The sequence below is a fragment of the Coregonus lavaretus genome (assembly GCF_964263955.1).
Source record: "Coregonus lavaretus genome assembly, chromosome: 9".
NCBI lineage: Eukaryota > Metazoa > Chordata > Actinopteri > Salmoniformes > Salmonidae > Coregonus > Coregonus lavaretus.
Window position 1 is genome coordinate 32,038,622 of NC_139996.1, and position 280,320 is coordinate 32,318,941.

The following is a 280,320-nucleotide window of genomic DNA, read 5'->3' on the forward strand; positions in this document are numbered from 1 at the left end:
TGAGGCAGACAGTGCTCCCACACCGCCGTAGCACAGGCGAGTGCCCTCCCAGACATCAGCATTATGATGTACGCTATCCTCGAGCGGTCCGAGGGGAACGAAGAAGGCTGCAGCTCGAAAATTAGGTAGCACTGGGAGAGAAAAGCCCGACAGGTTCCGGAATCTCCAGCGTAGCGCTCCGGAGGAGGTACAGTGAGGGAAAAAAGTATTTGATCCCCGGCTGATTTTGTACGTTTGACCACTGACAAAGACATTATCAGTCTATAATTTTAATGGTAGATTTATTTGAACAGTGAGAGACAGAATAACAACAAAAAAATCCAGAAAAACCCATGTCAGAAATGTTATAAATTGATTTGCATTTTAATGAGGGAAATAAGTATTTGACCCCTCTGCAAAACATGACTTAGTTCTTGGTGGCAAAACCCTTGTTGGCAATCACAGAGGTCAGACGTTTCTTGTAATTGGCCACCAGGTTTGCACACATCTCAGGAGGGATTTTGTCCCACTTCTCTTTGCAGATCTTCTCCAAGTCATTAACGTTTCGAGGCTGACGTTTGGCAACTCGAACCTTCAGCTCCTTCCACAGATTTTCTATGGGATTAAGGTCTGGAGACTGGCTAGGCCACTCCAGGACCTTAATGTGCTTCTTCTTGAGCCACTCCTTTGTTGCCTTGGCCGTGTGTTTTGGGTCATTGTCATGCTGGAATACCCATCTACGACCCATTTTCAATGCCCTGGCTGAGGGAAGGAGGTTCTCACCCAAGATTTGACGGTACATGGCCCCGTCCATCGTCCCTTTGATGCAGTGAAATTGTCCTGTACCCTTAGCAGAAAAACACCCCCAAAGCATAATGTTTCCACCTCCATGTTTGACGGTGGGGATGATGTTCTTAGGGTCATAGGCAGCATTCCTCCACCTCCAAACACGGCGAGTTGAGTTGATGCCAAAGAGCTCGATTTTGGTCTCATCTGACCACAACACTTTCACTCAGTTCTCCTCTGAATCATTCAGATGTTCATTGGCAAACTTCAGACGGGCCTGTATATGTGCTTTCTTGAGCAGGGGGACCTTGCGGGCGCTGCAGGATTTCAGTCCTTCACGGCGTAATGTGTTACCAATTGTTTTCTTGGTGACTATGGTCCCAGCTGCCTTGAGATCATTGACAAGATCCTCCCCTGTAGTTCTGGGCTGATTCCTCACCGTTCTCATGATCATTGCAACTCCACGAGGTGAGATCTTGCATAGAGCCCCAGGCCGAGGGAGAATGACAGGTCTTTTGTGTTTCTTCCATTTGCGAATAATCGCACCAACTGTTGTCACCTTCTCACCAAGCTGCTTGCCGATGGTCTTGTAGCCCATTCCAGCCTTGTGTAGGTCTACAATCTTGTCCCTGACATCCTTGGAGAGCTCTTTGGTCTTGGCCATGGTGGAGAGTTTGGAATCTGATTGATTGATTGCTTCTGTGGACAGGTGTCTTTTATACATCCCTTTAAGAGTGTGCTCCTAATCTCAGCTCATTACCTGTATAAAAGACACCTGGGAGCCAGAAATCTTTCTGATTGAGAGGGGGTCAAATACTTATTTCCCTCATTAAAATGCAAATCAATTTATAACATTTTTGACATGGGTTTTTCTGGATTTTTTTGTTGTTATTCTGTCTCTCACTGTTCAAATAAACCTTTAAAATTATAGACTGATCATTTCTTTGTCAGTGGGCAAACATACAAAATCAGCAGGGGATCAAATAAATGTTTCCCTCACTGTAGGTGGGGTTCTTGGGACACTAGGGTAGGCTGGGAGATTACGGGTGTGACCCGCTGCCCAGTAGGGAATCCGCGGAATTGCTCCAGCAAAGTCTTGAACGCATGGTCATGGCGTTCTGCCAGGGTATGGAATCCCTCCATAAGACTCCTCGTGTCATCCAATGGTGGCTTCTTGCAGGGAGACAGCATTGTGGAACTGGTCTGAGTCTGCTGGGTCGGTCGTGGCCAGTTCGTACGACAGTGTCGAAGTAACAAAAGTTTATTAGTAGAACAGAGGGCAGGCAAAATGACAGGTCAAGGGCAGGCAGAGGTCAGTAATCCAGATCAGAGAAAAAAGGTATAGAAACGGCAAGCAGTCTCAGGGTAGGAGGAGGGTTCAATAATCAAAATGGTGGGACAAGGTACAGGACGGCAGGCAGGCTCAGGGTCAGGCAGAATGGTCAAAACCGGGAAAACAGGAACTTTAGAAAAGACAGGAGCAAGGGGGAAAACACTGGTAGGCTTGACGAACAAAACGAACTGGCAACAGCCAAACAGAGAACACAGGTATAAATACACTGGGGATAATGGGGAAGATGGGTGAGACCTGGAGGGGGATGGAGACAATCACAAAGACAGGTGAAACAGATTATGGTGTGACACCTACTCATTCAAGGGTTTTTCTTTATTTTTACACATATGGAATCATGTAGTACCCAAAAAATGTGCGATTCTTCAAATAGCCACCCTTTTCCTTGATGACAGCTTTGCACACTCTTGGCATTCTCTCAACCAGCTTCATGAGGTAGTCACCTGGAATACATTTCAATTAACAGGTGTGCCTTGTTAAAAGTTAATTTGTGGAATTTCTTTCCTTCTTAATGCGTTTGAGCCAATCAGTTGTGTTGTGACAAGGTATACAGAAGATAGCACTATTTGGTAAAATACCATATTATGACAAGAACAGCTCAAATAAGCAAAGAGAAACGACAGTCCATCATTACTTTAAGACATGAAGGTCAGTCAATATGGACAATTTCAAGAACGTTGAAAGTTTCTTCAAGTGCAGTCGCAAAAACCATGAAGCGCTATGATGAAACTGGCTCTCATGAGGACCGCCACAGGAATGGAAGACCCAGAGTTATCTCTGGATAAGTTCATTAGAGTTATCAGCCTCAGAAATTGCAGCCAAAATAAAAATTCACAGAGTTCAAGTAACAGACACATCTCAACATCAACTGTTCAGAGGGGACTGTGTGAATCAAGCCTTCATGGTCGAATTGCTGCAAAGAAACCACTACCAAAGGACACCAATAAGATGACGAGACCTGCTTGGGCCAATAAACACGAGCAATGGACATTAGACAGGTGGAAATGTTTCCTTTGGTCCGGAGTCCAAATTTGAGATTTTTGGTTCCAACCGCCGTGTCTATGTGAGACGCGGTGTGCGTGAACGGATGATCTCCGCATGTGTATATTTCCCACCGTAATGCATGGAGGAGGAGGTGTTATGGTGTGGGGGTGCTTTGCTGGTGACACTGTCTATGATTTATTTAGAATTCAAGGCACACTTAACCAGCATGGCTACCACAGCATTCTGCAGTGATACGCCATCCCATCTGGTTTGGGCTTAGTGGGACTATCATTTGTTTTTCAACAGGACAATGAGCCAACACACGTCCAGGCTGTGTAAGGGCTATTTTACCAAGGAGGAGAGTGATGGAGTGCTGCATCAAATAACCTGGCCTCCACAATCCCCCGACCTCAACCAAATTGAGATGGTTTGGGATGAGTCGGACGGCAGAGTGAAGGAAAAGCAGCCAACAAGTGCTCAGCATATGTTGAGAGACTGCCAAGAGTGTGCAAAGCTGTCGTCAATGCAAAGGGGTGGCTATTTGAAGAATCTCAAATATAACATACAAACCCCCCAAAAATCCATTTTAATTCCAGGTTGTAAGGCAACAAAAGAGGAAAAATGCCAAGGGGGGTGAATACTTTCACAAGCCACTGTTCATAGCCATACAACATGTTATAGCGTCCTCCCTTATACAATCTGAGATCTCTATGTAGTGATTCCACTTATAGTTACAGTATATGTAACAATGTCATTGTATAGTCTTAAAAGGAAAGAATGGTTACAATACTGACAAAAATAGACCCTGAGATTGCAATGGTTACCCAAGGCCTATATCTATTGTACCCAGCAGCCTTCGTTCATCACAACCCAATGGTCCAGTCAGGACATTGGGAGAAGGCGATTGTTCCTGTTCCCAGCTCCAGAACAGTGATGGCAGACATAGACGTGAGGCAGCATAGAAATGTTTTAAAAAAACGAAGACTGTGGAAAACAGGACCGATGAAAGGGAATAAACAAAATGTGTGCAGGAAGGAAGGCTCAGACAATGACAGGAAGCTCATAGAGCTAGCAGGTAACAGCTAGCCCAGACTGTAACAGCATTAGCCTAAAATTCAATATGAAACAGATCCTGGCTTTCACTGTGTATTCAGAATGCAGCCATCACATCTAAATACTACTTGATCAATCACCATAGAATTCCATGATATCGTCAACATTGTAATATCAAAATGTGTTTTCCTGGCAAAGATTTTGATTTCAATTTATGATGCACCATGAGAGTTTAATCACAGCTAATAAACAGTTAATATTTGGATGTAATAGTAGTAGCTCAGGAAGAGGAATAACGATCTGTCAAAATAGAACTCAAGCACACAAAGGCATGCTTTCAGTGTGGAGGGCCAGATACGTGACGTCTATAATTCCATGCACTGTTAAAAATGTATTTCATTCAGTACACCATTGTGGTTTGTTTATCTAAACATCCAGAGCAAACAGTTTTAACGTGTGCCTAAGCAAATATTTGCAGCACTATATCAAATTCCCCCTCAAAATTAAGGATATCAGGGAGGCCAAATGTTAGAGCCGTGTACTGCTCCACACAGAGATGGACCTATCGCAGGAGCAGCTCAAGTGTTTGCCCACAGAGAGCTGTGCCGCCTCCAGGCTCATAGATCACACTGTGCCTTCCTTATTAAGAGCTTTAACAAAATCTGGCTTTCACTAACACCCTCCTTATTCACAGGCAGGTAGGCAGGATGTACATTTTTACACTACTCTGCCTTAATTCCCACTAGTATCCCTAAATAGATTGGAAGAGTACATTTTCTGCGATAGATAAAAGGACAAACATTTGAGGGGAAGAATGGAGACGTCATGGTTCAGCTCAATGAGCTCAGGACAAAAGTGGTCCAAACTGATAACCCTCTCTCTCTGTGTGTGTCTTTGGCCTTGTGCTTTCCATCCCCTCTCCCTGAGTCTCTGTAATAAGAAGAGAGAGATCAGACACGTACTGTACGGAAGAAACACTATTGGTGCAGACTGCTTGGAGAGAGAGAGGGCTGAGATCTCCGCATCCACAAGCACGATAACCCCTCATCTTTAGTGAATGTCATGCTTTTACGTGATTAAATTTGACATAATAAAGCATTTATATTGAGCCGAATACATTCATATTTACTACAAATGCTACTTAGAATTCAGAGTGCAAACCAACGGACAATAATTTTTTCTCACTGAGCCTCAAATTTTCCTTAATGCAGTAGCCATGCAATCAATGACAAGCTCTATTTTGACCACCATGGAGGGAACATAGAGGATATTTTATTCATTCTGCTCACATGACAGTGACTTATTCTACTCAGTGGTGTAGCACAGTTTCAGAGTCTGAGCAAGTAATATCATGCTATTTTACACATTTTGCAATGAGTCTGAAAAAATTAAAAAATTGTAAAGCAAATTTCCTGCTATTCTACACATTTTGCCATGAGGCTAAGAGAAAATGTTGCAGTTTTACAGCTAATTTCCTGTAATTCGAAGCATTCTTGTCATGACTTATGATGTGTTCATATGCTGTCTGTGGAGGAGGGCGACCTCCAGGGGTTGGGGGCCCCCAGACCCCGTGCCCCCCCTCCCCGCCTTGTGGTGCACCAGTGATTCTACTGTGCATTATTAATAATTATTTCATAAAAAACAATTTAGCAGTTAGAGATTACAGATCAAACATGAAATGTTTCAGTTGATGATTAGCAGTTGAACCACTGGCCCACTGATTAATTATCAATGGCTACAGACTAACCCATAGGAAATGGTTGCATTTTTCATATTTCCTGCAGTGAAGTATGTACTGGGTGTAGCCCAATGCCATTACTTCAATCACTAAAATAGAAGTCCCAGTTTTATGACAGCCTGCTGGAAATTCCCCACCATTTCCCATGGTCCTGACCTCCCACCTCCCATTGTATGAACGAGCAGGGGGTTTGAGGCCAGAGGAGCCAGCCCAGTGCCCCAGCCAGGCTGACGGATCGTCCTTCCATGGCCTCTGCTGCTCCACCTGCACTGCGGACCCATTGTTCTGCCCGCTCAGGCTCCACCACAGGACACACCTCACCATTGTGTCTGACAGACCTGCAACCTGATACCATGGCAGCAGGCGCCTGCCTCCCTCCAGCGGACTAGTGATGTGGAGTGTGTGTGTATGTGTGTCTGTATGTGTTGATATGCATGCGCTGTAGAGCAGAGGAGCTGGGTGATTGAACAAGGATATATGAGTTTATGCATCGGGTGGGGGTAGAGCTCGCTATCAGCACTACTAATGTGGAAAGAGGTGACGAGGGGGTGTTAAATACGATGCATGGAAATATTGGTACCATCTGATGGATGTTAATTTATTGTGTGATAGGATCCTCGCTAGATTTGGATAGGGTAGATACACTGGGGTTTACATTCACTCCCTACCAACACACTTTGGGGGATGGATCTGTAGACAAACCATTATCACCAGGGGACCAGACCAGGGGCATCTGGGACCAGCCCTACAGTATACTGTGAGAAGGTGCAAGCCTACACAAGCCCACTGGCCACATCTGGGAACACTGACACTGCTCTCTCTGTTGCAACGGCACCAGGACTGCAGTTCTCTCATACTACCACTGAGATCAACCCAAGATGAGCAGTAGTAAGACACAACACAACAGCCTATGTACAGTACATCAAAGCAAAGCCCTAACTGTGGGTGGCTCCATGTGCGTTTCACAGAGGAATAGTCCTCTTTTTATATAACACACACAGATGATTAAAGAGTTCAACACGGCTAGGGGAATAATTACTCCACTGGGTTGGAGGGGAGCTTAAGAGAGAGGAGTCTAGGAGAAGAGATGGTTCCCTGGAGAGTAGTCACTGAAATAGGGATACACTTTAAAATATACAAATGTATTCATCAAAAAGCAGCGTTCCTGGTTGTGTCTGCAGGTGGCAGAGAGAGAGGAGAGCGATGGGAGGCCTGATGGGAGGACTGATACTCTCAGGAGAAAACAAGGCATCAGAGGGTGACAACACACTGAACAATAAAGAGACACAGAGAAGAAGCACCATGGAAATACTGCACTGTTTGCCCTTACGTTGCCCATACATTGGCCAAACGTTTTACTCCACTCTATTTTTATGATTCATTAATGTCAGCTTTCTAAATATAACATATTTTGAATATGATTCATATAAAGTTTCATTTTTGCAGTGAAACATATTCCACATTTGTAGTCATGGAGGCTGTGGTTTCAGTTTGCACGCCCAGCGATTCCCTCCTCACATAGATAAATGGACAGTGCACTGTCCCATGTGAGAGCCACTAGGTGACAGAATGACAAATGGCTATGTTGTCCCTCGCACAGTGCAGGGAATATTGTCAGTCACTGTAGGGGATGGGATTAATGACCACAACCCAGTGGCAAAGGGTAATCACAGTAGATTAAGAAGAAGAAATCCCCCAGACTCGGAAGACAGTAACGGTGTCTCTATTGCCAGGTCTGTAAGGACTAAATATTACCCATGAGAGGGGAGGACTGAAGCTTCCAGGTAATATAACCACAGTGATACACCGAGATGGTGGTTCGAATAGCAAATTGTATTCATTGAAATGGTTGTTCTCATACAGATAATATTTTTTGAAATAGTTGAATAGATCTTTAGAGCTCTGCTGCCCCCTTTTCTATTAAGATGATAGTCAAATGCGGTACAAATCCTCTTAAGCTGTAGGCTACACTGTGGGCTACACAATAAACCTTGTTTCAAAGGGATGTTTTTATTCCTGGTTATACCATTTACATGGTATTGTACGTACAAATCCACTAAAATGATTTCCCCTGTGAGCCAAACCCAAAGGGGATGACAATGTAAACAATGGTGCAGATTCTTGTTCGAACCAGCGGCACGATGTTCACAAGTTGGGATTTGGTTGAGGAGCTCAGAACAAAGTAACACTTAAAGTGATCATCATAAAGACACATGATTAGCCTAGGTGGATAACTCATTGTTCCACTAACTCCGCCACTGTTGCAGTCAGCAAAAACCTGAGCGGCAGATTTCTACCAACTGAGACATTGATCCAAGTGTCATAAGTGTACCCTCACACCAGGTAGCTGGGCTGCTATGTGGTGCAACCAAATATGCTGTTCAAAGCACCAAACACAAAATACACAGCATTATAGGGATGACTGATAGATGGTGAGACTATGCAGAATCGCTGAAGATTTTCAGTGATAATGGGGTCAAAGGAAAACAAGTCATGGGGAAGGAAAGGAAAGAGAGGAGAGGGGAAGAAACAGAAGAGGAGACGAGAGAGTGAAAGCCCCTCTGACTGGAGGGGCAGAAGGCATGCAGCGCTTAGCAGGAGTTCTGCTCCCAACAGCAGCTGTGGCCCCAGCTTATATCTTAAGGTGGTGCCTATTCCACCCAACACCCTATCTCATGCTCTCTCATGTTTTCATTCAGGGGGACCATAAATTATTGTCAGCAGTAATCACAGCTGTCCACTGGGGCACCGCTGAGGGGTCCTAGCTTGTCTGGGTGCATCCATTCACACTTTCCTGGCACCACTGACACGGGCATCGAGCCAACAGCACCCAGCTCCAAAGAGATGCTGCCTCTCCTCTCGCAGGACTAAGAGCTCATGAAACTGATTAACCTATCTGCTCAGCAAAGGATGACAAAACCAGGGCCTATTACATCAGCACTGGGAACGGGTCAGCATGTGAAATATTTTAGACTGACGGAGATCCATGTGATTAAAGCTCCTTGCACCCAAAAGGGAATATGCTGTTTTGTTGAACTCTAACCTTTAATGGCATGGGTACGTATTTGGGCCTCTAAGAGTGTCACGTAACACCGATACAGTTCTCCTTCCCAGAGTAATAAGACAGACAGAGTGGGGTTTTCCCATTTCTCTCTCTCCACAAAACTCATCTGGCTCCTTTGGCTGACTGCCTGGGTAATCGTAGCACGTTCTGTGATTTTTGTTATTTCACTGCGAAAACTCCCAGCATGGGGTGGCACACCAACCTCTGGCAAGAGACTGCTGTCAGAGCAGATCATCGGAGAGCAGCCTTCCCCTTCAATTAGCCCTCATCTGTCTGAGAGGAGGGCCAGGAGCATCGGAGCACAGGCAGGCAGGCACCCAGCCCAGCCAAGGAACAGAACAGCAAGGAGAGCAGGTGGGAGGAGAGATGAGGAGAGATAGAGAAATAATCCCCAAAACTCCAGACAGGGACTCAAATACCCTCCACTGCTGCACGCTAAGTCCCTCTGTACCAAAGAGGCCCCGCCGTAGCACGTCATAGTAAACACAGCCCAGCGCCATGGAAACGCAGACGTTTGGCACTAAAACATGTGATGAGATATGGCACCAATGAGCCATTTAATTCCCTGAATAACTGGAACTCCTCATGCGCTCCTAGTGACTGAGAGGGAGGAAAGACCGAGACCATGAAGCAGGGCTGCAGCACTGTGAGGTGTTCCAATGAAAACACCCATCTCACATGTTACCAATGGAGTGAGACCAGAAACCACAACATATATGGCACTAATCATCAGGGGACAAATCAGGGGGCTGTTCAGTGAGCTTCTAAGAGATGTATGTGGGGAAGGGAAGGGGCTTCAGGGGGAACACAGGGAGTGAGATGGTGGAGGGTGGCAGCCATACAGCAATGCCCGTAGGTTGTTTATTACAAATACCACATCCAGGTGGGATTACCACTGCTGCACCCCAGCCAGCTCTCTCTCTCTCTCTCTCTCTCTCTCTCTCTCTCTCTCTCTCTCTCTCTCTCTCTCTCTCTCTCTCTCTCTCTCTCTCTCTCTCTCTCTCTCTCTCTCTCTTTCTCTCTCTCTCTCTCTCTCTCTCTCTCTCTGTGTGTGTGTGTGTGTGTGTGTGTATGCCTGAGGTGGATGGTGGTAAACATGGGCAGCTGCAACAGTGGCAAAACTGTCCCACCAGGCACTACTGGGGACCTTGAGCAGGGACATGAACAGGGAGACATTCAGCAACAATTTCCCCCTGTATGTTTACATTAACATTTGATCACAGTACATGAAGGAGAATAAAGAAACGTATTGCAGAATGAAAGACATCTTCTGCCCACATACTAATAATCATATCTCTTTGGAAATAATTTCCACAATATGCAAAGCCTCAAAACCCAAGGCATGTCTAATTCAAACAACTTCATGGTTACCTGCAGATAGTTTGAGGCGAATGTCTGGCTGTGCCTCCACTGCTGTGGTTTTGGGGGAACGTGAGGAGAAAAGCCAGGCTCCCATACCTCTCCCAGACTGTAAGGAGAACATGGGGCTTACTTGGAAGCTCAGCGTAATTTAATGCAGAACTCTTGTCTCAGTCTCAACATCAACAGTCCATTCTTCCTGCTCCATTCCAGACTGTGTTTGGCTCGCTGTGGCCAAATGGGTCGAACTAAACCAGAATATATTTTTAAAATCACAGGGATGCTTAGGTATGCTGATCCAATTCATTTTCCAAGCGGGTTCGTCTTTCTCCAGCAGAAAGCAGAGGCAGAGATGTTCCAGTGTAATGAGCCCTGTGTGCTTGGAGCCTCTACAGAGGACCATTATACCAGCTTTCAATCCAACAGGCTAGCACCTGGAGAACACTACTTGTATGGCGCTATATTCAGTCCAGAACTCAGAGACTGGACTGAGGTTTTAGACTTTTGAGACATTCTTCTGTTGATTTTAAAGTATTCTCTGAGGCTTTTGCATTTACAAGTAATATTATTTGCAGATATGTGGGCCACAGGCAATGTGAGATAATTTGACCATATTTGGGGACAGGGAAACCAAAAGGGCAAAGAACAACACAGAGGCCCCCGTTATTACAAGTCTGCCCTCCAGTGGCACAACTCCTTGTCCATTACATCACTCCATTGTTGTTGTGGATTAGAGACATAGATTCCCAGAACACTTTCCTAGCATGCCGGACTTGGCCAAAATCCAACTCCAACTAGTCTCAGTGGGTCCATGTGCATCCTGTTGAATCCATATGTCACAGGGGACATCTCTCTTTATAATTCTCTATTTGTTCCTCTGCCATTCAGAAAACAGCCATATAGGATTCAAGTTCAATTGACAAAACATTTCATCACCGCATGATGAAATGGCTACCCGTTAATTTCTGGACCCTAATGAAAGGACGTTGTATAATATAGCTTCATGGGGTAGAATATATTATATGAGATTTATTCATCTATGCTGTACAGATTCCTCATTATGTCAGATTATGATCGTATTTATCTAAGTATAGGAAACTATCCTAACATACCTTTGTAACAAACCTCATCACAGACCCAACCATTTCGTTACACACACAACTCACGTATTTCCATATCTGTACGTACCTTAGATCCCTCAGAGTTGGACTGATTGCTTTGCCATTTTTGAGAGGGGGAAGAGCAGAGGAAAGGAAAGAAGAAACCGAGAGAGCAGGAGAATAGGACAGGATAGGACAGGACAGGAGTGCACATCCTCTTTCCCCACCAGAGCTGTTGTGTTGGATGGGATGCGGGCCCCTTTGGTGAGTGCTAGCTGTTGTCAGCGGAGACAAACTGCAGCTCCTGGGAGTGCCCCAGATCTGACAAGACTCTCCCCCTCCATCAGTCACGTCATCTGGCTCAGTGAAGGAGTCTGTGCCCTGCTGGAGGTCACCCTAACCAGGAGACACACAAGCTGTTCTCTCTCCTCCAGGTGTTCATTAATGCACTTGTCCTTGATGCCTCCCTCCATGGTACACAACACAAATACACAAAAATAATACCTCCCATCCTGCACTGCTCTAATTAAACAGAGGAGGATATGCATCATGCAAAACACTAAAAGAATTGTAAATGTCAAACACAGCATATCCATAACACAGGCAGACGTAGTTTGTTGTTGTGTTTGTTCGGGCGTCCCGTCCCACTCAAGGACCGACATGGCTGTGTATAGCCGGGAGTGTAAATCCCATGCAGATGTAAGGATGGAGGAGCCCTTTGAAGATGAGGACATTGGGGACAGCTGATGGGAATGCCAGCCCATCACTGGGAGAATGGAGAGCTGGGAGAATTCAGCAAAACTCCTCCACTATTAGCATATGGGGCTCATTATCATATGGAACTAATCCCCCATAAAAGCTCTCTCTCTGCCTGCCATTCTACTCCCTAACATTGTATCACTCTCCCCACTCAGTCAGGCCAGAGCAGAGAGTGGGACGACCCCAGTCCATCTCACAGCACCACTCTAAAGAGTCCTGCCTGAGTAACTATACCGCACCTCACCAATTCCTGTTTCCATTAAGTTGTTAAGCTACACAGTTAATTATCCAGGACCATGGAGGCAGGGGCTCTGTGTAGGCTGTGATGACGATATGCTTTGCTGGGCAGGGAATGGAGAGGGCCAGCCGGGGGAGCCGTGTTCAAGCCAGGCAATCTTTCAAAATAAAGGGGCAGGCAATTAGATGCAGCGGTGCAACCAGAGATGACTAGTGTTATTGAAGATACTGGGTCGCTGCTCTAATGGGGGTATTTAGGGCTATTATGATAAAGATGTCAGGCCGACCTCCCTGCTGCTGCTGCTCTTACATGTGCTACCTCTGTGTGCAGGGTCAGAGAGTACAAATACTGTAAGTGTGATGCTTTCAAGCGACCCATGGTCACCCACAAATGGAGCTCTGACAGGTCTGTAATCAAAATGTCTTCTTCAACATATTTGTTCAAATAAACTTTTCATACACAAACAGGGAGGATAATTAGTCAATGTGTTTTCCTTTAAAAGGAAAAAGCATGGTCATATAATAATAGCAAGGCATTATTATTTATTATTTACTTAAATGCTTGGAAAGTGTTTCATTTATGGTGAGTATGAGTATGATGGTTCATGAATGGCTGACTTCGATTTAAGGCTCTTTAAACAAGTGACAGGCCATTGCAGGATGGCAGACTGGAGAGGATTGTGGTTAGGAAAAGAAACCTAGTTTTGATATCAGCCAGAGAGTGACCATGATTCACCACATCTGGCCTGGAGGAGGATTTACTGTTATTCTTTAATGGCTGAGAGAAGGTGTCCATCTACAAAGCCTCTTTTCATGTGGCTACTGTCAACAACACTGCTTGCTTCTGAATTGTTTCCATCCCCCCCCCCACCACCACCACTACCACCACCCTCAGATCAAAGCCCTAGTGTGGGGAAATGACCAGGAGCTACTAGTCCCCTCATAGAAACGTCCACTCAGCTTCTTTACATCATAATGTTAGCATTTGCCAGGGATGGGCAACTGGCGGCCCCCCTTTTGAAGGCCCTCGGATGAATGGATAATCCCCCCACCCCCCTCCCCCCACAAAAAATATAATAATTATTATTATTACTCAGTCGGGGTCTCAAGTTACTGTTGTGAGTTAGAATAATAGAATACACAAGGTGAAATTTCGAAATATGGTTGTGCATCAGCAGTTTTTCTCTTATGTCAGACACTGATAGTCAGTCAATTAGCCCATGTCAGCAAAAAAAATACAAAATTGCTAAGCTAGTTTAACTGCCAGCTATCTTAACTTGTTATCATGGTCGAATTACCGGCCAGGGGGCCCCCATTGATTTTGTTAGTTAGTCTCACTCAGATATCATATAAAAAATTGTTAACATTTATCTCCACCTTATGGCAAAATGTGTAGAATTGCAACTAACTTGCTTTAAAACTGCAATCTCCTCTCTACACCCCATGCCAAAATGTGTAGAATTGCAAGAAAGGTGTTGTAAAATTGCCAAATATTCTCTCCACCCCATGGCAAAATGTGTAGAATTGCACGGAATTAACTCAGACCCACGCGTAACTGCGCCCCTCATGATGAGTTCAGATTGTTTGCCCATCCCTGGCAAAATACATCCACATGGCTGGCATGGATCAAAACTCACACTGTAGTCGGCAGTCTGCACTGGCTATTGTTTGAAGCAGGTTCAAAGGAACACAGTGTGGAGACAGAGTACAACTCATTAATAGGTCTCCTTCTTTAAAACTGTCCAGCCAACAACCCTGTCCCCTCTGAAAAATATATTACAATAAATGCATTAGTATTAGGAAATCCTATATTTTCCTCAGTGCATTGATGTGATTAATGTGTAATGTAAAAGCGGGTCACCTGCTTTGTTTTCAATCTATCAATAACCCTCCTGATGGATGTAGGACAGTCATTTTGGAAACAGCAAATCCCACTTAACTAAATGAAGAAAAGCCATGGTGATTCCAACAGTGAAGCAGTGTTTCTGTGTGCGGCTGAGGCTGAACTGGCACACTGCAGCCCACTCTAAAAAAACAGCCATACACTAATCAGGAGAGATTTGTGAGATCAGATCAAATTTGAACTACTATAAAATCCCCAAACCACTACGACTTTCAGATTTTTATCATATAACCACTATTCCAGGGTGAATAATTTTCTAGGACCTTTACGAATAATTATTCTACAGGAATAAAATGTAAGGTGGGGGAGAAATGTCAGCAAGGAAAAACCTTTCGATATAAATGTATGGGGTCCTGGATACATTTTAATACACTTTGTAATAGTACACCTCCATAAAGCAGGTAGAAAGCAATCCCAGGAGAGCATTCAGCGGAGAGACATGGGGTAAATACATATATAGTAAAGACCCACTGGGCACACACTGGTTGAATCAACATTGTTTCCACGTCAATTCAATGAAATGACATTAAAACAATGCGGAATAGATGTTGAATTGACGTCTGTGCCCAGTGGGGAGAGCTATTTTAGTGTTCTAAGTCATCGACAGTCAGTAGTCTGTAAATTATATGAAGTCGGATTCTCAACATGACCTGCAAGTGCATATGAGAGGGTTAGTGTGTACCTATGAATGTGCATTGGTCACGCTGAAATATCAGGTGGTGTTTTTTTAAACTTCATAATGCAGAGCATATTGTATGATAAGATCATTTTAGGTTAGAGCCCTTTGGTGTGAGCTTGCATGTGACTCCCTGTATCGTATTAACTAAGGGGTGGCTATGGAGGATTTAACAAAGAAAAGAAGGATACCTATTTTATGCCCCTGATCCTTTTCAATGAGAAGTGAAAGGAGAGTGTTAAAATGGCAGCATTCAGATTATACCAATTTTGTCTAAATCATATAAATACCAACATTAGGGGATTATTCTGATCCCTTCCTCTTAGTCCGATTCTTCCTCTTTTGTGAGGGGGTGTTTGTTCTCTCGTCAGCGGACTCATCAACTTTGGAAAAGTCTCTCACTCCAGAAGGGAAGCATGGGCAAATGGGCCGGGGGCCCCTGTGAAACACTAGCCAATCAATCAGCTCGGTTTGCCCTTCTGGAGCAACAAGCTCACATCACATCCAGTCATCAGTCATGTCCTACCTCTGGTTGTCCTCTCGCCTGTTTTCACACCATTTCTCTCATTCCACACAGCTAACATGATGAGTTATTATGTTTTCCACCAACTTGATTCCCCACATTGTTTGCACACACACTCCCTTCTCACTTCTCTGTCTGAGAGTTACGATCCCCTTCCCCGATTTTCCATCTCGATAGCTGGAGAATTAGCTCCAAATGTCTGGCACGGTGTCAGTCACCAAGCTGGGAAAACCTGGGGTAAGAATTACTAGCTTTGAGGGGTAATTCTCCTTCAGTAGAACTCCGGCAATAATATTCATCTTGACAAAAAAACACATCTTTCCCCTTAAAACACATGAGAAGGGAGAGGAGTGAGCTACATGCACAGAGCCTGTTCTGATTTTAACAGGGCCAGGGGGGGCGTAAAATCTTTATACCTTCTCTGTAGAGAGACATACAGTACTTTAATTCCTTTTCCCACTGTGAAACTCTGACACCTGGTCAGTATGTGAGGCTGGCCAGTGGCCACTACTCAAGCTTCTCATCCCTGTTCGTGTTCCAAGATAACCATTGTCTGTTCCTCTGCTCCTTCAATCATACCAATGCACCTAGAAACAACACATCATGTCATCAGTCAGTAACAGAATATTCCATTACAAGTGTAGGATCATAATTTTATCACTCATTAGTTGCTGAGAATTTTCTTGCACCGCAGAAAATGCAAATGAACCTCATGATTGACATAAATTCACTGAAACCCACACTAACACACAGTTATATTAACAGTATTACACTTTTCATGTAGCCTCCTTTTAGCCAGCTAATAGCCTTACCACGATCAAGCAACATTATGGACTAAACGTTCAAATCATGTTGCTGCAGCATGATTTTGCTGTGGTTCAAATTAAGATCCTACAACTGTATGTCCCTAATGCATAAGTAATAATGCACTAGGTCCAATCCCTCAGCCACAGTCAGTGTTTTACTGTTTATCACCTCATACATCAGCAAAGCCCAGGTGCTTACTGTAGAGTAGTCCCCCACTCTGATCCACAACCCATCTATGATTGGGATGACCGGCGTACAGTAAAGACTGCACAGACAGTTAGGCAGAAAACACAACAGACTTCAGCCAGCAACCTGGGGAGAAATAGCAAAACACTGATAGTGAATATTCAGATGTGAGATGTCAAATCCTTTCGTGCTCAAGCCTCCTATTGATATATGCATCCAAGACAGCAGCAGGGTAAAGGAGATTCCCCTGACCTCACAGATAAACAAGCCCTGTGTCAACTGAGTCTGAATAATCTTCACAATATTTATGTAAATGTTCACCATTCTCAACGGAATATGAAGATGAACAACAGTATAAATCTAAAAATGTTAATCAAGAAAACCTTTGAGTCAGGTCAATTGGGAGGTAAAAAGATTCCATACTACATACAAGAACAGCAACACAAGGACACCACTGCATGAAAGACAAATAACCACTTGCACTAATCAAATGTATGATGGGGGTATTGGAGGGACATTGTCTTCCTGAATGTAATGCCTCATCCTGTGTAACATAAATAAGACAAGTCACAGCTTTTCCCAAAAGGGTGATACATACAGTGAGGGGAAAAAGTATTTGATCCCCTGCTGATTTTGTACGTTTGCCCACTGACAAAGAAATGATCAGTCTATAATTTTAATGGTAGGTTTATTTGAACAGTGAGAGACAGAATAACAACAACAAAATCCAGAAAAATGCATGTCAAAAATGTTACAAATTGATTTGTATTTTAATGAGGGAAATAAGTATTTGACCCCCTCTCAATCAGAAAGATTTCTGGCTCCCAGGTGTCTTTTATATAGGTAACGAGCTGAGATTAAGAGCACACTCTTAAAGGGAGTGCTCCTAATCTCAGCTTGTTACCTGTATAAAAGACACCTGTCCACAGAAGCAATCAATCAATCAGATTCCAAACTCTCCACCATGGCCAAGACCAAAGAGCTCTCCAAGGATGTCAGGGACAAGATTGTAGACCTACACAAGGCTGGAATGGGCTACAAGACCATCGGCAAGCAGCTTGATGAGAAGGTGACAACAGTTGGTGCGATTATTCGCAAATGGAAGAAACACAAAATAACTGTCAATCTCCCTCGGCCTGGTGCTCCATGCAAGATCTCACCTCGTGGAGTTGCAATGATCATGAGAACGGTGAGGAATCAGCCCAGAACTACACGGGAGGATCTTGTCAATGATATCAAGGCAGCTGGGACCATAGTCACCAAGAAAACAATTGGTAACAAACTACGCCGTGAGGGACTGAAATCCTGCAGTGCCCGCAAGGTCCCCCTGGTCAAGAAAGCACATATACATGCCCGTCTGAAGTTTGCCTATGAACATCTGAATGATTCAGAGGAGAACTGGGTGAAAGTGTTGTGGTCAGATGAGACCAAAATCGAGCTCTTTGGCATCAACTCAACTCGCCGTGTTTGGAGGAGGAGGAATGCTGCCTATGACCCCAAGAACACCATCCCCACCGTCAAACATGGAGGTGGAAACATTATGCTTTGGGGGTGTTTTTCTGCTAAGGGGACAGGACAACTTCCCTGCATCAAAGGGACGATGGACGGGGCCATGTACCGTCAAATCTTGGGTGAGAACCTCCTTCCCTCAGCCAGGGCATTGAAAATGGGTCGTGGATGGGTATTCCAGCATGACAATGACCCAAAACACACGGCCAAGGCAACAAAGGAGTGGCTCAAGAAGAAGCACGTTAAGGTCCTGGAGTGGCCTAGCCAGTCTCCAGACCTTAATCCCATAGAAAATCTGTGGAGGGAGCTGAAGGTTCGAGTTGCCAAACGTCAGCCTCGAAACCTTAATGACTTGGAGAAGATCTGCAAAGAGGAGAGGGACAAAATCCCTCCTAGATGTGTGCAAACCTGGTGGCCAACTACAAGAAACGTCTGACCTCTGTGATTGCCAACAAGGGTTTTGCACACTAAATTATGTTTTGCAGAGGGGGTCAAATATTTATTTCCCTCATTAAAATGCAAATCAATTTATAACATTTTTGACATGCGTTTTTCTGGATTTTTTTGTTGTTATTCTGTCTCTTACTGTTCAAATAAACCTACCATTAAAATTATAGACTGATAATTTCTTTGTCAGTGGGCAAACATACAAAATCAGCAGGGGATCAAATACTTTTTTCCCTCACTCTATGCCTGTGAAAAGCCCATTGTTCACCCTGTTGAGTCTCAAAATGTCACCTTTAAGGTTGCTGTGCTCCAGCCTCTGCCATAACATACTGTACATACTAAGCGGTGTATTCAACAGTTCTGAGTTGACTACTCTAAATGCCTCAATATGATACAACTGTCTGTCGATGTGTCAATTAGCCTCTGTTTTAGCTTCCATACAAATCAAGACCTACATCATTGTTAGCACTCTGACTTTTATAGATTGTTGAGGAATATAGAACAACAAGATGTTTCTACGTGTTTCTAACATTGTTGTGTGGGCTTGTATTACAGGACGTCTTCAATATCACTGAACAACACATTGTTTATTATATATACAGTGGGGAGAACAAGTATTTGATACACTGCCGATTTTGCAGGTTTTCCTACTTACAAAGCATGTAGAGGTCTGTAATTTTTATCATAGGTACACTTCAACTGTGAGAGACGGAATCTAAAACAAAAATCCAGAAAATCACATTGTATGATTTTTAAGTAATTCATTTGCATTTTATTGCATGACATAAGTATTTGATACATCAGAAAAGCAGAACTTAATATTTGGTACAGAAACCTTTGTTTGCAATTACAGAGATCATATGTTTCCTGTAGGTCTTGACCAGTTTTGCACACACTGCAGCAGGGATTTTGGCCCACTCCTCCATACAGACCTTCTCCAGATCCTTCAGGTTTCGGGGCTGTCGCTGAGCAATACGGACTTTCAGCTCCCCCCAAAGATTTTCTATTGGGTTCAGGTCTGGAGACTGGCTAGGCCACTCCAGGACCTTGAGATGCTTCTTACGGAGCCACTCCTTAGTTGCCCTGGCTGTGTGTTTCGGGTTGTTGTCATGCTGGAAGACCCAGCCACGACCCATCTGCAATGCTCTTACTGAGGGAAGGAGGTTGTTGGCCAAGATCTCGCGATACATGGCCCCATCCATCCTCCCCTCAATACGGTGCAGTCGTCCTGTCCCCTTTGCAGAAAAGCATCCCCAAAGAATGATGTTTCCACCTCCATGCTTCACGGTTGGGATGGTGTTCTTGGGGTTGTACTCATCCTTCTTCTTCCTCCAAACACGGCGAGTGGAGTTTAGACCAAAAAGCTATATTTTTGTCTCATCAGACCACATGACCTTCTCCCATTCCTCCTCATTGGCAAACTTAGGACGGGCCAGGACATGCGCCGGCTTGAGCAAGGGGACCTTGCGTGCGCTGCAGGATTTTAATCCATGACGGCGTAGTGTGTTACTAATGGTTTTCTTTGAGACTGTGGTCCCAGCTCTCTTCAGGTCATTAACCAGGTCCTGCCGTGTAGTTCTGGGCTGATCCCTCACCTTCCTCATGATCCTTGATGCCCCACGAGGTGAGATCTTGCATGGAGCCCCAGACTGAGGGTGATTGACCGTCATCTTGAACTTTTTCCATTTTCTAATAATTGCGCCAACAGTTGTTGCCTTCTCACCAAGCTGCTTGCCTATTGTCCTGTAGCCCATCCCAGCCTTGTGCAGGTCTACAATTTTATCCCTGATGTCCTTACACAGCTCTCTGGTGTTGGCCATTGTGGAGAGGTTGGAGTCTGTTTGATTGAGTGTGTGGACAGATGTCTTTTATACAGGTAACGAGTTCAAACAGGTGCAGTTAATACAGGTAATGAGTGGAGAACAGGAGGGCTTCTTAAAGAAAAACTAACAGGTCTGTGAGAGCCGGAATTCTTACTGGTGGGTAGGTGATCAAATACTTATGTCATGCAATAAAATGCAAATGAATTACTTAAAAATCATACAATGTGATTTTCTGGATTTTTGTTTTAGATTCCGTCTCTCACAGTTGAAGTGTACCTATGATAAAAATTACAGACCTCTACATGCTTTGTAAGTAGGAAAACCTGCAAAATCGGCAGTGTTTCAAATACTTGTTCTCCCCACTGTATATACAGTTGAAGTTGGAAGTTTACAAACACCTTAGCCAAATACATTTAAACTCAGTTTTTCACAATTCCTGACATTTAATCCTAGTAAGAATTCACTGTTTTAGGTCAGTTAGGATCACCACTTTATTTTAAGAATGTGAAATGTCAGAATAATAGTAGAGATAATTATTTATTTCATCACATTCCCAGTGGGTCAGAAGTTTACATACACTCAATTAGTATTTGGTAGCATTGCCTTTAAATTGTTTAACTTGGGTCAAATGTTTCGGGTAGCCTTCCACAAGCTTCCCACAATAAGTTGGGTGAATTTTGGCCCATTCCTCCTGACAGAGCTGGTGTAACTGAGTCAGGTTTGTAGGCCTCCTTGCTCGCACACGCTTTTTCAGTTCTGCCCACAAATGTTCTATTGGATTGAGGTCAGGGCTTTGTGATGGCCACTCCAATACCTTGACTTTGTTGTCCTTAAGCCATTTAGCTACAACTCTGGAAGTATGCTTGGGGTCATTGTCCATTTGGAAGACCCATTTGCGACCAAGCTTTAACTTCCTGACTGATATCTTGAGATGTTGCTTCAATATATTCACATAAGTTTCCTTCCTCATGATGCCATCTATTTTGTGAAGTGCACCAGTCCCTCCGGCAGCAAAGCACCCCCACAGCATGATGCTGCCACCCCCGTGCTTCACGGTTGGGATGGTGTTCTTCAGCTTGCAAGCAACCCCCTTTTTCCTCCAAACATAACGATGGTCATTATGGCCAAACAGTTATATTTTTGTTTCATCAGACCAGAGGACATTTCTCCAAAAAGTACGATCTTTGTCCCCATGTGCAGTTGCAAACCATAGTCTGGCTTTTTTATGGCGGTTTTGGAGCAGTAGCTTCTGCCTTGCTGAGCGGCCTTTCAGGTTATGTCGATATAGGACTTGTTTTACTGTGGATATAGATACTTTTGTACCTGTTTCCTCCAGCATCTTCACAAGGTCCTTTGCTGTTGTTCTGGGATTGATTTTCACTTTTCGCACCAAAGTACGTTAATCTCTAGGAGACAGAACGCATCTCCTTCCTGAGCGGTATGACGGCTGCGTGGTCCCATGGTGTTTATACTTGCGTACTATTGTTTGTACAGATGAACGTGGTACCTTCAGGTGTTTGGAAATTGCTCCCAAGGATGAAAAATTTTTCTTGGATGATTTCTTTTGATTTTCCCATGATGTCAAGCAAAGAGGGAGTGAGTTTGAAGGTAGGCCTTGAAATACATCCACAGGTACACCTCCAATTTACTTAATGATGTCAATTAGCCTGTCAGAAGCTTCTAAAGCCATGATTTTCCAAGCTGTTTAAAGGCACAGTCAACTTAGTGTATGTAAACTTCTGACCCACTGGAATTGTGATACAGTGAATTATAAGTGAAATAATCTGTCTGTAAACAATTGTTGGAAAAATTACTTGTGTCATGTACAAAGTAGATGTCCTAACCGACTTGCCAAAACAATAGTTTGTTAACAAGAAATGTGTGGAGTGGTTGAAAAACGAGTTTTAATGACTCCAACCTAAGTTTATGTAAACTTCCGACTTCAACTGTATAACAACAATACAACACAATACAATACCAAGACAATACGAATGGCTGCTCCCATCAGTGGGTGCTCTGGTCAGTGGGTGCGCTCGCACCCACCCACCCAGAGACGGCGGCAGGGCGAAGCCCCCTCCCCCGGCCCAAAGGGATCTTCCAATGGCGGGAAGGACCAAGCCCCACCCGACGCCCGAGCGGGCATGGAAGCGATCGCACCCATGACCAGCACCACACCACTCACAGCGTGAAACATAAACAGAAAACATAAATGACTCAACACAAAACATACAATAATAATTTCCCCACCCTCACCCCTGATTGGAGCACCTCAAACCTTTGTACTGTGCATGTGTGTATGTATTTATTCCAACACTCATTAATTCCACCTTCAGACAGCCACAGATCAACCCATTCTTCCTTGGTGTCTCACTAGGGACTTGAACCTCCTCAACTGCAAAATGTATGCTGAAATTGTCCCAAAAATATACATATTCATTATATAAATATATCCATTTAACTTTATCTGGTTTGCCATTCCAAATAAAATGAAATGTTTTTTACTCACATGATTTGAAAAAGAATCATCCTGGAGTCGGTAGAGAAATGAATAGATATGTAAACTGCGATATCACTAAATAATTAATCAGGGTAATTTTATCATAGATGGACAGGTGTTTCCCTTTCCATGGTTTCAAGATCCTATCTATTTTTCTAAGTTTTCTTTCAAAATTGATAGTTGCAAGATCATTCAACTTTTCCGGGATACCAAGCACATCAACTGCACCATCTGCCCAATTAATAGGGAGACCACATAGCAATTTAAAGTTTGTGTCTTAGAGACCCAATCCGTAATATAGTACAATTATTATAGTTGGGTTTTAATCCAGATAAACTGGAGAAATTATCCAGGTCCTCAATGAGACCCTTCAGGGTTAAAGAAGAGAAAACTTGAATTATCGGCATACATTGATACCTTTGTTTCTAACACATTCATTTCTAACCACTTAATTTTATCATTGGATCAGATTTTTATAGATAACAATTCAATGGCCATAACAAACAAGTGTGGTGATACATAGCAACCTTGTTTTACACCTCTTGACAATTCAGCATTCTCAGAGAAATAACCATTAATTATAATTTTACATAAAGGAGTGTTATACATGACTTTAATCCATTTTATGAGAGATTCTCCAAAGTTGAAATAATCCAGGCACTTATAAATAAATTCTAGCCGTACTTTATCGAAGGCTTTCAAAAAATCTGCTATAAATATTATGCCTACTTTCCCTGCATTCTCACAGTTTTCAATTATTTCTAATAATTGTCTAATGTTATCTCCAATATATTTTCCTTTTAAAAATCCTGTCTGATCGGGATGAATAATATCCAGTCAGACCTTTTTAATTCTATGAGGAAAACATTTTGCCAATACTTTTGCATCACAACTTTGAAGGGTGAGGGGCCTTCAATTTTTGGGAGATTGGATCTTTATACTGTCCCCCAGGCTCCTGCTTCAGTAGGAGAGAAATCAGCGCCTCTTTTTGAGTGTCAGACAGTTTACCATATTATACAGTATATGAATAATTAAAACATGCTAGCAGTGGATCTTTTAGTAATTCATAAATATTTTAAGAAACACTATATATACAAAAGTATGTAGACACACCTTCAATTTAGTGGATTCGGCTATTTCAGCCACACCCGTTGCTGACCGGTGTATAAAATCGAGCACACAGCCATGCAATCTCCATAGACAAACATTTGAAGTAGAATGGCCTAACTGAAGAGCTCAGTGACTTTCAACATGGCACCGTCATAGAATGCCACCTTTCCAACAAGTCAGTTTGTCAGATTTCTGCCCTGCTAGAGCTGCCCCAGTCAACTGTAAGTGCTGTTATTGTGAAGTGGAAACGTCTAGGAGCAACAACGGCTCAGCTGCGAAGTGGTAGGCCACATAAGCTCACAGAACGGGACTGCCGAGTGCTGAAGTGCGTAGCACGTAAAAATCGTCTGTCCTCGGTTGCAACACTCACTAATTTTTCCAAATTGCCTCTAGAAGCAACGTCAGCACAATAACTGTTCGTCGGGAGCTTCATGAAATGGATTTCCATGGCCAAGCAGCCGCATCCAAGCCTAAGATTACCATGCGCAATGCCAAGCATTGGCAGGAGTGGTGTAAAGCTCACCGCCATTTGACTCCGGAACAGTGTAAATGCGTTCTTTGGAGTGATGAATCACGCTTCACCATCTTGCAGTCCGAAGGACGAATCTGGGTTTGGCGGAGGCCAGGAGGACGCTACTAGCCCCAATGCAGTGCCAACTGTAATGTTTGGTGAAGTTGGAATAATGGCCTGGGGCTGTTTTTCATGGTTCAGACTAGGCCCCTTAGTTCCAGTGAAGATACATTTTAACGCTACAGCATACAATGGCCAGGGGTTTTCTTCATCAGTGAAGAGCACATGCCAGTGGCCTTTGAAGGTGAGCATTTACCCACCGAAGTCTGTTACGACGCCGAACTGCAGTCAGGTCAAGACCCTAGTGAGGATGACGAGCACGCAGATGAGCTTCCCTGAGACGGTTTCTGACAGTTTGTGCAGAAATTCTTGGTTGTGCAAACGCACAGTTTCATCAGCTGTCCGACAATCCTGCAGGTGAAGAAGCCTTATGTGGAGGTCCTGGGCTGGTGTGGTTACACGTGGTTTGCGGTTGTGAGGCCAGTTGGACGTACTGCCAAATTCTGTAAAACAACGTTGGAGGTGACTTATGGTAGAGAAATTAACATTCAATTATCTGGCAACAGCTCTGTTGAACATTCCTGCAGTCAGCATGCCAATTGCACGCTCCCTAAAAACATATTGTGTGACAAAACTGCACATTTTAGAGTGGCATTTATTGTCCCCAGCAGGTGCACCTGTCTAATGATCATGCTGTTTGATCAGTTTCTTGATATGCCACACATGTCAGGTGGATGGATTATCTTGGCAAATGATAAATGCTCACTAACAGGGATGTAAACAAATTTGTGCACAAAATTTGAGAGAAATAAGCTTTTGTGCGTATGGAAAATGTCTGGGATCTTTTATTTCAGCTCATGAAACATGGGACCAACACTTTACATGCTGCGTTTATATTTTTGTTCAGTGTACATCCCCCCTCCCTCACCCCTCCTCAGATCATGAGCATATTCCGCATAGCCTCTGTCCCGGTCTGCTCTACTGGCAGGCCCAACCTGGTCTCAGAGCATTTCGTATTATTCTATATGTAAATCCATGACACTCCATTTAATATGGTATGTTACGTTTCGTATTGGTATTAATTTGTGGATGTCCACTACCCATTTCGTATAATATGTTACGATTACAATTCGTACTTTATGTTACAAATTTGCAAAACATATGATATGTTATGAATTCTAGCTAGGTGACTAGGTAGCTAACGTTAGCTAGCTGGCTAAGGTTAGCTAGGCTAGGGGTTAGGGTTAGGGGTTAGGGTTAAGGTTAGGGTTATGTTTAGGAGTTAGGTTAAAGGGTTAAGGTTAGGGGAAGGGTTAGCTAAAATGGTAAAGGTTAGGGGAAGGGTTAGCTAAAATGCTAAGTAGTTTCAAAGTAGCAAAAAATTAGTAATTCGTTGAAAAGTTGCTAATTAGCTAAAATGCTAAAGTTGTCCTTGATGAGATTTGAACTTACAACCTTTGGGTTGCTAGACATCTGCGTTATACGCCCATCCATACACCCTAATTTATTTTTTTGCCTTAAGTAACGATCTCTCTTATGTAACGATGGTTGGGTAGCTTACTTTCTAAATGTAATATGTTACAGTTACTAGTTACCTGTCCAAAATTGTAATCAGTAACATCATTTTTTGTTTACCCAAACTCAGTAACGTAATCTGATTACATTAAGTTACTTTTAGATTACTTTCCCCTTAAGAGGCATTAGAAGAAGACAAAAATGTATGTTACCAATTGAATGACATCTATTGCAGGATAAATCAATGTTAAAGTTTACATAGCTGGCCATATATGGATGTTACATTTTACTTTATGGGTTGGTTATGTAGGCTTCTTCTAACCCATCGCTTTCTACTATATATAATAATACGATGAAATTATATCTTTACATTAAAAACCAAAGTCCATCAGATTTCCAGTCAATAAATGTTATACCCATTGATCTTCAAGAATAGGACTTGGAAATATGGAAGCAGAGATTAGCGAAATTGTTTTGCCTGAGCATAACCCCAAAACTGATTTATTAGCTAGCCCTACTCTGTTGTTTATGATTTTGTTGTCGTGGAGGACTGATTGGGCTCATTGATTCGAGTTGAAAAGTAAATGCTGCGCTCATGAAATGGCATGCCATATGCTGCATTTGCTATTGGCCTATTGTTTCCCTTTTTGTTGGTGACACTTTGATATCTTGATAATATGCAGCGGTTTAAAGGGCTAATCCACAGACGAAAAAATAACAAAATGGATGCCCTGCCTCTGTTTTGGTTAAAAGCTGAGGGATGGGCCTTGAGAAATGTAACCACTCTCAGATTAATAGACAGAGCTATGGATGCAAGGACTGAACATCCATGATATCAAAAGTATTGTTTTAACCATGTTATGAGGCTATACAGTATTTGTTTACATTTACAATGTTTGCAAACATTGGAGAAAAACAAGCTTATATTTTGGGTTCTCATGGAGTGTGACAGCTGAACTAAGCTCATTAGGCATTTATTAGTTATATTCTTCATGAATCAAAGGATATAAATATAATTTATATACAGTACCAATCAAAAGTTTGGACACACCTACTCATTCAAGGGTTTTTCTATATTTTTACTATTTTCTAATTGTAGAATAATAGTGAAGACATCAAAACTATGAAATAACACCTATGGAATCATGTAGTAACCAAAAAAGTGTTAAACAAATCCAAATATATTTTATATTTGAGATTCTTCAAAGTAGCCACCCTTTGCCTTGATGACAGCTTTGCACACTCTTGAACTTCTCTCAACCAGCTTCATGAAGTAGTCATCTGGAATGCATTTCAATTAACAGGTGTGCCGTCTTAAAAGTTAATTTGTGGAATTTATTTCCTTCTTAATGCATTTGAGCCAATCAGTTGTGTTGTGACAAGGTAGGGGTGGTATACAGAAGATATCCCTATTTGGACCAAGTCCATATTATGGCAAGCTCAAATAAGCACAAAGAAATGAAAGTCCATCATTTCTTTAAGACATGAAGTTCAGTCAATACGGTACATTTCAAGAACTTTCTTGAAATTCTTCAAGTGCAATCGCAAAAACCATCAAGCGGTATGATGAAACTGGCTCTCATGAGGTCCGAAACACAGGAAAGGAAGACCCAGAGTTACCTCTGCTGCAGAGGATACATTTATTAGAGTTAACTGCACCTCAGATTGCAGCCCAAATAAATGCTTCACAGAGTTCAAGTAACAGACACATCTCAACATCAACTGTTCAGAGGAGACTGAGTGAATCAGGCCTTCATGGTCGATTGCTGCAAAGAAACCACTACTAAAGGACACCAATAAGAAGAAGAGACTTGCTTGAGCCAAGAAACACGAGCAACGGACATTAGACCGGTGGAAATCTGTCCTTCGGTCTGATGAGTCCAAATTTGAGATTTTGGGTTCCAACCGCCGTGTCTTTGTGAGACGCAGAGTAGTTGAACGGATGATCTCTGCATGTGTGGTTCCCACCGTGAAGCATGGAGGAGGAGGTGTGATGGTGTGGGGGTGCTTTGATGGTGACACTGTCTGTGATTTATTTAGAATTCAAGGCACACTTAACCATCATGGCTACCACAGCATTCTGCAGCGATTCACACAGTCCCCTCTGAACAGTTGATGTTGAGATGTGTCTGTTACTTGAACTCTGTGAAGCATTTATTTGGGCTGCACTTTCTGAGGCTGGTAACTCTAATGAACTTATCCTCTGCAGCAGAGGTAACTCTGGGTTTTCCATTCCTGTGGCGGTCCTCATGAGATCCAGTTTCATCATAGCGCTTGATGGTTTTTGCGACTGCGCTTGAAGAAACTTTCAAAGTTCTTGAAATGTACCGTATTGACTGAACTTCATGTCTTAAAGTAATAATTGACTGTTGTTTCTCTTAGCTTATTTGAGCTTTTCTTTTGTATACCCCCCCTACCTTGTCACAACACAACTGATTAGCTCAAACGCATTAAGAAGGAAAGAAATTCCATAAATTAACTTTTAACAAGGCACTCCTGTTAATTGAGCATTACAGGTGACTACCTCATAAAGCTGGTTGAGAGAATACCAAGAGTGTGCAAAGCTGTCATCAAGGCAAAGGGTGGCTATTAGAAGAATCTCAAATATAACATATATTTTGATTTGTTGAACACTTTTTTGGTTACTACATGATTCCATATGTGTTATCATAGTTTTGATGTCTTCACTATTATTCTACAATTAGAAAATAGTAAAAATAAAGAAAAACCCTTGAATGAGTAGGTGTGTCCAAACTTTTGACTGGTACTGTATATACAGTGGGAGAAAAAAGTATTTAGTCAGCCACCAATTGTGCAAGTTCTCCCACTTAAAAAGATGAGAGAGGCCTGTAATTTTCATCATAGGTACACGTCAACTATGACAGACAAAATGAGATTTTTTTTCTCCAGAAAATCACATTGTAGGAATTTTAATGAATTTATTTGCAAATTATGGTGGAAAATAAGTATTTGGTCAATAACAAAAGTTTCTCAATGCTTTGTTATATACCCTTTGTTGGCAATGACACAGGTCAAACGTTTTCTGTAAGTCTTCACAAGGTTTTCACACACTGTCGTGGTCCTCTGTAGCTCAGCTGGTAGAGCACGGCGCTTGTAACGCCAAGGTAGTGGGTTCGATCCCCGGGACCACCCATACACAAAAAAATAAAAAAATAAAAAATGATGTATGCACGCATGACTGTAAGTCGCTTTGGATAAAAGCGTCTGCTAAATGGCATATTATATTATATATTTTGGCCCATTCCTCCATGCAGATCTCCTCTAGAGCAGTGAAGTTTTGGGGCTGTCGCTGGGCAACACGGACTTTCAACTCCCTCCAAAGATTTTCTATGGGGTTGAGATCTGGAGACTGGCTAGGCCACTCCAGGACCTTGAAATGCTTCTTACGAAGCCACTCCTTCGTTGTGTTTGGGATCATTGTCATGCTGAAAGACCCAGCCACGTTTCATCTTCAATGCCCTTGCTGATGGAGGTTTTCACTCAAAATCTCACGATACATGGCCCCATTCATTCTTTCCTTTACACGGATAAGTCGTCCTGGTCCCTTTGCAGAAAAACAGCCCCAAAGCATGATGTTTCCACCCCCATGCTTTACAGTAGGTATGGTGTTCTTTGGATGCAACTCAGCATTCTTTGTCCTCCAAACACGACGAGTTGAGTTTTTACCAAAAAGTTATATTTTGGTTTCATCTAACCATATGACATTCTCCCAATTCTCTTCTATGGATTTTTTTTTATCAGCATGAATTAGATTGAGCAATAAAAGCCCCACTTTTATTCCATAGCCTGGGATCCGCACGATGCAGCTGTTGGAAGAGTGCATTTTTCACTGGCTGTGCACTAGTTTCAAAAACAATGATTGATAGGCAGCTTAAACTTCTTGAATTCAACCATTATTGGGTTCAAATACACATTTAGATTCGTGAACAGCCATCCACAACAACCACAATCTGTAAGTCGCAAATAGCTAAATGAGAGAGCAGCAGTGTGATTCACATCAAAGCGCTATGTAGATATCAATAATAAGTGATATCCGTATCGCCGTAGACTACACCACTACTGTCATCCTTACCTCCAAGCATTTATTCAAGTTGGATAATCTTTGGTCTTTGGATGCCGACAGCAGTCACACCATTGGAAGAGATAGCTTGGACTTTAGCCTACAAAAGCCTATTCCTGAACTTTTCCTGCGATCCATCAAACACATTTGGTGTGTCATCATAGTGGTCTCTGACTTTTGGTCAGACTCGCTCAGGTGGAACAAACTTAAACTTGCGCCTTTTTTCAATGCTGATTTGAATGTCATTGAGAAAACAGAGAAGTGTCAAAGATGTTTTTTCGCAAACATCCTTTCTGAATTTAAAAGTAATCCTCTAAGTAATCTCCTAGTTTTTCAAAAATATCTGTAATCAGATTACAATATTTTTGCTGGTAACGTAATGGAATACAGTTACATTTTTTTATAATCCCTTACATGTAACGGATTACATGTAATCCATTACTCCCCAACCCTGTATGTAACCATACTAATTTAAGTGTCCTGGATTTACAATTACTATGTTACGTCTAGTCTATGAGACCAGGCAGGCAGGCCCGGCAGGCTACATTGGCAAAACCGGGCAGGGTAATTCATATACCATCTGTTATGTTTATGTGGAAACATAACTGGGGGGCACAAATTCTATCTGGGGGGTCCATGCTTGGCTTTGCCACCCTGTAGAGCCAGCCATGCGCAGATAGTTTAACCTGATTTTTAAGGAAAATAATATCACAACACTCTTCGTCAAGTGAAGTTGGAGGAACATGAAAGGAAAACATTAAAAAATATATATATTTTGCTTCTTCATTTAAAATATCCTTTGGTGATACAATGATTTCTCCATCATTTGTACAGTTGAAGACGGAGATTTCATACACCTTAGCCAAATACATTTAAACTCAGGTTTTCACAATTCCAGACATTTAATCCTTGTAAAAATTCCCTGTTTTAGGTCAGTTAGGATCACTACTTTATTTTAAGAATGTGAAATGTCAGAATAATAGTAGAGAGAATGATTTATTTAAGCTTATATTTATTTCATCACATTCCCAGTGGGTCAGAAGTTTACATACACTGAATTAGTATTTGGTAGTATTGCCTTTAAATTGTTTAACTTGGGTCAAACGGTTTGGGTAGCCTTCCACAAGCTTCCCACAATAAGTTGGGTGAATTTTGGCCCATTCCTCCTGACAGAGCTGGTGTAACTGAGTCAGGTTTGTAGGCCTCCTTGCTTGCTCACGCTTTTTCAGTTCTGCTCACACATTTTCTATAGGATTGAGGTCAGGGCTTTGTGATGGCCACTCCAATACCTTGACTTTGTTGTCCTTAAGCCATTTTGCTACAACTCTGGAAGTATGCTTGGGGTCATTGTACATTTGGAAGACCCATTTGCGACCAAGCTTTAACTTCCTGACTGATGTCTTGAGATGTTGCTTCAATATATCCACATAATTTTCCTTCCTCATGATGCCATCTATTTTGTGAAGTGCACCAGTCCCTCCTGCAGCAAAGTACCCCCACAGCATGATGCTGCCACCCCCGTGCTTCACGGTTGGGATGGTGTTCTTCGGCTTGCAAGCATTCCCCTTTTTCCTCCAAACATAACGATGGTCATTATGACCAAACAGTTCTATTTTTGTTTCATCAGACCAGAGGACATTTCTCCAAAAAGTACGATCTTTGTCCCCATGTGCAGTTGCAAACCGTAGTCTGGCTTTTTTATGGCGGTTTTGGAGCAGTGGCTTCTTCCTTGCCGAGCGGCCTTTCAGGTTATGTCGATATAGGACTCATTTTACTGTGGATATAGATACTTTTGTACCTGTTTCCTCCAGCATCTTCACAAGATCCTTTGCTGTTGTTCTGGGATTGATTTGCACTTTTCGCACCAAAGTACGTTCATCTCTAGGAAGTTACAATCTATCTGAAATATTAAAGCTGATCTACCCCCTAAAAAAAAAGAAAAAAAAGAAAGAAATGTACGTTCATCTCTAGGAGACAGAACGCGTCTCCTTCCTGATCGGTATGATGGCTGCGTGGTCCCATGGTGTTTATACTTGCGTACTATTGTTTGTACAGATGAACGTGGTACCTTCAGGCGTTTGGAAATTGCTCCTAAGGATGACAATTTCTTCTAAAGCCATGACATCATTTTCTGGAATTTTCCAAGCTGTTTAAAGGCACAGTCCACTTAGTGTATGTAAACTTCTGACCCACTGGAATTGTGATACAGTGAATTATAAGTGAATCTGTTTGTAAACAATTGTTGGAAAAATTACTTGTGTCATGCACAAAGTAGATGTCCTATCCGACTTGCCAAAACTATAGTTTGTTAAAAAGAAATGTGTGGAGTGGTTGAAAAACGAGTTTTAATGACTCCAACTTAAGTGTATGTAAACTTCCGACTTCAACTGTAACTATTTTCTGCAGAATACTTTTCTACAGAATGGAGCATATCTCACTAGGGGGAAATATTATTTCCAGCATGGGAGAGGTGTTTCTCTTACGAGTGCTGATCAAGACTAGTAACACACATGGCTTGGACAGCAGATAAACAAGGCCTGCTGTGTGAACATAAACTACAGGAGGAGTGATGGATGGTCTGTGTGTCAGACTGTTGCTGTGTGATTCAGGTGAGGAGATTTCAAATCTATCCCATCACACACTCATCTCCATTGTCAAACTCGGACACAGATGGTCAGACATATGTGTAATGGAGCATTGTGGCTCAGATATTGATGTACAATACAATATTGACAGAATTCAGCTTCAATTCTGGTGCAGTTCCGAGTGTGGTTGCATGTGCCGTACAGTTCGTACAGTAGATGTAAATGTAAAGTCTCAAGTCTCCTCAAGTCTCCCTGGAGACTGGTCGACTTTTGGGAGTTGCAAAGACAGCCAGTCTGCCACACAGCCCTCTACCATCCACTACACTCCAGACTCCCACTAATGTGTCACGTGTCCATTGACGACAGAAGGGAAACAAAAGAGAGATCGAATGAGGTAACAAGCATCTTTCCAGGAAGGCCCTATCGGGTTTGGAGCCCTGAAAAACAAGGCTAATTTGAAGGTCGTTTAAAGAGCATCAGGCTGTGTTACTCAGGAGGGGGGCTGTGAGCGAGTGCAGGGGGAGAGTCTGGGGCCGCACGGCGCTACGGTGGGCGGTCAGGAGCTGTGAGCGAGCACAAGGGGAGAGGCTGGGGTAGCTCGGAGCTGAGGTGGCGTTCAGAAGCTCTCCCCGGTGCTCTTCATCAATCTCCCCTGTCCGCCGAGAGCCTCTTCTGACCCACATAGAAGCCAATGGCACAGGGGGTGCCTTTATTCCATTATTGATACCACTGCATCACACAACCCCCACTTTCCTCAACCAACACAGGAGCCACAAAGGTCAGAGGACCATAGGCAAACATTTAGCCTCTCACTCACAGTCACAAAGTAGGTGACAAAACTCCCTCTGAGATCACTAGTACTGTTTATGGTTTCAATGCACAGCAGGCCATATACGATTCTGAGGGAAACTTAATGGCATGAAAAAAATAATTAAAGATATTACACAACTAATGATGGTTGAAAAGAGTAGTGTACGTAGTTAACTCAAGGTCAGAACAACAGGAACTGTAAAAAGTACAGTTGCTTTTTGTATCCAGTAACTTCATCAAAGTGCATTGTTTATTGATGTACAAGAACACTTGTGAGTTTTCTCAAAAGAGCCTCTATCTAAGCACTGGGGAAAGTCTTATTTCCTTGGCAACAGTGCCTGTAGCCATGCAGCTTGTGAGACATTGGAGATCTAACATCTCAGATGCTGTTAAATAAACTGAGTGAGGAGAAAAACCCTCTAAGCTGCAAAAAGCTAGAGGAAATGACGTACATTTAGAAGAAAAGATTGTTCGTTTTCACCTGGATACCCATTTGCACAACTCTGGTTAAACAAATAGGTGAAACGTGGCCGCCCAATGGTGTGTTGACGCTGAACCTCTCAGTGGCATTGGCACAATAAACTGTGAATTCCTGCTCCCTGAGTGAGCGAACGAGCATCTCTCACATTTTCCAATGGTTAACACCAGGATGACAGAGGGCAGTGGTTGGAGTAGGAGCAGGAGAGTGTTCCAGGGACACAGGGGGCTACTAGACCCCCTCTCTACCTGGAGCACTGCCCTCTGCTACACAGTTCAGGGGAAGCCTCACCAAGCAGACAAACTCCTGAGCACAGTCCTGGAGCAGCCTTCTGTGCATTTACTAAACAGACTGTGTCTGAGCAAAGCTAAGCCTGGATACACTACGTAGCCATCACTCGCTGACAAAACTCTCAAATACATGTATCTCCCTGTCACAGCGCTGCTAAAACTGCAATTACAAAGGAATTGACACACTGTCAGCGAACAAAACATGGTTATTGGTTTACTGTGCCATTGTCTAAAACAAAGGCAGACAATATCACCTCCAAAGCATTCCATAATCGTAGATTTTGACACCGAATTGGAGTGTGAGTGGAGGCTTTAGCTCTGAAACAATGGGATATTTGTTCTCGGCATACGCCTAAAATTTAGGCCAAGGTTTGAGAGGATAAACAGCAGTCTAAGCCATTCTAAGACTTTCCATAGTATAGAACAATTCAAATGTGAATGTGAAGCTATTTTAAAACCCAAATGCAGGCATGGAACGAACTTCTGCTGGATGGAAACACAGCTTATCTTATCATAACTGTATCATGCTACTGCAATGGACAGTCTCGCTCCGATTCAAAGCTAGGGGCGCCTGGCTTAAGTGTTTGGCTTTGTTTCTTCTTCATAACTGCTGCATTACTTGCACAAATGATTTGATTAAAGTACTGAGACACATTACTCACTCTGCGTGTGAAAAGCAGTCTTTATCTGAACTGCAGCAGCTGTGAAGCTATTAGCGTACGTGCTGTGAGTCAGAATAAGACACCTTTGTTGAAGTGTTAAACCACTTATGCAATTTTACAGCCAAGAATGTGCTCCAGCTTTTTCCCCAAATTTGGTTTCAGTTCATTATAAATAATCATAAGATGGAGATAAATTCTGAGAAAGTTGGAAATCTTTCCTCTTCTCTGGCAGACAGCACTGTGTTGTTTAACTTCAACATTGTTGAACCTCAAGTTTAGGAAAAGATGTGGCTCCTCAGATGAGTTTTTTAACCTGGTAGTGAACTGCATTTCAAAGCCTTGGCTATCCAAGCAAAATGACGGTACAGTATCATGTAACAATATAAACACATAGCACTCAACACATACAACTTTAGATCATATATTAAATTATACACTGCTCAAAAAAATAAAGGGAACACTTAAACAAAACAATGTAACTCCAAGTCAATCACACTTCTGTGAAATCAAACTGTCCACTTAGGAAGCAACACTGATTGACAATACATTTCACATGCTGTTGTGCAAATGGAATAGACAACAGGTGGAAATTATAGGCAATTAGCAAGACACCCCCAATAAAGAAGTGGTTCTGCAGGTGGTGACCACAGACCACTTCTCAATTCCTATGCTTCCTGGCAGATGTTTTGGTCACTTTTGAAAGCTGGCGGTGCTTTCACTCTAGTGGTAGCATGAGACGGAGTCTACAACCCACACAAGTGGCTCAGGTAGTGCAGCTCATCCAGGATGGCACATCAATGCGAGCTGTGGCAAGAAGGTTTGCTGTGTCTGTCAGCGTAGTGTCCAGAGCATGGAGGTGCTACCAGGAGACAGGCCAGTACATCAGGAGACGTGGAGGAGGCCGTAGGAGGGCAACAACCCAGCAGCAGGACCGCTACCTCCGCCTTTGTGCAAGGAGGAGCAGGAGGAGCACTGCCAGAGCCCTGCAAAATGACCTCCAGCAGGCCACAAATGTGCATGTGTCTGCTCAAATGGTCAGAAACAGACTCCATGAGGGTGGTATGAGGGCCCGACGTCCACAGGTGGGGGTTGTGCTTACAGCCCAACACCGTGCAGGACGTTTGGCATTTGCCAGAGAACACCAAGATTGGCAAATTCGCCACTGGCGCTCTGTGCTCTTCACAGATGAAAGCAGGTTCACACTGAGCACATGTGACAGACGTGACAAAGTCTGGAGACGCTGTGGAGAACGTTCTGCTGCCTGTAACATCCTCCAGCATGACCGGTATGGCGGTGGGTCAGTCATGGTGTGGGGTGGCATTTCCTCCATGTGCTCGCCAGAGGTAGCCTGACTGCCATTAGGTACCAAGATGAGATCCTCAGACCCCTTGTGAGACCATATGCTGGTGCGGTTGGCCCTGGGTTCCTCCTAATGCAAGACAATGCTAGACCTCATGTGGCTGGAGTGTGTCAGCAGTTCCTGCAAGAGGAAGGCATTGATGCTATGGACTGGCCCGCCCGTTCCCCAGACCTGAATCCAATTGAGCACATCTGGGACATCATGTCTCGATCCATCCACCAACGCCACGTTGCACCACAGACTGTCCAGGAGTTGGCGGATGCTTTAGTCCAGGTCTGGGAGGAGATCCCTCAGGAGACCATCCGCCACCTCATCAGGAGCATGCCCAGGCGTTGTAGGGAGGTCATACAGGCACGTGGAGGCCACACACACTACTGAGCCTCATTTTGACTTGTTTTAAGGACATTACATCAAAGTTGGATCAGCCTGTAGTGTGGTTTTCCACTTTTTAATTTTGAGGGTGACTCCAAATCCAGACCTCCATGGGTTGATAAATTTGATTTCCATTAATAATTTTTGTGTGATTTTGTTGTCAGCACATTCAACTATGTAAAGAAAAATGTATTTAATAAGATTATTTCATTCATTCAGATCTAGGATGTGTTGTTTAAGTGTTCCCTTTATTTTTTTGAGCAGTGTATGTTAAACTATCCCTTTTTTGGAAGGGAGTCTTTAATGTTTACACAGTACTCCATGTTCTGTATCATATTCGAAGAGCACAACTGAAGTTTTGTGATTGGAGACACCTTAGAGAACGTGGGTTGAGCCATGCAGGGGATCATATGGCTGAGGGGTGAATGTTTGTTGGTAAACTAAGACAGGCAGTGGGGACATCTCTATGACTGAAAGTGAGGTGTTAGTTTGTGGCTCAGACAAATAACTGTGACTTCCCTAGAAAACATGAGTATGATATCGAAAACGATTAGACAAATTCCTAAAATATGTCAATTAGTCCAATTGTAAGATCTTTCTGTGATGCTCCTTTCCAATCCATATGTTTTTTGCTCATAAACATAAGACCTGTTTATAAACGGTTATGCTTGTGCTTGCAACATTTCAAAAAGAAAAAAATGTACAACCTGAATGCCATGCTGGAATCCTGAAACAATTACACAGAGATATCTGAGGGTAAATCAAAAACAAATTACCATCCTTGATGAGATATAAATGGGATCAAAGCTGTAAATGATGCATGGCAATTAGATTAATTAGAAAATAAAACTCTTGATTGTGTGTAAATAAGTTATTTTCATCTTTGATTCAGACCAATAAAGATAATGTTATTGTGAAACCTGTCTCCGTTACGTGACTCAAGTAAGGTCCTGTGGCTTGTCAGCTTGGTGTCTGTGTGGCAGAGAGTTCAGTGCACCACAACAGGTGGGGGGTGGAAAAGTGGGTTCTGAGAAGCAAACAGAGTGGTTTGTCAACATGAAAACAGCTCATGATCACAAACACAGAGGTTCTGCCTTGTACCTACAGTGCAGCCCAGGGGAAATCACCAGTCGTCCATGTTCACCTCTCTATTCTCCACAGAGGTATAGCACAGGTTGGTCTATGACACTAATAATCTCTTATTGAGTCACTCATTTAGCTATGTTTCCAAGTACTGAATGCTAAACTATAAAAATGCTACATAGTAAAATAGTGTCTGTCTGTGCGCTATTGCCACCTTTAACCACAGGCTAGGTTTTTTTTGTTTTCAGTTGTAGCTGGGGGACATGCAAGTGAAGTCAACAAGGTTGACATGCGCCCCTTGAACTGTGAACAGGATGGGGAGATTGCCATGACAATGTCTAAAGGTGATGACGTAATTACAAGCAGAAAAAAACTAGGGAGGTTGGAGAACTTTTCATATAAGCCTAATTGATCATTGACATATATGAAAATATGACAATTTTCAAATAATAATCAAACAGCAGCTCCCCTTTAGAATGCCCTATGATGCCCAGGAAAGACCCAGAGAGGCTGGGGGTCACAGACAGTCCAGCATCTTCACACAATACATTGTTATGAATATAGCCAGGAGCCCAAACTCACTGCAGACTCACTATAACAGCACTCACTGTGGAGGTTTCTTATGTAAACTACTAACAGTGGGATTTAAAGGTAAAGGGGAGAGAGTGTTTGGCTGGGGGAAGAAATTCAGAGCACACACAGATGTAGGAGAAGTCTGTGCCGTGGCTTCACTCCTCTGTCACTGGGTGCCTGCTGTGAAAACAACGCCCCCCTTTACTCCCCCTCGCTCTCTCCCCTGGACGCCAGCCTGACATACCAGACCTTGTTCGTTAGCGCATATTTTTACCCGCCGTTACTAAATTAGGAAGCCAGAGAGAGCAAACGGAGGGTTTCTGCCAAGGCAGAAGAAGAAGGGTCTGCTCAGGCCTGGGTTTGCTGAGGGCCCGTGCCAGCCCTGCCAGGTTCATTAAAAGCCACTTGGGTTTCAGAAATAGAAGCCCAACAGGGACCCAAGCCAAACAGGACCCAGGACACCCCGGCCAAAAACTCACGGGACAAACAAACAAATAAACTGCTTTCTTATGCACTGCCAGAGTCAACCGGCAGAAGCCACCCTGAGGAGCTATTATAAGTTATCTTGGGCAGTCCTGCAAACAAGGTGAGCACTGCCGCAGGTTTAAAACTGGTGACAGCACACACGCACAGCCAACCTGATAGAGAATAAATTAACCTACAAACTCTCTCTAGAGACCAATTTCTTAAAGCAGCCACAGAGACATCAATTCTTGTTAGTTTAGCATGGTTTTAAGACAGCGAGGTTTAGATGGATATTTATAAAAGTACATACATTCTTGTTAGTTTGGCATGGTTTTAAGACATGGATGTTTAGATGGATATTTATAAAAGTACATTTACATTTCCTCACCTCTCATGCAGTTGGCATAATGTCTGCTCTTTAAGTACTGATTAGGACATGGATTTCTATTTAGAAACATATTTCTAAAATGCCACCCTAGAGATCATAATGCTGAAGCAGTATATCAACAGGAGGGTTCTCCAGTCGTTTGCTGACCTATCTAACCTGCAGGACATTCTCAGACAGAACTTGATACAGTTTACATTTGAGGGGCTTGTCCAGTACAGAAATGTCATGAACATCCAGGCATATTTGTGAAATCTGTCTTGTCTTCTTTAGTATCTTTAATAATATTTTTATAACTTCTAGAAATAAAAAGTATACTTAAAGTATTGACTCAACCCCCAAGGTAAAATAAACGTTTCAATCAATACAGTCAGTATATGACCAGCAGCACAAATGTCTCCCTTCAAAATATTGTCAATGTATCACCAACACACACCATATTCAAGAAGGCCACAGAGCGTGAAAGTGATGTCTGGTACTTTACTGACATCTATTGGATCATTAGAAAACTTCACTTCTCCAGCTGTGCAATACAGTCTATGGTCCAGCAGCCCCATCATCAGGGAAGGAATAATGCAGGATTATAGCATGCTGCATGTGTACATTATTACAGGCATGGCCATTGAGAAAAAGAGCATGGTCACATCTAGCTTGAGGCTGTTGTGACAGCATGCACTAAAACACATGATATCAGAATGAAACTTTATAGCACTTATCTGAAGTGCACTTATCAGGAGTCTCTTGAATTGCAGAGCTGGAAATCCCAGCTCTAGTGGTGTTAAAACCTAATTAATAGGCCTACTCAAAATACTGATATTTTGGCACTATTTTGTGTGTATTATTCACTACTAGCAACCCTAATAAAGTGAATATGTTATTTAATTCAGTCAAGTATATTCCCTTATTGACATCTTCAGAAAAATAAGGGATTTGGCATAGCACATTGAAAAGGGACAAATACACAGACCCAAAGACACTAGGTAATGATGATGGATAGGGATTCCTCTAACTGGATTTCCACTTGGCTGGAGCAAGCTTTTATTAAACGTCTCCATTGGAAAATGATTATACCATCCCATGTAGGACCGCACCAAGGTGGTCTGTATATCCTCACACACCAGGACAGTTGACTATAAACCAATAAACCCATAAAGATCACCCATATTAGAAACTAATGGAGTAGTAAGAGGAGAAATGTCCTCCTTCCCTAGTGCCCTTTAAAGATCCTCGCCAAATAAGGAATTTTATGAGCTGTTGAATTAAACAATAAGAAAGCATATTATTTATTGCTGCAATTATGACAATATGCCTATTGTAAAGTTGGTTCTCAAAACAGAGGGGAGGTAACATAAGGAAACTAGGAATGCTACAGTTTAATTGAAGGATTTAACCACAGGAGGCTGGTGGGAGGAGCTATAGGAGGACAGGCTCATTGTAATGGCTGGAATGGAACAGAGTCAAACACGTTGTTTCCATGTGTTTGATGTGTTTGGTACCATTCCATTGATTCCATTCCAGCCATTACAACGAGCCTGTCCTCCGATAGCTACTCCCAATAAGTAGACATATCCTATATAGCCATATTTCATCACCTTTTGTATCATGAGGTGAGGTCCTCAGAGCTAGCACCAAAAAGCACATGTTCTTTACATTAAGGAGTGGAGCATGGGAATGATGCAACAACATAGCACATCAAACAGTCATATTTTTCTTCAGCTCCAGGTACTTAGTTTTTGCATTGCGTACTTACGTTGGGTATAACTTAAGCGTTAAAGGACTGTGTGTTGCAGTAAGAGTGGTTTTGACAAACTGATGGCAATGTTTTCCATTCTGGAAATTTGTTTTGGATCACTCTTAGTCTGGAACCTCCCCCTCTTGGGATCTTTGGGACTCACAAGGTCCTCTACCACGACAAGGTGGCAACCCACAGAGAAGATATATATTTTATTTTTTTGTCATTGAATGGACTGTGCCTGCCTCGGATTGCACCGTAGATCAAAGGTGGGGTCTTACCACTCATTGGCTGACCAGCATTCATGTCTGTACTTTGGTAGATTTGTAGGTTAACACCATATCTTCCGAGTCCTGAGGCCTGAAACCCATACCATTGGTCTTTCTGAAACCCAATATTTTATGGTTGTTTGGGGTATTTTGTCCCTCTGTCAGACAATTGGCATAGGCTACGGATCACATTTCCTAATTGGCACACAGGCCATATTTCACATTCGGTACATGGGCCACATATCATAATCGACACAGGGCCACATTTCACAATCGGCACACTGGCCACATTTGGAAGCTCTAACAAGCGCCCAAACAATAATATAAATAACTAGAAAATGCAATTTCCTTTTTATGTGTTTTTATGTTTTAGTTTGAATTCTGAAAGTTCTGTGGCATTTCAGTTTAGAATGTTGAAGCCTGCATTCCACCATTGAAATGAATGGGGATACAACAAGTTTTACGGTTTATTGTATAAATGGTAGCAAAACTTCAAAAAGTATATACTATAAAAAAGTATACTTTGAAGCAAACTATGTTGGATCAGTCAAGGCCTACAGGTGAACATTATGAACGCACCCCGGCACAAAATAAAAAACCCACCCTGGCACATTATCCTAAAGCTTACTGTATGCTTCCCAGTCTAAACAGTTCGCACATACAGTATATTCTGACAACATTTTGTCACGTTTTTGTCTTTAGCAGGGTTTTGGTCGGCTGTTCTTGCACACAATATTTTTTTTTTTTGTCAAGTCGAAGCTAGGTAGCCGAAGTCTTTGCCCCTTCGTCGGTGATTGGTCAACAGTACTACTACTAGTAGGAGTGGGAACAGGAAGTGTTTGTTGCCATTCAACTGAGAGACAACTAGCTTTCATGCAAAAAAAAATGTACTTGATAAATACTGCACCAAACATCTTAGCTAGATGTAAAATGCACTACTCGGCAAAAACGTCAAAATTCATGACAGATTTCTTGATTTATCTTAGATTAATAATGACCCTTTTGAGGAAGTGTTTCTGGCCATGTTGTTGCTAAGGCTCAAGAGGGGCAAACAACAGTAATTTTGCCTCTTTTATCAAATTTTTCAAGTAAAGGTCATTTTTCAAGTGAAGGAGTATGAGAGCACAGATGGTCGTTTCGCCTAGCTGAGTTATGCTAGGAGCAAACCGAACCTACTGTACAGTTGAAGTCGGAAGTTTACATTCACTTAGGTTGGAGTCATTAAAACTTGTTTTTCAACCACTCCACAAATTTCTTGGTAACAAACTATAGTTTTGGAAAGTCGGTTAGGACATCTACTTTGTGCATGACACAAGTCATTTTTCCAACAATTGTTTACAGACAGATTATTTCACTTATAATTCACTGTACCACAATTCCAGTGGATCAGAAGTTTACATACACTAAGTTGACTGTGCCTTTAAACAGCTTGGAAAATTCCAGAAAATGATGTCATGGCTTTAGAAGCTTCTGATAGGCTAATTGGCCAGTATGAAAAATGTATGCACTCACTAACTGTAAGTCGCTCTGGATAAGAGCGTCTGCTAAATGACTAAAATGTAAAATGTAATTGGAGGTGTACCTGTGGATGTACAGTTGAAGTCGGAAGTTTACATACACCTTAGCCAAATACATTTAAACTCAGTTTTTCACAATTCCTGACATTTAATCCTCGTAAAAATTCCCTGTCTTAGGTCAGTTAGGATCACCACTTTATTTTAAGAATGTGAAATGTCAGAATAATAGTAGAGAGAATGATTTATTTCAGCTTTTATTTCTTTCATCACATTCCCAGTAGGTCAGAAGTTCAATTAGTATTTAGCAGCATTGCCTTTAAATTGTTTAACTTGGGTCAAATGTTTCGGGTAGCCTTAATAAGTTGGGTGGATTTTGGCCCATTCCTCCTGAAAGAGCTGTTGTAACTGAGTCAGGTATGTAGGCCTCCTTGCTCGCACATGCTTTTTCAGTTCTGCCCACAAATGTTCTATAGGATTGAGGTCAGGGCTTTGTGATGGCCACTCCAATACCTTGACTTTGTTGTCCTTAAGCCATTTTGCCACAACTTTGGAAGTATGCTTGGGGTCATTGTCCATTTGGAAGACGCATTTGCGACCAAGCTTTAACTTCCTGTCTGATGTCTTGAGATGTTGCTTCAATATATCCACATAATTTTCCTTCCTCATGATGCCATCTATTTTGTGGAGTGCACCAGTCCCTCCTGCAGCAAAGCACCCCCACAGCATGATGCTGGCACACCCGTGCTTCACGGTTGGGATGGTGTTCTTCGGCTTGCAAGCAACCCCCTTTTTCCTCCAAACATAACGATGGTCATTATTGCCAAAAAGTAAAAATTTTATTTCATCAGATCAGAGGATATTTCTCAAAAAAGTACGATCCCGTGTAGTTGCAAACCATAGTCTGGCTTTTTTATGGCGGTTTTGGAGCAGTGGCTTCTTCCTTGCTGAGCGGCCTTTCAGGTTATGTCGATATAGGACTCGTTTTACTGTGGATAAGATACTTTTGTACCTGTTTCCTCCAGCATCTTCACAAGGTCCTTTGCTGTTGTTCTGGGATTGATTTGCACTTTTCGCACCAAAGTACGTTCATCTCTAGGAGACAGAACGCGTCTCCTTCATGAGCGGTATGATGGCTGTGTGATCCCATGGTGTTTATACTTGCATACTATTGTTTGTACAGATGAACGTGGTACCTTCAGGCGTTTGGAAATTGCTCCCAAGGATGAACCAGACTTGTGGAGGTCTACAATTTTTTTTCTGAGGTCTTGGCTGATTTCTTTTGATTTTCCCATGATGTCAAGCAAAGAGGCACTGAGTTTGGAAAAATGGCTTAAGGACAACAAAGTCAAGGTATTGGAGTGGCCATCACAAAGCCCTGACCTCAATCCTATAGAAAATGTGTGGGCAGAACTGAAAAAGCGTGTGCGAGCAAGGAGGCCTACAAACCTGACTCAGTTACACCAGCTCTGTCCGGAGGAATGGGCCAAAATTCACCCAACTTATTGTGGGAAGCTTGTGGAAGGCTACCCAAAACGTTTGACCCAAGTTAAACAATGCTACCAAATACGAATTGAGTGTATGTAAACTTCTGACCCACTGGGAATGTGATGAAAGAAATAAAAGCTGAAATAAATCATTATTCTGATATATACTAGACGGTGTCAGAGGAAGGCCCAAAAAATTGTCATAGACTCCAGTCACCCAAGTCATAGACAGTTTTCTCTGCTACCGCACAGCAAGCGGTACTGGAGCGCCAAATCTAGGTCCAAAAGGCTCCATAACAGCTTCTACCCCCAAGCCATAAGATTGCTGAACATTGACATCCCCCCCTACTCGCTGTTTATTATCTATACATAGTCACTTTACCACTACATGTATGTACAAATTACCTCGACTAACCTGTAGCCCCTCACATTGAGTCGGTACCAGTACCCCCTGTATATAGCCTCATTATTGTTATTTTATTGAGTTACTTTTTATTGTATTTTTTACTTTAGTTTATTTAGTAAATATTTTTTAAACTCTATTTCTTGAACTGCATTGTTGGTTAAGGGCTTGTAAGTAAGCATTTCACGGCAACGTTTACACCTGTTGTATTCGGCGCATGTGACAAACACAATTTGATTTGGTCCTGGAGGGCCGTAGGCACTTCATATTTTTTATTTAACTCCTGCACTCCAGGAACAGGGTACCCCTCCTGAGTCATCCAATTACAGAACCCAGACAAATGGCACACCGGCGGAATCGCCACTATGCAAATTCCACGCTTGAACGTTCCATGCCCTCTTCTCATCAGGGAGCCGTTTCTGGTGTTATGATACTGATGGTATGTTGGGACAGATTGTTGTGGCTAGATGGGGTACAGCTCCATCTAGTCGTCACGTCGGGGACAACAGTTGTTGACAACTGTAGCGTTTTAGTTAAACCCTAACCGTTACCTAATTCTCCTAACCTAATTCTCCTAACCTGTTGCGTTTGTTCTCCTCACCTGCTATGTAAAGTCACTTCTGTCCTTAGCTGTAGGCCTACTTAATTTAACCATAATACCATAGAAACCATCAGTCCCGACAAACCATCACTATCACCACCGGTAGCAAAATACACAAAATAAGGGTAGGCTAATTATTTAGTCAAAATGCAGCAATAGCCTAAAAAGCTAGACTACATGCATGTTCCCCATAAATTGTTATTTTTAGCTACAGCCTGCCACCTTATCAGCTGTTGTCAGACACACCTGGGTCTGAGAAGTAGGCGTTATATCATTATATATATAATTTTTTTTTTCTTCATAATTCTAGCTAAAAACTAAGCATGATTTGACATAAAACAATAATATGTCTACACAAATATTTGCACCTGCATAGAGTTGTTAGGGTGCTGTGGAACATTGTCGGTCTTGAATGCACTCCTGTTCTGCTCGCTCTCCGGAGGTCACGTGACATTTGATCAGGCAGTTACATTTAGCTCTTTTGGATTTTTAAGTTTTATATTAGTGGATGCTTGCTTGTATAATCAAACCGAGCTAACTGTTTGTGGTTGTATGATGAATACAACCAACAAAATAAAAAATCAAATGTCGCGCATCGATTTATGATGAACCTTTGCTCATCACTCTCACTGCCGTATCCACGACAACGGATGTAAAAAAGAAACAAACATGGCATGAAATTATTCTGCAAAAGGTTTCTCTTTTTACATTAAAATGAATTATAATTATCCAATGACAAACACACGCTCCAAACCAGGACTTGGATTAGTTGAAGGTGAAGAATCGTAAGTTATAAATTGTGGTTGTGCATGCATTGCTGTAAAACTGATGTTGGAAAAAAATACTTTCCTTTCGAAGAGATCAATTCTGCGCCTTAGAGTCAATGTGAATTGTGCATGTCTATTATTAGAATGATGCTGCTGGTGCTGCTGCTGATGATGATGATGATTGTGATACCCATGCAGATCATTTGAAAGCACCAGAAGCATTAGTGGCAACTCAGGGGAATCTCCTCATAGTGATAAAGGATTGGCAAGTGTCTCTCAGAGAGGAATGGATGACATGGGAGAGTCTATGATGATGACTCCTGAGGAAAAACTTACACAGTATGACAGCAGGGCCCAAGCCTTTGCAGACACTCAACAGGTAGGCCTATAAAGGTTTTTCAGTTGCTTTCCATACTGACACCTGCATGCAATGGGGTGAGGTGGATAGTACTATAACCAGAGATACCTGCAAAGTGTGTGAACGTGGTCTTAACCTTCTGTAGATGTCATAGTCACTGTCAAGTTCAGGAATTGTATCATTCTCGTATCAAAGGTATAATGCATGTACAGTACCACTCAGCATAAAGGCTTTTTTCAGTACTGCACCTTGTTGGTCCTGTACGTCAACAATAATGAAATGTTTGTCCGGACAGTTTGATGCTTGTATCCAGGACGTTGTCCGCTGTGTGGCTCTTACAAGACTGGTGTACGGAGATGGGCACCTGAAACTAGCCCAAGCCCATGTCAGACTGGCTAAAGCATACCTACAGTTTAAAGGTGAATTATGTTGTCATTAGCCTTGACAATGAGGTACCATTTATAAAGAGTTTATAACGGTTAATATTGTATATATTAATACCTTACCAAATCTTGGAATGACCGGTGTGTTGTCTCTGATTCCCCCAGGCTGGGCAGTGCAGGCCCAGGAGCACTCAGCCAGAGCCAGTGACCTGCTCCCCTTCTGCACCCCCAGCTCCACCAGCCGGGAAGACAGGGTCCACATCCTCACCTGTCTCCTCAACATATACCTAACACAGGGACGCGCCTCTCTGCTGCTGGCTAAATATCCTTTACCCACGTTGTTCCTGTGATAAATCTAATTTTATTGGTCACATGCGCCGAATACAACAGGTATATACTTTTTTTTCTTCCAACATCAGTTTTCCAGCAATGCATGCACAACCACAATTTATAACTTACGATACTTTACCATTAAATGACTACTTACGAGCCCATTCCCAGCAATGCAGAGTTAAAAAGTATAAAAAATATTTGCTAAATAAAAAAGGAAATAGTAACACAATAACAATAACGAGGCTATATACAAGGAGTACCAGTACAGAGTCAATGTGCAGGGGTACGAGGTAGTTGAGGTAATTGAGAAAATACAGTATGTACATGTGGGTGAGGGTAAAAGTGACTAGGCAATTAGGATATATAATAAACAGAGTAGCAGCAGTGTATGTGAAGAGTGTGAAAGTTTGTGTGTGTGTGTGTGTGTGTGTGGCGTCAATATGCATGTGTGTGTGTGTTTTGTGTGTGTGAGCGTATTTAGTATGTGTGTGTGTGTGTGTTAGAGTGTCAGTGTAGTATGTGTGAGTATGTGGGTAGAGCCAGTGCAAGAGAGTCAGTGCAGAAAAATAAAGATACAAAAATAAATAATAAAGGGGGTTAATGTAAATTGTCCGGATAGACATTCGATTAACTGTTCAGCAGTCCTATGGCTTGGGGGTAGAGGCTGTTCAGGAGCCTTTTGGTCCCAGACTTGGCGCTCCGGTACTGCTTGCCATGCGGTACCAGAGAGAACAGTCTATGACTTGGGTGGCTGGAGTCTTTGACAGTTTTTAGGGCCTTCCTCTGACACCGCCTGGTATAGTGGTCCTGGATGGCAGGGAGTTCGGCCCCAGTGATGTACTGGGACATACGCACTACCCTCTGTAGCGCCTTGTGGTTGGATGCCGAGCAGTTGCCATACCAAGATGTAATGCAGCCAGTCAAGATGTTCTCAATGGTAAAGCTGTAGAACTTTTTGAGGATCTGAGGGCCCATGCCAAATCTTTTCAGCCTCCTGAGGGGGAAGAGCTGTTGTCGTGCCCTCTTCACGATTGTGTTAGTGTGTTTGGACCATAATAGGTCCTTAGTGATGTGGACACCAAAGAACTTGAAGCTCTCGACCCGCTCCACTACCGCCTCGTCAATGTGAATGGGGGCGTGTTCGGACCTCCGTTTCCAGTAGTCCACGATAAGCTCCTTTGTCTTGCCCACGTTGAGGGAGAGGTTTTTGTCCTGGCACCAAACTGCCAGGTCTCTGACCTCCTCCCTATAGGCTGTCTCATCATTGTCGGTGATCAGGCCTACCGCTGTACCGCTAATGATGGTGTTGGACTCGTGCGCGGCCACGCAGTTGTGGGTGAACAGGGAGTACAGGAGGGGACTGAGCACGCATCCCTGAGGGGCCCCAGTGTTGACGGTCAGCGTTGCGGATGTGTTGTTAACTACCCTCACCACCTGGGGGTGGCCCGTCAGGAAGTCCAGGATCCAGTTGCAGAGGGATGTGTTCAGTCCCAGGGTCCTTAGCTTAGTAATGAACATGGAGGGCACTATGGTGTTGAACGCTGAGCTGTAGTCAATGAATAGCATTCTCACGTAGGTGTTCCTCTTGTCCAGGTGGGAAAGGGCAGTGTGGAGTGCAATAGAGATTGCATCATCTGTGGATCTGTTGGTCCGGTATGCGAATTGAAGTGGGCCAGAGTTTCTGTGATGATGGTGTTGATGTGAGCCATAATCAGCCTTTCAAAGCATTTCATGGCTATAGATGTGAGTGCTACGGGGCGGTAGTCATTTAGACAGGTTACCTTGGCGTTCTTGGGCACGGGGACTATGGTGGTCTGCTTTTAACATGTTGGTATTACAGACTGGGTCAGTGAGAGGTTGAAAATGTCAGTGAAGACACTTGCCAGCTGGTCAGTGCATGCTCGGGTAATCTGTCTGGATAAAGCTCTGGCTCAAGGAAATAGGCCTGAGCATTAGGATAAACATTAGGAGAATGATTAGATATTTGTAATGAAAGCCCCAAAAACATTAGGAGAATGATTGTCTAAATGTGAATTCAAACAACTGAACGGTTAAATGTCCAAGGTTAAATTAGTGTAGTACTGCTTTAATGTTGACTATGCAATACTCTTTAACCATCCCAACTCTTGAGGAAGCAGAGTCTAATCATCGAAAAGCAGAGAGGATTGTGGTAGAACTTCATCAGCTAGAAGGCATCAGCCAGGAGGAGAAAATGGAGACTGAGTTTGAGATATCCACATCTCTGTCCAGGTATTATAGAGCGAAAACAAAACTGATCTGCATAAATATTTTGTGTCAAATCACTTTCAAAAGTAAATTATTTGGAGCATTGTGTCTATCTGACCAATCTGGCCTTTACTACAATGTTCCGCTGTGACAGCAGAGAGCACTTTTATATTTACTGGACTCCTCTTTAGGTATCACATGCTATGCTACTCTATTTATTTCCCCAGACTCCTCCTGCAGTATCATATTCAGGTTGAAGTCTGAATACCTTGGCACATTTACATTTTACATTTTAGTCATTTAGCAGACGCTCTTATCCAGAGCGACTTACAGTTAGTGAGTGCATATATATTTTTTTTTTATTAATTTTTATTCATACACATCTCAAGCAAAACCAAGTTAATGTTCAAGTGAAGTGTCATTGTAGATTCAGATAAGACTGTTGTATCAAATATACCTATATGTTCAGATGTCAACATACAACCTGTTACCTTGAAGTCACAATAACAGACTACTATTAATACTGTTGATCTGAGTATATCCACTGAGAAGACAACATTAGGTTTTGGCCACAAGATGGAGACAATGTCTAACATGTTCACTGAGCAAATCCATCTATTGAGATACGTTTTAATGGTTCATTTTGCTCAAACAATGTGGTATTTTCTGCTCTAGTTTAGGCCAGTAGTGTCATGGAAAGTTTCTGAATTGTCTTAAAACCTGGTCCTCACAGTAGAAGTGCCTAAAGTACCTTCAAAGTTGCTTTTTTAGATGTAAACATCAAGCTGTTCTCCCAGGCCTGTTGTCAAGCCCATGGGGTGTGAGTGTGCGCAGCTGCAGACCAGCTGTTACTGGGGTTACTGCACTTCCCACTCGTTCAGTGTCTGCTGGAGCTGTGGAGTAGGGGCAGGGAGGACAACATATCCCCAGCCCTGCATGAATATTTCATGATTCCCTTCACTGCTCTGGCTGTAAGAGCTAATCATTGTGTACTGAGGAGGCTTTTTACACAAAACGGCATTGATCATTTTGTTCAGTTGTAGGGTAACACTGTTTTTGCTACAGTATATTGATACCTTCCTACCCTTCCACACTTAAGTAGATGTGTTGTTACAACCAGCATGGTATTGATAGGGTTTGGGAGATCTCACAGGAGACATTGGCTCAGGGAAATATAAAAGGGTTGAGGGATCAGTTTGGATACATTCAGCACAAACACAACAACTGCATGAACATCTGATAGCCCTGTCTGGGAGATGTATTAACTTCACTGTTATGGATTTGTCCAAACATCATTTGAGTAATTAATGAATACACAATATTTGCTGTACAAGTCAATATTGATTACAAGACATGGCTGTGGCAAATGTGGTACCGATATACCCAGGTATTCAGTTTGGAATATTAGTAGCATTAGAGTTGTGTTTCAACTTGAAGGGAGCTGAGGTAAAAAGTATTTGGGGGTGAGGTCATCCTTTAAAGTTTTTATGACTGACGGTTTGTTTACGCAATTTGTGAAATTGGAAAAATGTGCGGACGCTCGCTGATGTGTAAGCTTGCTAAAGCTCTTTTGTTGGAGGATGACTGAGCTTGGCCGGCTTCTATAGCACCCTAGTCAACATGACTGTAATGTTGTGACCAGTGTGAATGTCCCCACAAAAGCCTGGAACAATGAAATAAGCTTTCACACAGTTTCAGGTCTAGTTGGAGATTTTCCAGTTAACTCATTGTAGAGGTACAGTATATGCAAGGTGCAAGTGTTGATGGGCACAATATGAATTACCGATCATTGTCACTGTATTATAGAGTTTCTTTTGCCACCTTTACTAAGTTATTGTTGACGTTAGCAAAGGTCATCGAAATTGTTGAAATGTTTTGAAAACAATTCTAATAAATGCAACAGTCGGACAATGAATGAAAATACTCAAATAAATTAACATAAAGGGGTGGAACAGGGCTGCAACCACCAAACACTTGCTCTGTCTACCCTACCTGCGCTCACCTGCGCTGTCTAGACTGCCTCATTAATAACTGTTGTTGTCGCGCTGTCTTGCATAATTCAACAAGTGTGTCAATAGCAGGATACCCTCAGATTATAAATCAACACGCTTGGCTCTATATTACACCTATCTAAACATACTTTACATTGTTAGCGAGATCAGACATAATCTCACTTTAATCCGAGTGTTCATTTTCGCAAGTTGCTTTCATTTCAGTGCATCTAATTTGTAAACATTTAAATTGTATTAAATTATAACTTTTTTTAATTCCACAAAAAATGTACACCCATCAAGTGTCGAGAGGGTGTGTTAAATCCCTGACGAATCGTATAGATTAAACGGTAGGACAATGTACTGTATTCCATTGAGCCCATTTCAGCCATTACCGGGGTGTGTATTCATTTTGCTGTATATTTCCACCTCAATAGGCTTTGTGAACACTGTATAATTTTCCCTGTGTAAAGAGCAAACCTTCGAGGCCCCCACTTACGTCAGTATTGGTCTGGTAAGCATTACTAAACGGAGGGCCGCGTGGGCTGCTTGGCAGTTCATGTAAAAATCACTAATTACATTATTGCTCCGCTCTGTGGACAGTGAATTAGATTTCAGCTGCAGATGACATACTGCCTCCTGTGCCAGGAACAGGAAGCTTTGGAGGGTGGCATCAGCTGGTGAATGAGGGGATACAGTGGCATTGTCCACAGGTCTGTCTATGTGGGCAGGAAGGCAGTACGCTGGCCTGGGCAATGGGCACACAGAGCTGCTGCTGCTGCAGCCAGCCATCCCAGCTGCCCTAAAAGGCTGTGCTGTTCTCTGGAATTTCTGATACACGAAGGTTGAAGCAGTCCCATTCCCATGCAGGCCAGCCCCCATCAAGCCTTGTTTTGATAATCAGGGATTGATGGGAAATCTCAGAGATATGAATTTAGTGTTACCCTCCACCACAACCATTTCACTGCACTAACTGTACACACTGATGTTTGATTTGTAGTAATTTATACTATACTAGTATTTATGGGGTAAATAATAGAAAATTACTGTCAGCACAAATCATCTGCTTTACTGTGCAATGTTCATGTAGAGGGATTTATTAACGATGGGGTGTTTTCCTGCTGCAGTAGTAGTCCTGTACCGTGGTATTGATGCAAGCAGGATTCCCTCTGAGGAAGGCCACCTACGGACAGCTCTATTAGAGTGTCTGAATCCTGTGGGGAGTTGAGGCTGTTAGCAGGCCCTGTGTAGCTCAGTTGGTAGAGCATGGCGATTGCAACACCAGGGTTGTGGGTTTGATTCTCATGGGGGGCCAGTATGAAAAAATGTATGCACTTACTAACTGTAAGTCATTCTGGATAAGAGCATCTGCTAAATGACTAAAGTCTAAAATGTAAATGTAAATGTAGATGGATTGAGTCTGACTAGTGTCCTTGCTGAGGATGATGCAAGTCTCTGCTGTGCTGTAGCCCCTCACCCACCACCCTATGTGGTGACTGAGGGTGTTAGACCACAGACTAAAGGCCTATTGTACAGAGATCCAGAGTTGGTATTGTGTCCTTGGAGGGGCACATTATTAACTACCTACGTGCTGCCTCATATCAACAGCAAATATACATGTTTTTACAACAGTGTCTTAGAACAGGGTTGATTTGACAATTTTAGTGCTGTCTCATCAGATATCTGTTCACATTCACAGCCTATGTAAGGGACTGGCTGCATTTTTTACTGGTGCAGATGGAGCTCCACTGTATTGTGACTACCAGGACAAACCTAATTTAGACATCCTGGTGTGGAGCTCTTGTGTGGTTGCTCAGCGAAGTGCTGGACTTGTTAGGCAGTGTCAGTAAGTCTTTATTTATAATGTGGCTCTGAGAGCAACACACTCCTCAGTCTTCCCAGAGGAGAGACCATTAGAGACCTTCTGAAAGGACACAGCTAGAGATGGAGTAAACAGTTCTTTGTGTAGGAATCTCCTATTATAGTCTGCAATCACTGCCCCTGACATCAGAGGCAGCCAGGCCTAGCTTGATGTTCCTCCTCAGGCCCCACGCTTGGAACAGCACCAGGTAGCAGCTCTGACCAACACTCTGGGCCAAGCTTTCAACACTGCAACATGCCTACAGAAAGAGCCAGACCGCTAATGCTTTGCTTTACTCTCTTTATCTTTCTCTCGCTCTCTCTCTCTTTCTCTCTCTCTCTCTCTCTCTCTCTCTCTCTCTCTCTCTCTCTCTCTCTTTTTTTTTTCTCTCTCTCTCTCTCTCTCTCTCTCTCTCTTTTTTTTTTTTCTCTCTCTCTCTCTCTCTCTCTCTCTCTCTCTCTCTCTCTCTCTCTCTCTCTCTCTCTCTCTCTCTCTCTCTCTCTCTCTCTCTCTCTCTCGCTCTCTCTCTCTCTCTCTCTCTCTCTCTCTCTCTCAATTTAAGGGCTTTATTGGCATGGGAAACATATGTTTACATTGCCAAAGCAAGTAAAATAGATAATAACCAAAAGTGAAATGAACAATAAAAAAACGAACAGTAAACATTACACTTACAAAAGTTCCAAAAGAATAAAGACATTTCAAATGTCATAATATGTGCAAATAGTTAAAGTACAAAAGGGAAAATAAAGAAACATAAATATGGGTTGGATTTACAATGGTGTTTGTTCTTCACTGGTTGCCCTTTTCTTGTGGCAACAGGTCACAAATCTGGCTGCTGTGATGGCGCACTGTGGTATTTCACCCAATAGATATGGGAGTTTATCAAAATTGGGTTTATTTTCTAATTCTTTGTGGGTCTGTGTAATCTGAGGGAAATATGTGTCTCTAATATGGTCATACATTTGGCAGGAGGTTAGGAAGTGCAGCTCAGTTTCCACCACATTTTGTGGGCAGTGTACACAAAGACTGTCTTCTCTTGAGAGCCAGGTCTGCCTTTCTCAATAGCAAGGCTATGCTCACTGAGTCTGTACATAGTCAAAGCTTTCCTTAAGTTTGGTTCAGTCACAGTGGTCAGGTATTCTGCCACTGTGTACTCTCTGTTTAGGGCCAAATAGCATTCTAGTTTGCTCAATTGTTTTGTAAATTACTTCCAATGTGTCAAGTAATTATCTTTTTGTTTTCTCATGATTTGGTTGGGTCTAATTGTGTTGCTGTCCTGGGTCTCTGTGGGGTCTGTTTGTGTTTGTGAACAGAGCCCCAGGACCAGCTTGCTTAGGGGACTCTTCTCCAGGTTAATCTCTCTGTAGGTGATGGCTTTGTTATGGAAGGTTTGGGAATCGCTTCCTTTTAGGTCGCTGTAGAATTTAATAGCTCTTTTCTGGATTTTGATAATTAGCGGGTATCGGCCTAATTTTGCTCTGCATGCATTATTTGGTGTTTTACGTTGTACATGGAGGATGTTTTTGCAAAAGTATGCATGCAGAGTCTCAATTTGGTGTTTGTCCCATTTTGTGAATTCTTGGTTGGTGAGCAGACCCCAGACCTCACAACCATAAAGGGCAATGGGTTCTATAACTGATTCAAGTATTTTTTGCCAGATCCTAATTGGTATGTCGAATTCTATGTTCCTTTTGATGGCATAGAAGGCCCTTCTTGCCTTGTCTCTCAGATCGTTTACAGCTTTGTAGAAGTTACCTGTGGCGCTGATGTTTAGGCCGTTTTGTGTGCTCTAGGGCAACTGTGTCTAGATGGAATTTGTATTTGTGGTCCTGGAAACTGGACCTTTTTTGGAAAACCATTATTTTTGTCTTACTGAGATTTACTGTTAGGGCCCAAGTCTGACAGAATCTGTGCAGAAGATCTAGGTAGTTCTGTAGGCCCTCCTTGGTTGGGGACAGAAGCACCAGATCATCAGCAAGCAGTAGACATTTGACTTCAGATTCTAGTAGGGTGATGCCGGGTGCTGCAGACTGTTCTAGTGCCCTCGCCAATTCGTTGATATACAGTTGAAGTCGGAAGTTTACATACACTTAGGTCGGAGTCATTAAAACTCATTTTTCAACCACTCCACAAATGTCTTGTTAACAAACTATAGTTTTGGCAAGTCGGTTAGGACATCTACTTTGGGCATGACACAAGTACTTTTTCCAACAATTGTTTACAGACAGATTATTTCACTTATAATTCACTGTATCACAATTCCAGTGTGTCAGAAGTTTACATACACTAAGTTGACTGTGCCTTTAAACAGCTTGGAAAATTCCAGAAAACTCAGTGCCTCTTTGCTTGACATCATGGGAAAATCAAAAGAAATCAGCCAAGACCTCAGAAAAGATTGTAGACCTCCACAAGTCTGGTTCATCCTTGGGAGTAATTTCCAAACGCCTGAAGGTACCATGTTCATCTGTACAAACAATAGTACACAAGTATAAACACCATGGGACCACGCAGCCGTCATACCGCTCAGGAAGGAGACACGTTCTGTCTCCTAGAGATGAACGTACTTTGGTGCGAAAAGTGCAAATCAATCCCAGAACAACAGCAAAGGACCTTGTGAAGATGCTGGAGGAAACAGGTACAAAATAAACATTTGACCCAAGTTAAACAATTTAAAGGCAATGCTACCAAATACTAATTGAGTGTATGTAAACTTCTGACCCACTGGGAATGTGATAAAAGAAATAAAAGCTGAAATAAATCATTCTCTCTAATATTATTCTGACATTTCACATTCTTAAAATAAAGTGGTGATCCTAAATAACCTAAGTCAGCGGATTTTTACTAGGATTAAATGTCAGGAATTGTGAAAAACTGAGTTTAAATTTAGCTAAGGTGTATGTAAACTTCAGACTTCAACTGTATATGTTGAAGAGGGTGGGGCTTAAGCTGCATCCCTGTCTCACTCCACGGCCCTGTGGAAAGAAGTGTGTGTGTTGTTTGCCAATTTTAACCGCACACTTGTTTGTGTATATAGATTTTATAATGTTGTATGTCTTTCCCCCAACACCACTTTCCATCAATTTGTATTGCAGACCCTCATGCCAAATTGAGTCAAAAGCTTTTTTGAAATCAACAAAGCATGAGAAGACTTTGCCTTTGTTTTGGTTTGTTTCTTTGTCAATTAGGGTGTGCAGGGTGAATACGTGGTCTGTCGTACGGTAATTTGGTAAAAAGCCAATTGACATTTGCTCAGTACATTGTTTTCACTGAGGAAATGTACGAGTCTGCTATTAATGATAATGCAGAGGATCTTCCCAAGGTTGCTGTTGACGCATATCCCACGGTAGTTATTGGGGTCAAATTTGTCTCCACTTTTGTGGATTGGGGTGATCAGTCCTTGGTTCCAAATATTGGGGAAGATGCCAGAGCTAAGGATTATGTTAAAGAGTTTAAGTATAGCCAATTGGAATTTGTGGTCTGTATATTTTATAATTTCATTGAGGATACCATCAACACCACAGGCCTTTTTGGGTTTGTATTTTGTCCTGTAGTTCATTCAATGTAATTGGAGAATGCAGTGGGTTCTGGTAGCCTTTAATAGTTGATTCTAAGATTTGTACTTGATCATGTATATGTTTTTGCTGTTTGTTCTTTGTTATAGGGCCAAAAAGATTGGAGAAGTGGTTTATCCATACATCTCAGTTTTGGATGGATAACTCTTCGTGTTGTTGTTTGTTTAGTGTTTTCCAATTTTCCCAGAAGTGGTTAGAGTCTATGGATTCTTCAGTTACATTGAGCTGATTTCTGACGTGCTGTTCCTTCTTTTTCCGTAAGTGTATTTCTGTATTGTTTTGGTGATTCACCATAGTGAAGCGTAGGCTCAGGTTTTCTGGGTCTCTATGTTTTTGTTGGATAGATTTCTCAATTTCTTTCTTAGGTTTTTGCATTCTTCATCAAACCATTTGTCATTGTTGTTAATTTTCTTAGGTTTTCTGTTTTACATTTTTAGATTTGATAGGGAAGCTGAGAGGCCAAATATACTGTTTAGGTTTTCTACTGCCAAGTTTACACATTCACTATTACAGTGAAATGTTTTGTCCAGGAAGTTGTCTAAAAGGGATTGAATTTGTTGTTGCCTAATTGTTTGTTGGTAGGCTTCCACACTACTTTCCTCCCATCTATAGCATTTCTTAATATTATTCAGTTCCTTTGGCTTTGATGCCTCATGATTGAGTATTGCTCTGTTCAAGTAGACAGTGATTTTGCTTTGATCTGATAGGGGTGTCAGTGGGCTGACTGTGAACACTGAGAGACTCTGGGGTGAGGTCAGTGATAAAGTAGACAACAGTACTACTGCCAAGAGATGAGCTATAGGTGTACCTACCATAGGAGTCCCCTCGAAGCCTACCATTGACTATGTATATACCCAGCATGCGACAGAGCTGCATTTTTGTTGGTTATGTTGTCGTAGTTGTGCCTAGGGGGGCATATGGGGGAGGGAATGCTGTCACCTACAGGTAGGTGTTTGACCCCTGTGTGCTGAGGGTCTTAGGTTCTTGTCCAGTTCTGGCATTTAGGTCGCCACAGACTAGTACAGGTCCCTGGTCCTGGAAATGATTGATTTCCCCCTCCAGGATGGAGAAGCTGTCTTCATTAAAGTATGGGGATTCTAGTGGGGGGATATAGGTAGCACACTGGAGGACATTTTTCTCTGTTGAGATAATTTTCTTTTGAATTTCTAGCCAAATTAAAAATGTTCCTGTTTTGATTAATTGAATAGAGTGAGTTAGGTCTGCTCTATACCAAATTAGCACACCCCCTGAGTCCCTTCCCTGTTTCACACCTGGTAGTTAGGTGGATGGGACTACCAGCTCTCTGTAACCTAGAGGGCAACCAGTGGGTCCATCTCCTCTATACCATGTTTCTTGTAGGATGACAATGTCTGTATATCTGATTTCTTTGGTGAAGTCCAGGTTCCTGCTCTTTCGGCCAAAGGCAGATCACCTCAGGCCTTGGATATTCCAGGATGAGATAGTGAAGGCTTTGTGTCTTGCTGGTCTGGGTGGGGTGTCTGTTGATCTGTTGCTCCTGTGTGAGGTGTTGAGCTGCGGTTGAGGGCGATGTCGTTTAGCGTCCTGGCGAAGGTGGGCACTGCTGCCTTGTATACAGTGAGGGAAAAAAGTATTTGATCCCCTGCTGATTTTGTACGTTTGCCCACTGACAAAGAAATGATCAGTCTATAATTTTAATGGTAGGTTTATTTAAACAGTGAGAGACAGAATAACAACAAAAAAATCAGAAAAACGCATGTCAAAAATGTTATAAATTGATTTGCATTTTAATGAAGGAAATAAGTATTTGACCCCTCTGCAAAACATGACTTAGTACTTGGTGGCAAAACCTTTGTTGGCAATCACAGAGGTCAGACGTTTCTTGTAGTTGGCCACCAGGTTTGCACACATCTCAGGAGGGATTTTGTCCCACTCCTCTTTGCAGATCTTCTCCAAGTCATTAAGGTTTCGAGGCTGACGTTTGGCAACTCGAACCTTCAGCTCCCTCCACAGATTTTCTATGGGATTAAGGTCTGGAGACTGGCTAAGCCACTCCAGGACCTTAATGTGCTTCTTCTTGAGCCACTCCTTTGTTGCCTTGGCCGTGTGTTTTGGGTCATTGTCATGCTGGAATACCCATCCACGACCCATTTTCAATGCCCTGGCTGAGGGAAGGAGGTTCTCACCCAAGATTTGACGGTACATGGCCCCGTCCATCGTCCCTTTGATGCGGTGAAGTTGTCCTGTACCCTTAGCAGAAAAACACCCCCAAAGGAAAATGTTTCCACCTCCATGTTTGACGGTGGGGATGGTGTTCTTGGGGTCATAGGCAGCATTCCTCCTCCTCCAAACACGGCGAGTTGAGTTGATGCCAAAGAGCTCGATTTTGGTCTCATCTGACAACAACACTTTCACCCAGTTCTCCTCTGAATCATTCAGATGTTCATTGGCAAACTTCAGACGGGCATGTATATGTGCTTTCTTGAGCAGGGGGACCTTGCGGGCGCTGCAGGATTTCAGTCCTTCACGGCGTAGTGTGTTACTAATTGTTTTCTTGGTGACTATGGTCCCAGCTGCCTTGAGATCATTGACAAGATCCTCCCGTGTAGTTCTGGGCTGATTCCTCACCGTTCTCATGATCATTGCAACTCCACGAGGTGAGATCTTGCATGGAGCCCCAGGCCGAGGGAGATTGACAGGTCTTTTGTGGGATCCAGACTTGTATAGGTTGACATTGGCTGACTCAGAGTCCTCGTTGTACAGGTTGACTCAGAGTACTCTCTCTCTCTATATGCCCCATCCATCTCTCCCTCCTTCCCTACCTCTCTCCTGCAGGGTGTACCAGCGGCAGGGCAGGTCAGAGGAGGCCCTGGGTCAGTGTGAGAGTAGTCTGCAGCTGCTGGAGGACTGGGCGAGGCCAGGTCAGGCCTGCTCCGTCTACAAGGACATGGCTGCCATCGAACAGGCCCAAGGCCGCCTCGACAGAGCCATAGAGCACCTCTCTAAGGTAAGGGACACATGAGACCTGGATACAGGCACAAAACAGCAACACACAACATGACTATATGAATGACTGTATTAACATTACACACATACTAACTATATGAATGACTGTATTAACATTATACACAAACTGACTATATTACTCAGACTATATGACTATCTTAAGATGAGCTGAGGGCAGTTAGAATGCCTCTGAGACCTGTCATTAGGTAATGTTCTCCTCAGGCCTTAGTGTGATATGTGATCTGTCTTATTTCATGTGGGTTTCTGATAGGCTCATGCCATAGCTCTGAGTCAGAGCCCTGGGGGTCTGGATGGGGCTCACATCGCTCACAGCCTGGCCTTGGCCTACTCTACTGTAGCAGAGCCCCACCACAATGGTGAGTCTATTCATACAACACAGGCCTGCTGCAGTGCACTATGGGTGAACTCTGCTATATAGGGGGTTGTTGTTGGAGACATGAATCATTTTCTGTCTCTCTCTCTATGTCAAGCTCTTTGAGTTCATATATTTGAAGGCAGGCTTATTATAGTTTTGTAGAAATAGCATGTCGTGTGAGTTCACCCCCATATCAATGTTTACCCCCATCTGAACTTTATGGATGGAACTTCACAGTATAGTTACATTATATGAGCAACAATATATGAGCAACCACTACCAGGAATTATCAGCTGTGAAGGAATGGACAAACAAAATAAAAAGCAATGCAGGCAGCACCAATAAGCAAACAAATAACATATATGTTGAAGATCATAAGTGATTATGTGATATTCCATCTGTGACTAGACTCAGCAGCACACTACTATGAGGAGAGTCTGAGTACATACAGGAGCTCCCTGGGCCCACAGGCTACTGTCACCCTCAACCTTCAGGATGACTACTGTCGCTTCCTCCTCCTCACTGGGCAGCAAGAGGTCAGTCCTGCATACACACACACTCACACACACACACACTACAATAGATCACCAACACCAGTGGTCTAATCGCACTAACAGCATATCTTCCAGGTGTTTACAGCATCACAGACATTTCTGTTCTGTTGCTCTGAGAGGTTTGACATTCTCAAGGGGACTTCCCTCTCTCACATGGCATTGTGCGAATCCACCTTGCAGTTAGTAATGTCCTGTCATGTTTACAGGGATAGTTTTATCTGCTACTAAGGATCAGGCTAGCTGAGGGTAACTGAGAGGGTGACAGGTGTTTTTGAGACAGGAGAGTCTGTTAAATGAATAGCCTCCATAGTGAGCTCCAATTGCCTAAAGCTCCATAAGACTGGCCATATGGAATCAGTGGAGATGTAAAGGGGAAGACACAAATGAAATGCACTAAGCAGTCACTAAGCAGTCATTAACCAACGTTGTTGTGTATGTACTATGTCAGAGGTGTGTAGAGATCCAGAGGGAGTCCCTGGCCCTGAAGAGAGAGACGTTTGGTGACCTGAGTCCTGAGGTGGCTGACACCCTGCAGCTGATTGGAGGGGTGGAGATGACCCAGGGCCAGGTGGAGCATGCCCACAGGACCATGAGCAAGGTAAACACTGGCATTATACCCACCATTCACTTTTGTTGCCCAACACTGATGAGGTTGGAATAATACTAATAAAATTATGATAATGCCCTTTTAGTATAAGACCTGTTTGAAATGTCTGCCTGTTTTGGTGGGATGGAGTTTTGGCCTGCCTGGTGATATCACCAGGCGGTACATTAGTTAATAGACCAATAAGAAAGAGGGTTCCAAACATCTCTGCCAAAAACATCTAGTTTTCAGTTTTCCCCTCCCCACTCAGACCACTCCCAGACATTCCTAGCAAAATTCTTGCTTGAGAAATTGCTCTTAAGAAGCTTCTTTAAGGTACTTAATTGTTCCCCAGAAATGATTTGATATTGAGATATAAATGACTGCATTGGACATTTAAGGCAGTTTGAGGATCTCTGGGCAATATTATGTTAAAACCAGTCGAATGATATGGCAAAATGTAGATTTCCGCCTAAATAGATTTTTTCAAGAATTGGCCATAAACAATAACTAGTAATGCTGCATAGTTCTAGAAAGATCTGGAACTCCCTTTCCTGGAGAATTTGTATTTGTTATGTATTGATGAGGTGTACTCACTTTTGAGGACATACAGTGCCTTCGGAAAGTATTCAGACCCCTTGACTTTTTCCACATTTTGTTACGTTACAGCCTTATTCTAAAATTGATTAAATAAATACAAATCCTCAGCAATCTACACACAATACCCCACAATGACAAAGCGAAAACAGGTTTTTAGACATTTTTGCAAATGTATTAAAAATAAAAAAAACAGAAAAACCTTATTTACATAAGTATTCAGACCCTTTGCTATGAGACTTGAAATGTTTCAACAACTTAATTGGAGTCCACCTGTGGTAAATTCAATTGATTGGACATGATTTGGAAAGGCACACACCTGTCTATATAAGGTCCCACAGTTGACAGTGCATGTCAGAGCAAAAACCAAGCCATGAGGTCGAAGTAATTGTCCATAGAGCTCTGAGACAGGATTGTGTTGAGGCACAGATCTGGGGAAGGGTACCAAAACATTTCTGCAGCATTGAAGGTCCTCAAGAACACAGTCACCTCCATAATTCTTAAATGGAAGAAGTTTGGAATCACCAAGACTCTTCCTAGAGGGAGGTGACCAAGAACCTGATGGTCACTCTGACAGAGCTCTAGAGTTCCTCTGTGGAGATGGGAGAACCTTCCAGAAGGACAACCATCTCTGCAGCACTCCACCAATCAGGCCTTTATGGTAGAGTGGCCAGACGGAAGCCACTCCTCAGTAAAAGGCACATGACAGCCCGCTTGGAGTTTGCCAAAAGGCACCTAAAGACTCTCAGACCATGAGAAACATGATTCTCTGGTCTGATGAAACCAAGATTTGGCCTGAATGCCAAGCGTCACGTCTGGAGGAAACCTGGCACCATCCCGATGGTGAAGCATGGTGGTGGCAGCATCATGCTGTGGGGATGTTTTTCAGCGGCAGGGACTGGGAGACTAGTCAGGATCGAGGCAATGATGAACGGAGCAAAGTACAGAGCGATCCTTGATGCTCCAGAGTGCACAGGACCTCAGACTTGGGCAAAGGTTCACCTTCCAACAGGACAATGACCCTAAGCACACAGCCAAGATAACGCAGGAGTGGCTTCGGGACAAGTTTCTGAATGTCCTTGAGTGGCCCAGCCAGAGCCCGGACTTGAACCCAATCGAACATCTCTGGAGAGACCTGAAAATAGCTGTGCAGCAACGCTCCCCATCCAACCTGACAGAGCTTGAGAGGATCTGCAGAGAAAAATGGGAGATACTCCCCAAATACAGGTGTGCCAAGCTTGTAGCGTCATACCCAAGAAGACTCAAGGTTGTAATCGCTGCCAAAGGTGCTTCACAAAGTACTGAGTAAAGAGTCTGAATACTTATGTAAATGTGATATTTCTGTCTTTTATTTTTAATACATTTGCAAAAATATCAAATAAACAGTTTTTGCTTTGGTGAAGGGGAAAAAACTATTTAATCAATTTTAGAATAAGGCTAATACTTTCCGAATGCACTGTAGTACAAATATTCTGAAAATCACATATGATTTTTTTCCAATTATACAAAAGTGGCCTTGAAATGTCTAAAATGCTTTCTAAATTAAGTAAAAATAAAATTAGAAACGATTTACTATAAGATTTCACCTTTCTTATAACTGTAAAATAAATATGATCATATTTAGTGACACTACAAATTTGGCACCATTTCATATAACTGACGACAGAGCTTTTTCTGCCAAGCCTCCTCTGAGCGATGCAGAGACACCATTACAACTTTAGCTTCGTACAAAGATATTTTGTGTGACTAAGTGATTGTGTTTCAATTCTATGAAATTATTTTATATTTTTTCATGTTGAGATCTCTAAATCCGACTGAGAATATCACAGTGAGATGAAACTATAACTGCTGGATTTGCTTGACTGTCCCCTTTAATATGCTGTCTCCCAGGCTGGGCTCCATCACTCAGAGGGAGAGCAAATTGATTCTTTGTCTGGAAAAGCCAGAAATTGGCACTCCCTATGCAAATGCGGGGTGTGAAACCTGACACTTCATGTCAGCTCTGTTGACAGATTGGTAGCGGAGAGCAGGCAGATGGGGCTTTCTGGCACTATAAGGCACTGGACCCTACGACATTCACAGAGAGCTTTGTACACCAAAATGTCTCCATATAGGGGACTTAACATCTATTAGAAAAATACATAGTTCAAAGCACAGTTATATTACATTACCATCTCTTCTCTATTACTGCTCAGTTGGATAAAACAGGGCTTAATAACTAAAGGTAACTGCCAAAATAAAGGAAACACCAAACATAAAGTGTCTTAATAGGACATTGGGCCACTACGAGCCAGAACAGCTTCAATGCGCCTTGGCATAGATTCTACAAGTGTCTGGAAATCTATTGGAGGGATGCGACCCCATCCATACACAAAAAAAAAATGTATGCACGCATGACTGTAAGTCGCTTTGGATAAAAGCGTCTGCTAAATGGCATATTATATTATTATATTATATTCTTCCACAAGAAATTCAATCATTTGGTGTTTTGTTGATGGTGATGAAAAACACTGTCTCAGGCACCGCTCCAGAATCTCCCATAAACTGGGCCTGCCCAGCATTTTTATACATGATCCTAAGCATGATGGGATGTTAATTGCTTAGGAATTGCTCAGAAACTACACCTGTGTGGAAGCACCTGATTTCAATATACTTTGTATCCCTCATTTACTCAAGTGTTTCCTTTATTTTGGCAGTTACATGTACTTTTTAAGCGTAGGGAAATATGAGTATGTTGTTTTTACGTGGGGTTACTGTTCTCTCTCTGACCCACATACACCCACGTACAGAGTATCGACCTTTCTTATTGCCAAGCTATTTGAGAGGGCTCTGCTAAAGTCCAGGAGTCACAGGGCGTGGCACCCTAACATTAATACACCACTGAGAGTATGTTTATGAAGCTCACTCATATATACACGCAGAGTCCCTGTCATTGTGAGAGCAGCTATTTCTACCATGGTCTCTAAGGCTCAATGCCTTGAGAATAACATGCTAATCTAGGCTCTGTGCAGTGTGCACAGCCACTGTGTAAAATGTCACAGAATTAAATTGTGCTGCTTTCTCTTTTTGGACACAGCCAGACAGACATATAGGTCTGGGGAGTGTGGACAGAGAATGGAACTTTGCTCACCACTGTTAAATTTAAAGGGGACACTGACCCCAATTAGACTGGCAGGCCATTACGGCCATTGAAATTCCTAAATCTGTCCCTGTATACGGATGGAATGGGAGACTTATATGACGACATTCACTCAGTAAACAGGTGACAAAAAGTTGCCTAACAAGTTCCTTGTCAACACCACTGTTAATATATGCCAATTATGTTTGATTTATAAAGACTCAGTTAATGCTTATAGCAAATACCTGTCATCAATAGCTATATACTAAGTATGACACACATATACATTGACACACTTTCTCCATCCTTGCCTTCTGAGCTCATTCTCTCCATCCCCAGAAACACACTGAAAGAGACCAGTTCAGGGGGATTTCAGAGCACTAGTAATAACATGCCTGTAAGTTAAGGAGCCTTGTTGCTATGTTGCTTTGTTATTGTATCTAAGTGCAAAGTGGGTCCAAGTATCCCAGAGTGAATCAGAGCTCCCACACTCTGCTTCTTATCCGGACCGAGATGGGTAACCTTTCTGAAATACCCCTGACAGATAACGTGCAGTGATATGTTCTTTCCCCCGTTATCATGACAACAGCTGCTCTCTGGAGCCATGATGTTCGATTTAGAAATCTGGACAGAATCCAAGAGGATTTCTCAGAGGAAAAAATACATGAAAGCTGACAGTGAGAGAGTTGTACTTATCCTAAACTTTTTCCTCTATGGGGACTGTAAAGGAAGCCTGACTCTGACATGACACCCAGAGTTGATGAAAGGGGAAAACAATGGCTCACACACACATGTGTAGTTTTTCTCCATCTTCTTGTTGAAATAGAAGTCCTTCCATTACATAGTACAGCAGGGAGAACTGACGAAAACATTCATCAAGGCCAAATGGCTATCTGCCAAAGTTTCCCCGAGCCCTTTACTCTCCCGATTCCATCACCAGGCAGGAAACATTGAGCGCTCACTTTCCTTGGTTTCTCAAAGTTCTGTTGACATCCTGTGATTTATGTTGATTGTGGAAATGTTTGATAATCTTTCTCGTTGTTTTATCAAACGCACGTGTGCGCGTGTGTGTGATAACATTACTGTATTCTATGGTTACAGTACATTCAGCAAATATGCTCTGTCTTCATAGATAAACAAATAGAAGTGGTCATGCCCCACTCTTTTCCATTGATTAAAGAAAGTAATTATTGATCATCACTGCTACTTGAGTTTACCTTATAAACCAATTCAAACCAGATCAGATGCCAGGGTTGTTATTGTTTGGTCCTAGAAATACCCTGAGATGAGCCGGTCTGTGCTGGTCAGTGTCTACTCCCTGGTGTTATCTGAACCCTAGTTACTAGAGGGGTTATTTCTGGATGAGAAGAGCTCTCTACAGAACTGGACAGGAAGTGTTTTGATACCCCTCAGCTGTCTAAGTGTAGCTCTACATTTTCATATTGTTTGTAGACAAGAACAATCCATCGGCCTCCCTACTTTTTGTCATACGTTCACACAAAAGCACTGTATTCAGTGAGTGCTTTGAACTTTAACTTTAATTTCAGATTTTGTGCTAAATGATTCAGAAATACAGTTCATTCGGAAAGTATTCAGACCCCTTTACTTTTTCCACATTTTGTTACGTTAAAGCCTTATTCTAAAATTGATTAAATTGTTTTTTTCCCTCAATCTACACACAATACCCCATAATGACAAAGCGAAATCAGGTTTTTAGTTGCTAAAATAAAAAACGGAAATATCACATTTACATAAGTATTCAGACCCTTTACTCTGCACATTGTTGAAGCACATTTGGCAGCGATTACAGCCTTGAGTCTTCTTGGGGATGACGCTAAAAGCTTGGCACACCTGTATTTGGAGAGTTTCTCCCATTCCTCTCTGCAGATCCTCTCAAGCTCTGTCAGGTTGGATGGGGAGCGTTGCTGCACAGTTATTTTCAGGTCTCTCCAGACATGTTCGATCGGGTTCAAGTCCGGGCTCTGGCTGGGCCACTCAAGGACATTTAGAGACTTGTCCCGAAGCCACTCCTGCGTTGTCTTGGCTGTGTGCTTAGGGTCGTTGTCCTGTTGGAAGGTGAACATTCGCCCCAGTCTGAGGTCCTGAGCGCTCTGGAGCAGGTTTTCATCAAGGATCTCTCTGTACTTTGCTCCGTTCATCTTTCCCTCGATCCTGACTAGTCTCCCAGTCCCTGCCGCTGAAAAACATCCCCACAGCATGATGCTGCCACCACCATGCTTCACCGTAGGGATGGTGCCAGGTTTCCTCCAGACGTGACGCTTGGCATTCAGGCCAAAGAGTTCAATCTTGGTTTCATCAGACCAGAGAATCTTGTTTCTCATGGTCTGGGAGTCTTTAGGTGCCTTTTGGCAAACTCCAAGCGGGCTGTCATGTGCCTGAGGAGCGGCTTCCGTCTGGCCTCTCTACCAAAAAGGCCTGATTGGTGGAATGCTGCAGAGATGGTTGTCCTTCTGGAAGGTTCTCCCATTTCCACAGAGGAACTTTTCTGTCAGAGTGACAATCGGGTTCTTGGTCACCTACCTGACCAAGGCACCTCTCCCCCGATTGCTCAGTTTGTCCGGGTGGCCAGCTCTAGGAAGAGTCTTGGTGGTTCCAAACTTCTTCTATTTAAGAATGATGTAGGCCACTATGTTATTGGGGACCTTCAATGCTGCAGAAATGTTTTGGTACCCTTCCTCAGATCTGTGTCTCAGAACTCTATGGACAATTCCTTCAACCTCATGGCTTGGTTTTTGCTCTGACATGCAATATCAACTGTGGGACCTTATATAGACAGGTGTTTGCCTTTCCAAATAATGTCCAATCTATTGAATTTACCACAGGTGGACTCCAATCAAGTTGTAGAAACATCTCAAGGATGATCAACGGAAACAGGATGCACCTGAGCTCAATTTCGAGTCTCATAGCAAAGGGTCTGAATACTTATGTAAATAAGTTTTTTTTTTTTTATACATTTGCAAACATTTCTAAAAACCTGTTTTCGCTTTGTCATTATGGGGTATAGTGTGCTGACGATTATATATATTTTTTAATCCATTTTAGAATAAACCTGTAACGTAACAACATTTGGAAAAAGTCAAGGGGTCTGAATACTTTCCGAATGCACTGTATGTCTTGTCCTTTCCTATTTAAAATCATGTCTTACCCCACAGTGAACCTAGCCCATCCTTGTTTCTGTTTCAGTGTCTGGACATTCAGAGTGTCCTGTATGGCCCTCAGCATAAGAAGACAAGAGCCACGCAGAAGACAGTGGACATGCTGGCCCAGTAAGTCTGCAACCTCAGTAATGACCATTGATACCTACACATTATACTGTACATCCAATGCATTTATCAGTAGGAACAATGTATGTTGTGAGAGAAATTAAAATAGTGACTTTAACGTGTTCGCAAAATGATAAAGGGCATTCCCTACAGTCTGTCTGCTAAATGGCATATTATTATTATTATTATTATTATTATTATTATTAAATGCATTAAACCCACATTGTCATTTACAGTAGTGTATGTTTTTCCAGGGCACCCGAGGTTGCTGGGAGACAGAGGAGGGAGGGCAGCCTGAAAACAAGGCCTCCTTTCTGTGCAGTCCTACCTTCCTATAGCAAGGCAGGAGGAAATGCCAACATGTCGGACTCCTAACATGCCATCAGAGCTGAGCTGGATGAATGGGCCTTGGCCCACTAAGAAAATAAAGCCTCTCCCTTTGTCGCAAGGAGAAATGAGATGAATTGGAAATGGATCAAGTAAGACCCCTGGCAACCCTTTCTGTTTTCATTGTGCATTCTCTGAGAAATTAGTGTCAGGCTGTTGGCAAGACTATGCAGACAGAACTCCTCAGAATGAAGGGAGGGGTCTACAGCTCAGAGAAGAGCTGCAGCATAGGACTCTCTGTCCCTTCCATTTCTCTCTGTGTACACAACGAAGAGATTCCATGTTATGTTTATGTTGTACTAAACTGTACCATTGTTGTTGATTTTGACAAATAAATGACCCAAGGCTTATTAATAAAGACTCAAACTCAGGAAACACACTCAAGTAGTAATTTAATTGTTTTTGCAATATGAACCGGTGTCCAAACAACGGTTGAAAACTGATTCTGACTAAATTCCCCCATCTTTGTTAAAAGAAGAATAAAGTAGGTTAATGCATGAAGCACTTCCTTTCAATATGTGAATTACACCAATGAGTCATGAGGGTAGCACATCCCTTTTTAAACATTCAACATTGAGGAATAAAACGCTCTTTTGCACTGCAACGTGTACAGCACCAGTTTTGTGTTTAAACACGGCACATTGGATAGTTTGGAGATTTAATTTCACCTACAATGTTGCGTATCAAAAAGGACTGCCTTTTTGACAATGTTCTTAAACACAAAATTAACCTACAGTATATGTGTTTTGACCAAATTGAGTGTTTTATAAAAGTATTTCATGCTATATTCACACAATAAAGAGACGTTTAAGGACTTGTACTGTGAAAGGCAAAACCTTTTTTCTAATGTATCTGGGCACTTAAGTACAAGTGCAACAACAAACCATTGTTATAGCTAACATCTTTTAACTCTAAAGTGCTCTACTTTAGGTCATGTGCATTCAGCTTTGTCACAATACAATTTGTAAAGCAATTATATTGTATTTCCACACTCTTTATGCTCTTTTATAATAAGACAGTGCCAAGTAAGCATAATGTGAAAGATCTGTGTTCGGTGTTTCTGAACTGTTGCATAGGAGAACTCTAAAGCAGCTTATTGAGGAAGATGACAGGGGTTGTGGGGTGAAGCCATATTGGAGGTACTTTAGTTTTTCCACACGCACACACACGCGCACACACACACACACACACACACACACACACACACACACACACACACACACACACACACACACACAGGCAGGCAGGCAGGCAGTGCTACTAAGCTGGTGCTCTGGTCCTAAAATAGCCACGGTGGTACACACATTAACTCACCTCTGAGCCAAGGTGAATCCTGACACTGGTCACCAACACAACATGGCTCAAGCCGAGGCAATGCATATGTACTGTGGTTTACTGAAATTAGATATACAGGTGTCATCTCAGACACTAACCATCTGCTTATCTCCTCATTCTCTCTAGCTCTCTGTGTCTCTCCTCATTCCTCAAGTTCACTCCGCCTAGTTTAAAGCCTCTGTCTGTCTTGCTACCACTGCCTCTACAAGCAGAGAAAAACACCTCTCTTTGGAAATCAAGATGGCCGGATTACTTCTCGCCCCTCTAAAGCCATTTACAGATTAAAAGATCATGGTGAGGGAACCGGAAGGATAAACTATAAAACACTTTAGAGGGACAATTATTTTAAACGTATTAGTAATGTCAAACATGTAGGAAAATACTGCATTAATGCCATGTTTGATTGGTTTTGCAAAGTGGTGATCAGAATCACTCGATAACACCCCATTTGATTTTACAAATTGCAGTTTATATTTTTCTTTGCATTTCCAATTCAAATGATTCATAGAGAGTAGATTTATTTTGACAAGACATGATACACTTACTTTTATGCCCCATCATAAACACATTCTAATATATCCATCATAAGCATTGTATTGGAGGGTTCCACTTCTTAACCACAGGAAGTCCCTCAGGAACAAACCACTAGCTTTAAATGTGGTTACAAATAACATGGCATTACAGGAAACAATAGGTGTAGCTTTTGTTTTCTTCTAGCTACGTTTTAAGACAGCAACCTTAACCATAACAATGAAGGATATACATGTATATTAGCATCATTCCATATTTGGTTAAAGTATCTCAGGCAAAAAGAGAGGCCTAAGCTGTGTAGTATAAGTTAGTACACAAATATATACACTCCCTACATATTTATTTGGACAGTGAAGCTGACATTTTTTATTTGGCTCTATACTTCAGCATTTTGGATTTGAGATCAAATGTTTTATATGAGGCAACAGTACAGAATGTCACCTTTGTGGATATTGTCATACATATCTGTTTTACCATTTAGAAATTAATGCACTTTATGTATCTAGTTCCCCCATTTGAAGGTGTGATCATTATTTGGAATATTTCACTGTATTAAATTTAGTCAAAAGTTTAGTATTTGGTCCCATCAAGCTTGTGACTCTACAAACTTGTTGAATGCATTTTAAGTTTGGATTATGTTATGCCCAATAGAATTCAATGGTGCATAATGTATTGAGTCATTTTGGAGTCACCTTTACGGTAAATAAGAATAGAATATGTTTCTGAACACTTCTACATTAATGTGGATGCTACCATGATTATGGATAATCATGAATGAATAATGATGAGTGAGAAAGTTAGAGGCATAAACATCATACCCCCCAAGAAATGCTAACCCGGTAGCATCCACATTAATGTAGAAGTGTTCAGAAACATTATATTCTTATTTACAATAAAAGTGACAAAACATTATTTACCATCGATTTCTATTGGGCACAACATATAATCCGAAACACAACCAAAACAAACTGTAAATGCATCCAGTAAGTTTGTTGAGTCACAAGCTTGATGAGGTCATTGCATGCTAGGAATATGGGACCAAATACTAAACGTTTGACTACATTTAATACACTATAAGTGCATTTGTCCAAATACTTATGACACCTTCAAATGGGGGGACTAGATACATGAAGTGCATTAATTTCTAAACGGTAAAACAGATATGTATGAAAATACCCTAAATTAATGGTGATATTCTGTACTGTCGCCTCACATAAAACATTTGATCTTAAATCCAAAATGCTGGAGAATAGAGCCAAATTAAAAGTTCTAGCTTCACTGTCCAAATAAATACGTAGGGGAGTGTATCTAGCAGGAAATTAATATAACATATTCTCATGTGAAAATGCGTAATCAATGCTATTAAAACGTTTTGATATACAGGCAGGGGCTATAATTTGTACCATGATTGTAGGCATAGCAATTTATGAATCACAACTAATGATGTCACCTTACAGTTAGTTGCAACTGATTGACTGGTGGGTGGCTTAATATGGGGAGTAATGTAATAAAATGATCTAATTTGAATCAGATCTCATCTTCATTAGATTCAAGATAGACTGTGGCAACTCTTTTCTCATGAGTGACCTTCAGTGGGGGATCCTGTCCTTGGCCGTTATTCACATCCATCTGGAAGGAGAAGGACTTCTCTGATGGCCCCAGCTTGATGTACTTCTCAGTGACTTCAGTCGTGGACTCTCCTCCCTGTCCCTCACTGCTAGTCACCCAGCACATCTCATTTGTGTCCAAGGAGTATCCTCCCTCTGCACCAAGGCCGGGGTTGGAGGAGCGTAGAGCTGCCATGATCTGCTCCTCAGATACATCACCCCCCTGCTCCTCCAGCAGCCCAGAGTCCTCCAGAGTTGTTGAGCTCTTGAGCTCTGCCACGATAGTCGTGGTTCCGTTGTCAGAGGACTGGTGTACTTTCTTGATATCCACAGATATGTTCTGAGGACTATCACTGCCGCTTCTTGTGAGGAGCACCAACTCTTCTTTCAGGCTCCCTGTCCCTTGGAGCTGCTCTAGGGCTCCCCTCAGCTGCTCTTTGGGGTCCAGAGTTTCCTCTCTCAGGTATCCAAGCATCGACTCCTGTACTGTGGGGGAGACATGGATGGTCTCCTCTTCAATTATGCACTCTGGGAAACTCTCTCGGGCCAAGGAGTGGTCACCCTTCATGTACAGGCTGTCTGACGCAGGTCTGTAACTATCGCTTTCCTCGACAAACATTCTGTTCTTTGAGAGTCCCCCCTCCTGGTAGTACCTTTCATCTGAAAGGTCGTCCACCACTCCGTAATGTCCATATGACGCAATGCCACCACCCTCCTCAGGCTCTGACAGATTGGCATCAGGTGTGGAGACAAAATACTCTTGAGACTCTTGGTCGTGGCTGTAGTATGGAGATTCACTATCTCTGGAGTCTTCCTGGACCTTCACAGATCCACCATTCCTTCCATAGTTTGCAGCTGTCATGGAGGTTTTCATTACTTCAGCACCACTCTCATGGTATTTGGTGCCGTGGGGGTCATTCTCTAGTTCTTCAATCTGGAAGAACATTGAAGAGGACTCGGAGAACTTGGGCGTGGATTTCTCCTCAAACTCGTACTCCTCATCACTGTAACCCTCCACTGGTTCCTCAATGATCTCCACATTGACAGACTTGTTTCCCATGTCCTCTCCTCCATACAGCCCAAGGCTGAGCAGGTTCTGAATCATGTTTCCTGTTTCAGTGCCCTTGATATCCTCCAGTGACACGTGTTTCACTCCCTTGCTGAGCAGTTCCTCCAGTGCAGAGTCCTCTGACATATCCAGCTCCTCCTGGACCTTGGACTCTAGGATAATCTGTGTCTTTGTTGACCCGTCCTCCTGCTCCGTTTTCTCTACATGGTAAGTGATCTTGGAGTCTGGAGATGAGGTGCAGACCATTCGATCCAATCCAGCAGGTTTCATGACCTTATCAATGAGTTCCTCCATAGACACAGAATCTAGGACCATCTTATCGCTGGTTGTGGTGCCTGTAGCGCTGCCCTCTTTGGCATGCATCTTGACATTCTGAAGATGAAATGCATCTCCTCTCACCTCTCTTTCAACTTGCCTCTCTGCTTTCTTTTTGCTGTCCTCCTCCGTGTTTCTGCTCAGACTCATCATTGGGGGTGACACTATTCTCACTGATTTGGGGACAACAGTGGGTGAGGCAATGGGACTGGACTTGTTTGCTGTGCCTCGAGAATGGTCGAGAGAATCCTTAGTTGAGTGTTGTGACACCTCTTTGATTCTCACACACCTCTCCTCCACAACTTTTTTCTGAGCATCTACATTCTTCTTGTCGGTACTCTGGTCCACAGGTTTGATAGTAGTGGAGGAGGAGTTGGAGGATGCAGACTGGGATTTAGTGAACGAGACCATGTCCCTTCTGGCTGCAGGACTCTGATTCCTTTTGTAGCTGCTGCCTGTGACTGAGATAGGGATGACCCTGGAAGGACTGGTGCGACCATACTGAGTTGGAACAGGTGATCTTCTCAAGCTTGAAGTTGGTTCCATGTATCGCACATCCAGATGCTTCCTTACATCTTGTCTGGCTGAGGTGGAAACTCTTGATTTGTAGTGTTGTGGAGGCATCATCTTAATATCTGAGGTAGAGAGTTAAGCACCAAATTAATGTTATTATTTTTTACATTTTAGTCATTTAGCAGACACTCTTATCCAGAGCGACTTACAGTTAGTGAGTGCATACATTTTACATAAATCCTTTACATTAAAAAAATCACTGCATATATACACGGAGTATACAAAACATTAACAAAACCTGCTCTTTCCATGACATATACTGATCAGGTGAATCCAGGTGAAACTATGATCTCTTATTGATGTCACCTGTTAAATCCACTTCAATCAGCGTAGATCAAGGGGAGGAGACAAGTTAAAGAAGGATTTTTAAGCCTTGAGACAATTGAGACATGGATTGTGTATGAGTGCCATTCAGAGGGTGACTGGGCAAGACAAAATATTTAAGTGCCTTTGAATGGGGTATGGTAGTAGGTGCCAGGCACACCGGTTTGTGTCAAGAACTGCAACGCTGATGTTTTTTTCACGCTCAACAGTTTCCTGTGTGTATCAAGAATGGTCCAGCACCCAAAGGACATCCAGTCAACTTGGCACAACTGTGGGATGCATTGTAGTCAACATGGGCCAGCATCCCTCTGGAGTCCACCTTGTAGAGGTCAGCAACGGGTGTGGCTGAAAAAGCTGAATCCATTCATTTGAAGGGGCGTCCACATACTTTTGTAAATATATATATATATTTTGATTTATTTAACACTTTTTTGGTTACTACATAATTCCATATGTGTATATATATATATATATATATATATATATATATATATATATATATATATATATATATATATATATATATATATACACACACATACATATATATATATATATACATACATATATACATATACACATATATATATTTACACATATATATATTTACACATATATATATACACATTTTAATGGAAAGGTTTATTTGAACAGTGAGAGACAGAATAAAAACAAAAAAATCCAGAAAAACGCATGTCAAAAATGTTATAAATTGATTTGCATTTTAATGAGGGAAATAAGTATTTGACCCCCTCTCAATCAGAAAGATTTCTGGCTCCCAGGTGTCTTTTATACAGATAACGAGCTGAGATTAAGAGCACACTCTTAAAGGGAGTGCTCCTAATCTTAGCTTGTTACCTGTATAAAAGACACCTGTCCACAGAAGCAATCAATCAATCAGATTCAAAACTCTCCACCATGGCCAAGACCAAAGAGCTCTCCAAGGATGTCAGGGACAAGATTGTAGACCTACACAAGGCTGGAATGGGCTACAAGACCATCGGCAAGCAGCTTGGTGAGAAGGTGACAACAGTTGGTGCGATTATTCGCAAATGGAAGAAACACAAAAGACCTGTCAATCTCCCTCGGCCTGGGGCTCCATGCAAGATCTCACCTCGTGGAGTTGCAATGATCATGAGAACGGTGAGGAATCAGCCCAGAACTACACAGGAGGATCTTGTCAATGATCTCAAGGCAGCTGGGACCATAGTCACCAAGAAAACAATTGGTAACACACTACGCCGTGAAGGACTGAAATCCTGCAGCGCCCGCAAGGTCCCCCTGCTCAAGAAAGCACATATACATGCCCGTCTGAAGTTTGCCAATGAACATCTGAATGATTCAGAGGAGAACTGGGTGAAAGTGTTGTGGTCAGATGAGACCAAAATCGAGCTCTTTGGCATCAACTCAACTCGCCGTGTTTGGAGGAGGAGGAATGCTGCCTATGACCCCAAGAACACCATCCCCACCGTCAAACATGGAGGTGGAAACATTATGCTTTGGGGGTGTTTTTCTGCTAAGGGGACATGGCAACTTCACTGCATCAAAGGGACGATGGACGGGGCCATGTACCGTCAAATATTGGGTGAGAACCTCCGTCCCTCAGCCAGGGCATTGAAAATGAGTCATGGATGGGTATTCCAGCATGACCATGACCCAAAAGACACGGCCAAGACAACAAAGGAGTGGCTCAAGAAGAAGCACATTAAGGTCCTGGAGTGGCCTAGCCAGTCTCCAGACCTTAATCCCATAGAAAATCTGTGGAGGGAGCTGAAGGTTCGAGTTGACAAACGTCAGCCTCGAAACCTTAATGACTTGGAGAAGATCTGCAAAGAGGAGTGGGACAAAATCCCTCCTGAGATGTGTGCAAACCTGGTGGCCAATTACAAGAAACGTCTGACCTCTGTGATTGCCAACAAGGGTTTTGCCACCAAGTACTAAGTCATGTTTTGCAGAGGGGTCAAATACTTATTTCCCTCATTAAAATGCAAATCAATTTATAACATTTCTGACATGGGTTTTTCTGGATTTTTTTGTTGTTATTCTGTCTCTCACTGTTCAAATAAACCTACCATTAAAATTATAGACTGATCATGTCTTTGTCAGTGGTCAAACGTACAAAATCAGCAGGGGATCAAATACTTTTTTCCCTCACTGTATATATATATATATATACACTGCTCAAAAAAATAAAGGGAACACTTAAACAACACATCCTAGATCTGAATGAATTAAATAATCTTATTAAATACTTTTTTCTTTACATAGTTGAATGTGCTGACAACAAAATCACACAAAAATTATCAATGGAAATCAAATGTATCAACCCATGGAGGTCTGCATTTGGAGTCACCCTCAAAATTAAAGTGGAAAACCACACTACAGGCTGATCCAACTTTGATGTAATGTCCTTAAAACAAGTCAAAATGAGGCTAAGTAGTGTGTGTGGCCTCCACGTGCCTGTATGACCTCCCTACAATGCCTGGGCATGCTCCTGATGAGGTGGCGGATGGTCTCCTGAGGGATCTCCTCCCAGACCTGGACTAAAGCATCCGCCAACTCCTGGACAGTCTGTGGTGCAACGTGGCGTTGGTGGATGGAGCGAGACATGATGTCCCAGATGTGCTCAATTGGATTCAGGTCTGGGGAACTGGCGGTCCATAGCATCAATGCCTTCCTCTTGCAGGAACTGCTGACACACTCCAGCCACATGAGGTCTAGCATTGTCTTGCATTAGGAGGAACCCAGGGCCAACCGCACCAGCATATGGTCTCACAAGGGGTCTGAGGATCTCATCTCGGTACCTAATGGCAGTCAGGCTACCTCTGGCGAGCACATGGAGGGCTGTGCGGCCCCCCAAAGAAATGCCACCCCACACCATGACTGACCCACCGCCAAACCGGTCATGCTGGAGGATGTTGCAGGCAGCAGAACGTTCTCCACGGCGTCTCCAGACTCTGTCACGTCTGTCACATGTGCTCAGTGTGAACCTGCTTTCATCAAGAGCACAGGGCGCCAGTGGCGAATTTGCCAATCTTGGTGTTCTCTGGAAAATGCCAAACGTCCTGCACGGTGTTGGGCTGTAAGCACAACCCCCACCTGTGGACGTCGGGCCCTCATACCACCCTCATGGAGTCTGTTTCTGACCGTTTGAGCAGACACATGCACATTTGTGGCCTGCTGGAGGTCATTTTGCAGGGCTCTGGCAGTGCTCCTCCTGCTCCTCCTTGCACAAAGGCGGAGGTAGCGGTCCTGCTGCTGGGTTGTTGCCCTCCTACGGCCTCCTCCACGTCTCCTGATGTACTGGCCTGTCTCCTGGTAGCGCCTCCATGCTCTGGACACTACGCTGACAGACACAGCAAACCTTCTTGCCACAGCTCGCATTGATGTGCCATCCTGGATGAGCTGCACTACCTGAGCCACTTGTGTGGGTTGTAGACTCCGTCTCATGCTACCACTAGAGTGAAAGCACCGCCAGCATTCAAAAGTGACCAAAACATCAGCCAGGAAGCATAGGAACTGAGAAGTGGTCTGTGGTCACCACCTGCAGAACCACTTCTTTATTGGGGGTGTCTTGCTAATTGCCTATAATTTCCACCTGTTGTCTATTCCATTTGCACAACAGCATGTGACATTTATTGTCAATCAGTGTTGCTTCCTAAGTGGACAGTTTGATTTCACAGAAGTGTGATTGACTTGGAGTTACATTGTGTTGTTTAAGTGTTCCCTTTATTTTTTTGAGCAGTGTATATATATATATATATATATATATATATATATATATATATATATATATATATATATATATATATACACACAAAAGTATGTGGATGCCCCTTCAATTTAATGGATTCAGCTTTTTCAGCCACACCCGTTGCTGACCATATATATATTACACTACCGGTCAAAAGATTTAGAACACCTACTCATTCAAGGGTTTTTCTTAATTTTTACATTGTAGAATAATAGTGAAGACATCAAAACTATGAAATAACACATATGGAATCATGTAGTAACCAAAAAAGTGTTAAACAAATCAAAATATATTTTAGAGATTCTTCAAATAGCCACCCTTTTCCTTGATGACAGCTTTGCACACTCTTGGCATTCTCTCAACCAGCTTCATGAGGTAGTCACCTGGAATGCATTTCAATTAACAGGTGTGCCTTCTTAATTTGTGTAATTTCTTTCCTTCTTAAATGTGTTTGAGCCAATCAGTTGTGTTGTGACAAGGTAGGGGGTGTATACAGAAGATAGCCCTATTTGGTAAAAGACCAAGTCCATATTATGGCAAGAACAGCTCAAATAAGTAAAGAGAAACGACAGTCCATCATTACTTTAAGACATGAAGGTCAGTCAATACGGAACATTTCGAGAACTTTTAAAGTTTCTTCAAGTGCAATCACAAAAACCATCAAGCGCTATGATGAAACTGGCTCTCATGAGGACCACCACAGGAATGGAAGACCCAGAGTTACCTCTGCTGCAAAGGATAAGTTCATTAGAGTTACCAGCCTCAGAAATTGCAGCCCAAGTAAATGCTTCAGAGTTCAAGTAACAGACACATCTCAACATCAACTGTTCAGAGGGGACTGTGTGAATCAGGCCTTCATGGTCGAATTGCTGCAAAGAAACCACTACTAAAGGACACCAATAAGAAGAAGAGACCTGCTTGGGCCAAGAAACACGAGCAATGGACATTAGACCGGTGGAAATGTGTCCTTTGGTCTGTAGTTCAAATTTGAGATTATTGGTTCCAACCGGCGTGTCTTCGTGAGACGTGGTGTGGGTGAACAGATGATCTCCGCATGTGTATTTCCCACCGTAAAGCATAGAGGAGGAGGTGTTATGGTGCTTTGCTGGTGACACTGTCTGATTTATTTAGAATTCAAGGCACACTTAACCAGCATGGCTACCACAGCATTCTACAGCGATACGCCATCCCATCTGGTTTGGGCTTAGTGGGACAATAATTTGTTTTTCAACAGGACAATGACCCAACACACCTCCAGGCTGTGTAAGGGCTAGTTTACCAAGAAGGAGAGTGATGGAGTGCTGCATCAGATGAACTGGCCTCCACAATCCCCCGACCTCAACCCAATTGAGATGGTTTGGGAAGAGTCGGACCGCAGAGTGAAGGAAAAGCAGCCAACAAGTGCTCAGCATATGTGGGAACTCCTTCAAGACTGTTGGAAAAGCATTCCAGGTGAAGCTGGTTGAGAGAATGCCAAGAGTGTGCAAAGCTGTCATCAAGGCAAAGGGTGGCTATTTGAAGAATCTCAAACATAAAATATATTTTGATTTGTTTAACAACTTTTTGTTTACTACATGATTCCATATGTCTTATTTAATAGTTTTGATGTCTTCATTATTATTCTACAATGTAAAAGAATAGTAAAAATAAAGAAAAACCCTTGAATGAGTAGGTGTGTCCAAACTTTTGATTGGTAGTGTATATACAGTGCATTCGGAAAGTATTCAGACCCATTAAGTTTTTCTACAATTTGTTACGTTACAGCCTTATTTTCCCTCATCTATCTACACACAATACCCCATAATGACAAAGCAAATTCATAAAAAATAAAAAAACGGAAATATCACATTTACATAAGTATTCAGACCCTTTACTCAGTACTTTGTTGAAGCACCTTTGGCAGCGATTACAGCCTTGAGTCTTCTTGGGTATGACGCTACAAGCTTGGCACACCTGTATTTGGGGAGTTTCTCCCATTCTTCTCTGCAGATCCTCTCAAGCTCTGTCAGGTTGGATGAGGAGTGTCACTGCACAGCTATTTTCAGGTCTCTCCAGAGATTATTAGATTGGGTTCAAGTCCGGGCTCTGGCTAGGCCACTCAAGGACATTCAGAGACTTGTCTCAAAGCCACTCCTGCGTTGTCATGGCTGTGTGCTTAGGGTCGTTGTCCTGTTGGAAGGTGAATCTTCGCCCCCAGTCAGAGGTCCTGAGCGCTCTGGAGCATGTTTTCATCAAGGATCTCTCTGTACTTTGCTCTGTTCATCTTTCCCTCGATCCTGACTAGTCTCCCAGTCCCTGCCGCTGAAAAACATCCCCACAGCATGATGCTGCCACCACCATGCTTCACCATCGGGATGGTGCCAGGTTTCCTCCAGACGTGACGCTTGGCATTCAGGCCAAAAGAGTTCAATCTTGGTCATGTGCCTTTTACTGAGGACTGGCTTCCGTCTGGCCACTCTACCATAAAGGCCTGATTGGTGGAGTGCTGCAGAGATGGTTGTCCTTCTTGAAGGTTCTCCCATCTCCACAGAGGAACTCTGGAGCTCTTTCAGAGTGACCATCGGGTTCTTGGTCACCTACTTGACCAAGGCCCTTCTCCCCCGATTGCTCAGTTTGGCTGAGCGGCCAGCTCTAGAAAGTGTCTTGGTGGTTCCAAACTTCTTCCATTTAAGAATGATGGAGGCCACTGTGTTCTTGGGGACCTTCAATGCTGCAGAACTGTTTTGGTACCCTTCCCCAGATCTGTGCCTCGACACAATCCTGTCTCGGAGCTCTAAGGACAATTCCTTCGACCTCCTGGCTTGATTTTTGCTCTGCTGTACTGTCAACTGTGGGACCTTATATAGACAGGTGTGTGCCTTTCCAAATCATGTACAATCAATTTAATTTACCACAGGTGGACACCAATCAAGTTATAGAAACATCAAGGATGATCAATGGAAAAAGGATGCACCTGAGCTGAATTTCGAGTCTCATAACAAAGGGGCTGAATACTTATGTAAATAAGGTATTTCTGTTTATATTTTTAATAAATTTACATTTTTACATTTTAGTCATTTAGCAGACGCTCTTATCCAGAGCGACTTACAGTTAGTGAGTGCATACATAAAAAAATAATAATAATTATACTGGCCCCCCGTGGGAATCGAACCCACAACCCTGGCGTTGCAAGCGCCATGCTCTACCAACTGAGATACACGGGCCCATAACATTTGCAAACATTTCTAAAAACCTGTTTTTGCTTTGTCATTATGGGTATATTGTGTGTAGATTGATGAGGATCTTTTTTTATTGAATCCATTTTAGAATAACACTGTAACGTAACAACATGTGGAAAAGTTGAAGGGGTATGAATACTTTCCAAATGCACTGTATATATAGTTTGTGTAATTGAGTAAAACAAATTAATGCTACCAATAGGATGTCACCAATTGAAACATTTCATAAATACATTTACACTCAAGAGTATAGTAACACAAATTTCCCAGCCAAAAGCATGACTTATTTGAAAATAATGTACAATACCTAGGACTCTTTCTCTTGACTGCAGATGTTGCTGATGCTCTCCTTCAATAAGTGCCCTATAGAGAAACAAAAACAAAATGGCATTAAAACCAAGAATAAATACATGGCAATGATATGATTGGATTTGCATTCTTAGAGCAATATTACTTCTTCATAATTAAGCACTGGTTTGTTTTCATTTCATTACAATCACCTCAGAGGAGAATGCTGATCATCCTGCCCTGCCATCTCAAACCTTAAATCAAACACAGAGGAGAATGCTGATCATCCTGCCCTGCCATCTCAAACCTCAAATCAAACACAGAGGAGAATGCTGATCATCCTACCCTGCCATTTCAAACCTCAAATCAAACACAGAGGAGAATGCTGATCATCCTGCCCTGCCATCTCAAACCTCAAATCAAACACAGAGGAGAATGCTGATCATCCTGCCCTGCCATCTCAAACCTCAAATCAAACACAGAGGAGAATGCTGATCATCCTGCCCTGCTATCTCAAACCTCAAATCAAACACATAGGAGGATGCTGATCATCCTGCCCTGCCATCTCAAACCTCAAATCAAACACAGAGGAGGATGCTGATCATCCTGCCCTGCCATCTCAAACCTCAAATCAAACACAGAGGAGAATGCTGATCATCCTGCCCTGTCATCTCAAACCTCAAATCAAACACAGAGGAGAATGCTGATCATCCTGCCCTGCCATCTCAAACCTCAAATCAAACACAGAGGAGAATGCTGATCATCCTGCCCTGCCATCTCAAACCTCAAATCAAACACAGAGGAGAATGCTGATCATCCTGCCCTGCCATCTCAAACCTCAAATCAAACACAGAGGTAGGCTAGCAGACGATGAACACAACCTATGGACCTGGCCATTTACAGAAAAGAGCAGAGGTCAACAACAACACTTTACCACAAAGATATTGTACCAGTAAAGTTGACCAGCTCACATACCTCGGCAAAGCATAGGCTCCACAAAAGAAGCATTGGAAAACAAAATCTACCGTAGGATACTTTTCTGAAGCTATTACCCCTCTGAAAGTCCCTGGTGTGCCTCCCAAAAGGCTAACCTAAAAATAACAGCTACAATGCACCGCTGTCTACTCTCTACTATAGATCCTAATGTGTTAACCGGCACGTACACTAACAGACATACCAGCTTTCCCACTACCTCTCCAAGGAAGACATTTCATTTATTGCAAATATTGTAAACAAAGTGCAGATGTGTCACCCTAAGTAGGCCTACCACAAGAGAGCTCCATTCAGAGTCTCGGGAGACCAGGGAATTGTCTGTAAAAAATAGCCTTGAAATAGGCCCCAGACTAGAAGAAACAAAAAGAGACTCCGGAACAGACCGAAAAGAGACCAGTGTTTGTTTTACATTTCTGAAACAACTCTGGATAATGGGTGAAAACAATGTCATTCAATGTCATTGCTTGATATAAATAGCCATGTGCATGGATCATAGTAATGCTGTGGGACTAGAGTAGTCTCTGTTATGATAATATTGAAGTGTTCTTGAAGTGATCCAATGTGACCAATGTGAATTGTAGTGACATAGTAATACTCTGGCATTGTCATATCAGGGCTCAACAGGTTGACATCTCACAAGTCATAACCACTTTAATCGTTTTTTTTCTAACAGAGCTATGAAAAGCATATATTTCCTGTTCACCTAAAACCAAACTATTTTGGTCTTGGCTGTTTACAAATGAGCAAAAATATCCCTACAGATATCACAATGTGGATAACATCAGGAGTTAATATAAGTAAAGTCTGTGTGGAGGAATGCTAAGTGCCCCTGCCAAATGGGAGGGCAGCAGAGCATTTGCTTTGCAGCTACAGTGAAGGGTGAAATCACTATAAATACATTCAAAGACCAACAACACTGTAGCATTGAAGAGTCTGTGTTGGGCATAACATGACAGAACAAGCATCAACAGGCAAAACAATTGTATTATTATACATAAGGCTGCTTTGTAATTCCATGGTACTATTAAATTGCAATATTAAACATATTGTTTTTACACAAGCACTGACATCTCACAGTTGATTAAAAACAAAATGTTGTATTCCTCAGAATCAGCATTTTCAGCCAGCTCCTCTGAGTTCCAAAGATAGTAAAAAGGAGCTCTCCACAGGCCCTAACCCATGAGGCAGAATAAATGTCACAGTAAATATTTAACCATGCTTGGGTCACATGCGAAGTAAGGCTACTATGGGTTGCATAACAGTCATTTCTACAAAAAGTCTCCATAGTGAACTCAGAAAGGCCTAGCCAGAGCATAAGAAGACCTACCTGTAGTAAGCCACCTCCATGCCCAGATCCATCTTGACCTGCAGGAGCTCCTGGTGGTCTCTGACCTTTTCTGCCATGGCGTTGGCCAACATTTCCCGCTCCCTCTCCAACTCATCAATAATCACCTGCAAAGAGACAATGGAATGGAATTGTGAACCTGTACATTCCCTTCTATCCTGTTCTACATTTTCCTCCCATACTTTTATGAGACTATAATTATAGGGTTGGTCTACATTTATTTTGTTCATTGCAAAATCAGGTATAGGGAATTCAGATGAGAGATGGTGTCCTAAGTATGAATATAAACATCTTTCAGGACACAATTTACTGTCCAGATTTGTCCCTCTACAGTACCCATATGATCATGCATTGTACTACTTGTCAGTTTCAATAGTATTTTGGTTCACCATCTGACCCTCCTTGTTTATCCCCAAGTAGGTAACCGATTCAATTGTATTGAGTGTGTAAGGGTGAACTTTAGCAGTGCTGTTTGTGTTGTGTCAAGGCCCTTGAGACACCTTCCCTAGAAAGAGCAATAGTAATGGCGTCTTTTTGTATGCACTAACGGAGGCTAACTTCGCCATGGCTCGTTGGCCAAAGCCTATGGGGAAATGAATGGATTTTTTGTAGGGTTTTTGGATAAAGGCCGAAAATAAGGTCTGTGGTAAACACAGGCTTAGGAGATCTAAAACACATCGCACCAAATATGGATCTAGCGTTTGTTCAGCATGCTGTGTTTTAGGGACCACCCGCTGTAGACATCTGACTGCCGCCATTTTTCACGCAATTCAACATGTAAAATTGGTGTGCACTCAGTTCGCAAATTACGTTCAGGGGTGCTAAGTACTCTAGTGGTGTGTCTGAGCCTGTGTTGTTCTATTAGATCTTCTTCATCAGCTAATGTCACTTTTTGTGAATTTTGAAGCTTTTATGTAATCAAAAACAAGCACATAAAGCACATAAAGGCTTGATAATTCCTGAAGGTCATGTTAACTGACTGATATTATCTCATAGAACAAAACGTATAAAATCTCCTTATTTTCGGCGTTTATCCCAAAACCCCATTATTTCCCCCTTCATTTCCCCCATAGGAATCGCTGAACAAACCAGATGGAACTCATTTCCGTGTTTTAGGACTACAAGCTGGTGAGCTTTTTTTATTTTTTATTTTTTATTTATTTAACCTTTATTTAACCAGGTCGGCCAGTTGAGACAAGTTCTCATTTACAACTGCGACCTGGCCAAGATAAAGCAAAGCAGTGCGATAAAAACAACAACAACACAGAGTTACACATGGGATAAACAAAACATACAGTCAATAACACAATAGAAAAATAGAAAATCTATATAGTGTGTGCAAATGTAGTAAGTTATGGAGGTAAGGCAATAAATAGGCCATAGTGCAAAATAATTACAATTTAGTATTAACACTGGAGTGATAGATGTGCAGAAGATGATGTGCAAATAGAGATACTGGGGTGCAAATGAGCAAAATAAATAACAATATGGGGATGAGGTAGTTGGGTGGGCTAATTACAGATGGGCTGTGTACAGGTGCAGTGATCGGTAAGGTGCTCTGACAACTGATGCTTAAAGTTAGTGAGGGAGATAAGAGTCTCCAGCTTCAGAGATTTTTGCAGTTCGTTCCAGTCATTGGCAGCAGAGAACTGGAAGGAATGGCGGACAAAGGAGGTGTTGGCTTTGGGGATGACCAGTGAGATATACCTGCTGGAGCGCATACTACGGGTGGGTGTTGCTATGGTGACCAATGAGCTAAGATAAGGCGAGGATTTGCCTAGCAGTGATTTATAGATGACCTGGAGCCAGTGGGTTTGGCGACGAAAATGTAGTGAGGGCCATCCAACGAGAGCATACAGGTCACAATGGTGGGTAGTATATGGGGCTTTGGTTACAAAATGGATGGCACTGTGATAGACTACATCCAATTTGCTGAGTAGAGTGTTGGAGGCTATTTTGTAAATGACATCGCCGAAGTCAAGGATCGGTAGGATAGTCAGTTATACGAGGGCATGTTTGGCAGCATGAGTGAAGGAGGCTTTGTTGCTAAATAAGAAGCCGGAGATGCTTCATGTGAGTCTGGAAGGAGAGTTTACAGTCTAACCAGACACCTAGGTATTTGTAGTTGTCCACATATTCTAAGTCAGACCCGCCGAGAGTAGTGATTCTAGTCGGGCGGGCGGGTGTAAGCAGCGTTCGATTGAAGAGCAAGCATTTAGTTTTACTAGCGTTTAAGAGCAAATGGAGGCTACAGAAGGAGTGTTATATGGCATTGAAGCTCATTTGGAGGTTTGTTAACACAGTGTCCAATGAAGGGCCAGATGTATACAAAATGGTGTCATCTGCGTAGAGGTGGATCTGAGAGTCAAAAGCAGCAAGAGCAACATCATTGATATACACAGAGAATAGAGTCGGCCCGAGAACTGAACCCTGTGGCACCCCCATAGAGACTGCCAGGGGTCCAGACAGGCCCTCCGATTTGACACATTGAACTATATCTGAGAAGTAGTTGGTGAACCAGGCGAGGCAGTCATTTGAGAAACCAAGGCTATTTAGTCTGCCAATAAGAATGCGGTGTTTGACAGAGTCGAAAGCCTTGGCCAGGTCGATGAAGACGGCTGCACAGTACTGTCTTTTATCGAACGCAGTTATAATATAGTTTAGGACCTTGAGCGTGGCTGAGGTACACGCATGACCAGCTCGGAAACCAGATTGCATAGCGGAGAAGGTACGGTGGGATTCAAAATGGTCGGTGATCTGTTAACTTGGCTTTCAAATACTTTCGAAGGGCAGGATGGATATACAGTGGGGAGAACAAGTATTTGATACGCTGCCGATTTTGCAGGTTTTCCTACTTACAAAGCATGTAGAGGTCTGTAATTTTTATCATAGGTACACTTCAACTGTGAGAGACGGAATCTAAAACAAAAATCCAGAAAATCACAATGTATGATTTTTAAGTAATTCATTTGCATTTTATTGCATGACATAAGTATTTGATCACCTACCAACCTGTAAGAATTCCGACTCTCACAGACCTGTTTCTTCTTTTTTAAGAAGCCCTCCTGTTCTCCACTCATTACCTGTATTAACTGCACCTGTTTGAACTTGTTATCTGTATAAAAGACACCTGTCCACACACTCAATCAAACAGACTCCAACCTCTCCACAATGGCCAAGACCAGAGAGCTGTGTAAGGACTTCAGGGATAAAATTGTAGACCTGCACAAGGCTGGGATGGGCTACAGGACCATAGGCAAGCAGCTTGGTGAGAAGGCAACAACTGTTGGCGCAATTATTAGAAAATGGAAGAAGTTCAAGATGACGGTCAATCACCCTTGGTCTGGGGCTCCATGCAAGATCTCACCTCGTGGGGCATCAATGATCATGAGGAAGATGACGGATCAGCCCAGAACTACACGGCAGGACCTGGTCAATGACCTGAAGAGAGCTGGGACCACAGTCTCAAAGAAAACCATTAGTAACACACTACGCCGTCATGGATTAAAATCCTGCAGCGCACGCAAGGTCCCCCTGCTCAAGCCAGCGCATGTCCAGGCCCGTCTGAAGTTTGCCAATGGCCATTTGGATGATCCAGAGGAGGAATGGGAGAAGGTCATGTGGTCTGATGAGACAAAAATAGAGGTTTTTGGTCTAAACTCCACTCGCCGTGTTTGGAGGAAGAAGAAGGATGAGTACAACCCCAAGAACACCATCCCAACCATGAAGCATGGAGGTTGAAACATCATTCTTTGGGGATGCTTTTCTGCAAAGGGGACAGGACGACTGCACCGTATTGAGGGGAGGATGGATGGGGCCATGTATCGCGAGATCTTGGCCAACAACCTCCTTCCCTCAGTAAGAGCATTGAAGATTGGTCGTGGCTGGATCTTCCAGCATGACAACGACCCGAAACACACAGCCAGGGCAACTAAGGAGTGGCTCCGTAAGAAGCATCTCAAGGTCCTGGAGTGGCCTAGCCAGTCTCCAGACCTGAACCCAATAGAAAATCTTTGGAGGGAGCTGAAAGTCCGTATTGCCCAGCGACAGCCCCGAAACCTGAAGGATCTGGAGAAGGTCTGTATGGAGGAGTGGGCCAAAATCCCTGCTGCAGTGTGTGCAAACCTGGTCAAGACCTACAGGAAACGTATGATCTCTGTAATTGCAAACAAAGGTTTCTGTACCAAATATTAAGTTCTGCTTTTCTGATGTATCAAATACTTATGTCATGCAATAAAATGCAAATTAATTACTTAAAAATCATACAATGTGATTTTCTGGATTTTTGTTTTAGATTCCGTCTCTCACAGTTGAAGTGTACCTATGATAAAAATTACAGACCTCTACATGCTTTGTAAGTAGGAAAACCTGCAAAATCGGCAGTGTATCAAATACTTGTTCTCCCCACTGTAGGTCTGTAACAGATTGGATCTAGAGTGTCACCCCCTTATGAAGAGGGGGATGACCGCAGCAGCTTTCCAATCTCTGGGGATCTCAGACGATACGAAAGAGAGTTTGAACAGGCTAGTAATATGGGTTGCTACAATTTCGGCGGCTAATTTTAGAAAGAAAGGGTCCAGATTGACTAGCCCAGCTGATTTGTAGGGGTCCAGATTATGCAGGTCTTTCAGAACATCAGCTATTTGAATTTGGGTGAAGGGGGGGGGGGCATGGGCAAGTTGCAGCGGAGGGTGCAGAGCTGGTGGCCGGGGTAGGGGTAGCCAGGTGGAAAGCATGGCCAGCCGTAGCAAAATGCTTGTTGAAATTCTCGATTATTGTAGATTTATCGGTGGTGACAGTGTTTCCTAGCCTCAGTGCAGTGGGCAGCTGGTAGGAGGTGCTCTTATTCTCCATGGACTCCAAAACGTTTTGGAGTTAGTGCTACAAGATGCAAATTTCTGTTTGAAAAAGCTAGCCTTTGCTTTCCTAACTGATTGTGTATATTGGTTACTGACTTCCCTGAAAAGTTGCATATCGTGGGGGCTGTTCGATGCTAATGCAGTACGCCACAGGATGTTTTTGTGCTGGTCAAGGGCAGTCAAGTCTGGGGTGAACCAGGGGCTATATCTGTTCTTAGTTCTGAATTTTTTGAATGGGGCATGCTTATTTAAGATGGAGAGGAAAGCACTTTTAAAGAACAACCAGGCATCCTCTACTGACGGAATGAGGTCAATATCCATCCAGGATACCCGGGCCAGGTCAATTAGAAAGGCCTGCTCGCTGAAGTGTTTTACGGAGCGTTTGACAGTGATGAGGGGTGGTCGTTTGACCATGGACCCATTACGGACGCAGGCAATGAGGCAGTGATCACTGAGATCCTGGTTGAAGACAGCGGAGGTGTATTTAGAGGGTAAATTAGTCAGGATGATATCTATGAGGGTGCCCATGTTTACGGATTCAGGGTTGTACCTGGTAGGTTCCTTGATCATTTGTGTGAGATTGAGGGCATCTAGTTTAGATTGTAGGACGGCCGGGGTGTTAAGCATATCCCAGTTTAGGTCACCAAGCAGTACGAACTCTGAGGATAGATGGGGGGCAATCAATTCACATATGGTGTCCAGGGCACAGCTGGGGGCTGAGGGGGGTCTGTAGCAAGCGGCAACAGTGAGAGACTTATTTCTGGAAAGGTGGATTTTTAGAAGTAGAAGCTCAAACTGTTTGGGCACAGACCTGGATAGTATGATAGAGCTCTGCAGGCTAACTCTGCCCCCTTTGGCAGTTCTATCTAGACGGAAAATGTTGTAGTTGGGGATGGACATTTCTGAATTTTTGGTGGCCTTCCTAAGCCAGGATTCAGACACTGCTAGAACATCAGGGTTGGCAGAGTGTGCTAACGCAGTGAATAACTCACACTTAGGGAGTAGGCTTCTGATGTTAACATGCAAGAAACCAAGGCTTTTACGGTTACAGAAGCTCTAGTTCACTGTCACCTCTCATTTAAAGGAGAAGGATGATGGACTGGCTGAATCATGGGTGATCCCTCTAACAGATCAGACTAATTAGCCAGCTCAACAACTGTCCCTTTAAGTCTAGTCTGATGCTCACTGTCCTAGAGTGACATATGGCATCCCACTGGATGAGTGTCACGGTCAATTTCCAATTCATTTCTTGGGATTGCAACATATTTTTTTACAATTGGACATGACTTGAGAGTCTTACGACAACATCATGCATGACGTACCTTTAAATTCAATGCAGGCACTTGCAAATGTGCATGGGAGTAAAATGATTGACCTGCTTGGTATAGCTCTATCATTAGTAGGCCACTAAGGATTAGTCTCTGCGACAGCTAATTGGTTTAAGTGGCTGATGCAATCCTTTAAGTCTGGCCTGAAACACTGCACTGGTGCAGAATGCATTTTTCTCTGTAGTTATGAGGGGAGTTTTGGGCCAGCCACTACCCTGGGGTGGTCATTTTAATGGCATGTGCTATAAATCAAAGCTCCTGAGAATATTTTCTAGACTTATTTGCTTCAAAACCAGTGACTGTGTGTTGATATCATCTACAAAAGTGTGATCCCAGTGGATGGATGAAGGCAGTGGGTGTGATACAACAGAATGTCACTCCCCAATGTGGTGCAAACAGGCCTGTCAGGGAACAGGTACTGGATGACAGTTTATATGCAGTAGTTGTGCACATTTAGAATCGCAGAGTAGTACCATGACCCTTCAAGTTGGATAGTGATACTTCTGAACCACAAGGAGGTGTGGCTCATGTATCAATTCCACAGTTCCTTAGCCCCTCTTTTTAGCTTAGCCCCTCTTTTTAATTCCTGTAGGCCAATATGATTGGTGATTGAGGTGCATGAGCACCTGAGCAAGAGTGGCCTATGCTGTTTCACTAAATTAATCAAGTATGCATATTTTGTGTGGTTTAACATAACTTTGAAAGCATACAGCATACTGTGAACATTATCAGTGAAGACATTGCTGATCAATTAGTTCAGTCATATTCATTTTTAGTGACATTTCCAAACACTATAATTTACTATAAAGACCCATCTCAGTCATCATAATAATTATGCATAATGATTTAAAATATGATCATGAGCTATAAAAAACACATTGTTGATGTTGGAGTAACAATAATGATCTTTCTCGTCAGATTGTGGGTGTGGCACTTAGAGGAGGAGGTGGTCAGATCTTATTGAAAGGCTGGGCAATCTGTGCGCAGCACCTATCACGTTGAAGAAATACATGCATTTTATGAACAGATCCAAAAATAACACACGTTTGCATTTTTAGAACTCTTCTCAAAAGACAGCATGAACCACAGAGAGTGGTGCCTAAAGTAACATGGGTTGCAAACCCAATTTTCTCACCTGATACTTGGTGATGTCCCCATGGAAGTTATCCTGCATGTCTATGAGCTGTTCCTCCAGGTGTAGTTGAATCTGACCTTGCTTGTCAGCCTCTTTGCGTAATTTGTCAAACTCTGCGGCATAACCTATCTTTTCCCTTTGGAGATCATCCAGCCTCATCTGGTCCGCTTTGATCGAGTCCTCCATTTCTTCGACCTTCATTCGATACATCTCGAATGTGTCCATCCATCCCTCGGACAGACTGAGGGCGTACTGTTGCATATCTTCCATCGAGACTGCCGGAGGGCCATGATACGTTTGGGTAACATTAGGTCGTGACTGGACCTGGCTCTGGAGTTTGGTAATTTCTTGTCTGTGTGCATTCTCAATAAATCTGTACTCGTTCTCAAGCTGGAACAGACGTTCCTCAAGTGCCCCATTAGTCTGTTGAGCTTTTTGAAGCTGCTTCTCGCAACCTTTCATCTCTCCATCTATGTCTTTGCATACCACCTGCTCCTCACAACACATAGACTGTAACATCTTAAACTCTTGCCATTGCTTCTCTCGTTCCATCTCGGCTCGGGACTTCTCGAAGGATAGTTGCCCCAACATTCTCCTCAGGTCCCGCATTTCGGCCATACATGTGTTGTCCCATTCCATCGTCTTCTCTTGTCTTCTCTTGTTTATTTCAGTTATCAGGATTGCATTTTCATTCTCCAACTGCTTCGTTCTTGACAGGTACTGGCCCAGTCTGTTGTTGAGCTCCTGTAATTGATGTTTTTCGGCTTCAAAGCTCCTGAATTGTAACATTTTGTCATTTACAAATTGTACACCTTTGCTTCTTTATATTTCGATAAAGGGAAAATGTTGTACTGCTCTTATTTGCGAGTGCGTCTGTGAGCAGAGCTGTGATGCAACTGTGTGATGAGGGCTTGACTTGTCAAGTGCAGAAGGTGGGCGGGGGCTTAATTATGGGTTCTAGCGTCGGGTTATCCTGGCAGATGTTAGTGGGTTAAAAATGTCCTTACATTTTACTATGGTGGGCTACAGCTCTCCCAAGTGGAGAGACATTGACAATGCAATGGGGCGTGGTTCCAACATAGATAGTAGCCTAGATCACGCAAATCATTTTTTAAAATGAGGCTTTCAACAAACTATTATTGATTACTCTCTTTATAGACATGAATGTAATCCATAGGTAGGGATTCTAATTCCTGAATGTACAGAATGTGCGTGGGTAAAATGGAGGGGGTCAGTTGTATTTCGAAGGTACATAAGGCCAGTGGCGACCCGTCATTCTGGGCAGGTGGTGCTCGCACCACATTTTTAGCAAAATAAATCATGTAAAAAATAATACAATTTTTGGGGGGGCTTGCCTGTTTTGCATGTTATTTTGCATTAATAAGTGTCACATAACAGTTTGTAAACAATGTAAAAAAATAAATACAATTAATTGAGTTAATAAAGCCGTATTCAAACATAGTCTCTTTTTTGCATTCTTGAGTAATGCAGCTCCAAAATGCAGATGTTTCAGCCTAGCTCAGTGCTTTCTGTGGTGGTGGGGCAGCCAGCAGAAAATACGGAGCGTAGGTGTTGGTAATGTTCTCTAGTTGTGCCGTAATTGGCTCAGTGTTCTGTCACTCATGGACACATCACTTCACCACCAAGTCTAAGGGTAGAGCTAGAAAATTCAAGCCCCTTGGGTGCTGCCATAGAGTTACATTAGAAGTGCCCATCCAAGAAGGCTCAAGGTCATTGGCCACAGATACAATTATGTCAAATCACATTATATCTACAGTAGCTTCGATTGGACTGATCATGTCAACATCATACTTTCAAAATCTTAGCTCTCTCCCGAGTGGCGCAGTGGTCTAAGGCACTGCATCGCAGTGCTAGCTGTGGCACTAGAGATCCTGGTTCGAATCCAGACTCTGTCGTAGCCGGCCGCGACCGGGAGACCCGTGGGGCGGCGCACAATTGGCCCAGCGTCGTCCAGGGTAGGGGAGGGAATGGCCAGCAGGGATGTAGCTCAGTTGGTAGAGCATGGCATTTGCAACGCCAGGGTTGTGGGTTCGATTCCAGTATAAAAAATAAAAATGTATGCACTCACTAACTGTAAGTCGCTCTGGATAAGAGCGTCTGCTAAATGACGTAAATGTAAATGTTAGCTAGCAGTCATCATCATGAATCAAGTCGACATTCTACTGGCAAATCCTTTTTAATCCTTGTCATATGAAGAGAAATAAGGAAGAAAATTATAGATAAAACGTATCGGTGCTCATCGGCCATTGGACATAAACATTACACAACAAGTTGGAAATCGCAAATTCAACAACGAGTGGTTTGGAAGGAATCAGTGACAGTGGCTAACTGCAAGCATTGCAAAGCATTCACTAGCCTACTCAGTGGAATGGCTGTGTTGTCCCAAATCTGGGATTAAGGGTCTCTTTTCCAAGTTTAAAATGATAAACATTCAACATTGGCCATGCTGTCAATTAAGCATAATTTGTGCCGCGATCAAAACAACTGTTAACTCGGAACTGCAAAAACTTGACTTCAGTGAGTTCAAGACAACTGGAAATTCGGGGAAAAAACTAGCTCCGACTTGGAAAATATGTTTTGAACGGTCATCAAACTCGGAATTGTAAATCCGGAACTCGGGCCTCTTTCTAGAGCTACGACCTGAAGATCACTGACCTCATCATGATTCAACCTTGTTTTTTTCAGAGTTCCAAGTTGTCTTAAAAGCACCATAAATCCAGAGAACGCCAGACTTTGATGACAACATTTGCCCACGAAGGACCGCTGCACCACCTTCCTGTTCAAGTGAGCACAGCACAACAAGGTGAGTCCAGAAATGTCTTGAATGCTGCTGCATAAATGATGTAATATGCCAGGGAGATCTGTATACTGTAGCTAAGAAAGTAATACTAAGTGTATGTTGTGTAGTAAGCTGTTAGTAGCCCATGTGCCTCACCCTAATAATTTGGTCTATTTTCCCCTCTTAATTTCACCTACTGTTCTGACTTGGTGGTGCACATGTAGCCTATAACCTGTTTTAGAGAAATGTAATCATCGAATATTGTAAGAGCTTTCATTATCTGCTTATATGCCCCCTTTACTTATTCTACGGTTCTGACTTGGTGTACAGGGAGAACACTGTAAGAACAGCCCATGTTCTGAATTATGTCGCTGTACATTTCAAAAGTGCTAAACAATTAGTTATATTGACTACGTCCGTCCTAGCTTGCTCATTAATGTCTTAATCAAAATTACGGATTGCCTCTTATCCGCTTGTCAACCCCTTATGACATAGTTTGTACATCTCAATTGTCATTAGAAACCACATTTGTTCAAGCAAGTCAGCCATATCAGCTATGTTTTTTTAAAAGGCAGTAAATTAGGCTGAATGAACTGTTTCGCTGCCAGACAAAGCTCTGCTGATAGCCAGGTGTATCAGTGGTAAGGTGGGGGTTTTTTGCAAAAAATGTGGGGCTCAAAACAGGCGGGGCTCTGCCATTCATTTCGGCCATACATTTGTTGTCCCATTCCACCAAGATCTTCTCTTGTCTTATCTTGTTTATTTCAGTTATCAGGATTGCATTTTCATTCTCCAACTGCTTAGTTCTTGACAGGTACTGGCCCATTCTGTTGTTGAGCTCCTGTAATTGTTGTTTTTCGGCTTCAAAGCTCCTGAGTTGTAAAATGTTGTCATTTACAAATTGTACACCTTTGCTTCTTTATATTTCGATAAAGGGAACATGTTGTACTGGTCTGATTCGCAAGTGCGTCTGTGAGCAGAGCTGTGATGCAACTGTGTGATGAGGGCTTGACTTGTCAAGTGCAGAAGGTGGGCGGGGGCTTAATTATGGGTTCTAGCGTCGGGTTATCCTGGCAGATGTTAGTGGGTTAAAAATGTCCTTACATTTTACTATGGTGGGCTACAGCTCTCCCAAGTGGAGAGACATTGACAATGCAATGGGGCGTGGTTCCAACATAGATAGTAGCCTACATCACGCAAATTATTTTTTTAAATGAGGCTTTCAACAAACTATTATTGATTACTCTCTTTATAGACATGCATGTAATCCATAGGTAGGGATTCTAATTCCTGAATGTACAGAATGTGCGTGGGTAAAATGGAGGGGGTCAGTTGTGCATAATGGAAGAAGTCGCTGTGGTAATAACTGGTTGGTGTATTGGTTACTTTTACAAGTTTTATTTCGAAGGTACATAAGGCCAGTGGCGAACCGTCATTCAGGGCAGGTGGGGCAGAGCCCACATTCTTAGCCAAAAAAATAATGTAAAAAATAATACACTTTTTTGGGGGGGGCTTGCCTGTTTTGCATGTTATTTTGGCATTAATACGTGTCACATATCAGTTTGCAAACAATGTAAAAAAAAGAACAAATTAATTGAGTTAATAAAGCCATATTCAAACATAGTCTATTTTTTGCTTTCTTGAGTAATGCAGCTCCAAAATGCAGGTGTTTCAGCCTAGCTCAGTGCTTTCTGTGGTGGTGGTGGGGCAGCCAGCAGAAAATACGGAGCGTAGGTGTTGGTAATGTTCTCTAGTTGTACCGTGATTGGCTCAGTGTTCTGTCACTCATGGACACACTACGTCACCGCCAAGTCTAAGGGTAGAGCCCGAAAATTCAAGCCCTTTGTGTGCTGCTATAGAGTTACATTAGAAGTGCCCATCCAAGAAGGCTCATGGTCATTGGCCACAGATAAAATGATGTCAAATCTTAAATCTTAAAAATTATATCTACAGTAGCTTTGATTGGACTGATCATGTCAACATCATACTTTCAAAATCTTTGTTAGCATTCATCATCATGAATCAAGTCGACAATCTACTGGCAAATCCTTTTTAATCCTTGTCCTATGAAGAGAAATAAGGAAGAGAAATTATAGATAAAACGTATCGGTGCTTATCGGCCATTGGACATAAACATTACACAACAAGTTGGAAATCGCAAATTCAACAACGAGTGGTTTGGAAGGAATCAGTGACAGTGGCTAACTGCAAGCATTGCAAAGCATTCACTAGCCTACTCAGTGGAATGGCTGTGTTGTCCCAAATCTGGGATTAAGGGTCTCTTTTCCAAGTTTAAAATGATAAACATTCAACATTGGCCATGCTATCAATGAAGCATGATTTGTGCTGCGTTCAAAACAACTGTTAACTCGGAACTGCGAAAACTTGACTTCAGTGAGTTCAAGACAACTGGGAAGTCGGGAAAAAACTAGCTCCGACTGGGAAAATACGTTTTGAACGGTCATCAAACTCAGAATTGTAAATCCGGAACTCGGGCCTCTTTCTAGAGCTATGACCTGAAGATCACTGACGTCATCATGATTCGGCCCTGAATGACGGGTCGCCACTGGAGCTGCCTACCCATGACTGTGTTTGTTAGTGACAGAGACATGGTTGTTGCATTAATAAATGTTCAGTCCTGTAGACTTCACCAAAAAGTAAACCTTTCATTATCATACATTATATAAGGCATTTCATTGTGGCCTAGTTTTCCCCCAACATTGTGGTCTGAAAATTCTGGCTCACATCAGACCTGCGAGTCACAATATGCTGGATGTGAAGTAATTTGTCATTCCTATTGGAATCCAGCCATATGGAGGATATTCAACAATTGGAACTTTTCATCACCCACAATCTACATTCAGAATGCTATGATGAAGAACTTGCAAAAGAAGACTACCTAAACCATTTAAATTGGAACAACCATCTCAGTAACAGGTGCAATAAGTCCAACCACTTACAGATTGGATTAGTTTAGAAAAATGTAAGTTATTTATCTTAAATCAATGAATCAATCAATGTGCATGCAGAACCATAGATATTAAAACATACTATTATAAAAATCAACCTGCTACAAAGCATGCTGGGAAATATGATGAGGCCCCTCCCACATATAAATTAACTCAACATAGTCAAGTGACAACACCACGCGATGTTGATTCCACTGTGATTCAAATATCACTTCATTTATTCACTGCAGGTGGCGTCAATTTCAATCCCACTGGTGTTAACCCCACTAGACTCAACACTCAGAAATAACACTCACAACACTTGTAACCTCAACACAGAGATTTTAATACCCACAAATTTGCTGTGTAGGTAATATAACATGTCGGGTATCTCAATTGAATGTGTAATTTACAATTATTGTATATACGTCATATACCCTGCATTCCCCCAGAGTTTGAAGGTTGGACTGGGAAAGGACATACATGTCTACATTAAAGAGGTACCAGTGAGCTACACCAAAGCCCAGCAGGTCATAGCTGGCATGTGGGAAACTGTTCACCCAAAGGAGGTAAATATGCTTACCATTGGGAGGGGTTGGGACAAGAGTGCAAACCTGAACAATCATATAACTTTTCAAAAATGTTTTGCTTGCTTCCAGGTTTGCCATACATCTTGGTATAGCCCTGGGTTCCAGGGGCATCTCTCTTGCGCAGACAGGGAAGAACAATGGTTACAGCGATAGAGATGTGTGTGGGCTTCTGTTCTGTCAACCATTGCTACATTGAAGGAGGACTAGATAGACTGGACTCCATCATAGACATGAAGTCCCTCTCCAAGGATGGGTCTGGATGTCATCTACTCAAGGGATGCAGGGAGGTAGAGATCTATATATCTCAGATATATTGTATATTAATAGAAAAGACATGCCAACTGTCTTCAAGACTCCCGAAGACCCAGTCATGGCGAGCACAGGAGATGACCTGGGAACTGTGTGGTAGATTATGCCCCCCTTTTTGTTACTATTCATACTGTTCCATGTGTTGTAAACAGAATGTAATTCTTCTAAATATACAATTATGGTATACAGTCAGGTATGTTGAGATGTGGATAATTTATCATTCATAAGCAATCAGTCATCACAACAAGTCATCTTTCTCATTCACTTTTTTATTCAAAATTTAAGAAAAAAAGAAAATACAAGAAATTCTCAGAGATACACATTAAGAGAATGGCATGTCAAAAATACACCAGCTCAACTATACGCGTGAAAAAAACAGGAGGCCTCAGATACAGAACTTGCAAGAAGACAGTCTAGCCAAGCTGTTTAACCAAATATATTTGCCAATCATTGAAATGATTTTGTGAAAGTAAAGAAAACACAAGCTAAGTAAAATCTTCTCAGTAGATCAAGGTCCATTTTGATGTTGTCGGAATGCCAAGCAGAACAACAGTGCCTGAAAAATTATACTCATAAACCTCAAGCTCATTATTGCGATTTGATTGCACTGATGCATCTCCTATAAACCTGAGGTTTACATATAAAACATTCAGAAGAAAATACATTTAAATTAATATGAATGAGAATTGAAATGCAACCTTTTCAGTCAATTTGATCTCCATTTATCTCCATGCAAACTGGCAATGCAAAAAGCAACTATTTATCTACTGTAAACAACTCTTCTTAAAACTCTAGTTATGTTATTTACTCTCTGCCATGACTACCCGTAATCTACTGGACATGCCTGTACTATTTATGTCCATGTGTTTGGTTGAGTTGTGGGTATAATAGGTCTGTAACCTTCTGATAACTAAGCAACCCTGGCAACATTCCATGAAAACAGATATTCACTTCACAACAGGACAACCCTTTAGCCCATTTTGATAACTGAAAAAAATAAGAAATAAATGTCACAGATCTCTATCTTTTATCATTACAGACATCAACACTTGAAACACTAAATCTAATTATGAAACACTCCCATCCATTATACTGTACTCAACAACAGAAGCACAAGGCCCTTGTTAAAGCTAGAATCCTTAGTTGCTACATACAATTTTGGACTTATGAATTATTTATATATACCCATTGATTCTTGAAGAATATAACTTATAAATACCTCATGAGCTTAATTCCACTGTCGTACCCCATCAGAACCTTTTTTTGCTCCAATGTTTGTAAACAACTTAAATGTAAACAAACACTGTATAGCCTCAAAATATGGTTAAAACATCCATTTTGATATCATGGATGGTCAGTCCTTGCATCCATAGCTCTGTCTATATATTTGAGAGTGGTAACATTTCTCCAGGCCCATCCCTCAGCTTTTTACCAAAAAAGAGTCGGGGTATCTGCTTTATTGTTTCAACTAACGATTCTGGCATTAAAAGGGTGACCTGGATTCTTTCTTTAAAATCTGGTAGCATATATACAGTATAAAGCCATTTGTTTCTGGCAATGTGCCATTCATCCAACCAAGTCTCTTTTGCTGCACTCATTTCCCCCCAATGGATTTCTTCCTCAAAAATAATAACTTCAGAATAAACTGTAGAACACTTTAGCCTTCCGGGTTTTGTTGAACTGTGAAGCAAAAACCTTTCTCCATCCCGCTACCAAAAAAAAAGTATTGTTCCGTAACTAATATAAACTCAGAATCTTGCTAATGTGCCCTCAGCTCCACTTGTTTTTTGCTCTACAAAATCGGAGCTTCCCCTTTCAATGACCCTTAATCTATTGAAAAAGGCCTTTAATGAGAATTTGAGGTCTAAATCCAACCCTGCCATCTCAACCAAACTTCCATTGATATTGGCACAGTCTTTAGACCCACAGATTGAGACAGACTTTGAAGCAGTGTTATTATCAGCAGCAGTAGAATAGAGAAAGAAGAGGGTGCAGTCTTATGAATAATCACAATGAGGATGATGATGATGATTAATAAGTTTATGATGAAGGGACAGTAGCAAAATCTGATAAGTCTATTCCAAGCCAATTGGAATGGTTTAAAAAATCTTAACAGGATACAAAAAAGACAACTACAATATTTGAATGAGGGAGCTTTGTAGGTGTTATTTAGAAAAGCTAGTTGTTAGGGGCAGGTGGATAGGATGGAGAGATTAGATGATGAAGGAGTACAGAGGAAACAACAGTGTCCTGTCTGACATATGCATGAGGAGGTGGAGCAGCAGTAGACGGCTGTAGATGTTTTTTATACAGTTGGTCTGCTTTGAGACATCCCTCCCAGGACAGAGTATGTGGTGTCCTAACCATTTGCCTTCATGTAACAGAATTACTCCATATTGACCTAGTGTCTCTCTAATGCTGGTGATTCTACACTCAACTGCTCCCAGCAACATAAGCGACAAAGCTCTATTTGTAGTTGTAACACTAACTTTGAGAACATGTGGAGCTGTTGAGTCTAGGAGTATGTGAGTATGCTGTCTTCACTAGGAGTATTTCAAAGAAATAAGTGCCGTCATTTATACTTCAGGGGAAATCCTTACTTTACATCCCCGTACATAGGATATTATCAATGACCATTTTTACATGAAGAAACATTTAAGCTGAAACCAGAAGCCAGTGTTGGCAAACATTCTATAGGAGTTGTTTCAATGTCAGTAGTGGTTTAGTTGTCCAGAATTCAGGCTAAAGCCAAACATCCTCTGATCTACCTGGTTTCCCAATATACATTACATTGCAAAATGTCTTAAATGGTCAAAAATGATAAATGCAATGTTCCCATGTTTCTTTATCTCCATGTTGCTTAACTGCAATGTATTGATTTGCTTTAAATTTACCTAAATACATGATACAATAGAAAATAAAGAAGATACCATTCAGCTTCACCCTTCTTACCAGCTGTATGATCGGATGATTTCTAGTTGTGAAATAATTTGCAGAGGAGTGGAGATGGGATGTCTGAGGTGGCTGTGTCCTGCTCTCTACCAATGCATACTGTACTGTGACCTCTTGTAGCCTACTGCAAACGCTTCCCATCACAATAGTCATTTGATGTTGTTCTAAGTTAGCATCATTAGGTAACCAGGTTAGCATGTTAGTGCTCGAACCAAGAGGGTGGGAATAGAGCCATTTCCTGTGCAATACATGCCAGACAACCTCTTTTATTAACTCAAACCCATAACATAGCCTGTACCACATACATTACATTCCTCATACTTTTAACTACAAACATACTTTGTTTTCCATTTAAAATCTTTGGACCAACAGAAAATGTAGTTGATACAGAACTCTTTAAGCATGGGACCAGATAGAATTACAACCACCCTTGAGCTATTCCCTTCTCCACTCCAACCAGGGTTTGTGTGTTGTGTGTATTGATAGTAATGTTATAACCTTATACAGGCTAATGAGAAAAGGAGAGATGTACTTTTCTTTTCATACACATATTTAAAAAGAGTGAGGTAGATATATACTTGAAGGGAAAAAATGAAAAAAGTCCCCCAGCCATGACACCAAAGAAAATACATATAAAAAAATCCAACTTTATACTTAATCAAGGGGCATTTATACAGTGATTTAAACTGATATCACAAAATGAAAATAAAAAAATAAATAACAATCCTACAGAGAATAACTTCAAAGAAGGAAACTTTTTCAAAAGATGAGGAGAAATCCTTCAAAAACACTTTTCATACTGACACCCCCAGTAAGACCTATTCCATTCATGACATTGAAATGTGACCACTTCCCTGGACTTTAACCCATCCTTATTTGGTTTACAGATGCCATGTTTAAGGAGACAAACAATAGAAACTGTTTTCACTTTGATCATAAGAGAATGAGTATGACAACACAAATGCTAAGACACAAAAAGAGAACTTAGATTATGAATGAGCTTTCTTTGAGAGGATGGCGAGTGGTTGGGATAATTAAGGCAAACGAGACAACCCAATGAGCCCTATAAATTGAGAGGCAGGAAAATGGATGGGTTAAAACACCAGATCCAGTAGAAAAAATAAGATCCTGTTTAACTAATCCTGACTTCAAAAGGAGGCACTGGGGGAGGCAGGTATACTGCACATTTCAGTGTGGGGCCGGAGGGGAGGGGAGAGGGCACTATTGGACTCAACAGAGAGGTGAAACAAGCAGAGGACAGTAATGAGAATGTATGGAGAAAGCAAAACTTTTACTTCGACCTGAGATTAAGTTGCACCTAGGGGGCAATAACTAGGCACAGTACTAGACAACTGGTACAAGAAGGGTGCCAAACGTACACACTCGCACACGGAGCTGTGTCCATTCGAACTAATAATAATAATAATAATAATAATGATAATTATATAGAAATCTACAAAAAAGAATGCAAAGGAAAACATGTTCATAAAAAATAAAAGGCAATGGACAATATGTTATGATACAGACAACCTGTTCTGGGGTAAAGAAGAGAGAAAGGTCATTTTTTTAAATATTTTTTGCTAGAAGAAGTATGAAGCATAAGAAATGGACTGTAGTGGAGATCATAAAATATTAAACCTGAAGGATTTCTTTATATATATAACATCCAAAAAAGAAAAAGAATAAAATAGCAGCTTTATTATGTACAGACATAGAGGAGAACATCTGAACCGTATAAAAGTTATAAAAGTGACAAACCAATGATGTGTGTGAAAATGATCCTAAGGTCTAACATACAACTGTAAGACCTTTATATAAATGTTTGAATTGTACAGAGAGACTAATGACTAGTCTAAAAAATACCTGCTGTGTACAATGCCTTTAGCAGACGTATGTATGCTCACAACGTGGAGTTCTGTTAAGTCCTTTAGTTCTCCTTGTATCAGAACTGATCCAATACCTTCCACTTCAGGTTTGTCTCTGTATGTGTTGCATTTTTGGCGCCAAGTCCTTTTACTTCAATGTCTCTGTTGGTGATGTTGGTGTTTTCATCTCTCAGATGACACATACAATAGAAGAGGACTCCAAATAAGGGCTCTGATGTGAACCAAAAACCCACAGAAAATAAAACAGGCAAATTCATTTTACAATTTGATTGTAATTGTGAAGAAAAGAAAACAAACAGCAATGTGGGAGTTTTAGGATGCTTGATTGTGTTTCTCTCCATGTCGAATCAAAGAGAGAAATGAAGAGGAAGAGGGAGAAAATTGCTAACTTTGATTTGGCAAAACATATGGCAGATTCACAATAGCCCCTCCTCTATCCTATCTACCCACTCCTGAAACCATTCCCTCCTACCCCGGAATATTGACAGGAAAACCAATGAGCCTAGTCCAGAACACATCAATGTCTGAAAATGGGAGGAGAAGTATATTGATGGAAAGAAGTGTGGAAGAGGAGCTATATCTTTCTGTCAAGAGAATCATGTGTTTGTATAGAAATACACAGTCTGATATATTCACAACCTTCTCTCTGAAATCATCAAAAAGTGCTCTTCTGTTGGATCTGCTGGCAGATATGCTTAAAATAAGTTACTGTTTGTCACTTACAATACCTGTCAGTCAGGGAATATTAATAAGTCTGTATTTTTGTCTTTCTTTAAGGATTTTTAAAAAGTAACAAATACTCTACAAGAAGGAAACACCAGAGCTCCCCAGTGTTGTAGTTCGGTCTGAGCCACCATGCTCCAAACGCTTTAACAGGTTTCTGTACTGTTTCTCCGTTTCGGTATTCAATCATAAATCCTGCTAATATAACTTTTTTTTAATTAAAAGACTCCTACTGTAGTAGAGTAGTATAATGTCTGTCAGTTATTCATTCATCCATCCCTCCCATTAGAACTAAAGCGGAGGAGAAGTTAATGTTACCCTGTCTGAGAAGAGGAGGCGGAGAGGGGTGATCTGGCCAAGGGGGGAGGAGGGGGGCTCGGATCAGCAGGCTGAAGACTGGGGCAGTGGCAGCGCCCGCTCGTTCTTGCGCCCCCCGTTCATGTGAGCGTAGTTCTGCGTGTCCTCAAAGTTGGGCCGCAGCACCACCACTGGCCCGTTGGCCGATACCTGTGCTGAGTGCTTGTCCAAGGCCAGGCCTGGGGAGGCCGAGGCAGAGGCAACAGGGGCTGAGGTGGAGGGGGAGCCAGGTCCCACCAGGGTACTAGATGGGCCTTGCATTGGAGATAACTGCTGGGGAGGAGGGGGCGCTGAGCACCGTGTGGCCCCCATGGGTCCCTGGGAGGGCTGAGGGACAGCAGTGGGGGGTCTGCTGGGTGCAGGGTCCAGTGGCACGTTCTCCATGTTCTCCACCTCCATGTCCAGCTCCTCAGTGTCCGGGGGCTTGTTCTCCTCGCTGAAGAAGAAGCTCATCTCACTGAACGGAGGCTCCAGCTCCTCCTTGAGGCTGTTGATGATCTCCAGGAAGGAGGGACGCATCTTGGGGTTGTACTGCCAGCACATCCGCATCAGCTCAAACCTAAGGGTAACACACAGACAATCTCAATTATACATACACTACCCTTCAAAAGTTTGGGGTCACTTATAAATGTCCTTGTTTTCGAAAGAAAATTACTTTTTTTTGTCCATTAAAATAACATCAAATTGATCAGAAATACAGTGTAGACATTGTTAATGTTGTAAATGGGTATTGTAGCTGGAAACGGCAGATTTTGTTATGGAATATCTACATAGCCGTACAGAGGCCCTTTATCAGAAACCATCAGTCCTCTGTTCCAATGGCATGTTGTGTTTGCTAATCCAAGTTTATCATTTTAAAAGACTAATTGATCATTAGAAAACCATTTTGCAATTATGTTAGCACAGCTGAAAACTGTTGTGCTGATTAAAGAAGCAATAAAACTGGCCTTCTTGAGACTAGTTGAGTATCTGGAGCATCAGCAATTGTGGGTTCGATTACAGGCTCAAAATGGCCAGAAACAAATAACGTTCTTCTGAAACTCGTCAGTCTATTCTTGTTCTGAGAAATGAAGGCTATTCCATGCGAGAAATTGCCAAGAACTGAAGATCTCATACAACGCTGTGTACTACTCCCTTCACAGAACAGCGCAAACTGGCTCTAACCAGAATAGAAAGAGGAGTGGGAGGCCCTCCGGGATGCTGACCTTCTAGGCAGAGTTGCAAAGAAAAAGCCATATCTCAGACTGCCCATCTTAATCTTTTCTTTTTATTGGCCAGTCTGAGATATGGGTTTTTCTTTGCAACTCTGCCTAGAAGGTCAGCATCCCGGAGTCGCCTCTTCACTGTTGACGTTGAGACTGGTGTTTTGTGGGTACTATTTAATGAAGCTGCCAGTTGAGGACCTGTGAGGCGTCTGTTTCTCAAACTGTCCTCTTGCTCAGTTGTGCACCGGGGCCTCCCACTCCTCTTTCTATTCTGGTTAGAGCCAGTTTGCGCTGTTCTGTGAAGGGAGTAGTACACAGCGTTGTATGAGATCTTCAGTTTCTTGGCAATTTCTCGCATGAAATAGCCTTCATTTCTCAGAACAAGAACAGACTGACGAGTTTCAGAAGAAAGTTATTTGTTTCTGGCCATTTTGAGCCTGTAATCGAACCCACAATTGATGATGCTCCAGATACTCAACTAGTCTCAAGAAGGCCAGTTGTATTGCTTCTTTAATCAGCACAACAGTTTTCCGCTGTGCTAACATAATTGCGAAAGGGTTTTCTAATGATCAAGTAGCCTTTTAAAATGATAAACCTGGATTAGCAAACACAACGTGCCATTGGAACACGGGACTGATGGTTGCTGATAATGGGCCTCTGTACGCCTATATAGATATTACATAAAAAATCAGCCGTTTAAAGCTACAATAGCCATTTACAACATTAACAATGTCTACACTGTATTTCTGATCAATTTGATGTTATTTTAATGGACAAAAAAATTGCTTTTCTTTCGAAACAAGGACAATTCTAAGTGACCCCAAACTTTTGAATTATAGTGTATATCATAACATCTTTTCACCAGAAGGTGGCAGAGTACACAAATATTATAAACCCATGAAAATGTTTCTGATACTCACTGAACCAAAGAACTTCCAGAGCTTTCTATACAAACAACCACTGCAAACTATACATAGTATCCCAGTTTGAATGTACCATCATACCATACTGTAGAATGTGTACAACTTCACTACATGTACAAAAGTATGTGGACACCTGCATCCCAAAGGTATTCGATGGGGTTGAGGTCAGGGCTCTGTGCATGCCAGTCAAGTCTTTCCACACCGATCTCGACAAACCATTTCTGTATGGACCTCGCTTTGTGCATGGGGGCATTGTCATGCTGAAACAGGAAAGGACCTTCCCCAAACTGTTGCCACAAAGTTGGAAGCACAGAATCGTCTAGAATGTCATTGTATGCTGTAGCGTTAAGATTTCCCTTCACTGGAACTAAGGGGCCTAGCCCGAACCATGAAAAACAGCCCCACAGCATTATTCCTCCTCTACCAAACTTTACAGTTGGCACTATGCATTCGGGCAGGTAACATTCTCCTGGCATCTGCCAAACCCAGATTCGTCCGTCAGACTGCCAGATGGTGAAGAGTGATTCATCACTCCAGAGAACGCGTTTCCACTGCTCCAGAGTCCAATGGCGGCAAGCTTTACACCACTCCAGCAGACGCTTGGCATTGCGAATGGTGATCTTAGGCTTGTGTGCGGCTGCTAGGCCATGGAAACCCATTTCATGAAGCTCCCGACGAACAGTTCTTGTGCTGAAGTTACTTCCAGAGGCAGTTTGGAACTTGGTAGTGAGTGTTGCTACTGTGGCCTACCACTTCGCAGCTGAGCCGTTGTTGCTCCTAGACGCTTCCACTTCACAATAACAGCACTTACAGTTGAGCGGGGCAGCTCTAGCAGGGCAGAAATTTGACAAACTGACTTGTTGGAAAGGTGGCATCCTATGACGGTGCCAAGATGAAAGTCACTGAGCTCTTCAGTAACTCCATTCTACTGCCAATGTTTGTCGATGGAGATTGCATGGCTGTGTGCTCGATTTTATATACCGGTCAGCAACGGGTGTGGCTGAAATAGCCAAATCCACTAATTTGAAGGGGTGTCCACATACTTTTGTATATGTAGTGTAGACAGTAAATCATAAATGAACATACCGTGGCAGGCCAGCGACAGAACACAGAAAATGTCAAAACAACATAATAAAAGGAGAATCATTACAGTTGGGTGCTCCACCACACACCACATCTTAAATTATACACAAACAAGCTAAGAATACCTTCATAAACACCTCAGTCATCTCCCTCTATCTCACAGCAGCCACCTCTCTCTGTCTGATCGCACAACAGCCTGTACAGCTGGGTATCCTAGCCTCTCTGCACCAAATCATTCTGGGTAGTTAAGCAGACGCTTAACTTCAAACTACGTTTTAACCAGCCATGGGTTGTTTTTCAGCCTCTCAGTTAGTGAGTCTCTTAAAGTTGTCTTTCAGATGGCTAAACTAAACCCCGGCTCCAAGACCTCCCATGAAAATGGCTGTAATGCTTGGAGCTGGGCCCACGCACCAGAGTAACCTGTCTGCTTGGCGTTGGCCTGCTGCAAATTCTTCCTGGGCCATCTGTCGCTGTGTGTAACGCTCGTTGATGTGAATACGCTGCAGTAAATCCTCTCTGCTTGTCAGCACTCAGCTCCTCATCACACACAAACACATTCCAGCACCTTCTAGCAGATTTCACTCACATCATGATATGTAAACGTTGCATCGTTCACAACATTATAAATAACCATACCAATGCTAGCCAGAGTAGAGATAGAGATAGCTATAAGAGAGAGCAACCTATGCTATGAAAGACCATTAACGTAAACAGGAATCTTCAGCTGCAGGCCTGACCATTAACATGTTCCCCAATATCACCACTCAGAAAACCATCTCTTTTCATGCAGCTCCCTAACATTGGACCAAATGTGTAGTCATCCTTTACCATAGAACAGAAGTTCAGATATTTCAAAAGATGTCTATAAGCTTGCTGCCAGCCCTTAGCAAACTGTTGGAAAAAAATGTGTTTGATGAAATACAATGCAATTTCTCTGTAAACAAATTAACAACAGACTTTCAGCATGCCTATAGAGAAGGGCACTCAACATGTACTGCACTGACACAAATTACTGATGATTGGTTGAAAGAAATTGATAATAAGAAGATTGTGGGAGCTGTACTGTTAGATTTCAGTGCAGCCTTTGATATTATTGAACATAACCTGTTGTTGAAAAAACATACACTACCAGTCAAAAGTTTGGACACACCTACTCATTCAAGGGTTTTTCTTTATTTTTTTACATTGTAGAATAATAGTGAAGACATCAAAACTATGAAATAACACATATGGAATCATGTAGTAACCAAAAAAGTGTTAAACAAATCAAAATATATTTTATATTTCAGATTCTTTGCTTATTGTCACAACACAACTGATTGGCTCAAACACATTCCACAAATTAACTTTTAAGACTGCACACCTGGTAATTTAAATGCATTCCAGGTGACTACTTCATCAAGCTGGTTGAGAGAATGCCAAGAGTGTGCAAAGCTGTCATCAAGGCAAATGGTGGCTATTTGAAGAATCTCAAATATAAAATATATTTTGATTTGTTTAACACTTTTTTGGTTACTACATGATTCCATTTGTGTTATTTCATAGTTTTGATGTCTTCACTATTAGTCTACAATGTAAAAAAATTTAAAAATAAAGAAAAACCCTTGAATGAGTAGGTGTCCAAACTTTTGACTGGTACTGTATGTGTTATGGCTTTTCAACATCTGCCATATCGTGGATTCAGAGCTATCTATCTAATAGAACTCAAAGGGTTTTCTTTAATGGAAGCTTCTCTAATGTCAAACATGTAAAGTGTGGTGTACCGCAGGGCAGCTCTCTAGACCCTCTACTATTTTCTATACATTTACATTTACATTTTAGTCATTTAGCAGACGCTCTTATCCAGAGCGACTTACAGTTAGATCTTTTCCAATGACCTGCCACTGGCATTAAACAAAGCATGTGTGTCCATGTACAGTGGGGGGAAAAAAATATTTAGTCAGCCACCAATTGTGCAAGTTCTCCCACTTAAAAAGATGAGAGAGGCCTGTAATTTTCATCATAGGTACACGTCAACTATGACAGACAAAATGAGGAAAAAAATTCCAGAAAATCACATTGTAGGATTTTTAATGAATTTATTTGCAAATTATGGTGGAAAATAAGTATTTGGTCAATAACAAAAGTTTCTCAATACTTTGTTATATACCCTTTGTTGGCAATGACACAGGTCAAACGTTTTCTGTAAGTCTTCACAAGGTTTTCACACACTGTTGCTGGTATTTTGGCCCATTCCTCCATGCAGATCTCCTCTAGAGCAGTGATGTTTTGGGGCTGTTGCTGGGCAACACGGACTTTCAACTCCCTCCAAAGATTTTCTATGGGGTTGAGATCTGGAGACTGGCTAGGCCACTCCAGGACCTTGAACTGCTTCTTACGAAGCCACTCCTTCGTTGCCCGGGCGGTGTGTTTGGGATCATTGTCATGCTGAAAGACCCAGCCACGTTTCATCTTCAATGCCCTTGCTGATGGAAGGAGGTTTTCACTCAAAATCTCACGATACATGGCCCCATTCATTCTTTCCTTTACACGGATCAGTCGTCCTGGTCCCTTTGCAGAAAAACAGCCCCAAAGCATGATGTTTCCACCCCCATGCTTCACAGTAGGTATGGTGTTCTTTGGATGCAACTCAGCATTCTTTGTCCTCCAAACACGACGAGTTGAGTTTTTACCAAAAAGTTATATTTTGGTTTCATCTGACCATATGACATTCTCCCAATCCTCTTCTGGATCATCCAAATGCACTCTAGCAAACTTCAGACGGGCCTGGAGATGTATTGGCTTAAGCAGGGGGACACGTCTGGCACTGCAGGATTTGAGTCCCTGGCGGCGTAGTGTGTTACTGATGGTAGGCTTTGTTACTTTGGTCCCAGCTCTCTGCAGGTCATTCACTAGGTCCCCCCGTGTGGTTCTGGGATTTTGCTTACCGTTCTTGTGATGATTTTGACCCCACGGGGTGAGATCTTGCGTGGAGCCCCAGATCGAGGGAGATTATCAGTGGTCTTGTATGTCTTCCATTTCCTAATAATTGCTCCCACAGTTGATTTCTTTAAACCAAGCTGCTTACCTATTGCAGATTCAGTCTTCCCAGCCTGGTGCAGGTCTACAATTTTGTTTCTGGTGTCCTTTGACAGCTCTTTGGTCTTGGCCATAGTGGAGTTTGGAGTGTGACTGTTTGAGGTTGTGGACAGGTGTCTTTTATACTGATAACAAGTTCAAACAGGTGCCATTAATACAAGTAACGAGTGGAGGACAGAGGAGCCTCTTAAAGAAGAAGTTACAGGTCTGTGAGAGCCAGAAATCTTGCTTTTTTGTAGGTGACCAAATACTTATTTTCCACCATAATTTGCAAATAAATTCATTAAAAATCCTACAATGTGATTTTCTGGATTTTTTTCCCTCAATTTGTCTGTCATAGTTGACGTGTACCTATGATGAAAATTACAGGCCTCTCTCATCTTTTTAAGTGGGAGAACTTGCACAATTGGTGGCTGACTAAATACTTTTTTTCCCCACTGTATACTGTATTCTATTCTACTGTATTTTAGTCTATGCCACTCCGACATTGCTCATCCTAATATTTATATATTTCTTAATTCCATTCTTGTACTTTTAGATTTGTGTGTACTGTTGTAAATTGTTAGATATTACTGAACTGTTGGCGCTCCTGCAATCAGGACACCACTGTGAGGCTGCCATAGAAACCTGAGGTTTGTGTCTGCATAACACTCGCCCCTCTCTGTAAGGTGAGGTTAGCCATGGAGAGTGGAGGAAAAAGGGAAGGCCTTCACATTGAGATCAGAGGCAGAGAGGAGAAACGCATGTACGCAGAAGAGCCACCTCTCTCTCTCTCTCTCTCTCTCTCTCTCTCTCTGATGAGCAGACACTGATCTGTTGCCTCGTACCCTCACTAATGGGGAATGAGGGAAATATTTCACACACGGGCCGTGGCATCCCTTCTATGGGCCTCGGCTTACTGCTGAGGAGGGAGCTCCCGTCTCGCCAGCTGAGCATGGGGGCCATGATGTCACTGAGCTCCATTTAAACCGTGACGTAAATGTCACCAGTCAGGCCTTCACTTAGCTCCCCACTGGCATACGGATCTCATGATATAGTATGCACATTTGGCCCCTCAACTCTAAATAGAAACAGCAGGGGCAATATTCGCAAGAGGTAAATCTTTAGATTTAGCTAGGAAACCATGACAGTGAGCTGGTATTAAAGGACAATAACATCTGAAAATGCACCTAAAGAATAAACATAACAGTGGAACAGGTAATAGGAAAAACATAGCATATTGAAGGAGTGGCTAATACTGTCATTTAGAAATTATCCTACCCCCGACCCAGTCCAAGAGTGACATTGACATTGAGAGAAAGAGCAGGGGACTCACAGCATGTCAGGGCAGTTGTCAGGCTTGTCCAGGAGTCCTCCCTCCATGACGAAACGCAGCACCTGCTCATTGGACATGCCCTGGTACGGCTGCTCAGACAAGGTGGCAATCTCCCACAACACCACCCCAAACGACCTGCAGGGGGAGACAGAGAGGATACAGGCCTGTTTGACGACACACATCAGCTGCTGCATAACTGTAGTAGGACCATGCAGGGTAATCCAGGCTAAAACATCCATCCACAGGGCCCAGCAGGGCATGTAACTAGTCTCTGGCAGCTCTTTACAATGATGGCCCTGCATAGTACAAGGTTGAGTAAAGATTGCTCTCTCACAGTGTAAAGCAGATGGTGCAAAGAACATATTAAAAGTTTATTCATAAATTGATGTTCCATATATTAATCAAAAAAGGACATAGACTGCAATATGTCTGCCATATGTAAATGTTTGTGTCATCTTGCCTTATCCATGTGTTGTTCATTAATAACATGAGATTGTATACTACCCAGAGACCACTAAGGAACTGCAACAGAAAACCAAAACCTAAGCTTGACACAAGAAAACAAAGAGCGCATCATTGCCAATGATTATTTGTTAGCTCTCCAAGGCCATATTTCCCCCGCTGGCTAGGGATCTAAGACGGCTTTCAACACTCTTTAAAAAGGCCTATTACAACACTGACTTGTATCTAATTGGCTGAAACAGGAGAGTGTTGAAAGACAAAACCACATTAAGAGACTTTTTTAGATAAAGACACCTACTGGTAAATCTCATAAGAGCCCAGAATGGGTTCCCACAATGCTCCTTTTCATCTGCGTGACTTCAAAGAGGAAGATAGGGAGCGGGATGTGGAGGTGGGTTTCTGTTGGCACTCTAACCCATCATTTGAAAACATCTGGAGGAGTTTAAGTGTGCTTGTAGGGACAGACCCGTGGGACACTTTCGGTTGGGAAACAAAAACTAAGGAGCTAGTAAACAGCTATATTTCTCTAATGCAGCCCATTCCAGAGAGAGAACTGAGCGGAGCCTTGATCTGCTGTTCTAAACTCACTCTATGTTCCTGAGAGCACAAAGGTACATGACTAAACAGGAAAAAAAATTCACTGCCAAGACTTACTGTATCTACTAACTATAATGGCATCCAGCATGCAATACATACAGAGTACACTTGTTGATCTGCGCAGGCCTCCTAACTCTGCATGTGCATGTGCATGTGTATGAGTCAGGGAGGACGGCAGGGAGCTCGTACCAGACATCAGAGTTTGTGGTGAACACGCCATCTTTCAGCGACTCTGGGGACATCCAGCGGACCGGCAGAAGGCCCTTCCCTCCTTTCCGATAGTAATCCGTCTCGTAGATGTCTCGCGTCATGCCAAAGTCTGAGAAGAGGAGAAGAGAGGTTTGAATGGCCACTAAATATCCCACTAATGTGAGAAGAGGCCTTATCTATCCCCTCACCTCTCCTTCTCTTCTGTCCATTTAGATTTACGAGCTATTCCTCCCACTCAAGCACTCAGTGATCTCAAAATACTTACTTTGGAGTATGGCAGAGGGAATTTAGCATTAAACTTACAGCGGGGAGTATGAGTACTACTGTATTTTGAGGCACTCACCTCCGATCTTGACGGTGAAGTCCTCCGCCACCATGCAGTTCCTGGCTGCCAGGTCTCTGTGGACAAACTTGTTGGCGTTGAGGTATGCCATGCCGTCCGCAATCTCTCCTGCCATCTGGATCATCTTCTTCAGCGGGGGCAGAACCTGGCTGGACGTGTTCTGTGGCAGAGAGGCAGAGACCTGAGCACAAGCAGGCCATTCAGTCTCTCCCTCCAACCTCCCTCTCCCTGTCTGCAGCACTGAACCATGGCCTGGCCTGGAGTCCAGGGCACACCACACAATGGGAGAGACCCAACTGAAGGAGGTGTGGACATATCTCCCCCTCCATGTCTTTCGTGTGTGTGTGTGTGTGTGTGTGTGTGTGTGTGTGTGTGTGTGTGTGTGTGTGTGTGTGTGTGTGTGTGTGTGCGTGCGTGATATTAATACATGATTTATTCACTAACACAATGGCCATGTCCAAAAACCCGTACTTACGTTGTAAATTGTAGGCATTTTGGGAATGCGAAAATATGTTTTATAGTATGTGAAATTTCGAAAATTAAGTATGCTTTAAATGCCAGGATGTCATACTCATTTTGGCTTTTCATCTAGTGGAATTCGCTGCACACTATACAGGAAGAAAGTCGTATTTTCAGATCCATGTGTGTTTGACAGCAGCTGATAATCAGCTGATAGTGACATAAGGTGAGACGCTCTACCAAAATGGACGAATGGCGGGAAACAACGCAATTGCGCATCAGATAATGCATTCTCAGTGAGTCTAGTATTCTGATATTTGTTGCTTACTGCATACATTTTTACTAAACAGTATGTTCTAAATAGTATGTAGTATGATTACTACACACAGTAAGCAGTTTTAGTAAGTAGTAGGCAAGACAGATTCCGGACAAGGCCATAGACTTGAGTTCTGTGAGAGACTATGTGAGAAAGAGCAGGAGGGGTAATGTACATACCTCTTTCCGGAGTGATCGCAGGTGGCTCTTCAGGTCTCCACGGGTCATCAGCTCCATTATCACCAAGGTGGGCTGGCCCTGAGAGACCACGCCCAGCAGACGCACCTACACCAATTAGAACACAGCACAGAGATGGCATCAGTGGAGATGAGTACAAACAATTCTCATTGGTGTAGTATTCCTTCTGAAGCTTTTGGGAAATAAACATTATTTCTAAGTGCTATTATTGGGCAATAAACATGATTTCTAAGTGTTATTAATCGAACTGACTGAAGTGATGTGGAATGTTCTTGCTTTTGAAACTACTCTGGCTTCTCTTAACTAAAGCTACTGAGGAGCTTTGAGGAAAGCAAGTAAAAAAAACTATTCTTTGCTAAATGTAGCTTAATAATTAAGTGTTTGACTTTTAAACATCCAGACATGCTAAAAGGTTGTAACAGAGTCTTTCCAAGGGGGAATCCTTAACACTTCCGTTTAGCTGAATTAATGAGGATTTGGCTGTGATATAGCTCAGAGGTCTCAGATCACACAGTTACAGCTGGCCTCAGGTTATACTGGAGTTATACTGCAGCTCCCTGGGTAGTGTGCCCTGGCTTTGATCTCTGACCTCAACAGCCAGCTAGGTGTCTCTGACCCTATGCATCAGGAGGGGTGACTTATAACTCCCAAGAGTGTCTAGCTGATGGATCTCTTTCCTTTGTTTCTAATTTTGAACCTCTGTGAAATTGAGGCAATACCTTATCATTTAAAAGCTAGTGTTTCTGAGCCAATGTCCCTGATGTTAACTGGTGTTTTGGACTCTGTCTCTCTCACCACGTGGTGACAGTTGAACTCCTTCATGACGGAGGCCTCGTTGAGGAACTCTATCCTCTCCCTCATGCTGGCTGACTCGTTGACCGTCTTGATGGCCACGCGGGTCTCAGGCTCGTCCTTAACCACGCCCTTAGCCAGGCCCTCATACACCATGCCGAAGGAACCCTGGCCCAACTCCTTGTGCATGGTGATTTTCTCCCTGGCCACCTCCCACTCGTCTGGAACATACACTGAACACAGGAGGAGAGGACAGTCAGAGACAGCCATCATCTAAGGAGACGTTGACACCATCTCATCATTCAAATGACAGTAGGTGTTCAGAGGGTTCTTACTCTCAGCAGCACTGAAGTACTCTGGGTTGACAGAAGCATAGAGGACACCATTCCCCAGCCTGTCACTGTTCCTGTGGACACAAACACATCTGTGTGAGCCAGTGGAGGCAGATTTGGCAACAGATAAATGGGATCGTTCATTCAGCAGAAAAGCCTACGATCTTATGAACTGCCTAAGGCAGGAAAATGATCACAATAGCACTATTATATCATTCAACTGATTAATATTGCATTAGTCAAATGTTTTGTTACAGAGTTACAGTTATTCGTTCTAGTGATCATTCAGCTCCTCTTACCTCTTTTTGTTGACAAAGAAGAGTGCAGTGATGAGGCTGGCGATAAGAATTATCACAATGATGGGGATGATGATGACCAGATAGAACGCGTTGTCATAGTACCCTGCAACAAGATGAAAACAACAGAACAACTATTAAAATCTGACCAGTGAGAAAAGGAAGATTTCACACCAATAGAATTCTGGGCATGAAAATCAGCAATATAAAAGGCCTTTGAAGAGGGTTATTTATGTGGAAATGCATGTGTTCTCCATACGTTTGGGTGGGGGCACATAGAAGGACACTGGCTCAGTCCAGGACCCGTTTCCTGCCAGGGAGGTGGCACGCACGCGGGCAGAGTAGTTCCCATAGCCCAGGTTGGTCAGACGAGCTCCTTTGTGAACACGGTAATGCTGGCGTGACACACACTCGTGTTTCTCAGGCTGGAAGAAAACACACACACAGACAGTGTCAACCTGAGGGTTGAGGCCCTGCAGAGCTCCCAGGGGCCTCAGGGGTCCTGATCCATGCAGACTCACCTCGGTGCCCTGGCGGAACTTGATCTCATACATCAGGATGAGGCCATTGGGGTTGACAGGCTCCGGCCACTTCAGCAGCACTGAACCCTCTACCTTCTCATCCCTCTCCTGGATCACCCTGCCTGGCATGTCATCCGCTTTGTCTGATGGACAGAGACACAGACATTGATATCAGATGGCTTCCTACACCTTAGCTATGTCCAAAAAGGTATAGTGAGTCTAGAACAATAATCTATGCAGATGGCTGCTGTTGTTGAAGCCTTTATCTAGCGACTGTGTGTGTGTGTGTGTGTGTGTGTGTGTGTGTGTGTGTGTGTGTGTGTGTGTGTGTGTGTGTGTGTGTGACTGCCTCACCTGCAGGTTTCGTCCTGGAGAAGACGAAGGCTCCAGCGCTGCAGCGACGGACCTCCTGGTTGCATGCATGGATGTCTATGCGGTACACCGTGAAGGGCTGCAGGTTAGGGATCTCGATAAACTCTGTCTTGCTCCGGTCCTCCATGAAGGGGAACTCCCTCTCAGGGGGCTCTCCTTCTGTCCTATTACCCTCCAGGCCTGTCATGTTGCCACCCCGTGCCAGGGTGCTGTTAGCCACCCCAAATAGATCCCTACGTCGCCGGTCTGGGGGTCTGAGGGACAAAGAGGGTCCAAAAAAATGTGAGAGAGACCCACTGACTGACTGCAGCACAAAAGGCACAAACGTGGCAAAGAAAGACAAAGGATAAGAGACAGAGGTTGAGGAGGAGGAGGAGGAGGGGAGCAGATGTGTGGGCTTTCAGCTTCTCTGGAAGGGAGCAGAGGCACAGTTAAAGAGGAGAGAGGGGAATACGAAGTCAGCCAGCCATACAGTAATATACTCTGGAACACCGGTTACAGACAGCACACTAGGGCTGGGAATTGCCAGGGACCTCACGATATGATATTATCACGATACTTAGGTGCCGATACGATATGTATTGCGATTCACACAATTCCCATGATTCTATACAGTGAGGGAAAAAAGTATTTGATCCCCTGCTGATTTTGTTCGTTTGCCCACTGACAAAGAAATTATCAGTCTATAATTTTAATGGTAGGTTTATTTGAACAGTGAGAGACAGAATAACAACAAGAAAATCCAGAAATGCATGTTAAAAATGTTATAAATTGACTTGCATTTTAATGAGGGAAATAAGTATTTGACCCCCTCTCAATCAGAAAGATTTCTGGCTCCCAGGTGTCTTTTATACAGGTAACGAGCTGAGATTAGGAGCACACTCTTAAAGGGAGTGCTCCTAATCTCAGTTTATTACCTGTATAAAAGACACCTGTCCACAGAAGCAATCAATCAATCAGATTCCAAACTCTCCACCATGGCCAAGACCAAAGAGCTCTCCAAGGATGTCAGGGACAATATTGTAGACCTACACAAGGCTGGAATGGGCTACAAGACCATCGCCAAGCAGCTTGGTGAGAAGGTGACAACAGTTGGTGCGATTATTCACAAATGGAAGAAACACAAAAGAACTGTCAATCTCCCTCGGCCTGGGGCTCCATGCAAGATCTCACCTCGTTGAGTTGCAATGATCATGAGAACGGTGAGGAATCAGCCCAGAACTACACGGGAGGATCTTATCAATGATCTCAAGGCAGCTAGGACCATAGTCACCAAGAAAACAATTGGTAACACACTATGCCATGAAGGACTGAAATCCTACAGCGCCCGCAAGGTCCCCCTGCTCAAGAAAGCACATATACATGCCCGTCTGAAGTTTGCCAATGAACATCTGAATGATTCAGAGGAGAACTGGGTGAAAGTGTTATGGTCAGATGAGACCAAAATGGAGCTCTTTGGCATCAGCTCAACTCGCCGTGTTTAGAGGAGGAGGAATGCTGCCTATGACCCCAAGAACACCATCCCCACCGTCAAACATGGAGGTGGAAACATTATGCTTTGGGGGTGTTTTTCTGCTAAGGGGACAGGACAACTTCACTGCATCAAAGGGACGATGGACGGGGCCATGTACCGTCAAATCTTGGGTGAGAACCTCCTTCCCTCAGCCAGGGCATTGAAAATGGGTCGTGGATGGGTATTCCAGCATGACAATGACCCAAAACACACGGCCAAGGCAACAAAGGAGTGGCTCAAGAAGAAGCACATTAAGGTCCTGGAGTGGCCTAGCCAGTCTCCAGACCTTAATCCCATAGAAAATCTGTGGAGGGAGCTGAAGGTTCGAGTTGCCAAACGTCAGCCTCGAAACCTTAATGACTTGGAGAAGATCTGCAAAGAGGAGTGGGACAAAATCCCTCCTGAGATGTGTGCAAACCTGGTGGCCAACTACAAGAAACGTCTGACCTCTGTGATTGCCAACAAGGGTTTTGCCAGTACTAAGTCATGTTTTGCAGAGGGGTCAAATACTTATTTCCCTCATTAAAATGCATATCAATTCATAAAAAAATTTACATGCGTTTTTCTGGATTTTTTTGTTCTTATTCTGTCTCTCACTATTCAAATAAACCTACCATTAAAATTATAGACTGATCATTTCTTTGTCAGTGGGCAAACGTACAAAATCAGCAGGGGATCAAATACTTTTTTCCCCTCACTGTATGTATTGCGATTGGATACTGTGATTATATTGCGATTGGATGTTCCAAACGTATTGCTCACCATGTCTGTTGCAGAGGGACAAGAAAGAGCCATGAGAAAACAAGTGTTAATCAGTCATGGAAATAAAAGTGCTGAAAATATGTTGGCTCACCATTTATATACTGAACAAAAATATAAATGCAAGATGTAAAGTGTTGGTCCCATATTTCATGAGCTGAAATAAAAGATCCCAGAAATGTTCCATACGCACAAAAACCTTATTTCTCTCAAATCTTGGGCAGAATTTTTTGTGCATCCCTGTTAGTGAGCATTTCCCCTTTGCCAAGATAATATATCTAACTGGCAGGTGTGGCATATCAAGAAGCCTCCACATTACACAGGTGCACCTTGTGCTGGGGACAGTAAAAGACCACGCCAGTCCAGGACCTCCACATCCGGCTTCTTCACCTGCGGGATCGTCTGAGACCAGCCACCCGGACAGTTGATGAAACTGAGGAGTATTTCTGTCTGTAATAAAGCCCTTTTGTGGGGAAAAACGTATTGTGATTGGCTGGGCCTGGCTTCCCAATGGGTGGGCCTGGCTCCCAAGTGGGTGGGCCTATGCCCTCCCAGGTCAACCCATGGCTGTGCCCCTACCCAGTCGTGAAATACATAGATTAGGGCCTAATTTATTTATTTCAATTGAGTGATTTCCTTATATGAACTGTAACTCAGTAAATTGTTGTTTAAATTGTTGCATGTTGCAACAATCGATACTATGAGTCATAGAATCAATATAATATCGTCAAGAATAATAGTGCGATACTCTACTGTATCGATTTTTCCCCCATCACTACAGCACACAATATTGTACATACAGTATACTGTAGCCTACATACACCGCCCACATGACGTCATCGACACCGAGTCACACTGAGCAAAAACATCCCCTTCAACTTCACTGGACAGGGTGGGGTCCTCTACAAGAATACAGAATGGGAATAAGAAGTAGTCATAAGTACGTATCATGTAGTAAAATGACTGTTTCCAGTGGGATACAACTCAACTGAGAGTAGAGTACTGTATGTTGAAGTGGCCTGGTGTTATTTGTTGTTGCAGTGTGTCTGTCCAGCTGCAGTGGTCTGCTCCCTGTGGAGCTGTGTGGTGTGATGAGGTCAGAGGGGTGGGAGAGAGGTGCAAAGAGAGCACACATCCACACACTGTCAGCAGCCTGCCTGTCCATACAGATCCCTACTGACTCTGTTATCCTACATGTCCTCATCCACAGGACAAATTCACTGCTCAGGGAAAATGGGAGAATAATAACCAGCTGTCTGATGCATAGAGGTAGTTTTCATATGATAAAGAATAAGGCAAATAAAGCAATAAACACGAAATCATATGGTACATTTCACCCAAAAGAGCAAACACGAGAGCCTGCAACAGGACTGCAGCCCTCTTACACGGAGCCATGGAGATGGATGTAAACACAATCATGAGGATGATGAGGAGGATGATGGTGTGATGATGGAGAGCCGGCCGGCTGGAGCCACTGACAACATGCAGGCAGCGGCAGCAGCAGCAGCTCACCAGACGCTACGAGGCGAGGCCACTGGGACTCCACAACACACGGGGGATGCTGTGCCGGTACCGAGAGGAGCAGACCTTACCTAGAGTCACCTTTAGGAGATGTGTAACGACTGGCTCTCTCTGAGTCTCTGAAAGAATTCAACAGTCATCCCACAGAGCAGTTAACTGGGCTGAAGAGAATACAGGACTGTCTGACAGTAGTGGGATGTGCTGTATATGTTGACCCGAATGACAGTGAATCCAGAACACATTTAGATTCATGCGGTATTTACAGTACACATGGAAAAGATAAAGTCAATATGTAATGTTGGTTAATCTTTACTTAGTTGAGTCTTTAAGGAGAGGTAAAATAGCGAATGACTGATGAGTTTATCTGAAATGACTGTGATCTCCTGAGTATCCCTCTCTAACTCCACCTAACATTACTGGCCAGCAGGGTTTACTCAGGAATTCAAGAGAATGTTGTTTCTGCTTTATTTTACATTCCAGCATCTAGACCTTCAGAAACTGTAGAAAGCCAATGTCAATGTCCTCTCAGAACTATTCCTTGCGAGTATGACAATATTATGAGCGGGTGACAAAAGACCTTGAGACTGACCGGGCACCCACGGGAAAATAGTATTTACTGTGAGTGGAAAAACACAGCTGACAGACAGATCTGTGGGAAGAAAACAGTAGCCATCGCACACTACTGTCAACATTCCATTCTGACCATTTTAACTGCTCCAGCAAAGGCCATGGTCCAGCTCTCTCCAAAAGTATTAGTTACTATTAACAATACACACAACAGCACTGAGGACTGGCAAAGCTTTAATGAACATATTGTATAAAAGACAAGTGCATGGAAGACAGCACAACACAGCCTGCCATTGAAGACTGGGTCGCCCCGAGATGAATGAGGGGGGTGATGGGAGAGGGGACAGACAGCAGCGATGCCAGAGAGCTGCCAGGGCCAGGCAGAGCAGAGCAAGGCAGATCTGTCCTCAGATGAACTCTAGACAGAGGACTGAAGCTGAAGCGTGACCATCTAACCAGGTGCTGACTGCAGCTGGTGTCCTCCCTCCCCAGCTCCACTCCTAAAAAAATACCTCCTACTTTCTCACCTTTTCTGCTGTGCGAGGGATCCTGAGCGAGGGATCCTGAGTGGGACATGACTGCACCCTCTGTCTGGAGCCAGAACAGCGTGATTTAACGCTACTCTTTTACCACAGCAGCTGAACACAGCAGTCTCTCATGCCAGTGAAAAGTGAGGCCAGAGAAAGGAGACCCGATACTTTTTTACTTCATGCTCATATACAGTATCAAAGCTAGTGGTGTCTGAAGGACACACAGAGAGATAACCAGAGGCTAAGGGCAGTGCCAACTGCCAACAACAGGACAAAACACACAGAAACCTTCCCTGTACTTCAAGTGTCATTCTGTATGAGGTCATAGTTGCAACAGCCCAATCAGCTGATGTCCGGTCAGTGAATCTAATTGGTCATCACCCATCCCTGTCCCCTGACTATTCTCCTCTACTACTCGAGCCAGTCAGTCTATTCCACTGAATGGTGTTCACTGGTCTGGCCAGCTCTAAGGGGATCTTCCCTTCTCTCCTCTCATTTATTTGAATTCCAGATGGCTTCGCTGTACATTTCCTGGCAGCCGGTCACTCCGAACCGCGCCGCGGACAAAGAGAGCGTGTGAGGGGAGGAGGAGGGAGAGCAGCGAGGAGGGCGACAGAATGGAAAACATTTCCTCTTCTCTCTGTTTCTGTTTCCCCCTTCCTTCGCTCCCTCGCCCCTTCTCTGTAAATCTTGAACGTTTAAAAAAACTCACACTAATTCAGAGGCACTTCCCTTGAGTGTTTTGTGATAATGCTGGCTCTGTTGTGGTGGAGGGCCTGTGCATACACAATAATAGCCTTTAGCGGCAGGCAGGCAGGCCAGAGACCTGGCACTCCTTGGTTTCCTAGACAGCTATACTATAACAAATCAACACAGTCAAATGCCGGGAAGAGAGTGAATGAAAACAATTGGTAACAATAGTGGTCTTGTTTTATTGTTTATTTTCTGAGTTGGACATATTGTTTTAATACTGTGAAAGACAGCATCACCGAGGAGAAGGAAGGTTGACCCAGCAGGTGATCAGCAGCATACTGTACCAAGCAGGCTGGAGTCAGGACAAGGTATAAGCACTGGGATTGATCACGCACCACTGGCTTCACTCTGGAGGTTAACTAGGGGACTAGAATTTGTTTTCCATTCCATTTTATTTGAGATGAACTGGTACTAATTCAGTGAACACTCAAAATTGTACCCTGAATACACAAACACAGTACTGCTCATGCACTCATTCACCTCAGACACACACACAGTCTGATCTGCCATCTGGTATGGGGAAACAAGTGGCCTGAGTTTACCCTGAAAAAGGCTCAATTTCAAAACGCAATCAGTCTCTCAGTGTGAGTGAGTACATCTGTGTGTGTGTCTGTGTGTGTATGACAAAGAGTGTGTGTGTGGGGGAATGGGTTGGAGTCTTTAAACTGTAAAGCATCCGTAGCCACGAGCAAGGTAAAATGATAACACAACACAGATGTCAGTCCCCATTCTGGCAAACAAAAGGCTAACGGGCTTATAGTGTGCAGCCAGCCCAGCGAGCAGAGCGCAAGCCCTTCAGACTCATTAATCAGATCCCTCTCCCTGGGTTTGTTTGTGCTGCCTAAATTACAGCCTGCTAGGCCTTAATATCCTGCTGCCGCTGTCGTCATGGCGATGGAATCCACAAGTGCCATAAGCAGGCCTTTGATCCCTGCACCCGTGTCTCTCTCTCTCTGTCAGGGTCCTCTGACACAGCTCCAGCCCTACTCCCTCCCTCCCTCCCTCCTCCCCTCTCCTCCCTCCCTCCTCCCCTCCCTCCCTACCTCCAAACCCTGATGATGTTTAGATCCTGTCAGTCCCAGTCCCAGGGCTGGGTAATTACAACACCACCGTGTCCTGACTCTGGATCTCTCTCTGGGCTATTAAAGCAAACAGGACCCAGATTGTGAGCTCAGCTCTTTGATAATCATCTACAAAGCCTCAGAGAAGGGTTAGGTCTAAAAGCTGTTAACAATGGGGAAGGTTTTAGGTAGAGCTTTACGATCATACAGTTGTGTGATCTCTCCCCATAGAGGGAGGCTGCCTGCTGTCTGGCACCTACCTGGGGGTGAAGATGGAATTGTGCAGGAAGTTCTCAAAGACTTTGCGGTAGGAGGCGTCGTCTATCTCTGCCTTCAGGTCCTCCTTGGTCTTGGGGCAGGGGCAGCAGGGGCCCTTGTCCCCCCCAGACAGGTCAGACTTGGTGGGCTTGGTGTCCTCCTCCATGTCTGCCAATCCCGTGGCTGAGATCCTGATGGGGATCTTCAGCTCTGTTGTACAGTGGGAGGGGAATAGGACACGTTAGCAAATAACATTCACCAAAGAAAGCACAAACAGAAGGGGAATAAGGTGGTGTCTACAGGGGATTTGAATACAAGGTGAGAACAGATACAGTACTTGTTTTGGAGAAATAGTGAAAAAATCTATTATAAGGACTCCATAATGCACACAGATAGAAATACAGAACGGGGTGGATAAGAAGAGGGGTTGGAATGCTGACCTTTGGAGCAGTAGTTGTGTTGGTACAGTTCCCTGTCTTCAGCTTGCTGCTGCCAGCGGACCAAGTAAAAGGTGAGATTGCCGTTAGGGTTGAGGGGAGGTGACCATTTCACCACCAGCTTTGAGGACGAGTTGGCATATGCACGGGCATCCATTGGCATAGACGGCTCTGTCACAAAAACACACAAATGTGTTTACTATACAGTTTAAAATGTGTCATTTTCATGAAGCGTTAAATAAGAGTGATACATTTGATCAAGTTCTGATAAGAAGTCTTTCAGTTTATCTTAGTTGGGTGAAAACATGTCCATGGCTGAGGCGACCTGGTGCTGTTTACATAAGCTGTACTGTAGCCTAGTACTGTCTTACCCGAGGGGCTGGTACGTATATAGATCACATCACTCTTGGCTCCCGGGATGTGTTTGTCCTCCACCACAAGGGTGATGGCCTTGACAAAGATGGCGTACTGGGTCCAGGGCTTCAGTGGGGACAGCAGCACGCCAGGGTCTATCTCTTTGTCCTGAGGCAGGTCCACGTCAACCATGTTCCAACTGTTGGAGCCACACCCGTCCTGGCCATCAAACTCTGTGATGTTCTGGTGCGGTCTGGAATGCATGAAAAACACAACCTTCTGTAACTTTGACTACACAAACATATTACATTATATCCTTTGTACAAGTATAAAGGCTCTATAGTAAAACAGTGTAATATCTGTGTGTGTTTTATGAGAGTACTCACGCCTCCTTGTAGTAGACAATGAAGCTGATGAGGTCTCTGTAGTCTGGTGGTCTGTAGCGCTCCCAGGTCAGCTTGATCCGGTTACTCATCGTGCTGTTGGACTTGAACTTCAGGATGTGGCTCTCACCTACAAACACAAACCACATCTTAGATATCCCCCTTACAGGAAACTCAATAGTGATATAATAAAGTACTACATTGTATTAATTCAAGTACTGAATGAGCATAGAAAGTTAAAGTAATCCCACTCCATATGTCCAGTGGTGTACTCACAGCTGGCTCTGTCCCCATTGTTGCGGAAATCGTCCTCCTCAAACTTCTCGGTGATGCCCGTCTTCTCCCACATCTTGTGTATTTCAGACATGCACAGTTTGGGGTTGAAGCGGAAGGACAGCCTCCCAGCCTTGATGGTCAGGTTGTGTTGGGTCCAGTCCCACAGGTACTGCAGGCGCTGGTTGTCGATGGCAGAAAAAGCATACATCCTGACGGGGAGACAACAGACAGGTTAACTTCCTCAGACACCTAGTAGCTGTGCTGTGGGCATAAATAAGGCCAAACCACTTTCAATCCATTTATTTACTTTAAACACACAATGGAGCACTGAGGATAAAGTCGTCAAAATGTTGTGGAGTGGTTGGCTTAGTTTTCCATCTTGTGGATGTATAAAGTGTGAAGAGAAGTGGATCGGGTGTCAGTGTGTGGTTGTGTCTGTCTAACACTGAGCCGTGCACACAGAGAGGGCCAGAGATGAAACAGGGCGACGCAGAGCCTCTCAGCTCCATGGAACACCTCGGGAATGAGCAGAATGCCAGCGCTGCTCTAGAGCACTCCTCCTGCTGTAACTCTAGCCTGGGAGGGATGACAACACGAGGCCTGAGAGGCTTTCCCAAGACCCTCCTGGTCATCTCCAGAAACACTCTCCCTATCTCTGACAGGGGATAGGCCCCTGGTAATGTCATGCTACAGCCAGAATAGGCTGGGAGACCTGAGAGTTTCCATTCAAATAGATAGCTCATCCACCTTTTCATTACATCACAAGGAGAGGTGCCATGTTGTCTTATGGTGATTTTGTGTGAATTCCTGACTGAAAATGTTATGGCTGGAACCTTACTTACTCTAGCCACATATAAAAATCATTCACAAGGCGTTCAAAACCGTCAGGGATACATCTACCATGAGATAACACATGACAAAAGAAACATAATGAATATGTATAAGTGCAGGAGTTTGGTTCCAAAAATGAATTTAAATCACCCACATATAATTTCCCCTGGTCGCATATAGAGTGGGGCAAAAAAGTATTTAGTCAGCCACCAATTGTGCAAGCTATCCCACTTAAAAAGATGAGAGAGGCCTGTAATTTTCATCATAGGTACACGTCAACTATGACAGACAAAATGAGGAAAAAAAATCCAGAAAATCACATTGTAGGATTTTTTATGAATTTATTTGCAAATTATGGTGGAAAATAAGTATTTGGTCAATAACAAAAGTTTCTCAATACTTTGTTATATACCCTTTGTTGGCAATGACACAGGTCAAACATTTTCTGTAAGTCTTCACAAGGTTTTCACACACTGTTGCTGGTATTTTGGCCCATTCCTCCATGCAGATCTCCTCTAGAGCAGGTTTTCACTTAAAATCTCACGATACATGGCCCCATTCATTCTTTCCTTTACACGGATCAGTCGTCCTGGTCCCTTTGCAGAAAAACAGCCCCAAAGCATGATGTTTCCACCCCCATGCTTCACAGTAGGTATGGTGTTCTTTGGATGCAACTCAGCATTCTTTGTCCTCCAAACACGACGAGTTGAGTTTTTACCAAAAAGTTATATTTTGGTTTCATCTGACCATATGACATTCTCCCAATCCTCTTCTGGATCATCCAAATGCACTCTAGCAAACTTCAGACGGGCCTGGACATGTACTGGCTTAAGCAGGGGGACATGTCTGGCACTGCAGGATTTGAGTCCCTGGCGGCGTAGTGTGTTACTGATGGTAGGCTTTGGTACTTTGGTCCCAGCTCTCTGCAGGTCATTCACTAGGTCCCCCTGTGTGGTTCTGGGATTTTTGCTCACCGTTCTTGTGATCATTTTGACCCCACAGGGTGAGATCTTGCGTGGAGCCCCAGATCGAGGGATATTATCAGTGGTCTTGTATGTCTTCCATTTCCTAATAATTGCTCCCACAGTTGATTTCTTCAAACCAAGCTGCTTACCTATTGCAGATTCAGTCTTCCCAGCCTGGTGCAGGTCTACAATTTTGTTTCTGGTGTCCTTTGACAGCTCTTTGGTCTTGGCCATAGTGGAGTTTGGAGTGTGACTGTTTGAGGTTGTGGACAGGTGTCTTTTATACTGATAACAAGTTCAAACAGGTGCCATTAATACAGGTAACGAGTGGAGGACAGAGGAGCCTCTTAAAGAAGAAGTTACAGGTCTGTGAGAGCCAGAAATCTTGCTTGTTTGTAGGTGACCAAATACTTATTTTCCACCATAATTTGCAAATAAATTCATAAAAAATCCTACAATGTGATTTGACGTGTACCTATGATGAAAATTACAGGCCTCTCTCATCTTTTTACGTAGGAGAACTTGCACAATTGGTGGCTGACTAAATACTTTTTTTCCCCACTGTATGGCTGAACCTCGCTGATATTAAAGTGACAACATCCTTCCTGTCTAGGCTGTGGTTCAAGGCTGACACGTCCTCTAATCCCCAAACACAGCTCGGACTCAGAGAGCAGCCTGCCGTACCCTTCCGTGAGCTCCTCCCCGTTGATGTAGCGCAGGCTCTTGAGGAAGGAGAGCGAGCCTAGCGTGTGGGAGTGGCGGATCCTCACATAGCCTGTCACTGTCTGGATCAGCCCCATGAAGCTCTCCAGCTCTGAGGCGATGTTATCTGGAGAGAGGAGAGTGGAGAGTTAGCAAACACATACTCAGACACAACAGTCAGCGTGTGAGAACCCCAGCTCTGAACACATCAAATCCCACAGGCAACTGTACTACTACTACGTCTATGCTCAATGCTCTAGAGGAGAATTACCCCGGCCCCGGCAAATCCAGAGTTGTACAAACATTTTCATATCTAAAGATAAGCTGTAAGTCACCCTGTAAACTGAGCAAATAAATAGCATAATAGCATAATGTGATAATTGGTTTGGGGCACAGAGCAGGCAGCTGATGTAATATTGACTCTGCGGCCCACACTAGCTCTCCCAGCGGCTCCGAGCCCCCCTCCCGGTCACTGGGAGACAGACAGACTGAGTGGTCCTGGTTACTGGTACTGGTACTGGTACTCACTGCCACGGCGGATGTTGATGTGCAGGTTGCCTTTGATGACTGTGCAGCCCATTAGAGACTGAGCAGCATCCACTGAGTCGATGGTCTTGGAGTCACAGATCTTATCACACAGGCCATCACAGGCACTGCAGAACATACTGTGATTGAGGAAGAGAGAGAAGGGGGAGAGAAGAGGGAAAACAGTCAAGGAATGTCCTTAACCAAATAAAACTTTACAAAACTACAATTTCCAAGAAACAAGATTACGATGCCTCACCCTAACTACCCAAAAATTTTAAAAATGTGTCTAATTTTTGCTTTGAAATACAAGGTCACTTTCTTTGTGAACTGTGTAATCTTTTATGAGTCCTTAATTGAACCCTTGGTTTAGTGAGAGAGTGACTCACTAAATGGCCCCAAAGACAACAAAAAAAGACTGATATGGCCACAAATATATGGCAACAACGACTCAACATGGAATGTTTGGAGAATGAAAATCAAAATATGGAGACAAGTTACCCTGAGTCACAAACAAAGACATTCTCTTATTCAAACAGGGGAAATGTCAAATGGGGTAAATGTCCCGAGTTACAGCGTTGCTATGATGAATCCCTCCTGAACGCCTTCAAGCAACGTTCCAAAAGTATTTTTTGTATCTTACGGAAATTCACCAATGGATGAGTCTTGTATACCGGGCACTGAGGTCAGCATCTTCCTCTGATTCTGAATGACATGGAAAGTCCCCAGGCTTCAATCATTCATGACCTAGCATGACTTTCTGCCTGAAGCATTTTTAGCTCTGAAGCTTCTCTTTAAGAATTGACTCTCTGAGAGGACCAGGTGGGGAAGGCGTTCAAATAGAGGTGAATTATTCAGAAGACCTCTGCATGCAAATTCATAACGCAAAAAAACACCCACAGGGCCAGAAAGACACCCCACAACCAATATGTCAGAGGACTGTATACAATCACAATGACTGGAGGGAAATCAAAATAATGCTGTATATAATAGTATAGATGACTCATAACCAGGACCATGCTTGATCCTGGAGATCCCTTTAGAGCCCTTGAGGTGAAGTGTGATCTCTGCTCTCTTACCTATTGCTCTCATTTCGTGTAAAGCCTGATGGACACTCAGGCATGCATTCTCCTTCGTGGATGACAAAGTCAAAGTCGCTGGGCAGGTGCACGCGGGCACACAGGTCCATGGTGATGCAGCGCCAGCCCTCAAACTTGTAGGTGTCTGGGGGGCAGTCCTGTACGCAGCGGCCCTCGTGGTAGTAGTGCAGGCAGGCTGCGCAGGCCATGTCGTTGTCCGGCTCCGTACAGCTTCCCAGGCACTGGGCATGGCAACACTCTCCACCGTCCGTACATGCCATCCGCTCACACTTCTTCTCTGGGCACACTGGAAGAAACACAGACAGAGAGAAACAGGTTAGTGAGATGACATGACTGGGTCAGAGTAAACAGTCACCATATTACTATAGGTCTGGATGACAGGGTCAGAGAGGGAACACACTAATGCAGCTAACAGATAAAGCACAGCTCACTGTTTAAGCTCATATACAGTCTCAAAATACAATAAATTAAAAGGCTTTTAGACCGGAATACATTTATGAGCTTCTTTCCCTGGAGAGGAAAAACAGTTAAATGGGTGAACTATTATTAGATCTATATCAAGTGTTCTGAGGACAGGAGTGAGGATAGGTGACATGATGAGACTCGGATTAAGTGTATGTGTGTGTGTGTGTGTGTGTGTGTGCATGTGTGTGTGCATGTGTGTGTGTGTGCGTTTACACACTATGTGTGCGTGCCTAGCCTGTTCTGTGATCGTTGGAGGTCGAGGAGAGGCAGGCATTAGGATTAGTGGGCTGTAAAATGGTAATCGCTGAGCAGAGCTGGGGAGCTGGAGAGCGCTGTCAGAGAGGAAGCGGTGTGCCGTCAGGGCGTCGAATGTTTGCGCAGGGCCCCACGCTGCTCTATGCCAGCCTTGTTAGTAAACTGCAGAGCTGGCCCCACTACAGATACATATTATTGCTGTTTGGGACTATTAAAGGGAATTTGAGGGAAGGGAAAGAGAGAGGAGAGAGAAATAATGCGGTTGTCTCGCCAGTAGATGGATTGCCGTTGACTCCAGGAGCAGGGGAGGGCTCCAGGATGAGGTCCCACTGAGAAGAACCTACGGGCGCACAGTACAGTGCGCCCCTACCAGATTACAGTGCATCCCTTTATTCAAGTATGTTTGTTATTAAGGGACCTACCACCCAAGACAAGAGAAAAAACCCTCATCAGACAGCTAGACAGAGACAGAGCTGTCTGATTTTCAGTCAATTGCTTGAGAAACAACATTGATGTATTTCATTGGTTTACCAATATTATTCCTTAACTAGGGACAAAAATGACGCCACTTACAGAGCTCAGAACTCCTATCCAAACTACCAGAGCAGCTTCCAAGACAGATGAACTTCCTTCAGGACCGTGAGAAAATCAACAGTAAAATTATTATGTGGAGAACACTGGCATGTTTCAAATTAAGCTTTTAGCGACATGAATAACAGAATAGTCAGTGTTTACTGAGGATAGCAAAGGGACTGAACCGCACAACAATGTGGTATCAATAACAAAGCATTCCCTCTGGTTGAGACAGACACTGACTTTGGTTACAATTGTAGGAAAGACAGGCTCGAAACAGTCCATTGGATTTGCTGCCCTATCAACTCTCCAACTACAAGACTATACTTTAAATCCGCCTGTAATCAGCTCTGAATATCCGCCCAGGTATTAGGCCTGTGCTGTAAGATGTTTAGACCTAAGTGGTATTAACCCATAGTTAGTACTGCTTATTATAATCCTTACGTGCTATTTGGTGATGTCTCCAGCAGGAGAAGAGGAGGAAAGGAGACTCACTAGTTCTAATGTGTTAAAGGTCACCTGAGTTTAGTCAGGAAAGGGAAAATTACTTTTTCAGGAGCCCAGGGATGCATGAGGGAAAGTGAGGCAGCATATCCCCATGGTAACTCATCCACAATGACAGGCGCTCTAATCTGGAGGCCAAGGGAAGTTTACTACACAGAGACAGGCCCGGGTGTGGACCCAAGTGAATTGATTTGGAGGAGCTCTTGGTGACCCAGTGCTTTTTGCAAATGATTGTCCCGTCTGAAGAGGATCTAGCTAGTAAAATACCAACTCCAACTGAGAAGGCCAACGGCGAGCGACACGACGACACTCCTGGTTGCTTAGCAACGGCCTCCTGGCGCCAAGCGCTGCAGGCTGGACGGGCACAGCCAAACACACATACACATGTGTATAGGCCTGTCTGTTCAGGCCTATACACGCCTCAGCACTATTGTGTTTATTTGGGTAATGAATCTGCATACTGACATATAGAATGAGCCTCGATTAGGTGTATACTGGGTGTGATGCAGAGAGAGAAAGAGTATGAGAAAAAGAAAGAAAGAGAGAGAGTGAGTATAGTAGGGGTGTTTTTTCGAGAGACAAGATTGTTTGCTTGTATAAGATGTGTCTGGTGTCAGAAGATCAGCGGTGCTTTGTGAATCAGGGGAGAGAGGGAGTGGGGCTAAACTAATCTCAACATGAATATTTCATGCTGTTTCACCAAACATCAGTGTAAGTTAAGAAGAACGTGACAATGCACTACAGCAATGCTGCAGAGCAAACACATTATACTCCCACAGTAGAAACTAGCATAGCACTTATCCTCCTCACAAGGGAGGACACTCTTTCATCATTCCCACTCTTAACCATTTCTCAAATAGTTGAGATTCTTTCTCACATTTGGTCAAATCACAAGCTGAACATACAAGAGGTTATGCAAACATTCCATCAGAGTTTTGTAATCAACAGAAAAACAGAACAAAAAATACTAACATTTTCAGCTGTTTGGTTAAAACAACACAGCCATGATCCTTTTTAATTCTTCTGATACCTTTAGCCAAAACTTAGGCTAATCACTTCATTTATTGCCATCCAGTATGAGATAATTTGTTTTTTACTGATCAGCCCCTCACCTTTAGCACACATGAGTGAATGAGATGATGGAAAACCTTTCATAAACCCTACCACAGCATAGATACAGTGGAATGAGTATGGGTGGTAAATGAGAACTACACTTCCTTAAATAGCCAAATGGCCCTTTTATGAGCTATATATAGATGCACTGTTCCTCGTTCCAATTCCAACTCTCTAACCAGGCTCTGGCTCAATGCTCCATAAATACCCAGCCATTCTGGACCTAGTCCATGAAGACAAATGCTTTTCCTTTAACTAGCCTATCCAATGCCAACACATATTAGTCATTGATCTCGGAGTTGATTCCCGTATTTTCATGATAGAGGTGAGCAGAGAGAGAGAAAAAAGCAGGGAGAGAGAAAAAAACAAACAGGAAGCCATTAATTTCTTGGAACTCTACCAAAAGGGGGCAGCCCAGGCAAGCTCAAAGGGGCCTCGTTGGGAGAGGATCCGCATCATTTGAACAGATTCCTCAATGAAGAGAAATTCCAAACATGCATACCTTCCGCTGGGAGGAAGAGGGGGGAGCTGCTGCCTCACAATCCATATAAGTCAAGACCATTTCCCTGTGTGAACAAACAACCCGTGGTATCAAGGATACAATCCTTTATTTATAGATGTGCAGCCAGCCTATTTCCACGCTACTCTACTCTACACACAGCTATGCATGACATTGTGGGTTTCCACTGCTTCAGAGGAAAGGGAAGAGACCACCAGACTGCCTAACAAGGAAGGGGCTCCACGCAGGACTGGTCAGAGAGCATGTCTCATCATTTTAGGAGTTAGTTAGGCCCAATAGTCCTTATCAGGAAGTAATGCTCTATATTGCACAGTATTGGATCTATTGGAGATTAATCACAATTTACATGTATATCACTGAATTGAGGCTAAAATGTAAATAGATACAGTATAAAAAGTGCACTTTCAGTTATCCTTCATTAATAATTCAAGAGTTCATTATGATACTGGAATAATACATGCCAAACACTGGGCTTAGCTTTCTTAATGGGCTGGACAATATTATCTAAGTTAGCTGTAAATTGTTGTCGTGCCCAGTCATGTGTGACCATCAGTAGAGGAGAGAGCTGACAACACACTCCTGCTGCAGAGGGTTGGGGAGTGGGTGTAGGGGTTTTGTACCATACTCTTATCCCTGCACAATCTCTCTCTCCCTCCTCTCTCCCAGTGAAAACCGTCAGGTCAGACGCCATAGACACTGCAGCTGCCCAGCCTGCCCCCGCTGCAAAATCACTGCAACGTGAGGAGCAGCACGGTCCATCTCCTCTGTAGTAAACAACACAATGAACACACACACACACAGAGAGAGACAGAGAGAGAGAGACAGAGACAGAGAGAGAGACAGTGAGAGTGAGAGTGAGAGAGAGAGAGAGAGAGAGAGAGAGAGAGAGAGAGAGAGAGAGAGAGAGAGAGAGAGAGAGAGAGAGAGAGAGAGAGAGAGAGAGAGAGAGAGAGCTCACCACAGAGACATCCACACATTCCAGTACCCTCCACGTAATAAATTGAGAATGAACGAAGAGCTACAGTAAAATCAGTGCTGTAACAGACTGGAAAACATACATGCTGTATAAAAGCCCAATGACCCACTTGGATGTTTTTCCTGTAATATGTTGCTGCCTGTGGTCTGGAGGAGCCTATGTAAAGAATCCCCAGAGTGTTCTGGGCAGCTCAGTAATCAAGGAGTAGAATGTTAACCCCTTTGTCCTCTGCACCAACACAATAACAAACTTCAAGAAACTAGTCTCAAATATAGGCTATAATAAACCCTGAATATCCTCTAGCACTGTAGTAGAGGGATGAGAATGTTCATCTTGCTGCAGGAATGCAACTGCAGGGCCAGGATGCAGATAAGTGGTCTGAGACAAACATAGGTTTGGCTGACAAGCAGCATCTGCATCAGAGAGAGAGGGTTAGATCCTTGCATCGAGAGGGCTCACAATCATGGGGAGCTGTTGGGTTTTGTAGCCTTTGGGAACATGATGTGACCCACCGTCCTGCCGACGGCCCCCTCCCCTCTCTTTCTCGCTCTCTGTCTGTCACAAAATGCTCTGCTCCACTCTGATAAGGAGACGCGAGGTTTCAATTGACGCATGTTTTTCTCCCACAGGACGAATCATTTTTGGGAAAAATAACATTTCACCGTTTGATGTTCATATTCTTAATATTTTATAACAGGATTTCATATTTTTTTTTTTTACAACACTTATCCTCGAAAAGAGCATTGTGCACCAATCATCCTCTGGGTTATTTGAATGCATGACATGTGATGTCGCTCGAACCAGGGTACTTGCATAGACTAGTACTACAGTGTTTACATCTGGGGAGACTAGTGACATGTTTGCAGCCCGCACGCAACGATGCTGCACAACCATAGAATAGTAGCCTATTCTATGTGCATGCATCTGTATTTGCTCTATCACAAAGTAAATTGTAAAATAATAGTAAAATAGTAAAATAATCTAACTGGATACAGATTTGATGGAATTTAATTTAAAGCCATATATCATTTATATATATTTATTTACAGTTGAAGTCGGAAGTTTACATACACCTTAGCCAAATACATTTAAACTCAGTCTTTCACAATTCCTGACATTTAATCCTAGTAAAAATTCCCTGTCTTAGAGGTCAGTTAGGATCACCACTTTATTTTAAGAATGTGAAATGTCAGAATAATAGTAGAGAGAATGATTTATTTATTTTCTTTCTTTCTTTCATCACATTCCCAGTGGGTCAGAAGTTTACATACACTCAATTAGTATTTGGTAGCATTGCCTTTAAATTGTTTAACTTGTCTATCAGAAGCTTTTAAAGCCATGATATCATTTTCTGGAATTTTCCAAGCTGTTTAAAGTCACAGTCACCTTAGTGTATGTAAACTTCTGCTCCACTGGAATTGTGATACAGTGAATTATAAGTGAAATAATCTGTCTGTAAACAATTGTTGGAAAAATTACTTGTGTCATGCAAAGTAGATGTCCTAACTGACTTGCCAAAATGATAGTTTGTTAACAAGAAATTTGTGGAGTGGTTGAAAAACCAGTTTTAATGACTCCAACCTAAGTGTACAGTGGGGAAAAAAAGTATTTAGTCAGCCACCAATTGTGCAAGTTCTCCCACTTAAAAAGATGAGAGAGGCCTGTAATTTTCATCATATGTACACGTCAACTATGAAAGACAAATTGAGAAAAAAAAAATCCAGAAAATCACATTGTAGGATTTTTAATGAATTTATTTGCAAATTATGGTGGAAAATAAGTATTTAGTCACCTACAAAATAGCAAGATTTCTGGCTCTCACAGACCTGTAACTTCTTCTTCAAGAGGCTCCTCTGTCCTCCACTCGTTACCTGTATTAATGGCACCTGTTTGAACTTGTTATCAGTATAAAAGACACCTGTCCACAACCTCAAACAGTCACACTCCAAACTCCACTATGGCCAAGACCAAAGAGCTGTCAAAGGACACCAGAAACAAAATTGTAGACCTGCACCAGGCTGGGAAGACTGAATCTGCAATAGGTAAGCAGCTTGGTTTGAAGAAATCAACTGTGGGAGCAATTATTAGGAAATGGAAGACATACAAGACCACTGATAATCTCCCTCGATCTGGGGCTCCACGCAAGATCTCACCCCGTGGGGTCACAATGATCACAAGAACGGTGAGCAAAAATCCCAGAACCACACGGGGGGACCTAGTGAATGACCTGCAGAGAGCTGGGACCAAAGTAACAAAGCCTACCATCAGTAACACACTACGCCGCCAGGGACTCAAATCCTGCAGTGCCAGACGTGTCCCCCTGCTTAAGCCAGTACATGTCCAGGCCCGTCTGAAGTTTGCTAGAGTGCATTTGGATGATTCAGAAGAGGATTGGGAGAATGTCATATGGTCAGATGAAACCAAAATATAACTTTTTGGTAAAAACTCAACTCGTCGTGTTTGGAGGACAAAGAATGCTGAGTTGCATCCAAAGAACACCATACCTACTGTGAAGCATGTGGGTGGAAACATCATGCTTTGGGGCTGTTTTTCTGCAAAGGGACCAGGACGACTGATCCGTGTAAAGGAAAGAATGAATGGGGCCATGTATCGTGAGATTTTGAGTGAAAACCTACTTCCATCAGCAAGGGCATTGAAGATTAAACGTGGCTGGGTCTTTCAGCATGACAATGATCCCAAACACACCGCCCGGGCAACGAAGGAGTGGCTTCGTAAGAAGCATTTCAAGGTCCTGGAGTGGCCTAGCCAGTCTCCAGATCTCAACCCCATAGAAAATCTTTGGAGGGAGTTGAAAGTCTGTGTTGCCCAGCGACAGCCCCAATACATCACTGCTCTAGAGGAGATCTGCATGGAGGAATGGGCCAAAATACCAGCAACAGTGTGTGAAAACCTTGTGAAGACTTACAGAAAACGTTTGACCTGTGTCATTGCCAACAAAGGGTATATAACAAAGTATTGAGAAACTTTTGTTATTGACCAAATACTTATTTTCCACCATAATTTGCAAATAAATTCATTAAAAATCCTACAATGTGATTTTCTGGATTTTCCTCATTTTGTCTGTCATAGTTGACGTGTACCTATGATGAAAATTACAGGCCTCTCTCATCTTTTTAAGTGGGAGAACTTGACAATTGGTGGCTGACTAAATACTTTTTTTCCCCACTGTATGTAAACTTCAGACTTCAACTGTATTTATATTCCGGACTCTGACATTGCTCATTCTGATATTTATAAATGTTTTCTTTTAACTTTTTGGATTATGTATGTATTGTATTGTATTGCTAGGTATTACTGCACTGTTGGAACTAGAAACATAAGCATTTCACTGCACCTGCGATAACATCTGAAAGTCTGTGTACATGACCAATACACTTTGATTTAGTTTCCGATTTTGTAATATCTATGCTTTCCAAGGCCAGAAATAAAAACAATAAATATAATACTATAGTAATAACAAAAATAACAGTTATTAAATAAAAATAACACATTATTATACACATTGGATTATTATTATTATTATTAAATAAATTCTTATAATCATGGATATCCAATTTGCCAGTGTCATGAATAGGATGTGCGACGTGTGCAACAGACAGTTGGGAAAAGATTCATGATTTACGGGGGAGGAGTTTGAGGGGGTGTAACTGGGAGAGATTTCTTGTGGACTAATAACAGACTTGCAGGGGCGGTTCTGGATGATTGGCATGTTATTGAGTCTGGAGTAGAGATGGTAAACAATTCTTCTCTGGTGAGGGGAGTGGGAGGGGGAGCTGTAACCATGGTGATTAAACATGCCCTTTTCAGCATACAGTGACTGTACTTTCAGGAAAAACCTGAAAATATGTTGTTTGATACAATACAATACAATATCACTCTTCTAAACTCAAAAGACCAGTCCCTTTGTTGTAGAGGATGTTATTTTGCCTTTGCTGGAACAAAACCTGCATGTTTTAGGGGCCAAAAACGCTGAGAGAAGAGTATCAAAGGAGTATACTCATTATCTAATCACAACCATGATCTTTGAATGGTAATGAAATGTGAGCTCGTGTGTCATCTGACCTGGAAACAAGCCTACATCTGTGGCAAATCAAATGTACCATATGTTCGATTAGATTGGTTATCTCCTTCCTTGCTCTATTAACATGGATCCATTAACAGTTCACATAATCTGCATGCATCCATTTATTGTATTTTCCATACACCAAGACCATCTATACAGTAGCCACTCATTTTGTAAACAGTGTCAAAGCTCTCCGTCTCAAGATTACCAGCAGAGCCAAGAGCAGTAGCAGCAGTCTGCAGCCGTCTGGCCCAGCCGCCCCCACCAGGCCTGTGTAGCTCCTGCAGCCTGCAGTCTGAGTCCTCCCCGACCCCCAGCTCCCTGGGCTCCATCAGGCCACATCCTCATCCAGCAACCCGATCCTCCCCTGGAGCCCCCCAGCGGATCACTCTAGACACTTGTTTAAAGCACATCAGCACAGCGAGCCAGATCTAGAGAGGATGCTTCCTTCCTACACTCAGCCTAGAACAGCCAAAGGCAAACAGCACCAACAAATCCAACACTACCGTTGCTATTACAGCAAAGCGTTTTCAAGGACTAGCTCAAATGGGCCGATTTAATCAGATGTTTTGCACATTTACAGACACAACATCCGCCTGTTGGTTTATGGAGTTACTGTAGGCCTACATGTTTTGCTTTAAACAGTCTTTTTTTATGGTCAAACTCTGTAGCGTCTACAATCATGCCAGATCTAGTTTTCTCATGCAGACAGCTGGCTCAGGAAAGCTTGAAAAACGTATATTCAGTGTTTTGCAGGTGTACGTGAACTCATTCCTCCCAGCCCAGCGTTTTTGAGTCTCTTCCACTCCCATGCCCACTAAAGACCAGCACTGTGTTTTTCACTGAGGTATGTGCTGGTCTGTGTGTTCAGGCATGCATGGCATTTCACATCACCCACGTTCAGTCACAACAACACACACCCCTTCCTTCCACCCTCAGGCCTCAGCCCACAGGAGCTGCTGCTGCTAATGTTGCTGTCTTACACATATGCACTACATTACTATAAAGACATTTGTTTTCCTACCGTAGATGCATGTGAAAGACCATTTAGTGGAGAGCATTTTGAGTATAGGCCTACTCTTATGCAGCTATAGTGCCACAAACAACGTCTTCTGTCATAAACATTTGTAAATATTGTTGTTATACTTTTTTCAAAAAGGCTGAAATATCAAACATGCTTTTAGGAGTCAGGGAGTGGAAACATATTTAACCTTTATCAGCTATCAGCAGTGAGTCTTACACAATTATATACAGGAAGGGATTCTGGTCATAGAGAGATAGGGAAAGTTTGGAGCCTCCTATATTTGACGGGGACCCTTCCTGGATCCTAAATGTGTTGTCTAATCATGGTGGTTGTGTGAGGTCATGGGCTTCACAGATGAGGCAGCCCAGTCTCTCATCTCAGTCTCCCAGCCCAGTCTCTCAGCTCATGCCCAGACACAGACAGACAGACAGAGGATGCCTCTGGATCTTATTTTTAGTCCAAACAGTGGCCTCAGCAGTCTCCCTTATTAATTCTGGAAAATCTCCAAGTTCATCTGAGGACTCTTCACGGCGACTGAGTTCAAGTTGTCATGAATGAAAAACTGTTTGGAACGGAACTCTCTCTCCTCTCACTCTTGTTTTCTCGTCTTGTCATCTCCCGGTGTGACTAACCTGCCTACTAAGACATTGCTCAAATTAACGACAGCTCGTCATTTGATCTCCACACTCCTCCAATGTAGAGTGCTTTCAAATCAAGGAGTTATTGAGATGCCTGTTTTGTGACAGACAACAAAATGTATCATGAAATAAACTGTGGGAATATAGTGCATACTGCATTTTTCTGGCAAACCCATTCACATAAGAATGTATAGCCATGTTAAAGACCGTCAGCAAGAGCAAATCAAATTACTGGCAGTTTTGTTCTGGTCAGGCATGATGATGATGACATTCATGGTAGAACACAAACATGGGAAGCATGCATTCCGGCACACAAGGTTCTATCTGGGAGGGCCAAAGCAGCCATGCCTTCTCACTGGCTTAAACACACATTAGCATGGGAAAAGCCAAACTCAGCGAGAAACCAGGCTTTTTTTCACTGATTCAGAGGTGTTTCCTCTCACTGTAAGTGGCTTCTAAAAATACCTGAGTTACCAGATCTGCTTCAGTAGATGCACTGTGTTTCCTGGCAGCCCTGAGTTGGCTGGCTGGCTGGCTGTCTGGCTGACTGGCTGGCTGGCTAGTTGGCTGGCTGGCTAGTCCGTCCCTCACACCCCCACCCAAAACATTACCATATAGTCCCTCCTCCCAGCACTACAGCCACATACACCATTACTAGTACTATTTCCCTATATCCAAAGCAACCAAAACAACTTAGCACATGATTTCTTGCCACGTGTCTGCATGTTCACCTAAGATATGCCCCATACTCCCACTTAACACATTCCATAGCATATCCCATTTTTTATTAAGTTGTGCAAGACTCCAATCACAACAATATAACTACACATGGCCTTTGTCCCCTACTCCATGACTTGTTCTGACTGAAGGAGGCGTGAGTGACGCACTTCAGTGTGGCTCTGCACCTCCCTGTCCCTAGACTGCAGGAGTCAGAGACTAGGAGCATTATAGGGGAACATTACACCACAACACAAGCTAATACTAAAACTGGCCAACACCTTGGCTACAAACCGGTCCTTTTTCATTAACTGGATTATTACTCTGCCTGTAAGTACGCTGTCTGCACAGAACAGAGACTGAGAGTCCACAAGCACAGAGCCAATCAGAGCCTCTGGATTGTGGCGGTTTTGATGCTGCCAAGCCCTATTTTTGTGGATAGCCATCTGCAGCTTTGCGGCAGGCTTCAGTACGATTGGCACACAGCACACACACTTCATCCTGGCACTGCGGCTTGCACACACTGCTGGCACAACATCTGGATTTAAAATGACATCTGTATTTTACATTTACTTCAAGGAAGCCCTAATCCTGATTAAGCAGACAAACATTTACCCTCACTTAAAAAGCGGATGAAGCTGTGTTCATATTCACTCTAGGCCTCCTCATTTGGATAAAATGGGAGTGCTTTACAAAAACTGATAATGTCATTAGTGAATTGCTAATCTGACAGCTGGTGGATAGAAAATCCAAAAAGTATACTTAAATGCTTAGTTGCAGTGTGTGTGTGTGTGTGTTTGTGCGTGTTCTAACCCAGACGACGGTACTGTTGTCTTGAGCCACTCTTTAACAGAGGTTGTCGGGGCGATATGTCTGACTCTGCAGTCTCTTCTCTTATCTTTCCTCTCCCTCCCTCTCCCTCCTTCTCCCTCCCTCCCTCCCTCTCCCTCCCTCCCTCCTTCTCCCTCCCTCCCTCCCTCCCTCTCCCTCCTTCCCTCTCCCTCCTTCTCCCTCCTTCTCCCTCCTTCTCCCTCTCTCTCTGGTACGACCATGGCCAGGCAGCTGGCACACCCAGACCAGCCTTTGGCAAGATACATTTTGTTTTGCTGCCTATTTCACTGTCTTTCTCTGTCTCGTTCTGTTATGGGGATAGCAGCAAGCGTCTTCCACTTCTCCGGCTGGCATTCCGATCTTCAAGAAAATGTTGGTGGCCACTTAAGTTCTGACATCTGGCAGGGAGCCCCGTTTTCCCAGTGTAATTTAATTTTTATATTGTGTTTCTCAAGGCTTCATATGGGTGGTGTGTGGATGTTTTTCTTCTTTAAAAAGGACCAGCCAAGGGGTCAACAAGTGCAGTTGTGCCTGGTCTTGACATCTGTTCAGATAGGGCACAAAAATAGTCTGCCCAACTTCACTAAGGGCTTTGTTTGGATTTTAGGCCTTTCAAGTGTAATGGTCTGATAACGTTCTCCTCAGCCTGACTGTATCAATAGGTAGGCCATGATAACATAGACCAAGTACCCAACACAAAGTACCATAAGCTTCATTTAACATGAAAGAGACGTAGCCTAGGGTCTTTCACATCACATGGATATCAAGGGTTCAATGCTTGTTTTGCTGATTTCCTATCTGCCTATCTATTGTAAAGCCCAGAGCTCTCTGGCCGTTCATGGACACTCGATACAGATGAGAAGAAAGGCTACTCATACTGAATTACTGCCATGTTTACACACTGATACCATTATAGAGGTGTAGTCATATTAGAGGATACACTCCTTTTGTATAGTTTACACAAGAAAGATTTAAGAGTGTTATACCCTCCTCTGTTTCCAATTTCATCCCGTTTTATCAAAAGGCCACGTCAGAATGCAAACAGTAGAGACAAGATATTAGCACTCTTCTTTATGCTCCTTTGTTAGAGGACAATAAAAACAGCCGGTATGTGTTATGGTGAGGATTAAACGGCTTTGATTACACTAAGACGCTATTATATTGCCGTAAACAATGAACTCATAATAGCTTGTCCTCATTAAGCATTGGGTAACAACAGCACCAAATAAGGTACTGCAGTTACACATCCAGTGGTATAAAAAACGTCACTGTTTACGGTCTTTTAACAAATTAGGAGTTACGTCACCTAAGTTTCTCCCTCAGAATGAGTGAACGCAGTTCGAGCTTTGCAGTATAACTGAAGTTAATCTGGGGTATTATACCACACTTTTTACACTACTGACTTCCGATATGAAGTTTGACAGAACAATATTAAGAGCTTAAAAGTAAAAAGGGATAGCAGCAGAGGCTACACACAGCCTATCTAATCTCTGGTACACAACCAAAAGTACTTAATGGAGAGGGTTGCTTGGAAAACCTCAAGTGTTGTTGTTGGTTAGTGAGAGGGGCAAACTGTGAGGTCGCCTGGCTGACGCAGGGATCACGGGATTGAGGATAGGGGCCAGAGGCCAGGGGCCAGAGCTGAGAGCAAGCCTGGCCTGGTTAGCCCTGGTCAGCGCTCCAACAGTACACACTTCCTATTGGCTGCCGGTGACATCATTTTATTCCCCCTTTTCACCTTCTCTTTTCAGTGGGAGGAGAGTTTTGCCCTTCCTCTCGCTCTCTCCCCACCACTATTTTTTTAGTCTCTCTTCCCCCTTTTAGGGACCCCGTGCAGCTCATATGGCCACCCTAGAGCGAGAGGAGAAGAAACAGAGGGAAAGAATGAGAGAGAAAAAGGAGAAGGACAGAAGTTTTAGTCACTGGTACAGCCATTATGAGCTTCAGAACTATATAAGCCCATAATGCAGATAGGCTTAACTAAGCTGTTCTCGCTCCGTGCTTCCCCTCGTTTTGATACTGTGTCTCTTGTTGGAGCTGGCTGGAGATTGGGCTGTGCGAGGCTAGTGTTCGTGCGCTGGTTTGGAAAATGCACGCTGTGTCTGTGACATTCACAGGACGTGGCATGTGCGCAGGGCTGCAGAGCCCACCCCCAGTGAAGCCCCTCTGACACATCACACTCAGTTACCATTAATGTCCACTGTCAGTGTGGGCTCCCATGGGCCAGTGTGAGGTCCGCTGAGACAGGGCAGGAGTGCATAAACACACACACACACACACACACACACACACACACACAAACACAGCTGCACACAAGTGATCCTCGATCTAACAATTGGACAGTACTCCCTGGCTAAAACCATGTGTTATGCTGTGTTATTGTGAATAGAGCTTAAGTTGTACTGTTGCAAAACTTCCTTCATCACCAGCTGAACTTCACAAACATATTGGAAACCCAAGAATGAGGGAGACAGATAAAAAGAGATACAGAGACAGAGGCAGGGACAGACAGAGACAGGGACAGACAGGGACAGGGACAGAGACAGACAGAGACAGGGACAGACAGAGACAGAGCCAGGGACAGAGACAGAGACAGTCAGAGACAGAGACAGAGACAGAGACAGGGACAGACAGACAGTCAGACAGAGACAGACAGAGACAGGGACAGGGACAGACAAAGACAGGGACAGACAGAGACAGGGACAGGGACAGAAACAGACACAGGGACAGACAGAGACCCAGACAGGGACAGACAGAGACCCAGACAGGGACAGACAGGGACAGGCAGGGACAGTGACAGACAGACAGACACAGACAGGGACAGACAGAGACAGTGACAGAGACCCGGACAGGGACAGAGACAGAGCCAGGGACAGAGACAGTCAGAGACAGAGCCAGGGACAGACAGACAGTCAGACAGAGACAGACAGGGACAGGGACAGAGACAGACAAAGACAGGGACAGGGACATACAGAGACATGGACAGGGACAGACAGACACCCAGACAGGGACAGGGACAGACAGGGACAGGGACAGACAGAGACCCAGACAGGGACAGACAGGGACAGGGACAGACAGAGACAGTGACAGACAGACAGACAGGGACAGACAGAGACAGTGACAGAGACCCGGACAGGGACAGGGACAGACAGAGACAGACAGGGACAGGGACAGACAGGGACAGGGACAGACAGACAGACAGGGACAGACAGAGACAGTGACAGAGACCCGGACAGGGACAGACAGGGACAGGGACAGACAGAGACAGACAGGGACAGGGACAGACAGAGAAAAATAGATACAGAGACAAACAGAGAAATAACAGGGTAACTTAGGTGGCTCTGAATCACAAGGATTGATCTCTGTACCAGACAGGTGTCACTTATCTGGCGTGGCAGGGAGGGAGAGACAGAGATGGAGAGATGGAGGGATGGAGAGATGGAGAGGGGGAAGGGGAAGAGTGAGTCAGCCAGTCTGCCAGGCAGCTCTGTTCTGTTCTGATCTGAGGCCTGGCCCAACAATTCACATCCCCCCAGTGACAGATTAGCCCTTAGTTGGATTAAGGAGGAGTCAGCGCTAGCTCCACGTAGGAGAGGTGAAATGTCGTCAGAGCACTGCAGGAGGAATCAAGGGGGCTGCGCTGCAGTGGAGAGCGCAACACAAGACAGCGGGGGGCCCAGGGAGCAGGACGCTGGGCCAGGGGCAGATGGCCAAGGCTCTGCTCCACTCCACAGGCACAACACGCCACGGCACGACACAGGCAACAGTCAGTTAGTCAGTCAGTCGCTAAAAACCTCCACTCAGGCATTACCCCCCCCCCCCAACCCCATCCACAGCCCCGCGCTGCTCTAAGCATAATCCAACATTCTGCAGCGCCTTTAAGGCACAAATCACAACAGAGCCATGGCTGAAATGGTGCCTGTGCATGTTTGTGAGCGTGTGCATGTGAATTGAGAGACCTCACGTGAACAGCAGTGGGCAGGACTGCTGAGAAGGAGGAGGAAGAGGAGGAAGAAAGAGACCCTGCTGTAATCCTCACAGGAGGAGGAGTGTAGCAACATAAAGAGGAGCTACCCACTGAATTGACAGACGTCAATTCAACGTACAGTGCCTTCAGAAAGTATTCACACCCCTTGACTTATTCCACATTTTGTTGTGTTACAGCCTGAATTCAAAATGGATTACATGTTGTTGTTTTTTTATCAACCATCTACACAAATTACCCCAAAATGACAAAGTGAAAACATGTTTTTTTTTTATTTTAGCAAATATATAGACAATTAAATACTGAAATATCTCATTTACATAAGTATTCACACCCCTGAGTCAATACATGTTAGAATCACCTTTGGCAGCGATTACAGCTGTGAGTCTTTCTGGATAAGTCTCTAAGAGTTTTGCACACCTGGATTGTACAATATTTGCACATTATTCTTTGTAAAATTCTTCAAGCTCTCTCAAGTTGGTTGTGGATCATTGCTAGACAGCCATTTTCAAGTCTTGCCATACATTTTCAAGACGATTTAAGTCAAAACTGTAACTAGGCCACTCAGGAACATTCAATGTCGTCTTCGTAAGCAACTCCAATGTATATTTGGCCTTGTGTTTTAGGTTATTGTCCTGCTGAAAGAAGCAGGGAGCGAGAACAAGAGTCCGAGCCACAGGAAGTGCTAAACCCCCACAACGTCAAACATAAGACTTCCAGAAATGATTGAAACGGAATACCCAAGTTCTCTCCCCCAAACAAACAATGAAGCCCATTGTGGAATGTTGTGGCACACTCACAGCCAGGGGAGACATAAAGACACAGTTTGAAAAAGCCTCTTCCCCCCCTCTCCAAACCCCCTCCCTCTCAGATGGGCCATTGACGAGGCCAGGCAATGCCACAGCCCACCTCGCGGCCCCTGTTCTGAAAAATATGCCCTTTGTCTTCTTGTCGCCAGAGACCTCACAGAGCTAAACAGCCATGCAGACCCAGGTTCAGAAGCACTACCGCTGCCAGCCAGCAGGGGGCTGGACTACACCAGACTAGACTAGAGGAGAAAAACAGGCTGCTGCTGCCACTTTGTACTGTTTTACGACTGGGGAACAAGGTGCAGAGTAATGTTACCCACAATTACACAGAGAACCAAAACAATAACGTAGGAAGCAACTGTTTCCTAATCATGGGGAACATTACCAATACCAGACCCATGTTCCACCCCCAATACTGTATGGCCTCACTATAATAAAGATTCATTATGTTTTTAGTTACAGCATATTTGTATATGGTCCCTAGAGTATTTAATCTTAATATGTTTATGAAAACAAAAATGTTTTTCAGACATGATCCCAAAGTGAAAAATACTAAGTTCTCCAGTCACACACAAGCACTCAGTGAGAAACTACCAGCCAATCACGTTACATGATCAGACACAATAACAAACAACCGATTCCTCATTGAGTCTACTCAATTGGCTTGTATGAAACTGATCAATTGTTGGCCACTTCAGGCATTCAAGCAGTACAGTCTATGTCTTAGCTCATTCTGCCTGGGGGCTTTCCCCTAACAAACTACTATAATTCTATTTTCCCTTCATTCAAAATTAGGATATTTTGTTCCACTCACATGCCAGTGTAAACCTGAGGAGGCTCCTGCACCTGACCTTCCCACTTAACACAGCTAACCTGCCCATTCAGCAAAACTCCCAGACCATATCCTACTACAAACAACCAACGAACAGACCAACCAGCTCCAACACACCAACAAACCATCCTGTCTGTGGTAGAAGGAAGAGAGATAGTAAAAGTTTGAGTTTAGTTTAACATAGAACATCTGTGCATTAAATGAACCAGATGGAATGGCATGTTCTCCACTACATACGTCCCTTTATCACCCCAAGTGTAGTATGTCTCCTGATTTGACATATACTTTTTTTACATTGTGCATTATTGCTGATGTTTGATGTAATAATTTGTTTAAGGTTTTTCATGAATGTTCAGTTAACTGTCACTGGTATGGAAGATGCCAAATTACGCAGACCTAGGGAAATATTTACTGTTACACAGTGGTGAAGTACAGCTCTGGAATCGGTTCAAAAACATGACTATGGCTGAAGCTAGTAAAACAAGAAAATAAGGAGTTTATCTAGGAACTAAAAGTAAGGGCATGTTGATTAATCAAAAGTTATTTTCTCCCACACTAATATCTGTTGAGCCAGAATGCTCTACAAAATGATATTTCCTCAATGTGTTAAGCATTGCCCTGGTTTTGCATTGCTGCTAGTCACATATCATTACTGTGTAACAATGGTATCACAGTGTAGAGACGGGGTGAGAAAAGGAATCCCACTTGCTAGATCAATGAGTTAGTTCCTCTAACTAACATGTCTCCTCCTAACCTGTGTGTGTTGTTGACTTACCGAACTGCAGACAGGGAGCAGATAGCTGCCTGGCTCAGCGAGGAAGTGGGAGCACGCTGCTCAATCAGTGACCCATCAATCACACAGAGAGAGGGAGAGGAGAGAGGGAGCAAAAACTGGAAACTGGAGACCATATCCTTTAACTAGCACTCAAAATAAATTAATCAAAGAGCTGTCTAGGACTTTCCAAGCATTGGTTTCACTTGTGGTGATTTGATTAGAACCACTGGTGCTGTGACCCGTCTGAGAGTTCCCTATGTCCTGCAGCCTGGTGTGGTACCTGCTACTAGGCTATATCCAGCTACTGCCCAGCCCACCACTACAAGGCCTTAGGCCTCACAACACTGTACTGGGCTTTGAGACAAGTAGGGGTTTGCAGCACTTTGTTTTCAGGAAAGTATGGGTTTGGGGAAAGGTTGGTAAAGGGAGGGGTGGGATTGGGATTGATCGTCTGTGTATTTTCCACAGTGTGGGAGAGAGAGAAGGAACAGGAACACAACCCAGCTGGAGGTTGGGTTAGCACCAGACAGCCTGCAGATCAAAGGCACATTCCAACCCTCCTCCCCAGTCCCAGCCCAGCCCTTTTCTGCCTGCAGGAGGACATTCTTACTGACTAAATGCAATACAAGGCACACCTGAAGCATTTTATTACCAGCCCGCCTGCCTTCTCTGGAGGGAACATAGACAGGCCAAATAAAACCTTACAACCTGTGAGCTCACACAGCTCAGTGGTTGGTGTTTTGATCAATGTGGCTTTAACTTTGAATAAGAAAATCTCTAGAACAGTGAACAGAGTGCAGTAACGGCGCCAGAGCCTTTTGTTTGCCTCCATGGCCTCAGAGTAAGGTCAGACTAGAGAAGGGAAGGGCAGCCTCAGTTGAGTAAGTGCAGACGGTGAGTAGAAAACAACGCTGGGGCCATCCTCCTCGTGTCTTGGGCCGGCTGACAACATGTGTGGGGGGGATCACCATGACAACACACAGGCCCTGGAAAACCACAACCTGAGTTACCAGCTTTCTTGGAAATCTGGCCAATTCTCAGGTACCTCTAATGAGGAGAATGAGGAGCCTCTGCTGAGGCTCTCATACTGTATATCCTCCAGTTAATCCACAGTGTCTCAAGCATTAGCCTACCTTTCCATGTTTACACAATGCCTTCTCATTTCTCAACGAGTTAGCTAGTTGCCTTTTTATGGGCTGCCATTTAACATAAGAAAAAAACGAATGCTAAAAAGTTCAGAGATGGAACAAAGGGGAGATAAATCTAAATCAGCGTCAGGAGGGGACAGGCTAAATGAAAAAGACTCCCCCAAGCCCAGTAGTTGTCTCTTTGCCTGAACAAAATTGCCTTCTGCCTCCATAAACGCCCCTGTATGCTTATTCAACAGCAGGCCTGAGTTATCTGGGCTCTTTCACAGAGCTTTGGAAAATAAAAATGGAGGGAGGGCTGGTGGGGGTGGTGAACGTTCGACCCATTTCCCCTGACGTGGGCCCCTGGTCCCATCATGCATCAAATGGAGCTCAGGGATGGAGGGGCAGCCATGCCAGCATTGTTGGCGGTTTAAGGATGGATGCTAGCAATGAGAACATGGATCAATAAGTCTTGGCGGTCTGAACACCACATGTCAGGGACATCCATGTAATATATTGCCTCCACAAAGAGGAACAGAGGTTTCAACTCGCTGTGACCTCACACTGACAATGTATAAGAAAAATGTGACAAACAATGTTCCCTCAGGTCGGGACAAAGAGAGCACTTCCAGTGTTCACAGTTTTCATCGCTCCCTCTACGCCTTCGGGAGACACACTGATATTGATGTGTTTAATTCTACTGGGAAAGAAGCAGAGAAGAAGCAGACACCAATCAATTGTAATAATACATGAAGATTTCTACTCTACCTGTGGGAGAACTGAAGATCCTGAAGATGCATATGCGAAAAGAGAAATGTATCTTTAGATGCCGATGTATGGGGGACATGATAGGAGACAGTCAACACCTCACACACGAACATATACAGATACATAAAACCATTCCTGCAAGTCATTGAGGTGTTCACAATGTGAATTAGAGAATGGAAAACAGAGAGCGCTAGAGTGGGGCATTCTTCCTTCAACACCCCAGACGGAGGCTGATCTGGTCAGGCTGCAGAGTGAGCAGTTTGGGGCGGAAAGGAAGCTCAGCCCAAACGAGGTCTTTCTTTCCACACTACTCTTTGCGTCGGAGAAGGCAGGAACAAAACACAAACACACAAAGCCTGCGGAAAGGAGAGGAGAGGCAGAGTGTGTGGGCCCACCCCAAGCTCCTCCTTATCCAGCTAACATATACACACACACACACTCCACCACGATCGCCTCGCTGAGCTGCGTCACGCACACACCACATGACCAACTCCCCCTCCCGCTACCTCTCTCTCTCCCTCCCTCCTTTCCGCCCTCATTCATAAAATGGCCGCTTCACAACTCCAGCTGCTGGCATGGGATTTATAAATGAAGAGTCACAGGCAGTGGCGGGTTTAGAGAGGGAGGAGGGGGTGTTTGTGTTTTTCTATTTTTCTTCGCTCTTTCTCTCTATCTGTCTGTGTATCTGATTCCACACCCGCTTTTTTCATTACGCACAATATAAGGATTTCTCCTTGTCCTCTCTGCGTATGCCAGCCTTAGCCCCTTTCCCTTGCTCTCCAGGGTTGTGCTCAGTTCAGAATTGAATTGTGAATGCCTCAAATTCCAACTCAATAATTGAATTTGAATTGAAGTAGTAAACAGGATACAGAATTGCAATTTGAATTTGAATTAAAGGAAATTAATTGAATTCAGTGAAATTCTATTAAATTAAAATGCCTCTTCTATTCTATATTAGGTGTAGTCTATACAAATATAATGTACATCTTGTACATAAAACATAAACGCATATAAAATATGGATGAAACAACTGATTTTCAGGACAAACTTAAAATGAATGATCAAGGAAAATAATTAATAGCTTACATTTTGTTCAATATGGGAAAATATTATGTTTCCCAGAATGCATTACTTTAACCCTGAAGTTGATCCTTCAAAAAGAAGCCAAACAAATGAATTAGTTGGTGGAAATATAATAGGCTATTCTAAGCACTAAAGTTAAAAGAGTATATGAACATTGTTTCCAAAGAAAAGTGATATTTCTTTAGTATCTGGAAGTTGACCTGTCAGATTCAATTAAACTCTCATGTTCTATGACTGAGTGGAATTTCTTTGAATTGCACTGAATAAAATATTACTTCCTGTCACTTTAAATTCTACATCCTGTGGGGTGTGGCCAATTCATTCGAATTTCAACTCATGAGTTGAATGGGAGTCAATTCCAAAATTCTGAATTGAACACAACCCTTCTGCCCCCCCCCCCCCCCCCAAAAAAAAACAAACCTGATACCCCCATGGCCTGGGAGGGAAACCGAAGCTCTGTCTCAAGCAGGGAGAGAGCGGGCAGAAGCGGGAGTGGGTGACTCCTCCTCAGAGGCCAGCGAGAGGGAGCAGGGACATTCTCACGTTCCAGTCCAGGAACACAACTTCCATGTGTCTGCCATTTTACCACATCACACACTGAGCCTTGAGGCAAGGCAACATAGAACCTACTGTTACCGCATGATGCCCTGCTGTTTCTCTTTACAAAAACACTTTGTTTTTGTCTTTTTCTTTTATAGGATGCTGTAAAATAATCTAGATCCTGTGAGAGATTGCATTTGAAAAGAGCAAACAGACAAGGCAAGGAGTACCAATGGACTGTGTTCCTGAGCAGCTCATTCCAGACTGCCACAGCCGTATAAATGATCAATCAGAGGGAGAGGGACAGCACCAGGGTTGAGTTCCAGGGGAGACGACTGAGACAGCAGCGTCAAAACCGTTCAGACAAAGCCACAGGGCGCAGGCAGGCATCCTGCATCAGCCAGTGTGTATGTGTATGCGCATGCCTGCCTGCGTGCACGTGGATCTGAGGTGAATGAGTGCATGAGCGGTACTGCGTCTGATTCTCCTTTCCGCCACACTGCAGCGTCTTCTGCTGTGAGCAGACAAATTAAAACTCACTCAAGCAAGAGGCTTGGCTATACCCCTCTCCGCTATCCCCTCCCACTCCTGGGCTGGGGGGCACAGCCAAGCCAAGCAGACCCACCTCTTGCCTAAGTGCATTTTAATTTGGGAGGGGTGGGGCAGGGCCTCTGTGGCAGGGCAGGACACGCACGTGTGCCACACAAAGGGGCATGTGTTTACAGAACATGTGGGGACACACACAGAGTGACTGACAGGGGCCAGTCTCAAGATACATGAGGACAAAAACAAACCCTGCTGCCTCCTCTCATATCATCACTACTCTCTAATGAACCAATATGGATACCAACCCCTGTATGACCCATTATTTCATAATGAAATTGAGTCTCCTTTTGAACAGGATAAATATATGCATCTACAAAGAATGTAGTTGTGCACATATCTACTGTACTGTGCTACACTGTACATCTTTTAAAGTCAGTATTTTTAGTTGTTGAGTTGTTGAGCTATTACCAGGATATTACATTTCCCTTCCTCAGCCCACTACCCACGCAGGCTACCTCCAGCCCACCCACCCACTGCCTGCCTGCCTGCCTGTCTCTCAGCCCTGGCCCAGTTCCACTCAAACTTTCCACAGATGGGCACGGGCTTTGTGGCGGTCGGTGTGTTTTGCATGCAGCCTGCGTCAACCACACCACAGCCTGGGGACCAGAGGCTGCCACCACAGGGGCGGAGCCAAGGGACAACAGCCTGACGGGGGCAGAGCTAAGGCATTGGCATGGCGACGTCACTCACCATATCTGAGGGGCCGACACAGGAGAAAGGCTGGTCTAACACACAGGCCCTGCTGCATAGTGTGGTTTATGCAGCCAGGCTATTTATATGTGTCCCTCCTTCAGCGGAAGAAGCTGGACCTATTGAATCCAGATGTGAGAGGACAGACAGACAGCACAAGACAGAACCAGAGCTGGAAGAGACAGGGCCAGAGTGGCAGCCTACTGTGTCTGAACAGAGAACACTGTCACACAAACACAGGTAGGAGATGATAGGCCTCTGATCAATGTCACTCAACATGGGTTCACAATGAGGAGAGGGTCATTACATCCATACTGTATATGGGACAAGTACAGATGAAAACAAAGTTAACACGCACATACATTCCTGTAACACTACAGACATGTAGAGACAAAGAGAGACTGCACAGTACTGTGTGATGTGCAGGGCGGTACAGTGCACATACCAACAGCCCTTGCAAATTTGTACCAAAACAAATCACCCATCGTCAGTCACACAGACACACAAATACAAAGAGAGAAGCGCAGTGAATGTAGGTCATCTAAAAGGGCCATGGTGTATGAATCCATTTCCAGATCTTTCCATGTACTTTAATATTTCATCAGCCCTGGTCAAGCTGCATTGGTGATTTTATGAAATAGTCAGGATAAAGTAAGTGCTATTCTGAAGAGCCTATAGCCTATAGCTTAGCCCAGCGCAGCACTCCCCGTCCCTGTAGGTCCATAGCACTTGAATGACAATGAGGGCTTGTGGGACAGGGCTAAATGTGTTGTGACCCCTGACGATGAATTGCCAGAGGCCAGCCTTCCTGTGGGCCTGGAGCCCATTGATCAGCTGCAGATCCCAATGACACATCATCAATCCCTAGTCAACAGCTCACAGGGGGGTTGGAGGGGCTACAAAGGCCAGGAGGTCTTCACTCTGACACTCACTCCTCCTGCAGTGCTCTATGATAAGACAGGAACCATACTAGAGACTCCCCCTCACTTTCTCTCTCTCTCTCTCTGGACCTCCACAGTCATAGACTTACAGGACAAGTGATGTCCAGTCAAGAGAGTGGATTTCAGACCGTAGACAATGGAGAATCTGGTTAACCACTAATCCAGTCACCTCTGGCTCTATAACCATAGTACAGTCGTGGTCAAAAGTTTTGAGAATGACACAAATAATTATTTTCACAAAGTCTGCTGCCTCAGTTTTGATGATGGCAATTTGCATATACTCCAGAATGTCATGAAGAGTGATCAGATGAATTGCAATTAATTGCAAAGTCCCTCTTTGCCATGAAAATGAACTTAATCCCCCAAAAACATTTCAGCCCCGCCACAAAAGGACCAGCTGCTATCATGTCAGTGATTCTCTCGTTAACACAGGTGATAGTGTTGACGAGGACAAGGCTGGAGATCACTCTGTCATGATGATTGAGTTAGAATAACAGACTGGAAGCTTTAAAAGGAGGGTGGTGCTTGAAATCATTGTTCTTCCTCTGTTAACCATGGTTACCTGCAAGGAAACAAGTGCCGTCATCATTGCTTTGCACAAAAAGGACTTCACAGGCAAGGATATTGCTGCTAGTAAGATTGCACCTAAATCAACCATTTATCGGATCATCAAGAACTTCAAGGAGAGGTTCAATTGTTGTGAAGAAGGCGTCAGGGCGCCCAAGAAAGTCCAGCAAGCGCCAGGACCATCTCCTAAAGTTGATTCAGCTGCGGGATCGGGGCACCACCAGCGCAGAGCTTGCTCAGGAATGGCAGCAGGCAGGTGTGAGTGCATCTGCACGTACAGTGAGGCAAATACTTTTGGAGGATGGCCTGGTGTCAAGAAGGGCAGCAAAGAAGCCACTTCTCTCCAGGAAAAACATCAGGGACAGACTGATATTCTGCAAAAGGGTTGGACTGCTGAGGACTGGGGTAAAGTCATTTTCTCTGATGAATCCCCTTTCCGATTGTTTGGGGCATCCGGAAAACACCTTGTCCGGAGAAAACAAGGTGAGCGCTACCATCAGTCCTGTGTCATGCCAACAGTAAAGCATCCTGAGACCATTCATGTGTGGGGTTGCTTCTCAGACAAGGGAGTGGGGTTACTCACAATTTTGCCTAAGAACACAGCCATGAATAAAGAATGGTACCAACACATCCTCCGAGAGCAACTTCTCCCAACCATCCAAGAACAGTTTGGTGACGACCAATGCCTTTTCCAGCATGATGGAGCACCTTGCCATAAGGCAAAAGTGATAACTAAGTGGCTCGGGGAACAAAACATAGACATTTTGGGTCCATGGCCAGGAAATTCCCCAGACCTTAATCCCATTGAGAGCTTGTGGTCGATCCTCAAGAGGCAGGTGGACAAACAAAAACCCACAAATTCTGACAAACTCCAAGCATTGATTATGCAAGAATGGGCTGCCATCAGTCAGGATGTGGCCCAGAAGTTAATTGACAGCATGCCAGGGCGGATTGCAGAGGTCTTGAAAAAGAAGTGTCAACACTGAAAATATTGACACTTTGCATAAACTTAATGTAATTGTCAATAAAAGCCTTTGACACTTATGGAATGCTTGTAATTATACTTCAGTATACCATAGTAACATCTGACAAAAATATCTCATAACACTTAAGCAGCGAACTTTGTGAAGACCAATAATTGTGTCATTCTCGAAACTTTTGACCACGACTGTACAGTATGCCCATGCATTTTCAGACGTGGATGGTTAAGTATTCTGTCTAAGTATACTCAGATTAGTATTCTCAGAAATAACATACTGAACTTTTGATCCAGTTTTTGCATCTGATTTGCACCAGCCTCCATTGTGAAAGCAGACACACACACACGCACACACAAACGAGTGGTTGTGGGACATCAGTCAGTATGAGGTCTGAACAGGAGCCATTGTGGATTGAGATCCCAGCCACACTGCAGCCCACTCTCTCCTCTAATATACCCAGAGATGAACAACGACGTCAGCCCGCAAGCAGCCTGCATGACGTCAACAGATGTGAGCTTTGACCAGGAGCCTGAACTGTCTGGACGTCATGTTGAAATTGTGGCCCACCATAACAGAGAGTGAGATCAGCTTTGAACAGAGGAGCAAAATAAAACAGCAGTATTTCAGTGCAAGCATCACTGTCAGTGCAATGGTATAATTATGTGTCTGCTCTCCTCTCTAATAACGCTGAGGTATTCCTGGTGCCCACAGCACATCCAGTGTTCATAGAAACACTCACGTCTTGTTGACCTGTGGGTGCTGACTTATATTTACAGAGAAGTGATAGGGATGGTAGAGTGTATACTAATAAAACACATATTTTAACCAAGGGGAGATAGATTAACGTCAAATTGGATTTCAGGTCTCTCCAAATGAGTCAGCATTTCTCTATGCCTCATGCCTTCCTTATTAACACAGCAGCCGTGTGCTCTAGCTCTGTCCAGTGAGGGGTAACACAGAAAGACAGCGTTGCTATTGTATTACGTTAGCTAAAAAATGACATAATGTTGCTGCTCAACTAACTAACTGAGTTGTGTAGATATGACTGGGTGAAAGGAACCAAATGGGAGTAGCTCTGGGTTCGGTGAAGAGGGTTGGAAAAAAAGAGCACACACACATAAACATACACCTCGGAGTGCATTCCATCTCTTCCTCCATGTGCTGCACTCTGAGGCTCCTCCCCCAGGGCCATCCGCCACGAGGTGGGAGCAGGATCTGACATTCCACAGGGCTACGTGTGACGCCACACAACAGCTTAGGCACAGGGGCAGGAACAGGGGCAGGGGGCCTACCCTGCCAGTCCCAACACAGCCAATCACACTCAATCACATAAGGATGCATAGCCTCAATACAACAACCTTCTCACCAACCATGTCATGTCACATAATACTTGATTTTTAAAGGCCCTAAATGTTTTGATTTGTGATATTTGTTATGTTCCTGTGCTGGTCAAGGTTACAGACCTCCCCGCCCATCATCCAGACCACATTACCATCAAAACACGGGAGCAGCGTTTGAACTGAGCCCAGTGACCAATGGGGAGCAGAGGAGGGCTAATGGGCTTAAATGAGTGTCCAGACTGCGCACTGCTCTCCTAAGCCTGTTTGACCAGCTGTCTGTCTGTCTAAAGACGGCTAGAGAGTGCCTCACTCACGCACTAACTTAAGGGAGTGCTCGGAGAGGCTAAACACACTCCTGCATAGCGGCTGCCCCTCTCATCTGTTCCACCAACCGCCAGCCTCTCCTCCAACAAAACAAAAGGCAATATTGACTAGATGCAGAAAGCAACAAGGGGGGAATCCAAAAAGGAAAAGCTACAACTTTTAACTCCCTCAAAAACATCCCAAAAACATCTTACAAAACAAAAAAGTCATCCTAATTCAAATTCAGATCCGGGGACCTGAGAGGACAGAAATGCTTCAGCCAGTATTCCGTACAGCTCCTCGCCTGTGACATCCTTCAATCCCAAGAAGCGATCAGCTGCAGATATTATGATATCAATCTTTCTAGAATTCTTATCCACTCCGGCAGTGCAGTTTATCACCATAGCAATAAATGCCAAAAGGTCCACAGCATTAGACTGCAGCACTAGACTGTGGTGCCTCCACCACGGCGACCGTCACACTCCCACTTTCTTTCACTCTTTTCGCTGCTTCGGCATAAGAGACACGCTGGACAGCTGTTAGCCTGGCGATCTCTGCCTCCTTCACCCTAAGAGGGCACTCAGGGGACTCATGTGCATGTTCTCCACTACAATTCCAACATTCATTGTCCTCTTCTATCGGAAAATGATCACTCATACCCAGTTTCCTACAAACACTTGACACATGTCCAAGCGCTTTGCCGTTTGTACATTGCAATAACCTGGGAACAAATGCTCTCACAAAATAATTCACATAACCCATCTTGACGTGTATAGGGAGAGACTCCTCTTCAAAAAAGAGTAGCACTGACACCCTGTTCTCTTTTCTTCCATTGACCTTACGAGACAACCGACAAACACCAACTACTCCAGGAATTTTCCGACAAACCGACAAACATCAACTTCCCGAGAGACCCCAGAAATCACTCTTGGTGCCCTGCTCCGAAAATGTAAGCAAGTCAACTCTTTCGCCTTCATTCTGGTGAGGCCCAACATGCGCAAATTTGACCTCCGCTTCCGCCATTTTCCTCGCCACCATCTTCTTCTCCTTCGTTGGGGTTTATGTCGGTGTGCATACCAATATTAGGTGCATTACCGCCACCTACCGGGCTGGAGCGTGATGGAGACTATGGAGGTGTTCTAGATTCTACACTCTAGTCTACATTAATGGAGGAGGGACATTATTGCTGAGTGAATTAGTTTGTTCTGAACAGGTTTTGAGTAAATTGGGGAGGGTAAAGCTTATTCCCAGGGATGAGATCGCTCTTCTGAGCGTTTACCTTTGATGTTCATAGGTTTGACAATGAAGGAGGACGTGATCTGTAGTTTCTGCTACTGGACATTTGGGACATGAACCTGTGTTAGCCGCCATCTTTACCGGCCACAGCCCCCTATGGAGGGTGGGCGTGGAGCAGACGGTGAGTGACAGACAGATCCAAGTACCCCTCTTCACAGCACACAGAAGGGGGCAGGGTCCGTTGTGGGCGGAGTTGATCAAGGCTGGCACCGCCCACCACACGTTTTCATTGGTTGAGGCAGTATTGCCAATTTAGCGCCAGTCAAATGTCCATTGCTTGTGTTTCTTGGCCCAAGCAGGTCTCTTCTTCTTATTGGTGTCCTTTAGTAGTGGTTTCTTTGCAGCAATTCGACCATGAAGGCTTGATTCACACAGTCCCCTCTGAACAGTTGATGTTGAGATGTGTCTGTGACTTGAACTCTGTGAAGCATTTATTTGGGCTGCAATTTCTGAGGCTGGTAACTCTAATGAACTTATCCTCTGTAGAAGAGGTAAATCTGGGTTTTCCATTCCTGTGGCGGTCCTCATGAGAGCCCGTTTCATCATTGCGCTTGATGGTTTTTGCGACTGCACTTGAAGAAACTTTCAAAGTTCTTGAAATGTTCCATATTGACTGACCTTCATGTCTTAAAGTAATGATGGACTGTTGTTTCGCTTTGCTTATTTGAGCTGTTCTTGCCATAATACGGACTTGGTCTTTTACCAAATAGGGCTATCTTCTGTATACCCCCCTACCTTGTCACAACACAACTGATTGGCTGAAACGCATTAAGAAGGAAAGACATTTCACAAATGAACTTTTAAGAAGGCACACCTGTTAATTTAAATGCATTCCAGGTGACTATCTCATGAAGCTGGTTGAGAGAATGCCAAGAGTGTGCAAAGCTGTCATCAAGGCGAAGGGTGGCTATTTGAAGAATCTCAAATATAAAATATATTTTGATTTGTTTAATAATTTTTTGGTTACTACATGATTCCATATGTGTTATTTTCATAGTTTTGATGTCTTCACTATTATTCTACAATGAAGAAAACAGTTTAAAAAAAAAGAAAACCCCTTGAATGAGTAGGTAAGTCCAAACTTTTGACTTGTAGTGTAAGTCACAGAGAAGCACAACGGGAGGGGGGTGTGCGGCAGGAGAGGTGGCGAAAATGCTACGTTGGGGACCGCAGCTGTGCCGCAGCCATGAAAATTGGTGCTGTAATGTCGTCATGGCAACAGAAAAATTTAATCTAGCGACTTCTAGTGACAAATCAAGGAGCCAGTAGCGGTTCTCACTGAAATATTGTTGGCACCACTGGGTTGAGATGCATTCACATTCTACCATGCTCGACACAACGTAGCATGCGTGGTGATACGTCAGCACATACATGTAGCTAACAGATCAGCTAGCTTGCCACTCTAGCTAGCTAGTTAGCTGGCTAACGTTATAGGTTTACAGAGTCACATCTAACAATACAAATCTTTGTTTTCTAATCTATTTTTAGGTAAGCTAATCATTTCTGTTGACTGTAAATACTTTTTATGCATGCTTATGGTGTTATAACGATGAACTTTTCACATGTTTACTCCTTTTCTATGGTCACCGGCGGCTTTCGTCTGCTTACTTAAAGAGTGCCACTTCCTCCCGATTCGGCCCATACCTTACGAACTCGGAACCTCTCACAAGCACATGTGAACGCCCTCCTCAAGCATCTTAGCCGATCACGCCACCTCAAAACCTTGCTAACGAGGCAATGTAAGCAGGTCACTTAAGGCTGAGGAGTAAGTTTCACACATCCCCATGTGCTACGTGTGTGTTTGTGTGTGTGGAATATGCGGTTCGCTTTCAAAATAAAAGTTCCCTATTAAAAGTGATGCAAACGGATAGTGTATTCATGCCATATTAGGACTAGATAATGCTAAACAAGGTTGTAATGTTATTACATAAATAAAAATACAATTAAATAAACTGTATTAGACTGCATAATTGCATTGGGGGCATACTTATATGCACTGTACAATAGAGCTAAGATGCTAATACTTGTGTAAACTCTACATAGTTGTGTTCTACGGGTACTGAGTAGGCAGATGCCCCATTTCATGGGTGCACAATCCATTGGTAAGGCTGTACATTGCAATATGAATGCCCAATACACACAATAGACTGACTGGAAAGGTGATTTCCCACAGTCAAAGTCCTGCAATAATAGTGAAGACGCTAATATTTGTGTAAACTTGAGAATTGTTTTTTGTGGGTGTCATTGAGTAGGCTGATACCCCGTTTAATGGGTGCACAATCCATAGGTTAGGCTGTACAGTGCATATGCTGTAAGTATACCCCCAATGCAATTATGCAGTCTAACACATCCACAGTAAAAAAAATTAAAATAAAAATATTGTCAGAATAATTAATTATTGTATTTCATTTTAAATTATGTAACAATGTTCCAACCTTGTTTAGCATTACCTAGTCCAAATATTGCATATCCACTATTTGTATCCGTTTGCATCACTGTCAATGAGGGACTTATATTTTGAAGGTGAACCGCAAATTCCACTATTGTTCAGCAGGACAAACACAACGTTGGCCAACGTTGAGATAGAAATGTATTATGTATAACAACATGCCTCTCTGATTATAAGGAATCATGTAAGTTCTATTCACAGCCTTTCTATCTGCAACGTTCCAAATGTTTTTGTACTGAACCCACTGAGCTACAGTATACGAGCTCTGCTCTGCCCATCGCTTGTCTGTCTGGAAAGCCTCCGCAAATGAAAATGTGTGGTGGGCCCACAGCCGACTCCACCCCGTTCCGTGGCGAGGGGCTTCTCTACAGATCAGGCTGCAGCTACACACACGTCTGTCTCTCTCTCTCTCTCTCTCTCTCTCTCTGTGTATTACACAAACATGTACTCTGCTGCTCCGCAGTAGCCGTGTCTCTAGTCTGCTGCTGTTCAAATGGCCATTCATGCCAGTGCTGTGGTGTAAGAGGCAGAATCCATCAGAGGAAAGTGAGTGTGTCACCCAGTGTGTGCCTCAGCAGCCATTTCCCTCCACACTCATCTCATTACAGCTACAGTAGTGGAGAGGAGAGCAGGTCCAATCAAAGTGGAGGAGAAGAGGAAAACAACTACCACAGTACAGTGTGATGGAGTCTGTCTGTCAGCTCTCTCTCATCCCTGTGCAGTACAGTACTCTCTCTCTCTCTCTCTGCCCTCCCTGTCCTACATTCCCTCTGCTGTTAACCAGGTATCAGCCTGAGATGAATGACTACATTAATTGCTTGGGATAGCTAGGGGATCTGTGTGTGTGTCAAACCGTTCAGTTACAACTAGTACTGATGGGAAAACGTCCCTGTGCTCCCTCTGCCTCCTCTTCTAAATGCAACTCATAATAGAACAGCGGGGCACTTAACCCCACTTTGTAAGAGGTACACATGGCACTCTCTCTTTCTCCGTCTCATTCTCTGTCCCTCCTCAGCTCAGAGCTGTTCCTGTAAGGTGCGTCCCTACACCCCTAAACCGACTGACTCCTGGTGTTCTCAGATTGCTGCAGCTGTCAGGTGAGGCCCAGAGGAGTGAGTGTCTTGTTTACCAAGCTCACTGAGGGGACAGAGCAGAGGGCTTCCCTCATCTGCCAGCCTGCCTGCCAGGCTGCCTCCACAGCGGGCAGGTTAAGGAGTGGCTATGAGAGGAACTGAACTGGTGTTGTTACGACCAACCTGTTTGCTTGGCTGGCCCTCTAGACAGGTGTCCAGCAGTACTACATGGCCTCAAACCCATACATCTGCCAATAGGTATGTGTCATATTCTCTAATATGTGATTAATAGCCATGTTAGAGCTGAGAATGGGGCAGTTGAGGGAATACCTCCGTGTTCTGTTATACTGTATCATTATGGCACCTTTCTCCAGAGGGTACCACCTGAGCCAATGGGAGAGTGAGGAGTAGTAGGCCAACCAGCTCTTCTTTCTCCAGAGTTAGAACAGCACACAGGTGAGCAGGCTGAGAGTAAGAGCAGGTCATTTCCATGTAAAAGGACCAATGAGCACTAACATGTGAAGTACATAGGAGCATGTCAAATGAAAGCTAAGAGTCTATATTTCTGAGAAATTAAGACATAAGTAAACTTTTCAACCATTTTCCATCCTATAAATGTGGAATAAGCAAAGGCTTTGATTTCTGGTCAAACAGATGCAAAAGGGGTCTTAGAAAACATATATCAGAAAAAGTCTTAAAAAGGTATTTAGAAATACATAAAAGCACCATAATGTTGAAGTAAAGACCCCTACCAACTAATATCAACACATGTTCTGTAAGTTTAAGAAACATTGCTTTGTGCTTTAAAATTCCGTTACCAAAAACCCACATATCTTTAAGATATTTTCTAATTTCTCTCCCTCATGAGGAGGGAGGATAATGAAAGTTCCCAGAAGTAACAAGTAAAGGTAGACCTATCAATTAGTTATAGTGTTTATACTGATATCAATTTTGTTTATGAATTATTAAATTATTAAAACTAAACATTTCAGAAAAATGTGTAACAGAATTTCAGCATTTGAATTGGCTACAATGGGAAATCATAGTAGTCACAAACAGCAGCACAGTATAGTACAGCACAGTACAGAGTAGATCACACTAGAGTCGAGTGCACTATAATGTACTGTACTACACTGAACTCTACTGTACTCTACTGTACTGAACTCTACCGTAATGTCCTGAACTCTACTCTACTATACTGTTCTGTGCTATGCTGTTCTGTACTGTGCTGTGCAGAAAAATGTGTAACAGAATTTCAGCATTTGAATTGGCTACAATGGGAAATCATAGTAGTCACAAACAGCAGCACAGTATAGTACAGCACAGTACAGAGTAGATCACACTAGAGTCGAGTGCACTATAATGTACTGTACTACACTGAACTCTACTGTACTCTACTGTACTGAACTCTACCGTAATGTCCTGAACTCTACTCTACTATACTGTTCTGTGCTATGCTGTTCTGTACTGTGCTGTGCTATACTGTACTGTACTTTGATGTCCAAACTTGTGAACCATAGACGTCTATGATTAGTTCAGATTTGATCCGGTCCAGACCAACCAAATTCGGTCTTGTTTGGGGCAGAGCTCAATAAAATAATATCCAGTGAGTAGAATAATACTCAAATATGCCAAGGAGCATATTGTACATTTAAACCTTTGTGTACTTATTTAGGATTAATCCCCATGAAGAGAATGACTTCCATATGCATAATTATGCATTTCTGTGTAGTACAGATCAGGGACCGCAATTCTGTTACCGGGTGTAAATCCACTTCACTTACTGTAGTTCAATAACCAAAATAGTGTCATGTCATAGATGACATCCCATTATTTTCTGTGTAAATTGTTAAAAGTAGTCCCTGTGCATAGAGTTGTATTGGTTGTTAAACTTTGAAATCAATGGTTTTTGTTTGGCATACATTATAAGTGAAGAATCAGCGCAATTCCATAACCGTGGAATTGCCCCGCACCAACACACCAACGCCACCTCCACATCAGACCAGCCACCTCAAAACTGCATAAACTTGCTAACTCATGGCACCACCTGCATGACAGCCTAACATAGCCCTTAAAGGCCAACTCCATCACTTTTTTTACCAAATTTTCATTATCTCAGCACAATACCAGTGTCTACATATGTGAAAATGGCACATTTCTACATTTGTAGAAAAAAATATAAAGTTAAAATGTTATACCTGATGACATCATCATAAACTAAAACATTTTAAAAACAGTGATTTTCAAACACTATGAGATTCGAGGTGACTTGGGGAGTAAGAAAGTACCCTCCCTCTGGCTAGAACTTGTTCCAGGTTTAGAAATCACAGTTTTTGTAATTTAATCCTACACTGTGATGTCACAGAGAAGCATTTTTTAGGACCTTTCTTCTTATCTTTTTAACCACAGATCATAGAAACTTGCTGTTTTCACATATGTGGTATGGTGCTGGAGATGATGTATATGAGGTTGAAAAGTGGCAGAATTGCCCTTTAACTCTTCACCCTGATTCCCCATTCCCCCAATGCATGGAGAGAAACAATGGAAATCCCAAATACCATTCGGTATCCGCTAATCGTGATTAACAGTTTTAAAAAGCATATAAATACCCTGATTTGTTGAGGTCTAAGAGGCTAAATGCGGCATGCTGGAGTAGCTGTGCTCTGACGCCCTGGGGTGGGCTGAATAGGGAGTGACGTTTTGGGAGACTAATTTCCCGTCATACATTCTTTATTTGAGCTGTGTTCCTGTGACTGTTTAAACTCTAATGCATGTCATGCTACGGAGCACAAAGGGTTATTACACGTAGAGCAGGCATTGTCATCGTGACAGGACAGAACTAGAACTAGGCCCTCTGGTTCTTCAACAACACACTGCTAGCCAATGAGGAACTCCAGATCCCCAATGCGCTCTTTAATTTAGCGACAATTGAAGATGATACCCTCTCAGAGCTCCTCCATATTTTCCACTTGCTTGCTCTGGACAAAATAACACAAGGAAAAACAATGAGTCATCGCTTAAATGTGCCGGCCTACATTGTTTAATTGTACTGATCCACTGAAAGGAGGGTAGGAAACGATGAGCAGAGGAGTGCCAGCTGTGACTGTCTGGACTGAGGCTGAATTGAGGAATGGGGTCTTGGAGGACAGAGGTTGTGTCCTATTTTTGCCTATGTAATTACATAAAGCACCACACACACACTGTGCCCTCTGTAACAATAGAAAAGTAACAGCAACTGCATCAGCCATGACATGAGAGAGAAAAAGTAGCCTTTATGTAATCCTGTCCAGATCAAGGCTTTATATCCTGGGTAAGCAGGCCAGCAGTGCCCACCGGGTAAGGAGAGGTCTCCCGGCTCTGCTCTGCTCAGCAGCTGTTCTACTAAAGATGAGCAGGCCAGGGAGAGCAGGAGGAAGAGGAGTAGGAGGGGGATGGGAAGAGTAGATAAATAATAAATAGAGGAGGACAAAGAGGAGATGAAGAGGAGGAGAGGTGGAGTAGGTGAAGAGAGAGGCTATCAGCTTTTGGCCCAGATAGAGCTGACCCAGAGGTCATCAGACAAGACAAGTAATGAGAAAACAATAGACATTCCGTGAATTCTTCTCTCTGCGAGGGCAAGCCAATGAAATGAGCACCCCTAGCAGTGGCCTACAAAAGCAATAACAGTGAGGAGCTAGCGGTCTCTGTCCTCCTATTGTGCTGTTATGTAAGCTGTAACTTAAAATAACGAGACAAACTCTCATAAGCTAGACATGACATCACCGGCGATGAATAATAACAAAGCCATGCCAATCAAGTAGGGGCACTCTGAGAGCCTGAGTCCATACCAGCCAACACCACACACTTACCTTAACTAAGAATCTAACTGTTGTTTGACTTTGGTTTGAAGAGCCTCATCTCTCATCGCTGTGTCTCTCTTCGGCCCAGAGGCCACTGTCTGTCTCCTCTCCTTATCTCCAGCCCAGCACGAGGAATCCCCACAATGCAGCAGGAATGCCCACCAGGGAGGCCAGCCATGGGTCAACTAACTCCTGAGGTATGTCTCTCTGAGGGGATCAAGGCTCCACCAACGGGGTGCTGGGTTAGGTAAGAATGCCCCACCTGAGCTCATATCACATTATCCATGCCAGTATTCGTTCCAAGAAACTTAGACCGTTTGGTTTCACAGTAACCTTTATGAGTAGCTGTTTGATTTTCAGGCACCATACAGTGCTTTCGGAAAGTATTCAGTAATTGACTTTTTCCAAATGGTGTTACCTTACAGCCTTATTCTAAATGTATTTAATAGTTTTTTCCCCTCATCAATCTACACACAATACCCCATAATGACAAAGCAAAAACAGGTTAAGAAATTTGAAAAATGTATGCACTCACTTAACTGTAAGTCGCTCTGGATAAGAGCGTCTGCTAAATTACTAAAATGTAAAATGTAAATGTATTAAAAATAAAAATCTGAAATATCACATTTACATAAGTATTCAGACCCTTTACTCAGTACTTTGTTGAAGTACCTTTAGCAGCAATTACAGCCTTGAGTCTTCTTGGGTATGACGCCACAAGCTTGGCACACCTGTATTTGGGGAGTTTCTCCCATTCTTCTCTGCAGATCCTCTCAAGCTCTGTCAGGTTGGATGGGGAACGTCACTGCACATCTATTTTCAGGTCTCTCCAGAGATGTTCGATCGGGTTCAAGTCCGGGCTCTGGCTGGGCCACTCAAGGACATTCAGAGACTTGTCCCGAAGACACTCCTGCGTTGTCTTGGCTGTGTGCTTAGGATTGTTGTCCTGATGGAAGGTGAACCTTCGCCCCAGTCTTAGCTCTGGAGCAGGTTTTCATCAAGGATCTCTCTGTACTTTGCTCCGTTCATCATTCCCTCGATCCTGACTAGTCTCCCAGTCCCTGCCGCTGAAAAACATCACCACAGCATGATGCTGCCACCACCATGCTTCACCGTAGGGATGGTGCCAGGTTTCCTTCAGACGTGACGCTTGACATTCAGGCCAAAGAGTTCAATCTTGGTTTCATCAGACCAGAGAATCTTGTTTCTCATGGTCTGAGAGTCCTTTAGGTGCCTTTTGGCAAACTCCAAGCAGACTGTCAAGTGCATTTTACTGAGGAGTGGCTTCCGTCTGGCCACTCTACCATAAAGGCCTGATTGGTGGAGTGCTGCAGAGATGGTTGTCCTTCTGGAAGGTTCTCCCATCTCCACAGAGGAACTCTAGAGCTCTGTCAGAGTGACCATCGGGTTATTGGTCACCTCCCTGACCAAGGCCCTTCTCCCCTGATTGCTCAGTTTGGCCGGGCGGCCAGCTCTAGGAAGGGTCTTGGTGGTTCCAAACTTCTTCCACTTAAGAATGATAGAGGCTACTGTGTTCTTGGGGACATTCAATGCTGCAGAAATGTGTTGGTACCCTTCCCCAGATCTGTGCCTTGACACAATCCTGTCTCGGAGCTCGACGGATTCTTTTGACCTCATGGCTTGGTTTTTGCTCTGACATGTACCATGGGACCTTATATAGACAGGTGTGTGCCTTTCCAAATCATCAATCCAATCAATTGAACTTACCACAGGTCGACTTCAATCAAGTTGTAGAAACATCTCAAGGATGATCAATGGAAACAGGATGCACCTGAGCTCAATTTCGAGTCTCATAACCAAGGGTCTGAATAGGTTTTAGAACACCTACTCATTCAAGTAGGTTTTTCTTTATTTTTACTATTTTCTACATTGTAGAATAATAGTGAAGACATAAAAACTGTGAAATAACACTATTGGAATCATGTAGTAACCAAAAAAGTGTTAAACAAATCAAAATATATTTTATATTTGAGATTCTTCAAATAGCCACCCTTTGCCTTGATGACAGCTTTGCACACTCTTGGCATTCTCTCAACCAGCTTCATGAGGTATTCATCTGGAATGCATTTCAATGAACAGGTGTGTCTTGTTAAAAGTTAATTTGTGGAATGTCTTTCCTTCTTAATGCGTCTGAGCCAATCAGTTGTGTTGTGACAAGGTAGGGGGGTATCGGGAATATAGCCCTATTTGGTAAAAGACCAAGTCCATATTATGGCAAGAACAGCTCAAATAAGCAAAGAGAAACGACAGTCCATCATTACTTTAAGACATGAACGTCAGTCAATACGGAACATTTCAAGATCTTTGAAAGTTTCTTCAAGTGCAGTCGCAAAAAACATCAAGCGCTATGATGAAACAGGCTCTCATGAGGACCGCCACAGGAATGGAAGACCCAGAGTTACCTCTGCTGCAGAGGATAAGTTCATTAGAGTTACCAACCTCAGAAATTGCAGCCCAAATAAATGTTTCACAGAGTTCAAGACACATCTCAACATCAACTGTTCAGAGGAGACTGTGTGAATCAAGCCTTCATGGTTGAATTGCTGCAAAGAAACCACTACTAAAGGACACCAATAATAAGAAGAGACTTGCTTGGGCCAAGAAACACGAGCAACGGACATTAGACCAGTGGAAATGTGTCCTTTCGTCTGGAGTCCAATTGGAGATTTATGGTTCCAACCGCCCTGTCTTTGTGAGACGCGGTGTGGGTGAACGGATGATCTTCGCATGTGTATTTCCCACCGTAAAGCATGGAGGAGGAGGTGTTATGGTGTGGGGGTGCTTTGCTGGTGACACTGTCTGTGATTTATTTAGAATTCAAGGCACACTTGACCAGCATGGCTACCACAGCATTCTTCAGCGATATGCCATCCCATCTGGTTTGGGCTTAGTGGGACTTTCATTTGTTTTTCAACAGAACAATGACCCAACACACCTCCCGGCTGTGTAAGGGCTATTTTACCAAGAAGGAGAGTGATGGAGTGCTGCATCAGATGACCTGGCCTCCAAAATCCCCCGACCTCAACCAAATTGAGATGGTTTGGGATGAGTCGGACCGCAGAGTGAAGGAAAGCAGCCAACAAGTGCTCAGCATATGTGGGAACTCCTTCAAGATTGTTGGAAAAGCATTCCAGGTGAAGCTGGTTGAGAGAATGCCAAGAGTGTGCAAAGCTGTCATCAAGGCAAAGGGTGGCCATTTGAAGAATCTCAAATATAAAATATATTTTGATTTGTTTAACACTTCTTTGGTTACTACATGATTCCATATGTGTTATTTCATAGTTTTGATGTCTTCACTATTATTCTACAATGTAGAAAATAGTAAAAATAAAGAAAAACCCTTGAATGAGTAGGTGTTCTAAAAACGTTTGACCGGTAGTGTATGTAAATAAGGTATTTCTGTTGTTTATTTTTAATACATTTGCAAAAATTTCTAAAAACCTGTTTTGGCTTTGTCATCATGGGGTGTGTAGATTGATGAGGAATCAATTTTAGAATAAGGCTGTAAGGTAACAAAATGTGGAAAAAGGGAAGGGGTCTGAATACTTTCTGAATGCACTGTACATGTCATACCAGTACCTCACGGTGTAGATGACAGGGCGTTATTACCCAGCGTCCTTACAAGGCACTGTGTACTTCCCTCCCCAAGGACAAAATGCCAGGAGAGCCAGGGCAAAATGAAATCCCGGGAGAGCTTTTGTTTTCAATAATGTCTGTGTGCTCGCTTGTTTATTACTGGTTGAGACATTTGCTTCCATGGGTTTAACAGAGCGGCACACTCTCGAAAACTCAATTAGCAGATTTATAGCCCTTCAGCCTCAAGCCACACACGGGCTGGGAGAGAAAGAGGAGAGGAAGAGCAGAGAGCAACCGGGCTGCTCAGATGAACATGGACTAGCCTTGGATTATACAACAATAGGCTCATTTACATCTTGGAACCAATTCAACAATGATAGAAGCAGTGAAATTCAATATTCAGATTGAATAAAAAGGCAATGGTGCTACTTGCCAACCAACGTAACAACAAGAATACAATAGAATGACTTCTCTATTCCATTGTCCATTTTAAGAAACCAATGTGAGGTCCTCTGTTGCCTTGTGTCTCTTCTCCTCCAATGGGAGAACCAAGTGTCAAACTGCGAGGAGCAGAATAAGTCCAGAATAAGTGCATTCTCCCAGTGTTGATGATTCTTAGACAGACTCCAAACTAAGTCTGCTGAGTAACATAGCCTAGCTTACAACACTCAAAGTTAGGCTGAGGCATTTGATGAGTCATGGAGACTGATGCCAAACTGGACACATGGCAAACTAAAGGAGAGAAAGAAAGGCTCAAGCAGATGGGATTGAAGTGAGGATTTGTCTTCCCTCTGATGGGATAGTCCAGTCATCCATCCATCCATCCCTCCTTCCTCCTGCTCATAGCAGTGAGGTGACACCACCATTCTCAGGAACATAATCCGAATGAGAATGCCGTTGCTCTCAAAGGATGCCGGCAGCCCAAGAGGGAAATGGATGCCAAGCAATTAAATGGAAACTCACTGGTTCAACAGTCACGGTCTGGAACCGTTTTAATAAGCTGGAAACTATTTCCAAAATGGTTGACGGTTCTGATGGCGACCAGAGACAAAGGACCTCATTGTAAAGGGAGAGCGTGTATTTTTCTTCGCTGATCAAGTTCACTGCCAAGAGGCAAGGAACAGGCGACAGACCCGAGAGCTGTCATCTGTTGTTTTTTCATACCCCCTGCCCCCACCACCACAAAAGGAGACAGACGAGACCTCCTCCATTGAGTGCTGCTAGAGAATGCCACACTATAACCATCCCCACCGTGGCCTATTGCCAATATCTGAATCAATCTATGATAACCCTAATCTTCCCCCAGTCAAAGGGGATGTAATTACTTGGGGAAGTTAAACTCAGTAAAACCACAAAACATTTCTGGAATGGGTGTGTCAGTTCACACACACAAAAAAAAACAAAGAGAGAAAATGTCATAGACAGATGCGCTTCTTCTCAGCACAATGCCATCGTTACAATTACAGACAGCAAACAGTGAGGAGACAGAGATGCTTTTCTTTTACTCTTCTCTCCCATAGCTTCTAGGCTATGGCTCACAGCTATAATCCACAAAAATACCCAATGGGCTGAGGTAGTGTCACTCACCCTTACTACAGACATTACATGTGAAGAATTTCATTCCAAAACGCTACATATCAATTTTCAGAAATGTTGGTAAATTTACTTTTATTCTTTAAAGAAACTATGAAAGAGATTGGTGTGGTTTTTCACTATCTAATCATGGCATAGCGTTGTTCAATGGCCGACATTTATATGTCTCAAATCTATATCTATCAATTGATGATCTCATTTCAGAGACAAATAAGCATGTTTTCTTTCAAAATGCTGTATATCCGCCTCACTCTCAGAGAAATACGTACTACTGCTAGGATTTACACAGTCAAATGCAACAAATAAATAAATAAAAATGTAAGAACTGAACAGATGATATATTTGTGAAATCAATATATATAAAATATATACACTACCGGTCAAATGTTTTAGAACACCTACTTATTCAAGGGTTTTTCTTTATTTTTACTATTTTCTACATTGTAGAATAATAGTGAAGACATCAAAACTATGAAATAACACATATGGAATCATGTAGTAACCAAAAAAGGGTTAAACAAATCAAAATATATTTTATATTTGAGATTCTTCAAATAGCCACCCTTTGCCTTGATGACAGCTTTGCACACTCTTGGCATTCTCTCATCCAGCTTCACCTGGAATGCTTTTCCAACAGTCTTGTAGGAGTTCCCACATATGCTGAGCACTTGTTGGTTGCTTTTCCTTCACTCTGCCGTCCGACTCATCCCAAACCATCTCAATTGGGTTGAGGTCGGGGGATTGTGGAGACCAGGTCATCTGATGCAGCACTCCATCACTCTCCTTCTTGGTAAAATAGCCTGGAGGTGTGTTGGGTCATTGTCCTTTTGAAAAACAAATGATAGTCTCACTAAGCCCAAACCAGATGGGATGGCGTATCGCTGCAGAATGCTGTGGTAGCCATGCTGGTTAAGTCTGCCTTGAAATCTAAATAAATCGTAGACAGTGTCACCAGCAAAGCACCCCCACACCATAACACCTCCTCCTCCATGCTTTACGGTGGGAAATACAGAGGCGGAGATCATCCGTTCACCCACATCGCGTCTCACAAAGACACGGCGGTTGGAACCAAAAATCTCAAATTTGGACTCCAGACCAAAGGACACATTTCCACTGGTCTAATGTCCATTGCTCGTGTTTCTTGGCCCAAGCAAGTCTCTTCTTATTATTGGTGTCCTTTAGTAGTGGTATCTTTGCAGCAATTCGACCATGAAGGCCTGATTCACACAGTCTCCTCTGAACAGTTGATGTTGAGAGGTGTCTGTTACTTGAACTCTGTGGGCTGCAATTTCTGAGGCTGGTAACTCTAATTAACTTATCCTCTGCAGCAGAGGTAACTCTGGGTCTTCCATTCCTGTGGTGGTCCTCATGAGAGCTAGTTTCATCATAGCGCTTGATGGTTTTTGCGACTGCACTTGAAGAAATGTTCAAAGTTCTTGATATTTTCCAGATTGACTGACCTTCATGTCTTAAAGTAATGATGGACTGTCATTTCTCTTTCCTTATTTGAGCTGTTCTTGCCATAATATGGACTTGGTCTTTTACCAAATAAGGCTATCTTCTGTATACCCCCCTACCTTGTCACAACACAACTGATTGGCTCAAACGCATTAAGAAGGAAATAAATTCCACAAATTAACTTTTAAGAAGACACACCTGTTAATTGAAATGCATTCCAGATGACTACCTCATGAAGCTGGTTGAGAGAATGCCAAGAGTGTGCAAAGCTGTCATCAAGGCAAAGGGTGGCTATTTGAAGAATCTCAAATATAAAATATATTTTGATTTGATTAACACTTTTTTGGTTACTACATGATTCCATGTGTTTATTTAATAGTTTTGATGTAGTTACAATGTAGAAAATAGTAAAAATAAAGAAAAACCCTTGAATGAGTAAGTGTTCTAAAACTTTTGACCGGTAGTGTATATATACAGCAAATTAATTACTTAAAAATCATACAATGTTGAAGTGTACCTATGATAAAAATTACAGACCTCTACATGCTTTGTAAGTAGGAAAACCTGCAAAATCGGCAGTGTATCAAATACTTGTTCTCCCCACTGTATATATTTATATATATAACTCAATACAGTAATATGAGATCTGTATGTAAACATTTAAATTGTACATTGTAGTCATTTAGCAAATGCTCTTATCCAGCGCGACTTCCGTAAATGCATTCATCGTAGCCCATTCCTGCAGTCAAATGACCTTGTGGCCTCATGGGTGGAATGTTGTTAATATTATTTTATTAATTTATATTCATAAACATACATTTTTTGTGTGTGCCAACAATCTGGTGTTTCTGTGTCAAACAGTTTTGTTATAATTCAGTCTTCTGTGATGTATATAAAGTGTAATATTGGGATGCAAACGTATAATTGAATACATTTAAACTCTATATCTGACATGGTACAGTTGTCTTTTTTTAAAGCCCATAACCATGTGTGTGAGGTGTATACTTTTGTTTCAAAGTAACACTGTGTGACCCTGATTTAGCCTATTGCAGTAATTTAGATAGCTAGATGAGACAACCACATATCATAGTCAATTATACAGCGGGTGGGTCTAATCCTGAATGCTGATTGGTTAATACCGCATTCCAGCCAGTGTCTATTCCACAAGTTACCACCGGCTAAATCTATTACGTTAAAATGCCTATTTACTCTGTTCCATCTGACTGCGCAATCCACTGTCTCATCAACCCAGCCAGGCAACTTATAAACTTGACCTCCACTATAAAAAGCATCTAGACATTATCTCACATTTCTTTTAGACTAACATTTGTTTTCAACAGTGGAGTTTGTATAAACCTTGCTGTCTGTCTCTCCGACATTTGCAACATTGTTTCAATATTCAAATTCGATCTCCTGCTGTCCAATAGTAATGAACGTGTCGGGAGTTGGGACGAGACAGGCATGCAGATTTTCTCAGCCAGTCGAAATCATGAATCAGCTGGCATCATTTTTATGGATATACACAAAAAAATGTCAATTGAAAAAAGGTAGAACGAAACACAGCTAATTTGCAGTCTTTCCAGCTTCAGTTTTAAGTGATTGTGATTCTGTAGCTGTGTTGTTGGCTAGCTCCTCTGAACAACAGTGTCCTGACGAGTGAGCACATTTACTATGCCAGGCGAAATCGCGCCTCATTAGCTCATTGTTATGGATGTATCCAAATAAATGTCACTAGAAAACAGCTTAAACAAATGCAAATGCAGCTACTTTGCTATTATTCTGGCTGCACTTTTTGACATGACTGTAAGTTAGCCGTAGTTGGCTAGCTAGCAAGCAAGGGATAAGAACGTTGCCAGCCAGTATGGCAATGGAACATTTAGAACAAAAAGACTGAACGACTGGGTTGCGTCCATAGATACAGAACAAAAACTATATCTTATGGAAGGATGAAATAGTATGAATAATTTTATCAAAATAACGTTTTTAATGAAAATATGTAAACCGTTACTGAAATATGTTGGTAACCCATTGTATAAAAGTGATAATGCCCTCAAAGCCAGTGTTTGGAGGATATACAGTGGGGGAAAAAAGTATTTAGTCAGCCACCAATTGTGCAAGTTCTCCCACTTAAAAAGATGAGAGAGGCCTGTAATTTTCATCATAGGTACACGTCAACTATGACAGACAAAATGAGATTTTTTTTTCCAGAAAATCACATTGTAGGATTTTTAATGAATTTACTTGCAAATTATGGTGGAAAATAAGTATTTGGTCAATAACAAAAGTTTCTCAATACTTTGTTATATACCCTTTGTTGGCAATGACACAGGTCAAACGTTTTCTGTAAGTCTTCACAAGGTTTTCACACACTGTTGCTGGTTCGAATTCAGGCTCTGTCGTAGCCGGCCGCGACCGGGAGACCCATGGGGCGGCGCACAATTGGCCCAGCGTTGTCCAGGGTAGGGGAGGGAATGGCCGGCAGGGATGTAGCTCAGTTGGTAGAGCATGGTGTTTGCAACGCCAGGGTTGTGGGTTCGATTCCAGTATAATTTTTTTTTTTTTTTTATGTATGCACTAACTGTAAGTCGCTCTGGATAAGAGTGTCTGCTAAATGACTAAAGTAAAGTAAAGTAAGTATTTTGGCCCATTCCTCCATGCAGATCTCCTCTAGAGCAGTGATGTTTTGGGGCTGTCGCTGGGCAACACAGACTTTCAACTCCCTCCAAAGATTTTCTATGGGGTTGAGATCTGGAGACTGGCTAGGCCACTCCAGGACCTTGAAATGCTTCTTACGAAGCCACTCCTTCGTTGCCCGGGCGGTGTGTTTGGGATCATTGTCATGCTGAAAGACCCAGCCACGTTTCATCTTCAATGCCCTTGCTGATGGAAGGAGGTTTTCACTCAAAATCTCATGATACATGGCCCCATTCATTCTTTCCTTTACACGGATCAGTCGTCCTGGTCCCTTTGCAGAAAAACAGCCCCAAAGCATGATGTTTCCACCCCAATGCTTCACAGTAGGTATGGTGTTCTTTGGATGCAACTCAGCATTCTTTGTCCTCCAAACACGACGAGTTGAGTTTTTACCAAAAAGTTATATTTTGGTTTCATCTGACCATATGACATTCTCCCAATCCTCTTCTGGATCATCCAAATGCACTCTAGCAAACTTCAGACGGGCCTGGACATGTACTGGCTTAAGCAGGGGGACACGTCTGGCACTGCAGGATTTGAGTCCCTGGCGGCGTAGTGTGTTACTGATGGTAGGCTTTGTTACTTTGGTCCCAGCTCTCTGCAGGTCATTCACTAGGTCCCCCCGTGTGGTTCTGGGATTTTTGCTCACCGTTCTTGTGATCATTTTGACCCCATGGGGTGAGATCTTGCGTGGAGCCCCAGATCGAGGGAGATTATCAGTGGTCTTGTATGTCTTCCATTTCTTAATAATAGCTCCCACAGTTGATTTCTTCAAACCAAGCTGCTTACCTATTGCAGATTCAGTCTTCCCAGCCTGGTGCAGGTCTACAATTTTGTTTCTGGTGTCCTTTGACAGCTCTTTGGTCTTGGCCATAGTGGAGTTTGGAGTGTGACTGTTTGAGGTTGTGGACAGGTGTCTTTTATACTGATAACAAGTTCAAACAGGTGCCATTAATACAGGTAATGAGTGGAGGACAGAGGAGCCTCTTAAAGAAGAAGTTACAGGTCTGTGAGAGCCAGAAATCTTGCTTGTTTGTAGGTGACCAAATACTTATTTTCCACCATAATTTGCAAATAAATTCATTAAAAATCCTACAATGTGATTTTCTGGAGAAAAAAAATCTAATTTTGTCTGTCATAGTTGACGTGTACCTATGATGAAAATTACAGGCCTCTCTCATCTTTTTAAGTGGGAGAACTTGCACAATTGGTGGCTGACTAAATACTTTTTTTCCCCACTGTATTGGCACGGTTTGCCGGCCCTCGACTTCCTCTCAGGCCTAACAACACCTGTGCCAATATATCCTCCAAACACCGGCTTCTCGGGCATTATCACTTAAATATACACTATACAAACACTCCATTCCAGCTAAACAATGGATATACAGGGTACAGTGGCTTGCGAAAGTATTCACCCCCCTTGGCATTTTTCCTATTTTGTTGCCTTACAACCTGGAATTAAAATTGATTTTTTGGGGGGGGTTTGTATCATTTGATTTACACACCATGCCTACCACTTTGAAGATGCAAAAATGTTTTGCTTGTGAAACAAGAAAACTATTCACCCCCACAAAGTCAATACTTTGTAGAACCACTTTTTTCAGCAATTACAGCTGCAAGTCCATTCCAAGACATTTAAATGTTTCCCCTTAAACCACTCAAGTGTTGCTTTAGCAGTATGCTTAGGGTCATTGTCCTGCTGGAAGGTGAACCTCCATCCCAGTCTCAAATCTCTGGAAGACTGAAACAGGTTTCCCTCAAGAATTTCCCTGTATTTAGCACCATCCATCATTCCCTCAATTCTGACCAGTTTCCCAGTCCCTGCCGATGAAAAACATCCCCACAGCATGATGCTGCCACCACCATGCTTCACTGTGGGGATGGTGTTCTCGGGGTGATGAGAGGTGTTGGGTTTGCGCCAGACGTAGCATTTTCCTTGATGGCCAAAAAGCTAAATTTTAGTCTCATCTGACCAGAGTACCTTCTTCCATATGTTTGGGGAGTCTCCCACATGGCTTTTGGCGAACACCAAACGTGTTTGCTTATTTTTTTCTTTAAGCAATGGCTTTTTTCTGGCCACTCTTCTGTAAAGCCCAGCTCTATGGAGTGTACGGCTTAAAGTGGTCCTATGGACAGATACTCCAATCTCCGCTGTGGAGCTTTGCAGCTCCTTCAGGGTTATCTTTGGTCTCTTTGTTGCCTCTCTGATTAATGCCCTCCTTGCCTGGTCCGTGACTGTTGTTGTGGTGCCATATTCTTTCAATTTTTTAATAATGGATTTAATGGTGCTCCGTGGGATGTTCAAAGTTTCGAATATATTTTTTTATAACCCAACCCTGATCTGTACTTCTCCACAACTTTGTCCCTGACCTGTTTGGAGAGCTCCTTGGTCTTCATGGTGCCGCTTGCTTGGTGGTGCCCCTTGCTTAGTGGTGTTGCAGACTCTGGGGCCTTTCAGAACAGGTGTATATATACTGAGATCATGTGACAGATCATGTGACACTTAAATAAAGTCCACCTGTGTGCAATCAAACTAATTATGTGACTTCTGAAGGTAATTGGTTGCACCAGATCTTATTTAGGGGTTTCATAGCAAAGGGGGTGAATACATATGCACGCACCACTTTTCCGGTATTTATTTTTTAGAATTTTTTAAAATAAATATTTTTTTTCCAATTCAACAATTTGGACTATTTTGTGTATGTCCATTACATGAAATTAATACTTTTGCAAGGCACTGTATAGCGTTTTCATACACATCTAAAATCTATGAATACAAAATCTGAGAACAGTAATATTTTACACACACATGAAGGTACCCATATGCCATCATTTCTGATGAAAAAACTAAAATTACAAAAATTGGTGGATATAGCGTTTTGGAAATAAACTCTTGATGTACTTTTAAAGAAAGTTATTTTATCAATCAGAAAAGTGTTTTGTGCTTTCTGATGTTCATTTCTATCTCCTGTGAGTTTCTCAGCAGCCTTTGTTGGTGATTAGTAAGAGGAAAGCTTACTTTGCCATTTCAACTGCCCATATATCAATCCTGAGAATCAGCAGTGGGACTAGGGGGCGACAGGCTTGTTTGATCTAGACCTCGCCTTACAGAGATGTCAGTGTTGTGTGTGATCCAGCCCAGAGACCTATGAGCCCAGTGGGGAGATGGACTTCCTCCTTCTCACTCTCTTCTCTCTCTCACTCTCTCCATCTCTCTCTGTATCACTCTCCCTCTCTATCACCCCCCTCTCCCTCTTTCTCTCCCTTCCTCCTTCCCTCCCTCTATTCAGAGTTTACCGTCCATCCACCTCCCCAGTAGCCAAGCTCTCCGGCAGGACGTGACCCGCCCAGCTCACACTCACTCCATAAATCACAGGCCGCATCTCCGCCGTCCACTTGAAAAGAGGCCGCAGCGCTGCCTTTCTTTGGTGTACTCCAAGAGGCCGCTTCCTCCCACTGCGCTGGCCTGTTTTGAGCCAAGAGTTTAAACATATGCTTGTGTGCAGCACTTTCTGACACCCGCAGGCACAGTGCACAGAGGTGTCTGTCTCCATGGCAGCATGGAGAGTGCGTTCTCCAGAGCACGTACTTACAGGCTAAGAAATGGCAACCCCCTTTGATATTTATATACACTTCAATGCAAAATCACAATGGGATAGTGTGCTGTTGCACTGCTTGAAGAGAAACAAGGAAGTGGAGATCACTTAAAACACTTTTAATGTATCAAGCTTGGTAAAGAGCGAAGACAGAGAGAGGTTGTGCTCCCTGCAGCATAGGATTCAGAGCAGTTCACTCTGTATGGAGCATGACTCTTTCCACTATCAATAAAAATCTACTCCAAAACAAAGAAAATACCCTAATACAAATCTTAAAACTACCACACATTTAAGGGGAAAACATTAAATGACAATTGCCTAGCTTGAAGTAAAACCAACTAGGAAATACTGAATTCTAAGAGAGCTCAAAATCAAGTCTTATACTCCTTTCACAAAGGATTCTTGGTGTGTTGCCTGTAAAAACAATTGGGCAATGTTTATATGATCCCCTTTAAAACAGCCCAAATTTGACCTCTTTCTTGCCAGCATTCACCTTTTATATAGCCATTGCTTTATCTGGCAAGGAGCAAGAGACTTTAAACTTTGACCCTGTTGTTGCACCATTGTCATGGTAACCTGATGTGACAGCAGCATGTTCTAAATTCCTCTGTTTTAATTCAGACTTTCCACCAGGGGTGAACAACTCCAGGATTTTGGGAGTCGACACCGACTCCTGTGGTTGGAGTCGATAGAAGTCAACTCTTGCTCGACTCCTAAAACGGCTGCGCATACACATACAGTTGAAGTCGGAAGTTTACATACACTTAGGTTGGAGTTATTAAAACTTGTTTTTCAACCACTCCACAAATGTCTTGTTAACAAACTATCGTCGGTTAGGACATCTACTTTGTGCATGACACAAGTAACTTTTCCAACAATTGATTACAGACAGATTATTTCACTTATAATTCACTGTATCACAATTCCAGTGGGTCAAAAGTTTACATACACTAAGTTGACTGTGCCTTTAAACAGCTTGGAAAATTCCAGAAAATGATGTCATGGCTTTAGAAGCTTCTGATTGACTAATTGACATAATTTGAGTCAATTGGAGTGTACCTGTGGATGTATTTCAAGGCCTACCTTCAAACTCAGTGAAAATCAAAAGAAATCAGCCAAGACCTCAGAAAAAAAATATATTGTAGACCTCCACAAGTCTGGTTCATCCTTTGGAGCAATTTGCAAACGCCTGAAGGTACCACGTTCATCTGTACAAACAATAGTATGCAAGTATAAACACCATGGGACCACGCAGCCGTCATACCGCTCAGGAAGGAGACGCGTTCTGTCTCCTTGAGATCAACGTACTTTGGTGCGTAAAGTGCAAATCAATCCCAGAACAACAGCAAAGGACCTTGTGAAGATGCTAGAGGAAACAGGTACAAAAGTATCTATATCCACAGTAAAACAAGTACTATATTGACATAACCTGAAAGGCCGCTCAGCAAGGAAGAAGCCACTGCTCCAAAACCGCCATAAAAAAGCCAGACTACGGTTTGCAACTGCACATGAGGACAAAGATCGTACTGTTTGGCCATAATGACCATCGTTATATTTGGAGGAAAAAGGGGGATGCTTGCAAGCCGAAGAACACCATCCCAACCGTGAAGCACAGGGGTGGCAGCATCATGCTGTCGGGGTGCTTTGCTGCAGTAGGGACTGGTGCACTTCACAAAATAGATGGCATCATGAGAAAGGAAAATGAGGTGGATATATTGAAGCAACATCTCAAGACATCAGTCAGGAAGTTAAAGCTTGGTCGCAAATGGGTCTTCCAAATGGACAATGACCCCAAGCATACTTCCAAAGTTGTGGCAAAATGGCTTAAGGACAGCAAAGTCAAGGTATTGGAGTGGCCATCACAAAGCCCTGACCTCAATCCTATAGAAAATGTGTGGGCAGAACTGAAAAAGCGTGTGCGAGCAAGGAGGCCTACAAACCTGACTCAGTTACACCAGCTCTGTCAGGAGGAATGGGCCAAAATTCATCCAACTTATTGTGGGAAGCTTGTGGAAGGCTACCCGAAACGTTTGACCCAAGTTAAACAATTTAAAGGCAATGCTGCCAAATACTAATTGAGTGTATGTAAACTTCTGACCCACTGGGAATGTGATGAAAGAAATAAAAGCTTAAATAAATCATTCTCTCTACTATTATTCTGACATTTCACATTCTTAAAATAAAGTGGTGATCCTAACTGATCTAAAACAGGGAATTTTTACTAGGATTAAATGTCAGGAATTGTGAAAAACGGATTTGAAATTTATTTGGCTAAGGTGTATGTAAACTTCCGACTTCAACTAGTCCTACTAGGTGGGGATTGGCATGAGCATAATGCTGCCCATTTGCCTATCAACTTATAAAATGCGTATTTTGTTTGAATATAGAAAATGATGTGTAGGAAGTAGATTATGTCAGTGATATTTCTGTTGTGCGCAGCCTTGACAGATCCCATGGGATGATATGGAGCACTCTCAACGCCGATAAGCCTATTCTTTGCCGTGTTATATACCACTATTCGGACAGGACTAGTATTTCTAGAGATGTTGGTTATGTGATTATTATCCAAGCATGTGCGTTAGTCCAGAGGACGATTCACAGAGGATTCGTTTTTCCAAACTGCCTCCTGTAATTATTTTTGACTCTTATGACTGAAGCCTGGAGTGGAGGTTTATATTCTAGTGGTGAAGAAATTTCAACGTCATTTCTAGACGATAATATGCTACACTGATAACTTGTGCTTGGCTGCCAAATGTATAGGTCTCCCCATAATATTTACATTGAGGAAATGTGATCATAATCATTATTTTAGCAATCCATGGTAGACTTCCCTCCTAATAAAAATGCCCTGCATCCTGCTGATTTGAGCTGCTGAACAGTATTTGCACTTGAGATGCGTTTAACGGTTTATGGGTGAGAAAGTGAACTTGCCATTTCCAAAAGGTTTAGACCAGTGGGGAATTGGGAATGCCATGCTTTGTGATCTATTGCCTAGGACATCAACAGCCAGGGTTTCATTAAATCAGCTATAGGCAATATATACAAGATAAAGCCTATGCGCACGGTTCTGACTGTCTGTCTGTCTGCCTGCCCCTCCTCTCTCTGCCTCGCCTGCTCTTTCTCTTTGCTATGAAAGATGCAAGTGAGAGTGTGTTCAGTCTTCGGTCTGTTGCGTGTAGAATAGCTTACGGTAGCCTTCTCATTGATAGCCCATACTTCAGTGAACTTTCGAGACATTGCAAGCCAAAAAATTGCGAGATATATACAGCATTGCAAGATGCTGTGCCCATCCCCTCTGTCCCTCGCTAGCTCGCTCTTTCTTTGCTGTAAAAGATGTGAGAGTATGTTTTCTCAGAAGTAGCCTACAGCAATTACTCAATCTCCTCCGTTGCAAAAATACTGAATCTTAAGAGTCGAGGAGTCGATTCCTAGTGGAATCTAAGCTTGACAGCCAGAAATGGCGACATCAGGAGTCGACGGGCAAGGAGTTGAGGAATCCATTATTTTGGAGTCGACTCTCCACCACTACTTTCCAGTGATTTTATTTTTTCACATTCACAAGAGTAAGTTAGCAGCTTGACATACTTGTTAAGCATTTGTAAATAATTACCTTGTAATGTGTTAATTTTCCCGTTATGGTGAATAAAAAGTTTGCTACAGTTAAACATAAAACGTTGTCAGATATTTTCTGGTAATATTTGAGCTGGATAGCCAGCTAGATAGCTAACAAGCTAGCAATGAACCAAAACATTGTCTAGAAAGTTGCTTTTAGTTGCCTGGCTTGTTAGATTGACGTATCCTAAATACATTTTTAAACGGATGGGTTTTGTGTAGATTTATTTGTTGTTGCATGTAACGTTGCTATTTGGACGAGGCTGCTGCGATGCCATCCCATTTATGTGTTTATACTTTTTCATAATGACAAAGACAAGTTTGATGTCGGACAACAACAATATAATGTTCATGATTTAATGATTGGCAAAGCATACACCATCACAAAGAATCCATTATTAAATATGTTTATGCAGGTCCTAAGACACAAAAGAATAGAATAGCATATTTTAAGTTAAATTATGCTACTGGTCTGTGCAGTCTAAAAGCTACATGATGCGCCATTCAAATGAAATCAATAATATTTTTTTTGTTCATTAAACAGACAAGACACATCTACAGTGGGGAAAAAAAGTATTTAGTCAGCCACCAATTGTGCAAGTTCTCCCACTTAAAAAGATGAGAGAGGCCTGTAATTTTCATCATAGGTACACGTCAACTATGACAGACAAAATGAGGAAAAAAAATCCAGAAAATCACATTGTAGGATTTTTAATGAATTTATTTGCAAATTATGGTGGAACATAAGTATTTGGTCAATAACAAAAGTTTCTCAATACTTTTCTATATACCCTTTGTTGGCAATGACACAGGTCAAATGTTTTCTGTAAGTCTTCACAAGGTTTTCACACACTGTTTCTGGTATTTTGGCCCATTCCTCCATGCAGATCTCCTCTAGAGCAGTGATGTTTTGGGGCTGTCGCTGGGCAACACGGACTTTCAACTCCCTCCAAAGATTTTCTATGGGATTGAGATCTGGAGACTGGCTAGGCCACTCCAGGACCTTGAAATGCTTCTTACGAAGCCACTCCTTCGTTGCCCGGGCGGTGTGTTTGGGATCATTGTCATGCTGAAAGACCCAGCCACGTTTCATCTACAATGCCCTTGCTGATGGAAGGAGGTTTTCACTCAAAATCTCACGATACATGGCCCCATTCATTCTTTCCTTTACACGGATCAGTCGTCCTGGTCCCTTTGCAGAAAAACAGCCCCAAAGCATGATGTTTCCACCCCCATGCTTCACAGTAGGTATGGTGTTCTTTGGATGCAACTCAGCATTCTTTGTCCTCCAAACACGACGAGCTGAGTTTTTACCAAAAAGTTATATTTTGGTTTCATCTGACCATATGACATTCTCCCAATCCTCTTCTGGATCATCCAAATGCACTCTAGCAAACTTCAGACGGGCCTGGCTTTTGCAGGGGGACACGTCTGGCACTGCAGGATTTGAGTCCCTGGCGGTGTAGTGTGTTACTGATGGTAGGCTTTGTTACTTTGGTCCCAGCTCTCTGCAGGTCATTCACTAGGTCCCCCCGTGTGGTTCTGGGATTTTTGCTCACCGTTCTTGTGATCATTTTGACCCCACGGGGTGAGATCTTGCGTGGAGCCCCAGATCGAGGGATTATCAGTGTATTTCCTAATAATTGCTCCCACAGTTGATTTCTTCAAACCAAGCTGCTTACCCATTGCAGATTCAGTCTTCCCAGCCTGGTGCAGGTCTACAATTTTGTTTCTGGTGTCCTTTGACAGCTCTTTGGTCTTGGCCATAGTGGAGTTTGGAGTGTGACTGTTTGAGGTTGTGGACAGGTGTCTTTTATACTGATAACACGTTCAAACAGGTGCCATTAATACAGGTAACGAGTGGAGGACAGAGGAGCCTCTTAAAGAAGAAGTTACAGGTCTGTGAGAGCCAGAAATCTTGCTTGTTTGTAGGTGACCAAATACTTATTTTCCACCATAATTTGCAAATAAATTCATTAAAAATCCTACAGTGTGATTTTCTGGGGAAAAAAATCTCAATTTGTCTGTCATAGTTGACGTGTACCTATGATGAAAATTACAGGCCTCTCTCATCTTTTTAAGTGGGAGAACTTGCACAATTGGTGGCTGACTAAATACTTTTTTTCCCCACTGTACATTCCTTTGCCCTGATCACAGTCAACACACATATACAGTGGGGGAAAAAAGTATTTAGTCAGCCACCAACTGTGCAAGTTCTCCCACTTAAAAAGATGAAAGAGGTCAAACAGTCACACTCCAAACTCCACTATGGCCAAGACCAAAGAGCTGTCAAAGGACACCAGAAACAAAATTGTAGACCTGCACCAGGCTGGGAAGACTGAATATGCAATAGGTAAGCAGCTTGGTTTGAAGAAATCAACTGTGGGAGCAATTATTAGGAAATGGAAGACATACAAGACCACTGATAATCTCCCTCGATCTGGGGCTCCACGCAAGATCTCACCCCGTGGGGTCAAAATTATCACAAGAACGGTGAGCAAAAATCCCAGAACCACACGGGGGGACCTAGTGAATGACCTGCAGAGAACTGGGACCAAAGTAACAAAGCCTACCATCAGTAACACACTACGCCGCCAGGGACTCAAATCCTGCAGTGCAAGACGTGTCCCCCTGCTTAAGCCAGTACATGTCCAGGCCCATCTGAAGTTTGCTAGAGTGCATTTGGATGATCCAGAAGAGGATTGGGAGAATGTCATATGGTCAGATGAAACCAAAATATAACTTTTTGGTAAAAACTCAACTCGTCGTGTTTGGAGGACAAAGAATGCTGAGTTGCATCCAAAGAACACCATACCTACTGTGAAGCATGGGGGTGGAAACATCATGCTTTGGGGCTGTTTTTCTGCAAAGGGACCAGGACGACTGATCCATGTAAAGGAAAGAATGAATGGGGCCATGTATCGTGAGATTTTGAGTGAAAACCTCCTTCCATCAGCAAGGGCATTGAAGATGAAACGTGGCTGGGTCTTTCAGCATGACAATGATCCCAAACACACCGCCCGGGCAACGAAGAAGTGGCTTCGTAAGAAGCATTTCAAGGTCCTGGAGTGGCCTAGCCAGTCTCCAGATCTCAACCCCATAGAAAATCTTTGGAGGGAGTTGAAAGTCTGTGTTGCCCAGCGACAGCCCCAAAACATCACTGCTCTAGAGGAGATCTGCATGGAGGAATGGGCCAAAATACCAGCAACAGTGTGTGAAAACCTTGTGAAGACTTACAGAAAACGTTTGACCTGTGTCATTGCCAACAAAGGGTATATAACAAAGTATTGAGAAACGTTTGTTATTGACCAAATACTTATTTTCCACCATAATTTGCAAATAAATTAATTAAAAATCCTACAATGTGATTTTCTGGATTTTCTTTTCTCATTTTGTCTGTCATAGTTGACGTGGACCTATGATGAAAATTACAGGCCTCTCTCATCTTTTTAAGTGGGAGAACTTGCACAATTGGTGGCTGACTAAATACTTTTTTCCCCCACTGTATTTTCTAGTAAGAATTTATATCATGGAATAACAGAATATAAAACTGTTTTACTATAGAAACATTAGAATCTGCTTTTCACATCGCGTGCTTTCTCTCCTTTCAAACTCCCCACCAGTTATTTTGGCTGAAGACAGATAAACTACAAATTGCTAGGAGGGTAAGTTAGAAACATCATTTATCTGCTAAATATAAAAAAGTTGGAATGGCAGTGTGCGTTCCCCCAGGCTAAATGCCAAAGCATTTCTGTGACAATAGACAATAACTACTCAAGGACAGAAGTACATACATTTCAATGGAGAGAATAAATGCATTAAAATATTTCTGTGAAGCTTTGCGATTGACAAGGACAGGTTTGATGTCATGATTTAATGCTTGCCAAAGACGGTAAGATGAAAAGCGACGTTTATACTGAGGAGTTGGCGGGACATTACCGCAGTCATGAATTGGTCGGTTGGCAAAATAAAAGTACAGGCTTTATTACCGGCAATACTTTTCAGATATAAAGAAAAGGCAGCAAAAAGTTGGTAGGCAAAAGTATCACAGGTGGTCTGAAATATTTCCTTTACTTAGCCCTGCATACTTACACAATTACACCAACACTTAATGCTTTCAGTTAATTAAAATATGTCCAGTGTATCCCACGGTGTAAAAACTTCAAGAGCATTCCATGTCACTCCGATACCATAACCAGTCAGTTAAGCAAGGGGGCGGCTCAGTCTTTTTATGATCATGAGGTCTCCTGAGGGATAGCGGGCTAAAATAATACCAATGGCAACACTGACTAACTCAGGGAGCGGGACAGAGTCCAGCATGTCTGACTATGTACCAGACAGTCATGCCAACATAGTGCCTCACCATCTGACTCATCCTGGCTGACTGAACCTTCTCCTTCCTACAGTAGCCTACCTCACATCTGACACACTAGGAATCCAACATGGATTACAATGTCCAACTAGAATGTTTCTACAATCCAAGATAGTCCAAGAAAAGGGTAAAAAATTGATGTCTTAGTGCAGTATCTTTCCATCTTAGCTGTGCTCTCTTGTGTAGATGAACTCTCACACACAGACAAAGACACTCAGACACTCACACATCACTGATTGGGTTCATGCCTGAACTCTCCATGCTACTCTGTACTGAGGATAACCAACACCAACTCAGCCAGCTGAGCACAACGTCAAAAACACACACAAAAATCCCTCCGGACTCACTCCTAGCTTCTCTGTTGGTCAGAGGAGGGGGAGGAGAGAGACCGGAAGTGAGATGCAGCAAGCATTACATCAGCATCTATAGGGCCTCAGCCCAGGATGGGAAACCTGTGAACATTAGCACCTGTTGCACCTGCCTCTCCTCCGCCCGCTCAGCCAGTGCTGTGCTGAGGAACCCTGTGACACTGCGCTAAGGTCACCACTGTCTCCCACTGCGACAGCAGAGTGGAGGGAAAATGTCAGGCAGGGAGACGTTGTCGCTCCTCTGTTCAGCCCCTAGCGAGGCTCCAGCCAGCCCCTGTCTGCCTGGCTGTCACAAGATCACGTCACATCAACATTCACTGTGCTGCACACCAGATGAAGTCAAGGACCACCAGGATCTACAGGACACAATGCTATACAAGGTCAGCAATACAGATACTACTGATGGTGGAAAAAAATCGATACAGTTACATATTATTTTTTGATGATATTATATCGATACTTTGACTCCAAGTATCGATAAAACAAAACTTTTTTTTTTAGGTAGCGTTAGCTAGCGCTAGTGGTGAGAATCGCAATTGTGATGATATCATATCGTGAGGTCCCTGGCAGTTCCCAGCACAAGAAGATACGTCACATAACCCTCTCACTGCCAGCCAATGAAACTCACTGTCCTCTCATATCAGTTTTATTTGATCAAGCGCCTTCTCAGCCAGTGGTTAGCAAACAAAAGCAAGTAAACTGACAGCCTGGTTTATGGTTTATTTCAGATCAACTTGAGTGTGTGGCCCATCTATACTGCATGGTCTCTTTATTTCACACAGCCCAGTGATGATCACAGTCCCTGTGGGACAGACCACAGTTAAGGACATATTGGATTACATTTTCTGCCCATGTATTAAACACTGAGCAGAGCAATGGTGGCACAGAGTGAATTAATCCGCAGTTAACGAGAACAGATGAAAACACATGGGAGGGGGGGGTCAACTAAGTGCTTAATCTAATAATCAACATCGACTACAATTGGCCATTTGTGTGGCAAAATGCAGACGCTCTTCGGTGCTGGGGGCACTAATCACATTCCCTTGATGACTCTGATGTAAACAAAATTAGCCAGTCGTTTGAAAAATGCCATGGAGCGAAAGAGAAAATAAACTCCACACGCATAAATATGACCCAAAGGAAACGGCATTCTACAGTGCAGATGAATGACTTGCGTATGCAGAGTGAAAAACATCAGAGAAACAATGTTGCAATCCCCTTGAACCAATGGCACTTTGTGTTGCACACACACAACACACACACTTCCTATCATGCCACGCCTCCCAACCCCAGCTAGCTCTATGTCTAGAGGACACACATCTGGAGTTGGGCTTTGACATTTAAGGGCATTTGTCTGAACACACGCATCTAGCATGTAGGCCTAAAGTTAATCACAGACAGCCACTCTCAAGCTGGTAACAGACAATCTTTGTGAGCTCTTAACTGCACCAGGCAAGAGAGAACACAATGTTGTTCCGGACAAAAACATTGTATAAAGCAACCTTACGTAACACATCTTTTCCCCATTTTTGGAAATTCTTCAAAAACATTTAAACTACCCTCAGTGCCAGTGTCAACAGCAGATAGTCCCGTGTAGCTCAGTTGGTAGAGCATGGCGTTTGCAACGCCAGGGTTGTGGGTTCGTTTCCCACGGGGGGCCAGTATGAAAAAAACAAAAAAACATGTATGCACTCACTAACTGTAAGTCGCTCTGGATAAGAGCGTCTGCTAAATGACTACAATTTAAAATGTATACATGGATAGATAGAGCAGTAGTTTGGGAGGCAGATAGCCTAGCGTTTAAGAACATTGAGCAAGTAACTTAAAGGTTGCTGGTTCAAATCCCCGAGCAGACTAGGTGAAAAATCTGTCAATGTGCCCTTGAGCAAGGCACTTGTAAATCACTCTGGATAAGAGTGTCTGCTAAATTACCAAAATGTAGTTTGGTTGGGTAGACAGACAGGTCAGTTAGACAACTGTACCACCTAAAACCACCAGCCTGTGATTCCAGGGGCTTTCCTCAACAGGAACATCAGTATCATTACCACATGCAGGTGGAGGACAAAACTAAGCAAAACAGCAAGATAAACCATATATCACCCAGTTAAGGGGGTGGAATGTAAAAAAAAAAGAAGCTTTTTAACAAGTTAGTACATGCCTGGCCAAGGAACAGTGCATACTGCAGTACATGAGAACAACTCCTGACTGCGGTGCAGAGGTGGGAGATGGACCACACAGCAGAGATCTGATGCCTCATATCATGACGGAAAATACCATTCTACAGATGTAGGATCTTAATTTGATCACTCCTTTGTTGCTAAGAATCGCAGGAAATGCAGATGAGATTCATGATTTACATAAATTCACTGAAAACCCACACTAACACACAGTTATCTTAACAGTATTGCACTTTTCATGTAGCATAATATTGGCCAGCTAATAGCCTAGCCACTGATCAAGCAACATTATAGACTAAACGTTCAAATCCTGTTGCTGCAGGATTATTTTGCTGCGACAATACAGGTAAAATTAAGACCCTACATCTGTACCTCATGTATCAAGAATAATTCATATGTTTGACCACTTAATGTTACAATTATATCCTAAATAAAACCTAAAAAAAGTATAATTAAAAAGAAATTGTTTAGCAACAAGAGGCAGCCTTGAGTAAATGAGTGTAACTAATGTGGACTAATAAAACATGAATGAGAATCAGAAGTGTTTACATGAACGCTGTGGGCTAGCGCCTGTCATGTTTATCAGAAGTGTTTACATGAACGCTGTGGGCTAGCGCCTGTCATGTTTATCAGAAGTGTTTACATGAACGCTGTGGGCTAGCGCCTGTCATGTTTATCAGAAGTGTTTACATGAACGCTGTGGGCTAGCGCCTGTCATGTTTATCAGAAGACCAGAAAGAGGTGGACCCTAAAGCACACTCAAGTGCAAATAAGCCTGGCTCGGCTGGTCATGTCTCAGTAATTGATGCACTAATGGGAGAGGGTGGGGGGGTTGGGGAGAGAGTAATGGAGGCTGGGACACCAAAGGTCTGCTAGACGCTTATCAACAAACGTGCAGATGAAAGGTGGACTAATGCACCTCACCCCACCGCTCCACTCTACTCTGCTCTATCAACACTGGGCCTGGTTATGGGAGCCAGACGACCACACCAGAGGAGTAGAGGGGAGGAAAGGGGCAGGACGGAGGAGTGGGACATGGAATCAGCCAGAACCCAAACATATGAGATAGGGAGACAGGCCAGACACTGTTTGGGTGGTTCAGTAAGACATCCGGACAGATGCCCAATAAGCAACTTCCTCTTGGATTGGGGAAAAGATGGCCACACGTGGCATGAACAGTGTCTGTCTCCATAATGTCACTTAAGGGCTGTTTTCCAACAGTTTACTTGTAATGATGCCAGGGGTTACCTTGGGATAATTTTGAGGATATAGAAAATGTAATAGGGAAAAGAGACAATAGTCTGCCGTCAACCTATATTAACCCTTGGCCCGTCTTTAACCCTAAACTCCAACTATATAATTACAGTAAGGAACACTAAATGAGTGTCCTGTGAGTCCTGAGCCAGATTAGCCGGCTGGATGAATGAGGATAGTGAGGTCTCCCAGGTGACGTGGCCTCTCCCACCCCTCCCCTCCTAACAGACTGAGATAGAGCTGCTGTTGGTGCTGCTCTGGAGACAGTTTATATTTAACACCGTAGCGTCGCGGCTCGATGTCCATCCGGTGATGAAACAAGAGCACAGCTGTGCTGAACCTCCTCAGCCCCCAGACCTTACTATAGTACTGCAGACAGGAATTAAGACAAAACAGGGATGAGGACTGGACCGGGATGAGGACAGGACAGGGATGAGGACAGGGCAGGGATGAGGACAGGGCAGGGATTAGGACAGGGCAGGGATGAGGGCATGGCACCTAAATCCACCCCTGATATGAAGATATATCAAATAACATAAGATCCTCCAAGAGTGAATAGCATTTATCACACAAGATCAGACTGAAATGATATTGAAACAGACTGCATCATTGTCTAACTCCTCTTTAGTCAATGTGAGGACTTCAACACCTACAGAGTTCTCTGAAAAGGAGCAACTGAGCACATTGATGGTGCTTTTCCATCTAGACTTACCCCCACACCAGTGTCACCAGTGTTTTATGTTAATGTTAGCTCTAGTGTTATTATGTTTCCACAGGAGAGTGACACGAAATACTTGTTGCGAGCAGAATCAACAACCTTTGCATCATTCAAGACTGTTGCTTTGTGAGAAGGTTTTAAAGTTCACAGTTAGCCATTGTTATGTAAATGCAAGCTGAAAAGTACCCAGGGCTTGCCTTGGCTCCAAGTTGGAACAGGTCCGCCGGAGCAATGGCCCAGTGAGACGTGGGTGCCAGCCCGCATAGATGCAAAGAGAAAAGTCTGAGCCTTTTGGGTAAAACACTGGGGTAAATCCTGAGTGGAAATGAGCCATAAGACCCCATATTTCATCCTTGGCCACCCTGATGCTAACAGAGAGCCAACTGGTGAAAGGCCAGTTGGTGTGTTGGAGTAGCCCAGTGGGGCGTCTGGCCAAGCATCAGCAGTCCTGCCAGGAGCAGGAGAGATGGAAAGGCTGAGAGGAGAGGAGAAGGTCAGCAGCAACAGCAGACCAGAGGAGCCCCATACACCTGTGCACATTACCCAGGGTCCTGACAACTGCTCTGGGGCTTGGGTATTATACCCAAGCAGGCCGGGGGACAGCATAAGGGGAAGCATCCTCCTTGTCCTCCCAGATGGGGTCAAGTTCATCCATCACAGACAAATGCAGACATGACTTACAATGCTAGGATAGACAGCAGCTAGACCTCACAGGTCTATATCAACAAGGCACTCCGTTCTCTCTTCACATTGACTGAAGAAGCTCAGTGAAGAGTTAAAGGGGAAACGTGGTTGTCAGAGGCATTTCAATTTGCTGAGTAAGTCCATAAGATTTCCTTTGTAATTTTATGACACCCTTTTATCTCCTCAGCACATTCAAGCTAGCATAAGAACAGACTGGCACGTTGCAGCCTGTTCACACACACACACAAACACTCCTACATGTGGCTTTTCTTTAGCTCTTAAGAAGTAACACAAAGCGTGTTGTTATGCTAACCTCTGTTATTTCAAAGAAGTTCCTACCCACTTCATTCCGAAAGAGAACAGTCATAAAACTAAGTATTATTTTCTTTAGACAAAGACCGACTAAAGCTATAAAGAGCATTAGCCTTGAAATCTGATTTCCATTGTTCCACACTCCTAACATGTATCAAATCAAATCAAATTCTATTGGTCACATACACGTGTTTAGCAGATGGTATTGCGGGTGTAGCGAAATGCTTGTCTTTCTAGCTCCGACAGTGCAGTATATCTAACAAGTAATATCTAACAATTTCACAAAAGCTTCAGTCATTCAAAAGTTATACTTAAATCCGAACTGGTTCTCTAGCAAATTAGTAAGATTGTCTCACCCAATGTTCAAGAATAGCCTTTTTCCCTTTATTCAGATTACAACCTCTCACTTCCAGTTATTTGAAAAGGAAATAATCTCCCAAATATCACTATTTCTAAAACAAGCCATAGAAAGTTGCTTGCAATTTCAATTTAATCCTCCAGAAACGACAGAACAAATAATGCTACAAATATTGTGGTTAAACTCAAATATACTAATTGATAAAAAACCTTTTTTTTTTACACAATGTTTAAAAAAGGTATAATCTTCGTAAATGATATTATCGGTAGGATATATATGGAAATGTCTGCTCTACCCAAAATTACAACCAAATAATTGCAGCATTACCGCAAAAATGGAAAAGGAAAGTGGAAGGGGGAAAAAGTAAGGAACTTGTCTGTCGGCCTTGCATTTAAGAATATAATTGGTTAAAGGGAATTGTGATAAATAAAAAAGTATACCAGTTTAATTTAAGGACCAAAGGATTGACAGCCGTCCCAAAATAGTTGGGAAGAGATATTTGACGTACCGATTCCATGGCATAGTGTTTATGAATTGATACGCAAAACGACGGCGGATTCAAAACTTATAATTTTTCAATTTAAATTATTATATAAAATTCTTGCTACCAATAGAATGTTATTTATATGGGGGATACAATCTTCCCAGTTCTGCAGATCTTGCTGCGAAGAGACAGAATCATTAGATCATTTGTTTTGGTACTGTCCATTTGTAGCTTGTTTTTGGACACAGGTCCAAGAATGGCTAAATGATTGCAATATTTACCTGGAGCTAATCCTGCAGATAGCATTACTGGGTGATCTGAAAAGTCATAGTCAATTGATCAATAATATAATAATACTTTTAGCAAAAATGTTTATTTTCAATTTACGATCTGTAGAAACAATGAGAATAGAAAGGTTCAGAACTTTTGTAAAACATCACAGTACAGTTGAAAAATATATGGCAAATAGAAATCCAATATGGATGGTGTTAAGAGATAGATGGGTGGTGTTGAATGGAGCTGAAGGATGGGACTAATAACAACATAACTAATATAAAGCATACTGTGTCCATAATAAGTATATAGGTTATAGGTTGAGAGCTTTTGTGAAAGAGCACAGTTAGAAAAATATGGCATATAGAAGCAAACCAAATGGACATCATGAAAATGACCAGAGGAAGTTCAGGAGTAAAAAAAACAAAATATAATTTGACTGTGTATAATATGTATGGGATGGAAGTAGAGGCCTAAGTGTTGTTGTTCACTAGTTTACTCCAATTGGGGAAGGGGTGGTGGGGTTGGAAAGTAATGAAGGGAAATATAATTTAAAAAAGGATATGTGTGTGTGTATGGATGTATGTATATGTGTATATGTGTATATATATATATATATATATATATATATATATATATATATATATATATATATATATATATATATATATGTATATACAGTGGAGGAAAAAAGTATTTAGTCAGCCACCAATTGTGCAAGTTCTCCCACTTAAAAAGATGAGAGAGGCCTGTAATTGTCATCATAGGTACACGTCAACTATGACAGACAAATGGAGAAAGAAAATCCAGAAAATCACATTGTAGGATTTTTAATGAATTTATTTGCAAATTATGGTGGAAAATAAGTATTTGGTCACCTACAAACAAGCAAGATTTCTGGCTCTCACAGACCTGTAACTTCTTCTTTAAGAGGCTCCTCTGTCCTCCACTCGTTACCTGTATTAATGGCACCTGTTTGAACTTGTTATCAGTATAAAAGACACCTGTCCACAACCTCAAACAGTCACACTCCAAACTCCACTATGGCCAAGACCAAAGAGCTGTCAAAGGACACCAGAAACAAAATTGTAGACCTGCACCAGGCTGGGAAGACTGAATCTGCAATAGGTAAGCAGCTTGGTTTGAATAAATCAACTGTGGGAGCAATTATTAGGAAATGGAAGACATACAAGACCACTGATAATCTCCCTCGATCTGGGGCTCCACGCAAGATCTCACCCCGTGGGGTCAAAATGATCACAAGAACGGTGAGCAAAAATCCCAGAACCACACAGGGGGACCTAGTGAATGACCTGCAGAGAGCTGGGACCAAAGTAACAAAGCCTACCATCAGTAACACACTACGCCGCCAGGGACTCAAATCCTGCAGTGCCAGACGTGTCCCCCTGCAAAAGCCAGTACATGTCCAGGCCCGTCTGAAGTTTGCTAGAGTGCATTTGGATGATCCAGAAGAGGATTGGGAGAATGTCATATGGTCAGATGAAACCAAAATAGAACTTTTTGGTAAAAACTCAACTTGTCGTGTTTGGAGGACAAAGAATGCTGAGTTGCATCCAAAGAACACCATACCTACTGTGAAGCATGGGGGTGGAAACATTATGCTTTGGGGCTGTTTTTCTGCAAAGGGACCAGGACGACTGATCCGTGTAAAGGAAAGAATGAATGGGGCCATGTATCGTGAGATTTTGAGTGAAAACCTCCTTCCATCAGCAAGGGCATTGAAGATGAAACGTGGCTGGGTCTTTCAGCATGACAATGATCCCAAACACACCGCCCGGGCAACGAAGGAGTGGCTTCGTAAGAAGCATTTCGAGGTCCTGGAGTGGCCTAGCCAGTCTCCAGATCTCAACCCCATAGAAAATCTTTGGAGGGAGTTGTAAGTCCGTGTTGCCCAGCGACAGCCCCAAAACATCACTGCTCTAGAGGAGATCTGCATGGAGGAATGGGCCAAAATACCAGCAACAGTGTGTGAAAACCTTGTGAATACTTACAGAAAACGTTTGACCTGTGTCATTGCCAACAAAGGGTATATAACAAAGTATTGAGAAACTTTTGTTATTGACCAAATACTTATTTTCCACCATAATTTGCAAATAAATTCATTAAAAATCCTACAATGTGATTTTCTGGATTTTTTTTCTCATTTTGTCTGTCATAGTTGACGTGTACCTATGATGAAATTTACAGGCCTCTCATCTTTTTAAGTGGGAGAACTTGCACAAGTGGTGGCTGACTAAATACTTTTTTCCCCCACTGTATATATATGTGAGAATGCAGTGATGCAGACAATTACATTGACAGAAGTTACAATCTATGTGAAATATTAAAGCTGATCTACCCCGTGTAAAAAAAAAGAATATGAAAAATAAAACAAACATTCACAACATATACCCAATACACACATATCTAAGTAAAGCAATGGAATTAAGAATATATAAATAAATATATGGACGAGCAATGTCAGAGCGGCATAGACTAAGATACAGTAGAATAGTCTAGAATACAGTATATACATATGAGATGAGTAATGCAAGATATGCAAACATTCCATAAATTTTGTTTTAAAAAATTTGTTAAATTTTTAGTCATTTAGCAGACGGTCTTATCCAGAGCGACTTACAGTTAGTGAGTGCATACATTTTCATACTGGCCCCCCGTGGGAATCGAACCCACAACCCTGGCTTTGAAAATGCCATGCTCTACCAACTGAGCTAAACGGGACTATTAAAGCCTTTATTAAAGTGGCCAGTGATTTCTAATCTACGTATATAGGCAGCAGCCTCTAATGTGCTAGTGAAGGCTGTTTAACAGTCTGATGGTCTTGAGATAGAAGCTGTTTTTCAGTCTCTCGGTCCCAGCTTTGATGCATCTGTACTGACCTCGCCTTCTGGATGATAGCGGGTTGAACAGGCAGTGGCTTGGGTGGTTGTTGTCCTTGATGATTGTTTTGGCCTTCCTGTGGCATCGGGTGCTGTAGGTGTCCTGGAGGGCTAGTAGTTTGCCCCCGGTGATGCGTTGGGCAGACCGCACCACCCTCTGGAGAGCCCTGCGTTTGCGGGCGGTGCAGTTGCCATACCAGGCGGTGATACAGCCCGACAGGATACTCTTAATTGTGCATCTGTAAATGTTTGTGAGGGTTTTAAGTGCCAAGCCACATTTCTTCAGCCTCCTGAGGTTGAAGAGGTGCTGTTGCACCTTATTCACCACACTGTCTGTGTGGGTGGACCATTTCAGTTTGTCAGTGATGTGTACGCCGAGGAACTTGAAGCTTTCCACCTTCTCCACTGTGGTCCCGTCGATGTGGATAGGGGGGTGCTCCCTCTGCTGTTTCCTGAAGTCCACGATCATCTCCTTTGTTTTGTTGACATTGAGTGAGAGGTTATTTTCCTGGCACCACACTCCCAGAGCCCTCACCTCCTCCCTGTATGCTGTCTCGTCATTGTTGGCAATCAAGCCTACTACTGTTGTGTCATCTGCAAACTTGATGAATGAGTTGGAGGCGTGCTTGGCCACGCAGTCATGGGTGAACATGGAGTACAGGAGGGGGCTGAGCATGCCCCTTGTGGGGCCCCAGTGTTGAGGATCAGCGAAGTGGAGATGTTGTTTCCTACCTTCACCACCTGGGGGCGGCCCGTCAGAAAGTCCAGGACCCAGTTGCACAGGGTGGGGTTCAGACCCAGGGCCTCAAGCTTAATGATGAGCTTGGAGGGTACTATGGTGTTGAATGCTGAGCTATAGTCAATGAACAGCATTCTTACATAGGTATTCCTCTTGTCCAGATGGGATAGGGCAGTGTGCAGTGTGATTGTGATTGCATCGTCTGTGGATCTATTGGGGCGGTAAGCAAATTGAAGTGGATCTAGGGTGGCAGGTAAGGTAGAGGTGATATGATCCTTGACTAGTCTCTCAAAGGACCTCATGATGACAGAAGTGAGTGCTACGGGGCGATAGTCATTTAGTTCAGTTACCTTTGCTTTCTTGGGTACAGGGACAATGGTGGCCATCTTGAAGCATGTGGGGACAGCAGACTGGGATAGGGAGATTGAATATGTCCATAAACACACCAGCCAGCTGGTCTGCGCATGCTCTGAGGACGCGACTAGGGATGCCATCTGGGCCGGCAGCCTTGCGAGGGTTAACACGCTTACATTTCTTACTCACATTGGCCACGGAGAAGGAGAGCCCACAGTCCTTGGTAGCGGGCCGCGTCAGTAGCACTGTATTATCCTCAAAGCGGGCGAAGGTGTTTAGCATGTCTGGTTTTCCTTTTGTAGTCCGTGATTGTCTGTAGACCCTGCCACATACGTCTCGTGGCTGAGCCGTTGAATTGCGACTCCACTTTGTCCCTATACTAACGTTTTGCCTGTTTGATTGCCTTGCGGAGGGAATAACTACACTGTTTTTATTCTGCCATATTCCCAGTCACCTTGCCATGGTTAAATGCGGTGGTTTTGCGCGAATGCTGCCTTCTATCCACGGTTTCTGGTTCGGGTAGGTTTTAATAGTCACAGTGGGTACAACATCTGATTGTGAGATATTCTAGGTCGGGTGAACAAAAGGACTTGAGTTCTTGTATGTTATCACAATTACACCATTAGTCGTTAATCATAAAACATATACCTCCGCCCTTCTGCTTCCCGGAGAGATATTTATTCCTGTCTGCGCGATGAACTGAGAACCCAACTGCCTGGACCAATTTGGACAGTATATCCCGAGAGAGCCATTTTTCCGTGAAACAGAGTATGTTACAATCCCCGATGTTTCTCTGGAAAGAAACCCTCGCCCTGAGCTTGTCAACTTTATTATCCAGAGACTGAACATTAGCGAGTAATATACTCGGAAGCGGTAGGTGGTGTGCATGCCTCCTAAGTTGGACTAGATGACCGCTCCGAGTACCTCTCCTCCGGCGTTGTTTTGGGTCGGCCTCTGGATTCAGTTAAATTGCCCTGGAGGGTGCGAACAAAGGATCCGCTTTGGGAAAATCGTATTCCTGGTCGTAATGCTGGTAGTGCTGGTGAGTTACCGCCGCTCTGATATCCAATAGTTCTTCCCAGCTGTATGTAATAACACAAACCATTTTTTGGGCTAATAACGTAAGAAATAATACATAAAAAAACAAAATACTGCAAAGTTTCCTTAGAGCTTGATGCAAGGCAGCCCTCTCTGTCGGCGCCATTTTTCTATACATCATGTTTACACTGCTTAGCAAATTCCCTTTACCATATTGCCTCATGATAGGAACTCAAGATGACATTGGCCACACTTTGTTATCAGCAGCAATGATTTGTATTACCCTTTCATATCACATATCAGCTGTAAAGTGTAACGAAAACACTAGCTAAAATAATAAGCAAAATTAGAAAATACATTAGAAAGGACAGACAGTGATCAAACGTTCTGGAACGGACACATCTCTGGGGTCATCCTTCTTCTACCGGCCAGCTGACTCTCTTCACTACCCAAGGGGACTGGGTCATGGCCCAGTCCCTTTGAGATGCTCCACTGGGCATCTCAAGACCCACCCTCCTCATCTCAGTCATCACACGTGCCACATCCACACACTTTCCCCTCAGTGCGTATGTCATAAGCTTCTGCCTTCAGTGGTACACATTTATTCAATGTGAGGGGGCATCACACATGAACAGAAAATATACACATAAACACACACACACCATACAAGGAGCAGGGGAAGACGCCAGCAGAGAAGCGTATCTGATCCCGTTGCCCCTGAAACTAGCTATTCATCCATAGCAGAATAATATTCTTCCTCTGCGGTATGTCAAATATATCCACCAATACCGCACACACCCTCACTTCTGCAGGAAAGATTTGTCGGCAGGAGATTTTTTTCCCCCGTTGTGGAATTAACTTGTGCTCTGAGAGCTTACTTGCGGGCATGGCGCATTATCCCCCTGGCAATGCCAAGCCTGCCCAGTAGTGAGCAGTGGCTGCAGCGGGCAGAGAACTCAGGCAGGCAGCCCAAGCAGCGTGGAGCAGAGCAGAGCGGAGCGGCATGGCACGGCTACTCCTCTCACCTCAGTGGGGAGCAGCTAGCGAGTAGCAGTGCTAACAGGCGGAGAGGAGATAGGCCTCATCCTTCCTGCCATTTCACTGGGACTGAGTGGAATCTATCACGGAGCGGGGGCCCCACGGCGCTGAGAGAGGAAGTTATAGTATTCGCACAGATTTATGAATGACTGTTAAGAGTGCCGGATGAGTCACAGCTTCCGCACAGAGTGGCCAGAAGGCAGCAAGCAGCCCATCAGCACAGGCACTGAGTGGCTCGCACACACAGGCACCAGTCACCACGTGCATGCATACGCACACACACAAACATGCACACACACACACACACACAAACATACACACACAAACACATGCACACACACAATAGGCACACTGGGCACAGACACAGGTAAATGTGAGGGCATGGAATGTGGAGTGGCAGCATAAGCTATTATAGAAGGACAGTATTTTGATAATGGTTATTCAAATTTTACATATACACAACAGATAACCAAAACATATATACTATTTGAAAGACATTACTGTTTTAAATGCTTTGCACAATAGTATACGTGTTGTTGACACAAGCAGGCATGTAAGTGGCTTGCCATGCATTGCCCTACAAACTAGCAATGCACTGAAACAGATATAATATTTAAAAACATTTGCTTTAGGGAAAAACTCAAAACAAACAGTGAGGGAAAATAATTCCTGTCTGACCAATCATACTGTCCAAAGGAAACCTATAAAACCATTTGAACAGAAAAACTATTTGTAACCAAACCGATTTTCCCCTTGCTTCCTGAGGGCTCAGGTTATTGGGGCCGACTGAAGAGCATCTCTGTAACAGCTAAACATACTAAGATCTCCTGCTCACATTTCTCAAGAATAACATTTATGAATGTGACCTTAATGGGAGAAAATGTGGCAGAGGCCAGGAGAGGGGAGAGAGGGGGAGAGGGAGAGAGGGGGAGAGGAGCTGCATGGAATGTACTCACATACACACACAAAAAAAAACTATAGGATAACAATGATTTGTTCTTGTACCTGCACAGGCTTAATAAGCATTATTAAAAATGTCTGTTCATAGAGATAAAACTCAGTAGTGACGGAGTAGTGAGGGAGAGAGGAGAGCCTCTGTCCACCGATAAAGCAGCTCTCTATACTCCCATATAACACTATTTATGACCTGTTGTCAGTTTGCTTGCCCCCGGCCACTCTTTAAAAATACATACTGTATCAGTCTGAGAACACAAAAGAGAGGGATGGGGTTGCACACAGTCCTGCCATGAAGGGGCTTGTCAACCTTCTCTAATGTCTTTTATTTCAATGGCACCATAGAGTAGCAACACAAGGAATCAATATTCCCTAGTCCTATGAGCAAATAATAACAAAGGAAATAATAAATCAACACTGTGGTTATGCTAGCTACCTAGCTAGCGTGTTGTGCAAGTTCAGTTTCCCATGGCTTTTTTCCTCTTTCACAAGGAGCTGTAGTGACCCATTGAAAGCGCTGCAGGGCTGAGGGGAGTAGAGGAGAAGATGAAGGATCTGATTATGCCGTCTTTACTGTGGGGAAGTAGCGAGAGGGAGGCAGGGCACGATATGAGTGGCATGGCTCTGTCTTCACAGTGGAACACTGCCTGGGCAGAGCTGGGCAGGCAGGCCTGGCACAGGGAGATGGATCCAGGAAGTGAGTCACCAGCAGCACTACCGTACCCCCAGGAAAGCACAGGGCACTTGGAGACAAGGCCAGGCTGCTGGAACTGGAGCCCTTCCTGCTTTCTGTCCCTCACCACGGCCCTTTGATAAGCCTCAGAGAAGCCTTTAAAAATGTAAAGCCTTCCCTGCATGTCGAGGCAAGGGTCTGGGATTACGTTGGTTAAACAAAAACAAGACAACCGATCGTATGACATAGCTCACCTAACGCCTCGCGCACACTCACACACATACACATTCCCAGCGCCTGTCTCTACCACCCACATCATCATCTTCCATTCAGTGATCTCTTGGTTTTTCACAAACAATCTTTCTCCACCATACCAAATCAAATCAAATCAAATGTTATTTGTCACATACACGTGTTTAGCAGATGTTATAGCGGGTGTAGCGAAATGCTTGTGCTTCTAGCTCCAACAGTGCAGTAATATCTAACAATTTTACAACATACAGTGGGGGAAAAAAGTATTTAGTCAGCCACCAATTGTGCAAGTTCTCCCACTTAAAAAGATAAGAGAGGCCTGTAATTTTCATCATAGGTACACATCAACTATGACAGACAAATTGAGGAAAAAAATCCATAAAATCACATTGTAGGATTTTTTATGAATTTATTTGCAAATTATGGTGGAAAATAAGTATTTGGTCACCTACAAACAAGCAAGACCTGTAACTTATTCTTTAAGAGGCTCCTCTGTCCTCCACTCGTTACCTGTATTAATGACACCTGTTTGAACTTGTTATCAGTTTAAAAGACACCTGTCCACAACCTCAAACAGTCACACTCCAAACTCCACTATGGCCAAGACCAAAGAGCTGTCAAAGGACACCAGAAACAAAATTGTAGACCTGCAGCAGGCTGGGAAGACTGAATCTGCAATAGGTAAGCAGCTTGGTTTGAAGAAATCAACTGTGGGAGCAATTATTAGGAAATGGAAGACATACAAGACCACTGATAATCTCCCTCGATCTGGGGCTCCACGCAAGATCTCACCCCGTGGGGTCAAAATGATCACAAGAACGGTGAGCAGAAATCCCAGAACCACACGGGGGGACCTAGTGAATGACCTGCAGAGAGCTGGGACCAAAGTAACAAAGCCTACCATCAGTAACACACTACGCCACCAGGGACTAAAATCCTGCAGTGCCAGACGTGTCCCCCTGCTTAAGCCAGTACATGTCCAGGCCCGTCTAAAGTTTGCTAGAGTGCATTTGGATTATCCAGAAGAGGATTGGGAGAATGTCATATGGTCAGATGAAATCAAAATATAACTTTTTGGTAAAAACTCAACTCGTCGTGTTTGGAGGACAAAGAATGCTGAGTTGCATCCAAAGAACACCATACCTACTGTGAAGCATGGGGGTGGAAACATCATGCTTTGGGGTTGTTTTTCTGCAAAGGGACCAGGACGACTGATCCATGTAAAGGAAAGAATGAATGGGGCCATGTATCGTGAGATTTTGAGTGAAAACCTCCTTCCATCAGCAAGGGCATTGAAGATGAAACGTGGATTTGTCTTTCAGCATGACAATGATCCCAAACACACCGCCCGGGCAACGAAGGAGTGGCTTCGTAAGACACATTTCAAGGTCCTGGAGTGGCCTAGCCAGTCTCCAGATCTCAACCCCATAGAAAATCTTTGGAGGGAGTTGAAAGTCTGTGTTGCCCAGCAACAGCCCCAAAACATCACTGCTCTAGAGGAGATCTGCATGGAGGAATGGGCCAAAATACCAGCAACAGTGTGTGAAAACTTTGTGAAGACTTACAGAAAACGTTTGACCTGTGTCATTGCCAATGAAGGGTATATAACAAAGTATTGAGAAACTTTTGTTATTGACCAAATACTTATTTTCCACCATCATTTGCAAATAAATTCATTAAAAATCCTACAATGTGATTTTCTGGATTTTTTTCCCTCATTTTGTCTGTCATAGTTGACGTGTACCTATGATGAAAATTACAGGCCTCTCTCATCTTTTTAAGTGGGAGAACTTGCACAATTGGTAGCTGACTAAATACTTTTTTCCCCCACTGTATACCCAATACACACAAAAAAGTAAGGAATGGGATTTAAGAATATATACATATATGGACAAGCAATGACATAGCGGCATGGACTAAGATACAGAAGAATATTATAGAATAGAATGCAGTATATACATATGAGATGAGTAATACAAGATATGTAAACATGTGGACCGTGGGAATTATTTGCTAGGATAATAATTGCTTGTCAATTAATTAAATGTAATACAATGGCAATCCGGGTTATATGTTAGAATCCTACGCGTGAACTGCCGACATTATTACGCATATTAATTGATAATGATGGAAAATAGGATATGCATAATTTAAAGAAAATAGTTATATAGATATTTATATAGAGGTGAAAGCATTGGAAATGCTTTTGGCGGTTAATCTGCTTCTGTTTTGTGGGTGGCACTGTGTGCTGTTTTCGATGGATGGGTCCTGGCCTCTCGGGGCTTTAGGGATACGGAGGGACGTGGGTGGGATGCTGATCACTGGGATGACGGCTCAACTTGGGATGGGGAGGGGCTTTAGCGGGGGAATTAGTGGAGAACAATTGAAGGGTTACTCCGTAGCAATGCAAATATCACGGTACAGCTATATGGACACTCAATCATTACGCTATTTTTTATTGGTAAATTTACAAACATATATAATGATAAATAGACTTGAAACTTGTATCTCATTAAGATGTATGGTGAAATAAGTATAGCCAGTTATAATTGTAATGGCTTAGCTGATAATAACAAAAGAAGAACAATATTTGCATGGCTCAAAGAGAAGGAATATAATATCTATTGTATACAGGAAACTCATTCAACAATTCGAGATGAAGTAGCCTGGAAAAAAGAATGGGGGGGGGGGGGGAATATACTTCTCCCATGGGCAAAGAAATTCAAAAGGGGTGATGATATTAATTAATAGTAATTTCGATCCGAATGTGCAAATTATCCAAATAGATACGCAAGGTAGATGGATTATTTTAAATATGTTATTGGACCATAAACAGATATGGCTCATTAACCTTTACGGACCAAATAATGATGATCCACAATTCTTTGACAATATATATAATAAATTATCAAGCCTGCAAGCAACTCAAGACAATATTATTATGGTGGGGGATTATAATACTGTTTTAAATAGCTCAATGGATCGTAAAGGAAATCACACCACAAACAATCACCCACATGCTCTTAAGGAAATTGTGAATGTCATGGATACATTAGAACTAGTAGATATATGGAGGCTTAAATATACTGATCTAGTGAGATATACATGGCGGAGACTGAATCAAGCTAGTCGTCTTGACTTCTTTCTTATCTCATTCTCGTCGGCACCAAAAGTAAAAAAAGTGTTGATAGGGGACAGAATGCGGTCGAACCATCATACAGTGGGGGAAAAAAGTATTTAGTCAGCTACCAATTGTGCAAGTTCTCCCACTTAAAAAGATGAGAGAGGCCTGTAATTTTCATCATAGGTACACGTCAACTATGACAGACAAAATGAGGGAAAAAAATCCAGAAAATCACATTGTAGGATTTTTAATGAATTTATTTGCAAATGATGGTAGAAAATAAGTATTTGGTCAATAACAAAAGTTTCTCAATACTTTGTTATATACCCTTCATTGGCAATGACACAGGTCAAACGTTTTCTGTAAGTCTTCACAAAGTTTTCACACACTGTTGCTGGTATTTTGGCCCATTCCTCCATGCAGATCTCCTCTAGAGCAGTGATGTTTTGGGGCTGTCGCTGGGCAACACAGACTTTCAACTCCCTCCAAAGATTTTCTATGGGGTTGAGATCTGGAGACTGGCTAGGCCACTCCAGGACCTTGAAATGTGTCTTACGAAGCCACTCCTTCGTTGCCCGGGCGGTGTGTTTGGGATCATTGTCATGCTGAAAGACAAATCCACGTTTCATCTTCAATGCCCTTGCTGATGGAAGGAGGTTTTCACTCAAAATCTCACGATACATGGCCCCATTCATTCTTTCCTTTACATGGATCAGTCGTCCTGGTCCCTTTGCAGAAAAACAGCCCCAAAGCATGATGTTTCCACCCCCATGCTTCACAGTAGGTATGGTGTTCTTTGGATGCAACTCAGCATTCTTTGTCCTCCAAACACGACGAGTTGAGTTTTTACCAAAAAGTTATATTTTGATTTCATCTGACCATATGACATTCTCCCAATCCTCTTCTGGATAATCCAAATGCACTCTAGCAAACTTTAGACGGGCCTGGACATGTACTGGCTTAAGCAGGGGGACACGTCTGGCACTGCAGGATTTTAGTCCCTGGTGGCGTAGTGTGTTACTGATGGTAGGCTTTCTTACTTTGGTCCCAGCTCTCTGCAGGTCATTCACTAGGTCCCCCCGTGTGGTTCTGGGATTTCTGCTCACCGTTCTTGTGATCATTTTGACCCCACGGGGTGAGATCTTGCGTGGAGCCCCAGATCGAGGGAGATTATCAGTGGTCTTGTATGTCTTCCATTTCCTAATAATTGCTCCCACAGTTGATTTCTTCAAACCAAGCTGCTTACCTATTGCAGATTCAGTCTTCCCAGCCTGCTGCAGGTCTACAATTTTGTTTCTGGTGTCCTTTGACAGCTCTTTGGTCTTGGCCATAGTGGAGTTTGGAGTGTGACTGTTTGAGGTTGTGGACAGGTGTCTTTTAAACTGATAACAAGTTCAAACAGGTGTCATTAATACAGGTAACGAGTGGAGGACAGAGGAGCCTCTTAAAGAATAAGTTACAGGTCTGTGAGAGCCAGAAATCTTGCTTGTTTGTAGGTGACCAAATACTTATTTTCCACCATAATTTGCAAATAAATTCATAAAAAATCCTACAATGTGATTTTCTGGATTTTTTTTCCTCAATTTGTCTGTCATAGTTGATGTGTACCTATGATGAAAATTACAGGCCTCTCTTATCTTTTTAAGTGGGAGAACTTGCACAATTGGTGGCTGACTAAATACTTTTTTTCCTCACTGTATAATAGGCATATATATTACTCTTACTGAATTTCCACCTGGGCGAGGATATTGGAAATTTAATCAAAGCCTATTGGATGATAATGTATTTATAATTAGAACAAAGGAATTTATAACTGACTTTTTCCAACATAACATAGGTACAGCGAATCCCCTTATTGTATGGGACACCTTTAAATGTGCCTTTAGAGGCCATGCAATTCAGTACTCATCTCGAAAACAAAAGCAATTTAGGTCAAAAGAGTTTATACTAAGAAAGGAAATAGAAAGTCTAACAGAACAGATAGATGGCAATAAAAACAATAACATAGAGGCTCAGAATAAATTAGAGGAAAAACAAAAAGAAATGGAGAAACTTATTCAAGAAAGATCAAGTGTAATATATTATAAAAATAAAGCAAACTGGATGGAATATGGGGAAAAATTCACAAAATTATTTTTTAATCTTCAACATAGGAATGCTACCAAAAAGAACTTAATGAAACTGGTTACAATTGACGGAGTCACCCATAATTCACTAAATGATATTTTGAAGGAAGAAACAAAGTACTTTAAGCATATGTTTTCTTTTCAGTCGCCTCCATCTCCTCTAACTGAAGCTAATTGTAGAGATTTTTTTTCTATTGATAATGTCAATTTAACAGCCACACAGAAATACTCATGTGAAGGTGAAATTACAGAGGAGGAACTTCTGGATGCAATTAAAGACTTTAAGTCCGGGAAAACTCCAGGGTTGGATGGCATACCAGTCGAGGTATACCAAACCTTTTTTGATATACTAAGAGGACCGTTATTAGCATGTTTTAACCACTCCTATGTAAATGGTAGATTATCTGACACTCAAGAAGAAGGTCTGATCTCATTATTACTGAAACAGGATACAAGTGGAAAATATAAAGATCCAGTCCATTTACAAAATTGGAGGCCCCTTACACTTCAGTGTTGTGATGCAAAAATCCTAGCAAAATGTATAGCGCATAAAATTAAAAAGGTATTGTCGGATATTATTCATTCTAATCAGACAGTCTTTTTACATGGAAGATACATTGGAGATAATATAAGGCAAGTATTGGAAACAATAGAACACTATGGAAAATATGGGAAACCAGGCCTGCTATTCATAGCAGACTTCGAAAATGCATTTGATAAAGTTCGACTGGGGTTTATATATAAATGCCTGGAGCATTTCAATTTTGGAGAATCTCTTATAAAATGGGTCAAAATCATGTATAGTAACCCTGGGTGTAAAATAGTAAATAATGGCTATTTCTCAGAAAGTTTTAAACTGTCAAGAGGAGTGAAACAAGGTTGTCCACTATCGGCATATCTATTTATTGTGGCCATCGAGATGTTAGCTATTAAAATCAGATCCAATAATAATATCAGAGGATTAGAAATACAGGGCTTAAAAACAAAGGTGTCATTGTACGCTGATGATTCATGTTTTCTTTTAAATCCACAACTAGAATCCCTCCACAGCCTCATAGAGGATTTAGATACATTTTCTAACCTCTCTGGATTACAACCAAATTATGACAAATGTACTATATTACGTATTGGATCACTAAAAAATACAATTTTTACATTACCATGTAGTTTACCAATAAAATGGTCTGATGGTGATGTGGATATACTCGGAATACATATCCCAAAGGAAATAAATGATCTCACTTCAATAAATGTTAATAGAAAGTTAGCAAAACTAGATAGGATCTTACTACCATGGAAAGGAAAATACCTGTCAATTTGTGGAAATATCACCCTGATTAACTCTTTAGTATTATCCCAGTTTACCTATTTGCTTATGGTCTTGCCTACGCCTAGCGAACAGTTTTTTAAATTATATGAGAAAAAAAGATTCAATTTTATTTGGAACGGCAAGCCAGACAAAATTAAAAGGGCATATTTATATAATAAATATGAATTCGGAGGACAGAAAGTATTAAATATTAAAGCATTAGACCTATCACTAAAAGCTTCAGTCATACAAAAGTTATACTTAAATCCGAACTGGTTCTCAAGCAAATTAGTAAGATTGTCTCACCCAATGTTCAAGAAAGGCCTTTTTCCCTTTATTCAGATTACAACCTCTCACTTTCAGTTATTTGAAAAGGAAATAATCTCCCAAATATCACTATTTCTAAAACAAGCCATAGAAAGTTGGTTGCAATTTCAATTTAATCCTCCAGAAATGACAGAACAAATAATGCAACAAATATTGTGGTTAAATTCAAATATACTAATTGACAAAAAACCTTTATTTTTTGACAGAATGTTTAAAAAAGGTATAATCTTCATAAATGATATCATCGGTAGGACTGGTGGAGTTATGTCGCACATGCAGCTAACAAAAACATATGGAAATGTCTGCTCTACCCAAAACTACAACCAAATAATTGCAGCCTTACCGCAAAAGTGGAAGAGGAAAGTGGAAGGGGGAGAAAGTAAGGAACTTGTCTGTCGGCCTTGCATTAAAGAACATAATTGGTTAAGGAAAACTGTGATAAATAAAAAAGTATATCAGTTTCACTTAAGGACCAAAGCATTGACAGCCGTCCCATATAGATTGCAAAATAGTTGGGAAGAGATCTTTGACGTACCGATCCCATGGCATAGTGTTTATGAACTGACACGCAAAACGACACCGGATTCAAAAATTAGAATCTTTCAATTTAAATTATTATATACAATTCTTGCTACCAATAGAATGTTATTTATATGGGGGATACAATCTTCCCAGCTCTGCAGATTTTGCTGTGAAGAGACAGAATCATTAGATCATTTGTTTTGGTTCTGTCCATTTGTAGCTTGTTTTTGGACACAGGTCCAGGAATGGCTAAAGGATTGCAATATTTACCTGGAGCTAACCTTGCAGATAGCATTACTGAGTGATCTGAAAAGTCATAGTCAATCAATCAATAATATAATAATACTTTTAGCAAAAATGTTTATTTTTAATTCACAATCTGTAGAAGCAATGAGAATAGAAAGGTTCTGAACTTTTGTAAAACATCACAGTACGGTTGAAATATATATGGCAAATAGAAATCCTATATGGATGGTGTTAAGAGATAGATGGGAGGTATTGAATAGAGTTGAAGGATGGGACTAATAACAAATAACAACAAATAATAACAAAGATAGCTAATAATGTAAGCATACTGTGTCCATAATAAGTATATAGGTTGTATGTTGGGAGCTTTTGGGAAAGAGCACAGTTAGAAAGATATGGCATATAGAAACAAACCGGATGGACATCATGAAAATGATCGGAGAGGTTGAGAGTAGAAGTAGTTCAGGAGAAAAAATATATATATATATATATATAAAACATGGGGGATTGGAAGTGATGCAGACAATTACATTGATAGAAGATACAATCTATCTGCAATATTAAGCTGATCCATCCCCCCCCCCCCAAAAAAAATTAAAAATTAAAAAATTAAAAATTAAAATAAATACATTTTTTTAAATGACAGACAAAAAAAAAAGATATGTAAACATTATTAAAGTGACTAGTGTTCCATTTCTTAAAGTGTCCAGTGATTTCAATGTGCTAGTGATGGCTATTTAACAGTCTGATGGCCTTGAGATAGAAGCTGTTTTTCATTCTCTTGGTCCCAGCTTTGATGCACCTGTACTGACCTCGCCTTCTGGATGATAGCGGGGTGAACAGGCAGTGGCTCGGGTGGTTGATGTCCTTGATGATCTTTTTGGCCTTCCTGTGACATCAGGTGCTGTATGTGTCTTGGAGGGCGGGTAGTTTGCTCCCAGTGATGCGTTCGGCAAAACGCACCACCCTCTGGAGAGCCCTGCGGTTGTGGGCAGTGCAGTTGCTGTACCAGGCGGTGATACAGCCCGACATGATGCTCTCAATTGTGCATCTGTAAAGGTTTGTGAAGGTTTTAGGTGATAAGCCACATTTATGCAGCCTCCTGAGGTTGAAGAGGCTCTGTTTTTCCTTCTTCACCACACTGCCTGCGTGGGTGGACCATTTCAGTTTGTCGGTGATGTGTACGCCAAGGAACTTGAAGCTTTCCACCTTCTCCAACCACGGTCCCGTGGATAGGGGGGTGCACCCTCTGCTGTTTCCTGAAGTCCACTATCATCTCCTTTGTTTTGTTGATGTTGAGTGAGAGGTTATTTTCCTGGCACCACACTCCCAGAGCCCTCACCTCCTCCCTGTAGGCGGTCTCGTCATTGTTGGTAATCAAGGCCTACTACTGTTGTGTCTTGGCCCGCACCCTTGTGGGGCCCCAGTGTTGAGGATCAGCGCTTAAATGTCTTAATCACGTCGGCCATGGAGAAGGAGAGGCCACAGTCCTTGGTAGTGGGCCTCGTCAGTGGCACTGTGTTATCCTCAAAGCGGGCGAAGAAGGTGTTTAGCTTGTCTAGAAGCGAGACGTCAGTGTCGGCGACGTGGCTGGTTTTCTTTTTGTAGTCCGTGATTGTCTGTAGACCCTGCCACATACGTCTCGTGTCTGAGCCGTTGAATTGCGACTCCACTTTGTCTCTATACTGATGTTTTGCCAGTTGAATTGCCTTGCAGAGTGAGTAGCTACACTGTTTGTATTCTGCCCTATTCCCAGTCACCTTGCCATGGTTGAATGCGGTGGTTCGCGCTTTCAGATTTGCGCGAATGCTGCCGTCTATCCACGGTTTCTGGTTAGGGTAGGTTTTAATAGTCACAGTGGGCACAACATCACCTATACACTTCCTGATAAACTCAGTCACTGTTTCAGTGTATATGTCTAAATTATTTTCGGAAGCTACCCAGAACATATCCCAGTCCACGTGATCAAAACAATCTTGAAGCGTGGATTCTGATTGGTCAGACCAGTGTTGAATAGTCCTTTGCATGGGTACTTCCTGTTTGAGTTTCTGCCTATAGGAAGGGAGAAGCAAAATTGAGTCGTGGTCAGATTTGCCGAAAGGAGGGTGGGGGAGGGCCTTATAATCATCCCGGAAGTTTGAATAGCAATGGTCGAAGATTTTAGCAGCGCGAGTACAACAATCGATATGTTGATAGAACTTCGGCAGAACTCCGACAGAATATCCCAAGAGAGCCATGTTTCCGTGAAACAGAGTATGTTACAGGCCTTGATGTCTCTCTGGAAATAAATCCTTGCCCGTAGTTCGTCGACTTTGTTAACCAAAGATTGAACATTAGCGAGTAGAATACTTGGAAGCGGTGGGTGGTGTGCGCGCCTCCTAAGTCGGACCAGCAGGCCGCTCCGAGTGCCTCTCCTCTGCCGTCGATGTTGTGGGTCAGCCGCTGGAATCAGTTCAGTTGCCCCGGGGAGAGCAAACAAAGGATCTGCTTCGGGAAAGTCGTATTCCTGGTCGTGAGTTACCGCCGCTCTGATATCCAATAGCTTTTCCCGGCTTTATGTAATGATGCAAAACACTTTGAGCTAATAATGTAAAATAAAATACATTAAAACAAAAAAAATACTGCAAAGTTTCCTAAGAGCTAGTCGCGAGGCCGCCATCTTCGTCGGCGCCAGGAGGTTTAAGCCTCCATGGCCTCTGTACATACAGGCTGTTCTGTGTTTTTCCCTTTATCCTCTCAGAGCTGCAATGACTAAGCAGAAATGTCTACCTTGTATACTCACTTAAAGAGACTGTCACAAGCCCCTTTCCCCATTCCTGTCCAGTACACACTCTAGCTCTGCTGTAGATTTAATGTATCAAATCTCACAAACTAAACATTTAATTTAAAAGCCTTCATCACAATGACCTCCTCTAAAACTGCTCCCACTGCTCTATACCATAGGCCTAGTTTAGGTCAGAGCCCTCTGAGCAGGTTGATATCAAGTAGTACATTTGGAGCAAAGTAAAAGATACAAGCCAACTGGGTGTTATCAGGTGAATGTAACTAAAGGGCAGCGTGGTTAAGAAACTAGACACCAGAGTTTCATTCAAGCTGAGCGTATTGTAAGTAAATATTTAAACACATTAATGGGAAATGTTAGCTATGTGAGGTCAGACGAGCTGTGTGGTGGTGGGATCTGCTCTAACAGAACAAGGTTGGTCGGGACAGCCTGTGTGCTGCCTATCAACCAGCCTCTCTCTCTCCCGTAGGCTGGCTCTGCTCACTTCTCCTCTGGAGGAGGAAGACATGCCTGTCTGGAACAGAGTGACCAGAGGGCCACATTCGAAGCAGGCCAGAGACCAGGTCACAAGACCCAAAAACACACACCAACAACACGCAATGTCACAGGGGCCACGTCCAGCCAAACAACTCAACTGGCGGCCGGAGTGTTGAGAGAATGAGCACAGTGTGTAAACAGTCAGGAGATATCTCACAGCTAAAGCTGTTAACAGTCTCTGATAAAGCTGGCAGAAGAAAGAGGGGGAAATACTAGTCAAACTATCAAGAAGGGCAACTTGAGGGAGGGAAGAAGGGAGGGAAAGCGGTAACAGAGGAGGAGGGGGGAGCTGGGCGTGTTATGTCCCCTCCGGGGTGTTAGTGAGAGCCTGCCGTTGTGCTTGTACACTTGACATTTCTGTGACATTTTCCCCTCAGCCCCCCTTCTCACATAAGCCATCCGTTAGCGCCTCTCCACATGCCGTGGCCCGCTACTAAAGAGAACACACTACCCCCTTAAATCTCCACGGCCCTGCCTCTTTCCAGAAGAGCCTAATACCAGCCAGGTAACCCTATCCTACCCTACCCACGCCCAGCCAGACAGGAACATAGAGCCAGGAATTAACCTCGAAAGTCATGTGTTGCTATTTTCATGCCCATTTCTGAGGCAATCTGTTCCTTTCTAATTAAACATTTAGCAGGTTGAGTTCATACAAGCAGGCAAGGCAAGTATAGAGTAATGCCTTTCTGACCTGACAAACAATAGCGCTCCAAAAAAACTTCCCCAGAGGCTAAAGTAGTCCTACCAGCAAACAGCATCTTCTAGTCATGTACTGTAATTAAAGAGATGCATTCAGAGTAGAGGATTGGTCCGGATTGACTAAGAAACCACTGCACTGCATGCCCTTGAAGAAACATCTGTACTAGAGAAAAACAAGGCAATTATGCAGAGGGGTGGAGACAAGTGGAGTATCTGCCCTTCAGTGAGAGCCAGAGAAAGTCTCATCTCTACTAGACTCAGAACCTTGAATATTGTATGGGTGAGAATTTAGACTACAAGCTGTAGCTGTACTACCACTAAACCACAATCACACACCCTCTAAATGAGACGTTCTATCCTGATATCACAATGCAGTCTATCTCTGTTAGTCTTTATTTGCAGAGTTGAGACCGCAAGGCTCAGAGTATTTACCCTGACCTCTGCTTGGCTTTAAGGTAGGAGAACGGATCTGCGGGTGCAAATCAAAAATGCCCTTTGTCTGCTTTCCATAACAAATCTTAGGAAAACCAAAAATTGGTTCCAACCAACATCAGATAATTACAAGCAAATCTTTGTACATCAGGGAAGTTCATTCCACACAGGTCACTTTAGCATGTCTGTCACGGCCAGTCCAGACTGTCTATACTGCAACAAACAGTTAGATACACCAGAGACCCTTACAACAAATACTATAAACATCCTCATTAATTTAATGCTGCATCCAAAGAACAATTATCGCAACAATAAAGACCATTCCTTGAAACATAAATGGTCACTAAGGAAGTCACTATTTAGAGGTTGATTTCCTCTATTTGTTTTCTGTGTCTGAAGGGTAGGGGGATGTTTAGAACTACCAGTTATCCATGGGAGCTGTACACAGGTCTTCAAAAGGCCATGGCTGGGAGGACATTTCCCATTATTATTTCATGTTGAGAGGAAAAGGGAGCAGACAGGCAAGTAGGAGGCTAGGAGACGTGTTTTCCCCCCAAGCTCCTTGGAGTCAAGGTCGACCTACAGTAATCTCCTTCACAGGCTAAACATGCATCTGAATACCTTTGATTTGGACCAGTGAGATTCTGAAGAAACTGTCCACACAGAGAGACACTTGAGGATTTAAACAGGCGCCCAGACTAACTCAAGCTCTGCAGTGTGTAATCGTCTAGACAAAACAAACAAATACACTACGGTGGGAGCCTGGTTGGCCAATACCGTGGCACTGATGTCACCCTCTCAGCCACACATCCACAACAACAACAACACCAACCACAATGCCTAAGGAATACAACAAAACAACAAGACCAAAACAACTTTTCCCACTTCCAGTCCTAAATAAGTAAATTGTTGGCTGTTAAATTCTTACAACCAGACATTAATTTTATTTATTAACTTAAAGGGGCAATCTGAGGTTACTTCATCAATTTTTTGACTTTTGAATTAATTTGTCACGACTTCCGCCGAGGCTGCCTCCCCTCCTTGTTCGGGCAGGCTTCGGTGTTTGTCGTCACAGGCTTACTAACCACTGCCGCCCCAATTATCATCACATTTGTCTTTTCAATCACACACACCTGGTTCTAATCCCCTCATTAGTCTGTGTATAAGTGTTGCCTCTGCCCCCTTGTCCTTGTGGGTGATTGTTTGTATGTGAGAGTAGTGTAGCTCGGTGGAGCTACTCGTACCATTTTGTTGCCAGGGTAGATATTTCCCCTGTACCTGTTTCGTTTGTCGCTATTCCAGCGTATTTTGTGTAACGAAGGAATAAACTCTGTATTCTGTGATTACCCTCCTGGCCTGACTCCTTCCATCACACTCATCACATAATTAAATGTACCCATTGATTCTTGAAGAATATAACTTATAAATGCCTCATGAGCTTAGTTCAACTGTCGTACCCCATATGAACCCAAAATATAAGCTTGTTTCACTCCAATGTTTGTAAATATGGTTTAATATATAATTTTGATATTAGCTCTGTCTATGAATTTCAGAATGGTTACATTTCTCCAGCCCTATCCCTCAGCTTTTTAACGAAATAGGGGTGGGGAGCCACTTTGTTATTGTCTCAACTGCTGATTGACGATTTATTCTCATTGTATATCGGTGAGTAATAGACAGGTATAAACTTAAAGGCCCAGTGTAGTCAAAAACATGATTTTCCTGTGTTTTATATATATATATAAAGTGGGGAAAAAAAGTATTTAGTCAGCCACTAATTGTGCAAGTTCTCCCACTTAAAAAGATGAGAGAGTCCTGTAATTTTCAACTATGACAGACAAAATGAGGAAAAAAAATCAAGAAAATCACATTGTAGGATTTTTAATTAATTAATTTGCAAATTATGGTGGAAAATAAGTATTTGGTCAATAACAAAAGTTTCTCAATACTTTGTTATATACGCTTTGTTGGCAATGACACAGGTCAAACGTTTTCTGTAAGTCTTCACAAGGTTTTCACACACTGTTGCTGGTATTTTGGCCCATTCCTCCATGCAGATCTCCTCTAGAGCAGTGATGTTTTGGGGCTGTCGCTGGGCAACACAGACTTTCAACTCCCTCCAAAGATTTTCTATGGTGTTGAGATCTGGAGACTGGCTAGGCCACTCCAGGACCTTGAAATGCTTCTTACGAAGCCATTCCTTCGTTGCCCCGGCGGTGTGTTTGGGATCATTGTCATGCTGAAAGACCCAGCCACGTTTCATCTTCAATGCCCTTGCTGATGGAAGGAGGTTTTCACTCAAAATCTCACGATACATGGCCCCATTCATTCTTTCCTTTACACGGATCAGTCGTCGTGGTCCCTTTGCAGAAAAACAGCCCCAAAGCATGATGTTTCCACCCCCATGCTTCACAGTAGGTATGGTGTTCTTTGGATGCAACTCAGCATTCTTTGTCCTCCAAACACGACGAGTTGAGTTTTTACCAAAAAGTTATATTTTGGTTTCATCTGACCATATGACATTCTCCCAATCCTCTTCTGGATCATCCAAATGCACTCTAGCAAACTTCAGACGGGCCTGGACATGTACTGGCTTAAGCAGGGGGACACGTCTTGCACTGCAGGATTTGAGTCCCTGGCGGCGTAGTGTGTTACTGATGGTAGGCTTTGTTACTTTGGTCCCAGCTCTCTGCAGGTCATTCACTAGGTCCCCCCGTGTGGTTCTGGGATTTTTGCTCACCGTTCTTGTGATCATTTTGACCCCACAGGGTGAGATCTTGCGTGGAGCCCCAGATCGAGGGAGATTATCAGTGGTCTTGTATGTCTTCCATTTCCTAATAATTGCTCCCACAGTTGATTTCTTCAAACCAAGCTGCTTACCTATTGCAGATTCAGTCTTCCCAGCCTGGTGCAGGTCTACACTTTTGTTTCTGGTGTCCTTTGACAGCTCTTTGGTCTTGGCCATAGTGGAGTTTGGAGTGTGACTGTTTAAGGTTGTGGACAGGTGTCTTTTATACTGATAACAAGTTAAAACAGGTGCCATTAATACAGGTAACGAGTGGAGGACAGAGGAGCCTCTTAAAGAAGAAGTTACAGGTCTGTGAGAGCCAGAAATCTTGCTTGTTTGTAGGTGACCGAATACTTATTTTCCACCATAATTTGCAAATAAATTCATAAAAAATCCTACAATGTGATTTTCTGGATTTTTTTTCTCAATTTGTCTGTCATAGTTGACGTGTACCTATGATGAAAATTACAGGCCTCGCTCATCTTTTTAAGTGGGAGAACTTGCACAATTGGTGGCTGACTAAATACTTTTTTTCCCCACTGTATATATATTTCCATACTATGAGGTTGGAATAATACTGTGAAATTGTGAAAATGATGATAATGCCCATTATAGTGTAAGAGCTGTATGAAAATACCTTTGAAATTTCACCCAGGTTTGGTGGGATGGAGTATGTCACCAGGCAGTAAATTACTTAATAGACCAATAAGAAAGAGAGTTCCAAGCCAATAAAAGCTAGTTCTCCGTTTTTCCCTCCCCACTCAGACCACTCCCAGATAGTCCTAGCAAAATTATTACATAAGAAATGTATCTTGCGAATAATATATTTGTTTCTTTTTTTACCATTTTGATTGAAAACAATCACAGTAAGGTATTTCATTGTTACCCAGAAATGACTTGATATTGAGATAAAAATGTCTGCATTGGGCCTTTAAAAATAGAACTATAAAGAGGCTACCTGAACCGTATCCTTCCTTTTTCCTGGATTTTAAATACTTACAGTATGCTGTAGTGGTCCTCTGTAGCTCAGCTGGTAGAGCACGGCGCTTGTAACGCCAAGGTAGTGGGTTCGATCCCCGGGACCACCCATACACAAAAAATGTATGCACGCATGACTGTAAGTCGCTTTGGATAAAAGCGTCTGCTAAATGGCATATTATTATTATTATTATTATATTATTATTATTATATTATTATATTATTACTGTAGCATAGTGTGTCATAACTCATTAATCACACCAGATAAGATTTAGTAAATATTCACCTGATATGGTCCAGACAGGAAGACTCACTGCCTCGCTTTTTGGCAGAGCAACAGTAACCTCAACTGAGAATGTATTTAATACCAGGAGCTGTATTATGCACCCATCCTTAGTTCTGTCAGCAAATAGGTTGATCTAATGAAAAGGCCTCCATAATAAACAGAGAGGAAATGTTTTTACTGGACGGGGGACAATCCTGCTCCCTGACAGATATGAAAGAAAAACTGCATAGATTCATGGGATTTGTTCACTAGGGAAAAAATTCACAATTTGAGAATGTTTGCGAGACTAGAACCCACCTAGCTACCTAGATCAAAGACACCTCTGCAAACGGTTGCATCACAAGTGGGATAGACAAACACTACCAAATACCCCAGTTATTGGAGAAATAATCTACCTTAAAACAAGCGGTGTGGACTCAGGTTTGTAAAGTTTTTTCACTCATCTGTGGATTACTCTCCACGCAGCCAGAGACAGTAGCCGCAGCATCGCACTTGTAAAATAAACAGATTGGCTAGTGAAAAGCACACTCTGCCCTCTGATTGGACCAGCAAACTGTCAAACAACACAGGTCGGGTGCGCTAGCGAACAGATTATTGATTTGCTGTACAGCTAGCTATAGGATTGGGTGCAGCGCAAAACTCTAATTGTAGGAAAGTGGATTGCCATAAATAAATATGCAGCTCCAAAAATTGGTTGTTAATAACTGTTTACTTTGCAAGCTCACCAGCAATGGGGCATCATGCAACAATTACAAGCATAGGCCTACTGGTCTTTTGGTATGTCAAAATTGCTTTAAATTGATGATTTACTTATGAAGCTTGCATTTGGAATTTGTTGTTAAAATGAATTATTACATAATCAAAATGTGTTGTGGACAAAATAATGAAAAGGGCTGTCTGGTTCCTCAATAAATAGACAAAGATTTGTCATTGCATGCTGATTGTTTTCCTTGGGACTCGACTTGAGACTTGGACCTTGCGACTTGCTTGTGACTTGAATGATAGTGACCTCTGCTTAAAATCTTTTAAAAAACAACACAAACAAATACAGATTTCTGCAGGAGTAAACAACTTTTAAAAAACTACCAGCAATAAACAGGAGCTCTGTAGACAGGCCGTCCTATGTGCTGATGTGACTGGGTCTCTGCTGCCCACACTGTGAAGAGAAAAGTTCAGAGGTCCTTACCTTTCTGGCAGTGGTTGGATGTCCAGCAGCGAGAGTTAAAGTTGCCATTAAAGCTGGTCTTGATGCACTGAGCATTGTCCTCCATGATGCCTGGACACACGTCACCACACTCCTTGGACTGCTTGTTCCCCGCAATGAAGTTGTTGAACTCTGCGTCCATGATGAGAGACCAATCCACAGAGTCCAGGTAGCAGAGCTCTGGGTTCTTCTCGATCCGGATGGCCCCTCGCGTGATGTTCCTCAGGTTGTACAGGCCGATGTCCTTTAGACTGGTCATCTCGAAGATCACCAGGGCGTAGTTGTAGAAGAGGTTGCGTCCGCGGATGACGTTGAGGTTGGGGAAGAGCGTGCTGAGGCTGTCCAGGCCGGACACGCGGAACAAGAGCAGGTAGTCGGTGATGACGGTCAGCTTGGGGAAGCTGAGGGAGCGGAAGAGCTCCTGGTTGAGGTTGTTGGTCTTGTCTCCGATGAGGAGGATCTGCAGGTAGCCCTCCACCACCGTGCAGTTCTCCAGACGCTTGAACTCACTGATGTCATTACGGATGTCGATACTTAGACCACAGACTGGAGGAGAGAGAAAGGGAAAGAAAAATCTCACATTGTTACACATCATAGTTTATCATTTTAAAACACAGTATTTTTGTCCCTTATTCAATGAACCCAAATAAAATGTAACCTTTAATTAGATTATATTATGTATTTGCTTATTTGTCTGCATACCTATTCATTGTATTCATCTGTTTACAATGTCTACCATGTAAGTCAATGTTTCTTTTCAGGGGGTGACCTGGTTTAAAGGTGTACTGTCAGCCAGTCCCAGACATTGTAAGAAACAAATGAGAGCACCAAAATAACAAGCACAACAGCCATTAAAAGGGCTGAATCTAATCTTCTTGAGATCATCTCTGAATATATCTGGACTTGATAGCAGCTTACAACAGGCCTTCTTGTGTTATGTTATACAATTTAGGCCATGTTTTGTTCTCTTCGTGTACAAAAGCTTATTGTTGCTTTTGTTTCATGGTTGTAACTATTGGTCTGTAACGATGGTCCAAAGAGACAACAAGGTCTGTGGCAGGCATTCTTACTGACACAAAAGAGAGACAAAACAGACAGGGTCATCTGAGGTAAGTGTGCTCTTCATACTGAGCAGGCTTAGGAAGTTCTCTCTCAAAGACAAGGGTCAATATTTTGAGACACTCTCTTGACATATATTTTATTAAGATCTGGGATCCTAGGTTCCTCTCCTTCACCGAGATAACACCTGTGTTTAAAAACATACCATCCATCTCAGCTCAACACAGAAAACAACACACAAAGCCACAGTGCCCAAAGCCTCCTCTCTCTCTCTCTCTCTCTCTCTCTCTCTCTCTCTCTCACACACACACACAAACACACACCATCTATTATCAATCATCTCTGTTTCAATTGTGTCTGTCAATTACTCCAAGTGGGAATGGATACAAGCATAGCTAATGGGATGTCATCACTGAAAGACTGCTACAATAACAGACCATATAAAACCCAGCCGCTGTTTATATAAGTGTTTCATGTAGGACACTAAATATACTGTCAGAATGTAAACAAAACAATACGTCACACCTGTAATGGCTGTCGCCTGTCACCCTATAAACCCAAGATAATCCTTTCACTGTAACACTTGGAGCAAACCATCTCCTCTGGGTCTCTTGATATATAATGACCACAATAATGATTTCTTCTAACAGTCCATTTACACCAGGGGAGCAGAGCTACAATTGTAGCCATGACAAAACATTGAATGTGTTGAGATTCTCAGGACTGTAGTTGTCTTTATTATTATAAAGACAAACCCAAACAAACAGTATCAACATACGCAATCTCACAGTGGGTGGGAGACCTGCTATGCTCATTGCCAACTCCCTGTCTATATGTCAAGGCAGGTACTGGTCAAGACAGTACCGTGTGATATAGACGTAACAAACATAGAGAAAACACCACACAAAAAGAACATAGAAAACCAGACAGGTCGGCAAGAGGTTTAAATTGCTACTTGGAAGGTGAAACGATCAGTGGAAGAAATGTCTTGACATATGAGCTCCTTTGGCTAAACCTGTTATGTTCTTACAAAGGCTTAGGACACCGTCTCAGTGAGCGTCACAGGGCCTGTGCAATGAGACAAACAGTCCTGCTTTAAATTGCCCGGCCCTGATCCATGTCAACACACAATTTACCTGATGCTATGTTTTCTCCTAATTTCCACAAAGCTGTATCTACCCTCACACCAATGACCATAACAAAAGCTTCGTAGTTATCATTTTTATCTACTGATACTTAGATTTGAATTGAATGGAAGACAACATATGCAATCTCTACATTCATATGAATGACATCCATAGAACACATAGTGCACCATAGGCCAAACATTCACTCCAAAAAATAATTATTCAATCTATCCTGCCAAGAATAGTGAGCACAGTGTTTATCAGGATAAATGGCCTTTATTTGCTCCTGTCAGTGTGATGCACTTTTCCAAATGTAGAACGCAAATGATTACTTGGGTAGAAAATAGTATTTGCTTTCTCCTATCGACACGAATGCCCTGGGGCTCCATTTGTGAGCCATCAAGCTGCATGTCCTCTTTGTTTCATTGAGAATTTTGTTCCTGCTCCTTGAACAGCCAGAGGGAGGGGGAGGGGTGGAGCAACTCAAACACAAAGACTAATTTGTTTGTTAGTCAAGAGAAACTCTAGGCCTCACTTCCTGTTGGAGGCATTAATTCAATCAGTGGGAGTCTGGTGGGGAAGAGACAGGAGGGGCAGTGGGGGATATTGTGGCAACAGAGGAAATAGGGTTTCTGCCAGACGAGACTATCTGAGGCCTTACTATCGGTGTAAACCCGTCGGCGATAAAAGGAGCAGGAGAAATGAATTTATTTGAAATGAAAGTATTTTTGGAAGCTATAGTGGCATTACTTAAGAGACCACGCTTCCTGAAATTAAACAGATTATCTAATACTACTACTAAACCTGTGACACTCCTACACCTGAACATGTTGCGACATCTCTGTTCTGAAACCAACATAACACCACATCCCCTTATCATACACAATGCCAACAAAGGAGGGGAGGGGGGGAGAAGGAAAGAAAGAAAGAAATAACGAATTCCACCTCACTGCTTTCTCACTACCTTGTTAAAGGCGTCAGTATGCTTCAGTTCGGCTGGCTCGAATGAGTGTGCTCGCATACCCTCTTAAAATACCTTAGCTTGAAAAACAAGAGAAAAGCAGCAATAGTTCTGTTTGTCCATTTTGAGACGCCATAGCCTCTGCACAAAAAATGTTGTCTTCATATTTGTATAAGAATTCGTTTAAACAGACAGTATGGGGAAATTAATTAAATGCCAGCCCTGACAGCAATCATTCCCTATTGTTGTGTAACGGCTGTGTCTAGCCACTGTCCTCACAATGGGATAAGCACACATAGAATAAAGTGCTTCTTCCTGTCCCTGTGCGCTGTTCACACTGCTGAGTAAACACACATATCTCCAGCGCGTAACGGGATCCAGCGGCTCATGTTCATGATTGATAACCTTGCCCTGACCTTCCATAGGAATGTCATCCCACACACAGTCATACACACAAACGCACAAACACACGTGACTCTGTGAATGAGTCAGTGATCTCGCTGATCCGTGCATGTAAAATGAAGACATGATCATTGTGCAGTAAAGTAAAAATCCAAGGGTAGTAAACAACTTGAATATTACAATATATCAGCCATGATCTTTTAACAGACTAAAAATGCACATTTTGCTTTAACTGAACTTTGACTGACAGGTTAAGCTGTGTAGCATAACAGGAGAGGAAGTCAGTCCCTATGGGACAGATCAGTATGTTGAGTTCTTTATCAAAGGTTACTGAAACCATTTAACAGTCCAGTATGAGACCATTCTCGGAAAGGGAATAACTGTATATTTTGCAGGTCTTCCCGCTGTAAACCCCAGCAAGGTTGTTATGGGGACAAGATCTGGGGCTGGACCTTATTGAATTTAATCACCCACAAGTTCATGTCCATCAGAACACATGATACTTTCCTATTTTTTTGTGTTTAGATATGCAGACAAATGTTAGCGTCTGATGGGCAGTGCAAAGGCAGTGGACCTGGTCCCTCCCTCCCTCCCAGTCCCTCACACCTGCCATCTCAACTTGACTTAATCCCCCACATGCTGGAAGTCATCTGACCAGTGGTCTGGTGGGCCACTTCCCCTGCATGGTCTTCACTTCAAAAGGCTCAGATATCAGACCCAGACTGGTAACACAACACTGTCACCCCTTACACACACACTACAAACCCTCTCCTCGGTTCCATCGCAGCATGGCAGAGAACGGGTAAACACACACATATCTGCAGTCTTTTAAATATAGTTTATAGTCACATTTAATAGGTTTGCACAATCAGTTTCAATACCACACACAGTTTAGCTTAACAGTTGCGCTATTGAGGTACAGCTAAAACATTAGCTCCCCACCCATTTTACAGCATCTACAGCTTATTTATATGGTTTGTCCATATCAAGTGTTACAAATCAAAGAACTGCATATTACCAAAGAGAAGATGTTCCCCAGAACAATAATACAAATTATGAAAGTCCCCATTTTTATATGGATCTGCCCAGTCTCTTGATCTGCAGCCTGTCACTGATACAGTATGTGCAATCTATTAGAAGAGATAATATTTGCAATCATCTTGCAAATTGTACAATACTCCACAGGCTTTTAAACCTACGGGCCACAGCACATGATGATGTATGCGGCTGGCCAGAGATTGCATATGAGCAAGTACTCTTACAGCCCATTTTAAATAAGTGTTTAATTAAGCATTGTAAACCTCAGCTTGCGGCCTGGAGAAGCCGTAGGACAGCATTTGACTGCACTCTCACAAACTAGCACAGTGACACACTTTCCCATCCCTGCCTGCACAGCGGCATGCCAGTGAGACAGGCTGCCTGCCACGCTGCGCTGTACTGCAGTGCGAGAACAGAGCAGTGCACAAGGCACACACACACACACACACACACACAGGCATGCACACTGCACTGACTCCCTCGCTGGGGGTGAGACACGATATGCCAGCATCACTGCCCCCTTAGCGGATACAGGGCTGAGGGATAGGTAGAGGCACAGAGCGAGAGACCGAACACTTCCAGTCACGAGACAGTGTGGGAGTCTTACTGTCTCACCCATGAGAGAGAGGGTGCATTTCATTTTTTATTTAACCTTTATTTTGACCGGGAGTCATGCTGAGACCACAGTCTCTTTTACATTATAGCCCTGTATACACATCAATACACATCAATATACACATCAAATTAATTCATGTCTGAGTCACTAGTCCCAGTCCCAGTCACGAAGACCGCTGCACCGCAGTCCTTTGTACCCCTCAACCAAAGGCAGAGAGGGAGCTTGGATGTTAAACGCAGAGGAACACCTACCCATCCCCCCTTTCTGTGTAACCTTGGTGACAGCTACTACCATACTGCTTTCCAGGAGGAATGGATCCAGTCGTAACTCTGCATTAGCAATAACAGTGTGTCTGCGTTAAACAAGGGGCAGGAGTCACAGGACATGAACAAACAGTGGATGCTGAGTCTAACAATACACACACAGTGAGATCTGTCTTCATTTAAGGCCAACAGGTGAGAATAGCATAATTATTCTAAATTGTTTTTTTAGCCCTGAATCCCACACAAACTTTTACTTGAGCTCCAACAAGGAGTCAGTGGAGTAAAGTTATGAGTCATGCTAGCCAAAAGGAGTACCTCAAATAGTGTGTGTCAGAGTGTGGCTGGGGCTGGGGTTCGATAGGAGCAGGTGTCTGCTGCCAGGCCAGGCTGTCCAGAGACCGCCCGTGTGAACAGCAAAGACCAATAAAACAGTTCACAAACTCTCCACTCTTCCAAATAACAAAACCATGTCTGTTTCCCTAGCGGGTGTATTTTTGCACATTCTATTTCCAAACACCAACTTTCTCCTCTCTCTCTCTGCCTCTCTCTCTCTCACCCTTTCTCTCTCTCTCTCGCTCTCTCTCTCTCTATGTATCATTGAGCCTTGTTTGCTGTATACTTGGAACCAATGGCATGGAAAGTTTACTGTGGTGGGAGTTAAAAGGGAGCTTAATTACATTTTATTAGCGTGGACAGATTATTAAAACGCACAGGGTAAAAAGTATACAAGCCCTAATGGAGCATGGCCATTCATATCTAAAATATAGTCCTTGATTAAATTTAGCAGATTTTTTAAACCTTTGGGCAATATCATTCTCATATACACTACATTACCAAAAGTATGTGGCCACCTGCTCGTCGAACATCTCATTCCAAGATCATGGGCATTAATATGGAGTTGGTCCCCCCTTTGCTGCTATACCAGCCTCCACTCTTATGGGAATCCTTTCGACTAGATGTTGGAACATTGCTGTGGGGACTTGCTTCCATTCAGCCACAAGAGCATTAGTGAGGTCGGGCACTGATGTTGGGCGATTAGGCCTGACTCGCAGTTAGTGTTCCAATTCATCCCAAAGGTGTTCGATGGGGTTGAGGTCAGGGCTCTGTGCAGGCCAGTCAAGTTCTTCCACACCAAACTCAACAAACCATTTCTGTATGAATCTTGCTTTGTGCACGGGGGCATTGTCATGCTGAAACAGGAAAGGGCCTTCCCCAAACTGTTGCCATAAAGTTGGAAGCACAGAATCGTCTAGAATGTCATTGTATACTGTAGCATTAAGATTTCCCTTCACTGGAACTAAGGAGCCTGAACCATGAAAAACAGCCCCAGACCATTATTCCTACTCCACCAAACTTTACAGTTGGCACTATGCATTGGGGCAGGTAGCGTTCTCCTGGCATCCACCAAACCCAGATTTGTCCGTCGGACTGCCAGATAGTGAAGCGTGATTCATCAGTCCAGAGAACGCGTTTCCACTGCTCCAGAGTCCAATGGCGGGGCGCTTTACACCACTCCAGCCGGCGTATGGTGATCTTAGGCTTATGTGCGGCTGCTCGGCCATGGACCCCATTTCATTAAGCTCCCGACTAACAATTATTGTGCTGACGTTGCATCCAGAGGCAGTTTGGAACTCAGTGGTGAGTGTTGCAACTGAGGAGAGATTATTTTTATGCGCTACGCGCTTCAGCACTCGGTGGTCCTGTTCTGTGAGCTTGTGTGGCCTACAACTTCACGGCTGAGCCGTTGTTGCTCCTAGACGTTTCCATTTCACAATAACAGAACTTACAGTTGACCGAGATAGCTCTAACAGGGCAGAAATTTGACAAACTGACTAGTTGGAAAGGGGGCATCCTATGACGGTGCCACGTTAAAAGTCACTTAGCTCTTCAGTAAGGCCATTCTACTGCCAATGTTTGTCTATGGAAATTGCATGGCTGTGTGCTCGATTTTATACACCTGTCAGCAACGGGTGTGGCTGAAATATCCAAATCCACTAATTTGAAAGGGTGTCCACATACTTTTGTATATATAGTGTATATTCCGTACACTGTTTATCGTAAAAACAGATGGGCTGTCATCAACACTAATTTAGAGTACAAAAACGTTTAACCATGAAATTAATGTAAACAAGATTTGTTGCTGAAGTGAAATGGTAAACATGCATGTTTATTATCACTTGTTTACGGTCGTCTGGCCTATATTGGTCTGACACATGAAAGTTCTGAGCTTGTTTCCAGTCCCTACACATGATAGTGAGCTATATGTTGAGAAGCTCCACCCATGGCTTGGAGGTCAGTGTCAGTGAACTGAGAGGTGTCATTAGCATGCTATGTGTCAAGACACACTGAAGGACAATGGATCCCCAAAGTTCAAGAATAAAATATTTTCATGGGCTTCCCTACAGAGGTGGTGGGACCCAGGCGGGCTCAGCAGGGTGCTGAGAACTGCCTCACTCTGTGATTCACAGTGGTGAGGACGCTGGCCTGACCACACTGGTCAATAGAGTCCTCCTCCTTTTTTCATGCTAATTGAGGTCAATCCCTGTCTTCTTTCCATGTGAAAATCATCTCCATTATCCCACATCCCCTTCCCTTCCTCTCCTCAGTCCTAGCACAACACACAGCCATTCTCATCAATGACATCCACAGGGCTACACAAACACACTAGCTAGTAACTATACAAAATCAACCAGAAATCAATCACTTTTTTTTTTAACACCTCTCGTAAAGTAGCCAAGTGCAAATGTCATTTCTGATGGATCCCCATAATCACCTATAATGTAAATGCAACCACCAAAGTACTATAGATATGGGCCTCTATCAAAAATAAACAGCACCTGACAAACCAATAAATAACAACTGGCTGACAGTAGCTTGTAATAAAGACTGTGTCTAAGTACAATCTGTGAGTTGTAATTTTAGTGTTTCACCAATAAACACATGACACCCCCTTATTGAGCAATTCAGAAGGTTCGTTTGTGAAGGGTCTTATAAATCTATTGATTTTGCAGGAGACATGATTCAGTCACTGTTGGGTCCCCTTTGCTCCACCACATGGTGTTTATCCGTAGAGATTCCACTAAGCAGCTTAACAGCAGTCAAACTTAAACACGATCAAAGTGAGCCGTTACTGTAAATATTCCTAATATATTTATATATTTATTATCTTTCTATTATTTTTATATTTTTCTCTCTGCATTGTTAGGAAGGGCCAGTAAGTAAGTGTTTCACTGTTAGTCTACACCTGTTGTTTATGAAGAATGTGACAAATAACATTTTATTTCATGGTAACAAACTGGCCATATACTCTATTCAGAGGGGACAAAGTCTTCCTAAACGCATTGAGCCTCATTCAGCTTTTCCCATTCAGATAATACATGACTGGATAAAACATGTTTGTTCTATATAGGTCATATACCTTCACCTGTCTTTACAGGTGTAAATGAATAAGACTGGAGAATTGTATACTGTGCAAACCTTAAAATAGGTCCAACTTTAAGAGAAATATTGACAAAGTAGCTTGCTTCGAAACATCATTACATTTGACCACTTTATTCACTCTCCAAAAAGACCTGCCCCTTCTTGACCTGCCCCAGTTGTCTTCTCCACCAACTAACAAGCCATTGCCTTTTCATAGAGACTACTCAAAACATGATGAAGCACCCTATTTACATCAATCAGCACAATTAGGAGATTCTATGACAGGTTACAGGTACTATTGTGAGAAAGGATTGCAAGAAAGGTGGGGAATGTCAATCAACAGAGCATGACCAAAACATTGGGAGATCTGAGCTCACGTCCAATGCATTGTTTTATGTAATGGAAAATAACCTATTTCTTTACAAGCTGCTCAATCCTTCAAAGTCATTGTGGTGCACTTGTGGGAACTACTTATACGTTATTTAAAGATAATTGTTTATTTCTTTAACATAGAACTTGCATGTGGATGAGACTGGAGGTATTGTAAATAGAGGACTGAATAGTAGCTCAGTTGTAAATGTGATTTTCTAGAAGAGGTCATCTGCATTTCGTGTGTATTCCACCAATTGCTTGCTTACTCATGGCATAAACAATTGTTTAGCCTACTTGGGTATCCAACGACCTTGTCCCTGTTTCTGAATACCACACCACTTTTAAGAGGTCGCATAGACCTGTGGTAAAGATAGATTGAGGTAATCGGGTAGGCCTATACCTTTATTTGAATACATAGAAGAGGGTAAGAGACTAAACTTTACCATTGTATATTGTAAACTAATTCTGGTGAAATAGCCTACTACTAGGCTTTCCTCCAAAATGTGACATCAAGTTCTATATACTATTATAATCAAATAATAACAACAGTTTCCTGTATTTTTTGTCAGTAAATCAAAGGCCAAAAGCGAAGATTAGGCCTATATATGACAATATTTTCCTCTAGGCTACTATGCGCGTGGATGTGCATGCGCAGCATGAAATTGTTTCGACTCGAAACCGTGCTTTGCCACCACCACTACGAATGCAAAATGGCCACATGGTCGAAGTAGTAACCTTCATCCATGGATTCATCCTCGTTCGTTTGCGGAAAAACATAATCGTAAAGGCTCAAATTGTTAAGGCTGTAATTAACTCATAGCCTACAATATGCGATATGTGCCTAAGATTGATCCAAAATTAAAAACATAGTTTGTTTGTAAGCTACTGTGGAAATCTAACAATTCCAATTACTAATGTGCTATGTTTACATTATGCAATGTACTATATTTTCAGCAATTTCCAATAGCTAAGATAAGCTTTTAATAGCTAAGATTTGTTTTAATCATCCATTTGCTTTTGGCTATTTACTCCAAATGTGCTTAATCTCTGAACTCATGTGAGCCTGGCTATGAAGCCTACAATAACATGTAGCATGTATGCCTATGTATCTCTTTAGTGGCATGTAGCCCATATGATATGTACCAAAAAAAAGATAGCCTACTGATACTGTGGTCAGACCAACAATACAGCTGTAACTAAGTAACTTTAATAATAACAGATCAAATAGCTACAATCTCAAACGATAGACATTAACTACAGATGCCATTGGCGACTAAATGTTGAAGCATTGTAACGTCTCGCATGAATGAGGATAAAACCAAAGAAACACGCCAACGAATAGCTACAGTATTATTTTGAGTAGGACTTCACAATGACACTTACTTTCTCCATTTGCGGACAACAGGCAGATAGTGGAGACAGACAGCATCAGACCCCAGAACAAGGTCGAATTATTCCTTTCTGTCCCAGATCTCATTCCTGATCAATTATTAACCTCACTAAAAAGCAAATTACTTAATTCCAAAAAAGTGGAAAAGGGAGATGATGCCACTAAAATCACAAAAAGTAAAATACACTGTTTGACAGGTCGATACAAATTCGTGTTTAGAGGATAGGCTACTCTTGTTCCGAGTCTCAGGGTTTTGTGTATAGGGGTATTATTAAAAAAATAATATATATAACATGAAATAAATTAAAACAATTCGTTATTCTTGCCAAAGACAGAATGATTCAAGGGTGGCTGGCAAAACAGACATCCGTGCCACTGATTTTACTCGACATATGACAGTAATCCGCATCCTCAGTCTCCATCTCTTGAAACACCAGTAATGGTGTGCACGAGCTTTTATGACTGGAAATCGAACGATATTCACTTGTAGACCAAAGAGACTTCCGATCTTCTATCATTAATTTCCGTCTGAGTGATGGACATTAGCAATATTGTCTAGGGTGGAGGCTGAGATGGGAAATGAATGAAAACGTAACTCTGCTAAATAAACCTTTCCAACAAGACGCAATCAAAAATATCCGCCAGAACAGAAATTGTTTCACCAATCGCACCGCCTTTTTCTCCTCCCTGCGCTTTCTGTCTTCACGGTTAACGCAGTCAGTCGGCTCCTTTGCAGCTGAAAAAAATACTTATGCCACGCGAGAGTAGACTATCCGGCTTCGGTTAGAGTGGAGTATGCTATACTTGCACCAAACTCAAGCTTCCGTTATGTCCTGTGAGCCGTTTATAGTTGATGATGTGTATTTCTTCGTTTTCCCGGACAGCTCCAGTAAGCAGCAATCCCATCACTTGCCCTCGTTCTCGGTCTAGTCCGTAGAATCACTGCTGTAAACAAGAGTCAGGTCCGCTCACATAGAAACACAGCCCTAAGCATACGGCAAGTCATGTAGAAAAGCTGGAATGGAGTAGGCCTAGTCTATGACATGGATAAGCAATGTTTAGGTCTCGTTACACTTAATTCATTCAAAAGTATGCAGTCCTGCAAAAAACTATTTTACGCAAAGGTTGTAAATAGATTGTACACTGTTATTTATAGCTCCCTTTATATAGGCTACAGTTAACAGCCTACATCTGTAATAAACAGTAACACATTGGTTGTATTCATGAGATTGTTATTTTGGCGTTTGCCAAACAGTGTTTTTATATAGGCATATGACCAGACTACACTGTTATTAATTATTAGGCTACTTTTATTATTGCCAATGTGGTCATGGGCAAGCGCCATAACAAACACACAGTTTCAACTAATAATCTAAACAAATAATTAATAATTAATCTACATGTAAACCCTTTATAACCGTAGCCAACCTTAATGTAAAGTAACGTAAATTAAGCTATTTAGTCTGATTAGTGGAAGCAAAAAATAAAAATAAAAAGGCATTATTCTGCGCATAGGTTTATCTATATATTCCATATATTATTTTGTGTAGCAGTAACAAGCGCGATATCTGGAAGGAAATATTGTTTATTTGTTGTTCCCGGGAATATAATATTATAGCATTAGCCTAAACCTCATTTGGAATCTAGAAATGTTAGATTCCAGCCCCACTGGAAGTTTGGCTATATCAAAACAGGCAGGCCTAATCCCTCTTTCCGGGATAAACATTTAGGAAGCACAAAATCATTTTGGGGGTTTCACAATCACAGTGCAACATTGTATTGTCTGATGCATTTAGCTTTCTTAGAACGCAAAACAATTTGTTATATTAGATTAGGCCTACTGTTATAGATTTACACAGGTAATATAAATAGCCTAGCGCCTTAGCCTATATGTTAGTGTATTGCCAGAGTGCCTGATTTGATTGATTTCTGTCGGGATATTTTGGTTGTTGGCTATATGGATGGGAATGTATTTTTCAAATAGTTAATCTCAAACCATACCCAGTTACGAATTTTAGATGTGCACATAGGCTATTTTCCCTGCGACACACGAAAGCCCAAAGCAAATAGTAAAATCCGCCACAGAGATTTATTGAAATGCACGGATTGGACTCAATATTAGCATTCATTCATCCGTAGCCTGTCTCTGGCTTGTTTTGCATAGATAGCGCGCAATGGGCGGGGCTCAAATAATCCAAGCTAAATCAGCAACAGTACCATTCTGATTTGAATAAATTGAATTCTGATTAAATAATAAAACAGGTCACAAATTCTTGTTTTACATTTTTGGTGTTAACATATAGATACCTTTTTTTTTATGTATGTAGTTATGTCCTTGAGCTGTTCTTGTCTATTCATGTTCTGTATTATGTCATGTTTCATGTTTTGTGTGGACCCCAGGAAGAGTAGCTGCTGCTTTTGCAACAGCTAATGGGGATCATAATAAAATACCAAAATACCAATACATCATCCCATGACATGATTTTTGTTTCACAGAGTTTCTCTTGTTTGCATTTGTTTCATAACATATTGAATTATTTAAAATGATAAAAGAAAGGCTGTGGAGAATTTTGCAGCATATTTTGTTACTTACAAAATATTTGTAAATATTTTTTCCATAGCATATTTGTTCAACCATGATAAAATACATTCTGTGGAGAATGTTGTTCCATATTTTGTTAGTTACAAATGTTTGTAAATATAGCCAAAATCAATTTCATGTTGCCAAAATTGTGATTGAGAAGCAATTATTGATATTTAGTGTAATTTGTGAAAATAGTTTTGACTGCTTTAGATTTCAGTCAGTGAAGAATAGCTCTATTATTACAATTTATACTGTTGGAGTGTTGAGCTCAACAAGACAATTATGTTTACACTGCCCTGCTCGGAGGGGGTAAACTGTCGGGCGAGTTTCGTGCGAGACCTCCGGAGGTAGCGTAGACAAGTGATAATTTAGAAAGTTCAGACAACATTATTTGTTGTCTCTCGAGAAAGTTTGAAATGATTAAAAACGAGAGAAGTAGGTAGGCCTATATGTATTTTCATTTTACGGTAATATGAAAAACAAAACTTCTGACAAAATAATCTAAATGGAAAGAAGATGACATTATGGCTTGTTTGCCTCTTTTACAGCATCGAATGTGAAACATGGCATAGGAATGCCAAAAACTGTTTGATATGCAGCCTACTCATTTATTTGAATGAAGGAATTCTTATGAGAATGTGTGTCTGTCAGAATAACTTCGACTGACAGTGTGCATTCATTTATGTTTAACTCAATTTCAAACTCATATTTTATAAACAACTAGACCTAAGCAGTGGCATCATGCACCAACTATTTTTTAGAGGGCACTGATGGTCACTGTGTTTTATTTAAATTGTTACAATTAATGATGCCTCTAAACCTAAGGGAAAAGAATAAGACAAGAAATGAGACAGAGAATAAAAGCCATTTTTACTGGCACTCCTGTACCCCTATTCCACCACCACTGATGTTGCAATCAACTATTGCTCATAAATATAAACATTTGCAAGCCATTCGTTTCAATATTGTTTTGCCATCTGTCCAGACCTCTTCTATACAACGCTATCAAAATGGGACATATCCATGCACAATTTTGTAACTGGCGCCCTCTGTTGCTAAAAAAATAGTATCGACACATCATTGAGCATTGGACAATGCACCTTCAAACAAGGGTATTAAACTCTTAAGTGTGTTGCTCTGTCAAAGCTTCTTCAGAGTCTGCTCTGTCTGACACCCTGTTGTATTGCAAGTATTACTGCAAGCCAATAGTCCATATGGTCAGTCATTTACAAGCGTAGGCTACTCTCGCCTTGTTCTTTTGATCCTAACTAGTACCTGGGAAAAGGTTTGTGGAAGCTTTGTAGTGTGGCCCTATCACTTGATTTGAAGGACTAAGAGAAGGCAGCAATAATATTATCAAATCAGGTGGAAATGAATCCAAGGTCATTAATAAAAGGTCAAATGCAATAGTTCTGGTTGAAATGGCTGCCAACAAAAATACTTTATCTGCAACATGTTTGAGTGTCAGCAGAACCATTGTATCTGAAAAGAAAACTGCCTCAAAGAGATAAATCCTTTCACTGATTGAAAGAAATATTACAAAAAAACAAGCAGAGAATTTCTGGCCACCCAGACTGCAGAGATGGTGAGTCATCCTTGCATAATTGTACACTGTACTACCAACACAATGTCCCTGGTCTCCAGTGAATGGCCTGTCTGTCCACTTGCATTTGTTAAATCATCATAAACAGTTACTCATAAAGAGTGGCGGCAGGGCCCACCTACCTTGATCGCCACTGGTTTGCTTTCATTCTGCCCTAGCACTCAAGTGGAAATAAGTGTGTTTACCACCAGAGGGTCACACATGCTAATGAGCGGCTGTTTGTTCTTCACAGCACTCATGCAGGAGAAAATGAATTTTAGAAAGTGGTGATTGTGTGGGAGAGAAAAGGTTATATTTCTGAAATCATAATGTATTTGTGATGTAATTGTTTTAACCCTGCTTGGACCCCTGGAAGAGTAGATGCTGCCTTGGCAGCAGCTAATAGGGATCCTAATAAATGCTAAATCATGAAACGAATATGGAGCACGTTGATGGCTAATTGACACTGGATCCATACTTGCCTACAGTAACTTAAACACTATGCCTAACTATGTACATTTAGCAGTCTAGGTGCATACTTCAAGTCATTTATTGAATATAATGTTTAACAAACTTCATCAAGGGTAAATGTTTACATAATTGGAATAACCTGAACAACACAACAGAGGCAGACTTCCCTCACAGGTATGTGGAGATGGTCATTTGCAATATGATATTCTAATCCTATTGAGATATGTCAGAGTATTATATTGGATTAGGACCATAGACAATTGTGTGTGTGTGTGTGTGTGTGTGTGTGTGTGTGTGTGTGTGTGCGTGCATGTGTATGTGTGTCACAGGAAAAGCAATGACTAGGTATAGGTTATGTCTCTGACACCCTCCAGTATAATAGCTCTGCTGCCAAAACACCTTCATTTAGTCCACGATAATGAGAAACCCATAGCAGTGGAAAAACAGATTTACTCACTAGACTGCGGCTTTTCCCTGCAAGTGGAATTCGAGAAATGTATTCTATTTCTCTGTGGGAAGCTTGCGGTTTTGTGTAATAGTGAAAGAGACATGGATAGAATAAAGAAAATGACAGACGACTGCTGAACCAGACATGACTGCTGAACCAGACATGACTTCAATTCCATTATGTGTCATGGGACCACAGGCAAAGGCATGGGAAAATAATACCTTATCATAACACTTACTGTAGAAATGGCCATCAAAGACATAATTTACATGTATGCATTGTTTTTAGAAATGGACTGAACTATTCAAACTTATAACCAACCTTTTGCCAAGCTATGACCTGCAAAATCACATAAAGAGAATGCAAAAGTACATTAAACTCAGGTGGTGATATTTACAATCTGGCTCAGTTCCAATGGCTTCCAAATGGGGACCAAAACCTGACTACAATCAAATGTACACATGAAACGCCAGTGGGACACATTCTACCTATCAATGAGGATGCTTGGCTGGCCTGTTGTAGTGCTGCTTGTTCCTTATGGTGGTTAAGACCTGGGGGGTCTGAGGCCTTTAAAAACACTGCAAGAAATAATGAACAATGGCTCTGAATAAAATAGGACACCCAGCACAGGACGTGTCCCCATCAATTATGGTGACAAGACCGCACAGCAAGAGCATTAAAGCTACAGTGACCATCATTGCAGTCTCCTCCCTCACAGTTTGATGATGAGCTGCATAATGTGCCGTTATGATTTGTGACTTTAGAGATCAGTTGGGTTGGTTTGGAGTTCCCCAAAATACTGTGTTATTTCATTTCTCTCTATACCACTGTGTCTGATTTGTGCTTAGGTACTAGTGCCAGGTATATTCCCACAAGACTGTTAGCCCCTTGAGCTAAAGCCTACAAATTAGCTCAGGGAGCTGTCTTCAGGTCTCAGACAAGGTTAGTGCATGGTTCACTAAACCACCTCCGCTACACGTATGGTGATGCTCTTAAGACCTGGTTGTAACATCTATTCAAAGTCACAGGTTCTAAATCAAATCATATTTTATTGGTCACATACACATATTTAGCAGATGTTATTGCGGGAGTAGCGAAATGTTTGTAGGTCCATTTAAGGGAAACAGTCGGAGGCAGATAAAAAACAAGTATATTGAAGGATAAAGGTTTGCTGGTTTAAAACCGTTTACAGTACAACTCATCAACACAAATAGCTTCTTAGATCTTTCACTTACACTGAATAGAACTGACACTCCTCAGTGCAGTGCATTCACAGGACTAGAATTGTTAATGACCGAGTTACACAATACTGGCTGACCAAAAACAGTGAAAAATAAAACTACTGCATGAAAGAAAGAGAAAACAGTTAGCCACTGCATTAAAACAAACAGTTAATATTTTAGAAATACAAATACAGTGCATTCGGAAAGTATTCAGACCCCTTGACTTTTTCCACATTTTGTTACAGCCTTATTCTAAATGTAATTAAATCATTTCCCCCCCTCATCAATCTACACACAATACCCCATAATGACAAAGCAAAAACAGGTTTGTAGAAATTTTTGCAAATGTATATAGAAAAAAAAGGGAAATATTATATTTACATAAGTATTCAGACCCTTTACTCAGTACTTTGTTGAAGCACCTTTGGCAGCGATTACAGCCTCAAGTCCTCTTGGGTATGACGCTACAAGGTTGGCTCACCTGTATTTGGGGAGTTTCTCCCATTCTTCTCTGCAGATCTTCTCAAGCGCTGTCAGGTTTGATGGGGAGCGTTGCTGCACAGCTATTTTCAGGTCTCTCCAGAGATGTTCAATTGAGTTCAAGTCTGGGCTCTTGCTAGGCCTCTCAAGGACATTCAGAGACTTGTCCCGAAGCCACTCCTGCATTGTCTTGGCTGTGTGCTTAGAGTCGTTGTCCCGTTGGAAGGTGAACCTTCGCCCCAGTCTGAGGTCCTGAGCGCTCTGGAGCAGGTTTTCATCAAGGATCTCTCTGTTCTTTGCTCTATTCATCTTTGCCTCGATCCTGACTAGTCTCGCAGTCCCTGCCGCTGAAAACATACCCACAGCATGATGCTGCCACCACCATGCTTCACCGTAGGGATGGTGCCAGGTTTCCTCCAGAGTTCAATATTGGTTTCATCAGACCAGAGATCTTGTTTCTCATGGTCTGAGAGTCTTTAGGTGCCTTTTGGCAAACTCCAATCGGGCTGTCATGTGCCTTTTACTGAGTGGCTTCCGTCTGGCCACTCCACCATAAAGGCCTGATTGGTGGAGTGCTGCAGAGATGGTTGTCCTTCTGGAAGGTTCTCCCATCTCCACAGAGGAACTCTAGGAAGAGTCTTGGTGGTTCCAAACTTCTTCCATTTAAGAATGATGGAGGCCCTTGCATTCTTTGTGAACCCTCAATGCTGCGGAAATGTTTTGGTACCCTTCCCCAGATCTGTGCCTCGACACAATCCTGTCTCGGAGCTCTACGGACAATTCCTTTGACCTCATGACTTGGTTTTTGCTCTGGCATGCACTGTCAGCTGTGGGACCTTATATAGACAGGTGTGTGCCATTCAAAATCATGTCCAATCAATTTAATTTGTCACAGGTGGTCTCCAATCAAGTTGTAGAAACATCTCAAGGATGCCTAATGGAAACAGGATGCACCTGAGCTTAATTTCGAGTCTCATAGCAAAGGGTCTGAATACTTATGTAAAGAATTTCTGTTTTTATTTTAAATAAATGTGCAAAAAAATCTAAAAACCTGTTTTTGCTTTGTCATTATGGGCTATTGCGTGTAGATTGCTGAGGAAAAAAAGTAATTTAATCAATTTTAGAATGAGGCTGTAATGTAACAAAATGTGGAAAAAGTCAAGGGGTCTGAATACTTTCCAAAGGCACTGTATATACTGAAACTGAAAGACAATCCCCTCAATGGAGGACGGTTCAAAACTGCTTGGACTCCCAATAACATCTCTCCAAAGACATAGAATAACCCCCTCCCCCAAAAAACAACAACAACATTACTGCAGTGGCAGAACTTTCGAAGATAAATAAATAGTCTGTCAAATTTTAATAAACAAATACTGATAATCAAAGTAAACACATTCCTTAGACTGGGGCACACATTTTTGAAGTAAATTACTATTATTTGTATATTTATTTTTTACCTCACATTCACAATCTGACATAATGATAGGCAACTTTATAGGCTTTACATTAGATATTTTCTATTTTTCATGTTTTTTTTTTTTTTTTTAAGCACTACTGAACAAAAAGAGCCGATTCAGGGAGCCAAATGCCAGCTCTGTTAGGTAAACAGAGCCAAAAAATCTGGCTCAACGAAAAGACTCAGAATGCCCAACACTATCATCTGCAGCACAGGTAAGTGTCACGACTTCCACCGAGGCTGCCTCCCCTCCTTGTTCGGGCAAGTTTCGGCTTACTAGCTGCTGCCGATCCATTTATCATCACTCCACTTGTCTTGTCTAATTAATCACACACACCTGGTCCTTATCCCCAATTAGTCATTGTATAAGTGTTCCCTCTGCTTCCTTGTCTGTGTGGGTGATTGTTTGTAGTGAGCTGTGTGTAGCTCGGTTGAGCTACCCTTACCTTGTTGTTGCCAGGGTAGGATTTTCCCCTGTGCCTGAGTTTTGTTGTCGCATGCTTGCGCAACTGTTTATCGACGGAATAAACTCTTTGGATGCGTATTACTCTCCTGCGCCTGACTCCTTCTATCACACGCATCACAGAATCACCCACCTCTCGCTATGGAGTCAGCAGGAGAAGAGCGCATGCCTGGAGTCGTGGCACGGGTCCAGGAGCACTCCACGATGCTGGCCAGCTTGGGGGAAGCGATGGATCGGGTTCTTCAGGTAGTCCAACGCCTGGAGAGGAACAGACCCGATCTGTCGAGACCAGCTGGCCAACCGGATCCAGCCACCTACACCACAGCACCAGGAGGGATCCAGATATCCCGACCACGGGCGTTTGAGGGGACAGCGGCGCTGTGCCAGGGATTCCTCCTCCAATTAGAGCTTTACTACGCCAGCATCAGGCCGGCACCATCGGAGCGGAAGAAGGTGTCCGTCCTAATTTCCTGCCTCTGTGGGAAAGCCCTGGAGTGGGCCAATGCGGTGTGGAACGAAGGAGGAGCTGCGTTGGAGGACTACAGGGAGTTCGCTCGCCTCTTTCGGGCGGTATTCGACCACCCGCCCGAGGGTCGAGAGGCGGGTGAGCGACTGGTCCACCTGAGGCAGGGGACGAGGACCACGCAGGACTTCGTGTTGGAGTTCCGGACGCTGGCAGCGGAATCCGGGTGGAACGAGTGGGCCCTGATCGACCATTTCCGGTGCCATCTGCGGGTGGACGTCCGACGGGAGCTAGCCTGCCGGGACACCATGTTGTCCTTCGATACACTGGTGGACATGGCCATTCGGTTGGACAACCTGCTGGCAGCCAGAGGATGTCCTGGTAGGGGTCTGCCCGTTTCCACCCCGGAAGACTCAGACCTCGAGCCGATGGAGCTGGGTGGAGGCGCCGGCCGAGAGAGCGGAGGAGGACAGTGACAGTGCCACTCTGGTGGCACGAAGACACAATCCACTACACGTCGTAGTCAACGTTCTTTTGGGCCTGGAGGCGCAGGCAGGGCACTCACGCATCACCCCAGGTATCGAACACCCACACTCGTTCAGAGCCCTCTGCTGCGCACTGTAAAATACTTGTCTCCTTTCCTGAGCACATGGATGTTCACCAGTGTAAGGTGCTAGTCGATTCAGGCGCAGCTGGGAACTTTATGGACAGGGCATTCGCAAACTGTATAGGCATTCCATTGATTCCCCTATCCATTCCACGCCCCATCAGAGCACTTGATAGTCGACCATGAAGTTACTGCACCAGTCACCATGATTACCCAGGAGAATCATTGTGAGCAGGTGACTTTTTCCATTATTGAGTCTCCTGCTTTCCCTGTGTTATTAGGTATCCCTTGGCTAGCACTCCACAACCCCACCTTTTCATGGCCGCAGAGGGTTCTCACGGGGTGGTCGCGAGAGTGTCAGGGTAGGTGTCTAGGTGTTTCCATTGGTGCAACCACGGTGGAAAGTCCAGACAGTACCTCCACTGTGCGCATTCCCCCTGAATACCTAGATCTGGCGCAAGCGTTCTCTAAAACGCAGGCTACTAAATTACCACCTCATCGGGCGGGGGATTGCGCGATAAACCTCCGGGTAGATGCTGTACCTCCCAGGAGTCATATATACCCCCTGTCACAGGCTGAAACGGTGGCTATGGAAACATATGTCACCGAGTCCCTGCACCAGGGGTATATACATCCCTCCACTTCACCCGCCTCCTCGAGTTTCTTCTTTGTGAAGAAGAAGGACGGAGGTCTGCCCCCGTGCATTGATTATCGACCACTGAACAGGGAGACTATAAGATTTAGTTATCCTCTCCCCCTCATTCCTTCAGTGATTGAATCAATGCATGGAGCGCGCTTCTTCACCAAATTAGATCTCAGGAGTGCGTATAACCTGGTGCGTAACCAAGAGGGAGATGAATGGAAGACAGCATTCAGCACAACCTGGGGACATGCTTGGTCGCGGTGTAGTGGTCTACATCGATGACATCCTGGTTTATTCCGCTACGCGTGCCGAGCATGTGTCCCTGGTTTGCAAGGTGCTGGCCTGACTGTTGGAAAATGACCTTCAAGCTAAGGCAGAGAAGTGTATGTTTTTCAAGCAGTCCGTCTCCTTCCTTGGATATCGCATTTCCACCTCAGGTGTGGAGATGGAGGGAGATCGCATTTCAGCCGTGCGTAATTGGCCGACTCCAACCACGGTTAAGGAGTGTAGCGCTTCCTTGGCTTTGCCAACTATTATCGGAGATTTATCCGGGGCTTTGGCAAGGTTGCAGCTCCCATTACCTCCCTGTTGAAGGGTGGGCCATCCCAGCTCCGCTGGTCTGCTGAGGCTGACCTGGCCTTCAGCAAACTGCGGGGTCTGTTCACCTCAGCCACATTACTGGCCCACCCCGATTCATCACTACCGTTCGTAGTAATAATAATATGCCATTTAGCAGACGCTTTTATCCAAAGCGACTTACAGTCATGTGTGCATACATTTTTACATATGGGTGGTCCCGGGGATCGAACCCACTACCCTGGCGTTACAAGCGCCATGCTCTACCAATTGAGCTACAGAGGTGCAGGTGGATGCGTCCGAGGTTGGGATGAGCTGTCCTGTCTCAATGCTCGGGTACGCCACCCAAGCTCCGCCCCTGTGCGATCTTTTCGAAGAAGCTCAGCCCGGCGGAGCAGAACTACGGCGTTGGTGATTCGGGAGCTGTTGGCTGTTCGAGCTTTGACCGTGTGGAGGCATTGGCTCAAGGGGGCAAAACACCCTTTCCTCGTCTGGACGGACCACCGTAACCTGGAGTACATCTGGGCAGCGAGGAGGCTGAATCCTCGCCAGGCCAGGTGGGCCCTATTCTTCACCCGGTTTGATTTCATACATCCCGGGTACGAAGAACGTGAAGGCAGACGCGCTGTCCTGGCTGTATAACACAGAGGAGAGGCCCAGAGACAACACTCCCATACTGCCGGCCTCCTGCATTGTAGCGGCGGTAGTATGGGCGATGGACGCGGATACAGAGCAGGCATTACGCACGGATCCCTCTCCACCTTAGTGTCCAGATGGGCTGCAGTACGTGCCTGCTCTTATCCGTGATCGTCTGATCTACTGGGCACACATGCACCCAGGTATCGGCCGTACAGTGCGCTGCCTGAGCGGAAAGTACTGGTGGCCTACCTTGTTTAAGGACGTGAGGGTGTACGTCTCCTCCTGCTCGGTGTGCGCCCAGAGTAAGGCACCTAGGCACCTCCCAGCGGGTAAGCTACAACCGTTACCAGTTCCACAACGACCATGGTCTCACCTTAGCATTGATTTTCTAACTGATCTTCCCCTCTCCCAAGGTAACGCCACCATCCTGGTCGTTGTGGACCGCTTCTCCAAGTCCTGCCGCCTCCTTCCTCTGCCCGGTCTCCCCACGGCCCTGCAGACTGCGGAGGCCCTGTTTACTCACGTCTTCCGGCACTACGGGGTACCAGAGGATATAGTGTCTGACCGGGGTCCCCAGTTCATGTCCAAGGTCTGGAAGGCGTTCATGGAACGTCTGGGGGTCTCGGTCAGCCTGACCTCTGGGTTCCACCCCGAAAGTAATGGGCAGGTGGTGTTCTTGCCATGGGCAGAATATGCCCAGAACTCTCTCCGCCACTCCTCCACTAACCTAATGCCTTTCCAGTGTGTTCTAGGTTACCAACCGGTTCTGGCACCGTGGCACCAGAGCCAGACCGAGGCTCCTGCGGTGGATGACTTGTTTCGGCGCGCGGAGGAGACGTGGGATGCTGCCCACGTTCACCTCCAACGCGCCGTGCGTCGTCAGAAGGCCAACGCTGACCGCTACCGCTGTGAGGCCCCCGTCTTTGTACCGGGGGATCGGGTCTGGCTCTCGACCCGGAATCTGCCCCTCCGCCTGCCCTGCCGGAAGCTGAGCCCGCGGTTTGTGGGGCCGTTCAAAGTCCTGAGGAGAGTCAACGAGGTCACATATAGGTTATTACTTCCCCCTGATTACCGTATTAACCCCTCGTTTTGAAGCAAGTGCAGGAAGCTGCATCGCTGGAGTGACTCTTTTAATGGGCGTGTGGAGAGAAGTGGGAGGATAGGGAGGTAGGATCATGGGAGAATCAGGCGCTGGATGGTTTCTCTGTGATTGGTTACGGTTTTGATTGAGCGGTGTTCCCGACCGACCAGCCTGGGGATGAAGTTATTGTGTGAAACAAGACTGGGAGAGCTAAATAAAGTAATCTCAGACCCTTCCTATGTACTCCACCCAAAGGTTCAACATCTCTCCTCAGGCAGACGCAACAGTTTCTCATTGTAAGCTGAACAGATAGAAGTAACGTAACGTCACGTTAACATGTTTATGTTACACATAATTAAAAACCTAGTAGCTAGCTACATCATGAAGAACATAGATACTGGTAGCTAGCTAACATTATACCAAATACAGAGCTCTAAGTCAATAGCAAAATGTTACGTTTGCTGAAATACCTACCGCCATCTCTGCCGAAGAACACGCACTGAAGGTTTAAAACACAACGGCCAAAGCAGACCCTAAAACGGTCTTGAGTGGCAACAAATCAGCCCAATTTGCACCGCTTCTTCGTCTTCTATGGTATAGTGGCGATCGCACAATTTAATGTGCATCCCACCACCTAATATGCGGGATGGAAACAGGATTCCAAAAAAACTGACCAAACTACAAAAGAAAACTACCATACTACCAGAAATAAATTAATAAAATAAAATAAATCAAACAACTTTTCTGTTAAAAAATAAAACAGATCTGATCCCTACACAGGCTCATGGAAAACCTGGGAAGGCAGGTCTTCCGGCGCCAGTACCCCTTGCAAGTCTTCAGATGTTAAATCCTTAAGTCCCAAAAACGTTTCTGCCGCAGCCACAATAATGTCCAGTTTCTTAGACTTCTTTGAGACTTGTGCCGTACAGTTTATAACTGTGGCAATGAACGCAACAAAATCCACCTTTTTAACACACAGGGTTTCTTTTGACTGGCAGGAAACATTTACTACAGGCTGTGGTGCATCCACTATCATATCTTCACTAGCATCACTTATTTTAATAGCCTCCGCATAGGAGATTCGATTGACCACTCTAACTTTTGCCACCTCAATCTCCTTCACCCTTACAGGGCACTCCAGGAACTCGGGATCATTATCACCACCACAAATGCAACACCTTCGTCCTTCTACACACCGTTCTTCAGCATAATCTGTCCGTCTGCACACACTTGAAACATGGCCAAATCCTTTACAATTCTTACACTGCAGTGGTTTGGGAACAAAAGCTCTTACAATGTAGTCTTATCTTACATAACCAAGCTTCACATGTGTAGGTAGTTGCTCTTAATCAAAAAATAACAGGACCGACAGACTTTCTTCTTTTTTTCCCATTCCCCCAGAGGGTCAGACGCCGGGCACCAACCACACCAGGAATTCTCTTCAGGTATTCAACTTGAACAAACGTCGTCACCCTTGAGATGACTCCTTTGACGGATGCTCTACCCCGAAGTTCAAAACACAAAACTTTTGTTGTCCAGATTATTTTGAGGCCCACCGCAATCTTCCTCTGTTCTTCATAAATACAATTAATCTAAATAAGACCACTCCTGGTCACTCTGACAGACTCCACTTTTCCCAGCACATACTTCACCATTTTCAACACCTCAAACGGATCTCCCACATATGCATCCTTACTCAACAAACGCATCCCAACAAGAAGCGATTAATTATCATTCATACACGTATCCTCCACTCCCAATTTTAGACAATTTCCTTTTTGTTCCAGTTTTCGATACTACTGTTGTCCATTCAGGACATTCGTCTTCACCAACTCTGTTCAACGTGGTGCTTGATTCGAACTCAGCATCCACTTCCGCCATCTTCTCCCCTCCTTCCGGCTTGCCAATTGGAATTGCTCTTGATCCTCCCATTTCTTAAACCCATTGCTCCCCATCCTCACACTTCCCTCGACACGCCCATTATAAATCACTCCAGCGATGCAGCTACCTACGACTCACTTGAAGTGCCTCTAAAAAACAATGTTTTGATATATGTTTTCCCTGTCGCCACAAGGTGGTAGTGTTGCATAACATTCGTCGTCCAGTTGACAGAATTTTCAAGATGGACTCCAACCCGACCTCCCAAACACAAAAGAAAGGTAAAAGAGTGTAACGTAAGCCCATTATGTGACACAAATGCCTAGAATGTTCAGTAGCCGATTTCTGATACGTTTTTTAATACTCTTAAGAGGTTGCTGACAGTCAAACACGTTACACAGTCGTATTCCATGCGTCTTGTAAAAGTTCAGAGTTCATTTGCAAGCAGTGATAAACGCTAGAAAATGTTTCAAGTTACGTTTAGACCTTGGTAGAATTAAAGTCGACATGGAGAAAATATCACATGCAGAGTGTAATGTTATGTTTTACTGTTGCCCAAGGGGAAATCAAGGAAATATATCCCATTGACCTCCCAGATCTAGATTACAGTGCACTGAGTTCAACCTCTGAAAACATATTGACAGCCCTGGTGTCAAACACCTATCAAGGAGAGCGTTGGTTTATACCCTCAAATGGCTCAAAGGTATGTTTTTTAAATTATGAGTTTCTGGTTACACTCACTCCAAATAAAACCATGCTGGTGTAGGCTACAGATGAGCACCTCTCCCCTTATGAAAAAATATGACAGTCAGAGTGCAGTATAACTGCAGTACACTGCAGTATGCTGTAAATACTGCATCCAAAATAACACTGTTTTTTTTACTGCTGTAATTTTGCAGTATAACTGCAGTTCAACTGCAGTACACTGCAGTTATTCTGCAATTACTGCGTCCAAAATACAACAGTCGACTGCAGTTACTGCACTTTTACTGCAGTTTCAAAACTGCAATCTTTTTTTTGTAAGGGTCTTACAAAAACATCCAATGTTGGTGACAGATCTATCACCTGCCAAATTTAACCCCTGCACATAAAACCTCTGCTTCCCTCCATCAGGTGGAGGTGACACATGACAACGTGGGCAGACTCCAGCTGTTCGGTGATGATGATCCACCTTGTACTCTGCTGACTCTGCACATGCCTGCAGATGGAACTCAAGGTTGATACCCTACAGAGAAAGGTTGCCTTTCAGATCTGCTGTGTTTGGTTGATGTTATATAGGCTACAGTATAATGTTACATAGAATGTTATATGTTTTCACAGTGGTGGCCCTAAACCTGCATGGAAAGTGGTGGTCATTAAATGATGTTTTGAAGACATCCATCAAATCCAAATCTGGTCTTGTGATGGTATGTTCTTTACATTTGCACTTGTGTCCTCCATGGTAAGCGAGTAAATGGCATCACTCTTAATGTAGGCCTATACCATGACTTCCCATTACCTTCATGTTTAGAAGGAGTAGGCACACATAAATGAAATATGCACTAAATGCTATGTTTTTACATGGTTATTACATATAAAGGGTGTATTACTACATGTAATAACCACTGAATGTGGCTTTTGCCAATGTGTTTAGGATAAGGCTTAGCTGTGTAGGTCATTAACAGGTGCAGTCTGTTATGGAGAGAGTGATACTGTTCCTGCTTAGTCAAATAATTTTTGGAGTTTTGGAGAGGCCTTCAGGGGAAGAGATTTACTTCTCACCTTATCCTATGAGGGAATTTGGCAAAATTCTATGGCATAATGGAGAGGCAGTTGGATTCTACACCATCAAAAAGAAAGGTAAGGCAGTCTCACATTGTGTTAGTTTCCCATTTTCTGCCAGTTGACAAAAATAGTGGCTTACAAAAAGATTCTCATCTGCACTCAATTTCTATTTAGAACAGGGAGGGTTGCTAGGTCAACACAGTGCATTGCAACAAAATAGTAAGGCTGCACAGGCAGAAAATCAACCCCAAAAACTATTTTACAAATATGTATGCTCTCGGTTTACACAATAGGCTCTGTATGTGTATGTGTATGTTTAAATGTTGAATTTGGGTGAGTCAGAATTAGAGGAAAGTGTCACATTCAATCATCCCATTACTGTTTTCAAGTCAATAATTTATAAAAGAGAAACAGTGCAGGGAGGAATTTATTTTCTTTTGGGGGTTGCATATGTTTTTGATCATTTGGTCAAAGCAACATAATGTATAATTGGCTGTTTCAGGAAGTCTGTGTGATGGATTTACTAGTCGAAGCTATCAGCTTTCTGTCCTTGACACTGTGTTTGTGAGGACTCAGTGGAGGAGGAGTGGTCTGGCACTGCAGATCCTGGGAGACTTCTGTAAATCCCTCCCCAACGAGGAAGTGATAGGAATCAGCTGTCCCATATCCCCAAGCATGATTAAAGGTGGGTCAGTCAGTATTAGAAATTCAAAGGTTAATTACGTCAATGCTGGTTGTACCTGTTGTAGTCATCCATGCAAAGATTGCTGAATTTATATAAGGACAAAGTCAGATAAGGGGAAGTGCTTCCAGTCAATTTGGAGATGGCACACGCTATCACTTGGTTGGACGCATAACAATGTATGGTGTGTTATGAAGGACTGTTTACCTAGCCCCAAACAGAGATATCTATGAGCGAGGGTGGGGTGGGGTGGGGTGGGGTAGGGTTTCACACTAGCTGTACTTTATCTTCCAGGATATGTACTGAGTCATAATGTATGTAGCCTAATGGATCTTTAGACCTATACCCACACTTTTAGATGACACTACATTTGAAATAATGCTAGCCAGCTTGTCCTCTTTTAAAAAAATTGGGCAACACTTTCAGATAAAATGTAACCACGATAATATACTGTATGTCTGGACTCCAAAACGTTAACAAGGTAATGAGGTTTTTAAAATGAGGAATTTGCTGCAGGAATTTTCAAGGAATTTACCTTTTAAACATTATAACGTCATGTTTATGAGGACAAATTACAACGAAACAAATGAGTGTTACTAAAGTAATTATGCCTTATGGACAATTCAGGACAACATCAAAGTTACCCCATTTAACCCACAGTGATATATACTGTATTCTAAGTGAAGTCTCAATTCCAGTGAACTGTCCATTGTATGTCTCCAACTCCCTCTCCAGTGTGCAGCAAGTATCTGCTGATGCACCAGGACCAAAGGGACCGGCTCTATGAGGTGGAAGCTCCTGGGGGCTGGGGCCAGAGACGGAACATATGGCTCAACATACAGCTCAACCGCAGCACAAACAGTGAGGCCCTCCCTAGGTTTGGATCAGGGTGTACCAATGCAAAGGTTGTGTGATAATGGGAGACAGACAGATATCACTGTAAACATCATAACATGGTCTGTTAGTTGTAAGACAAGAAAGCACATTTTGAAAGCATTCCACTTATAAATAGGGTTCATGTTTGATTATATGATGTCAGGAGTTTATAGCTATTTTATTTTTATGTTATTTTAATAACATTACATCTTTGTAAAGTGGGATTGTCTTTGTAGGCTCAAGTGAGGAGCAATGTCCAACAACATTGAACAAGGAGAAAATATAAATAATCATATCACCAGGTGAGGTCATTTTATTTATATTTCATTATGGTCACAGAGTCGTAGTTAGGAGGGACTGTTTATGACTTTGTTTTAGATTTGGTCTCAACCTCAAGTGACTTTTAGAGTCCATCACAACAAATTTAGCAACCACTAGATATTGTAATTAAGACCATTTATAAGCTGTAGGAGGAAAATAAGTGAACTTATACATGGGTTAGGGAAATCAATGTGTAATCAAATATATTACATCTGATTTAGCCTACTCATATTGTCTGAGGAATGTGTATTTATAACTGTTCTATCTGCCTCTTTCCTAACCCTTCCCTCAAGATGTCTCTTGATTATGGGTTTTCTGATGGTTTGGCTGCCGCCAGTGACGCAGCATCTTGTGATCACCACAGGAGTAAAAGAGAGAAGCCACCGGCAGACGGGCTGAGAGGAGTGCTAATTCCAAACAGGCTAGGACATTAGATTAAACCTCAGACCACAGATGGATCATGGTCCTCATAAGACTTCAAGTCATGTTTTTTTAAATGTAATTTGTAGCAGGACATAGAAGGTCATTTGTGTCAGTTGTGATTTTGAGCAACTGTAAGGTGCTGACTAATGGCTAGAAATAATCGATTTTCAAAACAACGTTTATAATTTTGTGACCTGAATTGCAAACAGTACATATCAGTTTTATATTCTGCTTAATAAAGTGATAACATCATCACTGTGGTTACATGGGTGTCTGTTGCAATGTGTTTACTGCTTTGTAATCATTCTGTCCTCCCATCTGAGACTATAATTGGATGTTAAAGTAACTGCCCAGTGAAAATCTCACTTTTAAAAGTTCATATTCTGTTTACTACTATCCAAATAATGTTGTTGACTCGTCCTATACTCGTATTTGTGGCCAAAGCATAAATTGGAGGAAATAAACTTCAAAACCCCCAACCACAAACTTGTATCTCAAACAGACCATTTAAAAAATGCTTGCTATTTCCTCATAGAGCATGATGTCATCTCCCTGAGGAGGGAGGATGAGCTGGCAAATCAGCGGTCTAGAGGAGGATGACCTGGCCAATCAGCAGTCTACTTGCGTTAATATTTTTAATGACTGGTATTCGCCCCCACCCCATTCTGTTGTTGGGGTACGTCCACACCATTTCAACACAGAAAAGCTGCTTTTTAACATACTTAATAACTATTTTTTTGGAAGGAAAACTATTTCACGCATATTTTATTTATAGGTTATATTTCATAGAAATCTGGAAAGACTGGGCACTTACTTTAAACGTATGTTGCTTGGCAGGGCAACATTAATAAACACAGGTAAACATTTTCTAAAATAGGATACAAGAGAAATAAAGAAAAATACACAGGGGGCACATGCAGAATGCTAAGCAGAACAACTCTAGGCCTACTGAGTAAGAAAGCATTAATGGTGGAGAGTCCTGGACCTAGACAAAAAAGGAAAGGTAGTAGGCTGCTGCCCATCAGAGGAGGCTGGTGGGAGGAGCTATAGTAGGACGGCCTCATTGTGATGGCTGGAATGGAATAAATGGAAAGGTATCAAACATATGAAAACCACATGTTTGACTCCGTTCCATGAGTTCCATACCATCCATTACAATGAGCCCTTCCTCCTATAGCTCCTCCCACCAGCCTCCTCTCCTGCCCATTCACATCATCATAGGCCAGCCTATTGGAATCAGAGCCAATGTTACAATACCAAACAGTATCATTTAATTTCACTATCAAACATTTATACTTTTCTGATCTGATTGACATGTTTTACTCACCTGTCAGTCAGTGCTGTTGGCACAGACACCGACTGGCCGTCAATTCCAGTGGTGTACCGTTTACATATAATTTCGGGACACACCGACTTTCAAAACGAGCACAACAAAACTTTTTCCCGTTTGACGTAGAATCAGGAAGTCACGGGATAGTTTTGCTTCGGTTTTTCGAGTATCAAAACAGTGTGAATGTTGCTTTATCTACATTTACAAAATGAGCCGAATTTATAACAACACGTCCTTGCAGAATAAACCTGTTCATAATGAGAAGATTGGGCACGCGTGGTCCCCCTCCTCATATCAGAGGTATGATGCCGTGACGCAGATCAAAGCTATGATGCTGCCTGCAGAGAATCAGTGTAATTCTGCATAAAGATCAACTATAATACTGCATAGAGATACAATATAATACTTAAATATGCCTAATGTTATATTAAATGCAGTAGATGGCTCTGTGAGTGCGTGTGTATGAGAGAGAGAGAGCAAAAGAGCGAGAGAGAGAAACAAGAACAAGTGCATGTAGGCTAAGCTACAGTCCTGAAAAATTGTATACAGCAGCCTACAATCATTTTCTCCCACAGTGGTCTAGGTGTCATATTAGAGGGAAAGTTGGTTGATGTCTCACGCCATGTTATCTCTGACGTCAACAATCAGAAGGTAAGCTGACATCATGGAAAAACTTCCTCAATTAAATATGATTAGGCTATTTGATTGTTATTAGGCTATTTTATTGATATCATTGTTCTACTCTGCGCTAAAGTAGTCCTACTGTTGGCTAATTGTACTAAAATGAAAGTGATGACCACATGAGGATCTAGGCCTACTTGGTTTTCTAGGACATCAAATTTAAACAATCTAGATTGCCACATGTTGTGCTGTATTGGCAGGACCGTTTCTATGTCCTATACATCAAACCTAGTCGAATCCACCAAAGGAAATTTGATGCTAAAGGAATGGAAATGGAACCAAACTTCAGTGAAACCAAAAAGGTCAACACAGGTTATCTCATGTCATCATTCAGTGAGTATTCTTATCCACTTCATACAACGTTGTGAATAGGCCTACAGTCTAAGGTCAGATGATTCACAGATTGGAAGATAATGGTAACACCTTACATTTACTCATCAAAGCTTGTTCAAGGACTCTCAGAATGATGTTAAAACATACATACATTTACCACCATACTATATTCTTTGTAAAAACAACTCTAGTGGTGCTGTCTGAACTGGTGTGTTGTTTGTTACTACCATGCAGAGGTGGAGGCTAAAGGAGAGACTGATTGCCTCACTGAAGTCCAGCTGGAAAACCTAGTGACCAAGGAGGATCTGGTGAAAGTGACAGGGAAACACTGTCCAAGTGGGACCTACGCTTTCTGGTACCCAGAGGGAGAGATGGGCAAGACTGAACTAGAAACAGGCCAGGACATTAGACAGAAAACCAAAGGCGATGGCCCATTTATTTGTAAGTTTGATGTTCAGCAATCCCTTGAAAAGTAGCCTAAACCGTTTGCAGTTTGATTGTAGCTCTAAACAGGATCAGCATTGTGTACTTAGTTTTTGTCTGCTCTTTCAGTTTCCTTGGCCAAAATCGATGGAGGCACAGTGACCAAGTGCAATTTTGCCGGAGACAAAGAGGCAGGAGCATCGTGGACAGACAAAATAATGGCCAACAAATCAGATGCCAGCAGTGCAACGAAGTCTGAAGGCAAGGGCGAGGGAGCAGATGAGGAGGAATGGGTAAGGGGAGTGCGAGATTCCTGAGGCACGATTTATTTCCTTTATTTAAAGTTTAAATCTTTTGAAGAACATGTCAAAAATGATCTACAGTCTAATTAAATTATCTACATACATTATTGCATTTTCTCTGTACTGTATATCTTTTATGACACCCCATTTCAATGTTGGACCCCTATCACTGTGTTTCTGTTTTAGGATGATTGAGGAGATGAATGGAATTGCACAGTAAAACCTCCTTATTCCTATGTTGGTTTGTACGCCACGGTTCCAGCCACCAACGTTGCTTGTGCAGCATATGCACACTAAAAAGGAAGAGGCTTGTTTCATTTTTTAAATGTTGCTTTTTATTCAGCACTCCTTTTGTAATATAGAGTTCTCTACAAGAAATTGACAAATCTGGCTATTGCAGTGTATCTTCGGTATAGGGGTGTAAAAGTATTGCTTTGAACCGGTCTTTGGTAAACAGCATACATGCTTTACCCCTCTACTAATTCTCTATTGAGAATGTATCCTTGTTTGTAGAAGGGTACAAATGATATGTACTGCACATATTAACCTTGTAATAAAACAAATGGCAATTTATGTGATGGGGTTCTTGTTCTAATGATGTGTCATCCAAAATGTAAACCATCAATTGGGTATGAGTGATCATGCAAGGGCAGAGTTATAACTTTTACTAGTAGAGTAACCGTTGCCTGCTAATCAGAATATCAGTGTGTGCAAATGTATGAAGTTGCCACTTAGATTTAGGCTACAGTAGGCTAAGTAAACTATTGTAGGTGATTTTAAATCATGCATTCTCCAAAAAAGATTAGAAACCGTTTGGGTTACCATCATTACTTGTGTACATGTAACAAATAAACTAAATGTATCTCAGCTTTTCTGAGCCTTTTACTAACAAATAATACACTTAGATACAATAATGTTCATATTTATTGTTGAATAGTCCCCCCCATGACATGATAGCCCAAAGTTTTACATTCATTTAAAAAAGGAAAATTACAAAAAGGAAAATGGCAAGATGCAATACATTGGCACATAATACTTTTACAAATGCATAGACATAATATTGCTATAGTTGCGTGTTGTTTGATAGTCTTAACAAAATAATTGTAGTTGTCAATGAACCTGAGGAAGTGCTTTCTTTGGATTTGACTTTTTCAGTGTCAACAATATTGGCAAGTCTCAATAACAAATGGTGGAATGTTACTTGTTCAAATAAAACATTAGAATTTCTTGTTGAATTACTACAAGTGACGTAATTCCTTTCAAACATTGAAATATACGTATTTCTTTTAGAATAATATTGCATGTTGATTATATGGAACCTGTTTTTGTATGTAATTAGAATTAAATAAAATCTGCTTTTCATCCCATCAGCTCAGTTCAGCTGCTCTCGCTTGATTCTCTTCTAAACCACTCCAGAACAGTCTGCTGGTTTTCCTTCACCCATTTAATGTTGGCCTGAGTTCTCTCAATGGCTTGCTCTAGGGCCCTGCTCGCAGAACCCAATTCTGTTTCATCATAGTCGCTCTGGAACTGCTTCAGCTGCACAATAACAATCAGGGAAAAGTTAGAATTAGGGCGGAAACCAGTAATTAGTGCCATTACTCAAAACTCAACTCCCACCAGCTGAACCAAGTCTCTCATCCCCAGACATTAAAACTCAATCACACATTCTATTCAGTCATCAAGGCGGAGGAGGAGGAGAGGTTTGTGACTCAGATATTGTTGTAGGCCTGCCTGTTACCAATGGGGAGAAGCTCACCTCTTGGAGCTCAAAGTCCGTGGAAAATCTCTGCGTCACTCCCTCAATCAGACGGCCAAATGACATGATCCCTCCTCCGTACCTGAGGAAGAGGGTGGAGGGGAGAGATGAGCATGTTTGCTCAGCAAGCAGTTTAATAGAAGTCAATTTATGACTGCCTGGCAACTCCAAACAAATGGATGATAAATTAGAGCAGATGTGATTTCCTCTGATTGCCCAAGGAGACCTTAGTACCAGACATGGTTGATCGGTCTACGCCTTCCTTATTGGTATATTGCTTTATTGCTTGAGGTTTATTTAGGTGATTTTTATACAACACCTTATGAGACACCATACAAAAACCCTTAACTGTGCCACCTCATGAGCTGTATAATTACTAGTAGATCATGGGTCCATTATTTCAGTTGGAAACGAACTTGGTTCTCTGGCTTGTTTGTCGTAACATTAGCCCTATATACAGTACTTAACAACAGAAATAAACATACTCCAAGCTGATGTAGTTCCAGTTGGCGCGTACAAAATTCCAGGCTATTGCTTGCCCTGCCACATTCCTGGCTATGTAGTTGATGGTAGAAACGGCATCCATTTTTCTTATCTTGTCAGGGTTCAAAGTGTACTCAAGGTATCTGCAAGATAAGAAGGAAATGTCCGGTAAATGGTTGCACAGTAACTAAAGTTCATGTCCCCGAAGAGGGTGGTACAGAGGGAAATAATCTAACCTGTTCAGGAGCCAGATCTTCCTGGTGCATGAGAGGGCAAATCTTAGTTTGTCTTTCTCCGTGGCTATGGTGGCATTCTGGAACTTGCCCCAAGCGAATTCCCATTCCTTCTCTCCCCCAGCAGCTATAGCTTGGCAGTAGATGGTGGCCTTCAGGTTGGGTTGTATGCTGTGACAGAGGGGATAATCATAGAGAGAAACAGTATCTGTTCATTAAAGTTAAAAGGATCAATACACTCAATATAGCCAAAATAGCATATAACATTCTGGTATTATGTTATTGAATCAATATCATGCATATTACAGGTTATAAATGTGTTATGTGTTCTGAATTATATGATGATCCCATTCAACTGTGGAATACAGTGCTAAGTGCATCTGGTTATGTTGGTTTGATGAAACTCAATCCCATACAGATTGTTGGTTTCGTTTGTCATCCAGTTGTCAAAGAGCTTTTTTGCCATTGTTTGGCAGTCTTCAATGTCATTGCTGCATGCGACTGAGATGGCATTAATCTGGTTGTACCTGCGAACAAATAATAACATGTTAATAACATGCTTTCAGAGAGGAAATGTTAATGGGATTGCAATATCAGATGATTATGGGAGAAAATAAATCTCACTGTTCAGAATGATTCTCAGGGACTGTAGTGACATTTTCAAAATGTTGATAAAGGCCACCAACTTGCTTTCGCATGTATGCCTGGGAATAGCATAGGAAAAATAACATTACACTCGTATTTGTCACTCAATTGTGTAGGAATACAGTTTCCTATGATAACAGGGCACTTTAATGTACAGTATCTGTATTTGAGTACTGACCTGCATTGGGCCATAGACCTCGGAGCGATCAAACATAAGAATGAAATAGTCCAGGTTTCTCAGTGCTGATTCCCATGGTATGTACTCTGTGTCATTCCGGAGGTACTTGGTAGTTCTCAGAGCCAGTGTCACATTAATATGTTTGGCCCTAGATAAACATATAATACATCATATAAGAAGACCTTAGCAGTCCAATGAGGATATTAATTGCATCATGAAAGCATGACTTCCATAAGGTTTCAAACCATGAAAATGCAATCACTGTAATGTGTAAGATGTGTACCAGAGTATACATTTTGAAGGAAAACCATGAATTTATCATTCTTAGATGAGACTACCTTGCCAGGTTGAATGCATCATCAATAAGCTGTCCCCGGTTGATGAGTGGAATTTCCTGTGAATAAATCAAATGAATTCTAATTATTAAAGCAAACTACAATAGCATATTATCTTATTTGACTTATTAAGGGTCATGCTCCATGGTCTGTGATCTGTGACGAGGGGTTCAAAATAGCGGATGCATGCCAGGTGTCTGGCATTCTTCAATGTACTTACAAAAACCTTGTCCAGCACATTCTCTCCAAATATTTATTACCATAACAAAATATCACCTAGTCTCCTTAGAATATGCTACATCGTTTATTCTGCCGAGGACAGTTCATGATAATGCACAAGCGCAGCCTTCTAAGCACCTGCAATAATGTGCTCTGTTTTGTGTCTGACTAGGACTGTATGAACAATACTGTTCGACACAAATGAGGAAGACTGACATGAATATTCATTTCCAGCTGAGAGAGCAGTCTTTCCCAATTTGCTGGATCGTAGTTGACTCTGAAATATCCCGTACAGTTTATGTTGGCAAGCACCCACTTGCCATCTTCAGACTTGAACACTGACATCGTTTCTGTTGAACAAATACAGAACATGAGAGTACAGTTTTGCCTCAATTAGGTTTTTATTCACAGAACTACTGACTAGCAGCATTTAATTAGTTGGGTTTGCTATTATCATACAATATACAGCAGTGTTGTGCTTGAGGCCACCTAAAGGGAGACCGATTCAAGACCAAGACTGGAGCAAATCTAGTCCATGTCAAGACCGAATGAAGACCGAGGCGAGGGGGCCGAGACCGAATCTAGACCGAGGCGAGGGGACCGAGACCGAGTCAAGACCGCGACCAAAACAATGCGAGTCCAATTTAAGACCATGATTGTAATTGTTTCAAATCACCTCCATAATAAGAGTCCGAATTCCCAGTATTTCTGTGTTCATATTAAGAAGAACATATGGATTTTTTTGACATTCAGAATGGTGGAAAAATGCATGCTGAGGGAAAATAGAGAGCCACTCTACAAATTATCACTAACCCAAACAGGTCTCTAAATAATAGATAAAAAGACAAAATATGTAACAACTTCCTCGGTCTGCCCTTCCTAATAGTTTTCCAACGCTTCCCTACTAGCTGCACTGAGCCGGTGACGTTTATTGGGATGAATCTTGTCCTGGAGGCAGAGCTAAGCGATTTCCACTAGATTGGCCAGTGGCAAAGTAAAAATTGGCTTTATATACTAACAATTCCTGAAAACAAAACAAAAATGTTGGTCTTAATTCAAGATCAGGGTTAGGCATACGGTTATCAGTGTGGTTAAGTTTATGGTTAGGTTTCAAATCAGATTTTATGATATTGTGGTTTTGCCAGCTATTGACTACACTGCACTAGTCAACCTGCCAACCTGCACTAGCGGAGCAAAGAAATTCGGTCCGTACTATCAGGGATCCTTGGGATGTCCCAACCCCATTTAAATTGACATTTAAAATAGTTAGGGTAGGGACGTCCCAAGGATCTCGAATAGCACTGACCAAAGACATTCAGACGAGTGCAACAAGGTTTGAAGATAGTTTTCAACGAAAGTAAAGGCCAGTAATGTTACGAGTAAGGAAGGAAGCCCAGGTTCCAATAGGCGATAAGATATTAACGCATCATGAAGGGAGTGTGGATATTTGACCTGTGGAAGCGTTTTAATCCGTTGACTGAATGGGAGCTGAAAACGATGCGTTTTTTTACTCTGCTGGTCTCGGGAAGAAATTACGAGTCCTCACTGTTCGAGACTGAGTCAAGACCAAGTAAAAAAGTATCCGACACCAAGACAAGACCGAGACAGACTCGAGACCTACAACACTGGCATACAGTAGGATATTTGCCATGTTCAGTCTATCTATAATAATGGAGAATTACTGTACAGAACATAATTTAGCTCATCCGATCAGCTCTCTCAGTTACCCTGGGGACGAGGTTACTCATTAGGTGATACTAAGACATACATAAACAATTTTACATAGTGTACATAAGTTCATTCAATGTAATATTCCTTACTTGTAGGACTAGACAGTACTTCTGTTGTGGGAGGTAAACCTTCCTTCATCACTTTGATTGGGACATGCCATGTAAAACTAATGAAAGAGATAAATGAATCAAAATCAATGGCATACTATTATGACCTACAGCCATTGATATTTACATATGCGAATAAAATGCTTAAATGTAGGCCTAATTCATTACAATGTCATCCAATTTAAAGGGTAATAATATAGTAACATCTTATTTTAAATATACATGACAACAGCAGTCATAATATTGTCATAAACATGTCATAACTGAATGTATTATAAATTGTTATGACAGGTGTTGGGACATATGTTGACAATTTTTTGCAATTTAAGCAACAATCTTTAGGTTAAGCAACATAAACTGTTATGTCAACATATGTCATCTTATGACATTCATTGTCATGTTCATGATAATAGTATGTACAGTTGTAGTCGGAAGTTTACATACACCTTAGCCAAATACATTTAAACTCAGTTGTTCACAATTCCTGACATTTAATCCTAGTAAAAATTCCCTGTCTTAGGTCAGTTAGGATCACCACTTTATTTTAAGAATGTGAAATGTCAGAATAATAGTAGAGAGAATGGTTTATTTCAGCTTTTATTTCTTTCATCACATTCCCAGTGGGTCAGAAGTTTACATACACTCAATTAGTATTTGGTAGCATTGCCTTTAAATTGTTTAACTTGGGTCAAACATTTCGGGTAGCCTTCCACAAGTTTCCCACAATAAGTTGGGTGAAGTTTGGCCCATTCCTCCTGACAGAGCTGGTGTAACTGAGTCAGGTTTGTAGGCCTCCTTGCTCACACACGCTTTTTCAGTTCTGCCCACACATTTTCTATAAGATTGAGGTCAGGGCTTTGTGATGGCCACTACAATACCTTGACTTTGTTGTCCTTAAGCCATTTTGCCACAACTTTGGAAGTATGCTTGGGGTCATTGTCCATTTGGAAGACCCATTTGCGACCAAGCTTTAACTTCCTGACTGATGTCTTGAGATGTTGCTTCAATATATCCACATAATGTTCCTTCCTCATGATGCCATCTATTTTGTGAAGTGCACCAGTCCCTCCTGCAGCAAAGCACCCCCACAGCATGATGCTGCCAACCCCGTGCTTCACGGTTGGGATGGTGTTCTTCGGCTTGCAATTAACCCCCTTTTTCCTCCAAACATAACGATGGTCATTATGGCCAAACAGTTCTATTTTTGTTTCATCAGACCAGAGGACATTTCTCCAAAAAGTAAGATCTTTGTCCCCATGTGCAGTTGCAAACCAAAGTCTGGCTTTTTTTATGCCGGTTTTGGAGCAGTGGCTTCTTCCTTGCTGAGCGGCCTTTCAGGTTATGTCGATATAGGACTAGTTTTCCTGTGGATATAGATACTTTTGTACCTGTTTCCTCCAGCATCTTCACAAGGTTCTTCGCTGTTGTTCTGGGATTGATTTGCACTTTTCACACCAAAGTACTTTGATCTCTAGGAGACAGAACGCATCTCCTTCCTGAGCGGTATGATGGCTGCGTGGTCCCATGGTGTTTATACTTGCGTACTATTGTTTGTACAGGCGTTTGGAAATTGCTCCCAAGGATGAACCAGACTTGTGGAGGTCTACCATTTTTTTCTGAGGTCTTGACTGATTTCTTTTGATTTTCCCATGATGTCAAGCAAAGAGGCACTGAGTTTGAAGGTAGGCCTTGAAATACATCCACAGGTACACCTCCAATTTACTCAAATTATATCAATTAGCCTATCAGAAGCTTCTAAAGCCATGACATAATTTTCTGGAATTTTCCAAGCTGTTTAAACGCACAGTCAACTTAGTTATGTAAACTTCTGACCCATTGGAATTGTGATACAGTGAATTATAAGTGAAATAATCTGTCTGTAAACAATTGTTGGAAAAATTACTTGTGTCATGCACAAAGTAGATGTCCTAACAGACTTGGCAAAACTATAGTTTGTTAACAAGACATTTGTGGAGTGGTTGAAAAACGTATTTTAATGACTCCAACCAAGTGTATGTAAACTTTCGACTTCAACTGTAGCTGTTATGGCGTATAGTTCAATTGAAGTGTTACCAATGAGACTCTAAAACTGTTGACTGGAATGTCTGTCAGAGTAGCAATAATGCATTGCTTAGAGGTGGAGTAGCCTCGGTTTGAACTACCCACCTGCTGTGGGGGACCTAGCGCAGGATTTCACAAGGTCAGCCATATAGGCATCTAATTCTACATGGAGGGGATGATCATTGGTTTAGGACACCTCTTCCATTTCTTTTCTCTCTCTGTGGTGTTTCTTGGACTTACTTGTAGTCAGATGTTTGAATTAGGAGGAAATGTTCTTGAGAAATGTTCCCAGTGGTGGTGTTGATGGTGATGACAGGGTAGCCCATTTGCATTGTCCAAGTTTCCATGACTTTAGCAACTTCAATGTCGTAGCCATTTTGGTACACCGCCTAGAAAGTTTTTGTCATTAGCATTTTCGACCATGTATTCATGCGGCTAAAGCATTCTATACGTTTTACGTGCTTGAAAGCACAGAAATACATATACGAGTTTTGTGTTAATAGGCCTAGTAAAACTACTGTATCATAGTTTACCTGTTGTAAATATTCCCACAGGTCCTTGTGTACAGTATTACTGTACTGGAAAGCATGAAGGTATTTCTGAAACGTTTTGAAACAATAGTATTTACACACACTCTTAAGAATTGGATACAAAAATGTCATTGATTATTGATCCACAAAAAGTTCCCATTAGTTTTGATACATCCATATGGAAAATTGCAAAAAAAAAATATACCACATAGATGTTCCACACACTGACAATAAGCCATCCTACACCTATAATGGACAGAGACATATTTTGACTTACTTTCAGACCATCCAGGAACACCTTATCCGTCAGATAATCTGCAAGCATTCTCAGCACAGCTGCCCCCTGAAGAGTGAAAAGATATGTTCATATTCATAGATTACATTAACTCATTGCGTCACTATAAAGAACATTCCTGTACAATGTAAAATAAAATGTAAAAAAATAACGTTTTTGATATTGTCTCTCTTCCCCCATTGGGCTCGGTCACATCCAGACCTTGCTGTAGGTGATGGAATCAAAAAGCTCAGTGATGTCACTAGGAGTTTGAACATCATCCTCATTAGAGCTTAGAGGATGGGATGAGGCCAACGAATCCACTTGAAATACAGTCTGGATGTCATTTAGAACAATCAGATCTTTCTGGAAAAACAAAACATTTGAAACCTCTTCAGAGTGTGACCACAATTTGCAATCTTATGCAATAGATGCAGAAAAATATATACTGAGAATGGGAAGTCAAATTATTAATGTTGATGGGGACATACTATGTTCCATTTAGGCTCAATGTGATCCACTCCCATATAAGATATATATGTTGCAAATCCCTCATTCAGCCACAGGTCATTCCACCATTTCATTGTCACCAGGTTTCCAAACCACTGAAAACAACATATTTAAGTGGTGTTACAGTAAATGCCACTACAATACAATATAATGTTTTAATGAATTGTAGTTAAGTTTACATTATACATCTTTTACTAGATTTTGACATATAGTAATTATGAGTTTTCGTACCTGATGGGCAAGCTCATGTGCAATAACTGTGGCAATCCTCTCTTTGTCTGATGTGGAGGACACCCCTTCCTCATATAGCAGAGATGTCTCACGATATGTTACCAAGCCCCAATTCTCCATGGCACCTGCACTGAAGTCTGGTAGAGCAATCTGATCTAAAGTAGATATAAAAGAGGTTATTTTATATTGCATACCATTTGCAAGCATTAGTTGTACATAACCGTATGCTGTTTGATTACATTTCAGCTGATGATTTAATTGAATTTCACAACATTATCAGTGTTCTTCTTACAATGTTTTAGACAGGTAATTTATGGAGTAAAGAATTCAATTGATTTTATGACAATTCATCTTTGTTGAAATGTGATGATAAACCCATGCTTATTTTACATTGTTATGGTGCAATAGTGCACATACCTAGCTTGTTCAAAGGATAATTCATGCCAAATACTTCTTTACTCTCATAGAACGTCAGTATTTTTCCAGTGATATCTGCTGCATACTCTGCATGTCTAGCTTTTATGGCCTCCGGTCGAGCATATGTCTTTAACAAACCGAACAGAGAAGAAAAAAGTGAGTTTTAGTATCATATCAATATGATTTGGTGAGTAAACACATCTCTACCATGAAAATCAGCAGTATAGTCTAAACTGAATACATATACACATTTTTTTGGAGAAGCTATGTTTCAAAACTGTCATGTTTACATGAAATGTATGGTGGTTTGCCTGGAATCTAGAGATAATTGCCATTTATTTTTCATTTACTACTGTATCAACTTTCTTTGACTTGGCTATTAAAATACAAACCTTTTCACATGGTCCTTGTTATACATATGTTACAAAATACAAGTAATTTAGTTGATATCATATAATACACTATTACAGCTATAATTCAACAACTATACATACCTTAATTTCAACTCTTTCATGATTAGATTGTATGAACTTGAAATCAGACACTGTGAAAGCTAAGAGGTATGTTGACATTTTCTTAGTCATTTGAAAGCGAGTGACTTCCCAGAGCTCTCCATCGATATCCACAAGGGTACTACCTAAAAGTAATTTAAAAATACACTGATTACTTTGAAAGTAAGAAAGAAAATCATTTTGTTTTGACACGTCACACAATCTACAGTAAATAGCATACTCTATATAAGCAAAAAGAACAGGAATAGTATATGCATGAATTAGCCTCATAATTTGTGAATGTATAGCTAGGTTTCCATCCAATTGGTGACACATTTTCATGGGAATATCAATCAGTATTCTAAAATCCGCATAAATATAATATGCGCATTTTCCCACCAGTGGTGTGTTTCCACCAAATGGACTTGATACAGATAAAAGACACTCAGTGATGACATAGTGCACACAAAATGTACTTTTTCGCTTTCGTTTTCATGTCCCGGATGAAAATCTAAAGTTCAATGTGTTTCCAACCCATTTTAAAGTCTACCGATTGTTTTGTCACAAAAACTGTGTTAAATAGCAAATGTGCCCACTCTGGTCTTGGCACGTGTGCTCTAGCCAACAGCTAGCAGATACAGTGCGGGTAGGCTAGTCTACATGATGAGCTTATTATGGATAAGAGCAACACTTTTTTATTTGTCAATCGGCAGTCAAGCATCGATCATCATGTCACCAGAATTGGAAAGGAGCATCAAGATCACTGTGCACTTTCACCACCCTGTGAAGTTCATAAATTATTTAATCTGTAGCCTAATAAATTGTGTGGTTTCCCGAGTCGTAGTGGGAGGACCACACAAGGTATCATCGCGTGACTCCAAGTTAACTTCGATATGATGGTTATTATATCAACATTTGCATATAATAGCTTTCCAACACAATTTCTCGCATAATTCATTTTACCCAAACAAAAAGATACCACCTTGTCTAGCGTATTTAGTTTTGTCAACATTTGGAAAGTGTACCGAAAAATGTGCTGTTTCCATCAGGCCTGTCGTGAGATTTTTTATCTGATATGTACTTTACTCGCATAAAACGGTTGGATGGAAACCTGGTTATAGTTTACAAAAACACATGCATATAAAATGATGAATTTATTGAGAAGTCATAAGTGTATGTCTATATTATTGAATATACAGTATAGTCTACATACAGTATGAATGTAAGACACCCTTTTGCCTAGTATGACAATAGAATTAAATGTGCTTCTCACCTGTGGCTTTCCCATTTGCTAGTGCGTGTGTGCCAGGCCTATGGATGATAGTGACTTGAAATTTAGCCTTCATGGCTGGCTCATCGAAACAAGGAAATACTTTCCTGGCATCTGTTGGCTGCATTTGGCTAGTAGCAATGAATCTGTGTGGAAAGTATTTTTTGAAAAATAGGATAAATATTACAACTACAATTGAACAACAGCAATAAAATACAGAAAATAGTTGCTTGTCATTTTGATTCGATTAGCCTTTCAGTATTTCAAAGTATCCAAGCTTCCAATGTCTACAGTATGAACTGTGATGGACATTTATTGCGATACAGTACTGTAATTGTAAAGCCACTGAGGAAGTAACAATTTGTGTCAAACGACTGTCCTATTTTATTCAAGGAATGAGAAGCAAAGCTGTTGCTGAAGTGAACTGAGTAAAAAATTGCAACATTCTCCCAGGGGGTCTTTTTTACCATAAACACTTTTAAGTTGAGCATATACTGTAAATAGGAGCCAGGACTAACAACTGCTGGGTGATTTGATATGACAAGAAATAAGGAAATATATTCCCATTTTTAAGGACATGTTGTATTTCCCTAGAAAACATGACACCTTGACACACATGAATATGTGATCGTTACCATGCTGTATATCAGTGACCTGCTCGTTTTACAGACCACAGTGCTTGAACAGAGAAAGGACACAAAGTTTCTCATGATTTGTATTCTATTGTACTCTCATGCTTCCCTAAAAAACATGATTTGCTTGCAGCTGGAGCTCCTATTTCTTATGAAGAGCCAAAATGGCCTCATCAAAGGACATGGGAACATCCATGTCTGTACACGTATCCACTGAAGAGGCCACTTTGGGCTCTTTTTAAAGAAAAGCAAATCGTGTTTTTTTAGGGAAACATGTGAGTACAATAGAATACAAATCATGAGAAACTTTGTGTCCTTTCTCTGTTCAAGCACTGTGGTCTGTAAACTAGCAGGTCACTGATTTACAGCATGGTAACGATCACATATTCATGTGTGTCAAAGTGTAATGACCAAGTGGTTTCAGCACCATTAATACATTTTGAGGAAGCACTGCATATTAATGGAGCAAGCTACTGCCTTCCCTAACCTGTCAGTAATCTTTCATACTATAGACTCCTAGATGTAACAGCCTCTGCCAAGAGGTCTGGATCTAATGACACAGTAGGTCAAGAGGTCTGGACATTTTACAGGTTCAGGAGTTAAGTGTGCTTCTCTTATAATCACAGAGTCGCTAGACAACTATCACCTGTAAATTGCCCATGTGATCATGCCTTTATCATATAGAAATCTCTATCCAACCTGAGCACTGTTTAGGGTGGTAGTTGGTGATCAATCCAGTTATGTAATGCAATTGATGATGCAAACATATATTATCAGATTTGTACAAGTCTTACCTTTCATCAAGCTCAACGATAATCGTTTCATTCCCGAACCACCTGTAAATGGGTTTTCATATAAGAGTCAAATCTATTTTCCATCTCACAGCATTCTTTTCATATTTTTTGGACAAATTATTGATAATGTTTTGTTTTTCAGCAGTTATCAAAGAAACACTTACCTTTCAGTGTCATCCTTTGTGCTTGGTTCTTTTTTGTATGAACTCATGTAAAAACCAGCCAGATCATCAAGGAGCTCCCCCTTAAATGCAGTAAAGAGACTGTAGTTCCCACCTTCCTCTAAAACATCTTCCAGTTGAATCTCTAAGAAGTTGCTTTCATTATTATACAGTATGGTGTTGTGAACTTTGATGGTCTTTTCATTGTCACGATTTTTCACTGTTACATCAGTCACATTCTGTTTACTGTGAAGGAAGATAGTTTTGGTGTTCTCCACACATCTAAAATTCACAGTGGAGTTTCCAGTGAAGATGAGAGATTGGTTGGTAGCGTTGGTTATAACGGTGTAGAGGTGAGGCTGTAGGACGATGTCATAGTACTCTGGAATGAGGTTTCCTGGGAGTCTCAGGTTGGGTGGTGGTCCAGTTGGATACGGAGTAGTGGCATTAGGTGTTGGTGGTGGTGTAGGACCTGTCTTGATTCTTTCAGTCTCATACACAATCATCATTGTAATTATTCCTCCAATAGATGAGACGGTAAACACCACTGTGGCTATGGCCAGAAACTTTGAGATATACACGCCACCGGCCATGTCCAGTCCTTCTGGAAGAGCCTCCTGCCTCCTGTTGTGTTGGTAAAGCTTGAAACTCGGAACTGAACTTGAAACAGAACTGAGCTGCTTTTAATTGGCTCTATGTCTCCATCTGACCTCCCATAAACATGCACACGGCTATGGGCATGTGCTAACCAGTTATTGCTCATAGATTAAGCATTAACTTGCCATTGCGAGCAAAGAGTAATACTGAAGGAGGTCGATGTTCATTCAAATGAAATCAGTCAGATTGTTCTCCCACACATCTGGCATTGGTTATCCTCTCATACCACCAATCCTGGGTTAGGTGAACCTCAAAAGGGAACGCTTTGTCTCCCAACCATCCCAAGCCTCTCAAGAAGTGCTAGGCACAAAAAGTGATACTTTATAACGCGTAAGCTCCTCTCAAAAGAAAAATGTCCTTTAAGAGCAAGAAAAAAAGCATGCTGTCCCTCTGGTGTCTATGTTGATCCTCACGGTTCTAAGTAATGATAGAACCAGCTGTGTGGGGCAACAGCAAGAGCTGCAGCCCTCTAAGTCCTCAAAGGTTCCCTACCAGTCTTCCAAACAACCTCTGAGTGCACTGGTGGGTCTGTGTCCCTCCAGCACTGGATTACTATGTATTCAGGGAAAATTAGGAGCATGTGTTTGCGCGAGGAGGGTGTGTTATAGGGGAGGGGATTTTAGTACATTATTATTTGGAATGGCCCCCTTCACCACACATTCTTTACCTCAAGAGAAAAAATGGAAGAAAACGAAACATTCTGGGAAATTGAGTCTGTGACAAATGGAATTCCACTGTGGGAAATCTATTTGCTTGGTAAACCAAGATTTTATAAAAAATAGACGTATAGGCCTACTGTATATAAAGTTTATAGATTGAAGTACCTGTAGATGCTTTTATGATAGCAAATCAAAGAACGCTTGTAAACCCTCAGACTATTTTGAATATTATTGATATAAACTAATTTGTTTGTATCAATACTTCAGATTGTTTTCCTCCTTTACCTGACCAAATAAATCCAAGCATGACAATACCTTGCCAGAAATTATGGTACGTGTTTACAATGGTTTTCAGGAGTAATTAATGTTTGTATCTAGTCATGGTACAAAGTTTAATGTGCTTGATTCAAAGAATTGAAACAACTTCCTGTTTTTCCCCCAGTAAATGATCATTGCATAAAATAAAACAAAGAAAGTGAAAAGGTTCCCAAGTTTACCATTAATATTTTCTTTGCATTCTGCATTTTAAAAGTCAAAATACTGTATGTGGTCAACTCCTTATTCAGTGTTGTCTTACTGCCAACAAGCTGTCTTATGTTAAGCTGTGAGAAATGTTGCCATTAGGTATTTTATTTCTCATGATAGGAAAAGCTCACTTTCAACTAAACAACCATACATTATAAATAATATATAAATTGGTCATTTAGCAGACGCTCTTATCCAGAGCGACTTACAGGAGCAATTAGGGTTAAGTGCTTTGCTCAAGTGCACATCGACAGATTTTTCACCTAGTCGGCTCGGGGATTAGAACCAGCGACCTTTCGGTTACTGGCACAACGCTCTTAACCACTAAGCTACCTGCCGCCCAACATTAGTTAATGGTCCTCCTTTAAGTAAAATATCCCTAGGCACATATGCAATCACACATACGTTAAATGATATTCCCCCACCCCCCTTTAAATAACAAAGAATAGAGCAGCAAAGACTGTACATGGGTCCTTTAACAGATCCATAAAAGTATTCTAAAATCCCAGAAACAAAACAATGGTCAAAAGGAAATGTCAGCATACAATTCAATGACTTGTTGGAATGTCATTAGCTTATACCCTCAGTAAATAGGCCTACCAACATTCTGGTTACAACCTGATTAATGAGAGCACAGGCATTACTCATTGGCCTTAAATTATGTTTTACAAGTGCAGTTGGAAATACAGGCAAATTGCACCTTTTAAGATAAATCTTTATGATTAAATGAAAACATTAAGGATAAGGTCGTCTCGTGGTTAAGGGAGGCACTGCAGCCTCACTAATTCCATTCTTGAAGTAATTCATATTTGTATTTATTGTACTCTAGAAGTTACCTAAAAAAAACTACTTGACAACATAAACAGAGTATACAAAACATTAAGGACACCTGTTCCTTCCATGACATAGAATGAGCAGGTGAATCCTGGTGAAAGCTATGATCCCTTATTGATGTCACTTGTTAAATCCACTTCAATCCATGTAGATGAAGGGGAGGAGACAGGTTAAATAAGGATAAAAAAATCAAATACACAATCATTTTGTGCAATGGAATAAGCTAAAATGTTCCAGCCAACATTGGATTGGACCCTGAGCATTTTGTTTACCAGAGCCAACTGTCCAGGTGTTGGAGACAATAACAGGACTGCTGGAGGATAGATGACAGTTCTCTGGAACTCTGCCCCTTTCCAATCAGGAAGCAGTCACTCATTGTTGAGGGCCTGTAGCTTGGGGGTCCCCTCTCTTAGGAGCTGGTACAGACAGGGCCACCTGCTCTGTATCCTAAGCCTGGTTCGACGGTCTAAAGTAATGCCACGGCCAATCTTTTTGGCCCTTAGTTCTCGTCATGCTGGCAGATTAAGACTGGAGAAGACTACGACCAGGTGATACATCCAGGAACTCTAGAGACATGGACTCCAGCCTGTAAGATATGGCAAGGTGTCTGAGCGACACAAGGATATGTAATGTCAGGGACTTAAGGTTGGGCAGTGACTTAGTCAGGATCTGCAAAGTGCTTGGGTTTACCCCTTTGAAGACCCAAAAGTACTTCAGTTCAAGGACACCGAGGTGCTGGAACTGAGTGAGGAGTGACACTGATGTCTCAGACCAGTCAAAGTGCAGGCGCATCTTGGTGATCTGAGGGCAGCTGTGGGATAGTTTGCCCAGTAGTACCTGAAAGTTAGTGAACTGGACCATCTTGATCTTGGTAATGTTGTCATGGTGGGAATTGGAGCCAACCCACAGGTCCAGTGAATCCAGTAGTGTGAATGTCCAGTTCAGGTCCAGTTGGCTGAGATCCCTGCAGTGGACATTTTCTAGAAGGTCAGAGAGAAAATCCCCCCACTTGTTGCACTGGCCCCCAGGTCAAATCTGGTTTTAGGGTGAGCAGGCTTGCACCACGGATGGGATATGAGGTGGTGGGTGTAGTGGTGAACCCATGCCTTACAACGCTCAAACTCTCTGTTGGACACCAGCAGTCCTTCCTGTTCAAGGTGGAGCACTCCATGACGAGAAAAGTCTGCCACTCTCCAAAGCTTCCCTGATCGCACAAGGCAACTCCAACTGGAGCACACAAGCGCGGAAATGCACTTGTCGACCTCAGGAAGGAAGGACAGCACATGGAGCTGGCATTCCAACGGCAGAAGATTGAAAGGGAACAAGTCGTCCCCTGCTTTGGCCATTCTTCTTCTACTGACAGGGACAAAAAGCTTCTTCCTTGGGGACATGGTGTTCATTGGTGGAGGTCAAAATCCCCACAAGTCTGATATAGCTAGCTATGCCATAAATATTCTGGTCTGGTTCTTCCCAGGGCTGAGAAAGATAATAAAATGTTTGCCAGTAATCATCTATAGTATACTAACTATAGTAATTATAACGTTAGTCTTAACTTAACAATTTAACCAATGTATAAGTGTCTGGTTACTGGAATCATAGGTTCTATATATGTTCATGGAATAAAACTCCTATTCCAGCGTTTGCGAAATAGTACTACCTAGCTAACCGGTAGCAAGAGAACTTAGTTGTATAAAAGTAGTAGCTAGCTTGAGAAAAACACCAACGTAAATGCCTGAGCTTGTCATCGACGATGTGGCAATGAAAGAATGGAATTCCATTTTTTTTTACCTGCTCTAAATCTAACATTATATAGCTAGCTACCAACTGATGTGTTGTATTAGACCGCTTGATAGCTAGCTAGCGTTACCATTTCATGTAGCTAGATAGCGGTACCTTGGGATTATTTAAATTGTATGCAAAGAGACTTAGCTAGCTATAATGCTAACGTTAACTAGCAACCTTGGTAGTTTTTCATGTAGCTAGTTAATTATGTTCAATGACATAGGGTACCGAGAACAAATGTCTAATTATAAGACCAACTGGATAACAGCTGAGTCAAATACAGTAGTTAGATTGCTACAGTAGCTATTTAGCTGTTTGAAAACTGTGGCTTAGTTGGGTCATGGCTAGAAAGGTTACCGATTTTGTAAAAGTTACGTCATAGTCCCGCTCACTACAACGAGTCCGTCTTACACAGCGTAGAGTTCTACAGTAGACTGGATTTGATTTCCACAGAATCACTTGCTGGCTAGCGGAACCATTGGGCAAAAGCTAGCTACAATTCGGCAATAAATATACATTCTACAGAGCATTACATGATGTAAATACAAACATGAATTGTGTTATCAGCTATTAATGTTGCCCTATTAGAACTTCAGAGAACAGCAGCTAGAGATCCGTGTATGGAGGTTCTGAGTAGTGCTGTTTTTCTGTTCTACATGATAATTATTGCACCCACGTGGTGTCCCAGCTCTACCAGTTCTTTCTTTTCATATACTAACTGGCCACCAGACTACAGAAACTATAGCAATGGAACTGAAGTAATGGAATAGCAATAACTATACGTTAGCAATGGGAATATGGCACAAGACAGAAAAAAATAACAAAGTCATTGGCTGCTTAATTCCATTTTTATTTTTCCTCCCTTTAAAAACACCAAAAACAACAAATAAGTGGAACTCTTAAAAAGAGTGGAACCCTCGCTCTCCTAATATAAAGTCGAACCCTATCCATCCCTATCCTTTCCCTTTTTTCTCTCCCCTCCCCTCTTTTGACTCCTCACCGCTCCTCTCCTCCCTTCCCACTCCCCTAAATGTTCTCTCCTTTCTCTTCTCCTGAAAAGTAAAAATAGTGTCTGTGGATGGATACGTTAGACCTACCCCCTATCTATGCACTTATGGAGATGTTTAGATAGGTGTAATTATTATGCAAATAGCTATACAACCCTAACCCTTGTTTGATTGGTTAGTGTGTAGTCCTAGATGTGTTTTATTGGCCCAGCGTCGTCCAGGATAGGGGAAGGAATGGCCGGCAGGGATGTAGCTCAGTTGGTTGAGCATGGCGTTTGTAACGCCAGGGTTGTGGGTTCAATTCCCACGGGGGGCCAGTAAATAAATAAATATATATATAAATAAAAAAAAGAATGATGTATGCACTCACTAACTGTAAGTCGCTCTGGATAAGAGCGTCTGCTAAATGACAAAAATGTAAATGTAAAAATGTTTAGTGTGGTGTTTTGTATGTTAGGATGTGTTATGTATACAGTGGGGGAAAAAAATATTTAGTCAGCCACCAATTGTGCAAGTTCTCCCACTTAAAAAGATGAGAGAGGCCTGTAATTTTCATCATAGGTACACGTCAACTATGACAGACAAAATGAGGAAATAAAATCCAGAAAATCACATTGTAGGATTTTTAATGAATTTATTTGCAAATTATGGTGGAAAATAAGTATTTGATCAATAACAAATGTTTCTCAATACTTTGTTATATACCCTTTGTTGGCAATGACACAGGTCAAACGTTTTCTGTAAGTCTTCACATGGTTTTCACACACTGTTGCTGGTATTTTGGCCCATTCCTCCATGCAGATCTCCTCTAGAGCAGTGATGTTTTGGGGCTGTCGCTGGGCAACACAGACTTTCAACTCCCTCCAAAGATTTTCTATGGGGTTGAGATCTGGAGACTGGCTAGGCCACTCCAGGACCTTGAAATGCTTCTTACGAAGCCACTCCTTCGTTGCCCGGGCGGTGTGTTTGGGATCATTGTCATGCTGAAAGACCCAGCCACGTTTCATCTTCAATGCCCTTGCTGATGGAAGGAGGTTTTCACTCAAAATCTCACGATACATGGCCCCATTCATTCTTTCCTTTACACGGATCAGTCGTCCTGGTCCCTTTGCAGAAAAACAGCCCCAAAGCATGATGTTTCCACCCCCATGCTTCACAGTAGTTTTTACCAAAAAGTTATATTTTGGTTTCATCTGACCATATGACATTCTCCCAATCCTCTTCTGGATCATCCAAATGCACTCTAGCAAACTTCAGACGGGCCTGGACATGTACTGGCTTAAGCAGGGGGACACGTCTGGCACTGCAGGATTTGAGTCCCTGGCGGCGTAGTGTGTTACTGACGGTAGGCTTTGTTACTTTGGTCCCAGCGCTCTGCAGGTCATTCACTAGGTCCCCCCGTGTGGTTCTGGGATTTTTGCTCACCATTCTTGTGATCATTTTTGACCCCACGGGGTGAGATCTTGCGTGGAGCCCCAGATCGAGGGAGATTATCACTGGTCTTGTATGTCTTCCATTTCCTAATAATTGCTCCCACAGTTGATTTCTTCAAACCAAGCTGCTTACCTATTGCAGATTCAGTCTTCCCAGCCTGGTGCAGGTCTACAATTTTGTTTCTGGTGTCCTTTGACAGCTCATTGGTCTTGGCCATAGTGGAGTTTGGAGTGTGACTGTTTGAGGTTGTGGACAGGTGTATTTTATACTGATAACAAGTTCAAACAGGTGCCATTAATACAGGTAACGAGTGGAGGACAGAGGAGCCTCTTAAAGAAGAAGTTACAGGTCTGTGAGAGCCAGAAATCTTGCTTGTTTGTAGGTGACCAAATACTTATTTTCCACCATAATTTGCAAATAAATTCATTAAAAATCCTACAATGTGATTTTCTGGATTTTTTTTATCTCAATTTGTCTGTCATAGTTGACGTGTACCTATGATGAAAATTACAGGCCTCTCTCATCTTTTTAAGTGGGAGAACTTGCACAATTGGTGGCTGACTAAATACATTTTTTCCCCACTGTATTTAGATGTGTGTGTGTGTTAACTCCCACTGATGTTCCTTTTTTATATATTATCCTTACCTTGTTTTACCTAGTTTCCAGCCTCTTGGTTTTTGTGATTTCCTCCTCGGCCTCCTGTTCTGTGAGACAAACCACACCACAAATACAATAGGATTTAGAGAAAGAGTTCTTTGTCAGAGGCCATATTGTAGAATGGAAATGTTAAATGTACCGTAGATAATCATAGAAAACAATCTTTATTTTGATAGTATTCTGGAATAATCTCATTGTCTACTACAGTATGGGCTGGTTTCCCAGACTCAGATTACACTTAGTCCTGGACAAAAAAGCATGCTCAATATAAATTCAATATAAAATAGTTTATGTGTCCAGGACTAGGCTTAAGACAGGAGAGGACAGAAGAGGAGAGGAAGAGGGTGAGATGGAATATTCAGTATTTAGCTTAGGTACAAGCATGCTAGGGTGTGCGGGGAGGGGCTATGGGTAGGCATGCCCAAGGGTCCTTAGCTGCAATCCAGGATCAGCAGCACGTCCAGGTAGGCTTGGGCCAGACACATCCGGGAGTTATTAGACGTAGAAAAGGACAAAAGAAGGGGGTTAGTGAGAGCATGCTTAGGTACATCAGATAAAGACACAGTACAGTACACCAGATGAGACAAGATGACCATGGCCCCTAGGCAAATAAAAACTGAGTGCAACAAGCCAGGGACTCAGCCCCCGCAATAGAGTCAGTGGTATGGAATCCCAGTTGAGAGTGGGGAGTCGATCAAGCAGAGACAGCAAGGATGGTTCATCAGTCCAGTACCTTGGGACCTGATGCCTCTCTGCATGGCTCTCAGCATTAAGGAATTAGGGAACTAGTGTCCTGTCCAGGGGGTCTAGGCTCCTTGTACATCAAGCTGCCTTACGTGACAGAAACAGGAGATAGGCTTCTGCCCATATGGGCCATTCATGCTCAGACAAGTATTATTTGTCCAAGGCTTAGCTACATGTTACTTACTTTAAGTTAAAAGACTGAAACCAAGTCTGATTCTCTCACATGAAAGAGGAGCTCTGTATCCATCTGTTTTCTTAGATATTGGGGGAACAAGGAGTCCTGCATCTTGTGGTTCTCTTCTGTTTTCCCTTTCTAACACATACCCTTCTCAACCTCTCTCTTCTTGACGACATCCCCTTCTCCCAATATCAGTCAATCATAATCACCTTTATTGTGCATCTTTATAAACATTAGCCAATTTACCATTTGTGCTTCCCTCTTTTTATGACTCGCATGTTCATCATTGCCCTGGTGGTGGCAGGCGTAGGTTCTCCTACCGACCACCAGGAAGGGGGTTCCATCATAAGGAACATATTTTAATGCAAGTTTTTTCATGATGCGAGATCTGAAAAGTTAAACAAATTACACAAGTTAGAATGGCAGTTCATCTCTATAACTAGCTTGATAGATAATCTAACATCAATTAATAACACACACGTCTCTCTACTTATAGTTAGCTCTCTCTACTTATAGTTAGCTATCTAACGTTACTAGTCAACGGGGTTAGCTAGCTTGCTAGCTAGTTTACTAACGACCTAGATTAATATCACTCCTTGATTCAATTCGAACTCACCCTTCTATCCAGAGGGTTTATCATTTTTGTTTACAACAAATGTGGTCCTTGTCTCCTGTTTATAATGGTTCAGTTTGTCTTCTAAATCTTGTAGGCAAGTAAAATACTATTCTTGATGCAACTCGAGTGGCGCAGACGGGACTATGACGTCACTTTTACAAAATCGTTTCCCTTCTAGCAATGACCGGTGAGGTGATATTGTTGTTGAAAACGTCATCAAATCGCGCGCCAAAGTTCTCTCAAATGTTCATGGGTTTCAAGTTTGAGTAAGCAGTGCGCAGGCTACTTACATTTATAAAGCATCAGGTACTGTGATGTTTTTTTTTGGTACAATTTAGTTAGCTAATACAACAGTTATTAAACTTCATGCACTCATGGATTCATCTAAGAAACTGCCGTAACATCAAACAATGCCAATTGTATGTCCAGACATCTTTATTACCAGCTTCCCCTGACCGCCATCTTGAAATGTAAATGTTTGTTTCCTCTGACTGACGTTTAAACTAAACTATTTGTTCAGATCTCGGCGTGCAGGATGAATCACATAATAGTACAAACGCAGGAATAACAAAGTGAGTATTTTGGACATTGTGTCTCATCAGCGACACTTTTTTACGGATATTTCATGGCCTTTGTTTTGGTGGAATAACGTTAGCTAGTTAGCCATGGCATTGTTCGTTGTTGTGATGTCTTGGCCCAAGCTGTAGGATTCGCTAGCTTTCATCTAGCTAAGTGAGAATCACAGATTTTCAAAAGCAGAGCAAGTACTAATATCTGTATGAAGCCCCAGCTAACTTGGTAACTAGAAAGCGCATAGCCTCTGCATCAGACCTGAGTCATGTGGTGTTAGCATGCTAACGTTAGCCTAGATTTTAAAGCTAGTTTAGTTTATTATTGTGACACATTACACTGGCTAGAACGACCCTATTTCTGCAGGTGTAAAGTTGCCTGTCGAGAAAGATGAAATTAATAAATAGACCAGATGAAATACTATGGAAACTCATGAAAGTTAACATGTAACCACAAGGTGTCAGCCTTTGATAAGCTATTAGCTACCAACTGTTCAGGATCTGTTAGTTTTGTTAGGCCCCACTTTCTGCTTAGTTGATGCGCTTGCAGTTTCTCCTTCAGGAGTAGCTATCGACAACTCAAGGGCCTTATAGTTAAGCATTTCACTGTACTGTTTACACCTGCTGTATCCTGTGTATGTGACAATAAAATGTGAAACTTGTCTTAGGTTCTCAGCTGATGGTATGGAGCAGGGGTTCCCAAACGTTTTCACTCAGGCCCCCCTTCCAGCATTGGGGAACATCCCCCCCCTGTGCGCACCAAGTCTATTTCTATGGGCACAAACACTGTTCATGATAGAAACTGTTCACACCCCTCTTGTTGGCCGAGAGAAAATGTTGCAGGTTTAAAGCTTATTTCCTGCAATTCTACACTTTTTGTCATGGAGTGCAGATCATTTTTTTGTTGTTGCAGTTTTAAAGCAAATGTACTTGCTATTCTATTTGCTCCTGTAAGTCGCTCTGGATAAGAGCGTCTGCTAAATGACTAAAATGTAAAAATGTATACATTTTGCCATATCTGATGTGTATTTATGAGATATTTGAGTGACTCCAACATTACAACAATCTATGGGCTAAAAAAACCTAGCTAGAAATCATTAGCTGACATTGGCTAGTTGATCAGGACATTTCTGACAAGTTAGAAATAGCTCTCTAAGGCATGCAATGACTGACATGATAAGAGGAAAACTGACGATGCACTACCCAATTTCGAAATTACACCTTGTACATTATACTATTACAACTATCAAGCTGGACTGAGTCCTCCCCCCACAAGGTGCAACTTTGAAATTGGGTAGTGCATCATCAGTTTTCCTCTTGTCATGTCAGTCATTGCATACCTTAGAGAGCTATTTATAACTTGACAGAAACATAAGCACCCCTTATGTGATCTTTGAAGTTCATTGCCTACAAGTGTTTACTCTCAAACCTGTTTGTTTCTTTGTTTAGGTCCAGAATGCATAGTGCTCAATCCCTGTCTGTATCAAGATAAGATTCAACCACGCTGGCCTCCTAACCATCCCTCATCCTCACTCTGCAGATCTTCAAGCACAGAATAGGGTAAATGCTGCTGGATCTGGCATAATGAGGTAGATGGGGGAATCCAAGAACATGGTGTTGAATGGCAGGCGGCATTGCAGCAGATTCTCCAGTGATCGATCCATAACCTCGGCCAGGTCTCTGCGACAGAGCAAGGGCTCCTTTAGAAGTAGGAGATGTAGTCAGCGTAAGTGCTGTTGTCTGGCAATACTCACCACAAAATTACAGAACTATAAATGACCCCTTTTCAGCTTCATAAATAAATTACACTGCTCTATTGCTAGATTTTTTGAATTGTTAAAAAAAAAATTTTGGGGACTCACTCATTTTTTTTTATTTAATTTTTCACCTCAGGTGTCATCAGTTCTGCCCTTGAGGCAGAGAGACGTCATACCCCGTCGTCGGGTATGACTCCAAAGGAGCTCTGTGAGAATGATGACTTGACTACAAGCCTTATTCTGGACCCCTACCTCGGCTTCCAGACCCATAAGATGAATAGCAGGTTTGTCTCTCTCTGGCTCACAATTGTCCACATTTGTCATAATAGCTTGTGCATAAGTCAGCAGCCAAAGTTTCACAACATCTGGGGAGGGGGTTTACTCGTATGCCTTAGACGATCTTGCCTATCACGTTAGGCTATGACTCGACACACCAGCTGCATAACATTTGTATTGAGAATGGTTTGGAAAGTGGTTAAAAATTGACTGTCTATGGTGTGCTTTTAGGTTTCGACCCATCAAGGACCGACAAGGACATTTGAAGGAGGTGCTAGAGTGCTTTAAAAAACATGACAACCTCGAGAATGCCTTCCATGCCTTGACTGCAGGGGACTGGTCAAGACCCCACTTTCACCACAAGACGAAGGCTCAGGGCAAACTCTTCAAAGAGCATGTAAGTTATCTAGAAATATCCACTGTTGAGTAAAAAGCATGAACCATCAAAACAACAATATGTGAAAACTATTATTTTGTGTGTGTTTTGGCAGGTTTTTGTTTACCTACGAATGTTTGCAACTAACAGTGGGTTTGAAATACTTCCTTGCAATCGTTATTCCTCTGAGCAGAATGGAGCCAAAATTGCAGCAACAAAAGAGTGGTAAGGATCTGAATTAAATTGTAGTATGATACATTTTGTTAAAACAAAATGTTGCACTAAGTATATAGTCATTTTACAATCTCAAATATTCCTCATTCATATTTTCCCAAGGAAAACCAATGATAAGATAGAATACCTGGTGGGCTGCATCGCTGAGCTATCACAGCATGAGGAAAGCATGTTACTGCGACATGGTGAAAATGACTTCAGTGTGATGTACTCCACCCGCAAGAACTGTGCTCAACTGTGGCTGGGACCTGCAGCCTTCATCAACCATGGTATACGTCACCATGCACTTGACAATAACGATCTGCCTCATTCAAAACACTTATGCTAGAATTCAAATACCTATATTAAGAGACTAAACAAATCTGTTTGTTTGTTTTTCAGATTGCAGGCCAAATTGCAAGGCAAGTAATACCAATGCCTGCAAATCAAAAGTATTGTGTAAAATTAAGTGAATTGTAGAAATGGCTAACAAATGTTTGTGTATGTGTTATTACAGTTTGTTTCCACTGGGCGAGATACAGCTTGTGTCAAGGTTCTGAGGGATATTGAACCTGGGGAAGAGATCTCATGTTACTACGGAGATGGCTTCTTTGGGGAAAATAATGAACTATGTGAATGTTACACCTGTGAAAGGTATAATTTATTGATTTAATATCAAACTTGTAGTTACTTTATATGTATAATAATGAGTCCTACATTGGCTGGGATTTTGCTATTTCACATCTTCTGGTCCCTTCAGACGAGGTGCTGGTGCTTTCAAACCGAAGACTGGGCAGCCTACGGCCACTCCTATTATCAACAGCATGTATGGCCTGAGAGAGACAGACAAACGGCTCAATCGACTTAAGAAACTAGAAGAAGACAGCAAATGCTCTGACAGTCAGTTGGATGGCTCTAATATGGATCCAGACTCTCAGGAAAATCGTGACACACATTCATGTAAGTGCACCTTTGTGGTTGAGCAGGGATTGACGTTAAGGTTTGCCCTATTGCCTAGGCTAGGGTGAGTGAACTGAACAGTCACGCAAGTTAAGCCTGCTCTGTGGTTGCCCCATTGAGCAGGTGATTTCAACAATAAAACTGAAAACAACCAAAATGCAAACAATTCCAGTAGCCTTAAATTGAGATTTTTGGTTCCTCCCCATTGTTTAAGTGGAATATGGACCATTTATGGCATCTGGGCAAGTTGTGCTTACTCTGTGGTTGCCCCAGGAATTTCAGGAAAAGGTTACTGCAAACCAAAATACGATGATTTCCAATAGTGATCTTTCTGGTTCCTCCCCTATGTGCAGGAGAAAGTCAGGCTATAAATGGTATTTCTGCATGTAAAAAGCTAATTGACGTTTTCAGGCAAGTGATCAAAGTCTTCGGGCAACTAAAACATACTCCCGAGTCCTGACTTGCCTGATGGGCAAGTGATTTTCAGACATTGGGTCAATCCCTGGGTTGGGGATATATAGCTGCTATTGGTCAATTCTAAGATTTACTGGACACCCATATTTGCATTAAGAACTATAACACTACATCATGCTACATAATAATATTCTAATACATTGCAATGATTGTCATTAGGTTTAGTAATGTTTCTCAAACTTTCTGATGACTGTTCTGCCATTATTTCTTATTTTTCCTGTCCACATCTCAGCTGTAGGGAGGACAGCCTGCTCCATTGTAACAAGGCTCAGTGAAGCACAAGCCTTTCACAGGCAAACTCTGTCCAAAATGCCTATCCCTACCTCATCATTCAATCAAAGACACTCAAAGAACTCCAACGTGCCAGAGAGACTAAACTCAAAGTCCATAAAGCCTTTGCACAAGCTAGGAAGAAGGTGTCAGGTAACTGCACACAGGTTTCCCATTGAGGTGGAAGCTATGGGTTTGTGCCTTAAGGACCCGACAGAATTAGTCAGTAACAGGGTCTCACGAAAGAGAGAGATGGATAAGCAAGGACCCATGCAAGTGGTGGGAGCAAGGGGTGGTCTTGTGCACTACACTGTGAAGGAACACAATCAGAACTCAATGAAAGATGGTAGTAGGTGCCCTGATGGTTTAGCTTGCACTCACAGAACTCGTAGTTCAACCAGAGCATCAGTTGGCACACAGGGGTCTGACAACATTAAACTTGAACCAAACTGCGGTGTGGTTAGTAAGACCAAGCCTATGGACCTTGGAGAGTATGTCACAGATGGTCACTGGATGAACAGCCCAAGCCTGGATATCAACTGTCCAAGTAAGACCTGCCCCAGACAGAGGCAAATGATAAATCAGGAGGAGCAGCACTCTTTCAGACCAGCATCCCTTCTCCAGGAGGAGGTTCCAGGCCTACACCATGCAGCCCGTACCCCAGACATAGCTGAATGCAGGAAAGAGTTGCAATGCCAGCCAGATGGTCGTGAGTACTACAACAACCTGTCGAAGGGAGACAAGCTTCTCCAACTTGGCAAGGGGAAGAAGAAACAGCAGATTACTCGCTATGATTCCCAGCTGATCCTAGCCAACAACAGCTCAGGCATCCCCAAGTTGACCCTGCGGAGACGAAGGGACAGCGGCAGCAGTAGGATTGAGCCTGGTGAGGCTGACCATGCGAAGTCCTCCAGCTCCATAAAGACCAGCATGAAATTTGGGAAGAACCATCACCATGCAAAGACCAAGAGGAGCTCTTATGCAGCCAGACGGAGTAATGGGACTTTCAGTCCTATGGACCACATCCATTCCTCCAAACATGGCCTCAGTCTTGTGGACCACATCCGCTCCTCCAAACATGGCCTCAGTCCTGTGAACCACATCCATTCCTCCAAACATGGCCTCAGTCCTGTGGACCACATCCGCTCCTCCAAACATGGCCTCAGTCCTGTGGACCACATCCGCTCCTCCAAACATGGCCTCAGTCCTGTGGACCACATCCATTCCTCCAAACATGGCCTCAGTCCTGTGGACCACATCCGCTCCTCCAAACATGGCCTCAGTCCTGTGGACCACATCCGCTCCTCCAAACATGGCCTCAGTCCTGTGGACCACATCCGCTCCTCCAAACATGGCCTCAGTCCTGTGGACCACATCCATTCCTCCAAACATGGCCTCAGTCCTGTGGACCACATCCATTCCTCCAAACATGGCCTCAGTCCTGTGGACCACATCCATTCCTCCAAACTGCAGATTCAGCTGCAGCGTGAGTGGAACAGCAGGAGGCTCAGCCAGTATCACCATGGCACTGGGCCCTTCACGGGTATAGTAGAGAGGGAGGCAGGGGAGGTCTTTGGGCCTACAGTAGCAACATTTGGGATGCATGATGACACGGAGGAAGACTCGTCCTCTTCTGAAGAAGAGGATGATGAAGACGTCACTGACCATGAAGAGTTTGACGATTTTATTCCACTTCCACCAACAAAACGCCTCCGGCTCATTGTTGGTAAAGACTCTATAGATATTGATATTGCATCAAGGAGACGTGAAAACCAGTCACGAACAGTCAATGCATGAGCTCTGTGGGTCTTTATTTGACTTTTGTTGATTAAGTCAATAAAAGTAAAATCACATGCTGTTGTAAAATGTTAACTGTTTTTGTACATGATGGAACTTGATTTGTTATTCATATTGTAGGATGTGTACATTTTACATAGCATACAATGTGTAGACAATTATTTTTATATCTTCAGCTTTATTTTGTACAATTGTTAATTATATTTAAAGCCTTTTCTTGTTTGTGTTGGTAAACATGCTAAATGTTGCTCCACTGACATTGGAACCTTTTGGGGGAACACTGCAAACAAAATTTGCTTTTTTCAATATGGCAGTGTATACATACATATAAAATAATATGCATTTCATATATTGTTTTCATGTTTAAAAGGAACATAATTCTTGTTTCTTGCTGGAGGTATGTGAAAATGTTTGACTTCCAGTGATTCCTGGGAGCTGGTCTCTGATGTTTTAGCCCCATCGTAATCACTCATTCCTTCATCAGAATATGTTGGTGCTTGCATAATGATTCTCTTTGTTAACTTTTTTGTTTGTGCAGATGTGGTTATTTAGGATTGTATTTTATTTTTTGATCAAATTTTTGTTTTTCTATTCATTTCACTTCAGTCACTCAATTCTCAAACTGTATAATTTCTCAGTCTTGATTTAGCAATCACAAATTTATTAGAACTTACTTGGTCTGGCAAAGGTACTGTAGATATTCAAACACTTTTCTTACTTTGCTATTTTGTTCAACATTTTGATCATCAGTTCACCTGAATTACTTTGTCTGCTGTGTAGGATTTGTGAATGGTGTGCATGTCTTAACTTTTTTAATTGCTCTGTATATATATATTTTTATACTAGGTTGAATTAAAGTCTGTTGTACAACTTTGGACCTGTCGCTAATACTGTGTGCTGTCATACGTAGGCTACTGTCTGTAGTCTTGATTAAGCTACCTTTTTGAGTTGCTTGTATAATGTTGAGAATTACAGTTGAATTTCATAAAACATCGCTGTGCTTTCTAGAACTTAATGTATGTTATTCTTAACATTCATCTACTTGTTTGAATGTTTTTCTTCCTCGGAAGAGGAAAAACAATAGTAAACCTGCGCTTATTTCTGGTGAATGTAGTTTATAATGCATTGTTTTTATTTTACAGTTTGAGTACTCAAATTAAAGGTTTCTTCCAAATGTAATGTCTTCATGACCTGATGTGCTGTGCTGCTGTTTAAGAGGGACATTTTATTTTTGTGGTATTAACCAAACAGTTATGCAGCTTCATCTAGATTCTAGTGTAGGCCTATGTGGTCAAAGCCTTTAGTTTCCATTCTTAATTGCTGTCCTCACTAAGATCCTATGAATTAACTGAATTTTAGGATCTATATGGCTGCCCTACATTCTTTGTAAACTGTAGGGGGTGTCTTGAAATAATAAGTCGTCTTTTTAGTGAGACATTGATACTTGAGTGGGTAATGGGACACATAGCATTTGAAGTCTACACTACTCCTTGGGTACACAGACTTGACCTCAGCTTTTGCCATGTTAATTTACCCTTTTGTGCACACAGATCAGCGCAAACATTACATAGTCAAACCATTTGTAGGAAACGCATTGTGAAAATGTAAAATTCCCAGAAGTCTCCCATTGAGGTGTAAGCTGTTTTATAGAAAGTCTTGTTGAATTAGATCTTGACTAACAATAGTATAATTCATAGCATGGCATAAAGTAGATAATGTTTTGGTCAGGTTTATCATCGCACAAGATAATGTAAAA

The 280,320-nt window shown here is 42.6% G+C and overlaps 7 protein-coding genes across 9 annotated transcripts; 4 read left to right on the forward strand and 3 right to left on the reverse strand.

Moving 5' to 3' along the window:
* Positions 1 to 45,841: 45,841 nt before the first annotated feature.
* On the forward strand, positions 45,842 to 68,490 carry LOC311135415 (tetratricopeptide repeat protein 23-like; the record flags this gene model as incomplete). Its single annotated transcript, XM_084169353.1, has 11 exons — positions 45,842 to 45,912; positions 46,147 to 46,273; positions 46,548 to 46,671; positions 46,801 to 46,981; positions 49,093 to 49,218; positions 59,433 to 59,604; positions 59,875 to 59,980; positions 60,388 to 60,515; positions 60,982 to 61,131; positions 68,036 to 68,118; positions 68,370 to 68,490. The coding sequence occupies 11 exons, from the start codon at positions 45,842 to 45,844 to the stop codon at positions 68,488 to 68,490; spliced, it is 1,389 nt and encodes a 462-aa protein (XP_084025479.1).
* Positions 68,491 to 71,659: 3,169 nt separating this feature from the next.
* On the reverse strand, positions 71,660 to 92,033 carry LOC311135410 (synemin-like). The gene is made up of 4 exons (XM_084169344.1): positions 91,177 to 92,033; positions 83,837 to 83,961; positions 81,536 to 81,591; positions 71,660 to 73,994 (listed from the first exon to the last, which is right to left on the reverse strand). Exons 1-4 carry the CDS (start codon positions 91,963 to 91,965, stop codon positions 71,896 to 71,898), a joined length of 3,069 nt encoding a protein of 1,022 aa, XP_084025470.1. The 5' UTR covers positions 91,966 to 92,033; the 3' UTR covers positions 71,660 to 71,895.
* A 10,276-nt stretch (positions 92,034 to 102,309) lies between these two features.
* LOC311135328 (insulin-like growth factor 1 receptor) lies at positions 102,310 to 218,612 on the reverse strand (the record flags this gene model as incomplete). The annotated part of the gene is made up of 21 exons (XM_084169273.1): positions 102,310 to 104,300; positions 111,346 to 111,480; positions 112,594 to 112,723; positions 112,958 to 113,117; positions 113,912 to 114,016; positions 114,725 to 114,954; positions 115,057 to 115,127; positions 115,353 to 115,455; positions 115,609 to 115,774; positions 115,871 to 116,013; positions 116,225 to 116,496; positions 123,207 to 123,414; positions 123,645 to 123,812; positions 124,013 to 124,248; positions 124,382 to 124,508; positions 124,655 to 124,863; positions 127,135 to 127,279; positions 127,681 to 127,817; positions 128,757 to 129,063; positions 217,324 to 217,887; positions 218,606 to 218,612. 21 exons carry the CDS (start codon positions 218,610 to 218,612, stop codon positions 103,766 to 103,768), a joined length of 4,158 nt encoding a protein of 1,385 aa, XP_084025399.1. The 3' UTR covers positions 102,310 to 103,765.
* A 24,169-nt stretch (positions 218,613 to 242,781) lies between these two features.
* LOC311135416 (protein FAM169B-like) lies at positions 242,782 to 246,901 on the forward strand. Of its 2 annotated transcripts, XM_084169354.1 has the most exons (9): positions 242,782 to 242,864; positions 243,144 to 243,286; positions 243,697 to 243,799; positions 243,904 to 243,989; positions 244,248 to 244,422; positions 244,850 to 245,032; positions 245,765 to 245,890; positions 246,142 to 246,207; positions 246,520 to 246,901. In XM_084169354.1, exons 1-8 carry the CDS (start codon positions 242,828 to 242,830, stop codon positions 246,189 to 246,191), a joined length of 903 nt encoding a protein of 300 aa, XP_084025480.1. In that variant the 5' UTR covers positions 242,782 to 242,827; the 3' UTR covers positions 246,192 to 246,207; positions 246,520 to 246,901. The 2 variants fall into 2 exon arrangements, with proteins under 2 accessions (XP_084025480.1, XP_084025481.1); XM_084169355.1 differs by lacking the exon at positions 246,520 to 246,901 and having other exon boundaries at positions 245,765 to 245,906; positions 246,142 to 246,192.
* Positions 246,902 to 247,858: 957 nt separating this feature from the next.
* Positions 247,859 to 251,098, forward strand: LOC311135417 (arpin-like). Its single transcript, XM_084169356.1, has 6 exons — positions 247,859 to 248,279; positions 248,555 to 248,630; positions 248,861 to 248,993; positions 249,228 to 249,434; positions 249,546 to 249,709; positions 249,905 to 251,098. The coding sequence occupies exons 1-6, from the start codon at positions 248,188 to 248,190 to the stop codon at positions 249,911 to 249,913; spliced, it is 681 nt and encodes a 226-aa protein (XP_084025482.1). The 5' UTR covers positions 247,859 to 248,187; the 3' UTR covers positions 249,914 to 251,098.
* LOC311135412 (aminopeptidase N-like) lies at positions 250,625 to 271,998 on the reverse strand. Its single transcript, XM_084169347.1, has 24 exons — positions 271,873 to 271,998; positions 270,713 to 271,644; positions 270,323 to 270,381; positions 262,783 to 266,930; positions 262,619 to 262,660; positions 261,196 to 261,338; positions 259,926 to 260,068; positions 259,432 to 259,558; positions 259,015 to 259,169; positions 258,765 to 258,878; positions 258,496 to 258,639; positions 258,277 to 258,342; positions 258,003 to 258,068; positions 257,710 to 257,858; positions 255,391 to 255,467; positions 253,787 to 253,920; positions 253,355 to 253,410; positions 253,017 to 253,164; positions 252,818 to 252,897; positions 252,610 to 252,720; positions 252,197 to 252,364; positions 251,963 to 252,103; positions 251,478 to 251,559; positions 250,625 to 251,257 (listed from the first exon to the last, which is right to left on the reverse strand). The coding sequence occupies exons 4-24, from the start codon at positions 263,370 to 263,372 to the stop codon at positions 251,096 to 251,098; spliced, it is 2,898 nt and encodes a 965-aa protein (XP_084025473.1). The 5' UTR covers positions 263,373 to 266,930; positions 270,323 to 270,381; positions 270,713 to 271,644; positions 271,873 to 271,998; the 3' UTR covers positions 250,625 to 251,095.
* Positions 271,999 to 272,363: 365 nt separating this feature from the next.
* On the forward strand, positions 272,364 to 279,735 carry LOC311135411 (histone-lysine N-methyltransferase KMT5B-like). Of its 2 annotated transcripts, none has more exons than XM_084169345.1 (10): positions 272,364 to 272,444; positions 273,891 to 274,167; positions 274,335 to 274,482; positions 274,706 to 274,871; positions 274,966 to 275,075; positions 275,187 to 275,353; positions 275,466 to 275,485; positions 275,581 to 275,717; positions 275,824 to 276,023; positions 276,730 to 279,735. In XM_084169345.1, the coding sequence occupies exons 2-10, from the start codon at positions 274,035 to 274,037 to the stop codon at positions 278,562 to 278,564; spliced, it is 2,916 nt and encodes a 971-aa protein (XP_084025471.1). In that variant the 5' UTR covers positions 272,364 to 272,444; positions 273,891 to 274,034; the 3' UTR covers positions 278,565 to 279,735. The 2 variants fall into 2 exon arrangements, with proteins under 2 accessions (XP_084025471.1, XP_084025472.1); XM_084169346.1 differs by having other exon boundaries at positions 272,373 to 272,444; positions 273,982 to 274,167.
* Positions 279,736 to 280,320: the final 585 nt, after the last annotated feature.

What these genes read in the sequence shown, in the direction of transcription:
- LOC311135412 (XM_084169347.1), bottom strand. Translation starts at nt 263,372, where the DNA reads ATGGCCGGTGGCGTGTATATCTCAAAGTTTCTGGCCATAGCCACAGTG. An exon ending in AGCAAATGGGAAAGCCACAG is followed by an intron (nt 260,069 to 261,195) that starts GTGAGAAGCACA and finishes AATTACTTTTAG; the next exon opens with GTAGTACCCTTGTGGATATC. An exon ending in TGTGGGAATATTTACAACAG is followed by an intron (nt 257,859 to 258,002) that starts GTAAACTATGAT and finishes AAAACTTTCTAG; the next exon opens with GCGGTGTACCAAAATGGCTA.
- LOC311135410 (XM_084169344.1), bottom strand. Translation starts at nt 91,965, where the DNA reads ATGTTACAATTCAGGAGCTTTGAAGCCGAAAAACATCAATTACAGGAG. An exon ending in GGGACATCACCAAGTATCAG is followed by an intron (nt 83,962 to 91,176) that starts GTGAGAAAATTG and finishes GTCTCTTTGCAG; the next exon opens with GTGATTATTGATGAGTTGGA. An exon ending in ATGGAGGTGGCTTACTACAG is followed by an intron (nt 81,592 to 83,836) that starts GTAGGTCTTCTT and finishes GTTTCTCTATAG; the next exon opens with GGCACTTATTGAAGGAGAGC.
- LOC311135417 (XM_084169356.1), top strand. Translation starts at nt 248,188, where the DNA reads ATGAGCCGAATTTATAACAACACGTCCTTGCAGAATAAACCTGTTCAT. An exon ending in CTGACGTCAACAATCAGAAG is followed by an intron (nt 248,631 to 248,860) that starts GTAAGCTGACAT and finishes CTGTATTGGCAG; the next exon opens with GACCGTTTCTATGTCCTATA. An exon ending in AGGCGATGGCCCATTTATTT is followed by an intron (nt 249,435 to 249,545) that starts GTAAGTTTGATG and finishes CTGCTCTTTCAG; the next exon opens with TTTCCTTGGCCAAAATCGAT.
- LOC311135411 (XM_084169345.1), top strand. Translation starts at nt 274,035, where the DNA reads ATGGGGGAATCCAAGAACATGGTGTTGAATGGCAGGCGGCATTGCAGC. An exon ending in AAGTAGGAGATGTAGTCAGC is followed by an intron (nt 274,168 to 274,334) that starts GTAAGTGCTGTT and finishes TTTTCACCTCAG; the next exon opens with GTGTCATCAGTTCTGCCCTT. An exon ending in AAATCGTGACACACATTCAT is followed by an intron (nt 276,024 to 276,729) that starts GTAAGTGCACCT and finishes TCCACATCTCAG; the next exon opens with CTGTAGGGAGGACAGCCTGC.
- LOC311135416 (XM_084169354.1), top strand. Translation starts at nt 242,828, where the DNA reads ATGGACTCCAACCCGACCTCCCAAACACAAAAGAAAG. An exon ending in GCCTGCAGATGGAACTCAAG is followed by an intron (nt 243,800 to 243,903) that starts GTTGATACCCTA and finishes ATGTTTTCACAG; the next exon opens with TGGTGGCCCTAAACCTGCAT. An exon ending in GCTCAACCGCAGCACAAACA is followed by an intron (nt 245,891 to 246,141) that starts GTGAGGCCCTCC and finishes TTGTCTTTGTAG; the next exon opens with GCTCAAGTGAGGAGCAATGT.